General features: G+C 38.3%; 2 protein-coding genes across 7 annotated transcripts in view; both read left to right on the top strand.

Moving 5' to 3' along the window:
• Positions 1–15,992, top strand: part of LOC122347964 (potassium voltage-gated channel subfamily KQT member 1-like) — a 28,289-nt gene extending 12,297 nt beyond the window's left edge. Inside the window, exons 9-10 of the mRNA XM_043243195.1 lie at positions 118–242; positions 15,734–15,992. Coding sequence (XP_043099130.1) covers positions 118–242; positions 15,734–15,992 — 384 coding nt within the window. The remainder of the gene's footprint in view (positions 1–117; positions 243–15,733) is intronic.
• Positions 15,993–31,622: 15,630 nt separating this feature from the next.
• Positions 31,623–146,279, top strand: pcdh7b (protocadherin 7b). Of its 6 annotated transcripts, none has more exons than XM_043244229.1 (4): positions 31,625–35,556; positions 89,864–90,056; positions 141,178–141,196; positions 142,315–142,453. In XM_043244229.1, the coding sequence occupies exons 1-3, from the start codon at positions 32,470–32,472 to the stop codon at positions 141,192–141,194; spliced, it is 3,297 nt and encodes a 1,098-aa protein (XP_043100164.1). In that variant the 5' UTR covers positions 31,625–32,469; the 3' UTR covers positions 141,195–141,196; positions 142,315–142,453. The 6 variants fall into 6 exon arrangements, with proteins under 6 accessions (XP_043100165.1, XP_043100164.1, XP_043100163.1 ...); XM_043244228.1 differs by having other exon boundaries at positions 31,626–35,556; positions 89,864–90,080; XM_043244227.1 differs by lacking the exon at positions 89,864–90,056 and having other exon boundaries at positions 31,626–35,556; positions 142,315–146,279.
• Positions 146,280–275,163: the final 128,884 nt, after the last annotated feature.

The following is a 275,163-nucleotide window of genomic DNA, read 5'->3' as shown; positions in this document are numbered from 1 at the left end:
CATAGTATGTTTGTTACTGCTCTTCAGATGCAATTAGCTTTGTTTAGTCTGTGAAAAGCTTTTGTCTGTTAAGTGACTGTGTTTACATTATAGGTACACTATTTGTGTTCTTTCCAGCCCCAAGGAACACAGGTCATTCATTGTGAATTAGTGGAGGGTGTAGCTGAGATTATGTATTCTACGGTGGCTGTGCTGATGCCTCCTCTCTGCGAGTATTTACTAATGGCGCGTTCCTCTGTGAGGTGTGTAATGTAGCTGTGTGTTAACTGGAAAGTTGCATTGGCGGCATGGGTTAGCGCGGCTGGAGGGTAGATCACTTTTGCTTTTGAGATCTCTCGCTGCCCACGCCACTTATAACTGGAGTACAGTGGAGTGCAAAGTCATGAGTCCAGATGGCCGGGCCTTTGGCGTCCGCACATAACCATTGTTCAAGCTCTTGCCATTTGTTTTGTTTTGTTTGCTTTTTTGATTGTGCTGAATCAGAATAACAGTGTTGCCATTAAAGTTGAATAAAATGCAGATTCATCTTTATTCTTTGTATGTAATAATAATAATAATAAAATAGTCCATAAACTTTACAGCAGAAAAAAAATACTTACAGCCTGGTACAAGTGGTTTTGGTCTATACAGCCCTTTTTTTTTGGCCATCATGACTACTGTGGAGTGTGAATTATTTTATAACTCATCCGTTTAAATTATATTAGGCTAATTCAAGACCATGCGTGCTAAGTAATAGCAATACAGTTCTATTTAGACTAATTGAAAATAGCGGATTTTTTCCTTCTTTACGCTACTTATTATGCTCATGCAATTAATTCAGTACTTTCATTACCTTACTTTATTTTCAACTTGTTGAATATTTCCTACATTTTTATTGAAAGTAAATGCCTTTATGAAGTAAAATGAGATTTGAAAAGGGAGAAAATAAAAGGTTTATCACGACAAAAGCATTACCACCTAGCTGTTGTTCATCTTTTGTAATATTGACTAGTTAGTGTTAATAGCTTCTGCCAACAAGGTGGTCTTTTAGCGTATTGTCAATAAACACTCCGTATGTATTATTTATTCATGACATATATATTTATTTATGACTGTAATGGCAAAGGAGGTTGTTCTGTGCTTTAATTGCGTCGTGTAAAAAACTTTTAACGATCTAAGGCCTTTGTGGGCTGCAGAAGATGAAAACATTTTATATACATTCTTTCGCAACAGACACCGTCTCGATAATTGCAGTGTTCTTCCATCTCCAAGGAGAAAAGGAGGAAACTATTTCCGCACCTTCTCTCAACGGCGACGGAGGTCCGCGAACGGAGTTAAACAGTTGTTGATGTATTTCACGGCGTCAGGAAAAATGACTAAATGCATTTCTTTTTTACAGGGTGAGGCTGTGAGCAGAAACACTTATTCACGTTCAATTACTGGCCTAAGTTTTCTCTTTAATTAAATGCACTGCCTGATTAATCAGACTTTATCTTTGCAGAGATGGAGAAGGTGATAGAAATGCACCGGCTGTGTTCCTAAATAGTGAAACTCTGATGGCGAGAGGACTGGAAGCACAGGATGTTGTCAGGGCATTCTAGATTCCATGTGTCAAATGTTCCAGAGGGACCATTTGCAGAGCTGTTGAGGCTTTGCACCTTCTGCTTAGAAAGCAGTGCGAAGCATGTTTAAAAGAAAGGAGTCATAAAAGCACCAGTTTTAAACACAGTGGGCCTTCGGAGAATGTCCCGAGCGGCTGATGGCCACAGTGAGCTATTATCTGCATCTCTCTTTTTGCAGTCTATTCCCCCTTTTCTGTTTTTATTCCATCACTAAGCATACCTACATTTCCTTCCATGCTTGGTGCTGACAAGTCCCTGAGTGATGATGGCCTAAAACTGACTGTGAAGCAAATGAACATATTGGAAGATGCAGCTTTTTTTCTCTCTCTCTCTCTCTTTCTCCCCGTCTGATAAACCGTCCCCTTAAATAAAAGAAACGCACAGGAGCTTTATGTGGATAGCTGCAGACACAAATGCTGAAGATTTTCTTCGGCATTGGCATGAACAGGTAATGATTATGGAACTTAATGAGACTACTCATAGATGTACGGCCGCCTGTTTTACACAACAGGATATATACGATAAAGAGGTTTTATAAATAGCACCTGAACATCTGGTGGACCTGGATCTTCCATACCGATATGAAAGCGTCCTAAGCTGATCTGAGTCGATGTATGTGTACTAATCTCCTTCCAGAGCCCTCCGATTTTTAACTTTAATGGCCTTTAAGATTATTTTCATACCAACGCTAATGTTTATTTTATTATCTTAAAGCTTTTCCAGCCATACAAGGTGTTTTTGATCCAATCTTCTTGGGGATTCTGATTTCAGATTAGAGTATTTGTAATCTTGAATAACTTTTTCTACTTTCTCTCTATTTTTTCTTTCTTTTATTTTTAAACATACACAAATGTTATATTATAACTAGATTTTGTTATTTTATCTTAATGCTGTCATAATTTAAATTATTTTATCTTATCTTATCTTATATTAAATGCTTTATATTATTATTATTGTGTGTGTATTATTATTATTATTATTATTATATTATTTGTATGAGTGTGTCCATATGGGGAGAAAAAAGGGGAGACAGATGGATTCTTAGGCGGCTGGAAGGGACTCTTGCACTCATGCTTGCGAGTTAAAAGGCTTTAATCTCTTTTATCCAGCAAGTAAAGATGGACAAATGCAGAAAGAGTTAGACTCTAAATGTACAAAACATTGCTGAATTGTAGAAGTATTTATTTTTTTTCATTATACTACATTCCATTCTCATTCTGCAGTCACACATCCAAATGGTATTGAACTTTGCTCCTGGGGCGGCGTGTATGTATATTTTATATAGAGGCCAAATAAATCTATGAATTCAATTGCGCATTTGTGGTCATATGCGATAAAATCAGAGCAGGGGTTTAAATAGACGTATACAGGCGCCCAGATACGTTTACTATTTGGAATCCTGAAGTATCCTGAGAGCTCAGCTCTAGCATACACTGCAACAAACACTACTATTAAACGGCAGCTACTTCCCATTTGCTTCTGTTGAGACCGTGACCTTCTGTCTTCGAGCCTGAATCTTATTCCAGAGGAGTTTAAAATAGCTCTAGCCCAGCCAGGGACAGACCCAGGGGTTTAGCTGAGCGGTGCTTCAGGGTGCTCAGCACTTGAGAGGTAGACCATAAAGGGTTCATCTGCAATTTCAGCTAATATGCTTCTCGGTACAAAACTTAACGGCTCCAACATAATTAACCTATTACCATACAGCACATTAATATAGACCTTATGCTTTAGAGAAACAAGTGCACAGCTGTCTTTATAATTTTGTCTCTTTATCGTTTCTATAGATTCGCTGTTGAAGAGCAATTAACTGGTGGAGTGGATTCATTTTTGTTAGGAGTTATCATTCCTTGCATTAAATCATATTTGAAGATTAATGCCACAACTACGATAATCGGTAGACTGGGAAGATTTTAAAGAGCGGTCATTTATTAAATTGCATGACCATTTTTAATAGAAATACTATTAGATAGATAAATTATTCCATTTCACTGGATGAGAAAGTATTTAGTTTTGCACAGGTCCAACCAAAAAACTAAAAAACAAAACAAATAAATCAATAAACAACAATAATAATAATAACGTTAAATTCAATTAAAATTAAATTTAAAATTTAAATTAAATTAAAAAGAATGAAGACAGTATAAGGCCAAATAAATGATAACAAACCTTTGAGACTGCCCCAACTCATCCTCAGCAACATTTCTAATCTAGATTTTATTAATACAACTTTTTCTAAGTGAAAATACAAGTAGACAAAATGAGCAAGGAGGTGAGTGTAGAGAAAAGATCATATTTACTCCTGTGGGTAGCAGAGGAACCACAGCTCTGAGAATATCTCTGCCTCCCTCCCTCCATTTCTCTCTCTCTCTCTCTCTCTCTCTCTCTCTCTCTCTCTCTCTAGCTCTCTCTCTCTCTCTCTCTCTCTCTCCCAGCACTCTCTTTCCTCTCTCCGTTTCTTTCCTCACACTAATAAGCCATGATCACTGTGTTACTGTGGTAATTAAATCAGATATTAAGCTGTGTTATAATCCTCTTGGCTGCCTGCTGCTGACACAAGGCTGTGTGTGTGTGTTTCCATGCGTGTGTGTGTGTATGTGTGTGTGAACCTGACACTTTGTTGAATGCTGATTTGCAGACTTGCAGATTCATGAGGACAGATAGTGATGAGGCTGCTTATTTCATGGCGCATTAAACATGCCAATATCGGCCCATGATGTACAATTGTGTATGTGACATACTTTCAAACACGTTCATGTTACTGTGAAACCAAACTGTCATTAAGCTGTTTAGTGAAGTGTTTCCTTGCATTCAATCATAATAAATGATACATGCGTACAATATATATATAAATATATAGTTGTACTGTCGAACAGCTTTGCATCATTTTCACCAATAATGCATGAATCAGAGCATCACAGGGAGCTAGACTCTACCCGTGGTTTTTGACACTGCATTCAATTTTTATGCTTTTGTTCAGTATTGACCCATAATAACGAGTAAGACCCAGTATGTACAACAATTTTACTGTCTGTTTTCCCACAGGTAATGGAGGTTGAGAAGGGATGGTGGAAAATGCTGAATAAATGTAACTATGGTTCACTCTCTAAAAAAGACAAAATCTGTCACAGGAGTGATATCCAAGAGTACAAAGGTAGCTTATTTACTTCTTAATGTAACATAGCAGTACCTTAAAAGTAGATATTAGTTAAAAAAAAAAAAAAAAAAAAAAAGCTTTTGTAGCTTTTGAAAAGCTATTTTGACATTTAATTTTCAGAGTGTAATAGTTAAATGCACTCTCTCAACTCAATCAGTAATTACCAATATAGACGTATAAATAAAGCGTGCATCATTTATTTCCAAACAGCTACTGTATCTCTAATTCAAAAGTTCAAATTGTATTGCAAAAAAAAAAAACATCTGTCACCATCATATATGCTTTCCTGTTCCACCTTAATTTTCACACCTGCATTTTCTTTTTTTTCTTTTCCCACCTTAATTTTCCCACCTTTTTACTACAATAGTATATTTGAAATGAACATATTTTGCATTAATTAGCGTATGTATAAATAGAGTTATAGAGCTTTTCATTTACTGCCCTATTTATTACATTTTTGATCCATGCTCTCTACTGCTACTCAATTATATATATATATATATATATATATATATATATATATATATATATATATATATATATATATATATATATACTATTAGAAAAATTTATTTTGTTCTTTGTAAGCCTCGACCAAACAAGCGGCGCGTGTGATGTGCTATTTGATTGTATGAAGGATTATGAGGAACACATAAATTGAGAGAGACTGTCATTATAAGGGCCAAGTATAAACATGTCTCCCATTAAAGGTTTTGTGAAGTCATACAATTACCATGTCTAAACTGCTCAGTTTGACATTTTTTGTACACCATGTGTGCAGTTGCTGTAAATCTTCCGTAATGCCCAATATTCTTCTTCTAAAATCCATCCTCAGAGGAAAAAAATATGCCATGATCAGAGCTGTGGAGCAGAGAGAGAGAGAGAGAGAAAGACAGAATGAGAAAGAAGAGAGAGAGGAGGTGGTCAGACAAACCGGTCTCCTCCCTCAGGCATAAGGCTACTGGCTGCAGCTGTACCACCTATCTATTGACAAATGGAGGCCATTACCACTCACAGAATCCGTATGCTAAACCCTGCGATCTGGTCATCCTCTTTTGCCTCTGAAATTGGAACATGATTTTTTTTCTTTACCATTTCAAGGGCATGACAGTGAGTGCACTTAATGATTTAAGGAAAATATATGGAGGAAGATAGTGACACATTTTACATTCGCTGTCATTTTTAATCCTTGGAGCCAAAGCCTACTCAGCTCCTACTGTCTAAATAGGCCTAGTCAACAGCTTGTTAAGTTGATGTTAGCATATTATGAAGCTATTGGCGAGGCACTCTCAAGCAAAAACTCTGAACACGCATATACTGGACAATCAGTTAGCGATGAATCAATAAACCAGTATTAATATAATTAAGTTGAATGAACTTAATCACACAATTTAGCAATATAGGAAGACATAATTTTTAAAAAGTGACAATTTTACTTTATTTTACCTATTCTAAGTAATATCAATCAAACTGCAGCTATGTATTAATAACTTTAGATAATGTACAAAATTACATTCAAAATATAGTTGCTGAAAAATATATAGCCTGATCTCATGTTTATGGGTAGGTAAGAATACATAAAGTGTACAAGCAATACATTTTGTATGTTTTTACTGATGCTAAAACATACAATTTAGACATTTCAAAGTTTCAAACTGACAAATCGTTACATATTTTTTGTTAAAAAACTAAATATTTATTTATCTTTTATATAATTATCAGACAATTTTATAGTTTTGTCAATAAATGATTTACATTTTTCGACCCCTTAACCTAACCCCAAACATAAGCATGCTCCATTTTATATATAATTCAAATATTAGAGATATAAAATTTACCATAATTTACAAAATATTCATAGAAAATAACAATGATGACGTTTTGCTGTTAGACTGAAAACCCTGCAACAAACTGTGCCTTGTTTGTAAATTTAATATGTAAAAAATGAAGTGAACAAAGAACCATGTTCTAGTTGACCACAGTCTGGAACTTCATTAAAAATAAAATACTTTTCCCAATGTTGGAATCAAAAGGAAGGCAAAGACATTTCCCACAACTTTGTTGCAAACATAGCGTCTTCAGAGACATCTATCATTTAATTTCTGTATTTATCTCTCTCTCTCTTGGGTGGTTCTAAACAGGAAGTGTTGTACAATCAGTGGACGTGACTAAACAGGCAGTCATGTAGAAGCAACACGAATGTAGCCTTGATGAGTAGTGTCTACCAACATTGAGCTCCTAACTCCTAAACATTGATGTACATGTGATGCTGTCTACATTCCCAGCTGTCGTCTTGGGAGCACACCTTAGATGTGTAATGCTTCGGCTCAGCAGCTTCAGACCAGAACACGGGGGATTGGGTGACCAACAGACTGATTGAGGTGAAGCCTTCTCCACCCAGTGGATCAATGCAGACAGGTTCTTCTCTGCACTTTATTCACCTATTTACCTCAACATTCAGGCACTCTCTCTCAATAAGGCCAGCCTATATCTGCCATGGATCCGAAATGTCAAGGCAGAGGCGGCGACTCTTGGAAACAAGTAAATGTTTGATGTTACGCAGTGAAAGAAGGTGGCGTAACTTCATCATGCTGTGCTATTGCTGAATGCAAAATATATATGCATCCCCAATTCCATGCTGAAATAAATGATCGTTTTAGTTTCATACTGAACACTTACTTTTCATAGAAGCATGTGGGTGGCGATGTTATATTATTGAATCCTAAATCTAGCCCATTTAAATTGATTGATTTTTTAGAAATCACACCTTTGTTCACCTCGATGTTCATAAGCGACTGGCCAGGTTTCCCATTTCTGCCACCCACACTAGAAAGGAAAAATAATGGTCATCCTTGGACTAAAGGCTCCGTCCTCCCTCCATCAAGCGATAGGGCCATAATCCGCCTAAAGCGCTAAATCCTCTGTATACTGACATAATGCCCTTTAAGCTCACTAATTCCTATCTCTCGCTTTCCCTCTTTCCCTCTTTTCTCTCCCTCTCTCTTCTCTTTTCGCTCTCTTTAGTCCTACATTAAAACAAAAACAATTGCACCACAGTCATCAATCTAAGCGGTTGCTAGAAACCTCCAGGGCAGCCTGATCAGTTTTCATTAAGGCTTTAGTCACTAATGACTTCACTCTGCAGTTTATTGCGCAATATAAAAACAAAAACAAGTGCTTAAGATCAGAAATTTTGTAAACAATAAGCTCAAGCCATATGGGAATTGTACATAAATCAGAACAACCGTAACATACGTAAATGAAAAACAAAACGAAAAGGTTAAACACTATCCATGATTTAGCTTTATCTATCTATCTATCTACACACACACACACACACACACACACACACACAATTACATGAATACATTCTGGAAGGATGTAGTACAACATAAAATAACCAGAAATGAAAAGAAGAAACTCAAAAGTATGTTTAGTTCAGTAGTTAGGTAGCTTGTGTGAAATGTATGAATTTTATTGTCAACAACTAGCCACCATAGGGGTCTCCAATCAGTGGACTCTGACCAGCTGCACACAGTCACAGTTAACCTCTCAGAGCGCAGGGAGAGGTTATGGATAACCAGTAATACCATACAGCAGAGTATGTGATCTGAGACATTGCTGGTCTTCTGGTGGAATAGATTGCGGAAATGAACATTTACTGCCATTCTTTTTTTTTTTTGTTATGCTGCATCCAGATATTTCGATCTGATGTCTTGCAGCAGAGGAGGAGGCAGCGATACTGTAGGACTCATCGGTGAATGTGTGTGTCTCTGTGTGCATTACAGCATCATCCCTCCTGCTGTAGGGCAGATGGTTTCTACGCCAATCCGAGGCTTGAGTTATGACTCCCATATGTTCATAGTGCAGGCTGCCATCACTCCATAGCCACTCTGTGAGTGTGTGTGTGTGTGTGTTTATGTTGCCACAGACAGTGTTATAAGGCAAAGATACTGTGAGAAAGAGATTTACAGAGAAGGAGAGAGTCTGTATGTTTGTCAGAAAGTGAGAGGAAGCAAAAGATAGAGAGAATGATGATAATGGATGTGTTTGGATCGTATTTTTGGGTAAGAGATTCAGATAACCTCAATATAATAGCTTGTGAGCTTCTTAACAACAGTCTGACGAGACCATTTTTAAGTTTAAATCTCAATGGTAGTTGTAACTGGCACTGAATGTAGCAAAGCCACATATGTATGTAATGTATACATCGTATATGCTTATAGAAAATATATTTTATTATTATTATTATTTCTTTTTGTAGAACATTTTATTTAGTAGTATTTTAATATTTATTCATTTGTTTTCTATTTCTTTTCCTATTTAAATATACATGACACAGGTGTGAATGTGAATATCATTTATCATCTCCTAACAAGACCACATATTAAAATGTGAATAGATGGAAAACAAATAAACAGTTCTCATACTCAGGTATTGTTTGTAGGTTACTCCTGGTTAGCAGTGGTGAGAATTTGCAAAGAGTGCTCCAAGGCTGGTTTGCAACTAAATGTCTATACTCAAAATATTATAGGTTTAGGGTTAGAAGAATAGTTTGACATGCTGAACACTTGTTTCTTGTAGTCAAAGTAAAGTGTTAGAAGTTATTAAGCAGACAGTTTACTAATACTAGTTGACATGTTGCAAAGTTCATAAATATAAATCCTTCTAATATGTTGATTCTTGTTTTTTTGTTGTTTTTTTTATCCACGTTGAAACAGTTGTTTTGGTTAATTACTTTGGACTTGGAATTAAATCTTCACAAATACCCACCCTCCTTAGTTACTGTTGCTATGTGTCACACAATGTTCTCTCACAGTGAAAAATACGCAGGAGCAACCAAAACCACAGAGCAGGTTATTTCTGGTATGAAACAAGGTCTCAGCCTTTTTTTAAAAAATTCAAACAATGTCTACTACGTACTACTGTTTTCTGGTTATTTGATGTGTCCTGACAGATCAATAAATTGCCTCAGTTCAAGCAGCACCATTTTTTTCATATTTACTAAAAGCATGAAATAAACATGAATGAACATCAGAAATAAAATAAAATATTTTCTGATGTTTATTCATATTATTTCCACAGAAAACATCATTACACACGCTTTTTCTAAAGTTAATGTACTCTCCTGTCTGATTTGTTTTTAAATATTGGATAAGACCTTGTGATTGGTCAGATCGCCTGTCAATCAGGCTCAATTATTGTACAGATATCTGCACCCACCCAATCCCCTCCAAGCACCATAGCACTACACAATTCAGTTATCTGCTTAGGAAATCATCTTGACTAGACTGTTATTGTAATCTCTATTTGCAATTTTCTACATCCAGTTTTCTGCAAAATGTAGCTAAAAAATATATGGATTTTTATTTTTTTGTTCCAGGTGGAGGATTTATACATCAAGGAGCTATCTCAAACTGTCTAGTATGGCAGCTGAGCCCCTCAGAGCTGAAGCCTGTCACCAAATCCAAAAGAATTCACAATAAATTCTATTCTTAGAAGTGGTCCTGACTGCAATGTCTTTACTATCACTTTTGACCAATTTAGTACATCCTTAAGTGAAAACTACTTTCAAAAACATATCATCTATAATATATATTCTTATCGGCCCCTAAATGTTTTAAACGTGTGTGCAGCTAGTCAAGGGGTCTACCAGCCAACTGAACCTTGACCCTTTTATTAACAAAGGTAATGGGAACACCAATGTCCAGAAATTGTAAAAGGGTCATTTTCTATATATGTAAACATCCATATGTCTTTCCAGTATTCCAATATTGTGTGTGTGAGAGAGAATTAATCATGATTGTGTATATATTTTCATCTACAGTACACTTGAAATTTGTCTGACTTTCAGGCTAAATGATAAACAGTACAGAGAATTAAGCTGATGACGAGTGCTTCAAAGCGAAGATGAGCTGAGCGTCATGGCACAATTAAAAGCATCAATCAAATCGTCCTCTCAAGCGAACGCCTGCATGGAGTGCACTACACGCAACAGCACCCTGTCACTCATCTTAACATAAATTAGCTTTATTTAGAGGTGTTTAATATCATAATATCTCCTCTCAGATGGTCACCACCCACACACATATGCAATAACACATATAATGGAATTCCAGTTCTGTTCTGAGACAAATTGTTCATAACAAGATTTGGGGATGTTTTATATTCATGTGTGTTCCATGTAGTGCCACTGACCTCTTTGAAGACTAATTTTACGGTTGGTAGTCCCGTCCAACTGTTTTTCTTTTGTAATGGCAGAGATTTCCCATTTCTCTCTGACTAGCACCCGTGTTCTCTCTCTTTCTACTTTGCAGCGCTATCTATCTATCTATCTATCAGGGAGGTAAAACTTTTGACACCTGAGAATGTGTTTGTGAGATAAGAGAACAGTGTGCTTAATCCCACATACACACACTTTTCATCCCTTTGCACCATCCGATAAGGACGTGTCTGTAGGAAATAGCAGATGAGAGTCAGGAATGAAAGAATTATGAACAAATGAGAGAATGATGAGAGGGACGTGAGAAGTCTGGTCCTTTAGGCTGTGATGCAAAGCAGACGTGTCGGTGTGAAGGTGTGTGTGTATGCGTCTTTATAAAACCCAGGCTTATTTGAAAAACGTGTTAATGGCGACATTTATACAAAATGCTATTCCAGTGCTTTCAAAGTGAAATTTTCAGTAAATTGCATTAAACAGTTGGAAAAAGAGTGGCTCCAAAATGTCGATGGTCTATCGCATCTGAGAATAACAGACTGTACAAGTGCAAAGCTGTCACAAGTACCAGGTGAGCTACCAAGCAAGTTTACTACGTATCAGAAAAAACAAAACATTCATACAGACCTAGCTGTGGAGAATACTTTACACAGATCATGAAAAGGAACAAAAAATGCCACCACAAAGTGATCATTTAATTTCAGCAAGAAACTACATTTATTGTACTTTAGCTAGCTATGGAGAAAATTTTACATAGATCATGAAAAGGAAAATAAAAATACCACCAAGTGATAATTTAATTTCAACAAGAAAGTACATTTGTGGTACTTTTTTTTTTTTTAGTGAGCTTAGGTTGTGTTTATGTGTTGCCTTCTGTATATTTCAGTGATCGCGTAAGGGCCTCAGTCGTTCTGAACAGATGTCTGCACACATGAATGTATAAGTAAACATCATCTGTTACCATGGTTATCTTAAGAAGTGTGAACCTTGTTTAACCAATATCAGTGGCTTCCTACATAATTTAGCTTTTATGGTAGTAAACAGTACTTGTTAGAAACGCTTCTGAAGTGCATTGATTTATATCATGTGTGATAATTTTACAGTAACTCTCTTTGTATCTTGCAGCTATCTATTTTTCATCCAGTTCATTCATCTGTCAAGCTCTCTGCTTCTGTATCTATTTATCTATTTGTCTGTCTGTCACACCAACCGTTCATCCATCACTTCACTTGAGCCTGCTGGAGGTGAAAGCAAAGTAAAGCAAATTCTTTAAAGGATGAGTCCATCTTCCAAGCCAAGGCTTCCTGGTGTTGTAATGTAAGCATCTCCTGTGGGGCACCGTTTGTGGATAAATGGTAGGAAATAGCATGCGATTCTGGGAGGTTGTGAATGCGCTGATGTTTATATTTGAAATTGTAGAAAGTGTCTTTTTGTTAATGCATGCTTGTTTGATTGGGGTGTATCCAGATTGGTAAAATGTCATTGTAGTTAAAAACTGTATTCTTATTGAACAGTTTACTCAAAAGTAACCTAGGCGAAATGGACAGCCATGGGGCTATTCCTTTTTTTCATACTTCAGTTAAGCAGGTAAAAGAGTAGAGTTGATTCTAAGTGTGCCGTTTGTATTCGGAAGCTGTTGCTGTAAACCCACATCATCCAGTCAAGGAGCTCTCAAGCAGGAGACAAATCCATCAGAGAGATAGCAGGAACATTCGGAGTGGCCAAATCAGCAGTTTGGTACATTCTGAGAGAAAAAAGAACACACTGGTGAGCTCAGGAACATAAAAGGCATGGTTGTCCGCGGAGGACAACAGTGGTGAATGATCAGAGATTACTCTCCACAGTGAAGAAAAACATCCATAGCATTCACAACATCCAGCCAAGAGAAGAACGCTCTCCAGGAGGTAGATGTGTCACTGTCAAAGTCTACAATCAAGAGAAGAATTCATGAGAGCAATTGCTCATGTTCGCCTCAAGGTGCAAACAAAACCAATAAATAATAATAATAATGGAAAAGCATTATTTTTGCGGAATCAAGATCAACCTTGATTATTAAAGATCTTCAAAATTGCAGAAAGAACAAAAAATATGGAGAAGGTTTGGAACAGCTCATGATCCAAAGCATGCATTTCATTCAAGACAAAACTAAAAGCAGAAAGAACCACAAAGAAACAACAACTGTAGACCGCTGAAATCTCATTGCGACAGCATTCTGTGCTGTGTGAATGGAAATGATCAAAAGTGACAGGTGATTTATTAAGGAACGTGTCACATTTTGGAGTAGTCAATTTAAATCTTAAAAGTATTTAACAATATTACAGTAATTCACATGAAAGAAATGTAGCCTTAGTGATTAACATAAAAAAAGTATCTTATTAAATATGATTGACTCTAAACCTTTGAACAGTAGTATACAGCATTAGCAGCGGTATAATTACAGTAATAAAGTAAGGGTATATTTTTAGCAAATTCTACAGTATTCAACTAAATTAATGATTGAACGAGAATTGTTAAAAGATGGGTTATGCTTCAAGCCACCCTTAAATGAGTCTATTCTCACCGCTGTTGACAGAACAAACAGAAGAATTAAACAGCAGGGCTTTATGCATATTTAGGTGGTTTGCTTTGGCTGAGATTCATGAAATGTGCCAGATCCTCGTGCATGCATTCAATTAAAGGCATTTGCTGAAATCGGCAGCGCTAAAGCTAATGACTTGTTGGCCGGTCCCCGTTAAATGATAAGGAAAATGTGCATATCACCAATTTTTTCCATTGAGGGTTTCAAGTTAGTTAAGCTTTTTATTTGACATTTCTTAGCTACATTATCACTTCAATAGTCCATTCTTTAAAGGTTTCCAGCACCATTCTCAGTCAGAGGTCGTATTTAAATATGTCTTTTAAGAGACAAAACAGAAGTATAAAATTGCTGTCTGAGTCTCTGTGTTCAAAGGTGCACTGACCTGGACAATGTCAAGTCGTGAGTGGCAAGACTTTGGACTTTGAAAAAAAAAAAAAAAAAAACCTTCAAATGAATAGCATGTGATCGAAATTCCATGCATGCAGTTTATTACATTTGAAAGGTGACTCGTCCCCCGAATCGTGGCTTGCGGCTTGTTCTGACTGTGTCATTTCAAACTCAAAGCCTCGCTGAATAGCCCCTTGTAATCTGGTCGATTTAATGAAAGCCAGGAAGTGAGTGACGGGATTAAAATATTGTTCAAAAGCCATTCTTTACAGTACATATTGAACTCTAGAAGTCACAACTCTAATTGCCTGCGGGGTTGAAGAGGGTGGAAATATCACGCTGATTGGCTTTCTTGCTTCACACTGGGACAAAAAGGAGAAAAGTTAACTGTGGCAAAACACCGAATGTATCACCATTTCCATTTTCTATCAAGATTATCCTTTTGTTTAGCAGCAGCAGGCTATTCCCTGCCTCATTTAGAGAAAATATTGCACATTAAAGTGTGCGAGATGAATGAGTGAAGGCTGTTCGGATGGGAGATGAATCCCTCGGATCGCTTTCTTATTTTCTCTCTCCTTGAGTGTCCACGTTATTTCCGCATCTGCATCCTGACGACACTTATCACTTCCTCTTTGACCTCTGCCTCAGTAGCACAAACAGACTTTATGTCCCCTCATTTCGATCATTTTAATCATTTTTCACTAAGTGCTGTATTGACTCCTTTCACTCTACAGGATAAGTGCTTCACAGCTCCCAGCATGCTTTGCAAGCCCAACTCAGATAATTAGGCCCGGCTGTGCCGATCAATAATGGCAGCTGGAAATAGGGTGGACAACAGATCACACCCGGGCTGAGTGTAGTAGCACCAGAGGAAGGATAGAGAGAGCAGAGGGGAAAGAAGAGAGATCAGCAGGTGAGGCGCTTGGGAAGTGCTGAGTGATTTGTTCAGATATACTGCAAGGTACAGAGGACATGAGGAGAGGGCTGGGGGAGACAGAAGGCCTGCGGAGAGACTGTGGAGAGACATACACTGCCTACATCCGTCACGCATGTTTTTCCAGAATTATGGGACTTTCCATTGACTTCTGTTGTTGCTATACAGAGCTAATGAGACTTTCTGTTCTCTATCCCTTAAACTTCACACTAATATCTTTCTTTTTTTTTTTCTTCCAGTCATGCTATTTAAGACGGTTATTAAACTCTTTTCTCTGACGGCTCTAAACATACATATTATATTAAGTCTGCACAAATGTGTTTTTAAAACATTAAATGAATGGACTATTTTCAAATTCAGGCCACTAAATGTTGAGTAAGTAATAAAAATGAATCCAGCCAACACCGAGATCATTCTGGACGTGCAAGCCACTGAGTGATTTTGCGGGAGAAACGGTGCCGTCTTGTCAAGAGGTATGTCCCGCCACTTTTTTTTTTTTTCAGGGGACATTTAGAAAGTGTTTTATGGGATGTATATATCTGAAGAAATGTGGGTATAGTACAGTGTATGTAAAGTTAAGTCATCAGGTAACGTTAAGTTAGTGAAGTACTGAATAAATTAGTAAACTAAATTGATTAAAACATACATTTGAAAACCTTTTTAAATGTTTTAGCTAGTTTTGGTGTGTTGTATATCTTTTGTATTTCTGTGATGTGAAAAGAGATCTTGCGTCTTTCTCTTTATAAGTCGTTAATCTGTGAAATCAATGAAACGTGAATCCTAATGTGTATCACATATTGCGCTCATTTGAAAGTGTGTTGAAAGTTTTTACTACATTTACAATGTGCTTTATTGTTCTCAGTGGCATCTATGCTAATATCAGTCCACTTCATTTTTATTCCGAGATGAATGTAGCCACCCAGATCCAGTATGTATCCAGATCAGATGGTGGATCAGCACCTAGAGATGATCTCTACAGCCCTGAATGTCAGCTAGATGAGCTCCAGAGACAGATCCCCCCTGAAGACCACGTTAGCCATCGGGATAAGACCATGAGAACCAGACAAGTCCTCTGCTCAAATCTGACCTGTGTTGCAGCCTGGAATGAAACCATGCCATGATGGTGTCATGTTGCCTTGCTTATTTGGGGATGCTTGGCTGATTGAACAGACATTACTGAAGAGAGCTAAATTGGACGATATTTTACAAACTAAAACATTTTAGCTGAATGGGCTATAAAAAGTAGTTCACTAAAGGTTGAGCCCCCAAAAAAACAAAAACTAAATATATGTATATATATTAGGGATGTAGAATAATGGCTGTATTTACTGAGTGATTAGAGCTAATCCCAGCAAATGAGTGTGTGAATCAAGTGTGTTACTGTTGCAGTGGGCTAAAGTCAAGTCCATTAGCCGGATCACATGTACAAATCAACAGAAAGATGCATGCAATTCTATATAATGGTTATAGTGTTTACTCCGTAATGAACATTTAGCATAAGAATGAGTAAAGATGGTTTAATGAGAGCTAAAATAAATAGATAAATACATTCTTAGTAGGTGAACAGGACAAATGAAAAAGTTGACAATTTGTGTGTGTGTGTGTGTGTGTGTGTTGTCCCTTATTCATCCATTCATTCATTCATCCATTCGTTCATCTTCCTAAATACATCCGGTAACATATTCCATGTAGTTTTAGAAATGTATTTGAGGTGAGTTCTGTCAATGAATATGTTCCAGCAGGCTAATATTATGTCTCCTCACCACCACACCTACACAACAAATGTCAATTTAAAAAGCAAACTAAATCACACAGTAAAATGCAAGTGCAACTTTGGCCCTGAAAAACCTATACACCTTAGCAAGTGTAGCCGCTGTGACTGACAGGAATGTGCGAGCCACTTTGACAACACACAGTTCTGGCAGACACAACCAGCAAAATAAATAAGCAGACACAGAAAACATGGCTGCCACAGGAAAAATAAGTTATGCCAACTTTGCAAACGCAGCAAAATTGAGACAGAGTTGCATTTCTTCACCGAGCGTATACTGTGAAAAACAAAGAATTGGGTGAAAGTTTCTTTATCGAAATAAAACTATCTCTCTCTCTCTCTCTCTCTCTCTCTCTCTCTCTCTCTCTCTCTCTCTCTCTCTCTCTCTGTCTGTCTGTCTGTCTGTCTGTCTGTCTGTCTGTCTGTGATCAAGGCAACTGAACAAGTTATAAAGGAGTTAAACGTCACTTACTGAAATACAGAGAGAGAATAGGAAGAGACAGGCTATTAATAACTTCTAATAAAAATCCTCAAAACTTAATCCAAAGATCGATCCTCAAGATTGAGTTTAAAAAAGAAAAAAAATAAACTAATTAAAAAATTGGTTGCCCTGTAAATGTTTTTTTTTTTTTCTGTAGAACATGCATCAAAAAGTAGGTTCTTGTAGAACGAATCTTTTGTAAACATTTAAAATCATTTGAAATTATTGACATGCCACAACAAATATAAATAAAACGTATTGGGCAACATAAATACATTTTCAAATTGACAAAACCCTAGAGATTTTTATGTGAAGCGCATTGTTTCTGTAATTGAAAAAAGATTTTTAATGTGCAATGTACCAATGAATATGACTGATCTGAGTATTTGTTCTTTTATAGATATTCAGTATCTTTTATAGATATTCAAGCTCCCTTTGAAGGTTTGTAATATACATAGATAGATAGATAGATAGATAGATAGATAGATAGATAGATAGATAGATAGATAAATAGAAAATGAATCTGATTAGGAATGCTATTGTTGGAAGTATCATTATCTTTTCACAGCTCCTTGTTTCTACATGGAGGCAAGCTGGTGTCATAACTGGTGAGTAACAATAATCACAATGGGAGTATCACATACAGTTCTATTTTAGATCTTTATTTAGTTAGTTTTTCTTAAATAAACAAGGATCTTTATTGATGTATTTATTCAGTTAATGCCTTAAAATCAGTCTTTTGACATTAGAATTGTTACAACTGTGTTCTACATCAGGTCATGTTCCACATCCGTTGACCTCTGGTAACAAATCTCATATCAAAAGACTGACTGTAAAAGCTTAAAAAAATTATTATGCTAGTTTTGTTTAATTATTTGTTCTGGTTTGGTTCCTATGTACGTATGTCTACATGGAAAATGCATATATCAGCTACGGGTACTGCCAGTAAGAAGTACTGCCTGACCCCAAAAAGAAAAAGAAAGTAAGAAAAAGTCAGCCAATTAGAATTGGTCATTGAGACAAATACTGTAAATGCAGTCCAACATGGACTGACTGAATAAAGGTTTGCTCTGGCTGTCTCATCAACATGTCACACAAAGCTAGTTTTGATCACCCACTTTAGACATCTGCACAATATATTTTATCCCAGAGTATGCTTGACAATTGTTTCACTGTATGCAGAAATACCCCCTTATGTTTCAAGATTTGCGAGGAATCAGAACCGATTTCAATTATTTCAGTCTAACCATCTGTTTCCACCGATGCTTCAAAGACATTTTAAGTTTGCTGATCTAAGATGAGTTTTATTCCAGTCTTTCCAAAAGGTGTCGATCCTGCAACCTCAACACATGGTCTAAAAGTCAGATTTGCAAGACCAAATAAAACTTAACAGCGGCACAAAATGAGAATCCCAGATGGTAAAGAGTGGCATATAATAACGGCCTCATGCAGCTCAGCACAAACAGCCCACAGCTCCTTGACAGAAACGGTGTAGCTATAGCAGAATATGCTTCATTAGTGTTCGGATCACAGCGGTGAAGGAACAAATGAGGTGTCCATTCCTAAAATGTCAAGATAACCAATTATGATACATGAAGGGCTTGCAGAGTAGAGGTTTTATACACAGGTTATGGAATACATTATGAATCAGCTCCTAGTTGTTATCGGATTAGATAAATAAGTTTGTGAAAACTTACCGGACTACATCAGGCTTCCTTAAAAATTACGGTTAGATGCAAATATGGTAAGATGCTGTATTTTTAAGATAAATTAGTAAAATCCATATAGGCTTTACAAGTCATTTTTGGAAACATTACATTACAAGCATACTTGCAGTTTTTCTACTAGTTCGGTAAACCGCAGACAATTACTGCACATGCACCCGTGGAAAAGTTCTTAAGACACGAGGTTTAAAGGCACTAGGCAATTAAGTGCACAGTTAGAACTTAGGACAGTAAAGAGACCTTTCCGATTCAGAAAAAAATAATGAATAAATACCATAGTTCTGCTGCAGGGAGGCAGGAGGATTGCAGATGTCCGTAATGTAAGATGCCTGAGACATTTGAGTGCTGCAGGGAGAAATGAAAGACAGCTGATGGACCCCTCATTGACAAACCACGAGTGTGTAATCCCAGATGGGTTCTTTCAGCTCGCAAGTGCCTCGGTAGAAGAGTTGGTAACATTTACACAGAAAGAGCTGATAAATCTGGAGCAGTCCACGCGGATGAGATGCAGTAAAAAAAAAGAAGCAGCTAGTGGACACACAAAATACTCGCTGCTAATTGAAACCCCCTTTTGTTCAGAGACTTGTTATGTCATTTTGTATGTTTGATATTTCGTAAATTTCCTATAATGTAATTTTTGATTAGTGGCATGCACTGCTAAGAACTTCATTTGGACAACAAGCTAATTTAAAATATAATAAATAAATAAACCACACTTATGTTATCATGTTTTTATTGCGTTAGTTAGATGGGTAAAAATAACCCAACAAAGAATCCGTGATTTAAAAAAGCATGATTTTTGAAAATTCTCTTCATATGAAGAGTTCACGCAACTGTTTCCATTGAAAACCTGTGCATTTTTTTCTTTAAGCAGGGTTGTGTGGTTGTGTCGTACGCTTCTGGATACCTTTTCTCTCCAAGTGCATTTTAAATTTGCACACGCCAAAACATGCCCGTTGACTTCTATGTAGGAACGTTTCAGTTTAATTTCTTTGCCATTCAGCGTCTCAGACAAATGCTCCTAAAGCTCCAGACTCCCTGTGATGTATCTACCAAGAAAGTTCCAATTTATCATATTAATTGAAATAGATAATGTTTGATAATCTTTGAAACAGATAAACGCTACATGCATCAGTTTAATTTAATGAGATACTTAGATGGTTATAATACAGAACGTGGCCAACATTATCTGAAATGCTTTTTGCCTCAGAGAGAGATGTCAATCGGCAGATGGTTGTGTGTGTAAGTGACTGACAGGGAGCTAAAAAGAAGACGCGAGAGGTCAGTGAGAAGTTCTGTAATCTCGCTCCTCTCAGACAGCGAGTGTTTGCGTGGCGCGAGTGTGAATTTGGCAAAAAGAAGGCTGGCATGAGGAGGTTGTGTGCATGCGTGTGCCCTTGCACTCTTGTGTGCTAAAGGGGTTAGAGTGTGTCTTCCCCCATGCCATGTTAGGACGTGTGTGGAAGAGAGGGGAAGGGAAAGATTTGAGGTAGTATTTTACACCTTACGACATTTTGACAGGGCGAGCGCTCACTCTGTAGAGTGGGTTGTGAGGAGTGGGGCCTTTTTTGAAGTTTCACACCTGTGATAGGAGAGAGGAGAGAGAGAGAGAGAGAGAGAGAGAGAGAGAGAGGCGGGGGGAATAGAATCATCTCCAGGCCCTTCTCAACATCTTTGCACATTCTCCTCGCTCTCTCTCCTTCGATTTCTGACAGTTGACTCAGACTGAGAGAGAGAAATCTCCCCCCTGTGGTTCTCCACAAAAAATACAAAGATATGTACTGTCACACACCACACACTTTTTCTCACACTCTCAGTCTTTTTCATTGCACAGATACTTTCTTTTCATTGTATTGCGCTTTCTTTTCTCTTTCTTTCTCTCAAACGCCTTTTCTCTCCTTGTTTCTCATCTTCACACAAATATTTACCCTCCGACACACACAAACAGCAGTTTTTCACTTTCTCTGTCACTAGAAGTCGCAGGTGACAGTCTGATGCCACACTGCTGCACGCGGGCGAATTGAGAAAGTGGCCAAACGGAGAGCTACAGAGAAAGATGGGTGCAGGTACCAACGCAGTTGCTATGCTCCAGTGACACACAAAAGTGCATTATGTAATATTACAGGAATATGGCAATGTTTTTGGTCATGCAGATCCTGACAATTCATTTCGTTTCATTCAATCATTTATTTGAGTATATTTTAATTAATCAGGATTTTGTGACTCGTGTCATATGCGAATAAGGATTTTATATGCTCACGCTTATTTATATTAATATATGAATTATTATACGTATATGCAAAATGTCCTTCAAACTTTGTGAGAATACTTAATACATTAAAAATTCTATAATCGAAAATAATAATTATAATAATTCTGAAATATACTACTACTACTACTACTACTATATATATATATATATATATATATATATATATATACACTGCATATTTTCACATTTATTATGCTGAATGATTGCTGAAGAATGATACCTATACAGCAACGGCTGCTGGAAATCTACTATAAATATGAATGAATGAAACTGATATTTTGATTAATATTAAGTTATTATTCTGTATTTGATGAAATGCATGCAGCCATGGTGAACACAACCTTGTAAATTAAAGCGTATTATGCTATCATACTTGAAATCCATAAAGCATTCCAAATGAACAAATTTCTCCAGATTCTGGAGTGCGTAGGGAGCAGTGAGCACTGCATAATAGGGACCTTTGAATCGGAACACGGATCGTGATAATGAAGAAAAGGGAAAAAAAGAGAGGAGAACGGGAGATCAGTCACAATCTGTCCTGTCATACGGAGATGTCCCCAAACATTATGTCTCTCATTCTCTCCTCATTGACGGGGCAGATTAGGGAACGCTGGGGGTAGGGAGCGTGATGCGTGCTGCCACGCTGCCATGGGTCTCCATAATAACACCGGTGCCAACCTCAACACCTGCATATTACGGGTGGATGGAGGGGGGCTAGAACATTGTGTTAGCTTTTCTCAACCACTTCTGCACAGGCTTACGGTGGCAAGGAAAGATAGAGCAAGAACAGAGAAATGTGTACCGAGTTATAAAGGAAAAGAAGATCTTGAACTGCAGAGAAGAGAAAGAATTACATAAAATCACAAGGAAGGTAAAGGGGGATGAACATGAAAGAACGGTGGGAGCAAAAATAGAGGGAGTCATACGAGAGTGTCTTAGATGTATTATTAATGTGGAGGTTGAGTGAGAACTGTGAGTCAGGGACAAAACTGGCTGCTTTCAGTGACGTCAGGTTGGATGAGGAAACTTCGCTGATCTGACAAGGGAATGAATATACATGGATGTCCATAAGGGCTACAGACAGCCAGCAATAGTTGTGTCTCAAAAGTCTGTGATTGGCATGCCTCTCTTGTATATCTGTGGGCTGTAACAGTATTGACAGAGCGCCTCCTTGACCTCTCTGTCTGTTGGATGCTGTATTTTCTTGAATGGGAAGCGAGCTGACATTCCTTTGTTCCCTGGATGCATGGTGGAGCTCTAACAGGAATGCTGATATTTCACGCTCGAAGATGGGGCTGTTATGACAGACCTAAAGAGGATTTAGCATTCTGATGAGTCAGTTAATTGATCTTTTTGTGTACTAGGACTTATTTGTAGAGGCCGGTAAAACATCTTAACCCGGAGAAGCGTTAGTTTTTTTTATTGTTTGTTTGTTTTGAAATCCAGGGTACCAAAATCTGCCAATTTCAAATGTCTGTACATTTGAGGGCTATTCCTGGGCATTCAGCAAGTCCTTGAAATGATTTTGTCATTTCATTATCAACGTCTCGCAACATGTCCCTATTTTTCATGGTCCTTGGTAATGGTTTTCAAAAGACAGCAGAGAGACAAGCGCTTTTATCACAATATCCCAGAGCTCAACTAAAGTTTTTTTTCTTCATCAGCCTAACTAAAATCTATCCTTTCAATTCAGCAGCTTTTTGAATTCTCAGCAAGAACTGCAGTATTTAAAACCTTAGAAAAAAAGATATGTAGTTCAAATGTAAAAGTATGTACAACTTAAAAGAATGTCAATGGCAGATTGATTTTAAAATGTTTTAGACTTTTTTTCCTTAATACTTTTTAATTCATTCCAAAACATTTTTTAATTTAATGTATACTTCTCGGAGGGGCTTAGAGTTTCTGTCTATTTAGACATCGATGTCTTGAACATCATGAACGTCTACATAGAGTACAAACTTTACAAGTCTGGAAGATTGTTCAATTTTGTTTCCATTAGTCCTATAGGTCTAACATGATTGTGTTAGGAATAGAGTTGTACGTGACCATTGGCTTAAAAATGGTTCGTGAACTGTTCTGGTTCAGTCATCTCTCTGCTCTTTCCATTTTTCCAATATACCCTTAATCCTCCCTAGGAGGAGAACATATCCAAGTAAAAGCCCTGACATGTGGAATATAGGCAATATTCGCTATAATACACTACTATTTCCATGGTATTCTATATGGTGGTATGCAAATTTTACGCATGCAGAAAATACTCCTACAAAGCAAAGCAAAGAAAGGCTTTCAGATCAATTGACAAATGACAAGGTAAACAGTGTAGGTTTTGGAATTGTTTAGCACTGCATAAAGCTTTTTTAAAAATCACTGTATAAACCACAGAATGTAAAACAGTCAGCATGATTTCACCAAGTACAAGATGTTCCTGGATCAACGCTCTTGTAGATCCTAGAAGAACATTCCAATGAACCGACCAGATTCGAGGAACGATTTGCCAAGAAATATCTGTTTTAGGCTTATGATCATGGTTAGGTGCTTCTACACCCTTGTCAATCAGCTATCATTTCCCACTGATTTTAGAAATACATTTTGGGTAGGGTCAGCTTTAGCGGTAGGGATTGGGATTGAGATATATTTTTGGTGATCCAGAATCAGGGCAACCATACGTAGTGCCTACATTTCGCTTTGAACCTTTCCGCAGTAAAAATATGACTGCACAAATACAAAATCATTTAATATGCATACGCCTAACGTACACGGATAATATCAAGCGATAATGCAAGATTAGCAGATAAAACCAGCTCCCTGATCCCAACTGTAAAAGACTCCCTCAGATGGCATCGAGATGAAGTTTAGAACAGATGAATACGTTTGGCTCATTATCAAGCACGTCAAGATTACAAGCGCAGATTGAGTGGAACTAGAAGAGAGTTACTTCAAGAAAGCAGTTGTCAAGAGTGGTGACAAGTACTAAGGAGCATGACAACATCAGGAGAATCTGACAGATGAGGTCACAGAGACGGGCGAAACGCAGAAAACGCAGACACGGGGGGCAAGTTCTGAGCTTATTTTAGGAAACGCCGTGCAGGAAGTTTTCCTGTTGTGCAGTGGCGGTATTTGAGGGAAGTTTTTTGATATTTAAACCAATATCGATCGAGCCAAAACAAATTGCAGGAGGTTTGACTGATTTTGAAAGAAGTCTCACCAAATTGTCTCACTGAGGCTACATTTATTTGACCAAAAATACAGTAAAACGGTAACAGTATCGCAAAAATAATATCATACTTTAAAATAACCGTTTCCTATATAAATATGTTTTTAATGTTATTTATTCCTGTGATGTCAAAGCTAAATTTTCAGCAGCCATTACTTCAGTCTTCAAGGTCTCATTATACTTCAGAAATCATTGTGATGTGCTGGTTTGGTGCTGCTCAAGAATACTATCTTGTCACTTTTATTTATATAGCACTTTTAACCATACAGATTGTGTCAAAGCACTTAACAGTATCAGATTGGAGGGCAATGCCTAATGTCAGCAATGTATAATGACCAGATTAAACACACATTTTCAGTTAAAGGCATTTCGCTATTGAATTCAGAGACGTCATTGTCTAGCTCAGTTTAGTTTAAATAGTATCTGTGCAATCAAATCGACAATATTCACTAGAAATTAAGTGTCTCCAACCAAGCAGGCCAGAGGCGGCAAGGAACGTTTTATAATAAAGGATCCATCTGTGACAGAATGGGAAAAAAATACAACCTTGGGAGCAACTTGGGGCCAGTTCTCCTCTGTCCAAACAAAATGAACTAATTTATAAGTTAATGTATTTATCATATTAGTGTAAAAAAAAAAAAAAAAAAAAAAAAATATATATATATATATATATATTTCTTTTTCTTTAATACAGTTCAAAAGAACATAATTTCTTTAAAATCTTTTGTTCAAATCATTTTACAAACATAAAGATAAGTTCTTATTTAATAGACTGTAAAAAAGCTTTTTCTCTTATTGTTATCAAAGTGAAAACCATGGTACTTTTTTAGGATTTTTTGATGAATAGAAAGATCAAAAGTATTTCATGGAAATATAAACCTTTTTTAATCACTATAAATGTCGCTTTAGATGGCGTTAATGTGCTGCGTGGCGCTACATCGCTGCAGAGACACAGATGAGACAAACTGTTAAATAAAGTTTCTTTGCAGACAAAAAAAGTAGCTTCATAACATGACGTTTGAATCAATGATGGCGGATGGACAATTTTGACAATGTCTTTCATACTTTTCTGGACCTTGCCACTTATTTATTTGGCAGTCTATGGGACAGTCCTCCCAGTTTTCATCTAAAGTATCTTAAATTTTGTTCCAAAGACAAATGAAGCTAAAAAATGACTAAATTTGATTTAATGACTAAAGCAGGCTGGATGCCGCAATAAAGTAAAGCTGATTGGCTTAAGTGGTTGCCGCGTGGAATAACTGGCTATCTATGTGAAAAGAGACGAGTAATTTGCTGTTGTTGTGTTACTATTAAACTAATAACCTACTGATAATCGAACAAAGCACGTGTCACATCTTTCTTTCTTATCGCTCTGCTAAAAGCACCACAAATAAGCCGGCGAACTAGTCTTTGTCGATCCCATGCGCTCCAGCAGATTGTGTGACTTTGACACATTGATGTTCTTTAAGCCGCCCTCTCGTTCATGCACACTTTCTCTCTGCCTCGTTTTTTCTCACATGCTCTTTCTGTCTATCCCTCCCTCATATTCGTTCTCACCTCCTCCCTCTACGCCACACGTTGCGATGATGATGATGATGCATCGCCACTCGTTATGAATAAGCTTCTTGATTTCAGATGCATATCTATGAGTGAAGCGTCGACTCATTCATAGCTGTAATTAATAGTTTTACCAGCGCAACACGTGCTCTACATGGGCACGAACTGTTTTAGAAAGAATAGTGCACTTCAAGTCAAGGGGGATTTTAGAAAGCTAAAAGGGGGCCCGCGATTTTTTATACGTCGCTGTCTGTGACTAAAGTGTGACATATCAGCTGACATGACACAAATTACTCCGATGCCTGAATCACCGAAATGAGCAATGTGTTTTACAAATCACTGAACAAAGCTCTCGAATGAGTCAGTGCCAAAGAACAAATCATACACACCATTTGCATACGGCCATGTTAAGATCTACAGCACAAAAGCCGTCGGCTGGATTAATGAACATTTCCACAAAGCCATCCTCTCAGATGTTTCACTCTGGCTCTTCCATCATTTGTATCATGAAAGAGCAGCGTCACTGTATGGCTGGGTTATGAACGTCTCTGTGTTTCTCCAACGGGACAAACTTGATGGCCAAGCAAACCGGAAGGAACATTTGTAGTTATAAATAGTAATAGCTGGGGGGCCATTGGAGAGGAAATCCAGAAATCTGGATTGCTTTTTGGTGCCTTCTCCAGTCACGGAAAGGGCACATATTCTGTGCCTTTCTTTCCCCTCAGTGTCACAGTAATGAGCAATAAAACTAATTTATTGCACTCTGTTAGTGAGGCTTTATTTCGAGCACACCTAAGCTCCAGAGTTTAAACCCATCCAGCACACGAGTATATATTTTAAAAGCAGAGTTTAATGATTTATTTCTGAGTCTGCACAATCTGCACTAAAATTCATTTACAAATACGGATTGCATTTTTCATTCCAGGTCACATTTCAGTGACACATTTTCTTTACACCTTTTTATTCTTTTTAAACATGTGTGTGTGTGTGTGTGTGACTTAAAAATCTTCAATTTATTTTTAATGAATTAGTTAACACTCACAAATTTCAGCTGTCAAGAGTGGGAATGTCAAGAAGTGAGAATTAGTTTATTGTGTTCTTCATCCGAACTGGACACTTTACTCGGTTGTTTGGGGTTGGCGATAGGATCTTGACACCCATGTAATGTTTTTTTTTTTTTTTTTTCTGGTGCCTGCGTGAACACACTGCTTTAGGGTTATTCCCTTGGCTTTGTGCTGTCCTCCTGTGTCTGGAGCAGGGGCTCTTGGCCCTGACACTTCATCTAATTCGGTGTCAGTTATGGTGTCAGGACCTGGATGCTCATTCTCCATGTTTGTGCATGTTCCATTTGTTAAATTCCCTTGCAATGTGCTCTTGTCAGTTTAGTGTGTTTTTTTTTCATTTATTTATTTATGATTTATTCTATAAGTACTGACATGAGCACATGGCTTCTATTATGTTATTTTTCTATATATTATGTGCTCTCCCATTCAGTGTCTTGACCCCACCACTATCTATTTGCCCCATCAGCTCTTCTCATTTCCATCCCTTAATTGGGCTTTTTTACACAACAAAGCTGTCCATGTAAAAATGGTGACATGCCTGTTATATGTTCAGTCACTTTAGACCTTCAACTAACTATAAGCAACTTTGTGACTACATGTCAACTGTGTGTCATTAATATATTCTCATTCATTTTCAACTGTCTACTGACTCTCAGAGTAGCCTGTCGGGGTAGGTTTAGGGTTAGTAGAATAAGTTCTAAAATACTTCCAAAGTTTCTCATAGTTAGTATGTTGTATGTTGTGAAGACTGATATAAGTAATGCTAGTTGTCACATGGTTGCAGAGTTACTTACTCATAAAAATGTATAAAGTGGACTAAGTTTTAATGGGGTTTGGGCCACTTCCTTAGCTGGAACAATCAACTAAATCCAACTTGACCAGGTTAAAATATGACCAGCTAACCCTTGTTTGGGCTGTTTTTTTCATCAAGTAATAGAGTATTTTTAGTGTGTGTGTGTGTGTGTTTGTGTGTGTGTGTTTGTCAGGCCTTGTTTTGTTCCCGTTCAACACCTGACAGTTATTTAACCCATTATCATTTGTTGAGATCATCTGTGGTATACACAAGCTCATAATGTGATATTTTGTGCACTAAACTTTAATTTGCATTTAGAGTTGTTTCATAAAGAGCGAGTCTATTCCTAAAAGTCTGAGAGCAATAGGTGTCTCTTAACTCCACCGTGCAGGTTCCAGCGGTTTCGTTTTGCTGGCCTGCGGAGATCAAGACTAGCGCTGCTATTCTATAAAGTCCAAACAATCGGAAGGTGTAAGTTACTGCCCACACACCTCATCTAACTACACCGCAGTAAACAAAAGGGGAAAAACACAGAGGAGTGTGGGTGTGTTTGTTGCTGGGAGGATTGTTATGGTTGTTTGGCGGAGCACATGACAGATCCGAGATAAAAATGAAGCTTTCATGTGGAACGATGCTCAGCTAATTATTTTCCAATCTGCCGGTTGATGATCCCATTTGAAATGACCACGAGATATCATATCTGTTGCATCAAAGCCGGGATGTTGAAACAAATGCTTTTCTTTACTTGCCGCCTTTTATTTGAAGCTGAACTTTTCAACGGCACAGTGGAAGCGACCGACTAATTACGGCAAAGTTGTTGCTGAGCGGGTATGAAGATGATCTCAAACCTCTTAGAGGTTTGCTACCTTTTGTATGCATTGTGAAAACATTAATCAAGCGCACTGCACGGTCCAAAACACCTGATTCCACCTGTGTCGCTCTAGATTAGCTGTAGCCTTTACAATCAGCGCATAAAACCTCCTCGGAACAGTTTCCATCACATTTGTAAAAGTTGCTGTGACACCTTCCAGTGGCACCTCTGCAGAGTAATGTGTGGAAGCAGAGTTATTCTTGTCACAGGTTCTCACTACCGCTCTCACTCTCTGAGATTTGGCACTTTATTATCAATCATGCACAGATATGATTCTGTTTTTCTCTACGCACCCCCCCCCTTCGCGTTATTCTTATCTTACTCAGAACTAAAAACCGTTAACTCCTCTTAAACGGCAGGCCGCTCGTGGTTTGTATAACGTAGACTCATCATTTACGCTTTAATTATTTATTTATCTATATTTTGCCTTCCTCGCAGTAATCGTGATCTCTGCTCGTTCAAGCCAGGCTCGCCGAAAGGAAGTGACTGTGCCGCAAACTCACCAGCTGTCAAGAAACTATACCTTTATTATTTGTCTTCCAGAGCATTAAAAAAAAGTTTTGTTGTTACGGGTCACGTTCGTATTTGTAGTAAAACCCCTGCTTGTACATAATTGTACAAAAAACATTCAAACGGATACGATCTGGATTATTTTCACACACGGGTTCATACCTGGCCATGTTACATAAACAGGAAGTCTGACACATTTCTCAGATTCTTTACGGAAGTGCTTTTTTCAGGATGTATTTAGTCTGTAATATCCAGTAAAATATCCTTTTTTGGCTTGGAACCAACGTTTGCTGAAACAATTTTGCGCGTACTTGGCAGATCTTTATTTTTCCTTGACACATTTGAGCATTTAGCGGTGTTTGTTTCTTGACTAATGGACCTGCGTGTTTTTGGCCTTTGGACCTTTAGTTGCCAAACACCTCTTTTCTTTTGTTCAGAAAACTCCACCAGCTCTTGTTCTGCTTAAACGCGTTATCGAAACGATCTTTTCAAAAATGATAATACCGTTGTCCTCCGTCTCGTACGTCAAAGGCAGGTATGATTCCTCCACATTATATATCTCCTACGTGCTGAAAACTGCATTAACTGTCCGCTTCGAGTGTTTTAGGTATAGGAAATGAATGTCATTTAGGTTAACCGGACCCTATAAACAAAAGAATATTAAAAAAAATCTATTTTAACCCGAAACATCCACCTGAGAGGAGCCTAGAAATTAATGACTCTATATTAAAAAGTTGACCTCTTAACTCCGGTGCACTCCGCACTAAAAAGGGTAACACCCTCTAGTGGCTTCTGAAAGCACTCATTTCAAATGTCATTAACGTCCTAATGAGTGACAGTACTTTTAAATGAGAAACGGACTGCAGGGAATAGGAGTGAAAATGGTGCCCGAATTTGACTCGCAAATTGAAAAAGAGTAGATAGACTACACCCGATGCGGATATATCGGGAAACCCCCCGCTTTAAACATACCATCACTCCATCTCGACATATATGCTAGTAATGACTAATTTGCTCGGTATCATTTTTAAGAGGACGACAGAGGGCGCTGTGTAGCGACATTTGGTGCAGTGTTCAGCTCGTGGATAGCAGGGCTCCCTTCTCTCCGGTCCAGTCACCGCGCTCCGGGGCTACAGTCAGCTCAGCTCTCTCAGTCACTCACACTTTAGATGCGCAAAACCCGCACACATGTCCTCTCAAACCCACACTTGTAGGGCATGCACAAGTTATTCGGATTCAGTGCATCACCAGATCATTTAACCACAGCGCCAAACGGGAACGCGGAGAACGCTAACTAAAAGAAGTGCGCGAACCGTAGCTTGCGCTCCGTGCATTTGATGGTCTCCATCAGACTTCTGGTCACGGAGAGTCATCGCTCTCTCTCTCTCTCTCTCTCTCTCTCTCTCTCTCTCTCTCTCTCTCTCTCTCTCTTCACGCCGGTGAGTCAACCGAGCGTCGCTGTCCGTGGTGCCTTTTCTGCGCAAAATGCCCGTAACAGATGGAGAAGAATGGGTGTTAAGTAGTAAAAGAGCTCGCCGCGTACATACTCGTGACGAAGAAAAAAAAAAACTAATCTCACCACAAACGACCACACACACATTTATATTCTAACAGACCGGGGAGCCACAAGGGACACGGAAACCGAGATGATCTGGGATGCGCGGAGCAGGGTAATGAATAGAGCACTGTTGGGATGCGCAGAGCGAGGAGGGCAAACCGAAAGATTTATTTCTTTTATTTTTACAGTCCTGTATCGAGCATCACAGTCCAAATGATGGATTTAAATGCGGATGCGCTATAACATATATATAGTGATGCTTTTTGCTGACGCGGTGTTAATTAAAGTAACAGTCTGTGAAACTGCGCTGGATATAAGGCGGGATATCCCAGTTAAAATAGGACCGAGCGTAAAACGCATTCTTTAAAGTACGCCATTTAAATGCACCGATGTGTGTTTTCCTAAAGTTAGGCTAAATGCGAAATGTGCCAAGTAGACGAATATGCTTATGGAAGTCTTGTTTGAATGGGATGTAACCATAGCAACGATTCCGTTAAGCTCAGCGTCGCGCGGTGCGTCGACAAAACATAAGTACTGCCGTTATTTATCAGTCTGCTATAGATCCGTACAACGTAAACATCTCTGAAACATCTTTAAGATAGTTGACGGTCGGCTAACCGGTTTTGATCCGCGCGACGCCAACCTCAGCAGAAATGCAATTCGCTTTAAAAAGTCAAACCCCTTTTGGGAAGCGTTTGGCGTTTCGCACGCTGAATCTCCATCGGTCTCCGAACGCTCATTTCTGGGGAGAACACTATTTATGCACTGTTTTGCAATAAAATGCCCTTGCGAACCAACAAGGAGAGACCCTCCTCAAACAGTAAAACTAAACGATCAAGTTGAGCTTTGTTTGTCGCACAGGGAGCGCAGCGCGAAGGGGGTGGAGAGAGAGAGAGAAAGAGAGCGAGAGAGAGAGAGAGAGAGAGAGAGAGAGAGAGAGAGAGAGAGAGAGAGGAGCGACAGAGAGAGAGACTCGCGCGCAGAGTGCGGCAGATACACACGCGCTTCTGCTGCAGGTGAGAGGCGCGCGCTGGACAGAGGGACCGTCCTCGCGCTGGAATTTTAATATCACATTCCTAGCATCTCTGCCGGGATTATCACGCCGTTGTTGCACAGCTTTGCATTTTGCCTTAAAGCCGAACGGCACAGTGGCACTGCGGAGATTTTTTTCTTCCCGTTCTCCGGTGCAAGTGAGAACTATTAGACGCTGAGTGGACTGAAGAAATCTTGTGCGCGCGGACACGGCACACGGAGAGGACAGATCATTTGCGGCTTACATCCGTACAAGAAGTTCTGATATTTCAGTTTCTATTCCGTACGGTCGGATATCGTCTGGAGCGGAGAGTTCGCGTCTGGGAAGATTGGATTTAAACCCGTATTAATTGATTGCGCAATGGATTGAATATCTGGCTTCGCTGCCTTTACGGAAAGGACCAGGCGATGTCAAGTCATGGCAAACACGGAGTAGTCTCAGCAAGTAATTTCTGGCATGTTTATTTCAAGCTTAACGGTGAATTAATTTGTTAAGACTTTCTGTCAGTGCCGTGTATATTTTTGAGGGACAAATCGATGAAAGGGGGGGATAGCAAGATCCTAGTCTGAGAGGGGGGAAAAGACAACAGATATGCGCTAGTCTGAGTTTGGTAACCACAGAGGGGTATCCGGTTGTGAAAACACATGCAGTGAGAAACAGGCGCTTTGACGCGAGCGAGAAGAAGGTGAAGAAGCTGTTAAACAAAATTAACGTTCAGTTTTTTTTCCCCCGGAAAACCCGCAACGAGCAATGAGGACTACAGGCATTGTGGACTATTTAAGCTACTGCTTTCTTATTCTGCAGCTGCTGAGTCAGCCCGCAGCCAAGCAAGTGCTCCGGTACCGCCTGGCTGAGGAGGGTCCTGCCGATGTCCGTGTGGGCAATGTAGCCGCGGACCTTGGCATCACGGCTGGCATGGATGTGACTTTTACCTTAGAATCCGGCTCCGAGTACTTTAAAATCGATAACATGACCGGAGACCTGAGCACGAACGAGCGGCGGATAGACCGCGAAAAGCTGCCGCAGTGTCAGATGATTTTCGATGAGAACGAGTGTTTTATAGATTTCGAAGTGTCCGTGATAGGACCCGCGCAGAGCTGGGTTGATCTCTTCGAGGGCAAAGTGATTATTTTAGACATAAACGACAACACGCCGTCTTTCCCCTCACCTGTTCTTACGCTCTCCGTCGAGGAGAACAGACCCATTGGCACACTTTATCTCCTGCCCACGGCCACCGACAGAGATTTCGGCAGGAATGGAATTGAGCGATACGAGTTAATTCAGGACAACGGCGAGAGCTCTGTCAGGCGGATCGGCACTTCCGGCTCCGGCGGTGTTGACACTCACATGGGCAAGCGGAGGTTCGACGAGGGGGCGAGCCGTAGCAGCGTCTTTGAACTTCAAGTTGCTGACACCACGGACGGAGAGAAGCAGCCGCAGCTAATTATCAAAGGGGCACTGGACAGAGAGCAGCGCGACTCCTATGAGCTGACTCTGCGTGTCAGAGATGGGGGCGACCCCCCACGCTCCTCACAAGCCATCCTTAGGGTAATGATCACTGATGTAAATGATAACACCCCACGCTTCGAAAAGAGCGTCTATGAGGCAGACCTACCAGAAAACAGCTCCCCGGGTGCCCCCATACTCCAGCTGAAAGCAGGCGACACCGATGTTGGAGTGAATGGACAGATTGAATATGTTTTCGGAGCTGCCACGGAGTCTGTGCGACGACTGCTGCGGCTCGACGAGAGCACTGGCTGGCTCAGTGTTTTGCACAGAATCGACCGTGAGGACGTGAGCCAGCTTCGCTTCACAGTCATGGCACGTGACCGCGGCCAGCCGCCTAAGACTGACAAGGCGACGGTGGTCATCAACATCAAAGACGAAAACGACAACGTCCCCAATATCGACATCCGGAAAATCGGACGCATTTTTCTCAAAGACGGCGTGGCTAATGTGGCAGAGGATGTGATCGTTGATACACCCATCGCTCTGGTCCAAGTGTCAGACCGAGATAAAGGGCCGAACGGTATAGTGACGTGCACTGTAGTGGGAGACGTTCCGTTTCAGCTCAAACCTGCTAGTGAGGTCGAGGGCGAGATGAATAAAAAGAAGTACTTTCTCCATACGTCAGCACCACTTGATTATGAAGCAGTGCAGGAGTATAATGTGGTCATTGTTGCTGTCGACTCTGGGAGCCCTAGCCTCTCTAGCAACAATTCACTGATAGTCAAAGTGGGGGACATGAACGACAATCCGCCAGTTTTTACCAAAAGCACAGTGGAAGTTTCTTTTCCTGAAAACAATGCTCCCGGTGAGCGCGTCGTCACAGTGGTGGCCTTAGATGCCGACAGTGGCAAAAATGCAGAAATCTCCTACTCCCTGGACTCCTCTGTGAATGGAATATTTTCCATCGATGCAGACACTGGTGACATCCGCGTCAACACCATACTTGACAGGGAGCAGACGGAACGATACGAGTTCAAAGTTATCGCCAAAGACAAAGGCATGCCTGTTCTGCAGGGCTCGGCCACTGTGGTAGTCCTGGTGGCGGACAAAAATGACAACGAGCCAAAGTTCATGCAGGATGTGTTCACTTTCTATATACAGGAAAACCTGCAACCCAACAGCCCTGTTGGCATGATAACGGTCATGGATGCTGATAAAGGACAAAACGCAGACATGAGTCTATACATTGAGCAACAGGAAGACATTTTCTCTATTGACAACAACACAGGTACCATCTTCTCAAACATGGCTTTTGACCGTGAGCAAAAAAACACATATTCATTCCGTGTCAAAGCCGTTGATGGAGGCGATCCGCCTCGGTCAGCTACGGCCACGGTGTCCCTGTCTGTAATGGATGTAAATGATAATCCCCCCACTGTCACTTTTCCAATGAATAGCTCATACACGCTTCTTCCTCCTTCTAGCAACATAAGGACGGTGGTCAGGACTGTCTCGGCTGCTGATACCGACACAGGTATCAATGCTAATCTCAGCTACAGAATAGTGGGTGGCAATCCGTTTAAGTTGTTTGAAATCGACGCATGGTCTGGAGTGATCTTGCTAGTTGGCAAACTAGAGCAAAAACATTTTGGCCTTCATCGACTGGTCGTGCAAGTGAACGACAGTGGTGTTCCGTCGCAAAGCACCACAACATTGGTGCACATTTACGTCAATGAAACGCTTTCCAACTCTACTGTTGTAGAGGCGCAAGTTGCCAAAAGTCTTGGTACGCCACTCAATGCTGACATTGCAGGAGACCCCAACTACGACTTGGGAAAGCAACGACTGAGCATCGCCATAGGAGTTGTGTCAGGCATCATGACGGTGATTCTTATCATCCTGGTGGTCGTCATGGCCCGCTACTGCCGTCCCAAGAACAAGAACGGCTATGAGGCTGGAAAGAAAGATCATGAGGACTTCTTCACTCCTCAGCAGCATGATAAAGGCAAGAAACCCAAGAAAGACAAAAATAAGAAAAAGTCTAAACAGCCTTTATATAGCAGCATCGTCACCGTCGAGGCATCCAAACCGAATGGGCAGCGCTACGATGGCGTTAACGAGAAACTGTCGGACAGTCCGGGAATGGGCCGCTATCGGTCCGTCAATGGTGGCCCCGGAAGCCCAGATCTTGCCCGCCATTACAAATCCAGCTCGCCCCTGCCCACCGTTCAGCTGCACCCTCAGTCTCCAACAGCAGGAAAAAAGCACCAGGCTGTTCAGGACCTGCCGCCGGCCAACACATTTGTCGGCACTGGAGATAACATATCCATCGGATCAGACCAATGTTCTGAGTACAGTAGCCAAACCATCAACAAGTACAACAAACAGGTAAGAACAGTATCTTTTGAATCTATGATATCAATCACATTTTTATACTTGAATCTACAAGCTTTATCTGAGTGTCTATAAACACCAGCACTATTCAGCCTACACTGTAATACAATCATGCTGGATATATGTATTTTTAGCTGATGCTTCTGTTTCCCTGTATCGACCTGCTTCGCCTCAGAGTGCCATTTAGATGTAATGCTAAAAGCGACATGAAGGCATTCTTCAGTCAGGGATATCATATCCGCCGGGCCACCTGGGGTGCCGAGGCCACGCTGTGGACACATTGGCACGTCTTTTAGTGTAGTTGTAGGGCAGATGCGGGTGTCAGCGTTGATGACCTTTGTCTGCATGTGTGTGTGTGAAGATCGAATGGGATCACATATGGCTCTGGTTCACAGCTATTCTATCTCAGCAGTAGGTTTGAGTCTGGAGCACGACCCAAGCTCTTTTATCAAAACATGCCTACTTCTTTCTCTTTCTGGGAGGAAGGCAGGATAGAGGAGGACTGAGGGGGGTGAAAGCAGAGTGAGAAAGAGATTGAAAAAGGTGGAATGTTAGTTGTGGTGTCATGTTTTAGCATGCTTATCCGAACAGACTGGGAACATCTGGGCGGGAGGTCACATTTAACATTCCTGTGCACTTGTGTGTCTGGACCAATTCAGTGACCTAGCAGTGAAATCTGGCCTCATCTTTCCTCTCGCTCTCTCTCTCTCCCCCTCTCTCGCTCTCTCTCTCTCCAATCTCTCATTCTCATATCTTTATTTTTTACTCCATGCCTCTCTTGTACTCTCACAGTTGTTTATGCCATTATTTAAAGCATAAAATGGCCTTTGTTACAGCAGCCATGAAATGGCTTTGTAAATTCGCAGGCACATGTGTGAAATAATCAATTCATATCATTATTGTTCCCTGGCCTGTGGAGCGCTCCGGTGCTAGGTGAGGTTAATTCAAAATGAAGTCAGCCCTTTCATTGTCCAGATTTGCCAGGAAAAGAACACTTGCCCTGTTGTTTCATGTGTTTTCTAAGGTGGTTAATGCATTATTGATTCCTATCTAACATGGCGTAAGTAGTGTCCTCTCTTGCATTCCAGAACAATGTCCTTTCTAAACACAAGCCACAAGCTAGCCTTCTCTCTCTTACACATCCTCACCCATTTTATAGAATTGTCTTCTTTACGTAGTCACCCTGGTTCTTGCTTTTTCTTTTTTTACTTTTTCTTTACCCCCACTGCGTATTTAGAAACGCCTACCCTCATCTCTCCATTTTTATGCCTGCTGCTTCTTTCCAATATCCCACTTGTTTCTCTTTTCTCATTCTATTTTTTTCTTCCTCACAAATTCTGGCTCCTTGCACAGCTTCCCTTTTTTTCCTGTTGACAACTCTGTCCTGTCTTTCTTTCATCTCTCCTCTTTCTCCTACCCTCTTGAACAGCCCTCTGATGCTCTGTGTTTAGGCGTCTGCACTTCTCTGCGAAAGGAGTTCTGTTGCCCATGTTTCTTTCGGACATCTCATGCATATTTAAACACAGCCTCCATTTGCTGCCCCGGCACATGTATTGTGTGTCCAAGTGCTCTGCTTAGATAATTATTTATTTGCTTTTTATTTGAAAGCTGCAGCGCTTTGTACGAGCCGTCCATTTGTTTGTCCATTCAAATGCAGCAGACTTTCACAGGGTGCTGAGCAAAAGAGTTCTACACTATTACCAGTTTGCAATTACAGCGTCCTTGGCAAGAAGCGAGATCAAGTCCAGCGTCATTACGTACGTCCCTGCTGACAATTTAAGAGGGGCTCTTTAGATGTTTTATTGAGCGTTATCAGGAGTAGCCAACATGCCCTCGCAAAATCCCATTAAGATAGCATAATAGTCTATATCAAATACTTTATAAGGAGAAGTCATTAGAATTTCATTTTTGAGCCTAATATGTTTCCAGCTTGGATTTAATGGGGGAACATTTTTTTGTTGACTTTAATGATGACCTTCTTCTTCTTCTTCTTTTTTTTTTTTTTTTTTACCCGTCTTTACCTTCTTTCCCAATCTCCTTTTTTCCTTCGTTCTTCTTCTGTCACGCATCATGAAGGGAAAATGCACCAGGCGCACTCACAATGGACTCAAGCCACTCATTCTTAATGAATCACTGATTTGATGAGTGTCGTACTGCTGTAAAGTTTAATTACAGCTGTGTGATAGAGCTGCTATGTAATGAAAAAACAAGTAATTGTTGATTTTTTTTTTTTTTCCTCCAATACTGTAATTGTGACTATTTATGTACATGAATAGAATTTGCGTTTATTTATTAACATATTAAGATATTGTTTGTGTTGTGGGAAGGTATGGGGGCGCACAAAGGGTGCTGTTTTAAAAGCAGTAAAATTTGTTAAAGTGGATATCACCAAACAGATTCAACTGTTGCACGCACGCTTCTTTTTCTGACTAAAATGCAAGCCAAAATGTTGCTATGGTTATCATGATGTCAATCATCGCTATTTTGTCAGTCACACAAAGAACTATAATTTAGTAGAATTACTCCTGCATTTAAATGCATTCAGCACTCATGAAACTTTAGCAGCATGAAAAATACAGCCTTCTGTAAATACACAGAAAGAGCACTGCCTTTTATAATCTCTGAAGCTGTTAATCACTTCAGTTTTGCTGTCTTGCAGAAACTCCCATTATTATAAATAAAGCGGACTGTATTACGTAACGAATTTCTTATTTGCATTGTGTCTACACCTTGTTTGTTATAATGAGAGGATTTTGATTTCATCTACACAGTGACTTATTGAAACACCTTCGATTGTTCATTCTATTCATCGAGTCAGTGACAATGCTTTTGATGCTGAAAAACAAATTTGAAGTAGTAACCTTTGATGAAACAAAGGTTATATATATATATATCATAACAAACACATTTTTGCATCACTGTGCATATCATAAATATGTCACATTTAATGCATCTTTATTTAATATAGCAGTGATATGCAAAATAAAAATAAATATAAATCAAATTAAGGGACTTTAAGTCATTGAGGAAAAAAAACAACAACTATATTTCATTGCTAAAAAACAACAAGATGCTCAGCAATTTTAGGCAGCATTGAACTTTCCGTTGATGCTAAAATCTAATAAATTAGTAAATGTGACACTACTGAGTTTCAAAGCAGGTCACATGACATGGCCGTTCTTTGGACTAGATATACTGGTGTACGCATAGCATTTAAATTAATGATGGAGACCATACAGTGGTATTACTAATGGTGCCTTGTAGCTGACTCGAAATACCTAGTTTTCTAGACAAGATTAATTTTCTTTTCACAGTACAATTCCCTCTGGTGAAGTCATCCATGAAAACTACCTGTGTTTTTCTCCTTGTGAAAAGGCCCGGCTCTTTTTGATCATGTTTGATTTCAGTTCTTGTGGTCTGACATCTGAGATGCTCTCTCTTTTCCCCTTCCTCTCTCCTTTTTCTGTCTAGTGGAGGAAAGGGTAAAAGAGACAGGAACTAGAAAGAGGGCCCTGTTAACAGGCTAGAGAAAGGTCTCTACTGTTCTCTGGGTTAGTGTGTGTGTGTGTGTGTGTGTGTGTGTGTGTGAGTGTTGAGCAGGATCGAGTGCAGTGGCCTCATAAATGTGTGGTCTGGTTTCATGTTACCTACATCCCCCTAATCTCCTTACACACAGAAACTCATACACACAAGCACACACACACACACACACACACACACACGTCTTCTGTCTTGATAGCAGAAACTACACCATGCTGTTTGCCCCAGACAGGTAACCGGACAACACTAGTGTTTCCATGTCTCGCTGCACATGGGACATTTAAGATGTCGTTAATTTACCTTAATGCAGGTGGGAGACGCCACCTTCCTGGTAGCCAGAAAGCTAATATATCGAGGTGGTTCATTGCATTCAGCATCTAATGCTTTTCTTGGGCATTCCGTAAAAAGAATGAAACCGGTTGTTTGCCATTAGTAAGTGTTTTCAGCTGTTGGTTTATGGTTTTGTTGCATTACATATTCAGTTGGTCTGAACACTGCTAATGTCTCTGATGGGAGAGTGTTCTCTCTTTCATTCCTTTTCTGTCTGCTTTATAGAATTCTTCTCACCCGGCTCTCCAAAGACGCAGGGGTGAAATTTACTTAAAAAAAGGCTGTATCCGGAATTGTTAATGGTTTAAACCAACCGACGCTGATAGATCCAGTCTTTAATCATTTCCCATGATTCCATAACACTCTAGATCAGAGGCGACTAAATGCAGTCGAACAGCATGAGTGTCATTCACTGATGAAAAGGATTCTGGCCTATTTTGTACAAACAGGGCTGGGGTTATAACAGCCTTTTCATTTTGAGCCAAGATCAACATTTGAATCAAATATCTGCCAGTCACTGGCTTTTTCCCCCTTTTTTGCGAGCGCAAAATGGTTTGGTTTGTACTAATCCATCTCCATATTTAGTCTTGTCTGAGGCTATTGCCGAGATTTGTAAGGCTTTTTGAGGTCATTGTGGCTCGTCTGTTGTGGTTTCAGCCTTTACGACGCTTTCCACTTGCATTTGCTTTACATACGTGCGTGTGTTTTTGGCGAACCAAAGCATCGCTCATTTTGGACATGTGCTAGCAATACAAAAACACAGCCATGCAAATGCGATCGCTTGGCTGTTTATACGTATTTGTGTGTACTTCTCAAATCACTTTTGTATCGCTGCTAGCAAAACATCCACGCAAATCACAGAAGCTTATTTTCATTGAATACAAAGTGCTTTTGCGAGTTAAAAGATACAAACGGGTTGAGCGTGCACACGTACGCTGCCTTTAAATAATTGTGTTTTCTAGTATATTAACTTTAAACCTTACGTTTGAATTATTTACAGTTCGTCGAGGGACTTGCGGATGAGCCTTCAATCAATGAAGCAATCAAGCCGCATTTACAAGCAGCCGTATATTCTATTCATCACAATACAGAGGCGTAAAATTAACTACACGCCATCATCGTCACGTCACATTAAATAACACGCCACGCGATGGCACAGAATTGCTGGGTAATGGAGACCAGGACAGAATTAGATCAGCTGCAGGCTTGATTGCTGTGTTATTAGGGAGAGCTTGTCAGCTCAACGCCAGCAGTGAATGGCCAACGCTGACCAAATCTGTCACAGGTACAGATGCGACTCAAGATAACGCGCATTGCATGGATGAGGCTTCCAGTGAGAGATAAAGAGAACGAGAGACTTTTGAAATGGATGCATATGCAAATATTACGCTCCGGTGGCAGAAAATGATTAGCATTTTCATCTGTAAAAAAGATCTGCTGCTAAATATCAGTTTACATTTCCAAACACTCATTTTGCCATTATTCGTAACGATCCGGTGACGTTTTTGTTTTTCACGAGAACGAAACGAGACGAATCCAGAAGAACTGCGGCAATCTCTCCAACATGCTTCCAGAAAACTACCAAGATGCTTCCAGAAAACTACCAGCAAAAAAAAAGCAAGGACGCTGTCAAAAATAACGGCATACATAGAATTTCTTTATTAATGATGTAAATCAACATTTGGGTGCGACTATAAATTGCGTTTAAAGCAGCTTTTGCCCTCGGTGCACTTGTGCATAGTTTTCAGGTAGCTCTGCAGGTTTCTTGAAGCATCTCGGAGACGTTGCCGTAGTTCTTCTGGTGAGTTTGTTCTGTCTCTTCACGTCATTCCGGACAGACCGGATGATGATGATGATGAGATCCGATCTCAGACTCCTCGTGAAAACAAAAACCTCACAGGATTATTACAATGAACGGCGATATTAAAGTTTGGAAATGTAAACTGATATTTCCACCGACACACCACAGCAACAGATTTTTTTTTTTAGCTGGCGAAAATAAAGTGTTCTAATCATTTTGGCCACCGCTGTAATTAACATACACTTATCATTCACCATTTACTTAATTTAACAAAAAGCTAAATATCACAGATCACTTTTGGACAATAGAGGCCAACTCTTCATTTGCATGCACGGGTCAACGTTTCATTGTCGCCCAGTGTCGACTTGGGCATATGTAAAACAGCACATGTAAATGACCTGTGAAACTTTAGCCAGAAATACGAAAGGTCTGTTTGATTCAGCACGAGGCCAAGTTAACAGAGAAAATTGTTCAGAAATACAGTTGCGTTTTTTAAAATTTGTCTTCTTCTTCTCTGAGCGCAGTTGTAGCGATTTCACTTGACCTTTTACAAGTAGTACTGCGACGTCTCTTTGATTTCTTTTTTCCTCCTTCTGTTACTGTAAGTAATCTATCCTTTCAGCTGCCCGTTGACAGCATGATGTAGCTCGAGCGTGCTTGCAGTCTCTCTCATTCTCTTTCATTCTTCGCCTCTCTTTCTTTTCCTCAGTCCCTCTTTCGCCTTCCTCCTCTCTTTATTCTCTATTATATTCTCTCTCATAGTCTCTTGTTCCTCAATCTTCATGTGAATAGTCTTGATTGAAGCTACGGAGATGCACTTGTAACATTTATCATGCTAAAATGATGAAAGCGACGGTTGCGGGCGGAATAGAAGCGCCGGGGCCGAAGCGAAAGGGAAAAAGTGAGATCATCTCTTGATTGGTTGCTGCTGTGCTGATTGTAAGTGCCGGTGTCACCGCCGTGTGTGCTTAACCCCCATCTGTACTTCAATTCCGACGGTGTCCAAACTCACGGGGTGCACTGGATTGCGGCTCGCGCGCACGTACGCGTACGTTCCGGCTAGTGTAATGCTGTCGAATTTTTCTGTTGTGGTTTTAGGCTTTCCGTTTTCCGCCTGCCGTGTGTGTGTGTGTGTGTGTGTGTGTCTGTCAGTGTAAGGGTTTATTAAAGCAATAAGCCATGAGAAGCTGCGTATTACAGTGATTTTTTACTATAGTTAAGGAGTGTTTTTAAGCAGAACGTGAAGTGGAAAGCCCTCTAACCGCGGTGAAATCACTGTAATGGCCGTCCTCGAATGGCTTATCGCTTTCATAAAGGGAAAACAACAGCAAAACAAATAGATAGTAGTTAACACTATTTATTTACAGCGGCCAAGGAATGTAGCAATGGTGCAATAAAATAAAATTCAACCGAACTGCGATCACAGGTTTGTGTACAGTACGCCAGTATTATACAGTGACTTTGAGAAAACGGCTTATCCAGTCAGACTTTAGCACTGGGATTGTTTGTTTTAGTCACGTTTTACGTCACTTTTGATTCTGACGCGCCAACTCACCTTTATTCCCTCCGTGGCTATTTTCAGGGCAGAGGAAGTGAACATATGCGTTGGTTTGACTCAGCGCGTGCATCTGTTGTTTTGTGTATATTTGTGTAATTGTTTTCACAGCCGTGGCCCTGTCTGTGTTTAAGTGGTGCTCGAAAAAAAACCCAAAAAACACACAATCACTTAGCATTGTTCCAAACTAACACAGGGGAATAGTTCACTGTCAACACTAAGAATGCAAACAGGGATCGGATGGTTGAAATGCCTCTTTTGCTTGTTTTAATAGGACTGTGTTCATATTCGCAGCCTGATGTGGTTTGCGGTGCATCTTGGCACATTTGCAACCCATTTTACTTATGTAATGAGATGCATTTCTAGAGTGCAGGACTTGATTTAGCTATCAGGATTGTGAAAAGTGGCTTATGTGAGAGATGTTAGAGCAGTGACATCAGCTGAAAAGTAATTTTATAGGTAGAAAATGCTATCGCTTTATATATTTATATATATATAAATACCGGATATATATATATATATATTAATATATATATTAAAATAATAAATATATTTTATTATATACGTATATATATATATATATATATATATATATATATATATATATATATATATATATATATATATATATATATATATATATATAATATATATATATATAATATATTTATTGTTTTAATTGACCCCTTTCTCTTGGAAAACCTATGGATATCTTAATTGTAAAAATACAATTTTTAGACTTGGATAAGTCATATAAATGAATAAAATCCCTGATAAACATTCTGTGATAGGGTATCATTTTGCTTCTTTTTGTATTTAGATAAATGAATATTCTCCATAAATTGAAATAAAAGAAAATTAAAAGAAGCTTTTAAATATTGTTGCTGACAAAATGTTGCCGACTGCTGGCCTGTGGTTTCTTTATGTTCATCCAAGCAGTGGGGATGTTTGTGTTTCACTGTTTGTGGGACAAAGAAAATAATAAGAAAACAAAAAAAACAAAACCATCAAAGTCTTCAGAGAGCATCAAGCCAAGTGTTTGTGTTTGAGCATGTGCCTGTTGAGCAAGTCTCAAATCTGTTGAGGAACTTAAATGAAGTTGCCGTACTAGTCCTTCATGGAAAAAATAAAAAAATACAATATACAAGTGTCATTTCTGGGCATAACATACACTCTCATCTGATACCGCCGCCGCTGTCTAATCAAAATGTGCTTCAGCCGAATAGATAGATGTTTATTGGCTGCAATAATGCACACCAAGAATGACTGACAACTTCATCCCGCAATGAAACATCTGTGCATGTTGACTTCTAAAAACGGATAATATCATTTTCCAAATCCAGATGGTTTTAAGAGACATAACCCATATCTGTCACTAACAGGCACAAAATCAGACACACACACACACACACACCTGCGAGCATGTACACGATCCGTCTCCAGCCATTTATTTGTCATTTTAACATTTGCTCTTCTCGAGTGTGAGGGTCTGAAATATTAAGTGAGTTGTGATCTCTTGACTGCATAAGTGCAGATTAAACACTGGGGCCAATATAAATAATGCACAAAGTCTTACATATTTGTGTAAAAGAGACTGCTCTTCATCACCGGGACCTCATTGGTATGGAGAAGAGATGCGGCTAAAGTCAAATGGATTCAAACAGAATGGAATAAGAAGTGGAAAGAACCGACGGGAGTCTACCAATAGCCTTCCATTTCTTTTGCCACAGTGTCATTCCGCGAGCCGCAAAAAGAGATTACTACTGTGTGTGCGTGCGTGCGTGTGTCCAGACCGTTCCCAAATGAGATTATGTGTGCGTGCGTGTGCGTGTGAGGCAGGAGAGGGAAGGTTCAGCGGCCATCCATCAAGTTGTGGGAGAGCTGTGTGGCATTGCATCTCAGGAGCAAGAGCAAGGCCAAGGTGCTCTGTGTGTGTGTGTGTGTGTGTGTGTGTGTGTGTTTGAACGTGGTTGTGCGTTCGTATGCGAGACAGAGAAAATGCGCTGCAACAGGGGCCTCTACGGTTCAGCCATTCCATCACAAGAACACTGTCACTTAGCTACACGCGAGGAAAGGTGTCTGTGTGCGCTCGTGTATGTGTGTGTGTGTGTGTGTGTGTGTGTGTGTGACTCTCGACAGATCTCCGAGAATAAGAAAGCCGCAGACACAGAGACCGTAAGAAAACAGATATAAGACAACTGAAATAGTCTTGGTGGCTATGAATATCAAAGAAAAAAATTTCATCGGCTTTGTGTTTTTTAGTATAGCGTGCCAGGGTTTTTAATGCTATTTTGTATTTTTTTTGCCCGAACGTGCATCCTCATCAGAAAAACATAATCCTGAATGCTCGAAAGCTGCAAAAATATTCATTATCGCATGCCACCTCACCCGGCTAGCCAGGAAGCGTTATATCGATGAGAGGCCACCAAAGAGAGACCAGGCTATTAGTGCTGGCCAATAAATCTTGTCAGTGCACGGAATGCAGGGCGGCCTTTGAAAAATGAAGGTCACGCTCAGGAGTTTATGAGAGCCTGTTATAAAATCAGCTGAATTATGGAGTCCCCTGAGCCTTTTCAGTCATGGTAATTTCAGACGCTGTGATCTGGTGTCCTCCCTCACTTGCCATAGAACGGAATAAGACAGGTGATTAGGTGAATTATATTGTGATTTAAGGTGGGTTATGCCATGAAAGTGTGCTTGTTCACGCTGTGAATAATGATCTGGGTGTCATAGCGTGGGGTCGTAGTAGACTTTTAATATGCAGAAAGCCCGCGAAGTAGTCCGATACGTTCAATCTATTAAACTTTAATAAGTCAAATTTTGATTTACAGTATGACTGAAAGAATATGTGTGAACGAAAATGAAAAAAAACTGTTTGGTGAGAGAACCGGAGAGAGTAAAAAAAAAAGATGCCACTGACTGGCCCTTTTGTGACGGCATGATGTAATAATTGCTTAGATCATAAATATTAATTAGGCTGCGCTGTAACCTTTTTGCGCTGTCCATTCTTGTAACCTAATTAATATTCATGAGGCAGGGCTTGTCCATAGTAGTATTGGCAAATTTGAAATAAGGTTCAGATATACCTCTGATATATGTGAAATACCTTAATAGGTTCGCTAAAATTGAAATGAAGTATTTTACTACCGTTTTTTATGATGCCTTACTGTTTTTATTAACTCAAATATACTAATTTTCACCTCCAGCATCTATTAATCTGTTCATTTCTTTATTCATAATCTCTCATTTCTACATTCCAAAGGTGTGCCTAAGTCAAAATTTGATTAGAGATAAAATACATAAACTGTTTAAACAGTTAATTGTCAAAAGTGCACTGACTGGCATTAATGTAAGTTAAATACAAAGTTCTTGGCACAATTCCTCCCATAATCATTATATTTGTTCAATTACAGTGCACAAATGAACATGTCATATTTCATCCCTGCACCTGTCAGAACACGCTAACTCTAATGTGCAGCGTGCTTTGGCATGTGTATGCGCCGAATGTCGCTCAACTATTAAACGCTGTTCTCTTGGGACGAGCACGCTCCCGTTTTCTTTAACTGATTTTGTCTTTCTGAAGATTTTTTGGGTCGGTGGATAAATGTTTGACCAGATATGTCTTTTGAGTGGAGTGGAGAGTAACAAGTTACTGTCAGTTGTTTGTATTAAAATAATGTGCAAAAAATACATTTAAGTAAGCTACAATTTTTTATGTTATGTTATTTTATTTATTCATCTGATGGCAAAGTTGAATTTCCAGAAGCTATTTATTCAGTATTCAGTGACAAGTTTCATGTAATTTTTATTAATTAAAAAGAAAGATTCCAAACTTAGTATATCGTTTACTTAAGTATATAGCAAGTCAGTACCTGGACCGTATTATTAAAATAAATCAAGTGTATGTATTTTAATATCAGCTGACTGAGTTCAGTTATGCATGCAAAACAAAAACCGGTCCCCCTGGTTTTAGTGCCCCTGAACAGAGACATGGAACAGAAAGAGAACAGAAAAACATGGAAACGGCAGGCAAACTCACTAATAAAGTCTTTTATGGGCAAAAAACAATTCCTTTGCAAGGATTGGGTCTACGGCCATTTAATTTTCACCAGCTAGATTTATAGAGTCTACCGGAGCTCTCTACAGAGATACTATCCTGAATTAAAACCCAGGAAAAGAGGACCGAGATATAAAAAGAGAGAGATCGTTCTATCTTTTCCTCTTCCCAGTCCTCCCATATATTCTCAAAGCAGCTCCTGTAATCACTAGGTTGTGTATGTCCGGTCATTCGACCCCTGTGATCTCAAATTCCCAGACCCGCTCAACAGCAGCAGCCCCCGCCAATATAATAACAGGTCCGGAGTGCCAGTGTCTTGAGTTCCCCTCGTTTTTTTTACCGTTGGACGTAGGGGGAAATAATCAAGGCTTCCTCTGCGACTCCAATCCATTTACTCCAGACGTGGGGGTCACAGCAACACTTGGACACTACAACCCGTTGAAAATTACAGGCCAGGCCTTGGACGGCGAGAAAGGCCGAAGGGGAAAAGACAAGACCTCGGCTTCACATGTGCCAGAGAATGTGCCATCCCACCCTCGGCTCATGTTTGTTATCGGCCTGTTAGCCAGTTGTTGAATAAAATCCGTCACGGACAACAAAAACAACGCGTACGTTAAAAACATTCAGCCATATTGGCACAAGAAAAGAAGATTAGTTAAGTCCCAGAAGAAACCGCGGCTTACTTTTCTTCCCGAGCAATACATTTTTAATCAGCAATTACTAAATTCATTTTAGATGTATTACAGAGCTATAAAGAAGAAATTATGACTATTAAAAGAAAGGTACATGATTTCTGTTGTATAATGGTGGCTACACTCAGCCTCTGTGGCTCACCATACATCTCCAACTACACGTACTGTAGTCTATAATAGATGACATTGTAATGGGCTATTCCCAAAAACCTCCCGCTAGTTAAACCCACGGTCCTTCTGCGCTAGCATGGAGAACACTTAAAAAGAATTGGAGCAGTTTTAAAAGAACTCGAGACAGACCCTCATTTTCATGCGTCACACAGTGTGTGTGTGTGTGTGTGTGTGTGTGTGAGGAGAGATTATGAGCTCATGCTGCTACACAAGAGGAACACCTCCTACCTTTAGCGTATACCTGAAAGATTTGCAGTGCAGTGCCTTATTATTCTCTGAAATCCTTCCTCGCTCTCCTTTCCTTTCCCCGTTGAACAATCAGCAACATTGTGATTTTTAATTTCTTTCTTTCTGTAAAGTACCACAGCGTCTACACCTAAATGATTTGGTTCTGCGGGAATGTATAGCTTTAAACTTATGGACGGATGCTAATCTAGAATTTATGGGTTTTAAATACCACGTTGTTTCTATAGTAATGGCACGTCACCACTTCAGCACGTCTTTCAACTCCCCCTCGAAAGACCACCAACTGTGTCACATTGAGAGAGACTTAACCTTCTCTATAGATTCTCAATGGAGGCCTGAAAAGACTTAGTCTTAGTCTTATTAATCTCAGTCACGTAAGTCTTATAATTTATTAGCATTCGGTAGATGCCGTACAAATGCAGATAATGAATTCAAAATGTGAATTTAAACTTGTTAACATGCTGGCAGCTGTAAAAAAAACTCTGTCCAACACCTCTACAAATTTGCGGCTAGTCGCTAAGCGGCGTAGATGTCTAATAAGAACATTACATTGTCAAACATTTTCTGTTTGCGGTGTGAGAAAATGGTGTTTATTTTGTTCTCCACCTGCCCTCGGCAGCGGTGGCCAAAGTCACGGGAGGGCTAGTGGTTGATGTTTGTGACAAATCTTTTCAGTGTCTTACACAGTGTGTTGTCCATTTAGGAGGCCCTCCTCAGGAGTGCTTTTCAAGACTACTGATAATTTGTGTCTTTTGCTTTGGAGATCACTCAATTCAGTGGATTCAATTAGCCGTGAGCGAGGGGCACACTAGCTTTTACAACGCCGGCACATAATTTAGCAAAGCACTCGCAGACCTGGCTAGCTTTGTAGCTCTTGGCACGCAACACCAACTTCGCTAGCCAGCATTGTTTTTCTTTCTTTTACGTTGTTATCTCAGAGAGACAGAACAAGAGAGAAGAGAAAGAGAGTTTCAAGGACTATACATCTCAAAGGTGTCCTGGATATTCTTCAAACGTTAGCAATAAACAAGCCCACGAAACGTGAAATACGGGCTGTGTTCTTATACCCTGACCACCGCGACTGATTGTGATAAAAATCTGTGGCTTCAAAGTGCCTGGTTGTTTTTTTCATCAGTAAATAACGAATCGATATCGTACCTTGATGGAACAGTTTTATAAAAAACACTAAAAACTATTTTTCATCTTTCATGTTAGATTTATATTTAATCGAGAGACCAAATGACTTATCTTGTAAAAAAATAAACTTAAATATATATATATATTTTTTTACCTTTATTTCATGCATAGTATGCCACAAATACATTTACATATTTAAGTGCTTAATAAAAAGTATATTACATAAACATTACATTACACTGGAAATGATTGTGCTGAAGTGGAACTGTTCGAAAATACTTTGTGCACTTTAAATATTTTGCATTTGACGACAGATATTATTGAAAGATAATCACATCATCACTTGTGACACTATTACATATTTTAGGTGTAACATTCAGAAATGTGCATTGTACAACATTAAGACTCCAAAAAAAGTATAATTATAAAAATCTCGAGCAGTGTGTCAGCAAATATTTGATATGTGAAAAGATTTGAACAATACTTAGTATGAAATAAAGATATTAAGACATTATTGAGAATTAAGAATGATTTTATTCTAGATAAATAAATAAATAAAGTTTTAACATTCAGTTTATATTATTATTATTATTATTATTATTATTATTATTATATTATATTGTGTATTACACTATATAATAATAATAATAATAATAATAATAATAATAATAATAATAATTTTTTTTTTTGTTTAATTATTTTTATTTATTTTAAGCATTAGGAAAAATAGAAATAGGTTCCTGAAACTTGGCCAACATATAACCGTATAACCTGTTGTTCCATGACTAGGTAGAAAATAGCTGCTTGAGGATGTTTCCTAAATGGCCACCAATTGAACCAAATTGCCTTCAACGGACATTAGTTCTGGTAAAGCGTATTTGAAACAGGGTAATATAATGTTGTTTAGTTCTCAATTTGCTGTAGGGTAAATAAAAGTTCAAGCAGATGTAAGTTATGCGTGTTTGTTTAGGTGATTTGGTGAAATTCATTTAAATATTTATCCTAACATCAAGTGTACATGTGTACGTGTGTGTTTCTAGACTTTTGTGAAATGACAAGTACGAAAGCAAGCAAAAAGCTTTGGATATCCATAATTGCACTCTTTCCCCCCACATAAACATACGCACATACTCACAAACATGCTGTGTGCCTGTAAACACTTAGAAACAGACTAATGGGAGGCCTTTTCTTTTTCCGTAAAAATCTGTCGATGCAACTGTTGAACACAAACACCCTCCATATGCTTCCGTCGAGTGTGTGCATCGTTAAAAATCCTCTTGTTCTCTCTTTTTTGTCTACCCTTAGAGCCATTGCCTTGTTTCTCTTCCTCCACTCAGTCAAAAAGTTTGGTGAAAGTGCTGGAGTTTGGTTAGTGAATATAGACAGAGCCGAAGGGAGATGAATGGGTGGGAAGAGAATGAAACCGAATACAAGCACTGTGCAAATGGTCCAGACCACTGTAGGGCAGTTCGGCTAAAAGGCCACTGGAATATTGCATTTCTAAGGAAATAGTTCATAGTTAAGTTGTGTATATGTTCGCATACGCTGATTTTGTTAATTGTAATTCATTTGATATATTGTGCGGTCACTAGCATGTAGGTGTGTAAGTTAATGTTTGTGTGAGTGTGTGTGTGTGTGTGTGTGTGCGTGCGCGCATTTCTGGGCGAATCTGCACGTGGCATCACACGTTGACACAGACCGCGATATTCACTGCAATCTCATGTCAACAGCAATAGCAGCATCCACCAAAATAACACTGACAACGGCATGCGACGACCGTGAATGCGTATGTGCGAGCATGTGTGTGTGTCTGTGTCTGTCTTAGGCAGATGTACTAAAAGAACTGACAGATTTGAAAAATAGGCAAACAGGAGCTGCTGGGAGCTTCCTCAGGGCCTTTGCCTTTTCAGTCCGGGTGTGAATACAAGAGGAAGGAGTGTGAAAAAATAAATAAATAAAAAAATATATAAAAAAAACGTGGGAGAAATGTTCAAACTCTTAGATCGCGCCCTTCCTCATTCTTTACCAACATGTCTTTCTCTTTTTGACTCTTCTTTTCTCTCTCTCTCTCTGGGCTTGTTGGAAGTTTAGTCCAACTTTAGTTCAATGCTATTTTAATAAAGGAAATCAATATAGACAGTGTGGGAGTGTGTATAAAATAAAAACATAATTTTCAAGGGTAATTTTCAGGACACCTTTTGTAGAGGTTTGTCTCAAGCATTTGTGAGTGTATAATTGTGCAGTATTGTAACATGCAGGGATCTACAATATATGCAGCATTAATAAATGTTTTACTGATGTTTCTTTTTTTTTCACTTTCATATATTCGGCAACACACTGAATTTAATATACATAATTTAACTGTGCAAATGTAGCGGAAGTATTCATGCGATACTATTTATACTGTAAAACAAGACTCCAATTTCAAGAAAATGGTTCTGCTTTATTACTCACATTATATTACCTCTAAATGTTCTTCTTTTTTCTATACACTATTACATAGTAATTATTTGTACATTTAAATTTGATTTATTTATTTAGCAGACGCTTTTGTCCAACTCCGACTCGTCAAAGGCCAGTCGTGCCACTGCATTCTGAAACATTTGTAAAGGTTCGATTGCACGTGGATGATGGAAGTCCAGCTAGAGCAGCATTGCAGTAGTCCAGCCTAGAACTGACAAAGCCCTGGACAAGAAGTTGTGCAGCAAGTTCTGTTAGGAATGACTTGATCTTGCTGATGTTTTGCAGTGCCAACCTGCAATATTGAGCGGTTTTTGCAATGTGCTCTTTGAAAGTCAACTAATCGTCAAAATTAATTGTTGATAAACCTAACTGGAGGGTGAAGTCGTGCTGCAGAGTTGACTAGAAGCTCTGTCTTTGCCAGGTTGAGCTGTAGGTGGTGTTCTTTCATCAATGCCGAAATGTCAGCCAGGCAGCCTGAGATCCGTGCAGCTACTGTTGGAACATTTGGTTGAAACGAAAGATAGAGCTGTGTGTCATCAGCATAGCAATGGTCCCAGTCATGTAGTGTATTTGTAAAGAGAAGGGGTCCAAGAACTGGTCCCTGAGGATGTGCTATGAATACCACCCCACCCCAGGCCACCCTGAAAGACCTAAAAGTAAGTGAGTATTCAAACCATCCAAGTGGAATCACTGTGATGATCAAAGAACTGGCTTTACTCTCGACATGAACTTGAACATATCTATATATGTATGACCCATCCCTAAATTAATGTACAAGTAACAACTGAGCAGATGTGCTCAAAGTATTTTGAACTGTGCTGCTCATGTAGGTAATAAAGGTTTGAGTCCAGCCTGCAACATCTTATTATGTTCCCTCTGTCTGTGGCAGTTTTTGTACTCAAGTCTATGTCCATTAATGATTAGTTCAATTAGATGGTTTAAACCATTAAAGAGACCCATTGGAGAGATCTCATCTCAGTCAGAGTGCACTGAAAACACAACTAAGCTTTTAGGAGGTACTTTTTTGGAAGACACATCACTAATGATCTCTCTTTAATATCTCTATTTTTCCCCTAGACAGAAATTGAGATTGAAAAATGAAAATTTTTAAGAGGAACATCTGAGACAAAGCTGATACTTAAGTGTAATTCTCCTGAATTATAAGAGAAACCTCTGAGCAATTTCCTCCTCCAAGCCTAAGCCAGTTAGCACAGTGTCTTTGCACTAAACAAATATCAAATCAGGGGTGCGGGGTGAAATATAAGCAGAGAGTGCTTCAGAGAGGCCAGACGCATATTTTCAGTCATGGATTTTTAATGTTGACTCGGCTCTTTCTTAATTAAAACTCATGCATCAGAATATACTTCAGAGCCATATTAGCGGGACTGTTCATAATGCATAATCTCCCGTGAAGTGTCTCCGAGATGTTTTGAGAGCAGCGGGGCTTTGAGTAGAGCACTCTTTGAAAGCAAAGCAGATAACTAGCAGGGGAAGGCCTGCTGGGGTTGCATAAGCGTCCCTTGGACCTTAGGGAGATTAAGATTTTCAGTGTGTGTGTGTTTGTCTGGGGGTTTGATCATGGCAAATGTGACTTCTGAAACTTAGGGCGGAATAATAACCCTGTAAGAATGTGTAAAAGAGTGCTAAAATTCATTAACGATACATGGCTGCTAGTAAAACCCACATATATATATATATATATATATATATATATATATATATATATATATATATATATATATATATATATATATATATATATATGTATGTATATGTATATATGTATGTATATATATACACACACACACACACAGTCACAAAAATACTGCATGCCAAAAAAAGCCTAATGGACTCACACGATCGCACACATACACACTCATCTTCAAATTAATTAGTGGCAGGTGAAAAATGAGTGAGCTGTTTCTATCCTGAGCTCGACACCTCCCAGCAGACTTGCCATCGGGTCTATATCTGGCTGCTAGGTCGTTGGTTCGGCCCAGCTAGAATGAACAGAGCCCCCAAGAGCCCTGTGAAACTGGCCTCCAGATGGATATATGTACATTTCCATTTAGGTCCGGCCCAATTCCCTTCTCCTCCTCTCTCAATCTCTCACATAAAAAGTCTGACGAGGGCGAGGTAAATGACAGTGACATTTGCTCGGAATCCCTGGTGTTTCCACTTTGTTGTCTTTCCACCCCACACTCTTTATAGCCCATTTTTCATCTTTTTCTTCCATATCAGGCTGATTTAAACACTTTTCCCCACTTCCCTTCTCTTAACGTTTCTTTCGTCGTATCCCTTCTTTGTTTTCTCTATCCGCTCTTCTTTAATTCCCTACGAGGTAGAGAGGCTAGGTGTGTTAATATTACCCATATCAGACATTTTGCTCAAATGGTTTTCCCTCATGCTTTTAACCTCTCACAAATGCATCAGCATATCCCCTCATAAATACACTTATGTGTGTATATTGTGTACGTGTTAGTGCGTGTGTGTGATTCGAAACATCGATTTCTGTAGCAGTGCCGAGGGAAATTTCTTGCTTGCATATATACATATTTATATTCAGAACAGAGAGTGAGGCCTTGTGTTGGCTTTCTGAGAGTAAATGTGTAGATTTAATTCAATATATGTATGACTAATTGAGGTCAAGATACAGCGAGTCCGATGTAATAAAATTGTCTATGCACTTAATTTACGTGTATAGTAGGGTTAGATATATTACAGTGGGGTCTGAGATCACTAGTAAAAATGCATCTTTTTTGTCCTCTGTTTGCTTTAATGGTAACAGACCTTGAGCTGAATATTTTCTACAATTCAAAGTGATTTCAACAGCATCTAGTGCCTAAATAGACATACATCAGTTTTTTTTTTTTCAAGGGTCCCGGGTGAACTCTCATATGCTCACCAAGGCTACATTTTTTTTGATCCGAAATACAGTAAAGTTTTACAATTCAAAATAACTGTTTTCTTCTTTGAAAATATGCTAAATGTAATTTAGTCCTTCTACAGCAAAGCTGGATTTTTTGTAACGATTACAGTTTTCCGTGTCGCGCATTCCTGCTAATTTTAAGCAGATTTTATTATCAGCGTATTTTCAGAGCACTTTCATTTCTTATTAAGTTTGATTTCGAACTTTGGTTCATTTATTTGTTTGCACAGTACAGCAACATTATTTAATCAAATTCTAATATATATTATGTTCCATTTTAAAAAAAACTCTATTTTCTCTTTTTACGCACTACAGTATGTGTTTACGAGCATTCTGTCACAACCCCTCATTCACTCCCCAGTGTTAACTACCCAGCTCTTTGAATGAGGTGTCCCAGGAGTGCCTGTCGGCTTTTACATGTCCTCATAAAGGCCTGTGGCTTATAGATTCCTGTTAATTGCAGGCACGTGCCTGAACTGCCCCTCATCATCAAAGCACACTTAATGACCGCTGAGATCATTTTTTTAAACAGCGGCAATCATATTTTAAACACTTAAAAACAAACCGATGCAAAAGGACGCTTACATAAAACACCTGCCGGTCTCAACCTTCCCTTTCCACCCATCTCCCCCAACAGACGCTTCCGCGTTTGCTTCCTTAGGCGTGCAGATGGACGTTTTCAAATCTCGGGGGACATTATATACAGGTATTTGATGATAGAGGCAATCAAAAAATATTACAGAACATGTTCCAAAAGTAACACGTCTTTGGAAGTGTTCTGCTTTATTGTGTAGAGCGAAACTGCGGCGCTCGTTCGGCCCATCCCTCTCGCAGCGATTGTTATTTTTGGTTTCCGTGTGTTGTGAGATAATGCCAGATGTGTCAGGCCGTTTGATGCAGATGTGTGAACTGACTGTAAGCAATCTCCCTCCGTCACCACCCTCCCACTCTCAAGGCAACTTTGTCCTCAGCATCTCATTTGTTTGCTCCTCTTTCTTCCCCCTCTCTATTATTTTCTCTTCCCATAAGCTGCTTGTCAGATTCATCAGGAAGAAAGCGAGCATTGCATCTGCTCGTTCTTGCTTTTCCAGATATAGAACACTTGTTAAACAAAATCGCGCTAAAACGGGTTCGGTTCGAGCCAGATGTGTGAACTTAGGCTAGATCTGACCCAAGCAAATCGCTGTAAAAAGAGAGCAGGAGGAGACGGATGAGGGATGCGGTGCTCTCAGGCAAAAATGGAGAGATTAAAGAAACGATAAAAGACTGCTGGCCGGGGGAGCAGTCGTGTACTTCGGATAACCGCGCATCTCTGGGGCTCAGAATATAGATATTTTTTCCATGCATTTTTTTTTTTTTCACATCAGAATCCGGTCACACTCACCTTCCTGAAATATGACTCAAATTAGTACACAACTGATTTAATTTCCAGTCTATAAACACAGTGCTATTTAGAGTAAACTTAAAATGTTGGCATCGGTTATGAGTTGTTTAATATGCATTACGTAAACTAGGAAGCTCACATTTTTTCTTGACGCATCATCTTGCGGTATGATTTTAACGTCCGTGTAGACTGTTGAAAGTGATGATGTGATGTTTTTAAAGGCAGACTCAAATATATTCCATATGGGAGAAAGCGGTTGTTTTCCTTCCCCATTCACTCAGTAAACCTCTATGTGACCTATTTGTCTGAACCGGAGATATCCGCGTATTCGAAACCATCTAAATTTATGTATCTTCATGCGGGTTTTTATTTATTTGCATTCTTTGACCCTGCAAGGTCAATAGACCCCAAACAAAACGATTAATCTCTGCAAAATGAAAAAATAAGGACGAGGCTGAGAACATTTTTAAAAGATGCTCATACAAATACATAAATCCTCCCGCCCTCAGCGGAAATATCAGCACCTATTCTCATCAAAGCTCGCCTGAAGTCACAGCACCAACAAGGATGGAGTGTACATGCTTACAGAAAAGATCTAAATAATAAGTCTTTTCATTCCTGTAACTGCTTTCTCGGCGTTACTAATTACAGACTTCAACCAGATCCTGTTAGAAGACGGACAAACAGGCATAATACAATCAAACAGCACTTCTAATGAATGTATTTCTAAATAAAAACAAAGCAAACATTTACATTAATCCCTTGGGGATTTATAGAAGCCATGGAATTAATATCAGAGCTTTTCCATGATTTTGTAGATGAAAAGGATGTTTTTTTTTAAATAACTGGTATCACAAAAATGCAGAACTTGTAAATGAAAAGAGTGAAGCACATGAAAGAGGAGAGCAAAATACACAGACTATACAGTATTACTAGTTCATGGTGTCATGGAAGTGAATACTGTAAGTGTAAATTACATTTTGAAGTAGGACAGCCTCGACACAAGGTTATTTCTACATATCCGCATTGCTGAAAACATGTCAACACACCGGACAACATCAGTTTCAATAGCCCTCCACTTCTGAACTCAGGGAATGCTTCACAGTTTGCTTTTTTTAATTAACGTAATATTTTATTCTACTTCCCTTATTTCTCTGTAGTAACTGTTCTGTCAGACCAATAACAGAGCTTTACGCACGCCTCAGTTCTTCATTATCAGGGATATCATGACCCAAGACTGTTTGCCAGCAATAGAAAATATTACTCTTGATGTTAGCATACACATATGAAAGACATATTCTGGATTGTTTTGCATTCTGTTTGTATTAAGACCAGGTTGGTTCCTGCCAGGCCAGCATGCCTACTTTTTACCATTTCCCACACATCCCACTCTGAACAGCGTAAGTGTAAAATAAAGTTTCACTATTTTCTTGCATAACCCTCAATAAGTTACTTTAGAAAACAACACTTATAACGTGGTGAGTTCATTTTGTTCTCCAAAACTGTTCCTGGCATGCAAAAACTGTTTGGCTGACATTCTTTTCAATCCCTCTCAGTGTGGGAAAGCCATTTTTTTCTATTTCTTTAACTCTCATACCAGCATGTCCATTTTAGCACAGAGGGCTTCATTACAGTAATATAGTTGTGAAAGATTTGTCCAGTGTATCGATGCATGTTTGTTACTGTTTAATGTTGACCCATTTTCATAAATGACTCCTTAAATTAATAGTTTTGTGCATTAAAATTGTAAAAAAAAAATTTTTACTCACCCTCATGTCGTTCCAAACCTGTAAGACCTTTGTTCATATTCAAAACACAAATTAAGATATTTTTGATATTTTGATCTTTATGACCCTGAATGGACCGATGGGAAACTACCATATTCAAGGCTTTAAAAGGTATTAAAGACATTGTTAAAATAGTCCATGTGACATCAGTAATCCGACCATATTGAAATCAAACTACAAGATAATTTTGTGCGCAAATAAATCTGAAATGACTTTATTCGAGAATATCATCTCTTCCGTGTCAGTCTACATCTGAATTAAAATATCTGTGCATATTTGCTTTACAATCAGCATTGTTGTCTTTTTTGTGTACTCCTAAATCTAATAATTTGTTGTCATTTAAAATTCTTTAAAGTGGATACAAAGGTTGTGTCCTGAGTCTATTTGAAGCCTGAAGAGAGCAAAATATAATAAAACCTAGAGGCTTAGTGTAGATAAATGAAATGGAGGTATCATGGGACTGTCCTACATGTATTAGCCTGCAGCTCATACACGGAGCCTGGCCTGATCTCTAATCTAGCCTGGGGATTGAACCCGGGCCTCCCTGGATCTTGAGAGAGGGAAGAACAGCTGCTCTCAGAGCCTAAGGCTCCTCCGTTCCCCATTTCTTTGATCATCGTTACAGTCTGTATGATGCTACCTGTTGTAGACAGGTAACATGCAGGAACACACAAGCATATGGTGCTGATGAAGGAACGACACACCTACGCCCGCCGTTCTCTACCCAAGAGTACGCCCTGAAAAAAACGGCCAATTCAAACCAGCCTTATCGCATGTCCAGCTTATTAGCAGAGCAAATGGATAACTTATGTTGCTTTCATATGCAAAAAATGTGGACAGCTCAGCACTGAGCTCCCTATGTTCTCTCTTTTAACAAGAAACTTTTCTAACAATGCATTATTCAGTTAGGCGGGAGGGAGGTTTATGGCGCTAGCCTTCTGAGAGAAAAATCTCACCATGTGGTCTGGAGCTGTGGCCCGGTTTTCTGCTGGTTAAACTTCAAAGGAAGAGCAAAACATTCACACCAGGTTCCCTCGCTGAGGGGATTTATGTAAGCCAGAAAGAATAACAGAAAGAGGGATATTCTCTGTCCTGTGGCCTCAGATATGCATCACGGAAAAGTCTTTGTTCACATGGAGCTCTCAGCTCGGCTTGTTTGGCAGGTAACTGTCATTTACCAAGTGTTAGGGTGAAGTTCAGGTTTAGCATTAATAGGTAGGATTAAACACTGACAGTGACAGAGAACCCGGGACCAAAGTGTGTTTAAGGTTTGCAAAGCTTCAGCCTTGGAGATGCTGCTGTAAATGTTGCTGAAATGTCACAAGAACATTCTTTGTTAGCATTTGTAGCAGGCTGCCATATGCCATCTACGCTTGTGAAAAAGAAACATGCATAATTATACTAAATGTGCACTTGTAGTGTACTTGTTGTAGTGTTCTTGCAGATAATATAATAACGAATTATGTATATTTTTTTTCTTTCTAAAAGTGCATTAAACCATTGCTTTAAATATCTTGAAAAGTATTACACAATAAAGCATATTTAGTATGATATTTTGTGTTCAATATAATCAGTATTAAATTTTACTTAAATATAGTTTAGTTTATATATATATACACTTTCATGTATGATGATAAGATTTACTTAAGACATACTTATGTCAAAAATTTGTTTAATTTAATGCAAATTTAAACCATAATGCATTTTCATTTAATTGCAATAAGCAACAGCATAAGCATCAGAAAAAAATACATTCAAAAAGTATGTTCTTTTAAAGTGCATTATTTCCATTGCAAGTTGCTCTTTTTAAGCAAGAAATGTTTATAAACATTGTAAGGTGTTTAAATAGGAGTTTTGTATAATTCTTTACTCACAAGATGAACCATCCTAGGTTAATGAGTGTTTTATCTTTATGAATTTGACTCTATTTACTGCAGACAGATAGCGTGTTTTGTAAAAAGATACAATGCGTTCTTTTGTACTATATTTCCTTTCATCTTTTTCAATCTTTTTTCTTGTACCGCTCCTTTATTTGTGAGGCTGAGTGCCCAACGGTTTCATAATGTCTCCAGAACAAATTACAGTTAATTACAGCCATTCCCTCCATCTACCTCAGTTGACATACACGGCTGGACTGCAATATTCCCCGCCAATCACACACACACACACACACACACACACACACACACACACACACACACACACACACTTACATATACTCAGAAGTTGGCAAACAGATGCACACATTAGCTGAAATTGTTCTCTCAGAAACACACGGACAACAAAAGGATCCATAAGCAGAAGTTCAGTGCCGTTGAGGCATTGGAAACATGTTAGAAAAATCCATAGAAAATGATAAAAGAATAATGTATTTGCCTGGAACGGACGAGGCTTATCTGCAACCCACTCCAGCATGCTTTTTGTGTCTTTTGGGAGCAGAATGTTAAAACAAAGAATTCCATCAGCGCTACACTTTAGTTTCACTCCTCGATTTCTTAGGGATGCTAGGAAAGACTAAGCATGAGAAGGTAACCCGCTCTTATTGATACATCTGAAAAAGAACAAAACAAGCACAGAAATGCATACAGAGCGCATTTTAAACCCTCACCATGGAGACAGCGATTCATCTGTAAAATGGCGTTTTGGAAATCGCAAAACCTGCAGGTGCACATATCCGTGAAACATGAGTATATACGCTCATGCACACATCAAAAACATGTCAAAATGAAATGGCAGCTTTTTCTTTAGTTTTAGTATTGATGTGGATTACATTGTGTGTGCGGTTCTTTATGTAGGTTGCCTCTTTATAAAATTACAATAATAAACACATAGCCTCTCGTTCCTTTTACCTCCGCTCCTTTGAAGTAAAATTGAAACGATGGAAAGGAAAACAAGCACAGTACATTTCTGCATATTAAATACACAATTGTGGGTTTCTCTCACTCTGTTAACATTCCGCTAATGATGAAACACCGTATTTTATGTCCTTTATCAAAGGCATTGAATTTCATATCAAAGTATCTCATATCAAAAGCTTCGGTTTGAGGTTTTTTACATATGATGCGTGAAAGTTTGACATATTAACAGATGGTTCACTTTCAAAAGCTGAGTATTTCACGTTTTCAAAAGTTGTACCTGAGTAAGCATTTATCTTTCACCTCTCTTAGTTTATGGGATGAAATATTTATAGCATGAGGAGATATTTCGTTTGGCAGGGGTTCAGAGATATGGTTGGCGAGACAGAAGAAACTTCTTAAACTCCACCATGTTGCTAATGGAAGTTTAATTGTTAATGAGGCGCTGAATCATCCACAAGGAATTCCATTGTTTGGACGCCGTGCGCTGTTTTTAAACAGATCTTGGAAGTGAGAAAGACTTATGCGGGAACCGCTGCCAAAGATTCCAGCTCGAGCTGAAAGCCGACATCCTTTAGGGAGTGTGTGTCTGGGTTACAGATCGCATATTTCGATAACATCTCGGCGATGTGTAATGACTGCTGAAAACATTGTAGCCAGCGTCTACAGGTGTTTTAACAAGAAACATGTGGCTTTGACTCTTCTTTAAACAGGATCCTATTCAAGCCATATATCAACGTCTGGAAACTTGGCGGCCTGAATAGAAAACATACATTGAGATCACTGTCCCGTGAAAAGGTCACTGAAAGATAAGACAAATTAAGAGCTTTCCAAGTATCAAATTCTTGATTGATAATGCCTAATTATCTAGCGAGTGCTCGACGGCTGCGATATCGTGAAAAACAGCTCTCTGATCGCTATGTTCGTTTGACTAATTTGATTCTACGCAACTCTTCGACTTCTTTTGTCTCTTTGCTTCTTCTGTTCCTCGTCTCTCAGAGGCAAACTGACCCCTCAGTCCCTTTCCACCCCTGTTTGCGGCAAAGGTAAATCGAGGTCTCGCTTCATTCGCACAGATGCACAGCACACACTTTGATGTGGAGGCTCGGTCCAGGCTTTGATCCACCTCAGCTTGGCTTAAATTAAACTACCTGAGCGCCTCTGGCAGGACACAGAAGATGCTCGGGGCTAAAGCACAGGCTAGAGGAAAGACCTTGACCTGGAGACACACATCAGGCAGAGCCGGCTGAATAACTCATACTCTGGAAAGTTGTGGCCAGCATGCGTTTTATGGACGTCTAGCTGGAATGTAGAGATTGTAGAGTCGGTTTCTTTCTAGAATGTTAAAAGAAGTAGAAATCGTTATAGCTGTCCGTTGGCAAAAATTCTAGTTAGCCTCAGTTTTTCCGATCCTGATTTCCCTCTTTTAACACCGTTTAGCTAAACTCTCAATTCTTGGAAAAAAAAAGCAGCACTTTTTGGAAAGTTCAGCCGCGCTAGTCAACTTCATATGACTGATGGGGTTGTCGTGTGAGCAAATCCACATTTGATAGATGGTGATAAAACAGATAAAATGCACAAATACGAGTTTCCTACATTGGATGTTAGTAAGAGCTGTTCGTAAAGATAGGTGTATAAAACACCGCAAATGAGCGGTTGATCGTTTTACACCTGCAACAGAAATGCTAGCACTGTTCATCATCATTTATCCTCAGCAATTTGGAGACATCTTTGCTGACAGTCGAACACCTGCAAGGCAAACGATGGCATTGCAATTTGTTTCTTAATACATCTTCTGAGTTTTGGCCAATGGAACACCTAAGTCAGTGATATGAAGTAGGAAAATCCCTCGTCTAAAACCTAATGGCATACAGCGGATGTAGTAGCACAGGATTTCAAACGTGCTAATTATTTGTGCGGTTAGAAATGGGCCGCATGATATGATGTTATTTTGTGGGGCCGATTTGCTTGTTTGTATGTAGCCTATGTATGTATTTATGATACACTATTGTTCAAAAGGTTTGGAGTCAGTGAAATTTTTTTTTAGCTTTTTGACAGAAGTCTGACCGGAGCTACGTTTATTTGATTAAATACAGTAATATAAGATTAATATTTAAAATATTTTAAGATGTCCTTGTTACAGCGTAGTTATGCATTTACATAGTAATATTTATCAACTGCATGTACTTACTGTATGGTTAAGTTTAGTATTAGGTTTACATTCGTGTAATTATGCATGATTAATTGTGATTATATTAGTAAGTACATAACGTGTAACAAGTCCCGTCCGGTTAATGCATTTTTAAGTGTAATTTACTAATGTAATGACGATGACGAATTTCCAGCAGCCATTACTTTTTGCATACTTTTTTCTGTGATCAGCAGAAAATTCAAAAGAACAGAGTTTATTTGAAATAGAAGTTTTAAATTATAAATATTGTCACTCAGTTGTATCCCTACCAAATAATTGTGTGAATTCCATTCAATTAAAACAACGATACTGTATGTATATAGGCCTCAAACTATTTTTTTTAACATTTTTAAATTATTGTCTAAATCTTTAAATATACAGTCCAGAGCGCCATACAAGTTTGTATTTTTGGTCCATCGTGCTTTATGAAAGACATCGTCTTTATACAAATTCACAGGTCAGAGCATTTGCTCTACATTTGCATTGGTACGAACTGCAGGGAATGGAGCTTGAAGTCTGGAATCTTTATACGCTATCTGTCAGCACGCCACACCTGTGCTATTTTAGGACCAAATCCAAGTGTAACCTTAACTCAAATGAACAGAGCGACCGCAGTCACACCACGATGCTCGACATACCACATCATATCATCACGATGACTGTATCGTGCAAGTATGAACACACTCAAGTAGTCTCTCTTGCTTCTGTCCTTCTCTTTCTTTTATTGTTTCAGACCGGAATACCATTAACAGTTCAGACACAATGACACTGACAGTCTTTTGTTCAAAAGACGTTTAGTTGTTATTGTTATCTTCTTCCTCTTTTTTTTTTTTTTTTTTTGTGTCTCTAATCTCGACTGAGTGTCAGGTAAGATCTTATGAGGTCATAAGTAGTGAGAGAAATAGAAGGTTTTCAACAGAAGTCCCCCAAGACTTCCCCTTAAGCTCAGGTCGATGTTGTTGCAGTGCACTGATAAAACAGTGTGTGAAGTATGCCTTTGGGTTTGTGTGTGTGTGTGTGTGTGTGTCCTTGGCTGTGTGTTCTGATGACTAATCTTTATGAACAAGATGAAGCAGTGAAGAGGATAAAGATGCCAGACTCATCAGACTCAATATCAAACTTATTTTTGTACTGACAAGTAAGAAATGTTGGTGAGATTCTTAGGATTTGACCTCTTTGGCTAAGTCTGAACTGCCCGAACATGTCTTTAGTTCTGACATATGGATATTTGGACCAAACTGAGACAGGCTGGATTTGCAGGATAATCACATCTAATATAACATAACATGCCTCGTGATTAAAAGAGATTACATTCAGCATGGAAAATAAATAAATAAATAAAACACATAATTAGATCTAAAGTTAGCAAGTGCACCTTTTGTCATCACTTCTGCCTGGTTTGATAAGAAAAAGTGCATTGACGTAAAACATTAGCGTTGATGCATATCACGTTTCAAAAATGGTTATTACTGTCGAATGGAAATTAAAAATGTGTGCTGTATGTGTGGTTGGACGTTGTTTGGTGCCAGTGAGACTTTTTAAATTTTATTCAGTGGTCATGCATTAAATTGATCAAAAGAGGCATGAAAGACGTTCTTAGAATTACAATTGATTTCTGTTTCGAATCAATTTTGTTCATTGTACTTTCTATTCATCAAAAATAAATAAAATGTATTTAATAATGTATTTATTTAAGACATTTTCTAGCAACACAAAAAAAACTAACATCCCAAAATAAAGTGTTTTAGCTCAGATCCCCTCTCCAAAGCATCGTGATGGATCTGATTTGGGTTAGACTTTCTAAGGTTCAGACAAGGGCTCTCATGATTTTTTTATTTTATTTTTAAAGCACGATCGGGCTATTAGCTGGGTGTGGTGCATTTGCTTCGCTCTAAGAAATGAACAAAATTGAGAAGGATACTCCATTAAATGCATACTACTTTCTCTATGTCTTGATGAAACATCACTTAGAAGAAACTGAGTCTGATGACTTAAGGAAAAAGATGGAGAGAAAGAGAGAGAGAGGGAGAGAGAACTCTGCGGCACAAAGCTCCAGTGTCTAGAGACTCCCGGCAAGCGTTTATGTGTGTGTTTCCAACTGTGTGTGTGTGTGTGTGCGCGCGTGTCTGCAGCATACTGATGTGCCGAGCGGAGCGCAGGATGAGGGAGGAGGAGAGAAAGAGAAAATGTGTTGCCCGGGGCAGTGTCTCTCCGTCTATTCTTCTGCGCTCGTGAGGAGAGGGACACAGCGTGTTATTTTTTAAATTCTTCATCAAATTACGAGCAAGATTAACCTCTTCCTGTAAATCTAGAGGAGAGGCGGAGTCTCCAGTGTGCATGTGTGCGTATAGCACGCGGGCCTGCGTGCCAGCTTTAACTGGGTGTGAAATTATTTGCTGAAAAGACATTTATAAGCGTATTTCTGTTTTGCAGGAGACCGTATTTTGTCTCAAGCTTGGCCGAGGGAGTTATAGCGTAGGACTGAATGCTGAATGAATGGGGTTGGAGGGGCACGACCCCGCCGCCGATGTACGTTTGTTTTGTTGCTACGGCATACTGCAGCGACACACAAACCCCAGACGCTTCCAACTCCGAACTCTCACTTAAATCTTATTCAGTTTTGTTCGCGGCCTCCTCCTCTGTTACGACCCCCCCGAAAAACAAAAGTGGAACAAGATTGAAGTAGATCTGCATCTCAGTGAAGATTCGGAATGCCTGATGTATTTTTGCTTCGTATTTCAAGCGTTTTATTGTGCTGCAGCCGTCTAGGGGATATAATAGCATGTCATTGATTCTTACTGTCTCTGTCTCTCTGCATCTTTCTTTATATTGGAGCATCTATAGATAATCTTTACACAATCTGCACTCTTCACTTGCGTTCTCCCTCAAGGTTTATGACTCAAATGGCAATGCTATTCAACTGTACTCGGCGTTTGAGCTACGAGCGTGTTTTCCGAGGGGCTTATCTTTGGCCGCGTGCGTATATGCAGTCTCGGCAGCCATTCCGCTTCTTGTACGCAATTCCGCTTGCCGTAGTTTCCCCCATACATTGTTTTCAAAATACACAAAATGAATGCGATATGTCTTGGTATGGAGATGGAAAAAACAAGCTTATCTTCCTTAATCTGCACGTCAAGCTTCTGTTCCAAAGCCCGGTGATTGTTTCTGGATAAATTATGTTTCATCCGTTTATTTATTATATATTTTTTTTTTTCTGCGTACGGTATAATCCATCTGACCCATATTAGATATCCAAATTTGATATGATTCAAATGTGATTTGATTTGTTGCAAAATAATCAAAAGGGGAACAGATGAGTTTGACCAGATTGGCTTGATGGAGATGACAAATCATGTTTCTTGAAAATTCCTGAGCGGATTTGCACTGGATTTTAACCTTTATTTATGCTGCAATAAAAAAATGATAAAGCAGAGGTAAATCTACGATCGGCTGGGAAATATTTTCAATGGGTTAGAGGATAAAGACAATGGATACGCAGTTTGTATTGAGTGTCGCTAAAAAAACACTAAACAGCAACTGAGAGTTGCATGTCGTTGTATGTGACATGGTCAGGCAACGAATAAATAAGCAAACAATATAGTATTTATATTAAGTAAATGTCACAATGTTTTTTATATTATATCCTCAAACTTCCACCCATTTATCTTTTTTCTCTGACATTTCTGTCAGCTCAGTTTTGTATTATCAACATGACACCTAGTTCAGGGTAACATTTTATTTCACAATGTCCTTTATGTCCTGTTCACAGTTACACTTTATTTTCCTTGTTACAGCGTAATTATACATTTAAATAGTGAATAATTGACCGTTGGCTCGTAAATTACTTTGTGAAGCGGAGTGGCCATTACACCTCGGGTATTATTTTTCTGATAATTCAACAGCCCCGAGTCAATTATTCGGCTTACGCTATTGGTTGCCACACCTCGAGGCATCGATCAGAAAACACAGTTTAAAGTATTTGTCCAGTTTTTGTGCTTAAAACGCTGTTGTGATTATTTCTTCCGCGTCTCATCCAGTGCCTCCGTTGTTAATTCCTAAATGTCATTTTAGACCTAGTAATGGAGGCTTGAGCCGTTGATAGCAGACTAATGCAGTTAATAAGCTAAGTTATGTGTGTGTGTGTGTGTGTGTGTGAGAGAGAACGAGAGAGAGAGAGAGAGAGAGAGAGATGTGCATTACCTCCAAGTTGCTCTCAAATGTGTCCGGCTAAAACAGTAAAACGTTCAATTCAGCATCGTTGTTACCTTGCTTGTGAGAAGTCAAGTTGTTTTTAAGCTGATGTTAAGTTGAACGCTAATAACATTAGAGCAATGCATCTTAATGTGAGAGAGGAAAGATAGAGTATGTGCTTGCCGTAGATAATAAAACACACTTTTTTTCTGGCGAAACTTGGAAACGAGCCGTCGTTTTTATCATATTGATTATTATATGTATTTCTTTGGCCAGTGTCATGTGGGTTTTGTTTATTTTGCTGTTGTAAGGCCTTTGAAATAATAGAAACCATTTGGTGAAGTGATGGGGAACTGTAATTCCAAAGACCTGCCTGGAACTATGTTTTCCGTGCGGTTCCCAGAAAATAATAGCACACCTTTAGAACATTCATCAGCCAAACAGATTCAAGCACTGGGCAGCCCCGTAGTGTAATATTATTAAACTACATGCACTAGATGTTTAGGATTAGGGTTTGACTTAGAATTACTTCCATGTAATTATGCATAATAAATTTTAATTACAATAGCATGTATATGTAACTAGGACACGTTAAAGTAAGGTGTTATTTCATTTAGTAGTAATAGCGTGCAACTGACTCTAAACCCTGTAGTAAATGCATGTTTTTAATAATTAATATTACTCAGTACATATTTGTGTAATTACACTGTAACAATCACAGAAAATAAAGCATAACCTAGTTCTGTCTATTAATGTCGTTGTCATTATGTAATTTATTACAGTCAGGATGAAGCCTGAATTATATTTTTAATTTCACCTGTTATTATTTAGCAAAATATAGTCTAAATGAGTGATTCCACAAGTGTCGTCTTGTTGCTGAACTACTTGTATTTCTAGTCTATTTTTTTTTTTTTTTTTAGCTTTAATTAATTGGTTGGTGAAAAAAAACAAACAAAAAAAACATTTTTTTTTGAAGTGATAAGCAAAACAAGTTTTTCTTTCTAAAAATACTCCAAATCTATTGGAAATTTACTCAATAGGTAACTATGGTAACGGACGAGAACTGGGATTTGTTTTCCCTAAAGCTAAACCACACCTCAAGTACGATGCGTTGCCGACTGTATTTACATTATACAGTGCCTCACATGATTTAAGAACGAGTCAATCAACAGAAAGCAGACGTGCAGTAAGCACTGCAGCAGAATCAACAGGGCAAATAATCACAATTCACTCACAGCAATAGTTTCCTTTTCATAATTTTTCCTTTTCATAATGTTTGATTCATCCCAAACCAGGCCATAACGTTTCTGCAGCCTGTGGGGTTTAATAATCCATGCATATCCGGTCCATCGTTCCTGCTATTCCGTTGTTCTTCTATTTAAGTGTGGCACATTTTCAGAATCAACATCTCCCATTTTTATTGCCATTTCACACAGCACACTTACGCAATAGAGGTGCTGAGTGTGCGCCCGTGATTGTGTGTGTGTGTGTGTGCGTGTGTGTGTGTGTTCGTTCTCTCTCGCACAGCTCCCTTTCCGCTCGTTATTAATTCATTGTCCGAATCTGGATCCTCATGACAGTAATGGTGCTATTAACCAGGCCTTCTGCTGAGCTAGCACCTCTACCTCCATCTCTCTCTCCCTCTCTCTCTCTCTCTCTCTCTCTCTCTGCATCCAGACGTTCATTCCCATACAGGGTCAAGTATTACAGGAAGAAATAGGATTTTGCAATTTGCTACTTTTAAAAGATGGGTGGGGAGAAAATGAGGAGAATTAGGTGGATGGACACACTCTCAGCATGGATATATTGTAGGATACGGGAGCACTGGAGTGCAGGTATGGAGTGATTTGTTGCCTGTGGTCTGAGGAGGAGCCGTGTTCCCGGCTGTGAGCTATTAACACTTCCAGAACATTCTCTAGGGGAGATGCATTATGCCCTTAGGGATTAACATATTATACATACACTAGCCCATATATCCACATATATACCCAAGCTGACATCAGCGCGTGCGTGCGTGTGTGTATGTGTGTGTGTGTGTGTGTACAGGAAAGGGAGATAAATAGAGACAGAGGAAGGCAGATCCATCTAAGTCACATGTAGTCGTGTGTACATGCATGCATATACATACTTAATGTTGGCCGCTCAGTGTTTTTATCCCCAACAAACTTTGGCTGCATGATAAATCTAAATAAAAATGCTTAAACAAAAAAGGTGATCTGAATAAATGTATGTGAAGCACGGCACTGTTTTTGTTTACTCGTGAACAGCTCGTGATCCGGCGTTTTCAGTGTCTTGGAGTGGCGCTTACAAACTGGCAGCAAAATAGAAGTTTTAATGCTAAGGTTTAATAAAATAAAATAAAATAAAATAAAATAAAATAAAATAAAATAAAATAAAATAAAATAAAATAAAATAAAATAAAAGTTTCTCCAAATTGTGCAGCCATACAGCAAACACCCAGCATCTGAAGTTTCTTTGTACATTAAGTTCCCACAGACTCTGGCAGTCAGGACAATCCGTCTTTCAATATTATCACATGACTCACAATCAACTGCTACTCATTTTCAGGTACCGGCGGCAGCAGTCATTTTGTGGTTATACAGTTTACTCTCCTTTTTTTTCTGTTTGAATGCAGTTTGAAAGATTGAGAGAAATTGCACAGAGTTCGTCTGAGGCACAGTGAGTGTATAGCAGCATGTTTTGGACTGAGAGAAATAATGTCGTTTAACTGAAATGAGATGAGTTTGGAATATCAATCATTTCCTCTTTTACTCAGAAGAACCCCCTCCCCCCCAAAATTAATTCACGGGACCACCATTTTCTTTCCACTTCACGCTGATCAGCCCTGAACGACTCATTCAAATAAACTGCCTTTTAGTTTAAAAAGAAAAAAAAAAAAAAAGCTTTTGTTTAATGTTCTTCTTCCTTCCCATGAAAAAGAAAACGAAAAATAAAGCCTTTCTGGTTCCGAGCTGCATGTGGAACGAATATTGCATCCATCAATTCTTTCCCTTTTTCCTTTGAACATAATTCTTGTCATCATTCATCAAATGTCTAACAGTTGTCTAATATTATGGTCAGTTTTCTAGTGAATATACTCCAGAATAACAGCTGCAGTTGAGTTTGTGTGTGTGTGTGTGTGTGTGTGTGTGAGAGCGTTTTGAGCCTGGAAACCAGAGAAGCAGGTTATTTTCCTTTGGCAGCGGAGATGAATCATATTCCTACTGTCATCACAGCAGTCAAATATCAAAGTCCGCTTAACATCAATCACTTCCTGGAGTGGGCAGGAGAGCTGCCACATCTCAGCCAATCGGAGGGCTGTTTTCATGCAGCTATGGATTAACCTCCGCCTACTATATCTCAGTGGTTGAGGTAAATATATTTGTGTGTGAATTTAAATCTCAATGTGCGTGTTGTGTGAATGTGATTTCCTGTGCTCCTTGCATGCATACGTGTTTATGCGGTCCCTAATAACACCCCCACACACACCCACCCATCCATCCAGAGAAACACGCGCGCACACACACACACACACACATTGATTATTATTCTGTTCAACACCTGCATTGCCCCAGTGCGAATAGAAGGCTGTGGAGGAATGGAGTCTATGAAATGAGACCATATAACTGTGTGTTTGTGCGAGGGAGTGTGTGTGTGTGTGTGTGTGTACGCTGTTTCTTCCATACAATAAAAGGAGCACTTCAATATTATGTCCGATTTCTGCCCATGCATTTATTTATTAGGCTCATTTGAGAATAGCTATTCCCAGGTTTAGAGAGCTAATGTTTTTTTTTTTGTTTGTTTGTTTGTTTGCTAAAGCAGCTTCATCCGCTAAACACGCGTGCACAAACTGTATTAGAAAAAAAAAAAAAGTTCACAGTTATTTAATTAAACGTATAATTATTTATGATTTTACATCTATGCTGACTGTATTTGTGCAATTTGTTTCAGTTTTTGCCAACTTTAATGTTTAACTGAAACTGTCACCGTAACTAAAAATCGTTTGCTAATTGAAGTGAACCGAAATGCTTTTTGACAAACTATTTTAAATAAGTGAGCGAACTGCTAAAACGACTTCAACCGAAATAAGTTAAACTGCCATATGCATAATAAAACCAAAATAGTAAAATCAAATAATAAAATTACTGTTTGTAATAAAATTGATTATACTTAAGATCCTCTACATAGCCATTACATTTTATTTTTATTGTCATTATATATTGTTTTTTTTTTTTGCTGTATTTATTTTACATTCTACATTTCCTTCTTTCTCTTGGCACAGTCCTGGAATGTACCGCAATAACACTTCACTTTGTACGTGACGAATAAAATCTTGAATCTTGAGATGCTGTAATTACCAAGAACATCTGACACTGATATCGACCACAACTGAGATCCGGCGAGGAGCAACAGGCTCTTCGTCACGCATGCAACTTTTTCACAACATTACTGTACTGTAGATGTTCACCCGTGAATCTAAAAAAGAGTGTCGTGTGGTTTACGATTTTATTTCTCTCATTCCTGAATATTTCCCACCTTTACACTCTCCTGTCATCCCTCACTCGTTTTTGCCTCCCCCTTGCCCTCTGTGTTTTTTAGCAGTCGATAATGAGAATTGCTCTGTTGGCTGAATGGATTAGTCCTCTCTCCCTTAGGGTGTAGGGTTGTTTGTTTGAAGGCACCGTGGCGTCGAGTGAAACAGCTATTCTGCTCGCGCGCGCACAACATCCTTTTAGCCTACGTCTCACTTCATAACTCGTAATTCTCCTGAATAGGTTCGGTTTCTTCCTCCCAAGATTTCGCCGCTGATTGTAGCATTAGCTCGTCGCAGGAGCTTTGAATAAAATGGTGCATGAAGCTTGTCGTAGCGTTTGGGTCAAAGCAATCGATACCTACACACACATGCGCCGACACAAACACACACACATCATTTCCCGATCGATAGCATTAAAAGGAGTATCCAGGCTCTCTGCCTCCTCCCAAAGAGGCTCGGCTTTCTCCAGCTCATGCTTTATTAAAGAGCTCTAATTATGCAACCCTTATTCTTTATGTTCCCTCTCTTGTTTGCGAGATTGTTTTTGGTTCCTCTTTTTCCTCTTCCTCTTTTTGCATGCAAAACATCCTTCTGATTTTCTGTTTAGGGTCTGGCGGCGATGTGTAATGATCAAAGATTGAGCACGGACATCAGTGAGTGCTACTTAATCAGTAATGTCGGAGCGCACACACACACACACACACACACACACACACACATTTATCCAACCCACACATATTCAATGTTCAGATACTGTCAGTCATAACGACAGAGGAAACAAACAAAGTATAACACAGCATGATGCAAACCACCTTTTCTCCATTGTGGTACTTTTGAGAAGAATTACTTCCTTGGAAATCATAGTTTTAATAGTTCTCTGGCTATCTTGAGCCTTATTTTGAAACAAATGACTCTTTTGATACAAATGACCCACTTTCCATTGTAATTTCGGATTAATGTAGAATCGATTTTACTTTCTGTATAAAAACTAGCATTTCTGTGCTATTTCCTGCTAGTTTTAGCCAAAGTATAGCCCAGTGAGACAACCCATGGCAGTCTGGTCTGGGGTTATTTTATGTTTGCTTTGATTTGTTTGTCGTCATGTAAATCTTATGCGCTGTGTGCTCTGGGCTAGCGTTCTCTGCGATTACATCTAATGTTTTTTTTTTTTTTTTTTTCCTCCGTCTGCCATACACTGATAAACAGAGTGTCAAGGAGAGCCAGTGCAGAGAAACTCGATCCAAATAGTTCCGACTGCACACGCATACACAAACCCTGAAAGCGTTTTCATATAGAGGCGGTGTTTGACAATTACAGCTTTTGAACATTTACATAATGTGCGTGCATACGCGCCCCTCTGTCCCGACATGTTTGCTCGTTTTACGTTCGTTGTTTATTGTGCGGTGATTGCGCTCGAGTTTCGAGTGTGTGAGTGTGTGTGTGTGTGTTTGGTCGTGTCAGTCTGTTGAGCCGCAGTTGTCGTCCGCATTCATCTCAATGTCGGTTGCACGGTTGACGCAAAACAACTGTTATTCGAAAATAGCCAGCTAGCCGAGAATATCAGTGATTTTGATGACGTCGTGACAATGCTGACTGGCAGGTGGCTATGAACACCCGACTAGCAACTATACTGAGCCGTAACGTCAAAGAGCAAAGAAAGGGAGAAATATCTAACATTTTTATGTGCATTAATAAAATACTATTTTCAAATATATTGATATCATATTTTAGATATAGACTATTATTGTAATATAATAAATTATTGTTATTATTATTATATGATATCTGATATTTAAAGTAAACTACCAACTGACTGTGTATTTCTTGGACATTATCTCAACTTCTCGTATACATGCATCTAATTTGAAAACTTTACATTTATGGTATTCAGCTTTGAAAGTTGTGTCATGTTTTCTAAAATTTTAGTAAAAAATATTTAATATTATTTTAATTAATTAATTTAATTTTTAAGTCTAACAGGGGTGGGTTTTAAATTTGCCGTTTGCTTTTGTTTGCTTTTTTAATTAGTATTTCACAGTGACTTTATTACACATTACATCCGCTCACTATAATATTACTAGGAAATTGTGAACTACATGGATATAGCCCTAAACCAAACCCTCATCCAAAGCTTAATCTTTAAATAACATAGTGTTAACAAATTAATATTATGTCAGCAGTAGTAGTAGTAGTAGTGGAAGAATAAAAACACTACAAATACTATTTAAATTGTATATCTTCAAAATGCACAGCTGCGTCTGAACGGCCGTCAGTGGAGGACGGTGTTGTGGAGTTGAGTGTGTAGTTATGGCATCTATCAAAAAAGGGCTAACTGGGTCATGCTCACCAGCCGGACCTTGACCTCTTGATATTGATACAGAAAATGTGTATTTTCTGCACTCAGGTCATGCCTTCGTGTTGTTCAGTGTGTAATGTCAGCTGCTCATAGCTGATGAAACTAGAAAGAGCGCTGATGAGATACTACAAAGCACGAGACAATGAAAAAGGACAGATTATAGAGCAGCTCACACGCGGACTATAGATCCAAAGCGACAGCCTCCGTATAGGAAAAAAAGAAATGAAATGAAAGAGAACAGAGAAGTGTGAGCCATATTTGTTTGCAGAAGGAGGGGTTTCACGGTCTCTGCGGGGCTTTCAGACGATCCTCGGCTGACCCAGCTTTGGATGCTGTTTTGTAATGAAGGATAGGAGCGGAAAGGATTTAAACGCTGGTTCCAGATCAGTCAAAGTCAGCAAAAAAGGTTTCGTTGCGAAGCTATAATACAATAAAATGCGCTGTTTAATGTAGCGTGCATGAACGTATTAGAGTGGGGAAACATTCTGATCACATTTAAGAGCTGATTGCTGGCACAACACAAGATAAGCAAATGCTTCCTTTTCATTTTTTTTTCTTATGCTAATTTTAATTCTGCTCAAAAGAAGTGATGAGGGGGCAACGAAAGGTCCTCATATCCAATTAAACTTAGCTAATCCAACAGATCTAACTGAGCACTGACAGACGCACACACATGTACGCATACGCTTTGAACACACACATATGCTCCTCCAGATACTCAAGATCAGGTGTTTTCTGCGATGCTTGACATCAGACATCAGCCCTGCTGTACAGTGCAAGTGTGTGTGTGTGTGTGTGTGTGTGTGAGAGAGAGGGGTGGGGGAAGCACGTGTGAGGGGTTAACAGGGGATTTGTCTTGGAAGAGAGGGAATCTCTCTTGGAGATGAACATTTTCTTCGTCTGTCGTTCTTTTAGTTATGAAAAATCATACAGCTGGTCTATTACTTATTCATGGGGATTCTGCTGAGGATTTTCTCTCTCCTCATTTCCTCCATCCCTTCACCCCCCATTTTTCTTTCCCCAGCTCATGCTTAAGCAGAGTCACTGAACTCAAATTAATAGTAGCTTGTTAATTCCCTTTGAAAAAAAAAAAGAGAGTGTATGTGTGTGGTGTAGGAGGACCAAAAATGAGGCTAAAGGTGAAATGAATGTAAAAAGAGAAGCGCGCCATTTGGATTTTTAATTGCTGCAGCCCATAAAATGACCTGCAGATGTTAGAGTGACACATCCAGTGGCGAATGCCCTCGCTGCAGATTAGCCAGTGACTCACTGGCCCTTTACATCTCCCCCCGAACCAACGTAATGGGTTACAGTGCTGTTTCATAACTGACTGTGCTTTAGGAGTAGTGATAAGTAGGGATTTAAATCACTACCAAAATGGTTTATTGTACAAAGTAAACGGAAATCAGTAACACTTATTTACTATTAACTGTAGCTTTTGCTTCAATAAATTCCCAATTTGTTGCTTCTTATTAATAGTCGGTAAGGTAGTTGCTAGGTTTAGGTATTATGTAGGATGTAGGAGAAGGTCGTGCAAGATAAGACATTAACACCTGCTTAATTGCTACTAATAAATGGCTAATATTCGAGTAATATGCATGCTAATAAGGAACTAGTAAGAAATCTCATTGAAATCAAGACAAAATGTATTCAGTTGATGTCAGTCAGCTATTGGATATGTGAGTGTATAAGAAAAAAAAACATTTTAAGTGTTATTTATTTGTATTCATTTAAACAAAATACAGTTTTAATATTGGCCAGGATTGAATTTTTAGCATAGTGAGCTAAACTGATCGCGAAAACAACCGGTGGACACATTTTTTTACGATGCTTTCGGGAAATACGGCCCGTATAGATAGAAGCAAGTAATGCTGCACACCTGCTGAATTTGTACAAATCTAAAATATGGTGTGGCGTGCAGTATAAGCATACGCTCACGGTTTAAACATTTACTTTGCTGCTTGAATTGGTTCCAACTAACAAATGCACGCATGTTGTTCAGTGCGAGTGCAGTGGGGAAAAAGCTCATTCCAGTTGAGTTTCATCTTGCAGACAGATTGCATTAGTTTCGTTAGTCTTATTTTATTTTCTTCATTCGGCAGTACTTTTCTCTGCCGTGCAGGTATGTGACCTTTTAGGAGCACACAGTTGGTTTATAAAGTGACAGATATAAGCTGGTCTCGGAAGCGCCGGGTGGTGTCTGGTTTGCATATGCTGCAGAGTTTAAACCAGCGAAGAAACCCTGCAACCTGGCCTTGTTTTTGTCTGGACACAGTCAGTTGAGATTATTCAAATGCTCTGGGCTGCTTTATAAACAGCACCTTTATGTATATTTATACACACCTCTGTGATTTGAATTTGTTGGGGTTTTTATTGAAAACCTGTTTGTACACACACCATTCCATTTATTGCTACATGTAACCACAATGAGCCTTAAGCTTTCTGCATAACTGCGACGCATAAACTTTCCTGTCTCCTCCATCTTGGGGACATAAAGCAGACGGCGCGTCGTATCCAACTCGGTCCGGTTGAACATGTGCAGACTGATGTACAGCAGGTACAGTCAATGTGTCAGAAGACATTTACACACTAGCAGACATGCTGATATTTGATCCGGTAATACATTAAACAAGTTTCATTTAATAAACAATAGCGCCGGTGTTTCAATGGGGCCGTTGTATGTTTAGATAAACCAGTCCCGTGATCTCGAATGGTATTTGATACTGATTTCCAAACACACTGGCACCAGTTTTGTTATTGTATGTAAGATGTCATGGCGTCTTGGACATTGTGCAGGGCAAAATATTGATAAAACCTGTTTAGGCGTACTGGTAACAGCCTGACGTGTGTGTGTGTGTGTGTGTGTGTGTGTGTGTGTGTGTGAGCGTGAGCGTGTGTCTATGTCAAGGCAGATAAATCATTACCCAGTGCATAATGGTTACGCTGTGTTATGATTGGCCTTTTTACCCCTCATATTTAAGCATTTGAGGACTGCTGTCTACTTTTGGCATACATTTCAAACCTAATTTCTATCCAATGTCAGCACCCGCCAAGCCAGATTCCTCGTACAAGCAATAACATCTGATTCTGATTCCAGTCGGTAGACTAGGCATGGATCATGTTGCAAATTTAAATATGAAAAATATGTTATTTGCCAGTTTTAATACGACTCGTAAGAGCACCATTTAAATTCCATTAGCACGGTTTGTAAAGAGAGAACTTATATATGATTTGAGAGCGCCTTTTCTTTGATATCCAGGCAAGTCGTGACGGGTAGCGTTAATATGGCTGTGTTAACCCTCATTCTATGCCTCATTATAGTAATTTAAGAAGTGCAGCATGTGCTGTCTGTGCTCTTGATGTGTGTTGTCAAAGAAGTAGAGGATAAGCGTGTGCGTGTGAGCAAACGTCGGCGCGTTTGATTTGGTAAAGAAACCTGCTTGTCAAGTTCAAAGCGTGTTGAAACGCACAAGCTGAATGCGTTTTTTAAAACCACAATGGGTCAGTTGTTTTAATGGCGATTTATTCACGTGTCCAGACACTGATTTGAATAGTTTAGTTCACTTCCCTCAAGGAACGCGAGCTACCCATCATTTATTAATTACAATTTTCCATTTTGCTAATATCTTACTATGACATTTTTTGCATGTTTTACACCTGTAGAGTTCATCATACTGTATGATATGCAATGCTGTTTACGGCTTAATGTCTTAATAAATGTAGAACATAAATATGATAACCTAACTGGCCTGTGCTTAACTGTAACACACACTTGTGTTAGTGTGTGTTTGCTCAGACTACGCCATGCTTGTTTTCTTCATCTCACGTTACATAATTTATTGTGATTACCTGTAGTCTGGGAACAGGTGGAACATTTTCCTTTTTTTTCTCTCTCTCTGCCTATCTCTCTGTCTATCTCTGTTCAGTCTACTTGGCCAGCAAGGCCCTTTTGTCATTTGATCAACCTAGTTGTTCTCGTCCATTTGGCCATTAACCTGTCAACCTGTTGAATCTCTTAGTGGCGTATAGAGCAGCTGGCTACGGTCGGGTCTAATGGGTAAGATTTTATGTTTGTATTCAAGGGGTTTTCAACAAAAAGAAAAAAAAAGTGCATAATAATATATATATATATATATATATATATATATATATATATATATATATATATATGTATATGTCACACTATCATCAAACTTTATTTTAAGGTCCAGTTTTAGCAAATTTTAGAATTAACTATGACTTTTGCCTCAATAGTCTCCTATATTGCTACTTATGCTTTATAAAATGTTGGTAGGATTAGGTAAATTAGTAAAATGTGGCAATTTAGAATCGTTTATAAGTACTAACAAACAGCCAATAAAACAGGCATGCTAATAAGCAACTAGTTAATAGTGAGAATTGGCCCCGATACTAAAATAATTGGCAAATCGTTATATCAGTTGACCTGATATCTCTTTAAAAAATGATGTTCTAAAAAGAAAACATAAAAATAAAATATATTTTTCAAAATCACTTGGAGCCAACGAGGATGCATAGTGTACTTTTCTAAGAACTTGACACACCCGGTTCTTCAAATGTATAAAGAACTCACACTTGTTCCCTTCTGTAATATCGTGAGTTCATCTAGAAATGCTCCCTTTCTGTCATTTGTCTCGCTCCCATCTTTCCAGGATCGCGTGTGTGTCTTATTTGTTTAGCTGGCCCCAGGGATGTTTTCACGCTGCTAATAATACGTTTGACTCTCCGTGGCCCTCGGGCAAGGAGCTATTGAGTCAACCCAACAGAGTGACAACATGGAAGCCACACATTTAGCACTCAAACAAATCCAGGCGCCCTGTATGATTTTAAGTTACCTGTTTTATCTTGTTTACCAGGAGAGGAGGCCGATCCCAGATCGCTACAAAATGACAGCTTCCGCTAAGAGCGACAACTCCAAAGCCACAAAAAAAAAGTACACTCCCAATATTTCAATTAGAGAAAGTGGGAACGAGAGCATGCTAAGGTGCAGTCTAATCTTAGTGACTTAGATCTGGAATTGAGACAGCCGGAGAAGAGGGAGAGAGCCGGAGAAACGAAGTACTCGAAGAAGTCCCACGGGCACTCGGGGGGTTTTCATTTTTACATGGGGATTAGGATCGGTATCTTCGTCATTGCCATGGCGATGGCAGGGTCTGATAGCACCTCCCTTTGAAGCAGGCTGATGCGCGGAGCTGCTATCCTTCTATCTTTGGAGAAACTAAATCTCGCCCGGCTCGTAGATGCCTGTTTGAAAGGAACGAAGACAGGCGAGCGGTAGAGATGAGATTTTTGGGGGTCTTTGTGGCCAGCGAAATTGTTGAAAGAAGCCGGAGCCGTCTGAAGCCTCACTTACACCCAGCGTCTCGGCGATACGAGAGATTCTTTGTTACTTGCCAGACATACAGCAAATGCAAAAAAAAAAAAAAAGGATAGAGGAGAAATGGAGTTTAAATAAATGAAATCTTTAAAGTATACGTGTTTACTAGTAAAAATGAAAAATTATTTTCGAGAAGGTAAAGGCATGCCTTTATGAGAGAGAGAGAGAGAGAGAAGATTAATTTATATTAATATGCACATATATAACAGCAACAAAATGTGATATAAGGGTGTGTGTGTGTGTGTGTATATATATATATATATATATATATATATATATATATATATATATATATATATATATATATATATATATATATATATATAGATAGATAGATAGATATATATATAGATATATATATATATATAGATAGATAGTAGATAAAGTATAAAATAACACAACTTAAGATAGAAAATGAATAAAAAAGCAAAACACTGCATTGACACTGAATCTGTGTGAAGTATGATTATTGTGGATAGAGACAGTCTCATTACAGCTCATAGAGGAAATTGACCTTGTCTGTAAAAAGAAGGTACTTCATCACTAGCTCTCAAATGATTTTATTATTATTATTTTATTTCATTTTAAAAAAATATTATTATTATTATATTTTGCCTCAGGGCCAAAAGAAAACTCACAGGATTTGTCTGGACAAGAGCCAAACCCAGATACGTTTTTGCGTTCGTTCACATCCCCTCGTATGCAAAGCAACTGCTGATAACATCCTTTCATCTTGTTTTTATTAATTTCATTTATTATTACTATTTATTCTTTTTTTTTTTTTCTTATTTCTTCCACATTTACCGAAATGATTGCATTTAATTTCCGGAGCTCCGGATTTTTTTCCTCCTCCTTTCCCTGCTGTATCTGTTTTACTTTAATTTTATTTTAAATTAATTAATTAATTATTTTTATAAAGTGACGGTGGAAATTAGCAGCTAGGACGGAACGTAGCGCTTCCGATGTGTTTGTTATGAATATATGCATATTTTAGCAAAAAAAAGTAATTGCACGGGAACAGCCGCGTGTGTCGAGTCACGTCACCGGAGGGCCGTTTCTATCTGAGAGTGAATTGGCGCGCGTTAGATTGTAACATCGGTAGTTTGATCACTTCTTCACCACCCCTGTATGTAATGGCCATCACAGTGTGAACACCAGGCTAATCTCAAACGGCCCTGGGCTCTTTCTTTCTCTCTCTCTCTCTCTCTCTCTCTGCTTCTGTTTGTTCAAACATTAGAGGATAATTACTTCTCAGGAATAATTGTTTTCTTAATCGTAGCTATCATAATTGTCTTCTGGACCTGGGCTGAGACTCTCAAATGGCCCGTTCTGTCTAAACAGGGGAGTCAGTCTGCTGATGAAGGACGTCGCAATGACAACGTGTGAGCGAATGTATGTGTGTACGTTTGAGGGTGACACGGCAGGGATGTTTTGAGTAATGTGTCCACAGCCCCCGGAAATGGAGTTTTGCTTTTCTGTCACATTGACATTGATTTATTCATGATAAACGCCTTCTTTTGCTCCAGTCCGCCGAAAGGTCCTCTGTTACACAGGAAATGAAGTGAATGAAAAAAGGTAAAGGAAAGAAAACAAAACAGTATAGAAAAAGGTGGAGCGTACATACGCACGTGTTTGAGGACGGGGGAGAAATTTGACAAAACATCCTGGGTTTGTGTTTAAATCATGCCAAGCCTCTTCTCTCTCGCTGTTTTTCTCGCCACGTCGGTCCGTCTTTACACATTATTGTGTGTTCCTTTAGGAAGCCAGGACACTGAACGTGTTTGTTTGTTTGTTTAGCACCATGAGAATAATAAAAAAAAAATAAAAAAAACAATACGAGGACACAAAACAGGAGAAAAATATGTGCAGCAGAGATTTGAAACCCAAATGAGCTTATTTGGATAGTCATCTTGTTAATGGCATGCATTTACTGCTCGTTTAAAGCGTCTATAGAAGAAAAAAATACAGAAAATGAGAATCGAGAGTATGAAACATTTCGTGTTGATCTTAATTTGACTAATTATTTCTAGAACATGACATAGCTTAATTACTAGTGCGACTGTTATAAAGTATTGAAACTAAACATGAGTGCTATTCAGACAAGATTAGTTTTCTAAACAGCATTTGGGATACAGTTATTAAGAGGACATTTATATTTAAATAGAATTGGGGTTCTTTTAATATTTTACTAAGGAAGCCTCATGAAAACTCATACTCATACTCATTGTAGTATAAAATAGACATATATGCTAATGTTTAAAGGCTTATATGTTTTGTTGTTGTTTTTTTATTGGGGGTGAGGGGAAGTCTACCATTATATTACAAATAAGTGTTTTATTACTATATCTCTATATTTCATAACTGTAATAACTGTCTGTCGGCATAATTTACTTATTTATTTAGTTTGCAATCAATTCCTAGAATAGAAAAGCTGAATTTTCTGCAACCATTACTGCAAGTCTTACTATAAGTGTCTCATGATCCTTCAGAAATCATTTTAATAAGCTAATTGGGTGCATATTTTTGTCAATGTTGAAACAGTGCTGCTTAAGTTTTTTTTTTTTTTTTTTTTTTTGCTGCACAGATGTGAAAACAGCGATCCATTGAAATCGAAAAATCTGAATTATTTGAATCGATTTTTTATTTATCAGATTTTTTGTCAGTTTTTTTTCTGCTTCAGTCGCCGTTCTGAACACTCTGTGACTGACTTCTGTTTTTCAGAAACTTTTGATTAACACCATCCAGTCTACGAAAAAAAAAGTTTAGTTATGGACTTTAATAAAGGTCAAAATAAATGAGCAGGAGTGTTTTAAAAATACGATATTCACCATTGCAGACATTTTCGTGCAGTCGAGAATAGATTTCTCCTCGACTTAGCCAAAAAACTAGATAATTAGTTTCATAACTTTGATCAAGGTTATGCGAGAACAGCGCATACATGTTTGACTGAGACAGGACTGAAATTACAAAGAACTTTTGTCAAACAATTTTCCCCAAGTCCCCAATAGGGCTATAAATGTTGCTCTCTTTAATGAAATCCTTGTTTCCTTTCAACAACACCAGCTACGCCGTAGTAGTCCACAATAGCGTCTCGGTTTCCTCACATTTATGCTCAGCAGGTTAAATATTTTCTCAGAAACAGCGCATTTTTCACAATCCCCTAAAACTCTAAGAGATGTATCACTGTTATGTATTATTTGCCATCTTGACAGCTTCACTGTTTGCAGATGTATTTAATAGACTAGTGCTTATGATGTAGATAATGCGGCCTGCCAGGGAACAGCACTCTGTGCTTTGTTAGAGCAGTCATGTGTCAATCATAATCCAGCTGAGGTGTGAACGCGTACTCTGTTTTGTCATTTCTCTCCTCAGTCTGTGTGGACTTTTTTTCATTACGCTGCCAGATATTTTCTCAGGAGAGACGACGCTCCTTCTACGGTCCGAGTTACGATATCCCGTCCGCCCTCAGGATGTTTACAGCCTGCACTTTCGCTGACTCTTAGGCCTCTGTCACCTCCGACTACCGTAGCCGTGGCGATTACGCCTGTCACTTAGTGACATTAGTGGGTCAGTTGTCAGATTGACTGCTCGGCGTTACAGTGAGTCCTGCACGCTTCTTGTAGAGCAGTGTCATTGGTCGATGATTGACGGATGCAGGGACTCACAAGAAGGGTGAAGATAGCGTCCTTTGAGCTGAAGGAGATCGTCTGAAATTTTTTGTAACATGATCACGTAAGTCAAAGCCAGATTGTCTGTGAGTTAGATGAGCGCACGTTTGTTTGTTTGCGTGTGCGTTTCAAAGTTAAAATGGAGTTCAACTTTCCTACATTATCCTGTTAGGAAAGGCACCTGAAAGCATTTTTGTAAGTTTGATGGATACCCGAGACCGTAATCCATTTCAGCGTGCGATGATAATGGATTTGCCCCGATGAGGTTAGATATTCGGCACCAGAACAGGAAACTGCATATCCCTTTCACTCCTGACAGAGAGAAATATTGGGGACAAGATAAAAAAAAAAACATAAAATGGAGAAAAACACATTTCGAATTTAGAGCCAAAACAAAAAGCACAGCGTGCATACAAAATCCATTATTTGTGTAGCGTCATGAATTACAAAAATCGTGCCGGTGTATAACGTCTGTGGTGTGTATTTATCGCTAAACTCTCTTAAAAGCCAAGTGTGTTCGGGATCTTGAGCGTGAAGCAGCACCCTGGAGGTATTGTTCCTTCTCATGGAGCGAAGGTCAGAGGTCGGCTAAGCCTTTGAAGCCGTCGCATCATCCCTTCGGAATATGTTCTGGCTTAATCCACCGCTTAAAGAGCAATTAAAAGTTTAGCTAGGATTTTAAGAAAAGAGCACAGAGAAATGTTTTGAGGTTCCCATCTGTCTGCGCTTTTTTTCCCCCCCTTCATCTTTTCAGTTGTCGTCAGGAATGTTAATGCGACTTCTGAAATGTTAATAGGAACAATGTAAAGGTGGAGTAAAGGAAGTTTATTTTATCTTGCAGGACCATCGACCTAAAAAAATTTCCTCCACTTTTACAAGCGTTCGTGCGGAATATAACCCATCCTTCCTCCAAATGGGGACAATAATAGTAATAATCTTACTTTTGGGAACAACATCACAGAGTTTTATAGAGTTTTAAGATACCACAATCATAAAACCAGGAATAAGATGTACCTGAGGAGGCTTAAAGATACCGAGGCAGCACTGCTCCTCAATTTTCAACTAGAACAAGAGCAAAAAAATGAATTTTTAAAAAGGCGCACTGCAACAGTGCTTTCGTTGCGGATATATAAAAGAAAAATCTGAGGATCAAGAGAAGTTCTGATGAACGGTAAGCTTTCTGCTCCACATATAAATGCTGCCTTCTTGATTAAGAATGTATGAACGCTGATAAACAAGGGCGGCTAATTTCACTACAGTGACTAACATCCTCAGTGTTTTGTTTGGCAAAGGCACGAACATCTGGAACACTTGGCATGTGGAAAGGCGAAGTTGGCCTGAGAGGAAATGGACTGGAACGGCAAGAAGTGATGCATCACTATGCTGTTGCCGAGAGTGTGAGGTGGAGTGGATGACAAGAAAAAATGGGTAGATGAATGAATGAATGATCAGGCCAGGTGAGATATCTATGCCTCAGTGCCTTCCAAAAGGATTACATTCAAAGATGTACTCTGAAGGTATTATCTGAAGAACTTCAGACGAAGCGGATAAGAAAGGAGAAAACTTGTGTGTTTTTTTTTTCAGTGTTTGAGGGCTTTGTATTTCTTTTTAAAAGAATACTCTTGAAGTGCTCATCAGTTAAGCTCGAGGCTCGTCCACGGAGAGGGCAACTGATGGGTTAAAAATGATTAAAGAGCCCCCCGGTATAAAGCTGTAGACATGTGGACTGCAATCAAAGGAGGGCCTCAAAAGTGGCCAAACTGTTTAATGTTTGCTGTGGCTCAGCTCGAGTGTGTTCAGGGGTCCTTCGGAGTAAGCCCGCTGGACTGAAACACAACAGTCCTGGGTAAGATATCAAAAGTACACTCTGCTGATGGAAGTGGTCGGGTGGTAAAATCCGCCCTGGAAGTTTTCAGCGCCTGCAGTGAGGTGTGTTGATGTATGCCTTGCCAGAGAGACCTCAGACCTGGCTAAACTCCAGTAGGTCTCAGGAGGTCTAGAGCCCATCTGGAGGTCCTCATAGGCAGGAAGGCTGAAGAGAAATGAAGCTTGACCAGCGCCAGTCATCCCTTAAGACAAAGCAGACACCTGAGCCTCCCCAAGCTCCAGGATAAACAAAACTCCCTGACCTCCTCACCAGCGGCTCTGTTAGTCCTTTAAACACGCAGACACATTCCTTTCTTAACGTGTTGCGCTCTTTTAGACTTGTGAGGTTTAGTGTGTGCGAGAATATACATGACTTTTTCATCTTATCAAGATTTGGAAAAATCCAGAAAATTCTGAATAGTATCCAGGTAGGAACCGTAGGGGTTTGTACATAGATGAATACTGATACATTAATAAGCCTTTTTTCCTATTCTATTTTTTATTAAGATTGAATTAAAACGCATTTAATTCGATATGTCAATTTACGTGCTTGCTATTTTTAATTCAGCAGATTTGTTTAATGTATTTCATTTTACATAATATGTATTAATACAATGCAATTGTTAGCTTAAGGATATATTCCTACCAGATCTGACCTGTAAAAATCAATACTGTTAATACTTAACTTACTGTCATATTAAACCTAATTAAACCACTTCGTATAGATGTTTTTGTTGTTGTTTCTTCACTTGCTTATTATTTTTAAATTAATATATTCATTTGATGCAGTACGAATACATTTACAGTATAAAAATCAAAAAGCTAATCGTAATGTCTAAATTAATTGATTGTGCTAAAAAGTAAATAAAGGAAATAAATACAAATACAATAAATATAAAAAAAAAAATCACCTTAATATAATAATTGCAGTGTATAATCGCAGTTTATAGTGTAATAATTGTTATATTATCAAATGATAATAAATAAAATGGTGTATATACTATCAAAAAATGATCAGTAAGAAGACTCTGTAGCTTAGTCATACATAATACATACATAATCCTTATCTTTTTGCTTAGAATCAACTATGTGAATATCGAAACATCAAAAAGCTTATCTTTCACTCTTGGCACACTCACAGGGCTTGCTTGTAGATTAGCCATTCAGCCTAAATATGAGAACAACCTGTAGCACATTGTAGAAATGCTTTGCAGGTTATTTTGACCTACAGTAGCATTACCCTTGGGCTGTTGTGTACAGTGGCAGCTTGATCAGATAGCAGTCTGAGGTTCAGCCTGAGGGTGCTTATGAAAATTTGAACAGAGGTTAATTACAGGATATAGCACCAGGCCATCACGTCTCGACACCGATGACTGATTAATCTTCTTGTTTACGGTACTAACCGCACCCAGCACATCTACCAAACTAACCACACGAGTTGCATTTTCTTCCTGTCTGCTGTATTATCTCATCCAGTGGTATTTCTTCCCTTCCTTCAGCTCATTTTCTCCTTTCCTCTCTTGTCTGCTTGATTGCAGAAAGACACAGGAGGCTTTAGAGTTTGTGTTTTTGGCTAAACCACTGCTCTTCATGGTTCATGGATATAGGTCATTCCACTACCCACATACACCCAAGATAAGCGAATACACACACACACACACACACACACACACACACACACACACACACACAAAATAAGATAGTAAAGAAGAAAAAAAAGGGGGTTTGAAGAGACAGAAAATTAGCTTGTTTACAGAATAGAGTTACTTTTGAAATGAATGCAAATCCGCTGTGTGTTCTTTTTTTTAGTGTAGTATTTCCACCTATGCTGATTAAACCCAGTTAAAATCACATGCGTTCTTGTTGCATTGTTTTTGAACAGCACTTCAGTTTCCATCTCTGCACATTCAATATTTAGAATGCATTGCCCCAAATATCCCTCTTTATATATCGTGTTATTAATGCACAAGCAATAGGCCGCACTGCTAGCGAGAAAAGAAAAAACATATTTGAATTTATATTTGTATATATTTGAATTCAAGGAAATTGCGACACATTTTGCTATTGAGCAACTTGTTATCAGAAACAGCCAGAACCTGACCTCCATTTTTTCAAAGAAGTTCACAAAGGCTATTTGTCCAGCAGAAATGAAAGCCACGTGCATCTCATCAGGGGGTCTTACAGCTTTTCAACCTACATAGGATGACTTAGAATGGCATAAAAGGATGAATGTACAAATATATGTGCGAGATTTAATTAAATCCGTCCTTCATAAAGCTGCTTCCTCGGTAGGGAAGCCCAGCCAATCAATGCTCAATCAATAAACCAATCTATCTATCCTTGCATGGCCAACCACTTTCCCATCCCATTCTTCATGCATGACATTCATCGACTCTTATATTTGAAAATCGCATTTGCACCAAGCATAATGCCGCACTCTACCAATTTATCTAAAGTTCAGTTCATTTGTGGGTAATTTAAGCCTCAACTCTTCAGTGTGGGACTTTGATTGCTGTCACACTTAGCTGCAGAGGCAGCCATTTCATTTCGGAGGTAGAGAGAGAGAATGGCGCTTTGATACATAAACATCATTTTGATCCGTTATTTCAGTGCAATAGCGAGACCCCCTGTGGGCTTCTATTTAATTATGCAACAAATGTTTGACTATCCAAAGTGAATTTTTTAGCCTATGAATATTTATTTCAATTCATTTGTTGAATGTTGATTGTAATTACATGGAAACGTGATTTATTGCCAAGATTTCTACATTAGCCAGAGAAATGAGGGAGATAAATAAATAAATGAATGCAGCATATGAACAAATGCCAAATGCATGCAAGTGGCTTCTTTACTGTTATTAGTATATTTTAGGTATCGGCTATTGTGGTGTTGACATAGTAAATATTCGTCAGTGCTTAGACTCATTTCTCATTTAGTTCAAGGCCATGTTACAGAAAAACGAATGACGCATTGGATATGCGCGTATGCATGTTTGTTTTACACGCATAGATGTTAAACAGCCATTTGTGGGTGGTGCGTGTGTGTGCGCGCTGCACGCGCTGGTGTGTGCACTTCTTTACATCGAAAGGCAGGCCCTACTAACCTGACAGAATACAAATGCCGAGATTATGGCGACGTGTCAAATTAAAGGGACAATTTGGAGTAATGATGAGTGTTAGGCCACTCAGTCTGAAAGGCAGCGAGTTGGAAAGAAAAAGAGGAGTGAATGATGGTGCTCCGTCTTGTTTAATATTCCTGAAAGAAAATGTGCAGTGACAGGAAGTGGGGCAGCGGGGAGAAGGCCAGAGGCAAACACTTAGAGATGCTGCTGCTTTGTTAGTGTCTATTTAATGCATCAGTCGAACTTTTCGCTGCAGTTGTTGTTGGTATTTATATTTATTTAGAGCCAGGGTCTGCAACCTTTTATAGACCAGCGTCCCCTTGTTGGATAGAAAGACTGCTGTTACATATTGTATGAAGCTTACACTGTCCTTTTTTTTTATTATTATTTGTTTTTTTTTTTGTATTCTTTTAATTAGAGAGCTTAGTTTAGCATCTTAACTTTAAGGGAGAAAAAACATTAAATATAATGCAGTTTTGATTAATTAATAATTTACAATATAGAGAAAAAAAATCTACATAAAACTATTTCCTAGAAATAGGAAACTATATTCTGACATCATAAACAATAACATGTTTTCTTTGAACTGTGTTGAATTATGTTTTAACACACACACACACATATACAGAGAGAGAGAGACTAAACACCACCACCGACGATCAGTGTAGGATAATTTGAGTAAGTAATAGGCTAGAGAGTGAGACACAGAAAGAATGATGGGAGGGTGGAGAGATCACTTCTCCTCCATTGTCTTCTCTTCTTTTTTCCCTTTGCTTTCACTTACTCAGACAGGAAGAGTCAATGGTTTAATTACAAGGCTCCAATGCTAGTTAAATTATCAAAATTTAATTTCCACCTTTCAGCTCTCTCTCCCTCTCTTTCGCTCTTTCTCGTGCTCTGATTTTCTCTCGCTCCTCCAGCCGCTCATTTAGCTCAGAGCCCATATGCACTCCTTATCTTAATGTATTTCATTGGGATATGAAGGACAAAAAGTCCTCTTCTTGCTTAACCCAGTCTTCCTCTACCGAAACGGTTAAATCAGGGCGAGAAATTCATTTTCCCATTTCAAAAAAAGTCCTAAAGGATATCAGTATACCACTGTAGCAAGACGTCTCGCTTTGATAACAGCAGAAAACAAGTATAAAAATAGTACTTGATTTCATGAATATCTGGTTCTCTTTAATGAAATGAACCATATCAAGTAGACTTCATGTCCTTCCTAGTTTAATTTGTCTCCCAGCTCCCTTTTTTTTTTTTTTTTTTTTTTGCTGGATCTCAGCACAGACCGAAAAAATTTGTCTCCCTTCCCGGCTCGCTGTCAGTCATCTCCTCCGATCTTGCTGTCTTTTGTGCCATTTCTCAATTGAGACAACCCGAGAGAAAGAGGAAATGAAAATCAAAGGTTCAGAGCGCAGAGCACAAATTCACACGAGCCTCCGTGTACCAGTTTATTACTCCTGTGTGCATCCTTTCACCTATTTGTTCTTTAGTTACTTTGAAAAATGTGTGTGCGGATCCATGCGCTTGTTTATTAGCCCGTAGCCATGTGTTCCATTCTATTTCCCATCGGGACCATACTTGCTCCTCTTGTCCTGTTTTTGCTATAAAGTAAACCACACAAGGAGACTTTGACGTCCTTCAGACCTCCGCCGCTATATTTAAACCGCAATGCCAAGTTTGGCATCTGTACTTACTCCTGTGGGCATTGAACTTACTATCCTACCATTTTTTGTTCATGTGAGAATCATTAAACAAGTGCTGTGAAGCTCATTAGTATTGTTTTGTTTTTTGCTTCTTTTTTTTTAGCTTGGCTTGGCGGGCGCTGCTTTCAAGCTACGTGTAGACATTAATCCAGTTACTGTTTGTGTCATTTTGTAGCATGTAGCGCAGTGCGCTAATCTAACTAGTGCTACAGCGAAGTACTTTCACTCAGAATTATCCCACCCACACCCCCCCCACAAAAAACTACCCATCAACCCCTCTTCTTCGACCTCTTCAGTCCAGTGACCCCCAGCAATCTCTTCTCTTGTAGCCGTTCCGCCGAGTGACCTTCTCGGTGGTGAGCCAGCCACAGGACCCGCACCAGGGCTCGCTGCAGAGCTGCTACGACAGTGGCCTGGAGGAGTCGGAGACGCCCAGCAGCAAGAGCTCGTCCGGCCCCAGACTAGGTGCCCTCCCTCTACCTGAAGACGCCTATGAGAGGACTACGCCCGATGGCAGTGTCGGTGAGGCAGAGCATATGGAAAATGGTAGGGGCAAACACAAAAAAAAAAAGATAAGTCAGAGTTAAGCTAAACAGCTAAATAAAAAGAGACATACTCATCAGTCAACAAGATAGGAAAATTCTCTCAAGAGGCCACACACTCACACACAGCTACGCTGACACTACAGATTTACAGATGCTGGGTTATTCGCAGATATGAATAGAAAAGTCTGAATAGGCGGGAATTGCTAGGTTTGTCTTACATGCTAAGTATGAATCTGTGATTGTAGTGTTTAGTGTGACTGGCTCAGCAGCTCATAAGTATCTGCATTAACACACACACACACACACACACACACACACACATATACATAGTTCGTTATTATTTATTTTGCTGTGTTTACCCAGTAAGAGCTAAAGGTCGGTTAACGTAGCATAGCCTTCTTGTTAGCTTGAAAACTCTTTTCTCGAAGCATCAGATGAGGTCAGGGCTGCTTCATTGGAGACATAACTCATCTTCGAAACATCAGTTCACAAGAGATTTGCTTGTGTACCAGATAAATAGATTAAAATGTAATTTTCTTGAGTTTTACTGTGCCGCTGTGAGGAACAGTTTGCGCGTGAGTAATTTTGGCCATTTTACAGTAATCGCTGTCAGTACGATATCCTGCCATGCCTATCACACTCTTTAAATTGTAGGGGGTTTAACAGGTGAAAGGGCTTGAACAGTAAAAGCGTGTATCTAGTTTCTTTGTGGCTGAGTTACCTATCCCTCGTAGTAGCTCTCTGTGGTCAACAGTTACCTCCATTGTTAATGACCAACCAACCGATGTTGGGTCTCTATCAATGGAGCTACTGTTGGGGAGGTATTCGGTAGCAGTTGTCAAACATTAAGGGCTGTCTTGTCCACATTTGATACTTTACCAACGACAGGTGCGTATTGTGTGAGCTCGGCATGCCATTTTCTGTGGAATGTCTATTCTGCTTGCTCATCGGAGTACATGTTAGAAGAGCAGGAACGAGTGTTTCTCTTAGAGTCAAGTTATCAGGTCCATAGCACTAAATTTTGTCTTGCGTATTGCGTTACCTCATTGAGATGGGTTGTGTGACACTAAAACCTCATGGTTTGTTGGAGGTTGAAGGTCGAACTGAGTCTAAAGTCTAAAATTCGATTTTTTAACTTTATTGCAAACATTGCAAGAGAACATTGGCCTAAATGTAGATTAAATAGGCTTCGTCGAAGGCAAGTTGTTTTAGCCCACTTGCTGCTTAGGATCTGAAGCCTTTGCATTTAGACACTTCTGTACCAAATTAGCCTCAATTAAAGTCTGGCTCTAATTCAGACTAAGCTAAAAATAATTGGTCACTAGGAGATCGATGCAAGGCTGATTAGATCAAAACTGTGAATTTGGCCATCAGTCAGTTCTAAGCAGGAGAGGAAATAAAGGTAACATACGCTGATGGGTATTGAAAAGCTGTTTATAGTCTAATTTGTGACGTGCGTGGTTTATATATTTTATATTATCAAAAGACTTCGCCATTGCATTGTCAATATTTCCAAGGTTAGGAAAGTTAATGATGAATCCGATTGTGCTATCATTGCATTTTTTTCAGTTTCAAACGGTACAGTTCCAGGAAGTTACGGACATTTGGATGGATCAATGCACAGGCACACACATTCTCTATGATGTTTTTTTATTAGTAATCATTTAATGATCAGCTTTTGTCTTTCTGACTCTCTTCTCTCCCATGTTCATTTTTTCTTGCCTCCTCACGTCTCTGCCTTTTCCCTCTCTTCCTGTTCCATTCTATCTTTCTTGTAAGATCTTTCAAGGGCAGATACAAACAAACAGATGAATCACTTTCTGATAAATAAAAGAGATGCCTCACCCCGCTGCTCCCAATCTTTAGGAGAATCAGTGTGTGTGTGTAAGTGTGTGAGAGGGGTTTAGAGAGGGAGAGATATGGGGAAAATAGAAAAGTCAGGAGACTATGTTCAGCTTAGAACTGAGCAGAAGCCAACATTAGTACAATAGCTTATGCATTCAATGCAGTTAGAAGTTGACGCTGAAATTTTTCAAAGCTGATGTGCTCTGCTGGGCTCATGCATTATCAAACATCACACACAGAGACTCATACACACTCAAATACACAGCCGGTCACACTTGCGACCCAGTAAAGTTGCTGTCAATGTCTCTTTCATGACAGAGATGTCCTGAGCGTGTGTGTGTGTGTGTTTGGCTCTATAATTGGCTTAGGCATGCTGTGGGTTAGTTCCGCTTTGAGAGAGTCTTTTGGGTTGGTGTTAGGTTCATTTAATGCTTTTAATGCTCTCTCAGGGGACTTAGACAACATCCATACTCACTTTTAAGTGTGCGATCATAGCTCTTGAGTGTAATTTGGAGATATTTACCTTTCAATGCCTTAACATTAAAATACAGATGCGTTTTATACACAAGGTGGCCTTTTGATTTTAGAAGTTACTCATTAATGTGGTTTACAGATCTAATAAAATGGATACTTTTTACTTTGTTATTTTTAGATTTAAAATAGTTTGCAATAGTACCCCTAGTTTACATGGGGTCAAAAATTTTCTTTTTCTTGTGTATTCAGATTTTTTTTATATATATAAACTTGTAAATGCATATAGGTGATTATATAAATGATCAGGTTCATATTTAATAAGCATGTTATCCGTTGACAGATGCGGTAATTCATTCGATAGAAACATCCTAATTAAACTAATTAAATAATTAACTTTAAAGTTCATATTGTATGTCAAATCATTTGGTTTTATAAAGAATATGCATCTTCTATAAGTGCATGTTATATGCCCATATGTATTTCAGTGAGATTAGATAAAATACGCCTTTTTTATAAATAAATGTGAATTGTTTTCAAAACCAAAACAAGTGTTATTTGTCAGCCGAAAATTTCAGTATTTGTTCAATATATGTGTTTTCCAAGAAGACAGCTTTATTATTTATTTTTTACTAGCTTAGTTGCAACACTGCAAGCTGTGCTTAATCATGTTTTTTTTTTCTTTTTTTTTTTTTTTTTTTTTTTCAGAAAATGAAACAAGGTCGTCTTGCTCCGTCTTTAGCACAACAAGACACCATAGAATGTTGCAGGTTTTTCCATGTTGAATGGGTAACATTCTCAGTGTCCTTCTTATGGAAAGCACTTAATTAAGTCGGTTAAATGGCAGTCATTGCCCCTCACAGTGCTGCTTCCCTAATGCTGTATTACAGCTCTGATAACCTGGAGTCAATTAAAATATGGACGGGAGATCATACAGACACATACACACACACACACACACACACGCCCAGACACCCCTGTAGTTAACAGATGGGCAAAATGCCATCACTTGAAAGAAAGAATCAGTGAAGGTCTGTAATTGTGGTCATTATGCTTGTGAAGGATGTGTGTGATTGGGATCCTGGTGAGGTTTTTTGTTGTGAGTGTGTTTGTTTGTTTTGGGATTAAGGTCATGGCAGGAACTGGGCGTCCCCCTAATGAAGAAACCCTGCTGGGAAGATGGGTTTTCCAAAACAGACGCTCTCTCTCTCTCTTTTACCCTCTCTCCCACTCTTTTTTCAATTTCTCTTTCTCTTGCACGAACAAATGGCAATTGCAGCACACGCTGCACAAACATATAACATATCGACAGTAAATAACGATTAGATATTTCCTCCTTTAATGCGCACATGAATGTACCTGTGAAAGACAGTGTGGGCGAGCGAGTGGGAGAGAGACTGATTGACTCTCTGGAAAAATCCCGCTCTTCGACTTGCTCGTTGTCAATCGATGATCATCCAGTCAATACATTTGCTCTACTCCTCGTTCTTATCTCTTCCTTCTCTTTCTTCACTCTCCTGCGCTGAACCATGGGACTTGCATCCATCTTCTCTCCCCAAGGGTTTTTCTGCTTTCCGACATCATCACTTAGATGTTATTATCCTGTAACTTTGTAGTTTCATTACGATAGACAGACAAACAGATAGAAAGACAATGCTTTATTTTCCTTAGAGACACTGGAGCATTTGCCAGTGATAAAGATAGGCTTTCTCTAGAGGAACACTGTGCAAAAATCTCTGACCACCATTTGAACCCTGGAGACGTCTGTCTCTAGAGTCTGCTTGTTAGGCTTTAAGTGTTTCTGTAATCTTATAATGACTGCGGACAGATACTGGGTGTATAATATGTCTCAAAGCAAGAATTGAGATCTGGCTGAATATAACCTCATATAATCAACAGCTGCTCTCGGATCAGTAAAAGCACAATGGTAGTGCAATTGGAGATGATGGGAACTGAAATGATCACTTCAGATCCGTTTATGAATCAATACAAATGACAGGTTTTTGTTGTGCTTCAGGGTTCACTTTTCAGCTTTCCACAACGATAGGTGTAGATAGGAAAGATTGTATTGGATTGCCTTGATATTTGCCGTGTTATTTTGCTTTGATTTTAGTCATTTACACAAAAATTAAGACACACAAAAAATGGTAAAGAAACTGTTTTTTTTTTTTATTATTATTGAGAAATTACTAGAATTGTCATTAAATAGTAGTATCTGCTTGTGCATGTGTGTAGTGTATGGTCCCATTGAGAACCTTTGCGATCCGTAGAACCTTTCCATTGTCCAGAAGGTTTATTATAGGTTTATGTAAAAACAGTCACAGATCGAAAATGGCTCTTTGGATTTTTTTACTTGTTGAGGAAAAGAAAAATGAGGAAAAAGCAACAAACTCACTTGTAGTGCTAAAAAAATAATATTTGTTAACTGTACATTTTACTTGTACCTCTCAAGTTTGTCTTAGCTACTTGGCCATTAGCAAACAAACAGATAAATAAATAAATTAACACTGCGTGTACACTCACTTCATTAGAGAAGCCGGATACAGAGGGCCAGATGGCAATGCCAGTCGCTTTTAATTAAAGCTATTCATATTTCAAGAGCTCGGTACAGCCTCAATCCAATAAACCTCATTTTTTATTTTACCAGAACTCAAGCGGGGCCGATAATTGTAGAGAGAGAGAGAGATCAGTAAAGCAATGACAAGCATCACAGGCCACCTTTACTGGTATTTGCATTCATTAGAAAGTTCGTGTGTAACCTTTTCTAGTTTTTGTTTGGGCTTTGTGCCTTCAGTCAGTTTGGGACAATGGGAGCAAGTTTCTGCGGTTGGTGTGTTGTACGAGCGTCACTTCGGCAGACCTGAGACTCAAGGTCATTTGTTATAGTCACACTGCGCTAAAGAGTTAATAGAGCTCCTCTTTATCAGAAAATTGGAATCAGGTTCAGGATTATGGGCAGGTTGCTACACTTGTAAGGTTGAGAGTGTGCATGTGACGTGTTTGTGGTTGATCGTATTTGCTAAAATATACACTTGCATTCTCGTGTGTATTCTGTCTTACTGAAAAACAGTCACAGATCATTAAACAGGATTATTAAGCACAAAGCACAAATACTCGTTCGTGCTCCAACCATTATTTAAACATTCCTGACTTGCATTCCTTTCACAAACAGGAAAAGTGCAATTGGTTTTTGTACAGTTGTACTATAGATACCAGTTTCTGTGGTTGAGAAGATAAAACAGGTATTTCTGGTCAGTTAGTGGTTTGCATTGTGTAACCATGTCATATTTTACTTCACTCAGCAATTCATCTTCCAGTTGCTTTTAGATGAGACTGTCAGGACGTTTAGTGCTAGGAGGTGAAAACGTGCGGATTTTCTTAATCAGTGTGAAACAAAAACAAGCTTACCCCTCTAGCGTGTGCGAACTTCGGGCTTTGGGAGTTCAGTGAAGTGGCAAGTATTGTTCAGGCAGAGTGCCATACTAGACCTGTATAAACCAAGCAGTATTTCACTTGTATTTCCTGCCAAGTGTTTGTGCGTCACCTGGCTTTTGTGAACAGGTGGAGCCTTCTTAAACATAAAAGCACTAAACATTTTAGAAGCTCTGCAATTATGCAGGTATTCCCGATGTCTACAACTGAACTGCCCTCTAAGGTAAAAAAAAAAAATAAAAAAATCAATCTGGCTCACTTTGGCCTCTGAATTATAGCTGCTTTGTTCCAACAGCCAAATCATCCACAGTGTTTCACTTTCAGGAATGTGTCTCTCATTATCTCAAATAATCCTAATTTATAAGTTCAAAGAGGGAGAGGGAGGTTAACAACAGTTAAGAGGGTGTTCAACCAAGTTATGATAAATGTTCAGGCGTGCAATGTTTTTGTCAACAGTGTCCTGGTTCGAATAGTACAAAAATTACGATTTTGCTCTTTGGATTAATCCAGCCAGTTAGCTTCATGTTTCAGTAAAGATGTTTTTCAGTGAAAGAGGACTTACTGGTTATCATGTTATGTGTTATTTTTGCATGTTTTTCCGGGACGTTTGATTGACAGCACTAACCTTTGGCATTCGCAGCAGTTAGTTTCTTACCTTTTGATGTCCTGTTGTCGCAGCCAATCATTCCAGGAATTCCCAAAGTCCTCTGACTAGAAATAACCCATGGGAATAATGAGTCAGACATTTGCTGAGCTTGTTGAAAGACTCCCAAGCTCCAAGGCTTGACAAGCCTTGGAATACATATTCAGTATTCCAAGACTTGTTAAAAGGAATCGCACAATAGCCTCGCAACACAGAAGATTTAGCGTTTTATCTGTGCTGCAGCCAAAGTATAGAGAATTCTGTAACCCCGTTATAATATTATGCAACTCTTTCATGTCAGAAAATACTTTTAACCTATACAGAGCTGCATGGAGAACAGCTTGAATGTGAGTTTGAATTAAAATGCGTAGGGGAAAAACACGAGGGCAACTTTTCGCTCAGTCTCTCTGGTCAAATGCGTCTTATTTACAGCTATTTTTTTAAGTTCTTGGAACATTAGGATAATTGTCGAAGGCTGTTTCTTTGAGTGCTCTTATTAAAATCCAAGGCAAGCATTAGCGGAGATGGCCGCAAGACCTTTCAAATAAATGAGACGCTCACCATCACTTTGTGGCAAGACTTTGAAGTACCTGCAATCACATCAGGTATCGGATCGGCTTAATTACCGAGCTGGAAATTAAACATGATAAAGCGAGAATGGAAGGAAAGAGAGAGAGACATCGGATGAGGCCGAAAAGTCATCGAATCTGTATCTTAACACACTGAATATCATTAACAATCTCGCCGCCTGCCAGCCGCATCACACGACCGCTGTTTGCACCAATCAGACAAAACCAGCCGTCTATGTTTAGCTAAATATGATTGATCGCTTTGCGCTGAATAACAGATTAAGAGCAGCCGTGAAGGTACTTTCACTATCTGCTAAGGTAGCCCTGCTAATATTTCTTTCTCTCACTGCAAAATGTGATCCATTCTGAAAGATTTTCCAGCGGTCCCTTTGGCATTGGCCTAGTATAAATCTGCCCCTGTTTTGAGATGTATGAGTAGACTACCACACTGCAGCGAGAGGAGGAAGATGCATCCCTGCAGCACCAGAAGCAAAGCCACCGAGGCCTTTGGCATTCTTTTTCTTCTCTTCCTCCTTCCATTCACTCATCCTCCTTTGTCTTATTAAACAAGAAACAGGCTGGTGTTCCGCTCACTGAGAGAATGAATGTAGGTGAGGCAGAATGAGTGTGACAGAAGGAGACGTTTCTGCACGTGTCAATTGGTGGCATTTGGGAGGTTCACCTCAAAGCTCTCGCTGCGCTTCTGTCCCGCACCTCTCAGCGTGAACCGTGACCTTTCGCAAACAGAAAAGCGTTCGTCTCTCAAACTATCACTTTTAACAGAATTAATCCCTTTCTTTCTAAAAATAAACATTGGGGAATCGTGCAACAAACAGACAAAAAGAACGAATTCTGTCATAACTGCTCCAGTCATGCATTATGGCAGCATTTTCTTTTCATCAGCATCTGAATGTTTTCCAAGCAAGTGCCTTGATGTCTAGAAATTGCATGTCAATTGAAAAACAGTGCAAGGTCAGGGAAAGAAAGGAATCGTGGTGGCAGCTAGACAAATAAAATAAACACCTGACAGTTCAGGGAATTATTTTTGGCATTGCTTTTCATTGGGTGCCTGTTGTGAGGTGAATATGCATTGGCACATAATTATTGAAATGTCATGTAAAATATGCCTGGGGCCTGACAAATCTCATTCAAGTCTCTCCAACAACTGTATGTTCCCCACTGCGTTTTGAAGGTTTAGTCTTTTTCGGGTTGCAAGTAGACGCACGGCCACTAGAAATGCACAAAATGCAGACACGTGTTCAACCCAAACCTTACAGACAGCCAGGTGATGGCAGTCAAAACAATAGATAAAACTTTTTCTACTCATGCACATTTAACCTCCCACATACCACAACACACAAAGGGGCCGATTCAGCAAACAAAGGAACAAAAATGTTCGGAGGTACAAAGAGTGCAGACTTTGAAAGAGGGATGAGTGAGCCCTAAAGGGAGCAAAGATTGTTTTTCATTATGTAAAGAGAAGCCGGCATAAAATGCTCCAAGACGCAGACAATTACCTCAAGATCACATGACTCTGACAGAAAAGACAGAAGAAATGGATTTATAACCCTTGCCGGAAAAAAGGATTAGCGAATCGAACAAAAAACAAGAGAGACACACCTGGTTTGAGGGGACTAGAATGCGAACAAAAGGTGTGTGTGTGTCGTTCAGGGCTTTTGTGTGGTTACTCTAAGGAAATAATGACTAGCCATGGGCGATACGAGGCAGGGCCGTGGAGGGAGTTTACCAGTGCCCGTGGCTCTCTGAGTTTAGCCATGGACTTCTTTATATTCTACCCATCAATCTAGCCTCCCGTTCTCGAAGGACTTCTATCAGATTGCTTTCCTTCTCTTCCTTCACTGCTTCTTGTATCCCATTGTTTTTCTGTCCCATGTTTCTGTCAGTCTTTCCTTAGCTCTTGCTGTTCGACTTAAAAATTAAACATGAATGTCTGATCCCCTATTTCTTTCTTTCTTTCTGTATTAAGTCTTTACTTGTATTTGTTTTATAATGGAAAACACGTTTGCTGCTGTTGAAGTGAAATATGGACAAAGTTAGGGACTGGTTTGGTTAGGTTTGAGGGTGGATTATGATTTAATGCAATTACAGAAATTAATTACCTATGTAATTGCATGACATTTTAATACAAGTACAAAGTGAAAACTTGTATTACACGATAACTACATTGTAACAAATTATTGGTTTAAATGTTAATACATTGTAGTTAAAATGTCAATTTCTTTTTTTCTTTTCTTTTCTTTCTTTCTTTCTTTCTTTCTTTCTTTTTGCGTTTGATCTTGATGCATAGGCTTCTCTTAGATGCAACATTTGCTGTAGTGCAGGGGGCTGCTGGTGGATGGATTGACATAATGATAAAAACCACCCACACTGATTTAGTGCCACAGTGCTTGGATGATCTGACAAAACCGGAGAGAGGTTTTAATCCGTAAGATGGGCTCCTCAAATCCACTCACAATACCCACAAACAATACACCCACCCCTGAGGATGCACACACACAAACACAAGCAGAAACCAAGCGACAAATTGGAATTGAATTCTGCATAAGGCCAAGGCTCAGCAAGTAGGCCATGGCAAGAAATATTTGTGTCCGATTTATCCGCTGAAAAACTAGAATGAAAACGACTCCCCCTCCCCACAAAAGCCCCCATTCGCTGCTTACAGCCTAGGCCTAATCTTCAGGGTTTTTTGATGGTCAGAGAGAAAAGAAGGATGATAAACAGAAATAAGCGCTAAAGTCGGGCTCCCTCTATTGTTTTGTTTAAGCTTTGTTCTATTTCTCTCTATTTTCTTTTTTGCGTGTTTGTTGTCATGGAGGTGGCTTAATATGCAGCGGCTACTATTATGAAGGAAGCTCCGTTCTTTAGAGGCCTCGCATACGAGTGAGGATATTTTGCTAACAGGTGCAATGCTAGCAGCCTCATTTGTCTTGAACACACCGAGGTGATTTATTTGATAGTGCAGGTTCCCTTCGGAGGAAACCGCTAGCTCTGCTGTTACTGAACAATATGGCTGACAGTGCTGCCTGTATATATAATATTAGGTTAGTCTGCTTTGCAAGGCATCCTTTTAGTGTAGAGAGTAATGTGTTACTCCAATCGTGTTATTTTTCTTTGTAACAAATGTTAGGGACTATTTTTAAAAATTACATTAAATTTAAAAAAGGTAAAGATGTTACAAAGGAAAATGTGGAATAAGATGGTTCCGCATTCGTTCCTTCACGGAATTCAAGTTTCTCAAGTGAACTCGTGCATTATATTTGTTTATGGTAACTCATTATTTATCTATTTATTTAGATGGCAGGCAAAAATTATTTTATGTGAACCCAAATATCTATTTAAACATGTTGGAACAATTTGTCATGAATATTTAAATGAAGTACGTTCCTCTAAATGTAGGAAGTACTATTAAATTATACATTATAACAAATACAATTACAAAATAAAAATAGTTGTGCTACATCCTATATTCTTAATAATTAATTTTGTCCGGGCTAGTTTATGTGCACTGTTTATTTATTTATTTTTTTGAAAAAGATTTTTTTTCCGTGGCCCTATCAGACATCCCAAAATTTGAAGTAATGCTGGTTTACCTCATGTTTTCATTGACTATATAAGCCATACGGCTTAAGTTAAGTATGATTAATACAAACCTGAAAATGCATTCATCAGAAAGAATAATATTAAACACTTAGTGATTGACACTTTGATTTGGCGAGTGTATTTGCTCAGATCGTGCTGAAATTGACAAAGCTGGAGAGAATAAAGAAATGAGAGACACAAATCAAATTTAAGGATGGCGAAGCTGCTTGCCATTTATCTGAGATCGATAAAGAGGTGTTTTTAAAGGTTTCAGTCATGTCACAAGAAAAGTACATTACATGACTAAACCCAGCCTTGACTTGACGAGTATTTGACTGTCCTAATGGTTTTCAAATGCTCACGGCCATCACCATTACTTGGCAAATTGCCTTTTTTCAACAAAGACTAGACTTGGGTAAATATTTTCCTCTAATTACGAGCAGGCGTCAGACTAGCAGGAACAGGCTAAAAGCCTTCCACTGGAGACATTAATCAATGCTAAAACAACATAGACACCACTTTCACTCGTCTGTCTGAATGACAGGCCTCACACCGCGGCTGAACTTCAGCTGAGTTCACGCGACGTCGTGCTAGTGCAGCCTGGTGAACTATATGAATCTAATTCAGAGAGTGAATGAAATAATTGATGGCGCAGAGAGTTTTGCTCTGGGGGTGAGGCTGAAGAGAAACGGGCCGCTCTTTAGAGGAGTTGAAGAAAGGCCGAGTGAAATGAGTGATGTGAGAATCTATAACCCCGTGTTTTGCAAGGTAGGCTTGCCAGCGAAGCATTCGTCAGTTTAATTCCTACAAACACTGCGGCGCCTAGCTTCACTTTCCAAATCAGCATTAAATCTGCTTTTCATTATAATAGATACAAGTTAAAAAGGTACGATTTTAATACCCGCCCATTTTTTTTTTACATTAATCAAATCGGTCAACAGATTATCAGACAAAACCAGATGGTTTAAGACTTGGAAATGACAATGTTCTGATGGTCTACATTTGCGCTTTTTCGTCTTCTTTTGTCTCCCAATCCTTCCCCCTGTTAATTTCATTTTGTTTTATGTGCATGCGTTAAGCTTGGATTACTTTTGCTTATCCAACACTAGCTGTTAAATCTTCCTTCTTGTCTCTATGTAATTTTTGGCCCCGTATATAATCTGCACATATAAATTAATCCCACCCCTCTGTCTGGCGAAGAAAATGCCGATGAAGGCACTGCAGCGTTGGAAATATAATGCTGTGCAAAAATAAAGTGTTTTAAAGCTGACTGGCTCTGGGTGTGTTTGAGAAACTGTAATAGCAGATGTTCTTTATGTTGGATTTACACTGATGCATGTGACAGTTTACAAAAGTCTCTTTCTGAGTTTGCAGCGGGGCCCAGAGGAGAGGCACTTTATCTGTACAAGGTGATTAGGAGAGAAAGAGGTTTACTGTTTATGAGCTCGCAAATCTCCTCTCGACTCAGGTTAGTCTTTGGTCTCTGTCTGTTTGCGGGGTGGAATTACTAAGGAACATCTTGCCTAAACCCACAGCCACGAGCCTTGAGCACCTCCGCATTTATTACTGGCTATGATGGTGAACTGTCAGGAGCAAAGAGACTCTGCAAGATGGCTGCCAGTGGAGAGAACGCTGTATTCCAGAGCTCCTGCCAAATGCGAATTTACCTCCAGCATCCATCAGAAAGTCTGCATTCAGAAATTGGAATTCAATTTTTGTGCAAACCTAGTGACACACAGAATGGTTTCGGGATTTAAAAAAGACAGTAAGAATAGGACATGAACGCTTAATCATTTTGACAATGTCAAATATTTTATTTCTTGAAACACTGACCATGCGAATTCATCTAGTGATCTTGATGGATCTTTAGGTTTTGCACAAACTGTATAAATACATGTTATATTCTCTCTCTCTCTCTCTCTCTCGCTCTCTCTCTCTCTCTCTCTCTCTCTCTCTCTATATATATATATATATATATATATATATATATATATATATATATATATATATATATATATATATGCTATGGACAGTAGTCAAAAAGGTTGAGTAACAATCTAGAAAGACATGCCAAATATTAAGTCATTATTCAGCAATTCAATTCAACTTTTCACTAATAATATCAATTTTATCACAAAAAAAACAAGTGTCAAATTAAACCAATTTCACTTTTTGGATTTTTGGACGCTGTATCCACAAAAATGTGCAATTATCGTCACGCAAATTGACACGGCTCGAGACAAAAGCCTCTGACACATATCCAGAGTTTTTGTCTCATCTTGGTTCTTAGATGGATAATTATTGTACCCTTTCTCCTATCTCACCCGGTAGCTCAGGTGGTGCCGTCCCTTTTGTAATCATCTGTTTATGCCGCATTCTTTAATATCGTTCCTCCAGTAATCAGTCTGCCCACCAGTCCTGTAGAACCGCTATTTCTCCTGCCTGCCATTATTTAATTGCAAATCGTCAGGAGTCGGTAGTTTGGGGATATGGATGTGTCAAAAGCTTTGGAAACGGGAGTTTTTTCGACATCCAATTAACGAATGCTCATTTATCACGCGAGGCATCACAAGGGCCTGCCTCCACGCATGTTAATAATAGTATCATAAGCAAGTTCAAAACTCCCATGCTGTCTATGCCGGGGCCCCAGCAGGTCACTTTGCAACGTTCATTAGAGAGGAAAAGGGTGGACGCTGAGAGAGAGAGAGAGAAAGAGAGAGAGAGAGAGAGATGAGAATAGATGCTGCGTCTGATTTAGAAACGAGAGAGGATGTGGTTCTTTGTGTCCTGTGTGGTTGTATGTGGTTACTCGCCGTTATCAACGAAGGACACTGGAATATGTGTGTGTGTTTGTGTGCGTGTGTGTGTGAGAGAGAGACACTGTCTCTGGTTTCAGAGCCATATTTATGAATGACAGCTTGTCTCTCTCTCTTTCTCATCTTTACACGGTCGAGTTAAAGGGATAGTTCAAACAAAGATGGAAATCTATTATCATCTGCTGACCTTCGGGTTGCAGTCTTTGCTCCAAATAAATAATAAAAATGCTTTGTAAAACTTATGCTATGTTCCAAGTTTTCTGAAACCATACAGAAGTTTTATGTAGCGAACAGAAGCCTTTATTCATCAAAATACTTGAAATGTTATGCTGTAAGTCAGACTTTTTCCAGCTGATAAATTGATCTGGTTCACAAAACTTTTATGAACGATTTATTCACAAAAAAAAAAAAAAAAAAAAAAAAAAATCTTTAAAACTAAATGTAATTTTCACAGAAGGAGGAAAGTTCTACATGTTTGGAATGATGATTAGTAGCCAGACTATCCTTTTTCAGCTATCTATATGAAAATGTGTGTTAATACACTTTTTTCATGATGCGTACAACAAGTATTATTTATGTAATATATTCTAGTAATATGCATGCCAATAAGCAATTATTAAAGAGACCCTAAAATAAAGTGTTATCGAATCCTCTTATGATCTCCAAAATTTTAAATTGATAAAAATGCAGTAAAAATAGTAATATTGTGAAATAATCCAACATTTTAAAAACATTAATTTATTTTACATTTCATTATTTTAATTAAATTAGAATTATTTTAATTAAATTAGAATGAAATGTAATTCAAATTAGTTATTTTATTTAATGTATTTATTATATTTTACAATGTAATGTATTTAAATTTTAAATTTTTATGTATTTTAAAATTGAATTTGATACCCATTAGTCTCGAGTGCGATACAATGTTTCAGAGTCATATCTGCAATAATGTATATGTTATTAATGTTACACGATGAAAACAGTTGTAATGTTTATTGATTTGATTTATTTATTTTTATTTATTGATTTATTTATTTTATAATAACTAATGATTGAATAAAGTTCAGTATTTATATAAAGTATAAAGCATAATTTTCTGCATCACTGTAAAATGGCCACTTTTGAGACTTTTCATACATTTTCTGATGTATAAAAGTATTCAATTTCTGTGAATTGGTGTATGCCGCTTATACTGGCATTGGTGAATAAATACAGACTAGACACATTGTCACTGGTCTTGTCAGTCTGACTGCATTTCACAGACGTGAGCACCCTTTTGCACTTCAGTTCCTGGTCTGATCATGTCCTTTTGACCATTGCCTTTTGCCTACAACAAGGCGCTTAACCCCTGTCGGCTCCAGAACATCCACCCCTGTTCATCCCCCTTTTGTCTGTGTCGGATTACGTTAGGAATACACAAAGTGAAGGAATCCTGGACAAACTGAATGCAATTAGCAAAACAAAAGACTTAAATTCCACAATCCACAGTCTTAACTGTTCGGATGTGGGCGCATGTCTGTCTAAACAGAGCAGCCATGTTTTGTTGAGCTCGTAGGCACAGTAAACACAATGATAAGGGTGGCTTGGGAGTGTATCAGGGGAAATATACCGTGCCGTTTGTTGCTGTTGCCATCCTTGGCATCAGGTTGGAAAATATTTTACCCGTCCCTTGTTTTCCTTCTTTCTAGTCTTTCTCATTCTCTCTCATATCTATCCTCCTCTTTCTGTCTGTCCTCAAGGTCCCAGGCAGTCAGAAATAATTCATTTTCAGCTACATAACAAGAAATGGTGAAAACAAAGAAATAAAGGCAGCCTGGTTAACTAATTTCGGATAAGCGATAGTCTAGATTCGTTGCACACGCACTAGTGATCGAAGCTCATTTAACCGTCGAGCACGGACCGCAGAAATCCAGATCCGAATGCAGAACGTCGATATTAGTTTTAAAGATCGTCAATGATACTTCAGTCCAAACCATTTCAGTCTCGACTTTTTCTACATTTCGACAGACACGCACACACATTCCCTCCAGGGGCGAAGGTGTGTTATTGGATCAGAGGCCGTTCCTGTAAATGGAGATCTGTGTGTTTACATCAGTAAGTGGATTATGGCCGACCGGTTTTCCTCACATCAGTCCCTTAACTTATGCAGCATGAGGAGTTTTCACACACATGATCACTCACACAAAGGGAAGAGTGAAGGGAAAAGGCATATAAATATACACAGTGAGGAGAGATGATGGGCTCGGTAATCAGGTTAGTGTTGATCTGAACGCTTGATTCTCCTCAAATCACTTGACATCTCAGAACTCAGAGGCTCATGGATGAGGAAATTGATTTATTTTATATATTATTGGCCGTCTGATGTTGATCTTAAGAGCCTTTTTTTTACCCTCATTCGATTTTAACCATGTAACACAAACTGCCTTTCTGTCTCGCTGCCTACATAGGTTTCTCACTGATTTAGCAAAAACATGTACATAAGTATTGGTCCCGCTTTAAATTAAGTGGCTTTACTTAATATGTACTTTTATCAACATTAAGTACAATGCACTTATTGTGTTCAAATATTTCACTGAGCATTTTTCGGAGAATTTTAGTGCCTAAATGTAATTGAATTTCTTTCGGTTTTTGACCTAGGATTTTACACCTGCGCGTAGTCCCACCCCAGATAGCTACGGTCTGTTTTGAGATCCGCTCCAATCATTATAAACGAACTCTATGGATCAACATGTCAAATACTGAACTGGTTTGAGTGTAGTAGTGAGTAGTTCTGCCGTCTATAGGATTATTGCTGTGCATTGAGACTCTTGTTATCCTAATGTAATATATTCCACATCACATTAGAATGAATGATCTTGTGCTAATGAAATGCAGTAATTAATTGATCGCATTAGAAAAGAGCTGAGAGGGGTAAGATAGAGAGAAAAACAGAAAGAGAGGCTTTAATATGAGGGTTTAAAATGGCTTCCGCAGAACTGAGACGGAATACGAGGTCTGTGCTTTTTTTATTGGGGTGATTACACAAGCTGACAGTCCATTCTGTTGGCTAGCCATCGGTGTTGTACTCGGAGAGCGGGGAAATAATCCTTCTCGACAGCCAGTCCTGCCGTGATATGAGAATACTTCTGGAGGATTCTCTGGTAATTACGGCCACTGTGTGAGGCAGACGCTCTGTGTGAATCGGGATTTATGACACGTCTCTAAACATCACTAAGCACAAGAAGATGATGTTTACGTCTATCTGTGCATTTGCATGAGTTCGCGAGCGGATTTGGCTCGCTAAAAGTCATCGTTTATGTAAAGATGTATTGCTTCTTTGGATGCGCCCTAGTATTTATTTCAGTCCGAAATGTAACATCCAACCAAATTCACTGCATTGTGGGACTGTTATTATGTATAGTAAAATTAATCACGAACGAAACATTTGAATACAAAGCGATTATATGTCACTGTATATATAATATTTTGGGACACACACATACACAAAAAAAATTCAAAATGCATTTAGCATGGACTAAATAAGTTCGTTAAAATGTTCTGACGGGGGAAAACAAATCAATAAACAAACAAAAATCGCAGTTACGCAACTGTTTTTAACTATTTAAATCATTTTTTAATCCTTGCTCACCAAATCACTATTGCAGTGATCTGCGTGAGACTAAACTCATGTATAATTTGTTTAATATGCAAATTTTCTGTAAAACATTTGCTCATTTAATCAAACCCCTCACCTATACTCTACTCCAAGCAACCCTTCTCCATAAACATCGATCTATGCAATACATTAATTGCGATTAATCTGGTCGGTTAAAAATCATATCTTGTAATTAATTGGACTAAACCCTATTTTTCGAAACCCTTATACAAGCATTTACTGTATGCCCTTAGATAATCCTCTGCTAATGCACTGGCGCATCGTGTTACAAGGCTTTTAATTTTGAAGGGTATCTGTGTCCTTTAAAGTAGAGATAATGACTAATAGCTATATGCTAGGCCCGTTTGATTGACAGCCCATGGTAATTGAGCTCGATAGTGCGCCCCCTACTGACCCCCGGTGAGTGACACGTCCTGAACCCGGGGTTGAGTTCCCAAAGTCAAGGGCCTGCATTACCATACCGCGCTGTCAGAGAGGAAGATGGAGAGAGAAAGAGAAGAGCAATGAAGGGCTCTCCTTCTCAAAGGTGTTTAATTATCTTCACTCAGGACCGTGCCCCACCTGTTCCCTCGCACCAGCTGACACAACAAACAACTGCCAAACAGACGACAGACAGATTAACCAGAGCACACCTTTAGAAAAGCGAGGGGAAGATCCTCCTCCGTCATCGTTCCCTCCACACAAACCTCAATATGCTCTTTTATTGCAGGACAAGGGAAAAGTATGTTAACGATCTCCAGCAAGCTGCAATTATTAGCGATGTGACAATGAGTCAATGCCATTACGACCTCTCCGCTCCCTGGCTGGGGTTTTGCGTCAAATAACCCTTTAGTCACGCGTGGCTGCAGTAGATAGCATAAAAAGTCATCACGCGGCGCCGGCCATGACGCCTAATCAAAACGCTCTTTGTGTCGGCTTTAATCTGGCTCTCTCTAGACCGTCCGAGCTGTTCGCTCTTCCCCGGCTTCCTCCCTCTCCTCGCCCGTCTCCCAAATGAATCAACAATGTTTGGGAAGGGAAAAAAACGAAATAGAGCTGCCGACGAGAATTATACAACACCAGGGCTGCGATGACAGCTGGAAGGCCGACCTTGTTCCCTCAAGCTCAATGTCAGAGCGAGAGGCCACTGCCTCAATCACTACAGCGCACTGTTGACAGGTTAGAGAAATATTGATTTTTAACATATGAATGTCTGTTAAGCCGCTGTTACTGGATAAGAATTTTATATAGGGGCTTAAAGCACAATGTCAAGCTACTCTTTAATATTTCACGGCAGAAGGCTGAGAGGACAGAAATATGAAGTTTGAAATACCGCTACTTACTGTATTAGCCGCGTTCATTTCAGTTTAGTCGCAGCCGTGTCATAGCCATTAATTTCTATACAATAAGTAAAGCCTTCTACACACTGCACAGTTAGCAATTCTGTAAGATCATGTGGGACACGGATCTAATAAACCTTGGGTTTGCATGTAGACTGATAGGGATGATAATGGCCTGTTGACTAATATGCTATGACGCATGCTGCTATAGAAGAATGAAACGTCATCTGCATGTGCTAGCGGTAAACAAAACGAGCATGACACATCACGCTTCGGTAGATGGAGTTTTCGTGCGTGCTGGGAAAAGCGGAAGCGGCGCAACTTAAGGAAATCGGTTTTATGTTTTATCGCCACGTCGCGTTGATTTCATGCCACATTTTCATTGGCTGGTCAGTAAACGTGCGATGATCGTGCAGAAAACCTTCTTTGTACTTCTCAATCTCGGTCTATGATATAGTTTGACATACAGTAAGGCATTAAAAATTGCGCAGTATGCCCTGAGCTTACAGCAAGATATATTTTAGTCAGCATTTTATTTCTCCATTTCAGCTCCAACTGTTCCGATTTTTATTTTGGCGATAAAAAAGTAAAGAACAGCAAAAACCTTAAATAATATTATTATGATTTTTTTGTAATAATACAATACTGTGAACGCACAATGCATTGCATTTAGTGTCGCCTTGTCATATTTTATTGAACAGTACGATTTAATCAAATATGTTTAACTGTCATCTCTTCTTTGGTGTCTCTGATGAAATCTTTTTGGTAATGACCTTATGATTTGTATTTTCATTGATCATATTAACGCTCCTTATGCAACTGCCAGATTTATCGGGCAAAAAGGCAAAAGTTATTCGCTGAATACAGTACTATTTTCCCAAGAACCTCAAGAAAAAAATAGCCTTTCCTTTTGGTGTTTTTAAGGCAGACTAGATTAGCAGGGTCAGGCTTGTCTGTCTAGAGCGAGGTTCAGCTGTCTGATGGCTTACTTTAGCAGATGGATCCACAGGAAGTTCTGCTGAGCTGGGCACTAATGTCCAGCTAAAGCTTCTGGGCAGCTTTCAGCACTTACTCAATGTCTGAAGCACTCTGCTAAAGCAGCTCAAGAATGGACCTCTTTTTCTATCTCACTGTCTCATCTCTTAATCTTTCTTTCTTTCCTTCTTTCTTTCTTTCTTTCTTGAATACTCTCTGTCCTTTGCTCACGCAGGCACACACAATCATACACACACTCCGTGTCCCTGTGGCGAGAGCTGAAAGATGCTGACAGTGTGGCCTTTTGTGTGATGACACTGGCTCTGTAGCTCCCAACACACTACTGTAAACAGAGCCAACGAGAGCGGCAGAAAGAGAAAGATTTCTTTTCTGCGTTTATCTGCACGTATGGAGGGACTCGTGAAATTTGTTCCGTGGTATATGCCACGCACAGTTGGGCTTCTATCCTATTGTAGCTTATTTATCACGGTCGGGTTGAGCCCTGCCCTCTTTTGGAATCTGAATGTCTGCGTACGCAGGTGTGGTGACGAGATTGTGTAAGACAGAGGCAGGGGGGGGGGGATATGTTTGCCTTAGGGTGGGCCACTGGCTCTTGTAGACCATTTGGCCGGGACTGGGCCTGCCTGCTTTACTGGTATGGTAAAGAGCTGTCTCTACAAATCACGGCAGACAACAAGAGGGGAACGACAGAGAAAAAGACTGAGATTGAGAAGAGCAAGATACACTGTGGATAGGTAGAAAGATACAGAGAGTAAGGCTGACGGATGCACTGGTGGATGGACAGTTAGACAGACAGACAGATAGATAGATAGATAGATAGATAGATAGATAGATAGATAGATAGATAGATAGATAGATAGATAGATAGATAGATAGATAGATAGATAGATAGATAATGAAACAGGCAGGTAGATTTTTTTGTCCTCACGAGGAATTCCTAATTTCATGAAGAATGAGTCTGTTTAATCCCTTTCTCCGTTGGTATTCCGGCCCTGTCTCTGTCTCTGGCAAGTCAATAGATTTCAATGTCAATTTAGGCTCTGTGCTGCAGCTCATTTTAAACCAATCAGCCTTCCCATTTATGAGCGGAGTACAGCAAGCCGATATTAATATCTCAAGCCAGATCAGCTTCAAACTGTTCAAACCAGGTAATGGGAGCTAGTATTAGCACTCACAGCAGGACGGTTTAAGTTAATCTGAATGTCTTTCTTTTTTTTTTTTACATTTCACTCTTCGTATCTGTTAAGGGTGGTTTCCTTGTTTTAAAGGAGTCTTTGGACGTGCGACCAATGCAAGCTAAACATCACATCTGCTCTTCCCAAAGGTGAAAGCAGAAAAGGCGGGCTGCACTTTCTGTACTATACAAGATTCCAGCTCTGTGCTGCCCCCTGTTGTTTGCTTTCGGAACCTCATTTCATTTCTATTTATTAGTGCTCTTCTACATGAATAGTTATGTTTACTTCCATTATATTCTCAATTCCAAACACCTTCCCACATTTAATCACTTTTTTTCTCTCTCTGTCTCCTTTTTCCCTCTCTCCCACTCGCAGATACTTAAACACACACACACACACACACATACACAGCACTTTCTAACTTGAAATCTACTTGCCAACGCAGGACGCAGTGGTAAGCATTAGTTATCCAGGTAGGTGGGCTCTTGCCCGGTCCCCAGATAGGGACCACATGCTGGGCCAATGCCCCGCTGTCAGCAGACCCCCTGGGGCTCCCACAGGCTGTCCACGGCAGGCGAAATGGTTGTGGCCTGTTTAAATCAATGAAGCCTTTTCCAATGAAAAGGTTAGGAGAGAGTGTTAGCGTGCGGGGAAAGCAACACGTGGAGCTTGTCAGGTGTGCCTGTACTAGTGGCATCAGATGCCCTGTGCTATAATGGACGTGCTTGGTGTCACATCCTTTAAAGGTGAAGGCGCATTATCCAGCGCTTTGAAATACTGCATTCTGATTGGTCAGGCATGGCATTTTTGTAACATGTGTTTTATACACAGATGTTTACTTGCCACTGCAGTGAATTGTCGGCTGGTCATTACTCCAAAATAAACTGATTTCAGACTTTATTTTCTGACAATAACCAGCTGACTAGCCATTTTTTTTTCTTACTTTTAGAACGAAACAAGATGCTTCGGTCCGAAAAAATGTACAGAATCTTATGATGTCCTTGTGCCTGTACACACGTGTGTGTGTGTGTGTGTATCTCTGGGGGGGCTTCTGGAGGGTACTAAGGATGCATAAACCTCATGGCCCATTTCTCATCATGGAGAGAAAGTCCACTTACTTTATTTAGCCGATCTCCATGGAGACCAGCCGGACAGAGGCAAAGTCAGACCGGACAGAGAGAGTTCTATCTTTCACTCCTACCTAGTGCTCCCTGTCACTTCATTCATTTTCTGGTGCACGTTTTATCAAATTAAGTCCAATATCTATGGACAATTCAATCTGTTTTAATCGACCATTGTATACAATCCATTTTTGTAGTGTACAAAGGTTTCAGTGTATAAGGAATCAATCCATTTAAGATAATCCGGTTATCTTGACGAGGCTTAATCAGATAATATTGAATTGTTTCAGCTCCTTTTAGAGTCATTTGGAATTGTTTTACTCATGCATAAGAAAGATGCATTTTGAAAAATGTTTCTAAAACATGCTTCCAAAAATGGCATCCTCTTATTTGTTACCTTACACAGTTCAAACTCTGTTGAATTTTGTTTTGGTCTTAGTCTGGCTGATTGAAACCAATCTTCCCTATATTCGTCAGTAGTATCTTTGTTCATCCTATAATTAATTTAGCTTTTTGCATAATCTTATTTTGCCGACCGTCATTCTGAGCTTTATTCAATCGTCCTGTAAAACTGTAGAAAAAGACAAGAATCTTATCTTTTGAACACTTTTAATTATTTCATCTCAGATGGTGTTTATTGTCTCCCTGTTATTAAAAGAGAGTCCACTGAAATCAAAGAATAAAAGACCCCATAAATCACAGAGATAATTAAAGAAATGACTAAATTTAATTTAATAGTTTCTGATGAACCGACAAGTCTGCCCATACCTGCTTTCACTTCTAGATCCACCTTGGTTGCCTTGGCAACACCTTATATCCACTGTTACCATGCTTACACTGCTCGATGCAGATGTACCATTGCCACTGTCTGCTAGAATCTAAACAACTAAACTTGCTTTTTCATTAGTTTGAAACATTTTTTTTTTATAAAATAAACAATTGAATAAATCTTACACTGTCTGAACATAGTTCACTCCAAAAAAAAAATACAATTATTTTGTCCTTTACCTTCGTGTCATTCTAAACCTATATGTCTTCTAAAAGAAGGTATTTTGAAGAAGGCTGGAAACACATATCAAAACACAACAAAAAAAACCTGAAACAATAATATAATGAGGTTTATGTTTAGCTGAAGAAGGAAAGTCACAAGGTGAATGACAAAATTACCTTCCTTCTTTCTTTTAGTTTAAACTACACATAATTGAAGTTGTTAATGATAATAATAATAAAACATAATAGCTTATGTTTCACACACACACACACACACACACACACAAAATCATTTTACTTGCCATTTCTTTGTATTAATCAAAATTTAGCAGCTCTTTCTGAGATAAAATTCTGTAGTGTACGCCTTTAAAGCTCATGTCCGAGTTTGCCTTTCCCTGCACTCCTCAAACCGTTTAAAGTGAGGTCAGAATTAGCTGTAATATTCCTCATAATGAAGGGTTGAGTTGTAGTTGCTGTGTTCATTATTCTTGCCCTTTGATATGGATTTTAGAATTATGATGAGAACATTAAATCGACCCTGTCTGTCTTCCAAAACTCCTCTCATCCATGAGAATAGAAGTCCTCCACCGGTTTCTCTCATTTTCTGTTCTGTTTCTCTTGTCTGTTTCTTTGTAATTGGCCCTACCTTTCAAAAACACAGACAGTGTTAATTACGCACAGACTCCTCTGCAGGGATCATACCTCTGAGACTTGTCCTTAAGCCCCCTTTAAGGGATTAACGTGTGCAGCGGTGGCTGTTTGCGCGGATTTCTGTTTGTATATGCGACTGATTTCAATGCGATGTATATGCAGGCAGCCCTTTCATGTTTATTGCGCTTAACCGAGACGTTACGTCCGTAAACCCTCCGTTTAGCAAACAATAAAAGATAGTTAATTAAAGATCTTCACAAGGAATCGAAATCCACCGTGATGTTTACTTTCGCGTGCTGTGGTTTCACATACATGCCGATCCCTCGGGTGGCAGGACGCCCTAACAGCTCTTTCCGAACAGTCATCTCCTCCTTCTATACAGGAGCTTCTTGTGGGACGGAGAGGTGGAGGCGGGAGCTGGAGGCGAGGGATGGATGCAGGGAGAGAGGGATTTGGCTGTGGAAAGAGTGATCTCATTAGCCTTTGGTGTATTGTGTTGCAGTCAGGTAAATACATGCAGTGCTAGGACACCTAACACCTCTAGTGATGGTGACTAATGAGGTGCTGTGCTTGTGTGTGTTTTGAACTATGCCTTCAAGAATATGTCACCGGTGTTGTGCACATGTATGACATATAGGCCACCAGTCAATTCAGGCGTAAAGGGTTGCCCATTTAACCCCTGTCTTTCTTGAAAATATACACAGAGGACTTACTTGTCAAGTGGTTTTACGAAACCTGATAGGTTAAGGCTTACAATATATATATATATATATATATATATATTATCAAATCAGCATCTGGTATTTGATTTTTCTATATATATATATATATATATATATATATATATATATATATACACCTCCAATTGCATTTTTATGTACATATGTTAATAATTCAGTAATTAATTAATGAATAACTAATCTAATTTCTCAATGGTTTGTACAGAAAGAAAATATGAATCAATGTGTATTCATCTATGTCTATAAATGACAAAAAAGTTTAGTTAAAGTAACCAAGAATGTTAATTTACTGCCATCTAAATGGGGCCTAAAAAGACTTTAAATATAAGCTTGAGCAGAGCTGACCTCACACCTTCACAATATATGACCTTAGAACCACTTTGTTTAGATGTAATTGCAAAATTAATGCTTACCAAAGTTGCCACACAGCGTTTGCTTTGCTGTTTATTAGTTCTTGCTTCGCTGTTTTTATTAAGTGTCTGTTCGATGTTAAATGCGCACGAAAAACTGTGTGAAAAGATGTCAAAGCAGTCATTGTGCAGGCCGCCCGGATCTCAACTCTTAGTATTTGTAACAGTTTGCGTCCGTAACAGTGTTCAAAGGAGCCAATGAAATATAAACCTGGTGAGAGGCTTTTTTTTTTAAAGAGATTGAAAACGCCATAAGGTGAAGGGATTGTGAGCGAGCCGATGAATGGTATTGACTGATGTCTGTAAATCAAGTCTTTGATGGCCCTATCAGAGCTCAGGGCACAGGTGTTCTCTGAGTGGACTAGCTGTGCGGATAAACTGCTTTAGAAAGTCTGACCACCTCTACAGCTGGACAATACGGTTAAGACACACAGTCTGTATTGATTTTTACCTCTTTTATACAATATAGCTACTGTTGCCATTAGTGACGACGTCCACACTCATCTGTTTCCTGGGTTAAAGGGCAGCCGGCACAACAGGCTGTACATATAGGTGCCATTATCCATGTCGCTCACTGGCTTTGTGACCTGAGTAATGATGGCAGCCATATACATTGGCCTATTCTTAAACAAACATTGATGGAAGTTCTGCAAGTCCAGACAAAAGACTTTGAGTTTTGAGAGCCATGTATCTAATCTGCTTTTCCACCGGCCACAGCATTTGTCTAGAACGCGGATGGACTTGAACAAAGAGAGGATGGGACACCGATGAATGGCAAAGGGCCTTTTATTTCAAAGCTTTTCTGTTTTAACTTGACAAGGCTACTTTGGTCTAAATACCATTCCCGTTAGGAAGAGGAACGCTGCTCTTTTCTTTTTCCGGCTCTGCCTCCAGCCATCCCTGGGATCATCGATCAATACCTCCGGATTACAGCGGGGATTAGGGACTACAATAGTCTCCGATTTTAGTAATCTGCCTTTTTTCTTCCACTTTTTTTTTTTTAGGAAAACGGATAAATACGTGGCAATTTGAGAACAAAGTATCGGCACTCAGCTTTCTGTAGAGAGCACACAACAATAGAACACAATCCTCTTTGGAATTAATATTTAATGGTTTTGACTGGTTGTCTACAGCGAGAGTATCGTGCTGTTTTGTCTTTTTTAGCTCCGCTTCCGCTCGACTTTAGAGATAGAAAGAGAACGGATGAGGTGAAATTCGAGGCGTGTGAGGAAGGGGGCAGAATCTGTGAAAGAAAGGAAATGGAACCCTATATTCCGCTGTTTTATTTCAACATTTCATTTCCTGCTGTTCTGACATGGCAAAGACAAAGAAAGCAAAGATGTTTAGATTGAGCTTCTGTCTGTCGACTCACGTGTCACCAGGGTTTAATGTTTGACCTCCAGAGGCGGTTAGAGACACCTGGAGGACCCCTCCGCATGCAGTCATTGACGTCTACCACCTCTCCCCTGATCTTTAATTAAGGGAGGATGCCTTAGTTATTATGTCGGTGTGTGTCTGTGTGAGTGTGTGTGTTTCCAGGCCATTAGGGGAATGTTTAGGCAGAAGGCAGGATGCATTCTCTGTTGATCAGTTCCCTGAGGGCTGCAAAGGAATCTGGGAAAAATATTACACTGAAGACCACCTTAGGCACTCTGGGATTAAACACACTTATTAGACGTTCGTTTAGATGATGTTGATAATTAGGTTCATCATGGTCTTCATCACCATCATCGTTATTCTTACCTAAAAATCAATAGTTTCTGCAATCAATTCCACTGGCAATCAGCTAAACAGCAAGTCAGTAAACATTAGAGATGCACAATCTATTTGTACCACATTCGTTGTAGAGCTTGTTCCTTTCTGTCTGTCTTTTTCTGTCTCTTCCTTTTTTTTCAAATGGCAAATATTATAAAATATTGCTAAAATAATTATTGGGTTTTTAATTAACCCTATTTTATTTTATTTTATTTTATTTTATTTTATTTTATTTTATTTTATTTTATTTTTACCTTTGCTTCATCTTGACACATTTTACTAGTAGTATTTAATTAAAAATTTCAATATCAAACATTTATTTTGTCCTAACACTGTAAAATGAAAATATTTCATAATTAAAAAACTAATTAAAATGATAAATACTAAAATAATATATTGGCTTATTAAAATAAATATTGACTTATTGGTTTAGGGCGGCTTTTTAATATGTTTTAAAATATTTAACGAGCGCTGCATACCCATTAAAATGCTGGACATTAAAATTGGTGATACTTTTTCGCAATGCTTGATATCGGTGTTCATAAGGGACTTTTATTATTTCCAGTACATCGCAGAGTTGCAGGGCACGATTTTCCAACATTTTGACTGACAGCTTTGGTGTGCAGACGGATAGGTGTGTTCCCTTGTTAATGGTGTCCGTTTTGTTCCAGAGCGCAGTGTGTGAGGAGCATGCTCTGTCTGAGACGACCGGCAGAAGAGAGAGAGTGAGAAAAAAAAAAAAAGGGGGAAAAAGGGTGGAAAACAGGACTGATACACGTACGAGCTCACAGAGCCATGAGAGGGGGAGTGGAAAGAAGGTTAGAAAGAGAAAGAGAGTGAGCGAGCGAGTGAGAGAGGTACCATGGGAATAGAAAACTGAATCAGAAAGGTAACCATGTGCAGCGGTTCCGTGCGCCGGCAGCTGAATCTGCCTCAACACAAAGTGCTGAGGATCAACAGAGCAGAGCAGGGACAGAGAGAAAAAGGGGACATGAGAATGAAAGCAAAATGAGTCGTGGAGAAAGTCAATGAATGAAGAGAGATTTGCTGTAACAAAAAGGAGCGTAAGAGAGTGTTAAACTCACAAAATGTGACCAGTTAAACTCCACTAAGCAGGTAGAAACAGTCACACCTTTTGCACCTTCGTACGCACGCACACACATACTGCAGCAAACGAAATGGCTCAGACTCGCAGTGGCACTACGTCACTGCACACAACTGCAGTGCAGACTATAGAGGAGGTCAACGCTCGATCCATGCCAAATTTAAAGGCAGTTTTCCTTTACGCCCTTAAAGAAATCTAGGTTCCATAAGGGCTTTTTCGCAGCGATGCCGTTAGAACAACCAGCTTCGGTTCCCCAAAGAACCTTTGAGTGAAGAGCTCTATTAATTTTTTTTTCTTAGTGTGACGAACATTTAATTAATCTAAAGAACCTTTTTTACACTCTTAAGAACCTTTTGTGGAATGAAAAGATTACAAGGATGGTAAAGATTCTTTATGAAACCATTGATGCATATAAATAATGCATGGTTGTTTCGATAGTCCACTTTAGACATGCTACTAACAGTAAGCAGCTTTGCAACTAAACCTAAACCTACCGTAACGTCTACTCTTAGTTAGTAGACATGTACTGTAGTTGCAAATGAATGAGAATCATCTGACATATAGTAGACATGTATTTATAAAGCTACTCATAGTTAGTAGAATGTCTAAATTAGACTATGAAAATAAAGTGTAACCAATAACCATTATTTTTAAAAGTGTATTTCAAACCCATAATCAGCCGTGACACGTAGAAAGAAGTTTCCACACAGTGCGACTTTGCGAATTGTTAATTAGAGAACATTCTTACCATGTTATTCACAGACCAGATGGTATTAGAGAATACACGAAGAACAGTTAGTTCAGTTCTCTCTTTCTATTATATCACTCAAATCAGACACTTTGCCAGGTAGCCTTTTTTCCTGACCCATTGAGGACCTTGAATGTTAGACATTGCGTCTATCACTCTCAGTTACAAAGACGAGAGCCTCTTCCATTATTTCGTTTCATCGCTTCCTTTCTTTCTCCCTTGTGAGCGTATGTGTGTATGACTCAAAGATGGAGTGTGTGAATCACGGCTATGAAACAGGCTGCTACTAAGGACCCTTTGTGCATTAATTAGGCTCAGCGTGTGCTCGCGCGTGTGCGCTGTGAGGAAAGCAGCTTTGTTTTGGCGTCAGGAGTCACGAAGGTTTGAGTCATGGTCACGGAGGTTGTATAGATTGTGACGATCAGAGCTAGATAAAAAAGTTCTGTCGTCTCTCGGGTTTAATTGGCAAGATTAATTAGATCTGTATGAAAGTAATTATTCATCGGGTATTGACATTTGTTTGTTCTTTAGTACAGTAATTGGGCAAGTCAGAGACAAATTGCCCTTTCGAGACCTCCAAAGTCTGACCGAAGTACAACTTTTGCATTTACCTCGGTGAATGATAATTTGACTGCAGCTTAGTGATGCAAAGTTTGCTCCTGAGGAACATATGCTTTTCATTTGCTATGTTTACATGCATCCTCAGCATGTGAACATACAGTTATGCTCATGAGTTAAAACTTTTCTCATTAGTTCACACACCCCCTTAGCCTTTTTTTTTCAAATAATATGAAATTATTAAAAAAAACACCTTTTCAGTACTGCCCCGAAGAAGCAGTAGAGCTCAAATTAAATACATACAGAGACAAACAATAACAGAATTTACACAAATTATCCTGCTCAAAAGTTTACACACCCCTTGGTTCATCATATCATCGCTTCCTCGAGCATCAGTGTCTATTTGCAGCCTTTTGTGATGTTTTGTATGTTTTATATGAGTCCCTCAGGTGTCCCGAATTGCAAATGTCGGGACGCTTTGTAGAGAAGCTTAAATGTGCAAAGCATTCTTGGAAACCAAAGAGCAAGTACGGTTTTGGATGAACTCGGGCGCGCTTGTAATTGTAATACAGCTTGTAATTGCTTGTACTCAAACTTGACACAGAATCAGACATTTTGGACTTGAAAGTACAGCTGAATCCATGTCATGTGTAACATGAAAGATAACATTAAATTAAAATAACAAGACATTAATGCATGTCCTACTCAAACTCAGTAGGGGAGACAAGCTGTCGTAGCCCTAAAAAAACATAATGCAGATTTGCCAAATGATACATGAACTTCACTGTATATGCATTATACTAAAAGCAACAGAAGTGCTTCATGTCCAAAATGTCTTTCCGTCGTTCCTGGCCACCCGTAAACTCTGAGCATTCTCTGCTCACCCAGAGCTAACACTAGCAACAAAAGAGGTTCATTTCCCTCCGGGTCTGTACACGATTTAGTGCACTACGTGTCAGACGGTATCCTTCCATGTCACTTCTCTCCTAATGCTAATTCACCCGATTGCTCTCGGAATTACTTAGTCAAACTTATTGCTGGAGACAGACCTGTTAATTCCAATTCATTTCATTCTATGGGGAGCGAGGTGAAAGTGCAACACGAGAGATAGAGCGAGAAAAGAGACAGCGTCGGAGATGGACTCACCCCAGTCAAACTCTGGGCTCTTAGGGCTCTTTGTCAGCACGCACAGTCAGTTAGAGCTAATGCAGTATTCATGGGGCAGAAAGGAAAGATTGGTGGAGTTGGGGCGTTTAGACCCTGAATTACACTGAAGAAAAAGAAAAATGAGTGCATCGGTATTCAGAATGTGGCTTGAGCTAACCCCCCCTTCATTCCTTTGCTTGCTTGCAGCAGGGGAGCTACAAGCTAACTGTTGCGTGATAAGGCATTATCTAAAGGGGAGGGTGATGCACTAGGCGTCTGCCACAAAATGGAGTCAATCAACTGAACAGGGATAGTAATGCTGACTTTCTGCGCCGTGAGAGAGGGAGTAACAGAATAGTGAGATGAAAGGAAGAAGCAGAAGGGAGAGTGCGGGAGGTTTGGCTGGGGCCGCAAGACCACTCGACAAAAGAAGAGAGGAAAGGAGGGAACAGGAGGAGACGCCGGGGCCAGGGCGGACGTTCTGTAATTGTTGGCGGAGAGGCGCTTGCGAGATATTTGCTCATTCGTTACCAGCCCGACACATATTTGCTGACGCTCGACCCATTACCTCAGGCCGGCCGGAGCAGGAGACAGCATTCTAATTCAGGGGGCATAACAGGTCCTTATAAATAAATAAACAGATGAAACTGGCTCCATTATTGCGCTTGATGGGTTTTACATCTCAAATGCGCTTTTGTTCGTCCACTAGCTTTGTGCTTAGGCTTGTTAAAAAAGTGCATGTGATCGGGTTCAGAAGAGGTACGTGTCGTAATTTTTTACCCAATTAAATAATTTAATATGTGAGGAGAAAGTCAGGCATCTTGGTGGATGCCCGCTGTGGGGTCCTTCTGTCAGTGTGAAATATTGCTGATTGGAGCACACATGCGGTGGGAAGGAGGGAGGAATGAATCAATCTTAGTGGGGGTCCTAGAGTCATCTGACTTTTCTTGTGAGGGGAAGGCTGACAGATAGTTTGGGAATTGAAAGGATTTAGATTTATACAGAAACTAAATACACTGCATTTCTTTTCAGCAAAGAGTCTCTTAAGATTTTTAAAATTTGATGTTTTAATGCTTGTTTTAAACAGAAATATAAACTTTTGAGAGATGTATGCTTTAACAATCTGGTCATCACACATGTAAAGACCAGATATAAACCAATATACCCCAATAAGCCAAGATTTATTCATGCAGTCATAAACAAAACAATCCTACCACACATTCACACACTCTCACGACCTCTGACACGATCATGTTCCTTATTTCCATCGATTTTGTTACACATTACACCTGTGATCAGTCCGCAAATGGCCACTATTGGCTCATGCCTACTCCATCTTCTTTGAACCCCCCGGCTCGCGCTTTTTAGCCAATAATTGGCGGGCGATCGATAACGCACCGTGATGAACGCTAAGGTGATGTGATCACACGCTCTCCATGCGTTATAAAGATCAATAAAAACAATAACCATCCCCCATTCATGATCTCACCATGCTTAGTCCCCCATCTGTGCCCTCACGGAGCTTTTCCATCAAAGCGCTATTACCCAAAGAGCAACGGCTGGATGGTGGGAGAGAAAGGGAAAAAAAAGGGAGCGAGAAAGTGAGAGAAGGGGTGAGGGAGAGAGAAATGCAATTTCACCCCCGACTACGGCAAGCCATAGACGGAAACAGTTTACAGATGAAAGTAATTTCATTTCATTTGCTCTCCATAAAAAGAGGGGCAATGCTGATATATTCTCGCAGACAGATGCACAGCAGCGCAGCTGAGACAGAAATAGCTTCTCCTGTTGGCGGATGAGAGTCGGTGGCCTTCCTCAGTCTGACAATAAAGGCGAATGCTCTGTGTTGAGGTGCGATCCAGAAAGGATGGTATTTAGGAGAGAGAGAGCAAATTTATAAAGTATTCACCTGCAGTACCAGACAAATATTGACTTTTTTGGAGGGGGGGGTGTGTTTGTGGCATCTTTGAGGGATCTGCGGGCTCGCCGGAGAACTGCCCTCAGTCAACAGAGAGCAGCTGTATTGAAGAATGCAGGATTACACCCGTGTCACCTTTACGCTGGCCGAGACATGGCTGCGTGTGATGAGGTGACATTCACGGACAACCCTTACGGTCAGCTCTTTGAATATTTAGTACAGGCCTGAGCCGGAGCAACATTAAAGCTGATTCCTTTATAGACTGAAGCCAAATTTCTTCAAACCTGTCCCTAACCTTACCCGTATCGCACCTCAATAGCAGAAAAAGCATTTTGTTCAATACAACATGACCACAATAAGTACATTTCATTTTTTTTTTTTTTATAGTACATAGTTAAGACCACAACTGTTGACTGTGTAATCCCCAATTAATCTAATAGTGAAAATTGGTCCCTATACTAAAGTGCTACCAAATATAATTGAACTGTATTTGTATGTATATGAAGAAGGCAAACAGAGTCCATTTTGATTTCAGGTTGTCACAGTTAGTCGCAGCAAACACTGGTCACCATACAGGCACATTACTACAGAAGGAAATTACCCTTCAACCCCATCTCTTTCTCTCTCTCTCTCTCTAGTGACAAAACTCGCTCACTCGCTCACACTACGAACAGTCAGGCCATTTCCTGGGAAAAGAAGCTGCTGGGATATTTGTAGCCATCATTGATCGAAGCTGGATGTAATACCCATGATGCATTGCTGTTTAAATTAGGAGGGAGTGTGGGAGTCTTAGAGAAAGTAAGAGACAGAGTAGAAACTATGAGGAGTTTTCAAGGACGACGCGGCATGTTTTCCATACAATCAGCAAGACAAGAATGAGAGAAAGCTTTTTTTCTTTTTTCTGATAAAGAAACAAGAAATTGAATTAGCAATTTAGATTCACATATTCAGCCTGCTATGTAATTTGCATTGCGCTTTTTTTATCCTATAGTTGTTCCTAGAAAATAAAAGGCACGTTGTAATCCATTGAGCCATATACAATATTACATTTACTGTAAATAAAAAAGTAGTGATTATCTTTTTCATTATTATTATTATTTACAATCTCCTCACAGAAGCCTCCGATTAACCAACAAACAAATAATAGCAACAGAGACTGTAGTGTGATTTATTATTGCATTTTTTTTTTATCTCAGTTTAATATGCAGATAAAAATGTGTAATATGCCATCTGTTTCAGAAAAAGCTGTAAAAACTGTTGCTCTGCAACCAGGGTTATTCTAAAACTAGCCATTAACCATTGAACGTAAACGTAAAACGTGTGTTAACTGAAATAAAGTTGAAATACAATGGTATATAAATAATAGGTTAAAAATAAATAAATGGAATGTTGCATTGGCAACCAACTGGAACATGTTTGTTGTAGAACTAAATTAAGTGGAAATAACCATACTAAAATACTGTGCTGAAATAAATTAAAATAAATAAATCAATCAATCAATAATCCAGATGTTAATAAAAACTTAATTAGTGTAAAAATAAACTGTCTGAAGCACATGGCATCTCGACCAGTTCAACACAGCGCATTGGCTCAACCAGTAGTGCAAGGGCATTTAGTACTCCATTTAGTACTCCATCCAGACCTATAATCGTCTTTATAGTACAAAAAATATATTACCTACTGTATATTAAACTGTGCCCCAGGACAGACTGCTATTTTGACTGACTATGATGTGGATCAGATTCATGCATTAATCTCTTTCTAAGGCTTTGATACAATTAATGCACATTTAACCAGATTGGAAGCCAGTTTACCGTTATACAAATCTGTTACAGTATGTTCGTGTAAAATCAGAGTGGTAGGTCTGAGGGACGACAGGGTTCATTTGGTCATATATATATATTTTTTTTCTCCTCGGTATGCTCATATTTCTAGGGGCGCACACCTCTCATTTCCCCTTTCAAAAAAAAAAAAAAATAATTTATTGGCCTTTACTTTGACTTCATCGACAGTACACAGCGAAAGGTTCGAAAGGGCTCCTCTTTTAGAGCACTGTGTGTATGTGTGTGGGAGAGTGCCTTATGATAGACGGCTTTGGTTCAGTCCTTGAGGGTGAAGCGACAAGGATTTATCTGTGTTGTGTCTGATAGGCGGCATGTGAACCGGGCACTAATGTGGCATATTTATGGGGCAACTCTGTTCCATTATCATCTGTAGGGGAGGCCACAGGGCAGAATTTGCTCTTCCCTCAGTAAACACCAACTCTGCGCAAAGAGAGAGAGGGCTTGCCCCACAACTGCTGCAAATTCTGACATCAAGACGTGTTTTTAAACCATTTTTAGTCAGATAGGTTGTTTGCAGTCTTATATTTTTCCCTTTGTTTTATTAAGGCATTTATACCCCACTTTCCAACTTAAACGTTTGCTGTAGGTTGATGAAAATGAAAATATCAATTGGTCCAGATTTATTATAACTGTAAGAGAGGAGGTCTTGCTTTGCTATGACTTACAGCTCAAAAGCTTGCCACAAAACTACACACGCCAGTGAGAACCCTTTGGCAAACGTTCCGTTAACCAGTGAGCAACATTGACAGAACATTCTCAGAGTGCTCTCTCTTGAATAAGTACCTACGCACACCTGTCACATCTGTGGCGCAAAGACGTCAATAAATCTCGCTACTAATGCAGGAAATCTCGAGCTTGTCCAATATTAATGATAGCTTGCTTGGCTTTGCTGTACTGTACACCTCTTCCAGACACTCTAAGTGGAAAAAGCTTTCTCAGCTAATGGTACAGTAATACAGAATAAAGTCCTTTCCGTCTCCCACTTCTACCATACTTTACTGCAGGAATTCTTTAAGATGCCCTATAACCAGCGATGACCCAAAAAAAAAGGAAAGCAAATAATAGTAGCCCTTACAAGCGCAGTGGATACAAAACGCTCTTTAGCTTTTGCTAACCGCTTAGTTAAACCACTTTACTCAGAAAATGGACATTGAGAAGCCGGAAATGAAGCTATTTTTGAGCACAGCAAAGCAATTCATATTTTGGATGTAATTCATACGAGACAGCAATATTGTAAGAAATCTTACGAGACTCAAACCGCAAAGTCCAATCGTAACCTAAACCCTAAAACAGAATTATAATTATAATCCACGTTCCTGCGGAGTTTAGATTCAACCCTGAACAAACTCGAGGGCCAGAGCTGAGAGCGCCTGACCCAAACCTAACCGTGAAGGTATGATAATTTTTCTAATTCCCAAAACATAGCAGAGACCCTTGTTTTCTGGGTCACATTCGCTGTCTTTCTCTCCCCATGCTCTTACTTTCATCAAGTCAGCATTTTCAGTTGTAAAAACCTTGTCCTTTTCTTCACAAGCAGAGAAATTGTTATAATGATCACATACTTGCACTCCAGCTCTATTAATATTTTATTTGCCTCGAAAGATCACACAGAGGAAAATAAAGCATCCTTACTTACAGTTTATGTGTTTGTGAAGCTGCGTTAGCAGCTCTGATGCACTTTCACATGAATCGTGAGCAATCTCGCACAGCCGTTCATCTTGTTTTGTAAAAAGCTGCTCTTTTCATTTTGGCGATCTTTCTATTTTTTTTTTTTTTTTTTTTTGTGTGCGCAGGGTCAAATCCTGCCACATCACATGGATTCTCACCAGCCCGTGTCATTTGACTCTGAAAAGACAGCCAAGTGATTCATCATCGGCGAGCGATGGAGTCACTTTTCATCATTCTTTTAATAATACTAATGCACTCGCACCCCCTCCAACAGAGTGTATGACAATACAAGCCCTTTATGCCATACAATAGATTAGCCAAGCCCTTGAGGGAGGAGAACAAATTAAGCAAGCGCCTTATCCTCTATTTCATATGTTGCAAATATATATATATATATATATATATATATATATATATATATATATATATATATATATATATATATATATATATATATAATGAGCACGCTTAAGTGATGGAGAAAATTAAATGCTAATGTAGGGGAGAAGTTAAAAGAAATTATATGTTTCGGCTTCTAGCTGTAGCTTTTTCACATTGTGCTTATTTGCATTCTTGAGAACCTCTTCTGATTGTTAGTCCGTTCTCGTAGCTGAAGTAATGCGGGTGGGAAAGTTCGAATTCTTCCTCTAGTTAATGGCTTTTAGTGTGTCTGTATTAGGTGGGAGATGATCCACCTATCACAGGAGCTCCTTTGCGGTCCATTATGCATGCATCTACAGCGTAATGTTGATCGCCAAATCCGCTAACCCTTTAAATGTGCAATTCTCCTCGTGATCTAATGGAGAAAAGGAACGAAATGGTAGCCAATGGTGTTTCAGAGGAGACGGAACAGAAGGCAGAGAAGAAAGTGAGAAAAGAGTTTGTCATTCTGTGTGCAGCTCCTCGCCCACAGTGGCGTGGGGTCATGTTTAGACGCTAGCTTGGACATGGCTTTCAGTCAAGTGTGAGAGAGTTTAGCGAGAATGTTTTAGGGGTTGACCGAGATAGGCCTGTCCTAAATATACACTCTCCATGGCCCAGGGTGAATTATACACTGGCAGCTTGGGCTGTGTTGTAAATGTCAGTGAATGCGACAGACCAGGAGACAGCTAGAGCAGTCATGTATGAACACCATACACTCCACACAGCCCTACTGCGCCGGCATTATGGCCGGCATACGTACCGCTGCGAGCCTGCTGGGTTTTTTTCATCGTAAAATATACATTAATGACCGTAAATACAAAAATGCGATCTTTAAAGGCAGCGTGAGAAAGTTTTTGTAAGTTTTATTAATGACACCAAGTAACCGTAGATTTACCGTAGTAATGATTGATGTAACCGAATCAGTATTCAAAACCACCATCTCACTTTAGCCTGATTCACAACAGTTAGCTTGTTTTCTAATTTGAGTGGTGCGGGTAAGTTTCATGGGAAATTCAAGCATGGCACATCACGTTTGTAAACATAAAGAAGCTGTCCCGGCAAGTACAGGCTACGGCTTCATTCGGCTGAGGATTCTGCAGGAGGCACATTGTTAATCACAGCAGCTGGAATTATTATATCAAAAAATATTTTAATGGAGGATTGTAATCCAGAAAGGGTTGTATGAATCACATTTGAAAGCAATTTAATTATATTCCATTTAAATTTGTGAAGGGAGCGTAGTTTGCTTTTTTTGGTTAAAAATCATTTCTTAATATGAAATTTAAATAATGTGACAATTAGAGATTGGACTGTACAGAAATTTAAACCTACATGCTAATACACGCTATAGTCATAGTCACGCGATACTGACGCTAACATTCATAATTTGAGAATAAAGTACAACAATAAGAAGAATTTGCAGGGTTTGATGTGATACGAGCTAACTGATCATCATATTTCTTATTTGGGTCATATACTCCAAGACGTAGAATCTGTGATTACTAATTACAGGATTCCCACCGGTGCAGTGACTGACAGCTACACATTCACCTCAATACATTAGATTCATCCGTGCCGGAGCACAACCCACGCGTGGGATATAATTCCACAAGGATCTGCAATACCAAGTTTTCAAACATAGATGGCTAGAAAGAGGCAAAACGTACAGACTGCGGCTTTACCTTTATGTATGTAAATGACTGAGGGATCTAAAATATAGTGCAGAGTAAGACATTAATATGTGCTTTATAAAGACCAACAAACAGCCAAAATGCTAGTAATATACATGCTAATAAGAATCTAGTTAATGTCGAATGTCTAGTTTGGTGCTTAATGTAAAGTGTTACATGATTTTATACTTATTTAATTTATTATACTTAAAATAGCCTTAAATTTTATTGATATTATATTAAAAGTATATATATATATATATATATATATACATTAAGATGTAACGTAAATGAAAGTGTACATTTAGTACAAGCGTGCACGTTTTCACAACAGATTTGATGAAATATCTATCTATAAATACTATAAATATATATATTCATTCAGTATATGGAAGTGTCATTTGATGGTTCCACTATTTTATGCAATCTTTTGTAAGGTATATGGTTGCCATGGTAAATGTTTAACCTGTCTGTATGCTAACTCTATTCCTACTGTACACGGCTCGTGCATCACACTATATGAATTTTGATGCGACTCGTATTTAGAACTAGCTTTTATATTTTTCCACGGAAGTTTTAGCAGGAGGCGTGTGCCAGGGCATGATTCTCTCTGTGTGCATGCTTTTTTTTTTCCCTCCCCGGTGGACCGTGTTGATCGTGCAATATTACAGCCAGGAGTAAGTCTTATTAAATTGCCTCACACATTACCAGCCTCTCTATGCAGCTCACTCACTGCACACGGAATATGGAGGAAAATGTACTGCTTATTAGATTTTCAGGTGGTGCGTCAGCAATGTTAAAATCTATTGCTTTTTATAATGACAGCCTCACGCTACTATTAGAGCCATTTCGTGGGTACTACTTCATTTTTATTTTGTACCCCGTCCAACTTTAAAGTCCAATACTGCTATTGATAAAGAGCCAAATCATTCAGCTCCTAATAAAAATAAAAGCAACATTTCATTCTGATTAATGCGCGGCACGTTTGTAGTGATATATGAGGGTGTAGTTTAAGGACGCTTTTAGGCAGAATGCTTCATTTGAAAAATTTCCTCGAAAATCTTCTTCCGCGAGCAATAATGCCGCCCGAACAGCAATTAACGCGCATTATCTTATGCGAATGCAGATGTTTATTGAGTTTAGTATCATGGCGAGCATGTTCAACGCTCTCCTGCTAAGTAAAGTCACTTTTCACAAGCTTAGCCTTTTGAACACCGTGCTCTGCTGAATTCATCAAGCGCTTTCTGCTGTTGTTTATTATGCCGGCATGACAAGTGATGCAGTGTGCCGGCCGGGAAACGGGACAGATTTCCATATGACCTTGCGTAATACAATTGCGCGCGGGAGAACTTGTGGATAGTTTTATTGCTGAGAGATGATCGACTTTGTTGACTTTTTTTCTCCGAGATTTAAAAGAGTATGACGGCTAAAAGTCAGATAGCTCAAATCAGCTGGCGTGCGTGCGCGCATACGAACGAGAAGAAACAGATTGCGTTTCTGGAATAGGCTCCAGCTGTTAAGGTCTCCCTTGCGGTTTCTCATTGTGGAGGCACGGGCGAACCCAAGGAAGAGATGAGCCGCCTTAAACCTTTATGCATTCTCTCCGAGCTCGCTGTTGCCTACTGTACCCTGTCTGTCAGAGGCGCGCTGTGATGTGCGCCTTTATCAGAGACAGCACACAGGAAGATGAGCTTTTTCTCATCAGTTTTATCATCGTTAGGGTGTGTGAAGCCAGTGCTGTCGAGACAACCTGATGGCATGAAAGTTTGATGCAGAAAATATCCTGTAGGTGTTGAATTTTTAATGACATGACAGCAGACAGAATTATCAGCGCCCCCTCTTGCCACGCTCACAGCCAGTAAACCCCTCCAGCACCTCATCTACACGAGGAAGATGTTTTCTCCTCGCAGCTAATGTTCTCTTTTTGTCTCTCTCAGCAGCCCGCACTTTCCTTAACGCCGCGCTACAGAGAGACAATTATAAGGAAACATGCTTCTGACGTGTTTGTCCAGTTTCGCGCGAGGGCTCCAGCGAAAATCGCGCCTGGCTTCCTGGAAAACAGGTTCAGCCTTCTTGGCATTCACAAACAATCCGAGTATTGGCTCTCAGTCCACCCGTAGCTGATTGATATTTAGAGATGTTTGTGGGACCAAAACTGTTTGAACTGCAGCGTTCATAACAGACTCATCAGCCCCTCGGATCAATAAGGATAAATATTTCCCACAGCCCCACTGCTTGAGAATCAGTGTTGCACTGCTAGGTGGGAATGGGCAAAAATCAATCCGCCTGAAAGAGAGGGAGAGAGAGAGAGAGTAAGGTAGGAAAGAAAGGTGGAAACCTTCAAGCGTGCAAAATATCAATTCCTAGGGGTCTAAGGTCAAAATCTGGCCAAAAATAACCTTATGTCGTGGTAGGAGTCATTTTATATCACTTTAACAGTATATATAGATATATGTGCTAGAAATCCAGTCTTAAGTACAACAAACAATATATATATTATATATATATATATATATATATATATATATATATATATATATATATATTATTTATTATTTTTTTTTTTTACTTACTGTACTGATTTAAAATGAAAAGGACTTTAACATTTGAAATGACTATTTCATTGAATTTATTTAATGAATGATAACACAATACATTTTCCTTCGCATGGATCACACCTGTATAGTATACGCCTGTAAAGATTTTTCCACAAATCGTTTGGATTCTATATTATTTCAACTGTGAACAACATAGAACGAGCCTTGCAAAATATGTCAGAATTAGCTTGCTTCCATTATAACAAAGCACTGAAAAAAGTTGTTACCTTCAACTGTTAAATAGCATTTTTTCCCCCTTTTTATACATTTTCTTCCCCAGTATTCCTCAAATATATAAACATTCTTAAATAAGGATACATTTATTTGAGAGGCGAAATTACTTAATATATTAAATCTTGTCTTCTTAAAAATATATCAGAGTTTATACTTAAGGAAAAAATATCTGCCAGTGGGAAAAGAAAAAAATATACTTAATTCAAAAGGAAAACAAGTTTATTTTTCTTATTTTGCTGGTAGATATATTTGTTTTGAGAAATAAAATCACTTAATTTAGATTTTTGGAAAACAAGGCTTCGTGTCTTATTTAAATTTTTTAAAGTAAATGCATCTTGATTTAAGAATATTTAGTTGAAATGCATTTGTGCTGTTTTTTATTATACTAATTATTAAAAATACTGTGACAAATACCAGTTTACAGCATCAAGCAGCATGATGGACCGATTTTATCCAGCTAATAGCTAACTGGAAGCGGCTGACACCAGAAGCCTTGGGCATTCATGTGAAGTATGTCTGTGTCGGATCTTACAGTATGTTCAAAATACCACGGTATGACAAAATCTCTTCCCGCTGACATATTTCTAACCAAGCATGCAAATAGATTGCTGGACTGCCAGTTCATGCCAATTTAGACATGTTTAAATAACATCGCACGGCTTTAAACAGGAAGAGACAATTTGGTTTAGAAGACTTGAACCCCTTTGCCAATAAAAACCGTCTTTACTGCTGCTGTGTTCCCTATCTTTCTGTTTATTTTTGGTTGTGCGAGTGTGTGTGTGTGTGTGTGAAAGAGAAATATTTAATTGAATCGCTTTGCCAAGAGGAATCAGACTCAAATGCGAGAAAGCGATGTGGCAAGGTGCTTTGATCGCTGCAGACACGCAGGCATAAACCCCCTGTGCAAGTGCATTTAATAAAGTATGCTCATTTTTCTGATGAGCTTGGGTGTGAAAGGGCTAAAAAACTGTTTAATAATACACACAGAGGTTTTAAACCATTAGCTTAGCTAGCGTTAACGTGTTGGCCCAACCTTGAGCGGAGGGTTTCCAAATATATAATGACGGGAATGAGGGATTTAATATAGGGTGTAATGTGAACATACACTGCTTTATCAAAGCTGTCATTAGTTATTAGCTCTTATCGTTAGCATAGTTGCCGTTACACACAACTTAAAGACTCCTCAGCCTCTAAACTAACATACTGTAGATGTTCACAGCAGGTGGCTGGAATATGTGTGTGTTTAGTGTCACTCTCTCCTCCAGCAGTCCTCAGGTTCAGTATAGAGGCTATTGATATCTTAGTTCCAGCTCAGGAGAGTGTAGCGGTAACAATGCACTGACACTGGCCTTGATTTAGCTCAAGCCACCTGTGGTCCAGGCAAGAAACACACCATTGGGGCACATCTTCACGCTTACAGTCATTTCTGATAACACAGCACACCTGTAAGCGCTCTATGCTCCCTCACAAAGGAATATCAGCCAAGTGTGTGGGTCAGAAACACTCAGAAACTACAACTTAATGTGGCGGCAGAAGCATTTCAGATTTTGACAAGTAATAGTTTCATTATAAGAATGTAATAGAATAGAATAGAATAGAAAAGTGAAAACTGGAATTGTTGGGACATTTATTTTATTAAATAAAATGAAAGCTAAAATGGTTTTAAATCACATGAGCCAATAGAACATAATGAGCAGAACAAATGTTTAAAAAGAGAAATTGTACACTTTTTTTCCCCACTAAATGACCTCATTTTAAATGTGACGCCTCAAAAGTCTCAAAAAAGTTGGCACTAGATTTAAAAGATTCAAGAATTTATTTTTTAAAGATTCCGCTGGGAGAATATCTAACTACTAATAATAACTAATTTGGGCTTATAATATAATATAATATAAATTCATTTTTTCAAGATTTTTTTCTTTTTTTCCACCGAGGCCTGGTGGTTTTAGCCAAGACCTTGTTTCTGATTTAAATAAAAATATGACTCACATGCACATTTAAAAGGTTTTTAAGTTGACAAAATGGCTGCTGGAGGATAAAGGTGCTTAAAAGCAGTTGTTTTTTTTGTTTTTTTTTTACGTGCTGAATGTCACTGTTTAACATCATGGGACCACGTAAATGAATTTAAGCCTTTAGTCTGAGCAAAACCTCTACTGCATTAAGCTATTTCGCTATTACTTTGAAGCTAAGTTAGTGTACGGCTTTAACGTGGCACCTTTCTGGCTCCATGGAATTAAAGTGTGTCTTTGCACAAAGGGCTCTTCAAACAGGAGTGATGCTGAGAAGTTTCAAGTTTTTTGGGTGCTAAATTGAGAGCATAAAAATGGGCCGCGGTAATGCTTTAGCAATTATCTGTTCCCACTCTTCCAGGTATCCGGGCAAAGAGAATGTGTTGTTCTTCATGTTGTCAGGGCCCGTATACCCGCGTCCCCATTTTGTCTTTTCCAGATAATCACATTGTTAAAAAACCTCGAATACATGCCACGGAAGGTGCTCGCAGCCTTTGTGTCTTTGCCCAGTTCACTGGTCCTTAATGAAAGCCTCGCGAAACTAAAGCCTGTCTAGGCTGAGAACTTTCTCTGAAAGTTCACTCGACTTTTGATGAGGTGCTAGACCGAGAACCAGAGGACGTCTCATCAAGACCTCACGGCTTAACCCCGTGGAAATATGAACCCTGCTCATTTTGCAAGTTTTCGCTCAATTTCAGCAGGCCTAAAGGGCTGAAACCCTCCAGTGTTTGAGATCTGGAACAGCCAGCTAGACCCTCTCTACCTCCGGTTTACTTAATTAGCCTCTTACACCCCTTGGCATGCTGGGAATTAAGTGTGGTGACTCAATCTGGTCCCTTTTTCATAAGAAATGTATGCAGGGTCCACGGCTCGAGCAAAGCGGTGTAGTGCCAGGCCAGTTAGGTTGACTAACAGAGAGGTTACGAGTCCGTATATTGCCCTGGGGCTGGTGAGTCGTGCGCCGTTGATGAGATTAGATTGTACAACGTGTAACATGCACGACTGGAAGTATCCTGACAATATCACACCATTTCTCATCTGAATTTGTTTGTGCTGGTTTTTATTTGTGACCGTGTATAAATTGATTAGGAATAAGCCGGTGTAGCATTAAGTTAAGACACTTTGTTTTAAACCAGTGCTCTTGAGTTATTTAATTCAAAAATGCAGGCGAAGGCTGCGTCCGTGTCAAATCACGGAGGAAATGATTGTTTGCTGTCCACAGTTTGGAAAATCGGTCAACCTTCATTGTGTGCTTCAAACAATCCGCTTTCCTTCTTCCAGCCTCTCTGTCTTTCATTTGGCTTCTCATTCTCTCGCTCCCTGTCTTCTGTCTATGTGTGTATGTGTACTGTATACATATATATATGAGAGAGAGAGAGAGAGAGAGAGAGGGAGAGAGAGAGAGAGAGAGAGAGACTTATTCCATCCTCTGTTCTGTTTCCTCAGTGGTAAGTGGAGCAAAGCACAAACCAGTAGGTTTGTGGGATTTAATTGAAATTGTATTTTGACAAATACGCATTTAATGGTGTAAAATAGGCTATTGTGCGTGTGTGTCTGGGAACGTGCGATAAGGCACCCAGTTCTGAGCCAATGAGACGAAGTCTAAAGACCAACAGTGAGGGAAAACACTCACACACACACACACAGACATACACACACTTACACACAGCAACAAACACACACGCATGTGAGATTTTAATCCCCGTCTGTCTCTTACTTTCTATATATCTGTCTCTCTTTTGGCACAGAGTCAATCCTAGCTCAAGCCCTACCATTTTCTAATATATATGTTACAATTTTTCAATTTTTGCTGTCTGTCCACCTCCTGCATGCTTCTCACCCTATCACTCATACTCTTTGTCATGGAAATTGTGTAATATATGTGTCATCGCTTGCAATGCGTTTGACCGCTGAAATGTTTTTTGACTAATGTGGGGGGGGGTGGCATTGCTTTAGTTTCTGATTTGTGAACGTTGCAGCCACACTGCTCTTTTCAGATGCACAATGCATAATTGTAGTTTTTTGGACTGTGAAAATGTCTTCTGGTTTCCCAATTTAGAGAGCTAGACATGTCAGTGCCGTGATTGCGTATGCATATGAGCACACTTGCTCTTTTTTTATGACAGATAGATGAGAAGTCAGGAAAATGAGGGTCAGCGCCACATTTCCGAGACTCGTGATGCCTTCTGATGAGAGAGAGAGTGAGCGGGAGATGCCGAGAGAGGGAGTCGCATTAGGTAATTGGCAGTGAGATAGTCGGCAGAATGAAATTATGCTAGTTAATCTCTGCTCAATTAATCATAGCTGGAGAGCTCTAACGGTAGACTAATTATTTCCCCAAGTGCTTTTAAGCACCATAAGGGGACACCTATACCTGTTCAACACTGGTGAGAATCTGCAGGGTGTTTTCTGAAATTGGGTGCATTGTGCACTTTATGTTGTTGTTGTTGTTATTATTATTATTATTATTATTATTATTATTATTATTATTATTATTATTATTATTATTATTATTATTATTATTATTAAATATATTTGGAAAATATGAATGAAGTAACATTTTTAGATATAAATTCACAATTTAAACTAAGTATAATTTATTGAAAATAAAATTACAATTATGAGATTAATTCAAAATTAATTGCAAAAATAAGATGTACACACATTGTGTGACAATATGAGATTAGTTATTTATTTACTTGTTTGTTTGTTTATTTTTTATTCTATTTATTTAAATGATTCTATCCCATTATTACTACTACTACTACTATTAATAATAATAATAATAATAATAGTAATTATATAATATAATATAATTAATAATTGATTGATATAATAATTTTCTAATAATTAGAATAAGACATATTTGAGATTATATTGAAATCATTATTCAAAATTCTTGCAAAAAAGTAACACAATGTAAAATGTCGGTCTCTTGTGAAACCAAAAGAAACATTTACAAGACATGTGAGGATTTTAGACTTACTCAGAGAAAAATCTGAGAAGCAAGGGACTTGCTCCATTTTCTCTGTATTTAGTCTCATTACTGTCTTGGAAAAACATTCGAGATATTAAAGGGATCTGATTTTCTTTTATATGTGAATGTAAGATAATAATTTGAGGGCGACCTGCGGCGTGTGGGCCGATGTCTGATGTAGAGATAGAGAAAGAGACAGGAGTGCAAGAGAGGAAAATAAATACACACATCACTCCACTGCACCTCATTGCACCATGTCTGACATGGTTCTTCTCCTGCTGTTGTGTTACTGTACACTCTGTTGTCCTGGCTCACTGATGCAGCGCCACTGAAAGCATATGCAATGCAACACTGAGGTTATTGAAGCAAACCAGGTCAACAGCGGCCTCAGTCCTCGTGAAGCTCTACCGGCTCGTTCTCGCCCATCACGTTAGCTCAGCTAAAGCACTTGTGAGCTGACTGCTGCGTTACCTCGTCTAATGCTATTAGAGGGCGTTATGCTGTCAGTTTGCTGGGAATTTCCGAGGGAAAACGCTAAAAAGTTACTTTTGATAGCTAAATTATTCTGTTTGCCCATGAGCAAGTACGTTGCTACTATGTCATATGGCCTCAAAAAGTATCTGAACTTTAACTCTAGTTCATCACGTTAAATATGAAGATGGCCCAGTAATTTTTGACATATAAAAAGCCTAGTTTTTTCTTACATTTTAATCATGCAAAGAACCCTTTTTCACTCTTAAATAATCTTTCATGCAATGCAAATAAAGATTTTTCATTCAACCACTAATGCCAGCAGAGAACCTTTAAGAGTGTAATTGTCTAGTACTTTTTTGGCGGGTCAATATATACGTGTGCGTATAAGTGAAGTAGAATGACAGATGTGATGGTTTGAGTCTAGGTGTCCACAATGTGCGAAGAACTAGAGAATGTGAGAGAGAGAACATTAGATCAGCAGCCTAATGAGTCTACAAGGACAGTCCAGAGTTATTGAATCAAATGGACAACACTAACAGGAAAGAAAAGAACAGTATCCCTCGTTTTTCTTTCCCCTCAATATCCCAGCCTTTTCAGCAGCGTCTGTTGAAAAGAACAACCATCTCTTGTGCAGACGCCTCCTAATGAAAATATAAAACTCGTGAAGCGTCTGTGGACAAAGACAAGATAATGTGTTAAAGAGGGGTTTTAATCTCACTAAGAGAAAGAGCGTGATGCTGATTAGAGGCTGGTTTTAGATGCAAGTGAAACAGACAGGGACATTCACAGGGCAAAACATTCCTGTTGTTGCAAAAAAGTGATAGTGTCTCAATGTGTGCAGTTCACCACTGCACAGTGTCCAAAAAGCAATATGTCAGCAGGATGTCGTCATATAGGTAAACAGTATCAATATGATGTACAGCATCTGCTGAGATTGTGATGTGTGAAACCAGTGGACACTTTGCTATCCCATAAGGCTACGTAAGCTGAGGAACTGTCAGATTTGAAAAGTTGACAAAAAAGTGGGAAAAAGTGAGATGGCCGTGCTGTTGATATCAAAAAGGGTTGTTCTTTGCAGTCGAAACTGTATTGGTTTAACAGCACCCAAGTTCGGGGCTGGTAGAGGGCAAGGAAATGAGTGAACTATCTCTTTAAATATGTTCTTGTTGGCAGTGATTTTGTCATTTCATGCTGGATTTCTCTCCCAGGGTGAACCACGGCATTACTTGACATTGACATTTCGTCTTGTGGTTTGTCGAGGCGCGCGTTATTGTGTGCCTGAACACATGTGGCAGATGCTATTCTGTAAATGCTGTATATGCATCGGATAATCTTGTGGATTCCGCTGATATTTTAGGCTGTCTTTCTCTCAAAGACACACACAGAGCTACTGGACAGAAGGGTCAGCGATTCTGGCTGGCAGTTATGTTTTGGCAGGGCCTCCCATCCGGAAAACAGAGAGCAAAAGAGCAGCCTGTAGTTCAGCGGGCCTCTGAGGGACGAGGCTTAACTTGCAGAAGATGAAAACACATGCACACGCAGAGCGCTAAAAATATAGAAGGACGACTAATGCTTTCACGCGCAAACACGTTCACGCGTGCTAGAAAAGCTAGGCATTAAGCCTTAAACAGCGGGACAAAATACACACACACACACCCAAACACATAGATTACAAAATCCTCATATCCCTGTCAATTAGCTGAGCCTCTGGCCCACTTACAGCTTTCCAGAACCCTGCCACCAGCCTCACAACAGCAGAGCTCCAACTGCGCCAGGGAATCTACTTTTGTCCACACGTAATTAACTCACAGAATAGCTCTGAGAGCCATATCTTCCGTTCCCCCCTCCCGCCGTTCCCCTGATCTCTCGTTTTCAAACCCTCCGTCGGAGAAGAGTGGATGTTTCTTTTGAGTTATTCAAAAGGACTGGCTGTGGAAAATGGCAGGCATTATACTCCGAGCCCCCGTCGGCAGAAAAGCCCACTATACGGAGTGACAGTTAGCGTGCCACAGAGCTGCGTGCGTTTCCGGCTTCTCTGCAGCCCGGCGACATTCGCTCTGCCTTGGGCTAGAGGCCCGAGTATGGCCCCCTTTGTTTGCCGTCTCCAAAGCCTCGCTTTTCAGGCTCAAAACCGAGTTTTAAAAGTGGCTTGGGGTCACATTTAAAGCCAAGGGGGTTTTTAGGGAGAATCTGAAAGGAATAAATACTCTTTTAACTTTGCAGGCAAATATACATTTGGTTTCGCTATTGTTACTCTTGTAGAAAAGTAATATATTTAAAATACAGAAATTGCACACTAAGTTCATTTCTATTAACATAATTACTGACAGATTGCTTGAGACTTGCTGATTTCAAAAACATATTTTTAGAGTATTACTTATGCACAATGTACATTTCTTAATATTAAGCCTAAAATGTGTTTTGATGTCACTATTGATGCACAATTGATGCTTGTATGATAACTGAATGATATAAGTCTTTAAAATAATATATATATATATATATATATATATATATATATATATATATATATATATATATATATATATATAAATAATAAATAATATAATATATAAGTAAATGTAATTGTAAATGTATTTGTAATTTATTTAGCATGACATAAGAGAGATTTTAAATAGCACATACAACTTTGGATCATATTCATAGTTCATGTAATTGCATATTATCTGTGTTTACTTCATATATGATTATTGCTGACCTTGGAATCAGTTGGGTGAAAGTAATTGCAAATGAAATTGTTAAGAAAAGTAAGTTATTTCTGAGTAAGGTTTGAACATTGTCGACGGCCCTCGGTTAGATTATTATTATTTTTTGCAATTCAAAAACATTTCTACATTTTTGTTGCATTCATTCAAATATTTTTAAAAGAGAGGAGAGAAAGAATTATGAATATAAATGGATCAGTGGATTTCAGTCTGACTTATTCACTCCTGTAAGATGTTCATTTAAATGAAACAAGGTGGAGGCAAAACCATTCTAGCAATGATTGAATTCATCTCAATGCATGTTTGACCTGTGTCTGCCCCCATCTAAATGCTCTGAATTATTGCTGCTTCAGAGTGTGTCTTTGAGTGACATCTTAAATGGTCTCCATCTTACCTCTATAATGAGCTGGAAGAGAGACAGAGATTGTGCAAATCACAATTACATGCTGTTATATTACATTAACTGCAGCCTAAAATCAGCCAATGTTCTGTTCCATTTGCAATGAGATTATTGGACAAAACTGTTCTTAGAAGAGAACCTAAAATAGGCGCACAAACTAGGAAAAGATGAAATCCAAGTCTAGACCTAAAAAAAAAGATAGCTTAAGATGGGAGAGAACAAACTTATGGGGAAGAAAAAGAACATTGAACAGGAAACTATACTTAATATGCCAGCACTTATAAGTTTCACTTGAATGCTTCAGCACAGAAGCAGAATGGATAACAGTCAAAACGATCTAATGTATAAAAATCCGTCCATCTCAGACATTCAAGAGTTTCCAAAGTATCTTCCATGCTTAGACTAAACCATAACTCATTTTTCATTGTTGGCTTTCACTGACCATTTTTGTGAAGTGTATGTGTGTAATGTAATGTAGCGTCACAGAGTTAGTGACGGAATGGTGAAACAGAAGCGTAGCCTCCAGTAACAGGCTGTATGGCAGCAGTGTGCAAGGAGCGCTAATAAAGTACCGCTCTCATGCACGCTGCTTCTTTTGTTGTTTTTCACAGGAGGAAACAATAGCTGAAGACGGCACAGTAAGCGATAGATGAAAAGCCAATGTACGGCCTTGAGGGGGCTGAGTGGTATGAGAGCCAGGCATTGGAGTTGTGAAGTTGTGGAGATGCGGTAGTGGTCTGAAAGACTGATTGGCATGAATGTATATCAACTGAACACTAACAATCAAAATTGGCCGGACTTGCAGCTCTATTTGCACAGAATACTAGGCTGATGGAAAATGCTAATGTTGATTCTGTTTAGTTTGATGGACAGTTATACTTCAAATGTACTTCAAAAAGGTCAGGGACATTCCAAACCTGTATGACTTTTCTTTCAGGGAGCAAAACAAGTTGAACTTTTGAAGAATATTCTGGCTAATCTTTTCTGTGTAATACCAGCGAAGCACTGGATAGCCTTTAATTCACTGATATCCTTGTCTAGGTCTCTTTTGCATGCCAATCAGAGAGTGGACTCTTTAATGAATCGACTGATCCATTTCACAAAGGTATAAATGACCTGTGTCATAATCATTATGATACTTTCTGAAATCTAGCAATAGATTTGTTTGAGGTACAGACCAAATGTAGGTCTAAAAGTCTGGTCTAGCTGTCCTTGGCAAGTTAATGAGAGAAGAAGCAGCAGGCAATGTGATTCTTTTGAGCCAGTGAATCAGTTGATCTAATTCACAAAAGTCTAAATGATTCTTCATTCATTTTGATCACACGGAAAAGAACAGCCAGCACGTTAATCAGTATTATTTTTTACGCGTTCTCTGAATGAAAGTAAAAAAAAAAATTTTCTCTGTCATTTCCTTACAGAGACTTAACGCAGTGTTTTAAAGAGATGAGCGTCAGATCGCACGCTGACGTTTTCCTGACAGTCGTGTATGTGAATAACCTGTTACAGTTCTTAATGCCTCTTTGAACACATTAACTGTCACATAAGATTTATCCAGCCATTTTGTAATCCCTGTCTGAAGCATTAACATTGCGCTGGCATATCGACGTCCTGCAGATCAGAGCCTACACACTCATCTTTGTTATTAGTGCTATTGAGGTACCGTCGCTTGACTGAGTGTTCACTGGTGCATGACAGAGCTTTGTGGGGCGAACGTACATCCACACCTTTCCCTAGACACTGGGCAGCAATCCACCCTTACGGTCTCATAAAAGCACACAGGAAGCAGCGCTGAACTCTTTCTGTGGTCTGGTGTCTCGGTCAGACCCAACTAACCCTTACGTGCCCACAATGCAACCACACCGCAGAGACCGCCACTAAAGTTAACAGGAGCTCTTCAGGCATTTATAGTCTGGCCCTGAGGTCAGGAGGACATGTTTGGGGGTTCGCTTGAGGTCAGCGAATGGTCGTAATTGGACAAGGATGCTAAATTGGTTTGCGGCAACTAGTATCCTGAACAGTCTTGGGAGACAGTCTGAGTGGGTTTAAATGCCAGCCTGTTGTAAAGGGTGACTGAAGAACGCCATTCATAGCACTCGTTCTTTTTTTTTTTGCAGCATTGATTTAAAGGGTTAGCAATAAAGAAAGTTGCGGAGCGACACGTTTGTTGCTTTTGTACAGATGTGTTTGTTTCTTTTCTTACTCTCAATTTCTCTCAATCTGTCAATGAATATCTTTTTATGGTCCACCATAGAAGACATTTTTTGCAAACATGCCATGCAATCAATTGATTTTCAGATAACTGCAACACATTATGCTTTTTTGTCTGACACCTTTCACTAAATTGATTAATCTTACATAGCATTGCACTGTGAAAAAAACCGAACAGTGATTCTACCCTATTCTTTCTTTGCAGGAGAAAAAGAACATTAAAAGTAAGCCATGGTTAACCCAAATTTTTGCTCTTCAACAAAAGGCAGCATGCTTTCTTTTTTTAGATTTGCACTCACCCTCTCTTGCTTGTGCCATACCTCACATTTGGTCATTAACCGACCATCTCTAACACTGCAGCTTTGTGCTTTGGCATCAAAGGTTAGGGATTTTAGCATTTACTGTTTGTGTGCACTTCAGCTTAGTGAACTTCATATTCAGCCTTGTTTGTGCATAGACTTTTGGCGCATCTGATGGTTATCTGTTTGCTTGTCAAGTGTTTAAAAGTGTAAACAGAATTCTATTCGTTCAGAAGACATTCTGAATAGAAGAGATATGAGATGTTAAGGATACTAGTGGCTTTGTGGCTTTGAATCTAAAATCTCTTCTCCCAGCCTGGGAAAATAAGCAATCATTCAGATGCGTGACAGTTAGAGCCTTTAGAAAATGCTTGTATAATCCTTTTAACTTACATACATGTGTTAAAGATGTAACCCAATATCATGCCACTTCGCAGCAAATCCTCCAATATGTCGCTCCATAAGTACACTGTAGGTGTTCCCTCAGGCCAAGGAGGGGATTAAGCTAGAAAAAGACACATTGTCTTCTTTCCCGTACAACTTTGCAAAAATTTGATAGCTTTCGTAGAGTCAGCCTGTTTGCTGAAACATAAAAAACATGACGCATACACAGCGCTTGCATAAAAGCACACCAACTACACACAGCTAGATGGATTCAGGCCGTTAGTTTAGAAGTCAGAAGTCATGGAACGGTAGAATTGCCCCACGTTTTCAAAGCATGGTCTTCTTTTTAGAGCTCACATTATTTCTTCTTTCGTTTAATTTGTGTTTTAGCTTTAAGTGTTGTTGTTTGTGTATGTACCTTTCCATTTTTGTGTGCTGTGGTATGTGTTGACCATGAAGTTACAGTGATTAAATGAAAAAAATGCACAAAGCTGATCAAAAACATTTGTCAAAAAGCAATTTCATGAGACACATACCACAATTTTATTATTATTATTATTATTTTTTGTGTCAATATATCAATGTTTTCTTTAGTTTCTCCACTTATTTACAGCCAAACAACTTCATTAACGTTCTGTTTTCTTCTCTGTTTCCCCCAGACTCTCGGCCCCTGCCTGACGTAGCTATGACGGGTAAATGCACACGGGAGTGTGACGAATACGGCCACTCGGATGCCTGCTGGATGCCTGTGCGCACCTCGCCTGAACGTAGGCCCAAGGCCACCCCTCCCAAACTCTCCACCTTCATGACCTCCCCCGGCGGCAGCGTTGCCGAACAGCCCGGCAGCCAGGAGACGCTAGCTGTTGCCAACGGGGACCCCTCGCACCTGCTGGGCGACCGTAACCGTAATCTCCTTAACAAGAAGATGGCCTCCTCCTCCTCATCCTACGACGCCTTTAGTTCAGCTGGTTTTTCCGCCAGCGAGGAAACATCTCGCCCCACCGAGGAGATTCCGCTAGCGCCCACGGGTGAATACAAGCCGACGCAATGCGGAACTCTCACGAGGCGGGAAGTTTACCTGTAATCGACACGCGGCGGCTGCGAAGGGACGATGACAGTGACTCAGCATGGTCAGAGATGCTGTTAGCAAACCAAACCCTAAAACAAAAGCAACATGGATTTTCCTCAAACTGCTCGCGCAACGCGTGCGGCGCTACTTTCGAACTTAAATAGCCGTCTGAGTAAAAACTGTGGAATTACATGTTGTAAATGTGCGTGAGAAGGATGAGACGGAGGAGGGGGAAGTGGCAGAGGTGGAGAGTGTTGGTGGATCAGTGCTACTTTGCTGCTAGCGTATCGGGCCCCGTAGACTTCCCCAAAGTGCTGCCTGGTTTCTGTAGACCTCTTTCTAAACATGCATGCATCATCTAGCCCCTTAAGAGTGTGTGGCCCTTGAGACAGACCTGGACTATACCTTTTTGTGTTCGTTTTTATAACCGACCACGAACCGATGAGACTGGTTCTGTCTTTTAATCCGTTTTTATTTTCGGGGGTGGGCGGGATTGTTTTTATGTGGATGTATTATGTCCATATGCAATCAGTCGAAGTGCTGAACTGTCCGGACAACCAATCGCATTAACAAAGAAGAAAAAAAGACAGGCTAACGATGGACGAAAATCATCGTACGACGATCGGTGATGACATAACTAAATGATGTCGGAGCGCTTCGTACGTCGTCATTGACTTTAGCCTTTTACAAGGGTTTGTAGATACTCAAATGGCGCAAGTGAACGGCGTACGTGCTGACGAACTTACAGCGCGAGAAGCAAGTTTACCTGTGTGCCTATCAACTTTATGTACACATGAAGGAACACAAGCATACACAGATCCACTAATGCACGTTTTTTTGTCGTGTGGGTGAAGTATTGTACATATATATATATATAATCTGTAAACATACTCTGGACACACACGCATTGAAATCACGAGCGATCCGTTTTCATCCCGCTCACATGCACCTCTGGAAGTAGAGGGAGGTTCTTTACATTGCAGAGCTTGTCAGTTATTTGCCTGAATGCCATGGGTTTGTGTAATTGTGGTTCATCCCTCTCTAGATGTGTGAAACTATGCTGAAGTTTTTGTGGTCTCAAGATGGCCTCCTGGCGCGCACACTTGCAAACACGCATACGCACACACAATTGATCCGCGCACTGTACATACACATTTTGATTATCCCATAAAGCCACAGGAACACTATTTGGAAATGCTGCTGGGGTGAATTAGTTTAATAATATTGCCCTGCTGAAGAGCTTGGGCTGGCCCTGTGTAACATTCCTAGTATGAATGTTAAATAGAGCAATAAACTCATTCAACAGATTCACTCTCAATCTCACACACTTCAGAAGAGTAATCAAGGATGAGAACTCGTGTCCCTCGTGTAGCAGTCAGAGTGAACCGACTACTTGTACAATCACATTCAAAGTTCTGCTACTACAGGCACGATTGGAGCGATTGCAATGCGACGCATGATGCCGCTGTATAACCAAAGTATCGGGAACAACATGACGTGATGTCTCAAAGAACTGGGACAGAAAAGCTCCTTTTTAGGTCACATGTTGCTTTAATTACCTTCACATATGTTCCAGTGCAATGTGGGGAAACCACATGCACGCTTATACATGCATCACGGGCCTATCCCAAACCATTTGCAAGAGTAGGAGTATACCTAGGAGGCGTCGTGCTTTTAAAAAAGGTGGTAAATTATTCAGATGCAATTGATTTTTCGTTTCGTTTTGTTTTGTTTTATATGTTAATGATTCCTTAAGTTTGAACGGACTGCCTTTTTTGCAGCTTCCAGATCTGTAGTCTGTATGTACTACTCGTGTTTAAAAGAAGTGCTCTGATGCTTACAAACTGTATACATAGATATGTACTTTTTATTGCACGTTTAAAGGGAATCTACACTTACTATGAAGAAGAAGAAGAAAAAAAAAAAGTGTACAAATATCATACCCTGTGAACATGGAAGTCCACTGCTTGCATTTGTTACGAACAGACACTAGACATTGTAGTATGATTATGTATATTGATTTGACGAGGATGAAAAAGAATCATACACATTCGTGATTGACTGATTTATTTAGGTTAGATTTATTTTATATCATCCGTTGCTTATCCGATTTATTTATAATTTTGTTTTATAGCAAACGTGCTTTTATCCATTGGTTCTGTAATGTTTATATTCTTTTCACAGACAAGTACCTTTCATTATGTAGAAAATGAGTTGTGAAACTTGATTCCAAAACAATTCAAAGGAGTCTCACGTAACTCACAACTCCGTTCTCCGTTCTATTTGTTTTTCAAATATACGCTCATAATGATGCCCTCTTCGGATCTCATCAGTCATATCTTTCCCTTTCCTTCCCAGTGCCACTTTGTATATGTAGTGCTTCTGTAAAAAAGAAAAGAACAAAAAAAAAAAAAAAAAAAACAAAACTATAGAGTGAATGCAAAATATGCAACTGTGCCTTTTTATACCTTTATTGGTATGACTCGTTGGTTTTAACCAGTATGAAACCAATTGTACTGAGATGCTTTCTAAAAGTGAAGGAAGAGTACTTTATGCTAAAACTACAGTTCTGGCAATTTTACTATGATAGACTTTCAAATAACAAAAGCTTTTATCTTGTGGCTTCTTTAAGTAAGCTCAGTCGAACTTTGTCAAGTATATTGATGAGTACCAACTGTACATGTCATAGGTGATACCCTGGTATATCCATCCATTTCAAAGTAAGCATGGTCTCACGTCCAAACTGCAAGGATAACCGTAGTCACGAAAGCGACGGATAAGTAACGATATGGTGGCGGCACAGCAAAACAAAAGAAAACGCTGCGTCCTTTAAGAATGAAGCAAGCACGCTTTGAGATATTCTGCCGTTTTCGTGATATAAGAAGGCAGAAGAAACACAAAGCTCCAAAGGTCTGTGAATGGGACACACACCTCAGAGGAATATATATATATATATATATATATATATATATATATATATATATATATATATATATATATATATATATATATATCAGCTGATTAGACACAATAGGAGTATATGGCAGTTACTATATTTAAAAAAAAACAAAACAAAAAAAAACTCGAAGATCAACACCTACATCTACTGTACATGACTGGAAAACATCCGCACCTTAATTCTTAAAAGACATCAGACTTTGTTGTCGACGTGCTGAACTCGCTTTCGTTAAATCGTCGTTTGCACTCTGGGGTGTGTGTTCCTTAAGCTTTCAACTTAGAAGATAAAAGACTTAAGTTGTAGCACTTAGGTCATAGGACACGTCACAGGTTATGAAAAAAGAAATTGTAATTTTAATCATACTCTATTTGTCCTTTGACTTGGATGTTGATGTAGAATTGAGGATTGATTTTAATCATTGTTTTATTAGGAGTCACTATGCACGCAGCTTAGCTGAACATGGCAAATGTACTGAGCGCAAGCCCACCTCTATTTATGATCTATTTTACATAATTTTTGCTTTTGTACAGGTATTTCTGTAAATAAATTGCTTGTCATTTTTGTCTCTGCAGAAATTAAAATATACCATGATACAACCGTGGCTGGGTTTGTTTTTTTGTTTTGGCTTTTTTGTTTCTTTTAGTATATTACACAAACGATAATAATTTCGTTTGTCAAATTATACATTGAATACTTGCAAACAAACAAGCAGTCGAATTAGTAAATAAATACACGATTTGTTTGTACAGTGTTTTTCTTGCACTTTATTCTACAGTGTGTACTGTACATGTACTTACAGTGTATTTAAAGAATACATACTTAAGAAAGTATTGTAATATAAAGGTAGGTTGAGGGTTAGTACCTAGATATTACCCAGTTATTGTCATTTCTTTAATAAGTACACGGTATGTACATGTGGAGCGGGACTGTAAACTAAAGTGCTACTTTTTTCTGCTTGTTAAAAAATGCCAGCCAGTAATACATTTTAAATGCATTGCAAGTCAAAGAGCACATTTGCACAGCCAACACAGTCTGCCAAGCAACATACCTATAAACGAAGCCTTTTACTTTGCTAAGTTGTGATGTCAAACACAGGCTTCTTTGCTTGACGGCATCCAGTTTAGAAATAAATAGAAAGCAGATACCGTTCTCCGTTTTCCCAATGCTGCTAAAACTTTCATTGAGTGTCAATCATCAATCAGAGATAATCATAGCACAGTTTAGTTTTAATGAATTCCTAAACAGAATCAGACTCAGTACATTAAAACAGTGTCTAGACTCTGATATAGAACGGTGCTCAAAGCTACAGTTCACAGTGATAATCAGTGCTTCTGACTCATTCAAAGAATTCAGTAAAATATGTAAAATATAACAGTACAAAGCAATACCACCCATGTTTCATCTACATTTTTACATAATCACACTACAATGTAATTAATGTACCAAAATAGAACTCTAATCAAATTAGTTTTAAACAATGTGTCCGACAACTGCTTTATTTGGAGTTCTTATCTGGTATACAGTGGCACAATATAGTTCTGCTTTTTTTTTTTTTGAAAAGGCAAACAGTCGACTTCAATAAACAAGACCAGACACAAGAAGAGATGAGGTGTGTGCTTAACTAGTGATGCTGAAAAATAAACTTGATAGTGTGCAGGTGTGGCTGGTTGGTAATCAGGAGAGAGTGTGCGCTGTGATTGGAGGAATCCAATCCGTGAAACTGCCCGACTAAATGTAGAATTAAATACGCATCTTGACTCCACCAAAATTGTTCTTTGCGAGCTCCACAGGGTCAGAATTCATGGTTGGGCTGCTATGGCTAAGCATTTGGTCACTCATGCCAGTGCCAAATGTTGGTTTTAATGGTGCCAGCAGTGAAAGCATATATTGTTCTCTGATGGGTCCGCTGTTTTTTTTTTTTCCCTCACAAGTTACAATCTGGAGAAGCCCCAAACAGGCTTACCACCTGGGCTGTTGCATGCCCAAAGTGAAGCATGGGGGTGGATCAGTGATGGGTTGGGCTGCAATATCATGCCATTAGCTACTGTGCTTGATGGGTCACATGCCAGTGACTACTGAACCGTTCTGGAGGACCATGTGCACCTAATGGTTGAAACATTGTACCCTGAAAGTGGTGCCATATCTAGATGATAATGCACCAATACACACATTAAGACGAGTGTTGTTGAACATGAAAGTAAAATTGAACCTCTCCTGGCCTGTGCAATCACCAGATTTAAATATTGATGAGATATTTGGGGGAATATTGAAGGAACAAGTCAGGAAATGTTTTCCTCCACAAGCATCACTTAGTGACTTGGCTACTGTTCTGCGAGAGGAATGGCTCAACATTTCACTGGCCACTGTGCAGGGTTTGTATCTGTCATTACCAAGACAAATTGATGCTGTATTGGCTGCAAAAAGAGGCCCTACACCGCACTAATAAAATACTGCGGTCTAAAACCAGGTGTTTCAGTCATGAATGCCATGAATGTTCAATGGACTGCAGGAAATTACTCATTCAGGCTCTATGAAAAATAGGGAATGAGGTGTTTTATACAGAAAAGATATTATTCAGCAGCAAAAATGTGTCATTTCCAAAAAAAGCCTTATAAGTAGAGCTGCAGACGTATACACTGTGAACAGCTGTGAATAACAGGAATTATTTTTGTCTCTGTGATTAGTTGCACAAGGACGTGGGTAACACAACCCTTGAGATTTGTTTAAAAAAATGCATTATTTACCCTGTGCCCTAGAGACTTTGCTGACTTCTACTTTTGCAGAAGGGTGCCTAAACTCCCCAGAGTTCACTGCTGTTCCCTGCTCAGCCTCATAAAGTCCCTCAGCCAGCGTGATGGATGTAGCACTCACAGAGGACTGACCCTGGACCAGCGGCTCTCAGCTGCCGCAGAAATCCAACGTGACCCTCGAGGTATGAGAGCACCGCTATTACACCCCCAAAACTCTCTAACTTCTTTTGGACTCAATAATGTAAACTTGTCCCTAACCTTTTTGACCATGTTTGACCATGATTTATACAATGCTCCAAATACAGGCTTCCTGGGTGTAAAAACAACAAATAATAGTAGCAAAAACGTGAAGACTTCTGTACAGCATTACGTAATTATGTTTACAAAACGGGGGGCAGGAAAGGACACCTCATCCGGAATGAGAGCAAACTATGTAACTGTGTTCGTCCCCCATCTCAATAGCACATAATGCATCTTCATCTGGATCAGATGTTAGGGTGTGGTAAAAGGGAGAAATGGAAAGAAATGGAGATCCAGATAGAGCGGGAGAGAGTCGATACTCAGCAAGGGTAATTAATAATGTCATTGATCAGCGCTCACTGCTGTTCTGCTCAAGATGGTGTTTTGAAATGAATTTCCCTGTCATATTTAACCCTGCCTTTGTCAGCCACTGATTGAGAATTATATGAACCACCGAGGCAATGCCAAAACATATGGGCCCAGCCCATACCCTGTCAATGCAGAGTTATGTTTACCTGATTTATGATTTTCTAATATTCTCCTCTATATAACGGGAAATTCAATCAAAGGCTGTTAGCACTTTGTACAATTGATTTTTGGTATTTGCGTGGACTATTTTTTTTCTCCTTCAGTATGAAGTGAAAGAATTAAATCAGCATTTCAAGTGCTGTGGAAGTGAAGAACTAAATGATGAGTTTTTTTAAAAAAAGTCATACAATATATTTAAAAAAGATTTCCCTGTTCATTCTCTGTACCTATCATAAAACGCTACATAAATAAAGGTGACTTTACTTGAACAGCATGACTGCGAATGTGAGATCTATAAACAAGAAGTCAATATTGACTAATTTACTAATTAGGCAATTATTTTTGCTTAGCCAATGGAAATAGTTACAAACAGTGAAAGTCAAAACAAGATTATGCTGCTGCATGACTACTGGAAACGCACGGTAGTTTCATTTCTGAATCAATCTGTGTTTTTGAACAAATCAGCTGAGTGAATGATTCAGTGACTCACTTATTAACACAGTCACGTGTCAACACCTAGCGGCCGACAAAAAACCAATCCAGACGCACAAAATAAAAGACTACTTGCTGCATCAGGTGACTTATTAATACATAAATATGCAATGTTTAATAAATGTATGTAAAAAAAAAATAAATATCCAACCACTAATACAGAAGAGTGCATTGATACAAACAGTGAAAATTCTCATTGCTCATGGAACCCCCAGCCCAAATGCATGATGCTATATGGATGGTAATCCAAACGGATTTGCCAAGAGCTAAATTTGATCACTTCCAGACAGTTTGAGTTCTCAGAACTGATGGCAGACTAATATTGGCCAAATCAACCTTTCTCTTCTAGCAGTGGCCATATTTCTTCCTTTTTTTATGTCACGCTGTTAAGAACTGCCAGTGTGATCCATCGAGGTGGAGCTCTGGGCCTCAGCACTCATGTCCATAATCTGTCCCTTCCCTCACTATCCCATTAATCACTTTACATTTTGACAGACTGAACTAAAACCCTGTGATTTAACCAAGCGAGAGTGTGGGTATTTGTAAATGTGATGGAACAGTGACAGGCAACAGGCACATCTATTGTCTGCTCTGGATCAAGTAGGTCAGCACTTATTCCAGACCATGGTCAAAGTGCACCATTCCTGCTCTGATAGATTAGCAGTCATGGCACGAGAGACAGCGAGTTTAAGAGACTCTCTATTGACATGCTGCCCACATACATCTCTGCTGCAGCAGCTATGTTAACAAACAGGAACAGTCTGTTTATTAGTGCACTGTGTCTTTTTTTTTGTCTATTGTATTATTTCCCACTGTATGAACAATAAATAATAACAGCACATGGATTTTTGCTTCTACTTCTAATTTAATTCATTAAAAATTAAACAGCACAATGCAATCTGCAATCTTTTTTTTTTTTTACATTTATTTCAAAATGTGCAATCATTATAAATTAATAAAATTAATAGGTACTCATTTCAGTGGTGTTACATGAATATTTTTTTAATGACTATAACTGGATTCGTACCCAGACAACATTAGAAATGGATTTGGACCTTTTTACATCCTTAACTAAAATAGTTAACTAAAATATATGAAATAGTTTCTTCCTTCATTAATTTATTAGTTAATTAGTTAGATAAAAAAATCTATATATAAAAATTTTAATTTTATAAAATTTGAATTTATTAAAAACTCTAACATCATGTAGTAATAAAATTATATATATATATATATATATATATATATATATATATATATATATATATATATATATATAATTTTATTACTACATGTAATATATATATAATATATATATAAATATATATATATATATATATATATATATATATATATATATATATATATATATATATATATATATATTATTTTAATAAATAAGAATTAATTATTATTTTTGATGTTTTATTGCTAGATGCTTAGCCTCATAAAAGTGTAACAAAAAAATGAATAAAAAGCTATACACACAAACACACACTGTTAAATATAAGGCTATTTTATTCTGTTGTCGCAGTAAAGCATCCAACTCACCATTTGCTGCAACACATTGGAAACATAGAGCTTCCTAACAAGGCCTTGTGTCAGCACCTTGCTGGTGGGAATTTACTCACAGTTTGGGCATCAGGGGATCAAATGAGATTGACCATATTAAGTGTTTAGTCAAGGTTTGGAGAATGATTTGAATGCCACAGTCTACATAAGTGATATACACAGCCTGACCTTGCTGGCAATCTTAAGATATTATTCAAAGTTTCTCTCTCCCTCTTTCTCTCTTTTGCTTTGAGTGCGTCTATGTGGGGAAAATATGATGAATTCGGTCCACAGTTTGATCCCAAGCTGCATCTGAGCTTAAGAGACTTGAGAGCATGCCTGAATCTCAAGATGGGAACGTGTTTGGACTCTACCATACAGCACACACACACACACACACACACACACACACACAGAGCATGACTCCTTCGCCATCACAGATTCTTTCTCTCGACACAGCGCAACACATTTATTTCCCTTAACCAGCAAGATTTCTGTGCACACACACTCACACTGACATGGTGGAAGAAGCTGTTTTTCTTCATTCAGTAGGTGCTCTGAGCCCCGGCGTCCTCAGCCGGCGCAAGAAGCAACAATAAATACTGACTCCAGTTAAATAAGCATGTGAAATAACAGTGCTCAAACAAGGCCTCGGAATGTTTCAAAACTGTCCCCTCTCGCGTCTGAAGGCATCTTTATAAAGCGTGCAAATGTATGGCCGTGTAAAGCGGTTATGAATAATGCAGCGCGTGTGTGGTGATGGGCTGCAGAGATGAATGGTCTTGGGGGAACAGGGCTTAGACTGACTGCCTCTTACCACTTTATCCCCTTAATTACACCATGGGATCCGATATAGGGATCAATTAATTCAAGTGGCTCTGGATTTGGCTGATTGGGGATTTCAGAGAGCCATAAAGCTGATAATATGAGCGCTCTCGATTCCCAGAAGGGATGTGGAAAGCGAACAGATGCGAGCAGCAGACACAAACACACATATGCACATACAGACGCACACTGACAAACAAACAACATGCTGAGCGGTGAACTGTGTGGGCTGTGCATCCACATGATAACTCTTGATCTTAAGTAGACTCTCAAAATTGCTATCGGCAATATTGTGTCAAACATTAAAAACGTACAGTACTGTATATCTAGGCAGTCATCATCACAAACAGAAGACCAAAGAGCATTTACAGTAGAAAGCGAGAAAACTGGAGGTTGTCTAATGATCTATATATTAAAGCCAGATTTGCTTACAGCTAGCAAGAGCTAGTGCTTTTTGAGAGTCACTAGTCTCAGGATTACTGTTCTTTATGTTAGGTGGCCTTAACTACTATGTACTTGCATCAAAGAATGAGTACAATGTGCTTATTGTGATTATACTGTATTGCAAAATACTTTTTGATGCTACTGAGGTGGTATACAGGGAACGTTTGGGACAGGTTTGGTGGTATGGGTAGGTTTAAGAGTGGGTTTAAGAAATAGTTCACCCGAAAATGAAAATGACGGCATATTTTACTCATTTATCCTATTTTCTAAAAATGTATCCTGGGTCTTCCGAGCTTGGTAATGCTTGTGGACAGCGAGCTCTGTAAATCGGATATACTAATGTATACTTACCATTACACTTGGCTGACTTTTGACTCGATGTAGGATGTAAGTTGCGTCTTATGTCGAGCCATAGGTTAGCCAAGAAACCGGTACTCGTGGAAAAATTAAAGTCAGTTATAGAAATAGAAATACATTTTTTTGTTACAAAAACCCATTGATCTGCTTCAGAGGACATGTGATAATGTATAGATTAGTTTTATAGGTTAGTATATCCGATTTACAGAGCTATGGCCATTATACATGAGCATTACCAAGCCTGGAAGTGCCAAGATAAATAAAGATAAAACACTCGGCCTGTGTTTGTCTGAAAGGCTGCTCTGAATAGATTTTTTTTTTTTTTTTTTTTTATTTAAGTACAATGTAAAAGCATGTATGCACACAATACAACGTGTAACAAATGATTAATTTAAATGTAAGTACATAGTAATTAAGGCAACCTGATATAAAATGGGACCGGATTACAATTAATAAGTAAATAATTAAAATGATGGTGAAAACAAAAAAAAAGGCACGGACAGTTTTTTCTTATTTTTTTTAATTAGAGTTTCCCTTTCTGAATCAAAACAGAGAGCGGACATTTTTAATGCAAATTGTGACCACAACTTCAGGTGAAATTTCGACAAACAAGGTCAGTTGTCCTTTGTAATAGTGATGCATAAAGGACTTTCACACGAAACTGATTTCATTAGTAAAGATTTGCAAATTTGTGTTTAAAAAGTTGAACAAACTTGAATCCAGTGGGGGAATCTTCAGGCAAAATTTTAAATCATACAAATTTTGCATTACAACTGTAAACATGACTATAGTGTAAAATCATTTCTATGGGATAAAGCTGAATTGAATTCTGTAAAACTGGGCTGTCTATATCACGTCTTTGTCCTTGCTCTGATCCAGCCTTTACTCTCAGTTGTGTTTGTGTCTCTTGTTTACCCTCAAGGTCCCAAGGGAAGTTTGCCGTCTGCTCTACAGACACACACACACACACACTCCCTCTGCTCACAACTTAGATACAGGAAGATTTCGTAAGGTTGCCATGGTAAATCAAGCATGTGATACACACACACATGTACTTACTGTACAAGATATATGCACTGTGAACATATGTAAAAACATACACTTACACCAAAAAGCGCTGTAGGATATGAACAAGCATAAGTATACGAATAAACAAGCATTTGCTTGGCTGACAAGATGGAGGGAAATTTGGAGCAAATCTTAAAAGTTTCAAATTATGTAAAATCTTCCAATGTTGTACCGATCGTGCTTGATCCTGTTTATTATTGATCATTTTAAAATGTAGCCTTAACCCCCAGAATGCATCATGTGTACTTCTACATCACCATTACTATTCCCTCAGCATCAGTTTGAACTTTAAGTTTGTGCCCTCATGAATGGATTTTAGAAATCTGTCTTCTCTAGTTTCAGAGTTTCAGAACTCATCATTAACCAGAACTGTGCTGAGATTTGCCGAGACACCCAAGGTCTGCAATCAAACGTCAAAGATTTTCAAAGAAATGAAACATTTCTCATTAAATTCAAAATATCCTATCCACATGAATTTAATAGATTGTCTAATTTCTGTCCATTTCTGTTAATCCCAACCAATGAATTAACATCTGAGCCAACTGATGAGCAACGTTCCTTCAGTATAGATAAGAAATGCTACTTGCTCACCAAAATCATATTAGTATCCTACATGCGACGCTAAAGACTACGGTAATGGCTGCTAAAAAAATTCAGCTTTGCCATCTTGGGAATAAATTGTTATTATTATTATTATTATTATTTTTACAATATATAAATCGACATCATTTTAAATTGTAACAACATTCTGCAATATTGCTCTTTTGCTGTATTTTTTCAGTGCAGCATTGCCAAGCATATGATGCATTTTTATTATATAATGTACACCGTTCAGTGTTGATGTTACTGAGAGATTACTAACAGATTTCTGTCACGCCGAAATGATATCTGTGCATAGAAACATCCAAACTTTTAAACTACTTGTGATAATGTTGCTGAGCCAGATAAGATTCAGTTTGGGTATAAGGTGATCTACTATACAGACACAATTACCTAACAGCATTAAATCTGACAAACACACACACACACACACACACACACATGCACACACACATGCACAAGCATCATATACACAAGTGTCTAAATAAGCAAGGGTGTTGACAGCTCCCCCTGTTTTGCCTTGCGTTAGCATTACAGTGGAACCCAAATACGGAAACAAACACACATATATACACACGGGGGAATAACAAATATGCAATAAAATAAACAAGAGAAATGTGAGGTGATACAAGGCCTTGCAATGCTTCATAAATAGTACACCCTAGTTCTGGATGGAGACAGAAATACAAAATGGACGTCTGCAGTGGCAGGAAGCAGAGTTGCATCACATCTTGGCACAAGAAACGGTAGAGGTCATTTTAATAGTGATATTATATTCTTCAGCATTCAGATATAACCACATTTGCTTTTATCTCATAATATTGTGCATAAGCCCTGGATAAACCTCGTAGTGAAGATAAAAACAGCGTTTCCGTGCCTTCTCCCGAGAGTGGAGAAAACAGGATTGGGATTCACAGAGAGTTCAAGAGTTCACTCCACTCTATTATTAGGTCATTGCATTATTTCATCTTCTCAACTGAATCAAAACACTAATGATGATTTACATAATCACATTCATCTATTAGCACAAGCCCTTCAGCTATACGTTACAGTCATGACTCTCTTTATGCAAGACACATTTGAATGTTTATCTTTCTAGCTGTTTAATTAAAGTATATACCAGTATTTGCGGTTCAGTTCGTTCAGAACACGCGGGTTAAAGGACCGGTTTACTCAAAAATGAACCTTTTGTTTGAGCTTCTCCATCTGCATTTTAAATCTTGACTCTTGATGCTATTCCGTTACGTTCTTTTCTTCCGAAACTGGATCTGTCAAACTGTCCTTGAAGAACACAGCTTTTTTTTTTTCATTTTGAAGTTTGTGGTAATTGCTTGTAACAATAATGACAACACTGAAAAAATTTTTAGTGATAAAGCGTGATTTTCACACTTATTTTCAAGTCTTCGCTGCCTGATTGTAAGATATGAAAGGCTACATTAATATTGATTTAATGAGTTGTGCTGAGAAACAGGCCTGTAATTAAACTGAGCCGTGCAGTTTGTGTTTTATGCCTAGACTGTTTCATTTGGCTTAATAAAGCTAAAGATTCAGCCAAGAATACGATATTATTGTATGGGTCAGTATTGTTATTGTTAATACTACACTATTACCAATTTCCAGTTTCTCGTGTTTATGAAATCTAGTCCTCTGATGAATTAACAGCGTACATTCATTATTAAATTATTAGTAATTAAAGCTTGGCTGTTAGCTCTGGGAGTGCAAGTGTTTTACATGAAAAAAAAAAAAGTTGAATAATGAGTAAAAGTTTTAAAAAATTAACTAGCATTTGTCAAATGTAATAACTTTTAATGGGGCTAGATTTTACTCGTTTGTAACTGGTGTAAAGTTAACTGTAACTTATACCAAATGAAATATATGTTTCAAATGAACATCAGCATGGATGATAATGATAATGACACAAAAGCATATGTTAGTACATACAAAAAGTGCATTTAATGCAAAAATATGATGTCAAAGACTGGTCCATATGCAATTGATTCCAAATCTTGGTGCGTACAGTACATTTGACATCAGAGGCAGGAAGACAGAGAGAGAGGGAGAGAGAAATAGATATAGAGACAACAAGAGAAGTGTATATTGCTTTCCGTCAGCACTTCTATCTAACTTAAAGGTTTATTTGTCATCTGCATTGGCGTTTTGATGAGTCTGAAAGGTCAGCAGTCTATCATCTCCTGTTATATGCCCTCCTCCATATCGACACCACTGACCGTCCAGAGCCTCTGGGCTCCTACAGAATCTTCTTTATAAATCTGTAACATGAGGTCAGACCTATTCAATAATTCACTTCCTGTGTATTGAGTTGTGACATACTAGACATTATGAACAAAGTCATGTCATGAAGACATGAAATACAATGCGACTAGTGTATATTTATTGGTAAGTCTTCTACTGTATGTTGACCCTTTGCCAGACATTCATTTAGTGATAAGAAGATCTACTGTTTCTAGCCCATGCTTTATGACAAAACAATTTTAGACTGTATTTCCCAAAAGCATTGTGAACAAACAATCAAACTAATCATTTTTAACAGTAAAAAGAAATAACAGGACAGCTGTAAAACATTTTAGTCTTTCTTCTGTCTTCTAAGATGTATATTGTTTCTTTATTGTTTCTTTATCGCAACATACGGATGACCTTGCTTACCATTAGATCATCTGCAGCGAATGCTGGGAACGAAAGTTCAAACAGCTGACGAAAACCTCGCAATAATTCACAAGTTGTCATTATAACTAAAGTGAAATGAAAAAAAGCTGTGTGTGATAAACAATGCCAACATCAAGTATAGTCTGAATCGAGAGAAAGCAAAATCGGTTCAGGTATTTTGGCCATAAGTGAGTGAAAATGTAAAATGCTTAAATTGGTCTGTTGTAGTACAATGTTGCCTTGAGGAACTTTGGGGGAAAAAAAAAACAACATTAATGAAAGTGTTTATTAAAATTGTTATAGTGTCCAATTTTAAGTAGGAAAAACATCACAAATACATTGTTTTTCCTCACTGATATCGTACTCCGTATTGTAGATGGATTTGTTTCACTTCACTGAACGGGAGTCATGTGGATTTCTTGTGTTTCTATTGGCTGTTCTGACTCCCGTTCACTACTGGTTAGTTACACAATGCAAAATTTTACCAAATCTGTTCCGATGAAGAAACAAATTCATCTCCATTTTGACTACCTGGACAATTAATCACGGAATGCTTTTATTTTATGCAGTATACGATGCACATTTTAATATTAGGACTTTGGGTTCATGGTTCATAAATTTAGGAAGTTGGAAAATAACATATCAGTGATATGTTTCTGCCGCCTGCGGTGAAGACCAGCCAAACTGTGTATTTCACGTCTATGTTCATCATTGCATTCACATGCCATCTCCCACCTCTTTTACAACCTCCTCCTCTTCCTGTATGACACCCAAGGGTGCTCTCGCCCACACTGTAATGCTGTCACCATCATCACTTTGGGGTGCAAAGAGCAGACCACTGCTTGATTGAAGCAGATTCCTATTTTTATTGTTCACTTCACAACAGGGGAAAAATGTCTGAATTCTATTCTATTCTACTTTTAGTTCTACTTCAAAGTTCTAACCCATCATTATACAGTTTAGTATAAAATGTTCTCAAATCACCCCCATATATATGCACATGCAGAAACACACACACACACACACACACATATCACCTTCACCTTTCCACCTGTATTTCTGTGATTAGTCTGAATACAAAATTATCATAATAATGATAATGAGAGTGTTTGCTGGTATTCCCAATCCTGTCTCTTCTTAGTTCCGCCCCATTCTGTCTCTTTTCTCCTTTGACATTAATGTTTTCAATCATTCATTCACTACAGAGGATTCTCCCCTCATTTTGTCTCTGTCTTTTGCTCTCACTCACTTTAAATACAGTCTTGTCAAGCGTGATCTCTGAAAAGCCTTAAACACTTTATCAAAAGTACTCCATGCTGCACCAGTACTGCAAGACCCCATGGGAACAGCCCCACTATCGTCTTTTAACCTGTCAGAAAGTACTCTCCGTGTGTCAAGAATATGTCTCCTAATACATATATAAGATTGTGAAATATAACTTAAAGAAGTCATAAACTTAATAAATGAATAATAACAATGAAACAACCAAAATACCAAATAAATAAATAAATATAAAAGATGCATAAAAAATTGCTAAAATAAAAAAACAGAAAAAAATGGTGTTGACCGATACTGATGCCAATGCAAGTATAATCAACTATAACTGATTAGAGCTAAGAAAAAATGAAAGTAACATAACTGTGTTGGTCTTTCCTGTACTGATTTTTTCTTTTAAGACGCCCAAAATTAAATTATGAATCTAGGTTAAGGGTTAGTTGTTTGATGATGCATTATTATTACTACACTAAATACTTTTAACAAGGTCACATTAACATAAGGTGTCGCAATCATTTAATAATCACAAATACCTTATTTTATTTTATTTTTGGAAGGACATGTTGCTAAGTAAATGATGACAGAAGTGACCCGTTACCAATATAAGCTATTTGGTTCAAAAGCAGCAGAAAATTCTTATGCTTATTTATCTCTGTGTCTGTCAGAGGGAGGCTTGAGGCTTTACCCCGGGAGTGTGATAATCATTTTAGAGTGTAGACACCTCCTGTGGATCGGAAGGCTAATGCAGGGGTTAATGGCTTGGTGCATGACGGTATTCTTCATACACATAGTTCTCCAAGTACATTTCTCTTGCATGTTTATTGCATAGTAACATGTAATTTGGACGGCCTATCTTGGACTTTTGAATCGCATATCTTTATGCTCTTCTTTTAGCTTTTATGCCTGTCTTTGCTCCCTTATTTTCGTCTTTAAACGTTCTGCAGAACAAGAGCAGTGGTAAAGGTTGAACGGTCGAGAGGTAGAACAGAGAGGAAAAAAAAAGAGAGAATACATATGCTCTCACATCGCCCGCCCGTCCACCCACAAGACTGTGTGCGCAAACAACAAGAATGGCCAATCGGTTGCCATTAAGATTCAGCTCATCGAGGCCAAAGTGCTGTTTCAATGGGCTGAAAGCAAATAAGCTCAGCGAGTGATGAATGCTTTGTACACATGTCCATGTCCTCTTCATACAACCTGAGCATTAATTACATCAATTTGTATTGCACACTCATCAATACGAGTCTGCTTTTAGGAGGTGGGGTGGTGGGAGCGCTTTTCTCGACTTTTTAATGGGGATGTCAGATTGCAGCATTGTCCCATTTTAATGACATGGACTGTGGGAGACGTCAGTGACTGATAAAGAGAACACATTTCAAGTCAGCTATAACTGATAATACAGCACCACTGCAGCTCCACTCAATTCAATCCTCTTCAGATATTGCAGATTTTGTCACTGGCCTTGTATAAGGCGAAACGGCAGATTTGTTCAATAGCATATTAATAATCCTTATGCATTTCTTTTTAGGCATGCATTGATGCATGTTTCATTTTTATCTGTTTTATACATTTTCGGTGTGGAATATGTACAGAATAATTACCCTACATGGTAATGCGGCAATGCCTATTTTTGCCAAATAACTATTTATTTTAATAATGATAACTGGTAGTCATTAATCGATCCCCTCATACAGCATATCATATATTAAAGTACGGCCTTATTTATAGTATATTATGCCATCATTCATCATACAAACTCCTTGCATGTGTTCAACTCGAGTCTAATCTTTGTGTGATGACACAATGTGTGACGCAGGTGTTCCAGATGAATACATTTTGTCGATTCGCAGGGTGCAGGGAGCAATCAACAGCAGTATATATCCAATTAATATGATAGCATTGCTATCGTTCTTAATGGAACTTTCTTAGAAGGTGTCATTTGCTATCAGATGATTGGCTCAAAACAGACAGGCAGCAGAACTGAGTACCCGTGAGCAGATAAGACAAAATATGAGAAGATCGTGTACTTTCTGCAATTCAGATCATACAATTTCTGCACCATCAAAGCAACTTCCTTTGAAATGAATGGGAATGCTAACGGAAATCGTTCTCCAGGTATTGTACTCCTTGGGTTAGAGTGCCTTTTGAACAGCCTCCATTGTGGCTAATGAGGCCAAAATAGGAATAGCCCGTTCCACATTTACACGCTGTGCCCAGGTAGATGGTGGAACAGCGTGATTTGGAAATATATATAAATAATTTGAACTAATGTCAAGCCTACTAATCTCACCTCTTATTGGCTCTGTGTTCTCTGGCGTGTTGCATTGAGCAAGATCACAGCAGAATACCTCTGAGAAAGAAGTCTTGCACCCTTGACTTTGGCTACAACTCCATCCATCTGCCATCTGTTCTGTCCTTCACCTCTCCACACTGATTCATGCAAAATGCTGCTCCTCCCCTTCGCTGTTTCCCGCCACAGGCAAAATTAGTGTGGCGGTCACTGAATTTAATCACAAAGTGTCCCATGAACTATCGTGTTGTCATTGTCTAATGTAAATAGCCTGGCAGGAAGTTACTTTAAGGCCCTATTGAGATTTAGAGCATATGAAACCTTACTCTGAATCCCCAAATGTGGCACCTGTTTGGTAAAATACACTTTTTATTCATTGTTCTTTGAGTTTAGCTTGTTTTTTGCTGGATTCGCATTCCATCATAAGACTGAGATTTTATGTCTATGCCCCACAAAGTCTAATATTTTTTAGCTCCTCCAGTCTTTTTTTTCATTGTTAAGTTGTATATTTAGTCTTGCTTTCATGCTCTGCGGTGGTGTAAAATATTTCAGTCCGCTCGACTGTGGTCCGTAGCCTCACTTTATTAAAGCTGAAGAAAAATCGTGCGATTTAAAATGAGATCCAAAAGTGTGTGACCACTGCCATTTTAGTGATCATCTCATACAGACCGAGATGCTCAATGTCAAGGGGGGCCTGTGTCCCCCTCTTCTCACTCTCAGATCACCTAATTTAGGCTATGTGCTCCCCATCCCCGTTCTACAGCAAGGGACAAAGCTAATATGAACTATGGACATCAATTTATGAAGCCATTATTTACATTACTTTATCTGTCACTTAGCTTCACGTTTGTCACAAAAATGAGGGCACACAGAAAAATGAGTTCACCTTCCACAGTAAAACGCAAATAAATTACAGAAATGCTAAGTAAATAAAAGTTACTTGCATCAGCATGCATAACTAAAGCTCGGCATGATGAAAAATGCTACCCAGTAACAACCAATTCATTAGTTTGATCTTCATAGCTACAACTCTCATGATATGCATAGAGCTTCATCGGGCTCATCTTTGCACCCACTGCTAACTAACCAAACTGAGTTTTGTAATACTATATGTAACTGTGACTGCATTTACACCGTGGGTCTTGATGTCCAATTCTGAATTGTTGACTATATTCGATTTTAGTGACCCATATCCAACATCTGTATTTACACTATACACTTGGTGAAACAACCCAAGATGGATGTACTGGCCCTGAAAAGTGTCCACTTCAGTTGACAATGTCATTGGCCACCGTCGCTTTTCAATGACGTTCACATTGACAGGGCAATATGAATGAGGTCTAAAACCTGTCAGAATCCACATGCTTTTGCATGCTCCTACATTTTACATTTATAGTATATATATATATATATATATATATATATATATATATATATATATATATATATATATTAGTGCAATTAATTCCAAAGAAATTTCAAGCAGAAACAAGAACAAGAGAAATACATAGATGGTGTTTCAACAAATAAGTTAAGCAGTGGCTTGCTCACAGTAATTTGTTATTTAAAGAGAGAACCCAAAAATAAAAATTCTGTCAACATTTACTTCCCCTCATGTTATTCTAGCTGCATTTTCCTTCTGCAGAAGCAGACTTCTATTTGCTTTAAGCTAATCAAACCCTAAACCTGCTCCTTAGAGAAAACCTTTTTGTATTGTTACACTTTAAATAAACATCTATTACATATACATTTATTATTCTGAATATTTTCCCCCACAAAATAAAGATTATATATATATATATATATATATATATATATATATATATATATATATTTATATATCTACTTCCAGCTGTGTACTTAATTCTTCTATAAAATGATAGAGACAGAACAAATAATGGGGGACAGAAACATATAATTTCTCTCTCAGCGATGTGTTTGAATGGGGAATGCAAGCGTACTAATTCATGCATGAAGGTACTGTTGATGCTGCAAAAACATGGAGAAAAAAGAGAGGGGGAGAGATGAGAAAGACAGAGAGAGAGAGAGAGGAAAAGAGAGAACCCTAAGCCTTTCTTGCAGACGTTTGAATGCACCATGGTATTATTCATTAAGACAACTGAAACACAGGAGGAGTCTGCGAGTGTATCTCCACTCAGAGCTTGCCATATGTCTAGTGTCAATATGACTTCACGGTCGCCCGAGTGGAAAATAGCTAGAAGGCCGCCGAATGCACTTTGAGAAGACTGGAGTGTTTAGATAAATAATCTTCCACAGGAATGTGGAACAAAAAGAGAAAAAGGGGAGAGAAACTAGAAGGAGTGTACAATGTGAATAGGCATACTTTTCTTTTAATTAAGGACAAGCAATATGTTTGGTTGGTCAACATGCAAGGCCTGGTGTACAGATAATCCTCGCACAGACAAACTAAACACAACTGCTACATTAACAACAGGAATAAAATATGACTTTAAGCTGCATTCTGCTTTGTTGAAAGGACATATGTGAAGCTATGCCATATGGTTTAGGTGAAATGAATAGTTGGCGCCAGTCCTCTAATCTGATTGGTCTGGCGGTGATCCAAAAGTGCTAATATAGAGAAGAGCAGCAATGAGACTTTTCACTTTTTTCACTCCACTTATCCATTCCAAAAACAATATCATGATTGCAATTACGGCGTGCAAAAAATGTTAATTTTCAATGTAATTTGATATCACTCAGTTATGAAAACCAATTTGGTTGCACCTTTGACAGTTCACTTTAGACATTCTACTACGTATCTTTGTAACTGTCGACTAATTCTCATTAATTTGCAACTACATGTCTACTAACTCTGTTGGGGTGATTTAGGTGTAGTAAAATAAAGTGTTAGACGTTATTAAGCAGACAGTCTACTAATACTCTAATGACTGCTAGCTGACATGTAGTTGCAAAAGTTACTTACTGTTAGTAGAATGTCTGAAGTATACTATACTAAAATAAAGTGTTACCGCAAATTTAATAAAGGGAAGTTCTTGAGTTATAGTGCAGTGCAGTGAAAGTTGTAGTAATTTATAATTCAAATAGCAAACATAAAAAAAACTGTAGGTCTCATTGACATGCTGAATACTAGGTTATCAAATAAAGATCATTACAAATCAAGCTAATTTGTGAGTGTAAATGTAATTAGCATTTCACACCACTGTCGGCTGTTAATTGTTGATTTCTTGTCAGAGTGTGTTGACAGTTAATATTGATTCAACATAGATTCAGCCAGTTTTGTAACAAGTAAAGATCATTATATTGTTTGTCAGAGTCTTAGATAATGAAATCGAAGCTTCTGTTTACCATACGGTGAGGTCATAATCTGAGATCGTCTATATCGATGTAAACTCAAGGTGGGGTTTGCATTTCCTTTGAGCTTCCTCGCTATAACACAGTTGGCTCTTTAATGAATCCTTAGGGATGCTGATGTTGACTGGGCTTGCGTTGTTGCATGGACTCCTGGTGTGCGAGAGCGAGCGACTGTTTCATTAACACAGTGACTTTAATAGTTCCCAGAGGAAGCCAATTGAGGTATGTTTACCAAATGTGTCTTTGCAATTCTAAAATTGATGCATTTGGATGGAAATTGAAGTGTGTTGCTGGATTGACATTTCCGAAGACATTTTTGTATGTTAATGTCACCATATTTTCATAGGTAATGTCTCAGATGACACTGTTATGGTACAAAACAGGGTAGTGGTACTTGAGTCAATTGCCTGCATTTATGTTCGAGTCAACGGAGGTTGTTGCCTATTTCCACCTGGTGTTTTTGAAAGAAATGTAAAACAGATGAATCTGTGACAGATGCTTTTACATGTTAATTAGGTTCAGGTAGCTTTTGTTGCTGAGTGGGTTTCAAACTTACCTGCAGTCACATTCTGAAAAACAGAGCAATCATTTTAGAAAATTGTCCAGACTGGGCTTGACCGCATGCATAGTATTGCCTAAGCATATGCGTGCACATACTGGCTAACTTTTTTCTTTAAGTTCCAAGAAACTGCTGACTGAATTTACCCAATCATCCTACTGGAAACTCCATTCGAAGTTCCAGCCACTGTCTCTTGGCTCTGTCAGATAGTCAAGTAACCCAGAGGCACGGACACCGTCCCTTCCTATGGACTCTATTGATTTCACATCAGATGTTGTGAGATAGAGTGCTGCTCAATTAAGCGTGTTGTGGATCGCTGGGTGAGCGATATCCCTGCATTGCTGTTGAGTAACGTATTCAACAACCCCCTCCCATTAGAACTATTGACCCACTGTTTTAATCAAACTGACCATTTTTTTTGCATTAAAACACTTTCCTTTACATGTAATGTTTAGAGACTGTAAATACTTATTTTTTTCTTTGTTTTGTTCTTGTTATGTGTGTGTGTGTGTGTGTGTGTGCGCGCGTGTGTGTGTGGGTAGCTGATAAATAATAATTGGACTGTGTCTTATGGTGTGAGACGGCAAAAATGTGTATATATATATATATATATATATATATATATCTATACATACATACATAAAAACATGAGAAAAATGTATCTTCATTCTTACAGTTACAAATAGCAGTACAGAAATACTGGGAACAATGAAGATTTGATTGAAGGACAGATTAATTGTACGGTTAAACTGGAACATCATAGGTCAGCAGCAAAGACATTGGTAAATAAAATGGGATTAGATACATTTGCATATTTAATTACCGCAGGTTTGCGTCAGTTTTTACATTTCATTTCACCATTTTAATTACTTTTAATAAATGGTAAATCAGTTTTTTTGCAAGTGAGATGAAATAATGTACATTCCCATTTAGTCTAGAACTACACTGTATTCACACACAATGCCTCTGACCTTCTGATTTCTCTCAACATGGGGACAGGAAACCTCTCAGTCAATAAATGGGAAAACAAAGTAACTAGTGTTGTCTTTTGATTTTTATTTTTTTAAAGTAACTCAAATGTTTTCTTGTAAATTAAAAAGTAATTTTTACTAGTTACCTGAAAAAGTTACTTGCAATGCCTTACCCCCCAACACTGTCTATGAGCACTTTCATGATAGCCTATTAATATCTGAACTCTAAAGTCATTACATATTGGTTCACGATCACCTTTTGAATACTAATTGGAGCTTAACTTGATCAATCATTTGTTTAATTTACAAAGCATAAGTCTAACTCAATGGGGATATCCGGCGAACTAGCCAGGTCAAAACAAATCAAAAAAGAAATTTCCATATGATAATAAGCCCACAGAAAGAGTCACGGCCTGCGTGCTGTAGTAAACAAACCCACACCCTCAGGGCAAACACTGGAATAGCATCTGGGTAAAATAGTCAAGTATGACCACCCTCAGCTCTCCTTAGCAGCTAATTAGAGAATGAGGACATAAAAGAGAAGAGAGAAAGAAGCTCAGATCTCCAAAATTTGTGCTCCACATTGTTTTGCCCTGTAATATAAGTGACCCACTTACCTCAGCTAGACTGCTGCCCGAATAAACTTAAAAGAATTGGCTGAGGGTGAATGTACAAAAGGCTTCTAATGGCACTGCATATTTTAAGCCGTGCTGTTAAGAGGAACAAAATGCATCCATTAATTGGAGAGGTCATCGAAAGGTTACATCAAAGGGTGATCTGTTCAAAGGAACCCTATTGTTCAATTCTGACAGAGTCTTACACTGACAAACGCAATACGAATGCATTGTGCATGTATTTAAAGTGATTATTCATCAGACATGAAAATCATGTCATCATTTACTTACCCTCATGTTGTTTCAGAACTGTTCAACCCCATTTCCTGAGAGTCAATCTGAGGTATCTAGATAGATAGATAGATAGATGTTATAAAAAAAATAAAAAATAATGTGCTATAATTGTCTTCAATCATGCACAAAATATACGCATCTGATTATAATCTATATATAATTAATTAATATAATTAATGATGCATGATCCTTTAGGTAAAGCTGCTACTTTCCGTTAGTTAATTAGTTGATTAACACAGCATTATCGTACTGTTTTAGCCCACAGGAAGGTAAACAGGGATTCCGCTTCTGGTGGAGAAGGTGAAAGAGCTGCAGCTACTGAGAGATCGATATGAGGAAAGCCAGAAGAACAACAAACTCAAGGACTGCAACACTTTAATTACAGTACATCTGCCGCTTTTTCAGTGTATTCATCTGGCTGTGTGTGAAGGCCAATAATGGAGGTCTTGAAATCACGTTTAATATATGCCATTTTATAGCTCCCAGGATTACGTTTAATTATTTATGATGTTATTTTTTTATTTTTTAGTAGGAATTCATCTCGAAATATAATTCGATTTCTTTGTTTTTGTCTTTTATTTTTGTTATACCGAGTCATATCATAAAATCGTGTGAAAAAATGTCTTCCTCCTGTCTGTTAGTGTTTACAGAGAAATGTCACAATGCAGCAATAATCTGATCATTTTTTTGGCCTATATTAAGGAGATTACCCAGCAGTATTCGAGCCATTAGAGTCTATGTGGTGTGACGAGCTCTAAGAGGCTAATTTGGCTAATTGGGATGTCAGCGACACAGGCACTCCATCTGATGGCATGTCCTGCTGGTTAGTGGACACCGCAGGGAAAGGCTCACGGCAAGGGGTGATCACAGAACACCTGACTGTCTCAAAGAAACTCTGAGCTAAATGAACTGCCATTGGGCTGATTCCAATTATTGGGGTGGTGGGTGGGGTGGTCTACATAGGAGAAGTAAAATGAGCAAATCGCCAGTAAATTAAGAACAATAAGGGAGTGATCATCAAGGGGTGGCTTCACAGAACCCAATTAAATTTGGTTTCTGAATAATGCACATGCTGTGCGCTGATTCTTTAAAATTGCGAGATAAAAAAGGAACTGGGCAGCTTCGTTTGTGTAACTGCTATACTGAGGGACAGATGGAGTTTGTTATGTGATACAAGGATAGATATCAAAGTGGTTCTGCATTGCACTCGGAAATACTTGACTCTGATGGGTAGTACTTATATTAGAACAATTTCTAAACTATATATTGACAGACAATCTATTTTGTGCAACCGATCTTCTATGATTTCCATTTCTGTAGCCCCTTTGTTCTCATATAATCAGATCGTTGGAGCTCAAATCAATAATTCATATCCATTCATGTATTTGTTTTGTAAGTGGTGATGTATGAAGTTGGTTAATGTGCAATCAGGCATTCATTATCACTAAATGATCCTTATTAGAATGATGCAAGAACTCGTTACCACGTTTTGGTTATAGTGTTTTAAATAAGGATCAGTTAATATATACATAGATACATGTTCCTCGCAGTTATGTTCGCTACAGCCTCACATATCGGTTTACTACATCAGCGTTTCCCAACCTTGTTTCCAGAGCCCCCACATTTTGTTAGTCTCCTTAATAAAACACACTTGATTCAGGCCATCAGCTCAATAGTGACCCTAAAGTGGGTGTGTTAGACAAAGGGCGGATGCATTATGCGCATTACATTTTTCCATTTTCAGTCAAAGTCAAACTCAGTTGTGCCAAATTTGCCGTAACCATTGCCAATAATTAGCTTGGAGACTAGTCAAATTGCCCCTCTAGTGGATGACTAAAGATATGCTAGCAAAATCTCATATTCACAGCTGTTTCACTCCAGTGTGTGCTTCTAAATTAACAGGTGCTCGTGCCCCCTAGGGCTGGCACCCCCACAGGTTGAGAGCAGGGGCCCCAGACTCACAGCCCTGCAGAGTTTAGCTTCAGCCTTAATTAAATGTATCTGATCCAGCTAATCAGCTCCTTCAGGATTATTTGAACACTACAGGTATGTGTGCTGGAGCAGGATCGGAACTAAACTGTGCGGGACTGTGGCCTACAGGAGCTGGGTTTTGCACCTCAGCTCTATAAAATGTATAAAAATTTGCAGACTGCACTTACCAGTCTGGATTTACCAGTCTTTATTGAATTAATAAAATATCTATAGCGCTAAAACACATTGGATCCTCTAACATAGTCATAAATATAAAGGTGTACCTTTCTACTGAACCTTACAAACAATGAAAACAAGGAAAAACTAAATGTAGGCCAAGTTTTCTTTAAAGGTAGCATTTGGGTATAATGCATGAAGGGGTTTGGGCCCAATTCATATTAGGCATCTTTATGCATACATTAGAAAAGATTAATCGAAGGTTAATTTTGTATTGCAAACTGCAATTGCTACTGTTTAGGTTTGATACAGTTAAGGTTAAAGACAGGTTCTGTGGTATGGTTAGGTTTAAGGGGCCAGCGGTGTGATTACGGATGTATTCACAGAAAAGAATTACAGCTGTAATTACATGCAGATCTTTTAAAATATGAATGCAATGTTTATACACGTACCTATATCAAACAATTAATTTTGCTGCTAGTACATAGTTGATAACATTTAACACAAAGCGGGTCTGGATATTGATTTTATTTTTAGAGCTATCTGCTGTGGTCTCACACAATGGTTTAATGGTTACAATGTCCTGTTTTTAATACATCTGTATGCAGAAAGACATTTCAAAAGCCCACGGGCATGATCCCGCAGTAAAACAAGCGTTTTGGCCTTTAAACGGCAAAAAATTAAATCTCAATGTCAATAAGACAGGAATACATATATTACATTTCAGGCACATTTTTTGCGCCACATAACTTGTTGTAAAAATAAAGAAATAAATACGTAAATACAGAATACAACACGCGGAAAAGTAAGGAGGGGGAGAAAAAAGAGGAGAGAACGTAATTACAAAAGTCAGCCAAGCCTAACGAAACAGGGCTTTAAGCCAGTCCTAGCATTGCTCCTGAGCGATTCCATTTGTCACTTTCATTATTCATACTCAGCTGTAAACAGGGCTGAATGAGTTTTTGCCATTCTGAAACGGCAGGTAATTTGGCCCGAGCCAGAAGAGCCGCACTAAATGAGGAGGCAAATGAGAGGTGGATATGTGTTCACATGGTTAATTGAGAGAGAGGGAGAGAGCACAAAGATTCCTGTGTAATATGAGTAAATTAGCGTTCCAGAGTGGACCACTGTACAGCTGGGTACAGCGAGGAACGCGATCGCACGCTTGCGAATGTGGAATGTGAATCTGAAATGTAATTAACTCCAACATCAAAAAAAAAAAAATACTTTTTTTAATTAGTCTTCTTAAATGTAAAATGTAAATGCACTTGGCTATCGGTTGTTCTTGGGACACCTGGCACATTGACTTTGAATTGTAATTACATAAATCAGTCGCATCAGATTCATGCAAGCAAATGTGTCATAAAGAGCCTGTAATTTGAATCGTAATGATCACAAATGTGTTCATTTAGAGACAGTGCACCGGGGAGTACCGAAATAATACAATGGGTGATTGGTCAGGTCGCACATCCACACACAGGAAGGGAGAACAAGATGAAGGTTAAAGCTATAAAGGAGAAGCGGATCTCACTGAAGCTTTGGGGCTCTGAAAGTGTCTGAATCACCTCTGTGATATCACTCTCCACACAGCAATCTGTCAGCCCAGACCAAACTCTTAATGAAAAGGAAAATGAAGAAAGGAGAGAAAGAGATCAAAACAATAGAACCTGGCTTTACACCTCCCCTCAGGTTTCATTATTCTCTCGTAATGCCGGCCTATAGGATGCAATTAACTTGTATGGGATTCTGTTTCGTCCTGTGCATGTTTTCAAAGTCTTCGCGTCGCGAAGTCTCGCGCCGGCTTAAAATTGACAATTAGGTCTTCGCTGTAAACTTGTATGTGTCTTGATTACGGGTCTAACGCTAGCGCTGGGTGACGCGTTCGGGGGGGGGGGGCATCATCTGCCCGTCAGTCAGAGTCGAAAGTGTCATTATTTAGCGGTGCTGCTGTCACTGGGCGGCCTCTGTCACCCACGTCCAGATTGAGCCTAATTGCTTCCTGTCTGCTGGGCCTGCCGCAAAGGGCTTTTCCAAAAAAAAAAAAAAAGTAAAAGTTGATGTGTGACAAGATTTGTTGTTGTGGACGTTAACCAGCACCTTGGAAATGACTGTAATCTAAGTTGCCACAGCGATGACCTGATTAAGCCCTGAACAATACCACAGCTATGACTTTCTCTCCCCATGCAGCACTTCCTTTGGCCGGAGGACGGCTGATGATATATAATATCTCTTGGCAGCAGAGTTAATTATAACATAGCTTCATGCATTGCTCCAGAGGCTTGCTGTCGGAGAGGCCTTTCTACCGCAGGACCACTATAATCCTAGCTGTCAGATTTCGACCGTCATTTTAGTGTGTTGGCTTATTGTCGGGGTGGTACATGCTTTCTATCTTCTCCTTGCTCTATTATTCACAGCACTTTATATGTGTGATGACGATCATGATGGGAGAATGTGCAATGCTGCTTGGTTTAATTAGTTACCGGGAAGTGACACTGACATGTTTGGTGCCTGTATTCTATGTCTCTGCCCTTCGACACATAACGTCAACAGATGTAATTGAAATGATGAATGCATTTAGCAGTGCAATCTATATTGCATATAAGCATTTGCAGGTCTTTAGTGCAAAAACAAACACATTTGAATAATAGAGTGCTGCAGGGATGGTATTTTTGCAGGCCAAAAGGAAGTTAGCATCGCAGCCGTAGCTTGACATTTGAATCTGGGGATCAAAAAACGAGCCAGCAAATATCAGCATTTCTATAGTAAACCTACATCTATTCCCATTCTTTGCATGCTGTACTTTCGCATCAAGCGTCCAGTCAAGTGATTTTACTATATGACTACATTAATAAGCAGCTAGCTTCTGTGGCTGTCACTGCGAATAGATACACCGCAGGCAAATTACTTGGAAGTGCTACACTAAACTTGAAAACAGCGTACTATAAACCTGTTTGTCAGCACAATCTCAAAGTAGACTTTTATATGTCAAATCGAGGAGTTACCTACTGGTTTAAAGCAGACATCTGTTGTGCAGGATTTAAGTTAAAAGTGAAATGGCAGACACAAAAGAACTTTGTATTTAGCAAGACATTCGGAAAACATATATTAAGCGGTTTATAGATTTTTGGATACCTACATTTGTCGTGTTCATCAACACAAAGTAACACAACTTGTATGAATTTCGAAGCCTAAACCTACGCCGTGGCTGCACGACTTTAATGTCACCAGTACCTTGCTGCAAACAACTGTTTAGCCACTTCTTAGTGCCTTTTTCAAGCACGTAAAAACTTAAAATGGTGAATTTTAACTAGTTCCTACAGTACTACATCGGCGTATTTTGAAAACGATGGATTCATGTGATGCATATTGTGCGGATAGCTATGCAGGTTTACGCATGTATACTTTACCGTTACTGAAAATATATGTTACTTTGTAAAATGTTCATATTTCTGCAAAGATGACTATTTATTTACAATTGCTCTTCCGTGGTATACATGGAAAGCAAACAAAGTGACTGACTCACCAGTAAGTGGGGAGTAGTTTTGCCGATACAATGGTTGTGCCAGAAAAAAAAAATTATCTGATGTTTCATTGTGAGCAATAATTTTATTGTATTATTTGAGGCATCATGCTATCTTATAGTGTTCCATAGAAGTTGTCTGGATTGACACAAGAGTGACATACGTTTTCTTTCATTTTCAGTGGGTTTTTTTTTTTACATAAGTACTATGTCTTTAAGAGGATCTGTTTCTGTGACCTCAAAAAGCGATTGATTATTCTGAACCACCCCACTTCATTAAACAGGAGAAGTTCATGTAAATGACCATTATTCATAAACTTCTAATCTAATCCGTTATTGATATACTAGAAGCCTTTAAAAATAAAACTGGTCATTAAATCAGTCTGAAAAACCTGCTGCTGAAAGCTTAACAGTCCCTTGTGTCAATCACGTTCACAGGCACTAGAGCAAAAGAATGAAATAAAATCTGTTCTTCATATGTCTTTCATTTATCTGACAAACTCTATCACTCCAGTGAAGTCAAACTGTCTAGACTGATGGCAGCCTCACTCCTCTGAATTTAATTTAATTTCAACATCTGTTCATTTGAAATCCATTTATTCTGTGTGTGTGAGTGTGTGATGCTCCTGTGTTTTTTTGTTTTTTTTAACACAAGTATAATTGTCAGTGTGAATGAATGTGGAAATGACATGGAAATGGTTCCAATGAAGATACGATGGTGCAGTGAAGTGGTGTCTGGAATTGTTAGTATAACGAAAATGATGAAACAAAATGTTGAAACATGATCTGCTGATATACCCTCGAACGGCTTTGTTAAAGCTTATTTACAGATAAAACAGCATTGGTTTGGTCAAGTGTTCATTCAATTGCACTAAAACATCTTACAGTGTGGCATGGCTTTCCAAACCACAGTATGTAAGCAGTGTGTGCTGAGCATAAGGTTTCAGATTTAAGTTATATTTCTTTATTCTTTATGCAAATAATAATTTACAAAGTGCGATGCACTTATTGTGTTTATATCGTCTTGCAAAACACTTTTGCTGCTATTAAGGTGGGATATGGGTAAAGTCGTAAGGGAATGTGTAATAATAAATGTAATTGCATGGATTAATTACATATATAATAACATATAGGTGTTTTTATTTTACTTGTATTACTTTTAAGACATATATGATTGCATACACTCTAAAAAACGCTGGGTTATTTATTTTAACCTAACTGCTGGGTTATGCCTGATGGGTAGTTTCTCGGGGAATCACAGCCCATCGCCGGTTCAGATTTCAGCAACACATCAGCACAAGAATCAGCGTTTTGGTTTAAAAGGATAACAGGGAACCGCTTAATACTTCCTTGAATACTTATTAAAGAAGTTAAATGTATGTAAAGTTAAACTATGCTGCACAATTGAATTTGTCTTATGTTTTTGTCCATGGGTGTTTTCACTTATTAATAAATGTTCACACTTTGATTATTACTGTTGTTTCCTAGCAATTTTGTGTCTGCTTTTTTATTTCTATCCTGTTTTTTTATTTATTTTAAGCCATCACTAGTAGAGCATGTTGGGCCAAACATTACCCCACAGGATGGGTTAAAATAACCCAACGCCGCGATGGTCCATAATTGACCCAAAATAACCCAATTTGAGTGCCAAATATATAAACAACAGTTTTTAACATTGGTAATAACAATATATGTGAGCACCAAGTTAGCTCATTTCCAAGGGGTCATAAGACAAAGACAGGTAATACCATTCTAATACCATAGCTAATACCATTCAGCTTAGTCATCATAAGAGTAAATTACAGTAAATTACATTTTTAAAAATATTAACTATTCTAACCTGTAGTTATGTCACAATATAATGTTTACCGTATTTTATTGTTATTATTTTTTTAATAAAAGACATTATATATATATATAATAGGGAAGAAAAGTATGGTTTTGGACTATGTTGGCATGAATAATTTTTAATTTGTGATAGTTTTGTACTGATAAGGGACAACACAACCTAATAAAACATTTTATTATATAAACAGTTTATACATGCTTTCATTTTTGATTGATCAAAATATCCACCATTAGTAGATATTACAGTTTTCCATTATCGGGGCATCCAAGCTGTCAGCTTATTCAAATTTTGACATATTATTATATGACACATTAATATATATATATATTGGCCTCCTAAAGTATTGCCCAAAGATGATTCACACTGGTTGGACAGTTCTTACGGACATCACGCTCCAGTTCCTCCCATAGTAGCTCAACTTTGACATGTATATATTGCCATTATTACATAATCAAAATGAAAAGTATTATTGCCGGTCTTCAACGATAATGTCAAGTTATTTTAATTTACAGTATTTGCACCAAAAATGATAAGGAGGGCAGTGTATAGAGAGAGAAAGAGCAGACAGAGCTGGAGTATAGCGAGTATTTAATGCTTTGGAAACTTGCTGTTGCTGTATACCCTTTGTGTCTTTAGGTTGCTTAGCAACATGCAAATCTTGATGCGTTGGCTTCTTTTGCAACCATTTTCACTGGAAGTAAAGACATACACAAACTAACTGATGAAAATCCTGTATGAAACATACGTTACCTGATACATGTATTAACCACTTGTACCCACAGCCTCATTCCATCAACCAAATCTGATATTAAACAGAATGCTTTTCATTTAATTCCACAAAGTGATTTATTTTAATTCTGTATATGCTTGGAGGGGGGGGTCATCATTCTGACCACCGTTTGTATGTACATGTGTATGTTTGTGTGTGCGCATGATACGGCGTTTTCTTCCTTTCAAATAACCTTCATAGGCTTCCCGGGACTCTTGGCCAAGCTGTCTCTGATTCTTGATTAAAAGGAATTCCTCTTTCTTCTTCTGCAACAGTGGGACAGCCGTCCCGTGTGGAGTTTTCAGGAAGTCTTGGCGATGGAATCACTCAGATGGTACGTCTGGGCATTTAGCACTACACATGGAGAGAGCTGGTGGGAGCACATAGGAGGAGGGAGAGGCGGAGAGAAGGATGGAGAGAAACGAGGTGTGTGGTTGGAGGGAAGGAGGGGTGAGGCTAAACAAAGGCCGGAATATGCGCGTTTCCTTTTGTGACTCATATAGGTTGTTTTAACGCATGTTCGGTTTGTGTTTCAGCAGGTGGAGTTAGCTATTCGCGTTCGGTGTGTATTTGCTGTGTCAGTTTGTTGAGGCAGAACAATGTTTGTGACGCTTGTGTGTGTGTGTGTGTGTGTGTGTGTGAAGAAGGAGCAGATTGTCTGGCCGCTAAAGAGGCATGTGGGCCCACAGAGTCCGCCCCAGGTCAACCATAGCCAGAAGCAGATGAGCAGGTAGTCAGTTGTAGCTGCCAGTAACCAGTAACCGCCATTCACCAATGTGGCCCGCCAAGCAGAGAGATGTGACAGCACAGGCCGCTTGCTGGGTGCCAAGCTGTCCGGTAGATCCGCACATGGGCCTGACCAGTTTCAGCGGGACAGCACCACCCCGACAGTGCAAAACCGGATAGACGGAGAACGTCCTTCAACGGGACGCTTGGGTGTCCTGCACAGGCTTTCATACATCTGTTATGAATGCAAATCTGCAGTGTCCCTTAAATTATGCCAAACTATTGTTCGCTCGTTCGCCGCTTCCCTTCTTCTGTCATTACACCATATGCTGTCTTTCTTTAATAATTTCCTCTTTCATTTACATCTTGACTTTTTCAGGTTTGATCTCAGAATAGGGATCTTTCTATCTGTCTATCTATCCATCCATCTATCCACTTCTTAAATGAACAGACAGATTTGAATAGTAGTTTGGTATAATATATAAATATATATAATGTTAGTTAAGGTTGCAAAACGATGTGTCCAAGATATTCAGAAATGAATCATTCTTAAAAATCATAATAATATTTAATAAAAATGTTCTTTCTTTCTTTTAATATGTGTAAAAATGATGTGATGTAATCGGTACTTTTCTTTAAAAAAACATGTAGCATAATATTTATCAAAAAATGTTTCATTAGTTTGTTTGTTCATTCATGTATTTAGTATTTAGTCATATTTGTAATCAGCAAATGTATTAATCAAGTTACAAAATTTTGCGTAATATACAAACCAACATGGTACAGTAAGATATACATTCAACATCCGTACGGGGTACACACTAAAAATAGATACTTTTTAAAAGATGAAGCTTTTAAGTGTATATATTAGTAGAGCAGAGAAAATATAACAACAATAAACTGAATAAATAGTGCAATTAATTCACTGCAATTCTTACATGACCCCCAAATCTTACATGAATCCAAATATTGCGGTTTTTATCAAGAGTCTGTCTTCATTCAGCACTATTTCGAGTGATGAAAAATACAGATACAGCAATAAATAATGAAACGAATACAATGAGCTGATGAAGTTTTGAATGGAGACTGAGAAACGCCTCCGGACTTCCACCAATACAGCACCAGCTGAGCGGAGGCTCTGCGTGGCTGCATCTCTCTGGCTCGCGCTCACTCTCTGACAGATGTCTGAGCTTGGGAAGAATGACAGGACTTGAGATGGGAGATGTCTGGATGCCACTGTGAAACTGCACATATGGCCGCCGTGCGGAGAAACACGGGCAGGGGGCTGCAGAGAGAGAGAGAAAGAGAGAGAGAGAGAGAGAGAGAGAGAGAGAGAATGGGAAAAGAGGTGGTGTTATCCTCTCGCTTCAATGATTTCACCATCTGATTGTGATGTAGACCACATTTGACAGAAATGGAAAGCACTGACATTATGGAATTGCTTCTACAAACCCAGAATGAACAACTAAGTTCTATCAAATATATAAACCTCGCAATATACCAATTGTGCTTCAAGTGGAATTTTGGCGAAATCACGCAGAGAGAGACATTTTATGCTTGCGATAAATTACAACGTGTCTTGTCGCGTTCGTTAAATGTGGAAATCAAAATAATTTTTTGTTTATTTCTCTCTTTTTTTTGGAAGAATACGCTTTGATTATACAAGCTGGTTAGTGTGTTTCTATCTTGTATCACAGCACGGTTTCTGATGAGCTATATTCAGGGCTGGAAAAAACGCAGTGGGAAAAAGTGACCTCAGTGACACATTCTATGCATCTCCTGTGCATTAGTTTAGAGACTGCCATTAATGTTCATTTAGCTAATTGATTAATGTCACGTCAGCCGATAGTCTGCTAAAGTGCTGTTAAACCAGCACACGCTGACATTAGTCACAGCAAATATTTGTTATATCCAAACGCATAAACAAACAATAAATAACCCTGAGTAAATGTAAAGAAAGTAATCAATACGCCATTTTTTTAAGTATTGTAATTTATGGTCTGCTATTTATTTAAATCAAACACTCACTTATAAGGTTATTTTGGTATAGCGTTTGGCTTACTATTGGTTACCTGCTTGAAGGGATAGTTCGCACAAACATTAAAACTATGGCATCGTTTATTCGATACAAATCTAATAAAAACTATTTGGTAAATAAAATACAATAAAATGACCATTTTAAAATGTGAATACATATTTACTATTAAAATAGTAATATTAATACTATTATAATATTTATTTTAATATTTAAATATTAATAAAATTACACTGTGCTGAACACGAACATTATTTATTATTATTATTATTATTATTATTATTATTTATTTATTTATTTCTTACAATACAAGTATTTCAGTGCACACTTTCTTGAAAGTCACTTGGTAAGACACCTGGGCTAAAATCATAATTGTATGTGCAAACGTAAATGCTACTATTTACCTCACTGTTCAAACGCGAACTTGTATAATTAGAAAGATTGATTTAGGCGCAATTACATTATTATGGACTATGAGCTAGTAATTAGAGAAATGTGCTTAAGTGCTGAGGTGTAGGAGGTGTTGTACAATTTCTGCCTCTGAGGGACTGTGTCTGATTCTTTTGACCTTTCAGAGGACATAGAGAGAGAGGAAACCTTCACCCTTTTAGTCCTGTTACCTTGGCTACCAGCCAAATAGCCAATCACCACTATGGGTTTTGTTTCCCACCCCTCCTCCCAGTACCGTTTTAGCTATCCTAGCACTTCATGGAGGTGTCTGACATGCTAGAACGCTGGATTGACAAGCAGAGATGTTTTGGTAGACAGCCAACGTTTTACACATATGGAGGAACATACTGGAGAAAAAAAAAGATGCATATTCTCAGTTCGGCTGTGATTACATAAACACACATGCATGGTGCACACAAAGATTTCTACTAACAATCAAGTTTGAACTGTTTCAGGAATACTGCTTTAAGAACATGTTTGTTCATTCTCTCCATAGGATGTCAGTGATATTTTATTTAAAGGTCCAGTGCTTGCCATCAATTAGACTCGGATGATCCATTTTAAAACATTTGAAAAGCAAGTCACGTAAATTATCGCTTTCTGTTTATAATGTTAATACCATCCAAACCAGGAGGGGGCGCTCTAGCCGCTCAACTTATTAATTTCAGCGCAGCAGGAAGTGCACTCTAATGTAAACATTAGCTAATATTAGCTAATTATTTTTTTACCAAGTGTACGAGGATACCCATATGTTTGGATTGTTTCGAAATCTGTATAAATCATCACACCGCTGCTCAAACAACGGAGACGCGAGAGTCGCCTCAACTTTTAAAGGTAAACGCGTTAGTCAACAAAAGCGTTTTGCCATATGCCTGACAGAAATGTTTCCACTGAACTATGTGTTTTGCGCGGGTCCTTAAAACTTAATCTTAAATTTGACGACGGAAAAGACAAGAATTGCTATATGGATTAATATGACGATTAAATTGAATAAAGCTACGATAAACTGAATACACCTGAGCGCTGCAGGCATCGTGTCTATCCGTTACCAGGGAAACCGCTTTATTTCTACACTTCTGGCAGAGAACGAATTTGCTTTTTCACTAAGCCATTCTGCTGGTTTTTAAATGTTTTTAAATGTGAACCAGTGAATCGTCAAAAAAGCTAATGCATTTTAAAAATAAAAACAATTAAGATGCTAGATATAATGGTATTTAATAAAATAACTAATTGATAATTATTGTTTAAATTAGCATAATACTTTTTAATACTTTTATCTTAAAAAATAGCTGAAATGTGAAGTTCGTATATTTAAAAAGATCTTTAAAGTTCTTAAATTTGATGTTAAAAATCCTGCAGATACCAGGGTATTATATTCCTACCATTTAGAATAATTTATTTCTTTAATTTTATTGGCAATTGTTGGCAACTACTAAAAAACCTTTTTTTTGTGTGTGTGCAAATTTACAGACTATGCATTTGAGATGTTTACATTGGCTTGTGGGGGTAATATTTCTTACCACTGACAAAGTTTTTTTTTTCTGAATTGAGTTTGAAAACAAATGACATTAGTTATACTTTAATGTCCTTCAATAAAAAGGAAAGTAAGGCGGTGTAAAAGGCGTGAATATGTTGATTAGTAATCTGGCCCCTCGGTATAAAGTAGAAAAAATACCGGCCCTCGTCACTATCAAAGTTGCCCATCCCTGTACTAAAGTGTTAAATGGATGCCTTGTAAGAGTTTTCTAAAAACAATTAAATGAACCTGTTTTATGCCGAACAGCATTTAGAAGAGTTTGTATCTCATTATCATTTCTATGCATACATGCCTGAGCTCTGTATTACGGGTAGAGATCTGGAATAGGGTTTGTTGCACCCGTCACCAGTAAATCTCTGCAACATTAATTGCTTGGCTTAAATGAACACCAACTTTCAAATAATATATACTCCCGGGTTAGCGTGAAAAAAAAAATAATAATATGAAAATTTGAAAAGCAAAACAACGCACAATGCATAAAAGACAATGCATAATTTCAGGCTACTTTAGGTCTGTTGGGATGCATATGACATTAGGGTGCATGAGGCAAAACAAATGATTTTTTCTCACATCACTGGCTCTGTTCAGCAGTACTGCGTGTGACAGATGCGGTGACTAGTAATGGCCTGAAATGTAAATTACATATCAAACACCAATCAATACAATTTCGACATTGCATTTGTATTTTTCTGAACGTAACAAACTGCAAATCATTCGATAGGGAGCTGTTGTTTGGTACAGTACCTACAGCTTGAGATTAGTTAAGGTTAAAGAGTCTGTTCTGCTCCTAATGTATCCCTGTATCTATTGCATTAACTTAGTCTAATGCAATCGTTAGCATAAATTAATTATGAACACGTTTTATTAGCGTTTATTAACTTTTGTTAATGCTATAATGGCCATTTATTTCATGGTTCGTTTTTTCATTATTAACGAAGCATTGACTATGTTTTTATTTTGCCTCAAACTTGTAATTTTCTGCTTGTAAATAGTTTGTAAGGCATTTAAGTTTAGCAATAGGGGTGTAGAATATGGTCATGCGGAATATGTGATTCATAAACAGCCAATATGAAATAATAGCATAATAATAAGCATCTAGATAATGGTAAGAATCGGTCCCTATACTAAAGTGTTACTTGTATAACAAAGAGGGTATTTTTTACGAGACTTACACAAGTATCTGCATATGGGTAGCCACGGCTAATCAATATATGTTCGGTATCGGATGCAATGAGAAGAAACGTGTAAATAATCTACTGATAAAATAAGCATTGATAAAAGTGAATGAAGAATGTCAGCTCACATCAAATGTCAGATCTGTTCAAATCTACAAACAAGCATAAGTGCAATATTATCAAGTACTAAACGTCTTATATATACTGCCTGCCCCCTTGTTTTCTCAAGTGCTCTACAAGTGGTGTTCAGACTAGCAGAGTACATGCGAATGAAGGAGAAAGGAATGGAGAATCAAGTAGAAACAAGGCGTAAAGTAGGGTGGGATGAAGGGATATTTCAGGGAATGTGAAAGTGATGATGAAGAGAGAATGTGTGGGAGTGAGAAAGAAAGAAGGGGAGTGTAAAAACTGAGAGAGAGAGAAAAAAAAAGTGCGTGTGAGAGAAAGGGAGAGGTTGCCAGGTTGGAGAGTGGAGAGGAAAATAAGAGTTCAACTAGCAAGAAAAAGGAAGAGTAAAGCAAGAGGAAAGTAATTAGTGGCACTCTAATCATGGAGGACAGACACTGAACCATGTCCCATCAACAGGTAACAAATGAGCATGGCATTCATAAGATGGATAGCGAGGAAGTCCCCTCCAGGCAAGAGAAGATTAATCATGGAAAAACTAGACGGCAAATTATGAAATTATGTTTTGTTGCTCGAAAAGTTAAGTCAAATAACACTTGTAGAATGTGCCACAGTGATCCAGGTATCGGTGCGAATAATATTTGTTATACGGCAGTCGACCGCACCAAAGCGTCTACTTCTTGGCCAACTTTGTCTGTTTAAAAGCGGGAGCTTTTCCCGACTGGTAAGACAGCAGCGCTGAGCAATAGCTGATGAAGTTACGAGAATCCGTTCCTTGCGAAAAACGACCACATGCTCTTTCTTCCTGCCGTTTGTTGACATCACGAATCGGCTCTCGAATGATCTTGTAATTGGCGTTCCTAGTCTGCGATTAGCTGTACAAAGTGCGCACCGACACAACAGAAAACAAGAAACTGTTCCTCTTTTAATGTGCAGCAATCCTCCATATTGCAGTGTGTGGCTGTGTGCTTGGCAAAACATGAATGCAGATCCTCAGCGTAGTCAACTCTAATGGGAATTTTTTTCTCCTCTCTCTCTCTCTCTTTCTCTCTCTTTCTCTCTCTTTCTCTCTCTATCTCTCTGTATCTCTTTCTCTCTTAGGCATAAAGCAGGTGCGCTATTGTTTGGAACATAAACCACCTTCCTCACTAGCGAAATCCAGTCATGCCCCATCCTAAACCCATCCTAGACAAGAAAATGAAATGAAAAGCAAAACGCAAGTGAGTCCCATTTGAGTGACAAATGTTCAGGCACCATCACACAGCCCCCGACTGCTCTATTCATTCCCTTCTGCATCCTTGAGTCACAAATATTCACTTCTCCGTCTCTGTTCTCCCTGTATGGGAATGGTAGTCTTGCCTGTGCGCATTCGATAAGTCCATTTTCTACCACCGACTTTTCCGTCTGCCACAGCTGATTTCACAAATGATGGGCCAGCGGTGGCAAGACAGCAGGGGTAAATGGGAAAAGATGAGGCTTTCATGGAGCGCCTGGCACCCCCGCCCTCGCTCCTGCCTCATAAATAACAGTGTCTGATTAAAACACGGTGAAAGGGAGCGGAGTCATTTAAAGTTCAGAGATTCTTACCTCTAGCCGCTGCGTGTTCTAGTTTGAACAGGTCGGCGTTGAACACCACTTGGGACCGAACCCATAAATATACACCGTCCTGCTGGCTCACGCACATAGATAGAGTACATACAAACAAACAAACCCAGTGGGCCACAGCACAGATTCATTTTACTTCCCAACTCTTAATATGAACTTAGTATTCTAATGAAATGGCTTATATTCACACGCACACAAATAAACAAACGCTCTCAGATTCTGAGCATCACTTGAAATGATTTGTTTATTCATCTCCAACTGTGTCTTTATCCTCAAACAATGACCATGCTTCTCAGAAATTTGTTAGATCATTTGTGAATGTTTGGGAAGGTATAGCAGGCATTGACATGCAATAGATGAATATATATATATATATATATATATATATATATATATATATATATATATATATATATATATATATATATATATATATATATATATATATATGCAAATTGCTTTTACATAGCTGAAGTAAATTCTGCATTTCTATTCCCTAATTGAAATTGCAAAAAAATCATTTGAAACTAATTTTCAAATCACGTGTCTGCCATTGGTTGGTCAAAGAAGTAGTTCCGCCCAAACCCCATCATTGGTTGAGCCAGTGTTGCTGTGTTGGGCTTGCAGAGATGTTTAATCAAACTTTGTCTAATATTGTTAGTAATAATAATAATAATAATAATAATAATAATTATTATTATTATTATTATTATTATTATTATTATTATTATTATTATTATTATTATTATTATTATTATTATTATTCATTTAGAACATTAAGTAACATTTAAAAAATGTAAATATCTTACGGGTTAAATATTGATTAAATATAGATTCATTACATATTTATGTAATAATACTTTCCTTATGCTTTCTAAATTGTATGTCTACATGCAGTAACAAAACATAAATAAATATGCATAAATGTTTTCATTTTCCATATAAATCTTTACTGAAATTAAAACTTTAGATTTGTTTTTACTGTAGTCATTATACATACATTTTATAGTCATTTATCTGTGTGTTTGTTTTTTATTTTACCTTATTTAGTTTGTTTTTTGAAATAGCAACAGTAAAAAAAGAGAGAAATACACCTCACATCTTACATCCACTTCTTAGCTTCAGTTTGCACCAAACATAAAAAAAAACCCCTCCAATATTATTAAACCGATAACCCTCAGCTGACTGATTCATCAGTTCAGCTTCCATTAAAAGGATTTGAAATCCCACTCTTTAATTTCCTCTCATCATGCAAACAAAATAGCAGTTTGAGGCTCATTACACTCTATCGTGATTCAATGATCCAAAATCCGCACGCACACACACATACACCGACAGACATGAATCTGAATTAGAGCCAAGAGCAATTTTGACATATGAATGGACAACTCCGTCATATCCGCACATACTAGCTCCGCAGAATCAGATGTGTGTGGTCCTCCGAGAACGCTCCGATCAATTAGCAGTGAAAACAAATGCATCCAGTGTCTGGCATGGCTGTAGGGAGAATCACAGTTGGAGAAAAGGACATTATCCTCAAGTAAATCCAATACATTTCATCACGTCTTCATTTAATGGGCTGGAATCGTTCGGATAGAGGCTAATGGAATGGAAAGGAAGCGAATGAGAGGGAGAGGGAACGAGGTGGGGGTGTAGAGGATGGTACTTTCCGGTAATGCTGGCACTCCTGGCTCCAAAGGTACAGCCTGCGCTCTATAAGGGGAAATATGAGAAGGTGTTATTGCCATGCTAGTGCTGACAAATGCTGTAAGTCAACTAAATGGTCAATTAAAGCTAAGCCGTATATGCACACTCAGTTGATTTAAGCTGATTAAGGAACCACGTGTGCTTTTTATTATCAGGCCCACTCTATACGTCTTCCCTACGCTCCGCATCCTCTACAATACCCGTGTAAACATGCCAAAGCAGTCGCATAAATTGCGTAACTTTTACAACATCCATGATAACCATAAAGAAAAGAAAGAGATAGCACAAGAAAAATAAAAGAGGCTCTCGTTGGACTGCGTTTCAAAGCCATGCTAATTTATAGAAGCTGGCTGCGTTTGGCTCGCTAGCACTCCTCTGGACGGTCAGTAAATCTATGCCGCGCTCATTCAGAAATAAATAAAGAAGAAGGGAAAAATGCTCTCATGCACACCGTTTAATTAAGGGCTTCTGGGAATTATAATCAACGCTATGAGATACAGCGTGGTGATGAAGCATAAATCCATAGAGCCAGCAGCCGTCGGACCCCCATCTAATGCGTTGGCAATATTGCTCATCCAGCAAACAACTGCGGCGCGCAGGAATGTGTTTGTGTTGCAGTGTGTGTGTGCATGCGTATGGACTGCAGAGTAGATTGTGTGTGTTTTGATAGCTGATCGTAATTATAAAAGCATGCATCGCAACACTTACGTAGACCCGGAGTAACACTGGTTATCTTTTGCATCTGTGTGTTTTCATAAATTGCTGCAGTAATGGAGTGATTCTTGTAGGGCAAGCCAGAAGTTAGCATCACCTTGAGAAAAAAAAAAAAATAAAATAAAATAAAAACCCTTAATAGGATTTTCCCATTTACTTTTGGATTATTGCGAAAAAACCCAACAATAACAAAAGTTGTGATTTTTGTTTCTTGATCATAATCTTCAAAAATGAACACAACTTTTTATGAATTTTGCCTAAATACAACAGACTCCTAAACATAGGCTGTAAACGAACTTCAGCAAGGTTGCATCACGTCAAGAGCACTCCCAAGCTTCCAAAAAATCATGAAATGAAACATTTACAAGGACACAGTTACGAACGCAATTGCTAGAGAGTACATGAGTTTATTTGTTTGAAGTTTATCTCAAAAACTCTGCCCTGCAAAGTGCAGTAACTACGCAGACACTGAATCTTTAAAAAATGCCTTTAAAGTTTTTAGAGTCAAACAATCTCACTCCCTACTCGTCACATATTGCCGCTTGTTTACTTTTTGATGCGCAGGGTGCCCATTTAGCATAATTTTTCTACTTGCAGGGTCCTCTGTTGCTTTAAATAAGAAACCCTTGGCGTCAATATGCCCACGCAAGATACTGGGAATTTTAGCATGATGATTAAATTATATATTGGGTAATGATATTGCCATTGTTGTGTGATTTATTTTTTTATTTTTTATTGTAAACAGTCACAGCAGATTTATTTTTTACACATTTATGAGCACGTAAAATGTACGTATAACAGGCAGATACAACTACCACCATTATTTATTCAAAAAGATTCATATTCCAAGTCCAAAAGGATTGATTTGTGACTATGTGCAACATGACCTTGGTAACAACGCTTTTTTCACTGATGTTGCTGATGTTTTCACTGCTCATGTAACAGGAATATATAACAGTATGTATAAAAATAATTGGGGGTGAAGATGGGTAGGTTTAGGGGTATGTAAAATGGAAGGAGTTGGTGCATCCCAGTCCATTTACATGGTAACTCCTCAGGAACTGTCCACTTCATATAAAGCGTAACGTTCTGGAAAGCAGCCAAAACCGTGTCCTGTTACACACATGTACTTACACATACCATTCAGTGGGTTGTTACAGTGCATAGTTGCACAAATTAGAGCTGTATACACTGTGATTGCATACTACTCGCACATCTAGTTACTGTATGTAATTGTACACGCGTATTAGGGACACTTTATATAAAGTGGGATCAAACGGGAACACTTCAGACCCATTAAAAGAACCTTTTGACTTTGGGACGATGGAAACAGAAGTGTTAAAAGGCTAACTTGTTTCTGGATTTTGGCCTACAAAAATACTTCCTCCCTGCAGCACTGCATTTGCTCGGGTCTTCAAGCTGGTCAAGCCGCCAATATCGGTAGGGTCTCCATTGCTATTGATATCTTATGACCGCATCCAGTGTCAAGTGACATCAACCGCACTAGTGCCTTATGAAAGCATACAGTGCCCTAGCCTAAAGTGCAGCGGTTTGACAAAATTTGTTGTGACAGAAATGTCACACCGCGTAACATGAGGTAATGTTATACCATACTTCGCAGACTTTTTTGCCAACGATTCTCCTATTAATGCATGTAAAGGTTTTATGGCTGTTACTGTAGACTCAGTCATTTAGGACAAACTCATTTTATTCATATGTAGATGGTTGAGCGTGTTTGTGTTTCCTAACAGCAAAGTTAAGCAGCTCTGTCAAAGCACTAGAATGAGTCATTCTGGATTTGCTGATGTTGCTGCTAGCGTCTATAAAAACAAGCTTTGCTCAACACAGACTTGAGTAAGCACTACATTACTTTGCCAGTAAAGCCTTCAGAATGTGGAACAAGAGCCCAATTAGCAAATTGTAGTCGCTAAGCGTTTGCATACAGCCTTACATGTTCTCTAATAAACTGACTAGTAATATTTGTAGTTGAAGCAAGCTAAAACATCAGCAAGAAGCAGAAATGGACTATTTAAACTGGAGACCGAAACCATTAGGCTACATTATTTACCTCTGTCGGGCTGTATGGGTGCCAGATCATCACTATGGAGCAGAATACCTTGATTATCTATTAATTACTTTGTGTATTATGCATTATGTTAGGCTAATAGACCAGCATAACTTGGCAAATATGATCCATTATGTTTCCATATTAATTAAAAAGGAAGTCTCTTTTTATGTAAAGAAATTAAAGTAGCATTCAGCATTATTGGATACTAATGCACACAGTAAGCCACTAAACATTACTGCTCCATCTAAGAAGAAAAAAAAAAAAAAAAGTTTTTTATAGTTTCAATCAGACAGCTAGATAACATTATCAATATAATCATGTATGCATTAAATGTTAATCATAAATACACTGTGTGGGTCAAAATGGAATTGATTTGGTCTTATTTTATGTTATTATATATATTGAAATTGCATTAATTTGTTTAAGTCAAACCTGGCTCCTCTTTAACTACAAAACATAATTTTATGGGCTGGAATATATTTCATATTTGAAAATAAAAACAATATACATATATATACAGACGTGGACAAAATTGTTGGTACCCTTTGGTCAATGAAAGAAAAAGTCACAATGGTCTAACTGTCAAAAGTAATAATATATATATAGTTGATCATAAATGTATGCATTATAATGTTAAACTCATAAATGATGGTACCCCTAGAAAACACTGAAAATGTGGGGACATGTCAAACTAATTAGGAAACCTTGTATTTGGGCCTATATATATGGCTCTTATGTTTGTTTGGTGATATGGTGTGTACCACACTCGCATTAATTTGTCTCAAGAGATCAAACCTGGCTAAGACTCATCTCCAAGCAACTTGTTCCTGTGACTACAGTTGCACATATTATTCAGAAGTTTAAGATCCATGGGACTGTAGCCAACCTCCTGGACGTGGCATGGAGGAGGAAAATTGATGACAAATTAAGAGACGGATAATCCGATGGTAACAAAAGAGCCTTTCAAGGTGAACTTCATGCTCAAAACAACATCAGTGTCAGATCGCACCATATATTTGTTTGAGCCAAAGTGGACTAATGGGAGCGACCAAGGAGGACACCATCATCATAAAAAAGCAAGACTGGAATATAAGGTTGACATTTTGGGAAAATAATTTATGTTATATTATTTGCTGCTTGGCCTGGCACAGGGTGTCTTGAATCTGTGCAGGGTACAATGAAATCTCAAGACTATCAAGGAATTCTAGATGATGAAAAAGCTAATTTGGGTCTTGCAACAGGACCTATTAAGAGGAAAAAATCACTATTGTAAAGTGGCCTTCTATGAGCCCTGACCTCATCCTATTGAAAAGGAGCTGAAACATGCAGTTTTGTGGACCATTTTAGCAGTTTGCTCATGTAAAATAATCTAGAAGTCTCATTGACAGTTTAAAAGCGTTTGCAGTGATTGCCTCAAAAGGTTGCGCAACAAAATATTAAGTTAGGGGTACCATCATTTTTGTTGAGTTTATTTTTTAAATAATTCTAAACAATGTCTGACTTTCATTGGTTAACATTTATATTTTATTTATTATTACTTTTGTCAGATAAGTTATTTCTGTATTGTGACTTTTTCTTTGATTGACCAAAGGGTACCAACAATTTTGTTTGTACGGTTTTATATTTTTATAATATATTATTATATATTATATATATATATATATAATATATATATATATGATTATATATATATATATATTTACATTAAAATCATTTTCAATTAAGGTATTTTGCAAAAATAATTTAATTATATTATTTTTAGTTGTATATAGTTGTATCTTGGCCATATAATATTGTCCTATCATACATACATAAATGGAAAGCTAATTTACCTAGCTTTCAGAAGATGTAAAAATCTCAAAAAACGGTTTTGTGGACCATTTTACTATTAATAATCTAGATATTTAAATTGCAATATGTATCGTTTTCCACTTTTAATATGGAAACTATACTATAAGCAAGCCATTTGTACGGTTTTTATTTTTATAATAGTTATTACTATTGAATAACATATATTACTATTGAATTTATATTTCATTAGCCCATAAATTATGTTTTGTAGTTAAAGAGGAGCCAGGTTTGACTTAAACAAATTAATGCAATTTCAATCTCAAAACTAATGCCACTACTTTTCTTTTGTAAGCACAATTTGTTCATCACTTTTTTGGCAGGCTTTCAAAATGGTAATTCCCTTGAACCACATTTTGCAACAGAAATGACATGTACACTGCAGTGGCATGGTCAACAATACATACGTAGCAGTAGTTCGCCTGGGCTGAGAAACTGCTTAAAAGCATGGCTGATTCACACCAATTATGCTTCAAAGCCATGCTGATTTCCTGCCTTCTCTTTGTTGGATGCTGCCTGTGTTTCTCAGGCTTGTAGAGCAGACTGGATCTTTCCTGTCGAGTCTCTGTTGGACAGCAAATCCAGGAATATAGCAGAGTGCCTTAAACTTACAGCCAAGCATTTCAAAATACAGAAATCAAAAACCAAACTGCCCCTCATGCTGGTTCTAAAGAGAGCTTGGCCAGAATAGTGTGATTTGGACTGGCGGAGTCCAACAAGCCCTTTACATTTTTACAGTGCAGTTCAGAATGGATGCCTTTACAAATGACCGCGCTTGTCGGCTACATTAAATATATTATCAGCCAAAGTGTTACAAAGAAGAAGGGAAGTCGAATGCATATTCAGTATGTACTAAAAATGTGCTTTCTGCAAGAATGGATGAGGGGATTATGATGATGAATTAGAGATTTCCCATAGATTCATCTAAAGACATTGTATTATAAATCGAGATCACAAGGCTGGGGCTGCTCTGCAAAACAGCCAGACATAGTTTCACATTATCAGCATATTTAGGAACAGGATGTTCTCGGCAGGACTGCTGAAAAAATGGTATAAGAACTGGACCTTTTGTCGCAGGCCCAGGTTTTAATGAAATATGTAAAACAAAAGCTGAACATACTTGCTTTGTTGGAATACTCTTTGAATGGATGGGAAGAAATCTCAGAGGTTTTATTAAAAATATACTGATTTGTTATTTAAAGATGAAAGCATGGGTTTGGAACAATTTAATGGTGAGTAAATAATGATTTCTTTTTGTTGAATAATTTGGTTCTCTTGCAGCCCTATTTTATGAGAAAATGTAACTATTTTTTTTAAGGTGGCAATGTCATACGAATTTGAGCAATGTCACTATTTTTTCACATTTTCAGCATAAAGGCTCAGCCCTAAACCTAACCATCAGTGGGGAGAAAGCAGGTTACACAAAAACGTACAAATGAGATTCATAGTCCTTGAATTAGCCAACAATTCTTGACATGTCAAAACCTAAAATAGATACAAACTGCCATAAATGTGTGTTGGTCAATGGTACGTTCATCTTTCTCTTGTCTGTGGACTAGCCTTGATCATTGAAGGTCTTTTGGTGAACTTCTTGACTTGGTTCTTGATCGATTTTATTCATGTCATGTCAAGTCTACTGTTTTTTTCTGATTCTTCATAATTTTTTTTTTACATATATACTAAACTTTGATTGACCTGAGCCTGTAAGGAATCCCTTACAGCCTTTGAGCTCTTGCTTAATATTTTCAAACCAGGCTCATTGAAGATGTTTGCCTATAAATACGTATCTGCAACTGCATATGAAACTGGATATTTGACGTCAGATTCAAAGTATCAGTAGTAGTGTCACGATTACCTGCTAGAGTGCCCATGAGCTCCATTTGAGGGCACTCCACCCTGGACTCTTGCCATATGTTTTGAACTCCATTTCCCATGTGTCCCTTGTCCCTCATGTCATGTCTTTTACTACCCGTATCTATGTGTGATGTTCTCATTGGTTCCTAGGTTGCATGGCGTCATGTTCCCTAGCTCTCCGTGTCTTGTTTTCATTAGTTGGTTTAGTCATGTGTTCCCCTGTGTCTAGCATAAAAGATGCCCACGCCCACTCCTTGAAGCTGATTATTGTATAACCATTCCCTTGTATCTAGCTCCTGTGTTTTCCAAGTTTACCTTTGTTTTGACCTTTTACTGCTTCCTAATTTTTTTTTATTTTGTCGCCTGCCTTGACCCTTGCTTGTTTATTGGATATACTCTTTTTGCCTTGACTGGATTATACTGTTTTGCTGGTGTTTGGCCCTGCCTGTTTGAAAATAAAGCTTTTGCATTTGGATCAGTCTCCTCGTTACAGAATAATCAGCCATACCCCGATCCTGCAACTTTATTACTACAACTAAGCTCAACTGTGGACCTAGTTGACCAGTTTCAACATCTTTGGTAAGGAGGCCGATCTATTGAGGATTATGTGAACCAGTTCTGTGAGTTCTCATATCAAGTTTGTTTTGGACTCAATGAACCCACAAAATCACTGTTACCTAGAGAATTTAATGGCAGTTTGTGGGACATCATGGACTATGCACTGTTGCTATGTAGCTCTCCTTTACTATGGGTGAGTCTTACGAAGTCTTTTTCCAAGATGGCCACCAGCCATGCGCCACTACACAAGATGGCCACCAACCCTGCGCCACTGCACAAGATGGCCACCAACCTTGAGCCACTGCACAAGATGGGCACCACTTTTGACCATGTGGGCTGCACACTGTGCCTCTTCTGTCCATGAGTCTGCCCCTGAAGTCTCTCCTGTACAGGATTGCAGATGTCGGCTTCAGCCGTAGAACCTTTAGAGGTGGTGACGTCCATGACCAAACAGCCATTCCTGAAATCACTGTCTGCTCCATCACGGCCACAGAAGCCATCCATGAACTCATGTCCTGTCCTGTCCTGTCACAAATCCTTGTTCTACCTGTCACGGCTTTGGAAGCCCTCCCTGAATCCTCGTCCTGCTCTGTCATAGGTGTCTATAAACTTTTACAGTGCTGGGCACTGGCTTTGCCGCCTGTCCTGACCCTTTTTATTGGATATACTCTTTTTGCCTTGCCTGAAGTGCTGGTGTTCGCCCCTGCCTATTTGACCATGTTTTTGCAAAAATTGGGATTTATTAATCAAAACTGTGGACCTGCAAGTAATACTTGTCATACTAATAATAATACTTTTTCATAGCACTTGGTATTGTGGCGGGAGGAGCCAACGACAGACACAGTGGGTGTGACGTCAGGCCTTGGAGAGGCTTTTTATTAAAAGAATATACAAAAATAAAGTGTCCAGGGGAAAAGTGTCCAAATAAACAGGGGAACTGGTGTCCTCGTCGTGCTGCAGGGGAAGTGCAGGTCAGGTAGTGTTCCAGGTGAGGGGTGGAATACGTTTTTTGAGTTTTGCAGAAATGTAGTTGGAGGCACATATTTGGAATGAGCCTATGTTGAATATTTTCGTTCACATTGTTGAACACGTTTTCTTCCAAAATGAACCATAGAGGCAGTAAAACTCCGACATCTTTTATCCAAATTTAAAGGGTTTGGATTAATAAAATGTACCTTTCTTGCTTTTGAATGTTAGCGTCACACATGTCCAGCCTTATATTTATGATTTTTCAATTCATACATTTGTCTGGTAGCTCACGGAGTACAGAGATCTACTTGAGAGACGAGGAGCCCTAGTGCGAATTCTGTGTAACTACGGTTTGACAAAAAAGAAAGGTGAAATGACATGGCATCAACAAAGGCCTTTTTATATCAGTTTTGCATTTGTTAAAACTATCGGGTAGGTTTAGGGTTGGATTTGTTATAGGGCACGTTTCTAACGTGATAGCTTTAACTTTTAACGACAGTCCCCTGGATATTTAACATGATAAAAACACAGCAATACGCACCTATATCAACGTATAAAAATGTGCCACTGTTCACGTATTTAACCTGTGTTTTTTTTCAACTCGGTGGACGGTTCACTTTGACACTCCTGCGAAACGTGCAGTAAGGCACGTAAAAACGGTGTTGCGCAAAAAGTGCACAGAGGTACATATTTTCATGTGACCAGGTTGGTTCGTTTGCTAGCATCCTTAGCTAAATATGATCACAAAATCCACTGCACTCTGTGAATAACGATAGACCTTGCAACCGTAGTTTCTTCCAGGAAGCACACCCTAGTTCAGTTGTTAATCACATAGACAACAATGCCTCTCACTTCGCACCTCCAAATAAGGATGCATCCTTCGTGATTTGCTGTTATGCACAACTGCACCCTTATGTTCTCTGAAAGGCTTGAACTCGTCTATCTATACTTGTGCCTCCCCTCTCATCTGAGTCCAATTTAAAGATGTGAGAGCCCAGTGGTTTTTATATGCACAGGATGGGGGAAATTATTTGTCAAAGTGAATGTCATCTAATTTAGCCTCACCTAAGCTGGTGCGCCGATAGGATCTGGCCGACTGGATTGAGCTCGGGTTTGCCGTCCAAATATATTGTTCGGCGGGTAGCCTTTTTAAGATCTCAATCTAGCGAGAGCCTTACCCCCTCCCCTCCGCACCCCCATCCCTACCCCTACATTTTATTACATGCAGGCCGTTTGACTAATGCACTTCAGCCCTGGCCAGCAGCCACATGCCAATTTATAACACGGTGGTTCAACCTCCTCCATGCATACCAAGCAATGTCGATTAGTTGTATTGGCATATGAGCACGGTCCCCTCCCATTTCTCTGTCTGTTTCTCACCAATGAGGGAAGCAAATGCAGCTTAAAGAGCCACGCTGAAGGTGGAGGGTATGACTCATGCATATGTAAGCATCAAATAAAAAGAATATTATGTATGGAGAAACGAGGGCCAAAAAAGCATGTAGCGAAACAGCAGTGCGCGCGCTCCAGCGAGATGAAGAAACACTTATTAAAGTGCTGCGCTTGAAGCTAAAGAAGGGCGATGTTGAAGACTGGGTCACCTGGTAATAAAACTGAATGCATCAATACAATGACTTGAGGGTTTCGAAGAGCTCTGAGTGAATGCCACCCACAGATTGCATGCATACATGTGCAACATCGTGAGGAGATCGTGACATTAACGATTTTCAGAAGAGACGTAATTATCCTGTTTTTGCATAACGAGTTCAACTTTTCACTTTTGTTTATAAAAAGAAATTTGAGAGAGAAAGAGAAGCAAAGACAGAAGGAAAGAAAAGCTAGCGTGAAAAAAACATTTTCTCCAGTTGTGGAAATGTCACCAGTAAGCGTTACTGCATTTTTATGGTAATGTGATTTAATGAAAGCCCATCACCTATTTTTACATTGTCTATTTCTGCCGGCGTGAAAATGTCAGCATTTTTTTTCCCAGCCACGACGCGCCATGGCTTGGCTCCCGATCAGCTCCTGCACTAGAACAGATGCATTTAAATATCAGTCTATTAGTTAAATGGATCGTCCTCACATGCAGCTGTCAGTTGTGTGAGGCATCTGGGCCAGGCTCTTAACAGTGTGCCAAACTTTCCCCTCTCTCTCCCTCTTTTTCTATCTGTCTCTCACAATGTGGAAAAAAAAAATCCATGTTCTTCAATGCTAGACTGATATCATAAAACAATACATGGCTAGACTGCTCCACTGAACATGTAACTCGTCTAACAAAGTCTTGTTGTTGATGTGTGTCATGGCGTGGTTGACTTGTGAAATGAGAAAGCGGGATGTTTTTAGTCAAATATAAATTCAGTTTTCACTTCCATTTGATGTTTGCACAGTTTTCCACATCAACAGCTTAAAAAAACAGATATAAAATGTATATTTAAGAATTTCAAATGGAAATGGAATATATTTGTTTTCTTATACTATATTTTTAGTATGTGTATATATATGACTTTAAAATAATGATTCTGATTTTTATAACACTTTAAAATAGGGAACACTTATTCACTATTAACTATGGAATTTTCCTTAAAAAACTATTTTGCTGTTTATTAATAGTAAGGTAGTTATTATGTTTAGATATTGGTTAGGATTAGGGATGTAGAATAAAGTATAAGGCATGAATATGTGCTTAATTATTAAATTTGCTAATATTCTAGTAATATGGTTGCTAATGCTTTACTAAATAAGAGACCCTAAAATGAATTGTTAACATTTGTTTTATTATAATAATATAAAATATTAATAATAATTACATTATACTGTAAAATAATATTTGATGTAGTATTTAAGAAAATAACAAAATAATTTAGTGCAACTTTAAAATTACAATACTAATATTTAGAATTAATCTCTGCTGCTCAAAACGAGCAGAATAAAGTTTAGTTTATATATCAGTCATGTTTTTTTTTTTTGTATATCTCTTCTTTCTTTGTAACAAAGAGCATTTATTTGCAATGTGTCTTTAATTAAAAGTGACCGCAGTACCAATGTTATACATTTTTTTTGTTGACTGAATCTAGATGAGGAAGTCTCAACTGATTTTTATAATAAATCCCTATGTACTAGTGTATCTTTTTAGAAAAGTGTATTGTGTATTATATTAGTATCTTATAATTCATTTGTCAGGCTTTTCGGTAATAAGTGGAGGGACAGGATTGCTCCAAATAGATCATTAATATGGCTATAACCAATTTCCTGCTTCCACATTCAACTGGAGCGTTTTATTTGTAGTGATTAAAAAAATTATGCATAAATGTACTGAAGTACATAATACCATCTTCCCTTTTTCTCTTAGAAAGCTAACACAACAAAACTAAGCTCAGAGGTGGTAGTGACTGTAATCGCAATACGACCCCGGTGGTCAAAAAGCTTAATCCTTAGGAGTAGAATAGCATAATTAACCATCCTGTTTCCTGTGTAGTAGGCAGTACTGCCATGGTGGCCTCCTGCTGTACTCTCCAACCATAAAGAGACAGAAAGTAGAAAAGGTCTAACTATAGCCAGTAGCGGGAGATAGTTTTCGTGGGGGGATAGTTGTCAGTCACCGAGGCTGATATGAAACTTCATTAAGTGTGAGTGGTTTAAAAAAAAAAAAGAAAAAAAAAAAAACAGATTTTGTTGAAGTGTCACTAAAGCATATCTGCCGATGCTGTCACTTCTCCTTCACCAATGCCTTGTCACTCAAAGCTGTGGACTTGATGTAATTGGTCATGTCTTGTCAGAATGGCAGATATGCCTGAATGGATGCCAGACAACAAATAAAAGAGTGCAGTTATGTCCTACTCAGAGTGATAAGGTGATATCCCCAACGCTGGCTGGATCAATGTGGAGTTTTTGGATTTCTTTTGCACTGGTATTCGTTGAAGTCAAGTAAACGCGAACCCAAACCTGACGTCTCTCGGAGTGAAATGAAGCCTTGATGAAAACTCCATTCGTAAAGAACTGATTTGATTGTATTAGAAAAATAAATGGAATGCAATTATAACTAACTGAAAATTACTTTATAACATCAAATTATTAAAAGTAATATATCATACATACACTACTGTTAAAACGTTTGGAGTTAGTAATATTTTCGTTGCTTTTTTTTTCAAATAAAGAAATTTTAATCAAAGGTGAAAGAAAAAATTAAACTTCCTATTCATATTGTTTTATTTTTCCAAAAATAAGCAGCACATCTGTTTTGAACTGCACCAAATCAACATATTAAAATTATTTCCAAAGAATCAAGTAAAGACTGAAGAAATGTCATCACGGTGATAAATTGCATAAAATAAATTAAAGCCGAAAACATTACAATATTTCACAAGATTACAATAGTGGATAGTGTTCATTAAATAATAATCACAGCTCTTGACAACAGTGTGCTACAGGAGTATACAAGTGGGATAAATAATTCTATATTTTATTAGCCAGTGTGTACTTTCAGCAGGGTACAGATCTACAGAAATGTAACGTGTTATTGGTGTAGATCAAAATACTGTCTCTCTTGTTCTGCTCATATTACAGATTTCATTTCCATGACAATGTCATGGCCAGTTAATAAGGATAGAGTGGTTGCATCATAAAAGTCTAATCATATATCAACTTGTTACCCATGAATATAAATATAAATAGGTTTAACAGTCCATGCGATCCTTGATTTCAGTGCCACAACCTGTCAAATATGTTTTCCGCCTCTACGGTGATATTACATCCATGAACACATCTGTTACCAAAGCCTGGCAAACAAAACACATTTCTGAATAATGAGGATTTAATAGAGATCTCTCACATGCGACTCGAACAAAAAGAGAGAAAACCATGATCGGATCGTTGGAAAACATTTCCAGCACTGCGGTGGTTGAACTTCAGTCCAGCACCGTAGGTTAATCACACACATTCAAGTATGACTACAAGGTAATATTACACAGAATTCTACCTGTTTTCCACGTATGGTGTGCAAATGATGATTTCTCTCAATAGGTGATGCCATGCTTACAGAGACTTAATTGTATCTAGTGGCTTAGATATTTTATCTAACATGTTCTGTCCCTGCTCTGAACATGGCTGAAATTGGCCTACTTCTAATAGTGCTCTTCTGGAATAGGTGGCTGACCAGGAAATGTGTGTGTGTGTGTGTGTGTGTGTGTGAGAGAAAGAGAAAGAGAAAGAGAGAAAGAAAGAATGCAATGGTGTATTGAAGTGAAGAGAGAGAGGTTAATGTGAAAGTGCAAAGATGACCATGAAAACAAAATCGTACAGACGAAGGAAGAAAATAATTTTTCTGTGAGTTGTTTTATGCTCCAGTAACTGTATTATATTTTAGCAATAGCAAACATTAATCAACATGAACTGTGCTTCAGCCTAAAGATTTTGAAACGCATGTTTGCTTAGGATTGTGCCTAATATTTTATCATTTTAGCCTACAGGTCTTCACTGCTGTTCACTAGTCTTAACTGAATACTAAATGAAGTTCCATTCACTACATTAGTTCTATGAAGCATATTATATGCATATCATCATTATTACCATACCGTTAATTGATAATACTAGTATAAGCATTTATTACAACCCACTGGTTTCAATTCAGAATCATTCACTAATTCATTAACGTTTTTTGTTGTGTATATTGGTGGTCAACAGATATAGGCATAGTATCCTTTACATGACACATTTGATAAATTCACCACTAGTCCGCGTCCCTATCCGGCTTCTCCATCACACAAAATACTGAAGTCCAGTGGCTTGCATTTTTAGAGCACAATTAGTACAAATGATATCTGCCTTTTATATCTTAGCTGTTTTGCGACTGGCTGTTCGTCCTGCTGTTACCCTGCCTGTCTCACCGCAATTTCTATGTTCCTCACTTGGTACAACAAAAAGCAAATGATGTACACTGCTTCTCGTAAACTAGAGGCAGTGTGATTCAAATAAATGCTGCACCTTTGAACCCACTCTCCGCATGTAAACGAAAGGAACACGAGTCAAATTAAAACATCAAGTTGTTTTTTAGCAAATAGTTTATGATTTAGGTTTTTCATTTTTAAAGCATATCCAATGTTTGCTTCTAATACATTTGGTTTTAGTTAGTTGTACTGGCTTCATTTTTTTGCAGTGGAAGAAAATAGATGTCATCCATTTTTTTTTTTTTACAGTGATGAGAAACAAGCTTAGAACTTCACATGTTGAATACGTTGGTTTACTGTGTGTGTGTGTGTGTGTGTGTGTGTGTGTGTGTGTGTGTGTGTGTGTGTGTGTGTGTGTGTGTGTGTGCGCGTGTGCTAGTGTGTATCAAAGTGTCTGTTGGTTTTTGTTTCATTTTCGAGTTCCTGGTTTTCCTTATTTGGTCGTTTTCCTGTTCTTGTTTAGTTGATTAGTTGATTAGTTTCCACCTGTGTCTGTCCACCTGTTCCTGTTCTCCCTGATTGTGTCCCTGTGTTTAAATACCTTGTTTGTGTCGTTCGTCTTTGTCAGTCCTTAAAGTATGCTACGTGTGGAGTAAAGTTCAGTTTGGATTCCCAGTGAATATTAAATGCATACTGTTGTATTCAACTCCTTCGTCTCCTTGATTCGGACACGTCCTGTTACTTTATATATACACTTTTTGTCAAAAATAGCTAAATAGCTAGCTAGCTAGCTAAATACACGCTTAAACATTTTAATAAAATTGTTTTTAAGGATTAATTAAAACTTTTTATTCACTTTATTACTCCCCATTGACAGGGTTGTATTTGAACAAGCCTACACTCACACGCAAATAAATAAACACAGAATTCAGGGGAAAAAAGTAACGGGCTCTAAATTGAAATGTGTGTTAACTTGTTTGTTCACAATTAATAGATGTTTACATTCGTTCTCATTGTCTAGCAAACACGTGAAAAGCTTTTCCTTCCTAATTAAAGGTAAAATAATATTATGATAAATATTAATATTGTATTTGTGAGGAAATAGTGATTTTAGCCATGAACTGTAAAACTTTACTGTAAATTCACAGGCATTTTTTAACAGTGTACTGTATTTTTATAAAACAGAAAAATCCTGTATATTTTGCAGATTGTCTGTAAAAAACTGTTTTCTGTTTTCAGACTGCTAAATTTGTAATACAGAATCATACTGTAAATGCATTGCATTTTGGGATTTATTGTCTTTCGCGCTCAATTTATATGTCGCGTTGATGTAATGTGAACAGATGCTAGTATGAGTGTCAGAAAACTTAATTCGTCAGTGAATTGAACTAATCGTGTTTTTGAAACATGTCAGAATTGTGATCTTGCAAGTAACGCAGGCCTATCTAACGTAAGAGAGAGTACGGCGGACATCTAGAGAATTTCTTGCACTGACCGACAGAAAGCTGCTAGGTTTGAAAGTGTGTGCTCTGTGCTTTTTTACGCATCGCTAAGTTTTTCTGAGCTTCGTTAATTTTTTAAACTGTAGCTGTTTATGACTCAGCAGTAAATGGACGTCGCAGAGAAGTCGGTGAAATCGCCGGCCATCTGAATAATTCAATATTTTTCAAAATTCGAGAAGATGGACTATTATTAGTTCGAGTGTTGATACGGTAAGTCAGTGTTTTTTTTATCACATATACAGGGATTAGACTAAATCAGTGGCTTGATTTTGAGATCTTCTGCTAATGTGAAATCCTGAGGGGGGAAAATCTGTTTTCACATATTCATCATTTTTGTAAAACCACTTAAGCAAACTATCTAGATCTTTTAATGCTATAAATGATAAAATAGAAATTTATAAATGTATTTAGGTGTCCGATTCTGCTTAAAACGTTAGTTCAAGCTTAATAAATGAATAAAAAAACAAATAACGCAAAGTGATTCACAAAACAAATGGCACAAATAAAAGGTAATGCTACACAGACATTGATGTGTTTTTGAATGTTGTTTTTTTTCCGTTTCAGAATAAGTTATCTGATGAAGGAAGATCCAGTGTTAACGTAAGTGCTTGTCATTTGTTGTCCAGTCGTTAACAAAAAAATGCTATGCTGTCAGTTCTGCGATCGTTCTTTTGAATCAGCATTATCATTTTAATACTGATTTCAAATGTGGTGTCCCTGATTGCTCCGGAAAATATAAAAAGTACACCGCTTTCAAGGCTCATATATTCAGGGATCACAAAAAGAAGGTCAAGGCTTTTGTTGAGCAGTTATCTAAGAATCTATGCAACACTTGTCATATATTTAAAGTGTGTGCGTATTGCATATGGGCATTTTCCAGTTTTTGATCATCTTTATCCCCTTGTTAGTCAGGACTTTGGGAAGAGCAGGGAACATGCGTATTATTATGCTTGCCCTGCTGACTCCAAAGTAATCACTAACAAGAAGATAAGGATGATCACTTTGATTCTGACTGTTCAGTACGTGATACGTGAATCGTTACACCCCTGGTTCTAGGGGAAAATGAAAAGGTATGGTGAAAAACAAACCTTAATTTAATGTATTAATGAATTTAATAAAGCTACAGAGCTTTTACGTGTGAGGTTTTTATCAATCTTGATTTCTCACAAATTGTCCGCTTTTCCTGGATGGAGCGAAGGGAACTGCGGTGCTAATAAAGTGCGGATCCTGGTAGGCCAATAGCCAAGGGCATTATTTGATTAAATGAAATACGTTTAATGAAATTAAATACTGTATTATCTTACGTTTTTTGTTTTTTCCCAACTCCTATCATATACAACCAGAACATCTGGAATATCTATGTCAAGTGGAATTCATCAGTGATACTTCAATGCATTTTTTGTAAAAAGTGTAATGCTGTTAAATTTTCACCGGGACTGTATGGATGTTACAAAGAGGCGGGCAGGAAATACTGGTGACGTCAGACTTATAAGATATGTTATAATCTGCAACATATAGAATAATCAAAAATGTTCACTTCAGCGATTTTGAAGTCTTAACTAAGTTTAGCTCTACCTCCATTTCACCAGGGAGACTATTCCATTAATTTGCAAATTGCTTGTTGTAAATGTAAATATGTTACAGTATCTCAGAGTTCTTTTAATAGTTGTGCAGAATTATGTATGGGCCACTAAATAAATACCACATGGAGCTCACGGTTCCTCTTTTAATTAATTATTATTATTATTATTGTTATTATCATTTTAATTTTCAGGTCAATCTCTAAGCAGCCAACGGTGGATGTTGAGCACAGAAGGTCAGGGGTCGTGTGTGAAGGAGAACATCCCAACTTTGTCTCTGGCCTTGCAGCGCTGTTCGCCTCATTCTACAATTTCAACCTCCAGTATCAAGAAGAGGCAGCTCGCAGCCTTGAGTTTGTTCAGAGGTTAGACATTATCATATTTTACATTCATATACACTACATTGCCCAAAGGATCGGGTCACCCCCTTTTGATGAACAGATCTGACTCCTTTGGTCATTTTCATGAGTGCAAACGTTACTTTTTATGAATATAACGATATTCTAGGAAATAGTATGACTCTCAATTTTATAACAACGGTTTGTTCTAACATGACATTGTCTCTGTGTATAAGCAAACAAAATAATTAATTCAGTCAGTGTGGAGGAACTTGACTTGTCTGCAAAGAGCAAAAAGTCATAATGTCAGCTGGACACCTGGTGTGACTTTAAATACAGACCCTGAGCCAAAAACTCATCACCAAACACCAATGACTTGTATATACATTACACGGACAAAAGAATAGGGACACCCCCTTCTTTAGTACAGAAAAAAGGCACTTTTAAAACTGTGGCAACAAAGATGGAATTTGTGTTTACTATTTGTATTATCATCTCTGTTGCAACAGCTTTGGAAGTGTGTAAAATGACTGCACCCATACGTACAAGTCATCGGCGTTTGTTGATGCGTTTTTGTCTCAAGGACTGCATTTAAAGTCAAACCAGAGGTGTCCAGTTGGCACTGTGACTGTCTGACTCATTGACTCATTACGCTCTCTGCAGACCAGTCAAGTTCTACCACACTGACTCAATCAATCATTTCTTTTGTAACCTTGCCTTATACACAGAGGCATTGTCATGTTACAATAGAAAAGGGTCCTGTCCAAACTATTCCTATAAAATTAGAAGCACACAATTCCCTAGAATATCATTTGATGCATAAATATTAAGGTTTGCACTTACGGAAATTACTAAAGTAGTCAGAGCGAATTGTCTCACTAAACTTGTATTGACAATATTTATAAAGAACTTCACAAATAATGTATTCAATTGATTGTATACATTGCATATATGAAGTTTCATATAACGTAGTGTTACAATTAAATAAACGTATTAAAGCCACAAAGGTTTGGACTGGACACAGGATACTCTTTGTGTGAAGCGCAGTGTGTATTGATACTGCATTTCTATTGATGCTGTGATCTGACCTTATTCAGGGGTGACAAAGAAACAATATTGTTAATAAATTATGCGATAACAAAGATGCAGAGTAAAATCTGGCAACCCCACTTCCAAAAATAAATACATTTAAAATACATAGTGATGAATTAATAATGGTAAAATGTTGTTAAATAGGGCACATTTGGTTTGGTTTTCAAATAACATGTTGTTTTTTTTATTATTATTATTCATCACACCATCCTTGTTGTCTAGTTGTAATTGATCATCTATGTGATCATCCCCAGTTTGCAATTTAAATGAGAAGGGAAAAATATGATTTTACAAAATCATTTATTTATTTATTTATTTATTTTTACCTTTTAGACGCTTCCTTGATGTAAACCCTGAACGTGGATCAAAGGCCAAGAAAGGGAAAATAACTTCAAATAAGACCGGGCATGTTCTGCAAAAATAGCACAGCACTGTTAACCCACAGGTTTACATATGTTCACATTGTGCAGTTTGCTTAAAAAAATAAAACGTTGCAAAACTTAGAGAATGTTGTATTCTACTTCCTGTTGTGACCACCATTAGAGATTAAAGCAAATATTTTTAATGTCCATTTATTCAATTGAAGAGTACAGAATGAAAAGCACTACTTACAGTATTCCTGCAGGAACAATTACTGTACATAAGTTTTCTACTGTATATATATATATATATATATATATATATATATATATATATATATATATATATATATTAACAGTAGGATACTGTATTTGGCAATTACAGGACTAGACTGTAAATTCTGTTTTCAGTAGTAGACACAGTAAGTGGCTGGCAACCCAGCTGCCAGTACTTTACTGTAAATTTACTACAAAAACTTTTCCAGGGTAACTCCCAGCCCTGCCTGAGCGTCATCTCGCATCAAAAGTACATTTGCCTGGATACAGACAGTATACGATTTCTGTTCATTTTCCGATGTACTCCACACGCTTAAAAACCGGCTAAAAAAGTAGGAACCTTTAACATGTGCTCTGTAAACAATGTGTGTGTATATGTAGAGGAGTTACAGCTGAATCAAAGCGTCAGGAACAAAGAAGTGGATGGTTTGTGTATAACGGCGTCCCGGATCGCGTCAGAAGATTAAGCGCTCGTTCAGAGCGTTTGATTGCAGAGTGTTTTGTAAACGAAGCACAGCATAATGGAGAGTTCGCCAAAAACAGCAGCGGCATAGCTAAGCACAAGCAAACAGTTTCATAACCATTTCATAATGCTGGTTTTTGTGAAGGCAAATGACTTTTTCACGCATCTCATATCTTCGCATCTCACGTAAAGGTATCTTATCATAAGGATGTTTGGGTGTTTGTATTGTGCGTTGGGAATCATTTCAGACAGGTGGTCAGAATCAACATTGAGCGTTCCTTTCTATCCGTCACAAAAAAACGCTTGACCTTCTCTATGGCCCAGAATCTAGTTGCATGAGACTACGCGTTGTGCTGTTGCCGATAACTCGCGAAAGAAAAGGCACAAATCACAGCAACTTCCTTTTTAAAACCTTTATTTCAAAACCACACTAAAGTCAAATTATCTGAACAAATGCTGTCCTGACTTTACCTCTGAGACACGGCCTGTAAAACCGGAATTGCCCGACTTTTATTGGGACGTCTTTATAGAGGTGTTCTGTCATGTTCTTGAGCGTTTGTCTCAATGTGTGTAGGTACAAAATAGGGAAGAATGAGAGGTGTGCTGATGGTGTGCGCGTGTTTATAGAGTGCACCTCGAGGGGCTGAACAGGGGCAGCTGACAGGTCTCTTGAGGGAGATTTCACTTTCCCTTTCATTGCTCTTCCCTGTAACAACAGAGCTGCACACAAATGCCACTCCACCCACTTGCCCCTATCAGGGACAAACACGGAGGCAGTGAGAGTTTTATCAATGTGTACGTTAACATACAATCCCTAAACCAAGCACATTACTCGTGCAAAATAGATGTGCATTTTCTGCTTGGTGGCATCCAGTAGCCAATTGTACACGGTAAGCATATCGTCTCCTCTCTTCCTGTTCCTGTGTGTCTGTCCAATAGTATATGTGTGGGTTTTATATTCTTGTTTACATGGCTCCGATTTAGTTTCGTTTTATTGTTTGGTAAAAGTCCTGTCGCTGCCAGGGTCTCACTGCCAGGTCGGTCCCCCTTCCACTTGCACGCACACACACACACACACTCACACACACACACACACACACATAAAAACTGTGAGCTACTAATCACATGGTAATGGACTTTCTAGCAAGCGCGTCACCTGTCTCAAAGTATTAGGCGGCATTTTGTGTCAGGGCTGCAGTTTTCTCAGAGCTTTCTCTATACAACAGACACATGCTCCCTGTCCAGTCCACATACTCTCTTGTTGGCTGCGCAATCAATCAATAATGCTAATAATAATAATAGTTCATTGTGATACGTTTTAGAAAAGTCTAGAAATTTTTATCAGATTACTCAAATATGTCTATTTGAACAAAAACAAGAATTACAATTATTACGGTTTTAATTGTAATGAAAAAAAAATATTCTGTTAAGTGACCTTACCTACTATGCACTTACATTTAATACTAATAAATTAGTGTGATGCATTATGGTGTGCATACATTTTTTTTTTACAATGTTTTTAGATTGTTTTTATATTTTAAAATCTAATTATATCTGTAGTATAACTTTTGTAATTGCATGTATAATTACACTGTTGACCCATCCCTCACACTCTTTTTAACTATAAGTACACAGTAAGGCCACTTAATATAAAGTGGGACCAAATATTTAAAAATAGAATAATTATACTATATAATAAAATATTTTATTTAGTACTTAAGAAAACGCAAACCATAAAAAAGCTGTAAAATTACAATACTAATATTTAGAATATTTATGCTGCTTGAAACAGGCAAAATAAAGCGTTGATATGAAAAGTACCAAAGCTCACACTCAATAAAAAAACATTAACGAACACTAAAGGGATAATTCATCCAAAAAAAACTTTGTTCATCTTCATAACACAAATTAAAATATTTTAGATTTTATCCGAGAGCTTCATGACCCTCCAGACAATGTAACTGTAATGTTCCCAGGCCCAGAAATGTACAAAGGACATTGTAAAAATAGTTCATGTCAGTGGTTCAACCTTAATTTTATGAAACTATGAGAAAGAAGGTCCCAAGGGTTTGGAACAACATGAGGGTGAGTAATTAATGGTTTTCATTTCTGGATAACTTTTAACTTTATGTACCGTGCTGTAAAGCACGGATAGCACATACAGCATGTGCTATTCTGAATGTGTAGTTTTTTTGTTTTTTCTTTACAGCCATAAGCAAAGACGGCATTGTTCCTATTATTGCATCTCATTATTATTGCAAAGCCACCGCAGACAGACTGTCTTTTAGGTTATTTGTGTAGATACACCTCACTCATAATTGGTCGAAATTGGAAAGTGTGAGAACGGAATCTGCCATGAACCGCTTTTAAAGAGATGCACCTACTTGAAATTGTAGTAAAAATAAATAATGAAAAGGACACAAGATCCCCAGAGTCCACATTAGAACAACCTTTTCTACCATTTGTTCCATTTAACCAGATGAAAAAAAAGAAGGAAAGAAAAAGATATGTTCTCTCCCTAAGTCACAGCGAGGGGAGCGGCGCAGAAGATACAATTATTCAGCTCATTCTAATAACTCAGACCCCTTCCATTCCATCACCCTGCCTTAATGCTCTCTCCATTTTCACCCCAGAATGACTACTAAGAGGTAAAATGGTCTGCCTCTACATTCTCTCCTTTCATTTTTTTTTTTTTTTTTTTGCCTTCTTTCCTATAGCTCTGTCCTGTCTCTCTCCTGAAGTAATCATGTTCCACACCATTCTCGGAGATAGATGCATTCTACAGGAAATGGGAAACGGACATTAAGGGAAGCGGGCTGCTATGGAAGCGCAGATCAATATTTCTATTAATCTGCATCCTGATTAATGTAAGCCATATGTAGTCTACAAAAAGAACTCAGGCTTAATTCAAAGGAGGAAAGTGGTTCTACACATTGAAAATTAGTTTTCTTAACATTAAATTAAACTGTTGTGTATCGGACCTATAACTGAATTGAGTTAACCCCATTAAAATTAGGTTTGTGCCAGCTCAATTCGATTTCTTGCATTAGCCGCTAGCTAGAAATAGCTTACGGCAGCATGTTGAATGCATGTTTTAATACACATAAAAACTACAACTGCTTTTGCAAAAGGGTAGGTTGTATATAAATGTACTTTGTGTAACCATCCACGAGCTCTGCTCAAACTTAATTTGAACACTAATAAGACCCCATGCGTAATCTTCATCAAAAACGCATAAAACATTTAGTTTCAAACAAAACAAAGTTGGCAATGCTGCACTAACACCAACCAAAATTATTCATGTCCTCCCAACGTAGATGGATTAAATGTATGTATGTTTTGACCATTTTAAATCTTAGGGAGGTAGATGCCATTACAGACACAGAAACATCTCTGTTTATGTCATGAATAGATCAATAACCTGTTGAACATGAATATGAATGCATGTGTGATCTGTATATAAATGGAGGAGAGAGAGAGAGAGAGAGAAATGTAGTGCAGCCTAAATGTGTGTGTGTACTTTTGATAAAATTCAATTTTCTCGTTTTTTTTTTTTTTTTTTTTTTTTTGAAATTTTGTATTTATGATTAAACCTATCTGCTTTCAAGTGGCGATAAAACATGAACACATGAAGATAGAATAAAATAGTTTTGTTGTTTTGTTTAAAAGCAGAGGCTCTGTTCTTTATTTCCACATATTATATGTTCATATATGCATAGCAGAAAATATTCTGGAGGCGTCAAATTTAGGTGCAAATCATCAAAAATGCTGGCGGTGGCTGGCAACTTAAAAAGAAGAAAACAAAAAAAAACACTAGCGGGGAAAGAGTTAAGTACTTCTATTTTACCAATTTACACATTTAAATGGACTGCAAGCAAAGTTTTGACAAAATGTTGAGGAAATGTGTGGCATTAGCTTATTCTAATTAACCAAATTGAGCAAGCAGCTCAGTCTGAGTGCAGGCAGCTGCCAAGGAAAATGGATGCGTGTTGTGTATTTCTCTATTCAATGAAAAAAAAAGTATTGTTTTACTTTTTTTATTCTGATTCTTTAAACAACAACAACAAAAAAATGTAGTATTACTTTGATACTTTTCTTTTGATTATTAACGGAGTGCTTTTCTGCACGTCTCTTTCTTTCATTTTATTTCCTCCCATCTACTTTCCAAATGCACATCCCAAGCTGGAGAATAAGATTATGATAAGGTGATTACAGATGGGCGAACAAAGGGTTGAAAAAACGACAAAATAAAAGAACAAAAAGTACCTTGTCTATAAAACGGTAAGAATGAAATGTTTTGTTCTCATTTCTCTGAACCGCTGTCTATCTCGGTATGGTTGGGTCGTTTCACCTACAGTGGATGTATCTTTTCATTTCCCTGAATGACAAAGCTGTTTTTGCCCAGGCACAGGCCTTGTTAGTGGGATACAAGGGAGCAGATGGGGACCAGGCTTTTTACAGGACCAGACTAAATTGACTGTGATTCCAGGCATTTTGCTTCTCCAACGAAATAAATCTGAACTGTTTGTTTGGTGGCTTTTTCTCACTTTGTACCCAGGGCTTTCCTGGGAGAGAGAGTCCCTATCGAAGGCATGTTGATGTGAATTTGTTCTCTAGATTCAAGGTCAATTGAGGTGTTGTCAAAGCTGTATGAACTTCAGGCTACTGAAAGTATTTTCAATTGGCTTTTTATTTAACTTCACGCCTTGAGTTTCAAATGAAATGCGTCGAGTAAAGTACTGTAGCAAACCATTATTAAAACCACTTAACGCAAAGTCTGCCTTTTTTCCGAGACTGTAAAGCATACACTTGAATATATAAGAATGTTTTGACCTCATCAGGTATAAAGGAATTGAATGAGGGAATGAGAACAAGAAAGAGAAATATATATATATATATATATATATATATATATATATATATATATATATATATATATATATATATATATATATATATATATATGGGCTTTCAGATTAGCAGGCTTCAGTTTGGATTTGGGGTCTGAAACCTTCAAATTAATCCACTCAAGAAACAAGCACACCAGGTGGTTGAGAAGGAATCCAGTTACACTTACAAAAAAAAAAAAAAAAATCCAACTAATGATTGCACTAATCCTGTAGGAATAATACAAAATAAACGAGCAGAAGGAAGACGGGGAAATGGTAAATTAAAAAAATCAATTTCGACTTCATTTGGCCTCTCGACTAAATTCAACTCCATTGTGTTACGCTTCATCCTAGAAGCCCATTGGAAGTTCTTTGTGTCAAGCTCCATTTGTTTAAATGAAACCAACTCTGATTAACAGTCTAGTTATAATCCCAGATGTTCTGTGTGTGACCAATAGAAATCTCTTGATATTTCTAATAGGCTGTTGAATCATTTAGCAACAGGTGTTTACAAGGGGCTGTAGAAACCGTGCACTACTGTAAGGTTAACCGTACAGGAATTTATTCTTGGAGTGGTCGATTTGTGCTCAGTCCTCTCCAGACGTGCACGAATCCCCAAGCACACTTTTATAGCCTTTGGCAATACTGCATCACCGGAATGTTAATCCATATGGGTTAGGTTGCTAACAGAAATCTGACTCACTTTTCCCAGTTTACAATAATTAGATGGCGTATCTATAAGTTTATCAGATTTTTTTTTATTTATTTATTTTTAATGCACTTTTTTTTGTTGAATATACAAGGCAGTAATTTCCCAGTTTTGCTCTCTGGCTTGGCGATGAGCTTAGACAGCACTGAGACACAGTGACAGCAGGCAAGTGAACTCAGCCAGCAACGACAGCCAAAAGATTTCTGACAAAACACTGCTAGACTTCAATGGAGAGGAAGCCTCCAAAATAGTCCAAAATAGTTTCATTACTGGAAACTTTCTGTAAAATCGGTAAGGTAGAGGTGTGATAGGTGAAAAGTAGAGACATCGAAACTGCACTTGTTTGAAAAAGAATAAGAGCGAGGGGAAAAATGGATGACCTCTTCTAATTAATGGGTTTAGATATTTCAGCAAACTGCTGCACTTACAGTATTGTGTTTCTAATGTCGTGGCAACAGTTTGATAAGAGTATATTTAGATAAAAGCATATTTAGTAAGTCTGGTATAGATGATCTTGACCCAAACCTGTAATGAATATTGCAAAAAAAGGCTTATCTTACTTAGTATTTTTGCCTTTTGTTTTAGCATAAGTATCTAACAATGTTTAAATCGAGATACTTTTACTAGATAAGCAAAATAACCTAAGATACGTAGTTTTGTTTCCAGGTGAAAACAAGTCTAAATATCTTAAGTCATTTGCTTATCTTGATTTGAAATCTGGGATCATGGCTCCCTGACCTTTCATATGGCTAAATATGAATGCATTGTCTGATGTTCCCAGAATTGCTATAGTGAATCGAGGCTTATTTAATCTGTTATCTGTAACCAAGTACACAAGTACATAAACCATGCATAAATGTCAAGTGGTATATCACACAAAAGAAAAACAGAAAAATGAAGAATGCGATAATGGCTATGATCCCTCATTAGATCTGAAAACAAGATTTCTTATTCCCAATGCCATGCAAGTGAAGTAGGCGATCACTTGACATCTGTGAATGTACCTGTAGAAAAGCTTCGATTTTAAGAAGATACTGGACCTTGGGGACTATAAGAAATGCTGAGGCATTTTACTTAAAAATAACGTTATATTCAAAGCAAGCTTCATAAATGAGACAGAAAAGAGAGATAGAAAGAGACAGAAGCTTATTAGAGACACAAATAGCTAATTGGCCAAATGTAGTGCGCGAGAAGTTACTCACTCAGATTAAGATGAAAGGAAAAAGCATGCAGGATTGTCCAAAAATGAATGCCAAAAGAAAGTCTCTCAGTGATCTAGCCAGCAGCTTGACAGCACCAATACAGAATACTAAAATCTCTTGACATCTGGACCATGGCTGATGTTCTGGAAAAATCCCAAGGGTCTTTTTTCGCTTGTTCAGCTCATAGGGGTAATTCTGTTCATGTTGAAACCCTTGAAGCATTTTGTCATCTAGGATTTGACACATAGTTAGGTTTTGGTTTGGCATATATAACACGTCGAGATTTTAATGTGCTGATAAGATAAGTGTAGTGTTGAAGAAATCAGTGAACAAAACACAGTTTGGAGAATCAGTTCATAAAGCAAACCAGACGAATCAGATGATTCGTTGAAAAAAACTGGTTCGACTCACTGAATTGTTCAGTCGACCACTGATCCATCAGCAAAATGATAATGATGACTGTCCTTATACGAAAGAGACCAACATTAAAAATAATTATTAGAGCATTAAAGGGTTACTCCACCCCAAAATGAACGACATGGGGGTAAGTGATAAATCACAACATTTTTATTTCGGGGTGGAGTAACCCTTTATTGTGCAATAATAGGAAAATGTAACAATCAAGCAAACTACAGAACGATGCAAGACCTTGTGAACCTGACTTACAAACCATAATAAAAAAAAACCTTCTCTGTTATGACACTGCGTGATTCTAACCGCAAACTAGTTTGTTTTGTCACCGCTTGCTTTGGGGAGAATGACAATTACTCACATGAATATGAAATATGCATATATTTACATCACATAGGGGACACGCAAAATCAAATTCAGCATGATGAAATTTACATGTCAAAGCTCAAGGTTAGAACTGATTAAAAATGTGGGCCATTCCCTGTGGGATACACTGCAATCATTTGTTTGTGAGGGTAAATCATAAACTTCAAACATGAAATGCAGTTAATGAAGAAAAATAGAAAGTGGTGCAAAAAGACCACGAAGATTAGAGCATATTTTAGCGTTTTAATCACTTTATTCTTTTAATAACAAATAGTGTATATGCATTTGGCTTCTCTAGGGAAATCGTGTTTTACTCTACTTCCCTGCAGGAGCCACGATTCTTTAGCCTTCTTATCTTTTTATATATTTATGTTGCCGTTCCTTGAGGGATAAGCTTATATTTAACGTACCACAACAAACCGCACTTGATGTGGCCTTTTTCACTCTTAAATAAAATCAGTTGTTTCAACTTCATAAAGCACCTGCAGTCTCTAGAGGTACCTTTCAAAACACAATCATAGGCGTTTGAATCTGCAATATGCAAAGGGCCTCTAAATCATGATCAGCCCAGCCAAGAAAATGTCTACCTAGAGGAAATGTGGGCACTGCAGAGCACACTCACGCCGCATTTCTCATAAAGAACAGATGTGCTTTTCTGGCTCCGCTCCTCCTAAGTGCATCTGCTATCACTGTAGTCTACACTTACTTAACAAGGACTTTGGCACGCTGTGACCATAAGGAAAGCACAGAGCTGAGTTCTTAGAGACTAACCCAGCAGTGGTGTGGCGGTTAGCGTACGATCGAGTCTAGGGTTATTTGTATGGAGTTCAAATAATCCGCTTTGTGATATTTCTCCTCCTTTCACGGAAGCATTTCCAGACCACTACATAACAAGTGGCAGGGGGCCAAAAATAAAAGGGGGAAAAAAAATAAAGAAAGAAAAGTTACTGGGCCATTTTTTTCTCCGATAAAGCATTAGAAATGTATAATTGAGAGACAGTATTAATATTATTATTATTATTATTATTTCGTTCGTGGAAAAAGTTAACTTTAATTAAACAGATTCTATTTTTAAAGGCTGCAGGTGCGCTGTGAAGGTTTTCCATATTCAGCTGTTTCGATGAGGACTGGCAAACAATTTTCCCGGTTCAAAGCATTCTCGCCCGCTTCTGAGAATGTTTCTCGGCAGCCTCTCACATTGGAAGCGGCTGTGTAGGAGGAAAACCTCAATGGCTGCGAGCACGTCGAAAACGATGCATGTTATTTCCCTCCTAAACTGCAGCAGATGAAACGCAGTGAGTGGCTGACAGAAAGGCCTAATTTAGCGAGGAACACGAAAACCTTGGCTGTATGCTCTCAACCACTCCAACCCCCTCTACATAATCGATCAAGCACGTATGGTGCCTCCTCAAAAAATGAAAGGGAGATAAAAAGTAAGAGAGCGAAAGGGGGAATGTTACAGGGTGGAAATTAACAAGTGCAGATTGCAAGAAATGTGGATGAGCATTAGAAGTGTACAATACAGAGAGAGAGAGAGAGAGAGAGAGAGAGACCACGAAGGAATCGATCAATCCTCTGAAGTATTGAAACTGCCTTTTAACTTTCATGCAAGTGTAATATATAGAAAAGGGCATTACGACTGAACATCAAAGACTTTTTTTGTATCAACCCTCGTGTTCGTTTCTGACTGGTTTTCTGATGTACAGTATGAATAAAATTAACAATTAACCTCTTATTTTCTCATTCACGTTCTAATACGTTCCTCTGACCGAATCATAACCCATAGACAGACTTTACTGAAGCTTTAACACTGATGTAAGATAAAATAGACTGATTCATGCCACTTTCCTGAAATAGTAATATTGTTTCAGTAAAAAAACTCAAAAAGTAATCTCAAAGCAATTCAGAGAGAAATAGAGCCTACACCTTCGACTAAGCAGGGACGGACCCTTGATGGATGGCTCTTTAAAAACATTAGTGTTATAGTCATATGTTTAATTAGTATTATTATTTTTTTTTATTTTTTATGTTCAACACATGTGTTGATTGATATTTGCACACACACACACAGAGATACTAACAAGAACTGTATCTCACCAAAGAGTGCTCCTTGCCAGAGAAATGGTGTCTCTATCCATCTCGGTGTCCAAGGCTGTCACCCAAAACTGTTGACCCTGAGCCCGGCAATGGCCTAAACAGCTGTTCTGCTCCACACATCCATCACAGGAACACACGCTTATGCTCACACACACACACATACGAGAACTGAGCTGGATTTGGGCCAAAGTCGAAGGTCAGCTTATGACAAAGCATGCCTGATGATGCCAGAGCAAGGATGTCATTCATCTACATATCAAATGAAACCCTATGAAAAGAGCTGGAGCTGCTACAGGGTGTCATTAATCTTGTCACAACCATGTATGCAAAACCTCTTTTTGCATATTAATGGAGAATCCCGCTACACTGTTTCCCATCCCTCCATATGTTTTGCACAGATATGTATGTTTCGACATAGAGTTTTTTGTTTGTTTGTTTGTTTTTGTTAATAAATAGATCCAACCTGGTCTCATAAAAATACGCACATCTGTGCATTTTTTGTGCAGCACCGTTTTTGATTGCAGTTTCAAAGAGAAATGTCAACAGAGCGGTGCTGAAACACAGGTTTTTAATTTATTGGTGTAGACCAAAGCATAATGAAATTACCCATTATGCTTTGCGCAAACTTCCGATTCGTGGTGTATACATATATATTACAGAGTTATTAGTACCGATGCCATTGTCTAGTTGATGAAAATTGACCGTTCGCAAAGACCTGCCCTACTATAAATATTGTTTTGTGACTCTTTAATGTGTTGTAACAGATCACTGTATTGCCTCAGTTCAAAGTTTCTAGTACGCAAAACAAGTACTTTAAATCCCGTAGCTCATTACCGTTACTGTGGCGGCAAATTCTAGACATTCTACAGGAAGTTACACGCTGCTATGGAAGAAAAAGGTCTACAGACTAGTATTGCGACGGTTCAAAATTAAAATTTCAGTGGACTGTTGCTAAGTTAGTGCACCAAATACCAAATCCAACCCTAAACCTATCTGATAGTTTTTACAAATGCAAAACTGATAGAATCTGATAGAAATCGCATTTGTTGATGTGCCATTTCAAATTAATTTTACACAGATTCAAATGTTTTGTTGAACCCTAGTTACACAGAGTTCAAAGTCCCTCGCCTCTGAAGTACGTCTCTGTACTCTGTGAGCTCCCGAACTATCCTACAATCTATGAAAAGTCATATGAAGCCAAATACGTGTGATGCTGACATTTAAATATCCCAACATATTGTTAAATCATAACATGACATTTTTCAATTAAATGTGCGTGCGAAAATTAAGCATTTTAAACAAAAAAAAAAAAAAAAACTAATCTAATCTAATTTCTTTTGATGACTGAAGTGATATGTATTTGTTGGTACGTATTTTGTTTCTAGCTAAAGTTTACCAAGGTATGTTTATGCCATGAGACCAGTTAGAATAAATCTGATGTTAATTTATAGAAATGTATATTTCTTACTATTAATCTTGCCTTCTGACACTAAAATATACAGTTGTTTTTATTCTTTCTTACTCTTCTTTATACTTTATAATAAGTAATTGTTATAATACTGCACTTAATAATAAAAATAAACCTTTCTGACCACAAACTTTTGAATGCTAGTGTATGTCCTCCATTCTTTTATTTTAACAATAAACGTATAACATTAGCATGCTAAGTGGTTAATGTCTGCTTTTCATTACCAATGGAAGCCATAAAATGAGTAGAAGCATCGGAAAATGAGCGGAAGCATTAAAATGTCTAATGTTAGACAAGAAAACTTGCTAATAGTTTGCCATGATGGAGTAATACATTTTTTGAGGTTGCTCTAAAATACATCCCAGTTGGTGTTAGGGTACATTCCTTACACGCTCTTAATCGATTGCACACTTCACTTTACAATCTAACAATTTCTTATCTATCCTTACATATTTTGCTGCACTAATTTGTCATACGTACCAGCAGAGCTGGGAAATGAGAACAAGCCGAGAGTCGAAACAAATCAACCCCTGAACCTCAACTACCAATTTTAACATGGCATTTTATGTTCCGCTATATGCACATAAGTGGAAAATTAAGCTCGAAGGTACATGTACAGTAAAGTTACTCTGCCTAATGCTCATTCTTTGCAATTGTGACCTAATTTAAAAGAATAGTGGAGTCTTCAGATTGGCTTATATTTTTGAAATGCCATTCTAGGCCTGGAGGAAGTAGAAAAACTGGTCCCAACGGCAGAATTACAGATGATAGATCATTAAAGCCCAATTTTGCGCAGAAGTTCGGGCTCTGCAGTTGCCCCCAAAAATCAAGGCATATGCCACTGACAGCGTGTGCAACTATCCCAGCTTTAATGTGGCAGCTGGCAATATCCAAATATCAGAAAGAAGGAAATGTCAAGGGGAGGAACTCAGCCAAAAGTAGAGAGATCTGCAGGGGACAGGACACATAGGCCCGCAGGCTCTGTAAGAGTGCAGTGTGTGTGTGTGTCTCCAAAAACTAGAGTTGCACACATTATGTTTATGCTCATATCTATGCACAATTGTAAGGTTTCCCTATAGGGATGTTTCCGCCACCGTGAACAAATGTCATATGGAGAGTGTTGATTGTATTTTGCTTTGTGTCAGTGTGTCAGTGTTGAGACGCGATAAGGTAACTGTGGTCGGGACTGTATGAGGAAGGGAATCAGTGCACGCCGTGAGATGTTATTTTGTGCACTTTGTTTATTTCTATATTTATGTTCTGTTGTTCGGATTTGTATATATGCTCTAAGTTAAGAATATAGTCGAGCGTATAACGTGAATCTTTGTTTGCGCTTTTGACTGTTGTGACAACACCTCCAAATGTGCGTGCTCTTAAGCAAGGTACACAAACGCATTCCCCTGCTATTGCATTAAGAGGTTCAGCGCAATAATGTAGAATCCCATTGTGTGAATATCTGGCCTTTTAAATTAACATAAACAAGAACACTTAACCTCCCAATGATTTGAGCGCATGGCAAGTCCATGTCAAGAGGGCCAAGACATAAATATTTAACAGCATAAATCGGCGAACGCGTCCTCTTCATTCTCAAAAAAATCCAGCTGTATCCTGCTCGCATTACAGAGAGGTGAAAATTGGTAGCGAAGCGATTGTGCTGATGAAAATCCCAAGATAAAAATATCCGCTTCCTACCTCTCCACAGCTGTCGAAGAAAAAAAAATAAAAAAATCCTGACACCATCTCAAGAAGAGTTTCTGATCCTTCAGAAGTCTTTGTGTTATAGTAGATAATGGAATCAAATGGCGCTATTGAAACATGGATGTACTGTACGGACAGTTTCTTTGATGGCTTTATTTAAAACTATTCATTTTTTAAATGATCACACAAAGATATTTGTGCCAAGTCTACTGAACTGTCAGAGGCTGACTACTGTTCGCAGGCATCCATTTATCGCGTGCTGACTAGCTAATATAATATAATATACTGTATCTTGTGAGACGCTGTTTGAAAACGGCAGTCAAAGTTATACTGTATACACTCATTTGCAAACTGAATAAATTGTTTGAAGAATGCCGAAACCTTTTGATTGTGCCCATAAAATTTATTCATTTTTAACTAAATTATAATTGATGTTATAAGAAAAAGCACAAATGTGTACTTCACAGTGAACAAAAGTTAAATTAGCTATAATAAGAAAGCTGAATGTTCACTTTAGAAAAAACTGAAAACATTTTGTTTAATTTATTTTAATTTAATTCCTAATTGAATTTACCTTCTATAACAACTGCAGAAGAATGCAATGATTACTGTGATGGGATTTTTTTACATTCATCACGTTTTCTGTAGTTACATACAAATAAATAAATAAATACACCAGAAAAATTAATTATAACCCACAACGATTGTTTGAAGTTAGTACAGTCGGTAAAGCTATGTATTTTGCACATCAACAGTCTGGTGGTTTTCCTTCTTCTGCTTCTTCTTCTACTTCTTTTTTCTCCAATGTGAGAAATGTTTTTGCTTTAAGACAAAAGGGTGATTTCTCGATTAGGCCAACACGCGGCCTACAAAATACACTGTTAAACTGCACTAATATGAACTGTGTGATAATATAAAGTAAAGCAGATGTGTGCAAAGCAGTACTTTCTGTTGATAAATCTACGCTTGCTTGCATTGCCATTTTGTCATCTTCTAAATGTCTGACACCAGAACGCATTTAAGCAGGAGATTAGGAACCTCCCACATCCGACTTGAAACCGAGCACAGCATTATGCTGTCCTCACTGTATTAGCGCAAAGCAGATTTTGCACAAATATGGACTCGCCATACACATGCTTCCCTTTGCCAAATATCCATCCAAAGCAAAGCAGCTAATGACAAATAGTTACAACAAGTGCTCTTCATTCACAGTGTATTAAGTGTCAGAGCAATGCTAGCGAATGCTGATGCTGAAGGCCCCAATTACTCATTCACTGCTTCATCAGAACCACGTCTGTTAGTGATGATAAATAATGTAGCTGCTTGGCATAGCTCACTGAGCCAGGCCAGCGCTGAACTGATTCATGTGCATTTTCTCAGCTCTTTTCGTGCCAACAGTTCCTCACCTATTCACTCACATTGGCACTTTTTTCATGCTACAGCAAATACATAAAACACTCGATGCTAATTAATGGTTTTGGGAGAGCTGGAGGCCACATCGGGAAGGAGGGGTAAATATAGATGATGTAGGAGTGATCTTAAACCATGTTAATTTCTTTCAGAGATTTGATTTAATTAAAAGTAAGGAGCTGAGCCAAGAAAATAAGCATTTATGAGTAAAATGCATCGTCAGTTGCTCTTTACCCCAGAGTGGTGTGCTAAAAGGGTAATCTTGACATAATATATACATGAAAATACTGAAACATTAGCTGTTTGTGTATCTCAGTGCACAGCGTAACCTTTTTTCTTTTTTTTTTAACTAAGTAGTGGCTTTCATCCTTTTATTTAGCAATTTACAAATGTTCAACGTACGCAACAAACAATTTATCAACAACATGAGCAGTACTAGCTGAACAAAGCTAGAATGAGGGATGTAAGAATAGGCAAAACGCAGAGAATTCAGTTCAACAGGATGCAGTTAAAGAAATAGTTCACCCCGAATCTGATGAAAATGTACTCACCCTCAGGCCATCCAAGATGTAGATGATTCTGTTTCTTCATCAGGACAGATTTGAAGAAATTTAACATTACATCACTTGCTCACTAATGAATACCCTGCAGTGAATGCTTGCCACTGGAATCACAGTCCGAAGAGCTGATAAAAATGTAAAAAAAAAAAAAATAAAATAATTGACATTAGTTAATGTCTTGTGAGTGAACAGCTGCATATTTTAACCCCTTCATAATCATGCTTCCTCCGGTAAGTCCCCCGTTGTTCTTTCACATCAATATACACCAACATTTGCTTAAAACTGCTTTTCTGTTATAAATAGTGTTTGTTATTTTTTACTTACCGAAATTTTTTTAGGCTAGATGACTGTTTTCACTGAAAAAAAGATGTTATGGACAGAGAACACATATTTTTCCAACAGAAGCAATAGCTTCAAGTTAAAAACATCTTGATGATGGATTCGTTTATTACAAACATTTTTTCACTTTTCAAGAGTTTAACTGATTGACCAGAGTCGTGAAACCTTTTCCAATGTAAAAAAACAACCTCTTCTACATCTCAGATTTCTTGAGGATTAGTACATTTTCAGCAATCTTTCGTTTTTGGGTGAACTACTCCTTTAAGGTGCTCAGGGAAGAAATTAGTTTTCAGTTGTTTCTTGAATACCATTAGAGATGCAGCTTTCCTTACAGAGTTAGAAAGATCATTCCACCAGTCAGGAACAGTGAATGAAATTGTTTTGGAAAGTCATTTTGTATTTCTCTATGATTGTGCCACAAGGTGCCGCTCATTTACTGACCACTGGAATCTGGACGAGGTGTAGTCTTGTGAGAGAGAATGAAGAGGGTGTCGAGCATGTGATCCACACTAAAGGCACAGATCAATGTCTTAAACTTGAGGCGAACCAAACTAGCACTGAAGACCAGCCTTGCTGCTGTGTTCTGGATCATTTGTGAAGGATTGATTGCACATGCTGGAAGTCCACCCAGAAGAGTGTTGCAATAGGCTAGAAATGGCAAGGGCCTGAACGATACTTTTTGTGACCTGCTCTATTAGAGAGGCTTAATATGGAGCCTGGATCTTCCTGATGTTCTGCAGTGACCAAAGCTGTATGATCATGCTGATGTTGTAATGAAATCTTTGAATTTCAGCTGGTCTTCACAGATTACCCAAAGCTAATCTTTGTGGGATTATTGTTGATAATCCTAGCTGTATGGTGAAATTGTGCTGTAGCTTCAGAGTGGCAGGGAAGCCCAGTCTTTGCTAGGTTGAGCTGCAGGTGATGTTTTTTCATCCTTGCCAAAATGTCTGCCAGACAGCCTAAGATCTGTGCAGCTCATTTGATCATCCGGTTGAAATGAGAATTATAGCTGTGTGTCATCAATATAGCAATTGAAAGAGAAACCATGTGTCTTTACAATTGATTCCAGCAATGTGATATATATGGAGAAGAAGAGGGGTCCAAGAAGTGATACTTGAGGTACCAAAAGGTTTCCCTGATAACTGTGCAAAAGTTTTAGGCAGGTGTGAAAAAATGCTGTAAACAAAGAATGCTTTCAGAATATAAGTAATGATTGTTTATTTTTGTCAGTTTACAAAATGCAAAGTGAGCAAACAAAAGGAAAATCTACTACCTTTTGCCTTCAAACCAGCATCAATTCATCAAGTCTTTATAGAGATTATATTCAGGTATATAGGGTGTTGTAGGATTATAGTCAGGATTATAGCATCAATGTTGCATGTAGGTTGAAGCCCAGTCATGAGCTGAAACAGAAACAGCATAAAACTGGGTGAGGAACAGCCAAACTCTGCTACCAAGATGAGGTTGTGAAAGACAGTTTCATTTTATGGCAAGATTGAGCACAGCAACAAGACACAAGATACTGCATCAACATGGTCTCTTCCAGACAAAGATTTCAAAGCAGACTGGGGTTTCAAGGTGTGCTGTTCAAGCTCTTTTGAAGAAGCACAAAGAAACGGGCAACGTTGAGGATCGCAGATGCAGTGGTCAGCCAAGGAAACTTAGTGCAGCAGATGAAAGAAACGCCAAGCTTATTACCCTTCTAAATCGGAAGATGTTCAGCAGTGCCATCAGCTCAGAACTGGCAGAAACCAGTGGGACCGAGGTACACCCATCAACTGTCTGGAGAAGTCTGGCCAGAAGTGGTCTTAATGGAAGAATTGCAGCCAAAAAGCCATACCTCTGACGTGGGAACAAGGGCAAGCAACTTAAGTACACATGAAAACATAGGAACTGGGGTGCAGAAAAATGGCAGCAGGTGCTCTGAACTGATTAGTCAAAATTTTACATTTGGCTGTAGCAGGAGGCAGTTTGTTTGTCGAAGTGCTGGAGAGCGGTACAATAATGAGTGTCTGCAGTCAAAAGTGAAGCATGGTGGAGGTCCTTTGGGGCTTCATTTCTGCAAATGGAGTTGGAGATTTGGTCAGGATTAATAATGTTTTTATTATACTTAATAATACTTATGATTGGACATAAATTTATTCTGCAGCAGGACAACGACCCCAAACATACAGCCAAAGTCATTAAGAACTATGTTCAGCGTAAAGAAGTACTGGAAGTGATGGCATGGCCCCTACAGAGCCCTGATCTCAATATGGGATTACATGGAGAGACAGAAGGATGTGAGAAAGCCTATCCACAGAAGATCTGTGGTTAGTTGTCCAAGATGTTTGGAACAACCTACCTACAAGAATTGTTGCTGTTTTGAAGGCAAAGGGTGGTCACACCAAATATTGATTTCACTTCCATTTTTGAAAGCATTCATACCTTGAAACCTTTGCACAGTACTGTATATGTGAGTCAAGATTGAAACCAGAAATGTTCATGCGATGCCCAGTGATGTAAGCATGGATAGGATCTTATGTTTAACAGTGTAAAGGTGGCAGATAGATCTATATAATGAAATAATAAAGAAAAGATAAGACTATATCAAGTGTCAGGTCTGTCTTATAATTTAATTTGCAACCATATTAATGGATAGAACAGGTCTGATATGAATCATCATGTTATCTTGTTTAAATTAATATGTAACATAGACTGTTCATCAAAATACAGTCAAAATAATAATGATAACAATACAAAAAAAATACTACATCCATACAGACAGATTGTAGAAAATTGGATGGGGTACAGCCTACTGTACATTTGTGCTGTGAATAATTCAACCGCATAGGTATTGTATGCTACATTTCCAAATTTGGAAGAGAAAGTCCTATCTTTGCTTTCAAAGGATCATTCACTTACAGCGTAGACCCCAGTGGTTACTGTAAGGTCTTTAAACAGACCCTTTTCCATCCATTTCAAGAGAAAGGCTTTGTGACACTTAAAATATGCATTGAAGTTTCTTGTGTATTCATTATCTGAGTAACTTTACAGTGTGGAAACAAAATGATGCCTCTGGTAGCATATATTTTTAGTAGTGTCACACTATTTTATTAACTTTTTTATGTTCTCTGGTTTGTCTTTTTACAATGTTTGACATTAACAGTAAATATAATGTAACATATGCATGTTGTTTATTCATTCCTGTAGTATGGTAGGGGTAACAACAGAAACAGGTATTAGATTTGTGGGTGGCCGTTGTATTTCGTAGAAACGGACAAGTCCTTTCCTCATTTCAGGGCACGCTTGACAAATGCGAGGGTGTGTAGCTGTGACTTTAAAGGGAGTTTGATAAGTTTGCTTTGCACTTGGAGACATGCTGACAAAACCCTTTTTAACAGCAGCGTAAGTGACACCATTGAGATGAGAGAACTGAAAAAGGAGAAAGGCACTGATAGAATAGGAGTGAGTGAGAAAGTAAGTTAGAAAGTGAGAGGGGAAAACAAATGTGAACATGTTTTAGGAAAGTTTCCCTTTTGTTTCATCTTTTGATTTTGCTGATATCAGCATGGATTAGAATATGTTTGTTCACTATTCTCTCTCTCTCTCTATACTTTGTGCAATCCTCTCTGTCTTTACTTGCTGAAGAGAGAGCAGCTGTGGAAGCTGCCAAGGTCGCAGGGACATCTGAGAGTAATGACATTCTCCTGAAATGTTACCTCAATGCTAAAACTCACACTCAGCAAGAACAGATGAGGGCTCAGGAAGACAATGGCCTACAAAACCTGCCTGCGTGTCTGTAGTTATGTGCGTGGGTGTTTCTTTAACTTTCATGTCCCAGGGGTTGAGTTTTATTAAAACTAACAAATAACAGAACTTGATTTATTATATATATTTAGTTATATTTAGTTTTGTTTTATGAGGGATCACATTAAACTTTATTATTATCATTTATATTGTTCTTCTCAAATGAAGCTGAGTATATTTTAATATTTAATATTTCTTATGTGAAAATTATTAAGTCATTATTTGTTGTTATAATGCCCCTCAGCTCTGGCATCATTTCCATAACAAGCAACAATTTTACCTCTAATAAAGGTGTTTGTTTAACCAAGGAGTTGACCGTTTAAAAGCACATTACACATAATATAATATATGGAAATGACACTATAATGGAAATGCTTATGAATCTGAGAAAAAGTGTATCCCCTATTGAGCACTGTTAGATTTAATACAGTTTAATGTAGTTTTGCATAGTTAATACAGAGAATGCAGAGATAAGTTTACAATGCAGAGAAAACTCCTTGTGTTGTAATTTCTGATTAGACGAAATAAAAAACACTACATTGCCCCATGATGCAATTGGCAGTCTAAATCTAAAAAAAAAAAAAAAATAATAAATAAAATAAAAAAAAAGGCCAAGACATTTTTTAAGAACATGTTCATCCTCTGGCAATTGGCAGAAAGAAGACTTAGAAAATTCAGACTAAACGAACATTGAGGAAAAATAAAAGAGGAAAGAGGAAATCCCTGAGGAGGATCAAGGCAGCAGAGATAATACCACGATAACTTTCCGTGGGTTAACAATGTGCCGCCTGCTGAAGCCGCTGTCTGCGTAATGGTTCTCTGGGGGTTTGCAGGGGCCGACGTCTCCTCTGTGCAGCTAAGCTGCGTGTGGTGCCCCTCTTCTTCCACCCTCAGCAACCTTCTTCTCCAATAATGATGCCACTATCCTTCAAAGTGGTTGAGTGTGCACCTACCTCAGACATACGCACATACACTTATACTCAGAAAAGGTTGTGTAGGGCAATGCTGTTCTAAGTATTTCTTCAGTTGTTTAGTATGCTGCCCTATATGACCAGATAAACTGTCATGACCAGCCAACTCAAAATCATGAAGGACGGTGGGGATGCAAGGCATAGCCTGCTGTCATCTCCCCAAAATAGCTTCGGCTGAAGATCAGTGCTGACGTTTACTTTGGCAAAAGGTCCCCACACTTGAGGATCCTTCTTGCCTTTAACGCCACAAGTTTCTGTTTGCTTAATGTCAGCTCTCCTTCTGTGCATTCAGCAGCGACTCTGTTCCTTTTCAGAAAAGGTTAAGCAAGAGCAAGAGTTGCAGGATGGGGAGGGGAGTGCATGTACACACTGTACAGTATGTGTTATATAATAAATTACAGCATCTTGTTTCAAATTAGTTTGCGAGGAAATAATAAATAAATTCTCCATTTATGTATTTATTAACCTCCGTAAATTACAGTTGTACATTGAATGTACTGAATGTACATTATACATTTGAAAGAGCATTGTTTGGTTTGTTTGCTCCCTTTCTCTGTATTCAGCTGAAGTCTACTTTGAGAAAAAGGTTAAAGAGAAAATGGCCTGCTGGTCGGTACGTTGCCTCCTCTCTTGCTTGGGGTCCCTGTGGGTCTGTTCCTCTGACAGGGCAGCTGACGAGGACACTTTGCCAGTTGGTCACCTCAAATGTGAATCAATTAATTTGAAATTTAAGAATGGGATGACTACAGGGACATGATGTCCTTCAAGCTTCAGTAATCTGGTAATGATTAGACCTTAATTAATGTATGCCTTGTGTCTCAGATACTGCGTCTAACTATAGTTACGCAAAAAAAAAAAAAAACAACAAAAAAAAAAAAAGCAAGACACATCCAGTGCCTTGGCAAAAGTTTTCAAGATTCCAATTAACCAACAAACCCATATCGCAAACTACAAATCACAGATAGAAAAAATATATATTTTGTTTTGTATTTAAAAGAAATACCACCCTTTGTGAAATCTTTGAAACGGAACGGCTTTGAAAGTTTGTGTCGGGACAACGCTGATGACTCATTGCATGACGTATAGCTTAGTTAACTGCGTTGGATAAAAGGGTTTACCAAATTATTGAACGTATTAATTAAATGTTTTAAAAAAAAAAACAGTGGAATGGGCTGTTAAACTGGCTGTTTTTTTTACTAAGAAAAAAAAAATTCTCTGTGGAAAATAATTAAAAATTTGAGCACTTTGAAGGAACTTGTTGCTTGGGACTAACTTAAACTACGTCATAACCAGCATATACCCAGCTAAAACCAGCTGTCACTAACCAGCATATGCTATTTATTTATTTATTTACATATTTTCAACTGGATTGAATTGTTGGATATTTACCTTTTTTGGTATTGAACCTCTACAATAATTGGTCTTGGGTTTTGGGATCATTGTGCTGCTAAAAGATGGTCTTTCTTTGTCAGTTTAGAAGACAACAATTGTCTATTTTGCAGTATTTTCAGTTTAACAAGATGCTCAGTCCCTGTTGGAGAAACACAGCCTACAGCACTAATGCGACTTTGAATTTTGGATAAAACCTCTAGTTTGGTATCATGTGACCATAAAATTATTTTTCCCTTATGACAACTGGTCACTCTTAGGCATTTTGGGTAATCTCTGGATATGGGCTTGTTTTTGAGTAATGGCATCTCTGTAGCATTTCTCTCAAGTCTTCTTCTGGTTTGCACAGAGGGTTTTTTTAATGACGACCTTTGCTAGGCTGCCTCTAGGAGGTTTGATGTATCTGCCACTTCCTGAGAACCGAATCAACAATTCCTACTGGGACATCCAAACACTTGGATATTGTTTTGTACTCTCTTCCTAGTCATTTGTTTTACTTTGTCGCTGTACAGTTCTTTGTAATGCTCTCAGGTCTTCATTTTCACAGCTATATTTCAGATTCGCAACCTGAATAATGATCGTGTAGCTGTGGGGTTTTAGTAGTTATTTTAATGATTCAGGCTATTGTGTCTTTGTTGGGGCAATTGTTTTCATCTGTAGAGATTTGGCAGCATGCAGATTGGAAACGTATGTTTACTGCATAATTAAATGTTTGTAAAATCAAAACAATGTTGAATTAAAGTAATTATTTTGCATTCATATCCTATTGCATTAAATGCCTCAGAGAATAACTTTATTTATTTTAGTGACCTTGTGCCATTACTTGAAAGGACAACAAAACTAGCCAGTAAAGTAGAGAAAGAGAAGAGCTTTGGGGTATAAAAAGCCAAATTCAAACCCATGTCCCCATGAGAACGATAGCTTTGATGTGTCAAAATACCTTTAAATGGTTCTAAAGATGCACAGGAATGCAAAGAGAGAAAACAGCAGAATGATCTTTGATCCCTGAGATTTGTAAACCTGTAATTGGCTGTCACCTAATTGCCCTCTGGTGAATCCTGCCACAGTAACTGCTGATAACCGGGGTGCAAACAGAGGACGGGTGGTCCAGACCACAGGGGTAAATCTCCTGCATACGTCTCTTTTATCTCTCAATCCTCCAGAGAGCAATTTGCAGAGCTATGTAGACCACAACAAAACAGCAGGAGGCCTGGATGTGAAATCCCACCTTAGCTGTGTCCTGGGAGGAGGACCAAAGGACCAGCTAGCCCAGTGGTATGGCTGATGGTCTTGATACTGTCACGGTGAGGCACGCGACCCATGGGTAACGTTCCCACACCCTGTTTTCATAAGTCGACTGAGTGAAAGCCGCTATTTTTACCTTATCTAATCCCCCAAAAGTGCTTTTGTTGGTCTAAGCCATCATTAAAAATATATTTTTGGCTTGAATAAAACCAGTTTATAGATGTCACCACTTGAAGCACACTCTTAGTGTATATGTTTTACTGCTTGCTTGCTGAGTTCATCCGTACATGGTGAGAAAAACAGGCTTTCGCATTCCTGAGTAGCTGTAAACTTTATAAAAAAAAAAAAAACATTTGTTAAAGGCTGAATCAAAGAAGTGCTAAACGGAGCTTGACAGTCTCGGTTGTGAAGGTCTGATTTGTAAGGTTATTGGGTTACTGCTTCAAAAGCAAACTAAATATAAGATTAATTGAACATTGCAGAAGAGGAGAAGATACAGATGTTCCATCAGTCACTGTTGATCTTTCAGCCTGGATCATTGTCTATTTCACATTTCAACACACTGAGGAAAAGAAACTATTTACTCGTAACCTTTTATCTCTTAAACTTTCTAGTAGCTGCTAGTATTAAGATTAAGTTTCTAGTGTCATGGTCCTCAGAAACGGGTCAAAGTCATTCGTTTTCAAGTCAACAGTCAAGCTTCGAGTCTTAACCTCAAGTGTATGTATCATTAAAGACTGGAGTCCAAACAAGTCAAGTTTCATTAATACATCGTTTCCAAATAGCTTGCTGCTAGTGCATCGGTTCGACTGTGCAAGCCAATAATAGGATAAATGATTATTTAGCATGTGCTGTAACATATTTGAAAATCAATGATATTACAGGGTTCATTTTCATGCTTCTGTCTTCAATTTTGAAGTGATGGAGGTGTAACTATTTTGCTTTTGTTTGAAACGCATCGGCATCATAAACTAATGCAATTTATTTAGAAAATCTGTGTTAATGTGCCTGATCTGGTAACTCTTTGTTAAATAGTGAAATAATTTAATTCAGCTCATACATGAGTTTTCAACAGGAAATAATATCAGAATAAGAGTGAAAGTTGCTAAAATGTTGCTTATTCCTTCTTTGCATCAGCCAGTCATATACCATAAGGGACTTTACCAAGCACGATAACGATAAAGATATAGTTCTAAATATCGTTATCGATGTTGATGAATAGCAGCACCTACACTACACCTTAAACAATAAAGGCACAGAAAATTATTTCATTAAAAAATCTTTCATTAACAATTATCATCAAAATTATCATCAATCATTATCTTTATAGTTTTCAGTCTTTTAAAATATACTAGATTTGTACCATGACCATCCTGCAAGTGTCATTGTGTAAAATGCCCTCCTCAGTTTGAAAAGAGCATTCATTTAACCAAGCAAGACTCATTTGCATATGACCGTGACCAGGGCAAGATATCAGTCAATAGCTTTACATAAACACAATATTGGCCACACCCACCAGTCTATACTTTAAATCCGCTTTTATCAGTGACAGTGGACGTGGAATCAGAAACACAGATACCGGTTCGGTTTCTGACAAAATCCACACGCTTGAGCTGTTCCGACAACAGAACAAAGCAAAGGAATGTTTTCATGGACGCGTTCAATTTAAACCAAATATTTGTATCTGTGGATAATTTATTTTCAATAACGCTCTGGATCAAATTGTGTTCTGGATCACATCAGGCGATTTTATGTTCGTTGTGAGCATTTGACTGTTGCCTTTTTTTTGTTTTTTGGTCATAAACATAGCACATATTGTAATGGGGAATTTGCAGAAACACTTGTTGGGAGGTGAAGCAGCCAAAGCATAAAAACATAATTTCATAATGCTTTGTCTGTAAATGATGGTTTGCATTATAAACAACATAAAATTTTGTTTAAAGAGCAGCATTTACTCTGAACTGATCAAACCACTCATCACTTATGTGCATATATTTAATTCACAAAAAATGACAGCTTTTGAGATTTCATAATCGCAGTAGGCCACACTGTGGTTTCTTAAATTATCCACAGCCAATCAAAACGGTTTAAAACGGTTGTTATTGTAAAAAAGGAGAATGATCTCATTTGAATCCAAAAAGTAAGTCTGATTACCTCTTTGCAAACTAGTTGGTTGAATTAGCTGTCTTGACGTAATGGTTATGCTCATGCAACCAGCCTCTGAATTAATACAACAGAGATAATAAAATTGCTAATTGCCTTAATATTGGTGGCAGCAAAGACCAACTTGAAAGTATGCATGTCCATGTAACATGTTTGCAATGCAGCATCTGAAAATCTCACATCGAGCTCACAAATTGTTGTAAAGCCTGTGGAAAACTCAGCAAGGGTTCAAATATAATAAGGCTATGCTTCAGCGGACACCTCACTCTCTCTCAGTTTGATTGGACACTTACCATAGGTAGGGTCCAGACTACTACGCACATGCTTGTGTCAATTCACAATAATCCAACTGGGGTGCGTTTCCCAAAAGCAAGTTCCATTGTTACCAATAGAGTTCAGTGGAACTTACCACCAAAGTAAGCTAACAATGTTTCCTTTCTTTCCACTTCTTCATCCCATCACTGTATAAAAAGAGTCTGTACATTACTTAAGACAAAACTATTATTTTAGCAAAAAGCAAGAGGCTAATGTTTCCCACAAAATGTCCATTAACAAATTAAGCACAAATGCATGGTTATTTATGTAGAAGAGTTGGATAAAGGGGATTGAAGGAGGTCTCTGGATAAATCTAGGTCCATCTGGCTTGATGAGTTGTCCTTGTAGCTCTGAAAGATTTGAACTAGGTCTTTAAAAGGAACAAGGTGACAGGTGCCAGAGCCAGGTGAGGCTACGCCAAAAACAGAAAAGGAAAAAAAAAATGTTCAAGAAGAAGACATGTATTGGAAGACATTACAGCTGGTCCCTTCCAGACACCTGCTAGAATTCCCTTGACAAGAGCAAAAGAGTGAATGGGAACGAAGGAGAGGGAAAGAGAAGAAGACGGTGGAAAGGGAGAAAAAGCAATGTGTCAGCTCTTTGGGGATACCTGTCGCCCGTGGGGACCTGAACCCGTGCTGGGCCGAACAGGCTGTGTCCGCTCAGCGTTTTAGTATCCCGCTGTTACATGGCGCAATATGGCAGCCCTCCAGCCCCCTCCACTCTCCCTTTTCCTCTTGGAACTCCCAAATGCTCTATTCCCAATGCCCTTCAGACATATTGTACACACATACTGTACTTCTATTGTTAGAGAAACATGCCCCAATTTAGCCACTCTGTTGGCATGAGATTGATGTTGCTGACATGGCAAATCTGAGTTCATTAGGGGACATTGCAATGAAGCTTAGCGACCAGAGATGCACTGATCAAAATTGTGGGCAAAACTGGTATTAATGTCAAGAAAGCTGATATATGGTTAATATTATATACCCACTGTGTACCGTAAAAAAAGAATTTTAAAGAACTTTATTTGGAATGAGTAATTAAATCAGTTAAAACTGACTAAATATATTTGTAATGTTACAAAAGCCTTTTTTTTATTTTGTTTAATTAGGCATATTTTGATGAAATTTGGCACTTCATAGACAGCAACACAAATGTAATGTTCTCAGGTACAGAAATGCAGCATGAACATCGGTAAAGTTATCCAGTAGTAGTAAGTGTTGTCTAAGTAAACAGCTACTACTGGTTGAGTTTTTTTTGGGTGTGAATTGTCTGCTATTATAAATCAGAGTCAATCAGTATAAAAGGAGCCTAGAGATTGAATGCACTGGCCTCCCAGTGAGGGGTTCAAATATAATAAGGCTATGCTACAGCAGAGAGGCCTCCCTCTCTCACAGTTTGATTGGACACACAGCCGGGGTCCGATCTTTTCACACACTCTGTACAATTGCTTAAGCATGGCGACTCCAGTATGTGATTTTTAAACCATTTGCCATATGCGAGGTGTTCAGTCTTGCATGTCCCGGTGTTCATAACCGACATATACTGTGTGGCTGCCTTTGTCCGTGTGTAACGTATAGTATATAATCCATATACAATATAGATTTCATGTTTATATCTTGTCACACAACGCAGCGGATATTGCAACACGCTTAATGCACCCATTTGGAATAATCATTAAACATCATCACCAAAGTATTGCGCTTCCCTAGAGAGAGGGAGTTCAGTCAGATACATATGGCACTGGAGAGGAATGGCTAATTGATCCTAAAACACAATTATCAGCTAGTCTGCATGCAGCGATCCCACTAAAATATAGACATGCACTGTAAGATCAATCTTTTATTCAAAAGGACAAAACCCACAGAGCAGTAACCATCTGTCATGTGAGAGAATCTATCAGAGATGCTAAATCTCGGTTTGGTTGGTTAAGGATCACTCGTGTGCTTGAACCGTGGTGGTGGTTTGGAGGTTATGTTTCACTGCAGGGCAGATGCAGGCTAGTGGCTCGGCTCCTGTGGAGTTCGGGGAGAGGACTGAGTGGAGTGAAGTGGGTGGTGAGTTCTAATTACAACACCAGGGAGGAATGTGGCCTGACTTGATCTTTGGCTTTGGTTTGAGTCCATCTGCCATGAACTCTGCCTTCACATCTGGAACGGGAGCCATTTTGATCAGAAACTGAATCTAAAGTGTTGTTCAACACGTTTGAAGAGCTCATCAAGTGCAGCCCTTAAGTAAAATAGATATAGGCCCCGACTTGTAAGCAATAACAGAACGTATCCTCTAGGGGCACGAGGCCATTCACGAAGTAAAAACACAAGATGAGTGGCATGGGAGGAGTGGGGTGCTTGAGCACAACGTTCAGACTCCTATAGTGTGTGTTTATATAGAAATAAAATAAGAAAGTGGCGCAGTGGAATGGAAAAAGAAATACTGTGAAATGGCCCCAAAAGGTGCCTTACAGATTTACAGTGATAATGTTTTACATTATAGCACATTATAGTTGTTACTGTAAAAGGACTATCGCAATATCACTATTAGTACTAGTTAACGGTCCTGGCCAAGACTGGCAATATATCTTGATATTTTATTGTCAATGTTCATTTCTATGGTTACGGAATGCTGCCACACAGATAATATTTTTTTTCTACTCAATTATGTTGTAATAATAACGTTATAATAAGATTTATTTCGTTTTGTTTTTATTTATATAACACAAATTTTGATTATTTATTAGTTTATCATAAATTATGGAATAATCTGATATATATGAACTATTCCACCCAGTTGATAAATCGGTCTACTTTCTGTAATATTAGACAATTTTTATCAATTCACTCCAAAATATGTGATTATGCCACTGTTTTAAATTCAAGTATGCAAAAATCAGTAAAGAAAATCCCAAAAATTAGATTGTCTCTACAATTAAAACCATTAAATTGCATTATTACATAATTATTATATATTGCGTTTGGAGCCATGACTCTGATCAGATCAAAACAGATATTATTTTAATAATTGACTCTAGGCTTATAATATATATATATATATATATATATATATATATATATATATATATATATATATATAAATGAAGAGATTTTCTTACAGGCCTAATAATAAGAATTATATATTAGAATTATTGTTGTTGTTGTTATTTTGTTGTTTGGGAACTGGGCAAATGGAAATGAAGGTTTAATATTTGTTGTCCGTGGGTTAAAAAAGCATGCAGTAATAGGCTTTGTGTGTGGTCGGCCCTAAAACATCACTCAATCAAACAAGAGAGCTCATCTGGAGCAGCACAGCCTATAACATATCAAACAAAGCCTGGAACAAAAAAGAACAATGCGAATGGGATATTACTTAATAATACATAATCATTAATACATAATTAATACATAATCGGATTAAAGTATCAAGGCCACCCACGCAGGTGAAACAAATATGAAAGCATAAGTTCAAATTGGTTTATCCAAAATAGGCCTACGAAAAACTTAGGCTTAATTTTTCGTTTGCCGTTTTCAGACAGCACAAAATAAAGAAATAATAATAATTATTATTATTATTAACATCTCGTTATTACAAGAAAACATTACAACATTACAAATATTACAACGTTATTGAGTGAAAAAAAAATAAAAATGCCTGTGTGGCATTATTGTGTCGTCGTAAATGTCCACTATGGTGTTTACATTTCATTTAAATATTTAAAAACATAAATTTAGCGATAATATTATATATGTGATATTTAGCAAATTCCAGAAATAATATTTTGATAATACTGATTTATTTATACATTTTTCAGTGTTATTTTTATGTTATGTGCAATTCCCTGGTATTTGGTTGTGTGTTTATTATTATGTGTGTGTGTCCGTCCACATGCCTTAATAACCATCTGCATAGCCATCTGTCTAAAATACAGATATATTATTATTTGGCATTAATCTGATAATAATAATAATAATAATAATATGATTTATTTTTTACCTTATTTAGCTTACTGCATTCAAGTATAAAAAGTGCTGAGCGCAACAATAAAGCAACATCGAAATGTTTCACAGTCATCCGATCCAGTGGCCGATCTCTGCTTGCGAAAGGTTAAAAGCAGCTTCTATTTTATACACCTTTTAGACGGTACTATTTAAGTGACTTTCTCTCTCTTTGTGCTCTCTTTGCATTTGCAATGCATGTTAAGATCTAAAAGGGCATCCAATATTTCTTGTAAACGCTAAGGAGACTGCCGCCCGCCCCTGGATGTAATTTAACTCGCAGTGCAACCTTCAAAGCCACCCTGACATCCGGCAGATGAAGGGCTTTGACAGCGTTCCTTAGCGATCATCATTTCATTAGCTTGCAGCATAGCCGACTACAGTATAAATATTGAGATCCAAAGGCCACTCACTTATTCTTGTACGCAGGAGAGAGGTGAGAAGAGAGAAATGGGAAAGCGAGAGACCGAGAAAGTGTTTTGCCGGATGTAGTTGTTGTGGTCTGAGGTGAGAGTAATTTTTGAATCTGTATGCAGGGGGAAAGTGTGTCAGGGCAGCCATGCTGAGATGGCGAAAGCTTGAGCGATGACATTTGAATTATATGCATTTTGTCTTGACCGGCGCTTTCCATCCCGGTTCTCCACAGACCGAGTCGGCATTCAGAAGAGATCCGCTCTGCCTCTCGTCCACGTTTCGCTGCTTAAAGAACCATCTTATGCATGCTGGAAAGCGTCTAGTCGAGCTAATACTATTTATCTAAGGCAGTTAGCATATCAAATACCTGCTGTCAGTGGTCATTTGCATAGTCTCTTGTCTTGTGTTTCTTACTAAGACATGCGCGAGGGAGGGGAAAAGAAATATGCAATGCATGCAGGATGGAGGCCAAGAGTGCAATGAGAGCATAAGCCTCATTTGATGTTAATTTCGGAACATTTTGTGCTGTCCGAGCAACCCTTTAGCTCCCTGTTCAAAGCACTTAGTGTCTCAGATGAGGTCAGAGACCACAGGGCTGGAAGTGATTGAAATGGTTCTAGCCATTTGAGCCAGCAGGTTGTAAACGGTCACAAGTGGAAATGACACGGTGTTAAAGTTAAATAGCCGATTTCATTTAAAGATTAAAAATAACCACTTGGCTTAAAGGAAAGGAAAAATGAATGCTTTACCTGAAGAGAAAACGCATGGAGGCTTAATTTAAAATAAAGAAAAACAGCTTTCTTATGTTGTTCTTTTGAACTTTGCATTTATCAAGGGATACCGGGGGGACGGCCACATCTACAGAAATTCGCAAAAGTGATTTTATGTCTATAGAAAGCCCATGAAATGTAAGTAAAGTGTCTTCTTTTAAGGTAAACTTATAATAATAAATAATAACATGATGAATGGGCAGCACCCAGAATAGTGCCAATTACAACTAATTAGTAACTAATTAAACCTTATTTCCGTCTTTGTCTTTTTTATTTTAATTTATTTATTTATAGTTTACTTTAGACATAAATAAGACAGATAAATGAGAATGATAGATATGAAGCATCAGATTATTAGTATGCTTTTTGACACCTTTTTAACCCTTTTTTAATTTTAAATGGTATAATCAGTTGGCGTATTACTACAACTTTTGTTGTAAAAGAAACATACCGTACCGCCAACATATATTGATAAATCTCTATATATATATGCTGCATAGTATGTCTTTTTGGGCCTTTTCTCATATTCCGCAGATTTCAGTTTGATTGTTTGTGAATGGATTTTCAACCATTTCTAAGGCCTCGGAAGAAGATCGTTTCATTCCGTTCCTTTTCTTTTTTATTGTTCATCTCTTTCACTTGAGGATGGCCGTTTTCACCATAATCCTGTCACTTGGCTCCCTCTGTTTGAGGCTGATATTTTAATTTACGCTTGGCATGCTGCTCTATGGGCCTTGAAGGCTCCTGTCCAGGCTACCACAATGAGCTCGCGCTATGATAAAAAGCAGGTGGCACCATTACTGTTGTGATTCACAGGTGATGCAAGGCTGCAGAAGTCAACCTGACGTCGGTCTGCTAGGTTCGCAGCTGTTTGCACTCAGATAGCATCCCCGGTCTCCCTTGGTGACCATCGACCAATCCCTGTTTGGAGCATTTTTCTCCTAGTATGAGAGATCTCTGCAGTTTGACTCCAAATAGATTTTTTTCTTTCTTTAAAAAACCTCCACACAAAATCCTACCAGCTGTTTTTCACTATTAAATCACGCTGTTTGGAGATCACCTTGATGATTTCTGAGCGATTTGGTAATTTGGAACACTTACTTTATTTCATCCTGGCAGAAAATTCCAATCAGCCGTAGTGACAGACTGAGTTCTGGATGTCAGCGATACATTCTCTCAGTAATCAGCCCGTGGCTTTAATGGCCCGAACGTGCAGCAGAACCAGGAACAGTGATGAGGCCCCTGATTAAGAGAGCTGTGCTCCACAGAGCCGTAAAGGACCAGAACAGAAGCAGAGCCCCCATTTTCTCCCCATATGGCAGTGGGCAAGGACTTCATAACTCACACTAATAAATACAGCAAAGACAAAAGAGAATTTCTATGAGGAAGAGGCATGAAGCGTGGTGCAAAAAAAAAAAAAAAAGTGAAATAAAGTTATCTTTATATTATATGCTATATATACACATACTCAAACAAAAGGAAAAATTGGTGAACATCGATTTGAATCCCATTTCCTGCATTTAAATGGGACTCTTGTTTCTTGTTTTGAAAATCCAGGAAATAATGAACTTAATTACAATGATAAATTCTGCCAAAAAAAGAATAGTAGGCTACTACTGCTACGATCACCAATAATTCAGAGAATGGTTTTAAGACAACAAAATTTTAATAAGAATTTTATGGCTTAACAATCGTCAATTGTCGGTTAGAAAATAAATAAATAACCAAAATTAACATTTTCCAATGCATGTCAGCTAACTTTTATTAGATTGTTAGTAGAGTATTAGTAGACTGGTAGGGTCAGGGTTAGAATAAGTTGACATGAATTTTTCAAAGGAAACATTGACTAATGGTGACCAGAAGGAATTGCAGGATTTTGCATCTGTCTTGGTCCTTTTAATTTTAACATACATCTCCCCAAAAGCAATCGGTGGTGGGTTTATGGGGGTAATTGAGAATGAATGGAGAAAAGTCACATGAGAGGAGGCAATGCATCCATCGCAATATGGATATTGGATATGACTGCTTATAGATCGGCTGTGATCGGTTCTTGCTAACAATCCTGCCTCTTTGTGTTGACTCACTTTTGCAAAGCAGTCTGGAACGAACAATATAATGATGTTAATGGGAAAATTTATTTACTAAAACACATTCGCTAACTACTCAAACACATAGATATAACCATTTTGTTACATCAAAATCAGACTTGAAATGGCCCGACAACATGATCTCTAAGAGTTTTTGGTGAGAAATTCAGATTGAAAGTAAACCTCTCTGTATATGACCAATCTTTACAATATAATGATGTTAATCCAATGGAAAAAAAACAAAAATTAAAAATTAAAAAAAATAATTTGAAGAATAAGAATTTAAAATTGGGGGTAAATAAATAGATGACTTTATCCTTTATGAAATAAATCATTTCTCAAATACAGTACATGTTGGACACAATTAAAAAAAAAAAGCCCTGAAATTCATATATATAAAATATCTCATTTTGTATGTATATGCAAAAAACCTTTGAAGTATTGGGGTTAAATCATTTCTCAAATACAGTACATGTTGGACCCCCTGGAAATTCATATGAGTAAAATATATTTACAATTTTGAGCACTCCAGGGTAATTACAAACATGTCCATCCTTGGCTTCCTGTTTCAAAGAAATATAAACAGGAAGGAAAACAAAGCCCAAATTCCCTTAATCATTCATCACAATGATAAAAACAAAGAATATATTTCTGATGTGCAGCAAAAGATAACTGAGCTTCAGAAATTATTGAAGTGGCTTCAAGTGGCTGAAGCTAGAGCAGTGAAAATTCCCATTTCCAACATCGGGGCAATAATGAAGAATTTCCAATCAACATAAAATGTTATGAAACTGCCTGGAAGAAGATGTTTGTGTATATCACCCTAATGCACAATGAGGAAGAGAGTTCAAGTGGCTAAAGACCCTCTAAGGAGAACTGCAGAGACCACAGCTGGAGAACTGCAGAAAATAGTTAAGTCTTGGGGTAAGAAACATTTTAAAAAATGATCAAACAACACATGTTTTGGATAACTAAGCACAAAACCAAGCCTCAGCTATGACACTGTAGAAAACGAGTGAGGTGAACTGAAGAGAAGAAGCACCAGCGTTGAGCTGGGAATCTAAAGGGTCTGGAGTGATTGTGGATGAAGGAATGGTCTCTGACCTCTTGCCAGGTGTTCTCTAACCTCATCGGGCATTAAAGAATGTGATTTTGCTGAGTTTGACATGGTCCTAGATCAACATTGTGATTAGCCAATCAGACTTTTAGTGTATCGTTATTACCTGTTCCCCCCCTCCAACCCCAACTAATCCTAACTGCTTTCAAGCGCCTGTGATCTGAAAACAACAATAACTGCAACTTGCAGCACTCACCTCATGATGCTTTGGGCTTTGGGGTTATTCTAGCAGGAAAGAGAACTGCTGAGTTGTGTACTGCCCTTAATTTGCTGAGTGTTTGCTCACGACACAAAAGAATACAAACACACACAGATGTACACACACGGACGGTGATACGCACACACAGATAAACATGGCAGATGGCGTTGGACATTGTGTTGAGTTTCATAGGGACCTGCAAAGTCATTTGCCTTAGCAAAGGTCAATCCTCCCCTTATGACCAATTATCAAGGATTTTGCCTCTGCTGGGAGAAAAAAAAAAAGAGCAACACCAACAACAGCAAGCCCACCTGTCTGAGAACCGGGTCTTATTTATTCTAATACACTTCTGCTGGGTTGAGAAAAAAATGAGCCGTGCACACACATGCATCTCCGTTCAGACCTTTCCTCAGTGTCTCTCACAATATAGCACTATTCTATTTAAGAACTACTGGAGCTGTCATTCAAATCGGACGAAGGTGGCAATTATGGATTCCGTCAGTGTGGTGCCCCTCTCTCTCTCTCTCTCTCTCTCTCTCTCTCTCTCTCTCTCTATGGACCGGTGATAGGCAGAGCTTTCTACTTTTGATGCCCCTGCTTCCTTCTGCCCTAAAACATGGCAATTACACCTCCTTTTATGCTCCTCCAGTCCAGGCCTGTGATAGTAATTCTGAGCCAGTTTCAGCTGCTGTACTTCTCAAAATAACAGCTTGGCAGAGGGGTGTGACAATGTGTATGTTGAGCTGAAAAAACATGTTCAGAGATAACGCACCTTCATGCGCCTTTCATATCAGTGATGGAATGACGCTTATCCCAGTGGATGTTATCCCCCGAGTCTTTTCCAGTTTTGATATTCTGATCAAATATTAGGCTTCATTGTTTGAGCAATTATGATGTGGGATTTTAAATGGAGCGTTTGAGTTTAATGAAAACCATATTTCTTATGACACGATTAAGATATTTGCATTTCGAAATCACTTAATAATAATTACACACAAAAAAATACTGCCAATTAATTAGCGTATTTTAGTCGATGTGGTATTTAACATAAATGTTTCTTAAATTTTAATTCTGTCACCCTAATTGTGATTTGTTCATTCTTTAATACACCCTCATTGTTTCTCTGCCAGAAAATGTCTCTTATTAAATTAGAAATGATATAATAAGCCATCTAAAGCTGCATTTAAAAGAGAGTTTTAGCGTTTTAGACTATGGTGTAGCTGTAGTTTAATTCGCTTAAATTATGAGCATCTTGAAACTTGACAAGTTTTAAAGTTGCCTCACCCACACTGCAAGTAACAAGCACCAAACTTCTCTAATGACTGAAATGTTCTTCATTTCAAGTCGACGGTTTCTAGACTGGGCCACCTGTCTTCCCCACACCACCCTGCCTACCTGTACTTCCCTGGGAAATAACATACACTACTATGTACCACTTTACTGACAAATCACTACAATCACTGTCAAAACTCACTACCTCAAACTTCAAAGTCAGCCCACTCTATCACCTTACATGCACTTAAAGATAAACATCCCTGCTCGGCCTTTTTACTGCCATATTCTTATTTCAACCATTGCTCAATCAGGTACTGTAAATATGTTTAGCATTTACAGTGGATTTGTTAATTTCCTTGCCGACAATATCTCAAAATATTTGAGAACACTTATTTTGATAGTCCGCTTCAGACGCTCTACTAACTTTGCAACTAAATGTCAACTAGACTGTCTCCTTAATATTTTGATGGGTCCACAACATACGACAATCTGACTATAAAAAACTTTGCAAGTATTTGTTAACTTATTCTAGTAATCCTAAACCTACCCTAAAAGTCTACTCTGAGAGTCGGTAGACATGTTGCAAATGAATGAGAATGAACATGTAGTTACTTACAGTTAATACAATGTCTGAAGTCGACAATCAAAATAAAGTGACAGTCTACCAATCAAATTATCCATTTTAATAGAGTGCATTGGTGCTCGAACACTTTTTCGGTGGCCTTGGTTTCAAAAGCTTTTTCCCAATTCTTTTTTTTTTTCTCCCATTGGAATAAAAACAATAAATAAATAAATAAAAAAGTCTTTGTTAAAGGCATGAACCAAACCAGCTGTGAGGTGAATCATGACATTAAAAACTACAAACTGAAACAAAAAAAGTATTTGAAAATACAGCAAAAGACAAAGGCAGAAATACGTTTACTTGAAGTGCTGTTAATGACATAATTACATGAAAATAATGGAGAAATATTATGTAAAAGTGGGTGGTTGGGTGCTAAAGAACAATTTGCTTGTTTCAACGGGTGAAGATTTACCTGCAATATTTTAAGAAGAATTATTTAGTTGAAATAATGAAGAGTTTAGAGTAATGACTATGATATATGCTATATTGCTAAAACTTCTAGTGAATAGATTTGACTACTTTAGTAATATTCATGAGTACAAATCTTAACGTTAGGACAGGGCCCTTTTCTATTCTAAGATCACAATGCCTCTGTGTATAAGGCAGAGTTAAAAAAGAAATGACTGATTGAGTTAGTGTGAAAGAACTTGACTTGTCTGCATAAAGCCTGCTCCTAATCCCAGCTGAACACCTCCGGTCATGGGCCAAAAACCAATGACTTAAACATATGGGTGCAATCATTTTAGACACTTCCAAAACTGTTGCAACAAAGATGGAAATATTTTTTTTTGTGTTTCCATCTTCGTTGCCGCAGTTTTGAAAGTGCCTTTTTCTGTTCTGCAGAAGTCGGTGACCCCATACTTTTGGCGATGTAGTGTATATAGTCTCATCTCTCTCTCTCTCTCTCCCAGGACCCAGCTGTTGAACCTGTTTCTTAACATTAATACCCGTATGCAGTTTATGGATTTGTTGTTTGACCGACTATGCCCTTGTCCTGTAACTGAAGGGCCTCAGACAACAGACAAGAACAAGCCGGAGAATCAACAGCTGAGTGAGCAGTGTGTAGAGTAGTTTCGCCGTGGATGTTAATGGAGTAATAGTCCTTCGTATCTTTCCATTTTGATTGGGTAATGGAGTCTGGCCAATCGGTGACATGCCCTCAGTGTACAAGAATTTGGTATAATTTGTATTTCCCAGCAGTATTTTTCTGAGATTCAACTTATGTTGCAATTAGGAGTTTGCTATATTTATCAAGAAATCTCTTTCATGAATAAGCCTCGAGGTAGAAAGTTGCATTTATTGCTTTAGTACAAGGAGAAGAATGTTAGAGGGTATCCTCTTCCAATGCTTTGTAACTGATTAGCAACAAACAGATAAAAACAGATACAAATCTATGTGATCTTCCAATTAGATTCCCTAGAAAACTTTCGGTCGCTGCTTAAAAAAAAGGTTACCAATTAACCCCCACCTAAAACTTGCTCAGAAGCGACTCATACGTCTCCCAAACGATCAGACACACATTTATAGTAAGCATCCTCAAACAAATGTCCCAAGGGAAGAACAAAGGGGCACAGCAGTTGTTTTCAGCTTTCCACTATTGATGAGCAGGTAAATGTCACACTGATATGTGCACTATAGGGAAGACGCATCGGCTTAGAACAGACTGCCAATAGTAACCTTTGTTGTCCTATCCTCTGACACTCACAGGCTGCCTACAGCACACAGTAATTGAGCTTGGACTGTTGGGCCGACAGGCTGTGAATGTGAGTCCATGAGCATATGCAATGCGTGCATATGTGTGTACCTAATAAAATTGACACTCTTAAGCCATTAGATCACAGTCCAGCATATGTTAGGTAATTGAGAGACAGGCAATTAGATTTTTTTGTATAATCTCTTTAAGACTTTTGGTTAATCTGGGTTGCCTGGTCGGACTTTTTCCCGCTGAGCAGTGAAGGATTTTTTGGGGGGCTCATGTCTTTACAAAATGGATTTACACATGATCCAAAGACAAAAAGCTCATCCAAGCTGTCTTATGTTCCTTCTTTAGAAGATTAATCTCCAAATGTGTTTTAATGGTCCAGAGTTTTTTGAGAGGGTCTTTACGCAGCAAAAAAATGCTTTTCAAGCCTAGATTTTTTTTTGTTTTGTTTCCAGCTAAAACATCTAAAAATCAAGAAGGATTTTCTAGACAAGTAATAATTGTCATATAAGTGACTTTTTTTTCTTGGAAAAAGTAAAAAAAAAATAAAAATAAAAAATCTGCCAATGGGATAAGCACAATAATCTTATTTCAAACAGAAAACAAGATTATTGCGCTTACCCCATTGGCAGGTTGTTTTGCTTGTTTCAAGTAAAAAAACACTTAATTTTGACTTGTTTTTCTGTCTAGAAAATCCTTCTCGATTTAAGATGGTTTTGATATTTTGGCTGAAAATGACAAAAAAAAACTCTAGGCAAGAAAAGCATTGTTTACAGTAAGACATATGGGAAAATTAAGAGAGTGAAAAGGACAGGGAGAGAATGCTTATACAAGCAATATATGTTCTTTTCTCTCTCTCTCTCTCTCTCTCTCTCTCTCTCTACCTCTCTCTCTCTCTCTACCTCTCTCTCTCATTTGTATAAGGAATAACTAATGGAAATGCTGTAATGGATATAATGTAAAAAAAAGTAGCAATTTGGCTTTATATTCTTTTTCTGAAGGATAGATAGATAGATAGATAGATAGATAGATAGATAGATAGATAGATAGATAGATAGATAGATAGATAGATAGATAGATAGATAGATGGATGGATGTTAAACTGGAAAATCACTGGAAAGTAAAAATATTCAATAAATTCTATATGAAAATTCTTTCTAAGAAGCACCTTGCAGTTCCTCGACCTTGAGCACAAATCTTGTAAAGTCAAATTAAACTGTCAACTCTCTCACCCTTAACCTTATATTACCTTGCTGAAGGCATAGTTATATTCTGACATTCATTAAGTATGATATGTATTCATGTAGATTATTATTTGTCTAAAATAATGTTTAGCATCATACGAAAACTTGTTTTTAAATGGAAAAAATGCACCCATAATTTATTAAATTCTTTTCATTTATTTATTTATTTGTGGAAAGGGGTATTCCCTATCAGATGAAACAGAACAAAATGAAAATAATATAACAAATTAAACAGCCATTCCTCAAGAAAATATGCCACGATGCAGAGGGAAGACAAGAAGGAAAAGAACCAAAAGGAATATCTCCTCCCTGGCCTCTTTCAGCCCGGCATTTAGAGATTTGTGGGAGTTTAGATCTTTGACCCCTCACGCATTCTTTGAGCCCAAGGGCTCATATGACAGATGCACTGTCCTGACCAGAAAGAGATGAATGCTTTCAGAGGAAAAAAAGAATAGGGCTATCTTCTCAAAAGATGAGAGAGAGGGGAAAGAGGGAAAAAAGTCTGTGGAATTGCCTCTCCTTTGTACATGTCACTCTGCGTTCTGTATTACACTCAAACTCAGAGAATAAGGAGAGATAGAGATAGAGAGAGAGAAAGAGAGAGAGAGAGAGAGAGATTATGATGTTCCATAATTCTTAGTTTCATTCTTGGGATGATTTTCAGAGAGGAATATGTGTTTTCTTTTGGCACAGAGTCACATATGTATGAAGATGAATTTTCCTTATCTCTCTCACACACAAACACACAGCATATAAAGCCTTGTGTATTTAGTCTTGGGGGGACTTACTATTCACATCTGTTGTTCTTTGTACAGCAATGCTCACATGTATATGTGCTATGTATTCTGTCATTTTATTTATTGGCTGTGATCTGCTAACCAACTCTTGTTCTGCTTACTATTCCACACCAAAGAAAGAATGTCCAGGGTATCACTGCGGTATAGCATATTTTTGTGCATATGTGCATGCATGCGTGCGTGCAATACCATATAACAAAAACAAATCCAACATGTCACAATGCGGAATACATTATCGCCACAAATAGATTAAACAAAAGCAGAAAAAGGGACAGTTTTTTTTTTTTTTTTTTACAAAACACGCTTATAAACAACAACAACAACAACTGAGCTAAACCTAGGCAGAGCAGGCACAAATGAAATACCCTTAACTAATGTGGCCTGGTGAGTGTCTATGCGGCTAATTCACTTACAGGGAACGTCATGAAAAACAGATTCAACTTAATTAAGCCTGTTTCCTGCAGCGGGGAGTGCAGCATTCTATTACAGTGTGACCTGATTAAAGTTAATATGGCAGCTGATCAGTATTTCTCTGCGCAAACACACTACACACACATATACAAACACAAGGCCTTTAGGGCAAACTCGGCCTGAAAGTGTGTTTAAACTTCGGTTTTGTGACCTTGTTGTTTTATAATTACGTTTCGGTGCTCCAGACCCTGGTTTATAGGAGATAAATGTCATTTCCAGCAATTCCCATGCATATTCCGAGATGGATGTCACATCATTTAGTGTTTCCCAACATACGAGACTAATCTAAATGCAGAATTTGCATCACATTCTATTAGTCTCTATTTACTGTTTAGAACTATTAGGCCTTTTTACATTTCCAGTCCTTTTAATGTGTAATGTTGCTGAACCACAAAGTTGCAAAGCACAGAGTTATGCTCTATATCATAGCATTTATCATCCATTTTTTTTTTATTTCAGCAATGTACATCACAGTATTCCTTATTTAAACAATTCCCGCCCCCCAAAAAAGAGTTGAGTTGTTTTAGTAGTGTGTTGTTGCCATGTTCAAGAGACACCGTTTCACGCATCTAATACGATGTTTGCCTTCACTGACATAACTGACTGCGTTCATGTAAACTTTGTATGTTTCTGACATACCTTTACATGTATTTGACAGTTGAGAGGAAAGAGAACTTAGCTTAGTACTTACTTGACATGCTCCATTTGACAGCTGCCATTCTCTTCACGTGCTTCATGTCTTCATGTGTTTTCCCGAAAAGCTGTATATGAGAAATGTAAACTGACTTTAAGGCTTTAAAACGCGCGTAAATAATAAACTGAAAATAGAACTCCCATATCGGGAGTGCGATAGAGGTGTTTAACCAAAAGCAAACAGATGATTTGTTTGTAGCGGGCATCCGAGTATCCGAGGTGTACGCTATAAAGCACGTCCCTCTCCTGTAAAGGGGACAGCCCATTTGCAAAGACAGTATAGATGCACAGATGTCATGGTTCGGTTTCGGTACAACTGGGAAATAAAACAACAGTGAAACGTGAAAATAGAAAATAGTATATTATTGAAATATCATTGAGGTAGATATGATGTAGGTAACAGATAAACAAGGAAAAAAAAACAGGTGTAGCCTGTATGCGGAGTAATATCTGTATGCAGAAAGTAAACTGAAGTACAAAGTCACGTAATAAATAAAAGTGCAGCATTCAGATATGTTACATCGCAAATTAGTACGGAATATTTGGATTTGTGCCAAATGAGAGAGGTAAGATACACAAGCACATTCTTTAAAGTATACTCCTTTGTCAGACTATATGAGAGACACTGCCTAGGGGGCTTTGTTTTCAAGTGTGCATTCACACTAATTGGTTATATTTGTGGAGTATTTTGAAATGTTTTATTTCATTTTAATTTACACAGTTATTTCCCGTACTTGCATTTGTCTCACATTTATCACGTTTATCTTATTACACAATGAATAAATACAAATAAACGCATATACTGTCAGCGTAACATTCATCACAAGTCCGGCAAAGTATAGATTTATGCATCTAATATGACATGAATGTGTGCTCGAGTAAACTTATCAACCATGAGTGCACTGGATTACTGACACATACAAATGTGTGTGTTTTTGGTGACACTGGACATTATAAGGGTCACTGCTTTACCAGCATGAATTTAACAGACAATTCTTCAGCCGTTTTACTCAAAGATACGATGTTCAAAATCCAATCACAATGTATCTCTATTACAAACACTGATCTGCGTCTATGCTAGGGGCGCGTACACTTATTATTCATAAATGATGTGTGGGCGGACTAATGATAGCTAATCATAAAGTCCCATGTCACATAAAATCTGGGCAATTTATATACAAGAATCCTTTAGAGTACTCTATAAATAAAGCATTCCGTCTTTCTCGCTCTTTATCTCTGCTTTATCCTATCTGACACGGAGGACACAGGAAACCGTAATCATCAATGAGTCATGAACCTTTCTGAACCCTGCCTAATTATTAGGAGCCAAACTGATAGTCTCCACCTTGGTAATTATTTTCTGCGTGTATTCTGATTAGAGATGGCTTGGCATGTGGGCATCCGAGACACCGATAAGCCTTGCAGAGATGCATCATCTGTACTGCACGCAGGAAAAATTAAATATTCCCATCTGTGCAATACAAAAGCAATTAAAGGGCCTGTAAAGAAAATAGAATAGAGATATCCTTGGTTTATCTCTCACTCTCTGATCACATACAATTATCTACAGTGGCATAATATATATATATATATATATATATATATATATATATATATATATATATATATATATATATATATATATGTGTGTGCCCCCTCGACCTGCAAGACGTTTTGCTGCCATAAAGAAATTAAAAAATTTAGGGCTTTTCACAAGTGCTCTGAACAAACATTTTATTATTTATATTACTATTATTATTATTATTATTTTTTTAATGTGTAAAAGCTTTTGCAGTTGCTATAGGCATCACAGAGCAGTTCTTCGTAGGCTAGTAATTACTATGTACTTATGTCCAATGAATAAATGAATGTTAGGCACATTGCACTTACAGCGTTCACTTTGTATTGCAAAGAAAGAAAAAAGCTGATATTGATTACGGTTATCAACAGGTTTTGTGATGCTATTATGCACCATTTTTTTCCAGTGATCTCCGACTGTTGGACCCCAGTGCACATATTATGTCAGAAGCATGTTTTGTATGTGTTTGTGTTTGTGGACAATGAAAGGTTTAGATTCATGTGGACTTGTTGCCAGGGGACTCGATGATGCCAATTAAAATGAAGCAGCTACAAGCTATAGATCTATTATTTATCTCTCTCTCTCTCTTTTTTTTTCCCCTACGTATGATATGTTTTGGTCTCAGTCATGCCATTTGTTGTCTCTCCATCCAGGCACTCGTTCCTCTCGGTCTCTCTCTCCACCCGTCTCTGGGCAGTAGTACTATCTATTCATGTGTTTGAAATGGACTAAATGGGTGGATTCGGGTGCATTCTGCTTCACCAGTGGATCTGAGCGGATGGATGAGCTTTGGCATGAACAGAAGAGACACGACACAGATACGCATGACAAGTTTGCACGTATGTGTACACCTGTGCGTGTCAACTTTACTGTTTATGTGCAATTAGACTGTCATGCTAGTAAATAAGAGAACCATTTCAAATAATGAATATTCACTATTTTTCCCTTAAACAATATTGTGTTGTGATACAAGCATATAACCAAAACTCATTAGATTATGATAAAATAAATTAGATCAGAATAAATAAATATATTTTTTTTTTACCAAAAAAGTTTGTTGGTGCATTCATTCTAAATATTAGAACATCATTTTTTTTATTATATCGAATGTGAATGGAACTTAAACCCATATTTTATTTATATGGAAATATAGCAAATGAGACAGATGTCTTATCTAGTGGTGTAATGTATTGTAGATTCGGTTTCAAATGTTGAATGGTTGAAAAAAGAGACTTATTTATGTATTTGATCTCTCGCTGTCAGCTCTGTGAGGTGAGGAGGAGATTAAGGAAGCAGAGAGTCAGTTCAGAGTGAGGACAGAGAACATTTTAAAGGCAGATAATGGAAATGCAGCTTGTCAGGACTTTGAAACCACAGCTAGTTTTCCCAGAGATCTTCATGTAATCCTATTATCTGTGCTAAAGTCAGACATTAGCACTTTGCCAAGAATGATTTTAATAAATAATTTCCAGCAAATCCCAAAATGTCCTCAGCCTGTAGTTAAAATCACAGATTCAGTCACAACTGCTAAAATCTAAAAAAAAAAAAAGTCAAATAGATGTCAAACGTGTGGATGGTTCGACTTTACCAGGGGAACAGATGATTCAGTCCAGTTCCTGGTAGTGTTATTTAGACTTTTGTGAAGGACTTATAAATGTTTTTACTTTGTTTGTTTTTTCATCATTATATATCTTTAATTTAAATAATAATTAAAAAAATAAAAAAATAATATTTTCTACTGAAATGTCTTTATATAAGGAGCTGTAAATGTTATGACCCTGTGCACATCATCCACTGAGAGAGAAAAAAAGTGACTTTGTTAAAACACTTCATAAATAAAACTGCTTGTGGGGAAACTTCCCATCTGTATTAATTGTAAATGAGTCAGATGAAGTTGATCTTCACCGTGACAAATAGATCTCAGGGGTAGAGTGAAGTGAAACTCTGCATCTTTGCTGGCTCTTCATAAAGCCTTACATCCCCTGTGCTAAACATAGCAGAGACTAATGAGACTCGGAACAATTAAATGCGCCAATGATGTGGCCTTGCTTATCCTGCTGAGAGAATCAAAGAGTCAGCACAGACTATCTCATTTGAGATGATTTCATTACCTGATGCAACGAATCCCATTTGGTGTTAAATGTAGGCAAAACTGGAGAGTTTTTTTTCAATTGCCTTTAACATGAATAGTGTGGTTCCACTCACCTACCAAGTGTCTGTGAGCGATAAACCTATAAATACAAGCGCTGAAATATAACTGCCATTATTCATACAGCAATAGTGCTTCTGTAATTATATTTATATTTACACCGTTGATCCATCCCTTGCACCTTAACCCACCCTTATACCTACCCATACCATCCTGTCCCTAAGCGTATCCAAAAATACACTACAATACAGAATGACCATAATAAGTACATTGTAATTTTTTTATGCAAGTACAAGTTTTATGTAGTAGTTAGGGTCACCTAATATAAAGTGGGATGATATATATATAAGAATTCTCAGTTTCATCCCACTTTATATTAGCTGACCCTATATATATATATATATATATATATATATATATATATATATATATATATATATATATATATATATATATATATATATATACACACACATACAGACTGTATGTTAGGAGGAAAGAACTTAGTTTATGTGTGTGTGTGTGTGTGTGTGTGTGTGTGTGTGTGTGTGGGAGAGAGAATTTCTTCATGCTCATGCATGTTTATCACTGTGTGTATGTTTGTGCCATTTAATTACATGCTGAGCCCGGCTTTAGAGCCATGACTGATGGAAAACCATTCGCTGCTATTAGATTCCTGTTCATTAGGCCCAACCACGCTCTGCTCTCCACCCAAAATCTATCACCATTTTCACTCATTCTCCTTCGCCCTTCCTTTCTCTCACACATGCACTTGCAACCTCTTTTCTTCCCTTCTATCATTCTTTCCACCTCTCCCTCCCTCTCTCTCTCTCTCTCTCTCTCTCTCTCTTTCACACACACACATACACACACTCCTACAAGCCCTGGAGTGCTGATGAGGACTTTTAGTGCTAATCTGTAATGTGCCCCATATATTTAAAATTTCTGCTGAAGCAAGTGTCTTAGCCAATTTATGTAAGGGTAAGAAAAAAATGTTTATATGCAAATGTAGGGTGAGGAAAATGCGGTGAAGTATTGTATTGTCAGACAAAAAGGGAGTGCAGATGGGAGGAGAAGAGTTGAAAGATTAGGATCAAGTGGACATGCTTGCACATGCTTTGTTCAAGATTCAATTTCCACATTTCGTTGTATGGTAAAGTGTGTAAAAATGTGAAAAATGGCAGGTTGATGGATTGACATGGTCATGTGAGCAAAAAGCCCTGCTCAATACTGAGCCAGTGAGTATGCAAGAGGCATTTCTCGACTTTGGACGTGAATGAATGAGAGAATAAAACAGACAGCGCAAAAGATGGCCATATGTCCGTGAATTAGTGAGGCAGGACATTAGCTCATATAGATATAATTACACAGGTCAGTGAGTGAACGAATTTGCAAGTGCAGGGGTTTTTGACTGAAAGAATAAATGAGGGTGTGAAGCAGCGCATTAGCAAATACGTAATGGAACGAGAGCAAGTAAATGAAAAAAGATGATCTTCCAGCAGTGAAAGTCTTCAACCAAATGATTTTCAAACTTCCCTGCACATTGAGTCTGCGGATGTTCCTGGACAGAACGCCATCCTCCGGTGTCCTTGTCCATACCCCAGTCTATCTGTTACTCCCCAGAGCGAATACACGGTTTTGACACGATCAGAACTTTTACCAGATGCTGTGGCTGCGCTGTAGGCATCCTCATCCGCCCAGAAACACGACGGCAGATGGCCACATTCCCAGCCAGAGAGGACAAGCATCTGCAGATATACCGAGATAGAAAAAACGACGCACTAGGATTAGTGAGTGTTGGATGTATATAGGGAAGTGTGATAAAACGCTGATCGTAAATGCAATTATGTGTCATCTTGGTGAATAACCACAGCAATTAGTACATGATATGAAAAACCTAATGATTTTTATGACAATCAATACTTGGTAGCATCCAGGTGTGTTTTTACGCCCTTTACTTATTTATTTTTACGAGAGACTTTTGGATAGCGAAAGATCAGGTAATTAAGAGACGTAAAATATGGATTTTAATCCGTACACGATTGGCCCTGTTTGAACCTGTGTCACCCTGAGTACCATGTCTGGAGAATGTATGCATTTGCATTTCTTATACTTTACGCTGAGACTGTCATGCTCAGCTAATAGCTACTGAATGAATGCCATGGATGCATAAACCTCCAGCAAGTGCTGCATTTGGGTTCCCTGAGCAGCTTAACAGAGGGTGGAAATGATGAGTCTTCAAGTTCATCGTGTCTTAAATCCTTGAATTTGCTTTACGCTATGTTTCAGCCGAGAACAATGTCATGCTTATAATGTTGCAGGCATGCTGCTATGGCTCAGAAAACATCAGTAAAAAAGGTTGCGCTTGCACTCTGAATGTATGCATGTGCGTTTTGTGTGAGTCTGTGTAAACAGACCAGCACTGAAAAACAGAACTCATTTTTATCCCATAAAACCCTAATAAATCAAACTGCCAAGTGAAATTATTATTTTTTAGCACTGTAATTCATCATTTATTTATTTTTATATTTTTTTAACCTGTCTTTAAACATAGCAGTTTAAAGTACTTTCAACCTACACGCATGTATAAACCCTTGTTTAAAAATAATCTTGCCTTCAGCATCTCAGGCGGTAAATGAGAGACAGTATCCAGTACTGAGATGCCTTTGTGTGGATATTTTTACAGTATATTTATTTTCATATTTTTGTTGTACATAACGTGTTTTTAAACCTTTTCATCTCACTGTGATTAAAATAGAAGCGCTGACAATAATACAAGTGGAAATACACTTAAACGCAATTTGGAATACAGTGGTGGCTAGAACACTTGTATTTAAGTAAAAAAGAGTTATTTCTGTGTTTTGCTGATGTGTGTCAATAGGAATTATCAGTTTGCATTTCCAAACATTAATTTTTACTCTCACCGGCCACTTTTAGGTACGCCTTACTAGTACCAAGTTGGACCCCCTTTTGCCTTCAGAACTGCCTTATTCCTGGCGTAGATTCAACAAGGTACTGGAAACATTCCTCAGAGATTTTGGTCCATATTGACATGATAGAATCACGCAGTTGCTGCAGATTTGTCGGCTGCACATCCATGATGCAAATCCCCCGTTCCACCACATTCAAAGGTGCTCTATTAGGTTAAGATCTGGTGACTGTGGAGGCCATCAGAGTACAGTGAACTCATTCTCACGTTCGAAAAAAAACAGTCTGAGATGATTCATGCTTTATGACATAGCACGTTATCCTGCTGGAAGTAGCCATTAGAAGATGGGTACACTGTGGTCATAAAGGGATGGACATGGTCAGCAACAATACCCAGGTAGGCTGTGGCGTTGACACAATGCTCAATTGGTACTATTGGGCCCAAAGTGTTCCAAGAAAATATCCCACACACCATTACACCACCAGCACCAGCCTGAACTATTGATACAAGGCAGGATGGATCCATGCTTTCATGTTGTTGACGCCAAATTCTGACCCTACCATCCGAATGTCGCAGCAGAAATCGAGACTCATCAGACCAGGCAACATTTTTCCAATCTTCTATTGTCTAATTTTGGTGAGTCTGTGCGAACTGTAGCCTCAGTTTCCTGTTCTTAGCTGAAAGGAGTGTCACCCGGTGTGGTCTTCTGCTGCTGTAGGTTCGACGTTTTGTGCGTTCAGAGATGCTCTTCTGCATACCTCGGTTGTAACGAGTGGTTATTTGAGTTACTGTTGCCTTTCTATCAGGTTGGCCATTCTCCTCTGACCTCTGCCATCAACAAGGCATTTGAGGCCACAGAACTGCTGCTCACTGGATATTTCCCCTTTGTTCAGACCATTCTCTGTAAACCCTAGAGATGATTGTGCGTGAAAATCCCAGTAGATCAGCAGTTTCTGAAATACTCAGACCAGCCCGTCTGGCAACTTTCTTCCCCATTCTGATGCTTGGTTTGAAATGCAGCAGATCGTCTTGACCATGTCTACTTGCCTAAATGCATTGAGTTGCTGCCGTGTGATTGGCTGATTAGAAATTTGCGTTTAAGAGCAGTTGGACAGGTGTACCTAATAAAGTGGCAGTGATTGTAATTGTAATAATTCAATGAGACAACAGCCATTGCTTCACACAGAGATCTGATCTGATCTGTCTGGAATGACATGACGAAACAGAACAATTTGAGTCCACACTGTGGCAACATCTCCAAGATGCCTCCAAGAAACCTACCTGCAAAGCTACAATACTGTGAAAAGTTTTAGGCACTCATGCAAGTGCTGTAAAATGAGGATGCTCTCAAAAATATTGTCATTTAATAGATTTTCTTTATCAATTAATTCTATTAACTAAATTAAATTAACATTTGGCTGTTATTTGCCAAGTTTGTTCTAGGAGCACTTGTGTCTAGTGTTTCAGGTAGCTTTGCAGGTTGGTTTCTTGAAGCATCTTGGAGATGTTGCTACAGTTCTTTTGGATTTAGCCTGTCTCAGTTTGTTCTGTTTCTTCATGTCATTCCACTGATGAGATCAGATCTCCAAAGCTGAACAAGCTGAAACCTCAGTCTAATATTACAATTAGTGGCAAAATGAATGTTTAGAAAGATAAACAAATATTTTCTACTGACACACTACCTGACTTATAACCATTTTTAGCTGGTAAAATACAAGTGTTCTAATAAGTTCTAATAACTGTTAGACTTTTTATTGTATTTTATTGTATTCATAAACAAACAGTACAGAGAATAAAGAAATTATTTCAACATCCAAATTAATTATTTAACAGTATTATAACGAATAAAGTCAGTTCATACTGTGCAATTCAAAGAGTATTCGTCATGCGTGTGGGTCTGTGTAAAGTATATATATATTACACTACTGCTTTTGCAAAAACAGTAAAGTACCACAAGTTTGCAGACACTGTACATTACTGTGCAATGAATAGAAATGATCCATAATGCAATGCATATTACAGTAGTTAACCGTAATTTAAATCTATGACACATTTTTACACATTAGGTCGGTCCAGGTATTGCAGTGTTTTTTATAAAAATGCTGCTCAAGGTATGACTTGTGGCTGTTCAGAATTCAAATATCCAGTGAGTGTCACAAAAGACTAAAGCTCTATCATATATATAGGAAATATATAGGATATAGGAAATATCCCCTACACCAAACCTAAACCTACCCAATAGTGTTATCAAATGCAAAAGTATTGTAAAAATATTTTTGCTGATGCAGACTGGTTTGAATCTGCTCTACACGGGATTCAAAGCAGAGTATTCGAATGCTGTATCACGTGAGCTACTGAGTAAACCTCCTCAACTAGAAAACTCATACATACAAAGCTGTACATTTGACGACATTTCGTGTTAGTTCATGCAGAATGCACATTCTGCCACTAATTGTGTGAAATTTAGCCTTTATTAATGAAAAATGTACTTATAAATCATACTTTTGTGTGAAAAGGAATAAAGGTTGTGGGAGTTTTACCGCCTCTAGTGTTCATTATGTAGAGCCACATATTTCCAATGAGCCTGCGTTGCTTAACGCATTAATTGTTACCAACTGAACTTTACAAGTGTCATCATAATTGTTTAATTTGCCTGTAACTTATACAATCTTCGTTAAAAATCAATTTAAAAAGGAAACGTCTGAACAGGCAGAGTATCCAAATCAGCCTCCAGCTCCTTTTGTCGGTGGGAACCAACAACTGACCTGATGTCAAAGCAAGCCTCTCTTCTATTAGGTGCCATGGCAACCCAGAGGCTTTGAGGCTGATAATAGCTGACACTGTTTCAGTGGTGCCGGCGATCAAGAGGGTCCCTCTATGTGAGGGGCCAAAAGAAGCCAGGATAACTAACCCTGAAGCTCTTCATCAAGAAACCAAGCAGCAGGCTCTTAGCCTGAGCTACTTCAGACTTCACAGTGGGAGGTGTGAATCGTTAAACTGGTACTTTGAATTGGAGAAATCCATTAACGAGAGTTTTTGGAGAGATAATGGATACATTTAGTTAGCTGTTATATTAAAGCACAACATGTAATCATAGCTGATGCATTTCATACGCTATATATGTATATATTAACTTAATAATATAGTTAGCAATAAATGACACGATCTCTTCCATATCACTAGCATATTAATGTGATTATATGGTTTGATAAATAATTGAGATGGCGCTAGTTGTGTGTATATGAAACAAACGAGGCAATGCAGACAGCCGGCATGTCGACTGCTGTGTCTGTACATATGAAGAGAAACAAGCCAAAAGCTCAAGCGACGTAATCCCGATCATGATATCAAACAGGGGGCAAGTGGACGTTTGTGACAGGAACATGATGCAAGCCCACTCCTGCTCATGCATAGGTCTGATCCTTTCATTCACACACTCCCCATGCCAACACAGGTGCCACTGTCAGCGTGCCAAGACACTGGATAATTGGCAATTGAAAATCAGGCAAGATAAAGAAGGGAAAATTACAGAGCACAAAAGAAAAAGAGGACAGAGAAATATGCGTAAACCCCCAAAAATCACTGATAATTTGTCTTTTATCAACTTCAATAAGAATTTAATTTCTTTGGCAGTGGCGGTTCATAAATGGTGTTGCGGATCTGTGGAGAATAATTGGCTTTTAGCTGTGGAGGCAGATAGAGGGGGGTACGGGTAGGGTGAGGGGGGAGAGAAATAGAGAGCTTGGCTCCTGTACAGCTGTGGCGGAGAGCCTGCAATGTGCTTGTGCTGATGACAGGGAGAAATAATTATGAACGGAAGAGCCAAGAATCAAATTTGTAAATACTGATTTTCACATGTGCGTGTGTGAGAGAAAGTGAGAAAGTCAACTATACTATTATCGGTGTACTTGTTTCTTTCAGACGTCCCACAAATCCCGTTTTCCGAATCATCTCATTGTACCGGCAATCATCATTTTTATATAATTGATAGTTCCGTGACATATTATCAAGGCGGTGCATCGTTAATTAAAACTCCCATGTCCTTTGTTATGTAAGTATTTTATCTTGACGGATTCCAGACTAAATGAACAAGATGCTTCAGGACAGGCTACTGAACTTTGGGAAGAATCTATCTATTTATCTGTGAACCACATGGGAACCAAAAGATATTCATTGTTCTTTCAAAAATAATGATCTGTCATCAGTGCAAAAAATAGATTCATATTATGAAAAGACTCAAAACATAACAGCCAGTATAACAGACGAATTATATAGTAATGTGGTAGTTTGCAACACTGCTTGCCAAATTCTTAGAAACTAAAAGTGTCACAATAACTGGGGCTACATGTTTAATAGCGCTGCTAGGATCCCTACAGAAGAGGATGGCTGTCAAGTAAGATTTTAGTAAATAACAAGTTAAATTTCAGTCTGTTCCTCACACAAAAGCTATCATGTGTGGTTTGCTTCTCTGGTTGCTTGCATGCGGGGAGGTCCAGTTAAATATTTACAATAGCTGAATGTGAGTGTACTACCCAGAGCTTTCTGTCTGTCCCCAGAACTCCTGGCATATGCTGCTATTGGCACTCGACCACAACCACCCACCACTTCCTTTGTGTGAGTTTTCCCGAACCCCTTTGACCCACAACCTCAAGTGTTTCACCAGCTACATTGAAAAATGCCCCCTCTCCTGGCTGAATTCCCAAACCCAGCTCGCTCTCTGTCACAAACATTCTGTTGGCATTCCCAGCAGTAGAATCTGCTTGAATGTCGGCAATAAACCAGGACTCATCACCAACAGGGCTGCTTCTAGGAAGTCTCTGTCCCACATAGGCTCTGAGGTGAGAGTGTTCTGATGTGAAATATTCAGATGATGAAGTTTGTGAAGAAAATGGAACAGTAAGGAACATATGCATGCACATGACATTAAACATGATCCAGAGAATTAGTTATTTTAAATGGTTATGAGCAGAATTAACTTTAATTTATAATAGATGGTGCTTGAGAAGGAATGCATTAACATATTATGCATTAACTACCCTACTATACAGTACCCGATATGTATAACGTCAAATTCTGTAAAAATGCTACAGTAAAAACCTACTAATTTGTTAACAGATTTGAGTACTTTTTATAGGTTGGTATATTATCATTATATCAGTCAGTTAAATTATGGCAATTAAGTATAAGTTTAATCCATAAAACATAAAATGAGCAAGCTTTTCACTTTTTTTCACTTTTTTTTTTTTTTTTTTGGCCTACTGATTCTGTTGATATTCTGAAGTGCGAATCTGATGGACGCTTTAGTTTCTCATAAGGCCCCAGGAGAGGATTTGTGAATGGCAGTGGTGGATTGCACAATTTTAGATGCAACTAAGGTCACATACTAATATTGCACTTCATTCAAGGCTAGAACTTAACGCCACAGACTTCTGACCATAAAATTGTTCTATCACGCAATGCTGAAGATGACAAAAATGGCAATATTAGCGTTAGCTTTGCAGGTGTTTGATTGTCAACAAAGAAGTCCCATAGCAGACAAATTGCAGAGGATAAACGACGCTATGCAATGCTAGAATTTGTTCTGCGGGAGTACGATTATGAACAATGGAGAGATTTACACACCTGTCTCTGTAAATGTTTGCTAAAGAGGTTTTATTCGCATGTAAAATAGAAATGTTGACTTACTGGGGAATTTAATGTGATTGTTCTGTTTTTTTCATGGAATATGTAGATCTCTCTTTTGGTGTGTACAATAATCTGGGACTAAACAGATGGAAGTTATTAGACAAACCTGAAAAAGGATTGGAAAAATAGTTTTGGGAGTACCGTAAGTTCACGGTATCATCACGGTTACACTAGTTTTATTGTAATATACCAGTGCACTGGAGAAATGCTTCATTTTGCACTGAAATGTATAACAGGCATTATGGCTATGTGCATGTTGTCACAAAGGCTCTTTAGTTTCCAGGCCATATTATAATAAAATTATGCATTTCAAATAGTATGGTTTATGACAAGTACATAATGGTGTGAGAAAACTTCACAGACATGCCTAAATCGGGGTGACTGTGATGCTTACGAACTGAAAAATGCCCCTAAGACATTATCTAGATACAATTTTGTGGCTCGGTCAGAAAAACTTAGCTCCAGCTTTTGTGATGACTTGACAAAATTTGTAGGGGTAAGAGAAAAAATTCAATAAAATAAAAAAGACTGGAGCAAATCTTGTGGGTCTAGACTCAAATCAGTGGTTTCATTAACCTCTTCATACAGCGGGAAATTATGTTTCCTGAAGTATGAGAAATTATGTTTCTAGAAATAAAGCTTCAGAAGTCATAAACAGCAATCTAATTTGATGGCATAAAATTGTGCAGTTTGGTCGTCCTAAAGAGTTTGAGTTTAAGACCCCAAGTCAGTCATGGTCAAACCAACCCTAACAAATGGATGCAGAGGGGAGTAAAATAAATAAATAAATAATAATGGAAAAATCTTTGGTGCTTGGCCCCTGAAATAGGAAACTGATGAAAGTTTTTTTTTTTAATATTTACTGAAGAGAGGTTTTGTCTGTTTTGCCAGATTTCTTTTCAGTTTTGATAGGAGATGCTTTAATTTGAAAGCTTTCTATTGTGACATGTTTCAGATTTTTCTCTGTGCATTTTTTTTGTTTTTGTTTTCCAAGACAGTCTGTATTGCTTTTCAAGAACATTCAGTTATTTGGGTATTTCATTGATTATGGCTACAAGGTTGAATTATACTATGCGTAACCAAGACCATGGCCTGTCCATCAAAACATCTCCTTTCTATGTAAAGAAATAGAAAGGGCCTTTGGAAAGACTGTGTGCACGCTGGTAAATGTATATAAATAGTTGTACTCATTTATCCATTGAATAAGCACCAAGTAGCATATTAATAATTTCACAGATTCATCCTCCTTTTACTGAATTAAAACAAACCCATTAACGAGGATTAACCGCTATGAATGGGAATATTTGGGAGCATTCCCAAACCGCTCGAGTTCTCCCCCTCCTTCTCTCGAGTGGGATCAGTAAAGAAACGGCGGCTGAGCTTCTGAAGAGAAAGCAAATAAAATGACAGGGACTCACATTTAACTTCAAATGTGTGCCATTCTCATTTCTGTGTTCCAGTCGTAATAATCTCCAAGGCCTCTCTTTTGATCTTCTTTTCTCGCCCATCCTGCCTCCGTTATTTCTAGTTCCGCCAATTTTCTTTTTAAGGCTTTGTTTAGCACAAGGGTGGAACATCATATTATTGACTAATAATTAGCTGTCAGGATCCAACAACTGCACCCATGGACGAATGAGTGCCGGAGTATGATGGGTAACAGACTCCAGCAGTCATCCTTCCAGCCCAAATTCATCTTTCTGTTCCTACATGTTACAAAAAGACTAATTACAGCCTAGAGGACAATCTTTCCCAGAACATGACCTCGTTGCTTTAACCTCCGGGGGAGTGGATGAGAAAGAGGGAAGAAAACGGAAGAAGGAAAAAGGAAATGAGACTTGTGACGATGTTATTCTCGCTGAGGAGTAGTCTAATTGTCATGACTCATAAGCTGCGTTCTGGTAAGGCAGAGTCAACCACGAGAACACATGCGAGTCTGGCCATGTCCTCTTTGTTGAGGACATCAATTGGGCATCATTCGGAGAACCAACGATTTCGAAATAGGTTTTATTAGAACAGACGTGAACGCATCATGCACCGTGAAGCAAAGAAAATATTAATTCAATAATGCAAAACCCAGCACTATAACGCGTCTTTGTCCTGTTCTAATGCTGCGTAAATTTCAGCTAAGGTCCTGGCCCCGCGGTGGTCTCGTTCATACACTTTTCCGAACAGTACTCTTAATCATATCGCTGCACAGACGTGTTTGCAGCACTGCTGGTCTGAGAGCGGCAGGTCTCTGAAGCAGCTGCGTGACTTCATCAGTGGGACACATGCAGCTACAAACAACGGGAACAGGCACACTGTTATTTGTCCTGGGGTAGATAAGGGGAGAATGGCAGACGCATGACCTTAAAAGAATTGTTTACTCACAAATTAAAATTCTGTCATTTACTCACCCTAATGTTGTGCGTGAAAAAAAAGGTATAATATCGAAGCAGCTATTTTTATGCAAGTTTAAAGCGACTGCTGGTGTCAGCCAAAATAGATAAAAAAGTAAAACCAATGCAATATACTCAGGAAATGCCATTGCTTTGTTTGCACTGATTGAATTTTAAGGTCTTATCATTAATAAATGGTAAGACCGTGCTCTAACATCAGACCATATGTGAATTAACTTTCAATCAGTAGTTGAAAATAATATTTTCAGTGTAAAATGATTTTTTGGATTTGTTTCTGCACACACAAATATAGATTAAGTAGTATGGATTTTTATTTATTCATTATTTATTTATTCAGTTATAATCCTTTCAGAAGTTTGAAGTTTGCTTTGAAGAGCTGCTTAAAAAAAGAAAGAGAGAGAGTTTTGTAATGATTATAAGGTAGAAAAAAACAATAATGTTAAATAAATCTAAGGTTTCAAGTTTTTCTTTCCCTTTGGAGTGTTACAGGCTGTTAGTGCATATATAAGATATCTAAAGTTACAAAGGCTAGTTTCAAAACCAAAGAGTTATTCGTTTTAAAAGTTATGACTTGTCCACACCCCCCTAAAATGGCTTGTTTAAACACGCCCCCACTTGTCTATGTCACAGAGTGGGTTTATATTCATAACACTGCCCAAATGTTTACGCAAAGAAAGAAGGCAGAACTATTATTGTCGCTGTTGTGTTGCTGCCAACACCATGTTTTGGACACATTGTTTTGTTTTGAAAGTGAAACTACTTTGTTTGTCTTTCCAAAAGAGGAAACAACTAGAAATCGGCGGTTAAGTAGTATTCATAACGGTAAAGCGCGTAACATTTCTTGCGGTATTTGGCCAATCACAACACACTGGACAGCTGGCCAATCAGAGCACACCTCACTTTTTAGAACGATGAGCTTTGTACAAATCGACACGTTTCGGGAAGGCTGGGCTTAGAGGAGGAAAAAAAAAGTATTTAAAAAGTGTTTTTTACAACTTAAACCACATAAACACATTGCATTACACCAAATATACAGAAAGATGTTCTTTTAGCAAAACATCATACAACCCCTTTAATAAAAAAATAAATAAATGTCGATTTTTATTATTGGTGTGAACACGAATAAGTCCTGTATTAAAGTAGTAAATAAATAAGTCAGGTACTGTAAAAAATAGTACACTAACTAGTAATAGAGCAGTATTTTAGCAGATACGTGACACTTACTGTCAGCCAGTCTTCAATGGTTTGAGTTCTTCATTGCCATTTGCACATTACTGCAAGCCTGCAATAAAATGCATCTGTGTTGGATGGCTGGGGGGATGTCAAGCTGTGTGATTCAGGCATGTGCCAGAAGCACACATGTCTTATGAAGTGCCGGTGAATATTAAAGTAACCAACCAGTCAGTGGTGCACCACATGAGTGAAAACAATCATAGAAAGAAAAAGAGACAAAAAACAGAGAGTGTGAGAGACAGGAAGACAGAGGGGTAAAGGCATCTCTCATTTTCTCCATGCCCTCCTTTCCCATGAGCACTTTGGCGCAAAAATGCCAAATGATCACGCTCCTGTGAGCACCATCTGCCAGCATGTACTCTTAAAGATTCTCTCTCCTCAGCTCACTCACACTCGCTTCTTCCATTTGTCTTGTTTCCTCTCAATCTCATCCTCTTTGTTACAGTTTTTAAACCATCTGTGCTTTTTCCTGTTTGTCTCTCAGTTACAAATACTACATTTTGACCCAGCTTTCCCTTATTAAATAATGTATCACCTTGGTTTGAGTGCATTCATTTTAGACTCATATAACAGCATCCTGAAAATAGCGCACTTCGTCTCTTATTTTTATTTCTTAAAAGAATATTTGCACACGATATTCTTTGTTCCAGATACGTGCCAAATTTGTGAGCAGCAACAATTTTCATGTTTCACGGACTAGGAGGCACCCAGGGAATTTTCTGTAACTCCCCCGATAGACGCTAACAACAAACATACTGCCGCATCTGAGACCGTCCTCGATATTCATTGAACCTCATGCTTTTGTGTAATTACGAGTTTGTGTGGAAGTACACTTGCCTGAGCTTTTTTTTTTTTTTTTATGGCTTCAGCGTTCAACTTCATTTTGGCTGCGGATGCTGTGCCTGAACTTGTTAATCTGGTTTCTGCATAGAGCATCTCCCATCCAGGCTTGGCATCACGCATTGCTGGCTCAAATACACTGGCTCAGTTATTATAGAGCAGTTTTCTCCTGCAGTAACTGCTCTTGTAGAAGAGTCCAGACATGGAGAGTCTGTACACATGACAAATGAGCCACATACAAAACTGTCTGAATGAAGATGATGAGGATGATGATGATTGAAATGTGAGAAGTCGAAAATGAGTGATTCCTTAAATTACATAGATGCACTGCTACAGTAATGCAACTAGGATACCACAAAGCTCTAAAAGCAAATGGTAACACTTATTCGCTATTAGCTACAACTTTTTCCTCAATAAATTCTTTATACGATATAAGGTAGTTGTTAAGTGTAGGTATTGGGTATAATAAGGTATGCAGAATAAGGTTATATGTAATAATGCATTAATATGTGCTTAATTACTACTAATAATGGCTAATATTGTAGTAATAGGCATGCTAATAAGCAACTGATTAAGAGACCCCAACAAAATTGTAAACACTTGCTTATTGCAAATAATTATAAGACTGTTTTCAAAAAGAAGATAAAATTGAAAACACATTTACTGAATAAATTCCTAACTTCATCTGAGGGACAGTGCCTCGACAAGTCATGTGACCAGTATAATCGTAAAGGATGTCAAATGATGATCGGGTCATTCTGAATTGTTGGAGCCGAAGCCTGTCATCATGATGATTGTCTACTATTACTTCTCAGAACTATCTGTCAGTCACAACGCATCTACTGCTGATCACTAGCAAATATGAAGTTTAAGAATTTTGTCTTGTGTTCTAAATCAGTGATGTGTACAGACCTTCTGTGGGGCAGTTTTTGTACAAATTTTAAACTGTACAAATTCGTCTTTGTGCTGTCTTTTTAAATATGTCAATGACTTCCACAACCAAAAATAAGTAGAAGATGATAATAATCCAAAATATATGGTAACTTTTCGACAAAACAGTGAGAATCGAGAGGTTAATTAATGTTGAATTCTTGTTTAGTTTTGTTGATATTGCAAACTTTATGTTTGTATGAATCATGTATGAAAGTGTTAGGTATCATTAAATAAAATACATGAATGTGAAATTAATGACATGAGAACATGCTAAGTTTAATGACCTTGGATAAAACAAATGGCATGATCAGAAAAGTGGCAGCATGATAGTCGTGTTATAATTAAGCATAACTCGTATTGCTACTGCATTCGTTAAATTTACAATAGCATTACGGTAGGATAAATGTTTATTTTCCAAGTTACCTGTCTGCTGCTTGGGTTTTGAAGACTCGTTAACGTCACTGTAGCATCACTGTAGCTCCATTTTGGAGAGTATCCGTGGGATGCAAAATGTAACACACGGATACGTTGTTTCCATTCAAATCAAAGTGTAAATAAGCGTAGAAGAGATATCCGTGTGGCACAGCTGACACAGTACAGTGTATGCAGTTTGCGTCCAGCACATACCCTCCAAAATGGAACTCTAGTGCCTAATTGTTGAATAAAGTTGTAGTTTTTTTTTCTTTCCATGCAAAACGTATTCTCGTAGCTTCATAACATTACGGTTGACCCACTGATTGCAGGTGGACTATTCTGATGATGTGTTTCATACTATTCTGGGCCTTGATAGTGTTATATCAGTCAATGGGAAAGTCAGAAGCCTCCTGGTTTTCATCCAAAATATCTTAAAATGCATTCCTGAAAATGTACAAAGCTTTTACTGGTTTGGAACAACATGGGAGTAAATGATAAACGAGTAAATTGTAATTTAATCGTTGAAGTTAATATAAACTAATTTTAAAAAAGCTGAGACTGATGACTAGTGAAGTATTAAAACACATAAGGCACAAGAACAAGTCAAGAGTCTGTTTACTCTGTATGTTTAGAATTTGGTTAAGCCTATTGGTTATATTTCAAGCTATTGCATTAGAACTCCCTCATATGCGGTAGCCTCAGTATTCAGCTGGCAGTAGTATGATGTAATACAAGCTTCTGTAACTTAAAAGCTCAAAAAGACTTCTTTTGGATTCAGGAAGACTGAGATGTAAATGCATTTACAGTAATTAGATCACAACTTTAAGGAATTTTGACTGTTCTGAGGTTTGAAGGTTTCTTTACTCTAAATTTCATATTAATGGACAGCATGAAGTATGTAGCCCAGTACCCTAAACGCTAGGGGGGCACAGAAACAGGAGATCAGATGAAAAGTTAAAGATTCCTACACCACCAAACAGAACTGCAAAATGAATGATTGTTTCTGTTGTCCCAAAACACTCTTGTCACCCCTAGATTGCTTCAGTGAATGAAGACTTAACTGTTTGGTGACCCCTATGATATTAAAGAATTCACTGTAGATATCTGCTTGAATATTTCAGCAGTTGCAGTGTGATTGCACAATAAACTTGGCCAGTTGGCATGGGCTATTTTTGTGTGTTTCTTCGTCTGTTGTAGCCAATATGACAAGCTTTCTGTTTATCTGACATTAGTACTAATGGCCATTCAAGATCAAGAGCTCATGAATTTTCAAGCTTTGGCATGTTTTTCATTTGCAAGTGCTTTTGTTGGTTCATACGCCTTATGTGCTGAAATTTATTGATTTAGGGAGCAAGGAGAAAATAAAAAAATGTTTAAATATTATATATTAAATTATATATATTACATATAAATTAGTGCAAAGAATGTGCATGAACTGATCAATATCAATTAGCCATCCTGAACGGCCCAGACCTCAAATAAAATCCTGTATTTGGACTGTATTATCTTTAGTATTTGTATTTATTTATTTTTTGTTGATATCAAATTTGAGTGTGAATTAATAATGATCACATACTGACTCATAAAAGAACAATAAGACGACATCATTACAGGACAAAAGTAAGCATGGATGACACTGAGATAATTGTTTAACATTTTCAAATGATATGCTGCGGAACTGTCACATTTGCGCTCTGCGGAGAGCCGAAGAGCCAAGGTGACGTTGAGGCGCTGGAGGTCCTAGGCGACACCACAGGCTTCGGTGACTGACACGGAGACGGGGGACAGGAAGGACGCGGTGGAGCCAGAGCGACGGAGGACTGAGGTGAAGCCGGAGGGAAGGAGGAGCCTGACTGAGCCGGTGGGATGGAGGGACGAGGCAAAGCCGGAGGAGAGGAATCCCGAGGCGACGGATGGTCGACGACAGACCAAGGCGGAGCCGGAGGGACGATGGAGCCTTGTGGAGCTGGTGGACTGATGGACCACGTTGGAGAGGAGGGAGCTAGGAGCCCAGGGGGAGCCGACGGGTCTACGAGCCGAGGAGGAGTCCGGGACTCGGAGGCGGGACGGTGAGGCGAGGGATCCTCCACCCTCGATGGCGATGGAGACCGACAGTCCCGTGGCGAGCTCCAGATGGTGAGCTGAGGATGAGCGCAGGGGCTGTTGGGATCCATCGATGTTGTGTGGCAAGGGTGGTGGGAGGGTGGGAAAACTTGAGGCGGCACTGGAGGGAGCGCACGGGGCGCGGGCACTGGAGGGAGCGCACGGGGTGTGGGCACTGGAGGGAGCGCATGGGAAATAGTCTCTAGGGTGCACTCTTGAGGCAGGCATTCGGGACAGCTGGGCGGAACCAGCGGGCTAACGGGACGGCTGGGCGGAACCAGCGGGCTAACGGGACGGCTGGGCGGAACCAGCGGGCTAAGGGGGTAGCTGAACGGGAACAGGAACTCTGTACACAGGGGAGATGCCCAGTCTATGTCCAGGTCGACATCGTCCAGCTCCTCTTGCCGATCCAGCAGCCCCAGGTGGATGATCAGCTCATCCTCAGCCGATGTGCAGTGGGCGGAGCTCCACTCCGCGTTCTCGCTGTCAACGGCTGTCTCCACCGCGGCAAGCTCTGTTGCCGGCTCACGCGCCTGGTCTGTCGCAGTCGGCTCGGGTCCGGTGGCGCTCCACGGCTCTGTCGCTCTCCTCGGCGAGGGTTCCGTGGTCGTCCCAGACTCAGCGACCGCACCATCGGTGGGCTCAGACTTGAACTCCGCAACGCGGGGAGATGATGGGCTGGGTTCTGGATCTGGAGTGGGGCTGGTGTCGTTGTCCTCCAGCGCAACCATCATTGACGATTTGCAGGACACCGGCACCCACTCGATGTAAGTTGCGATGCTCTCTCGAGGGCCGTTCCCGGACAGCTTCACTCGTGGGGAGTTGTCGAGTCCTCGGTAATAAAGTGAGCAGAGGAAGCTGTCCGGGTAGTGCGAGTCGTTAGCGGGGGCGAGGAAGTCCATCGTATAACCCTCGAGAGAGAGCGATCCTCCTGCTCCAGCAGGAGGATGAGGAAGTTGGGGTCGTCGTAAGGGGAATCCATGACAAACAAAAAGCAAAAAGGGGAAAATACGCCGCTATACTGTTTTTAGGTCCGATCGTACTGTCACGTTCGCTCTTTCGCGAGACGAAGCAAAGGAGACTCGAAATAAACTTAGATGGATTTAATTCCAAACGGGCAAAAATAAATATACACAAGGCAGGCAGAACAGACAGGCAGGCAAAAACCAGGTAGGGACATTGACGATCGGACAAACGGAACTGAAAACACAGGACTTAAATACACAGGGTAAATGACTAAATTGACGAGACACGTCTGCAGACAATAATACAATTAACATGGAGGAAAGGCAGGGCACAGGGAACACATGGCACAAGACAAAAACCATAACAAAAAGAGTCCAGAGATGTGACAGGAACCCAACAAATTTGTGCACAGAAAATGTGAATGAGGAGGAAAACATTTTATTTATTTATTTTAATATTAATATTATTTTATATTACTATGTTTTTTTTTCCTCAAGTTTTGCTTGTACAGAGCTGTCCCCATGATACTTAGACCTCTTTGTCCCTGCACTGACTACTGTCACGACTATCTAATAACCAAAATCTTTGGAGTGACTCATGTCATCTGTAGAATTTTTACAAATGTTAATCTAGCGAGATGTAAAACTTGCAAAAATTCTGATACGACTGTTCAGACTGGTTGCATTGCAATCAGAATTTGAAAAAAAATCCATGTTGTTTGTGTTCATACTTTTATTAAGAAGAAAAAAAATGTATCTGACTTACATATGACCATTGGGTTTGTTCCACTTTTGCCTGCAGTTTGAATGTAGCTTAACAGAGCTTCCTCAATTAGTACAGAAGCCCGTTTTTAGTGGCCTACAGAAAGGGCTGTATCATGCAGAGCAACCTAAATGCTGCCAAGGGCAACAAGAATAATCATGAAGCTACAAAAAGAATATAAAACTAGTGAAGACATGTAAAAACCCTATTCTCTGGCAATTCATAATTCACAGTTGCTAATTAAAGAAACGTTTGGTTGTTATGTACCTGTAAATGTATCAAAAAGCTGCCAAAAGTAATAAAGTTACAATAAATAAACATTAATAAACTTAATAAATAAATAAATATATACAGGTGCTGGTCATATAATTAGAATATCATTAAAAAGTTGATTTATTTCACTAATTCCATTTAAAAAGTGAAACTGGTATATTATATTCATTCTTTACACACAGACTGATATATTTCAAATGTTTATTTCTTTTAATTTTGATGATTATAACTGACAACTAATAAAAAACCCAAATTCAATATCTCAGAAAATTTGAATATTGTGAAAAAGTTCAGTATTGAAGACACCTGGTGCCACGCTCTAATCAGCTAATTAACTCAAAACACCTGCAAAGGCCTTTAAATTGTCTCTCAGTCTAGTTCTGTAGGCTACACTATCATGGGGAAGACTGCTGACTTGACAGTTGTCCAAAAGACGGCCACTGACACTTTACACAAGGAGGGCAAGACACAAAAGGTCATTGCAAAAGACTCTGGCTGTTCAAAGAGCTGTGTCCAAGCACATTAATTGAGAGGCGAAGTGAAGGAAAAGATGTGGTAGAAAAAAGTGTACAAGCAATAGGGATAACCATACCATGGAGAGGACTGTGAAACAAAACCCATTCAAATATGTGGGGGAGATTCACAAAGAGTGGACTGCAGCTTCAAGAAGCACTACACACAGACGTATACAGACATGGGTTTTAGCTGTCGTATTCCTTGTGTCAAGCCACTCTTGAACAACAGACAGTGTCAGAAGCGTCTCGCCTGGGCTAAAGACAAAAAGGACTGGACTGCTGCTGAGTGGTCCAAAGTTATAGTCTCTGATGAAAGTAAATTTTACATTTACATTCTGGAGGAGGAGAGGACATGTACAGAATTCACGTTACTTGAGGTCCAGTGTAAAGTTTCCACAGTCATTGATGGTTTGGGTGTCATGTCATGTGCAGGTGTTGGTCTACCGTGTTTTCTGAGGTTCAAGGTCAAAGCAGCTGTATATAGTTTTAGAGCACTTCATGCTTCCTGCTGCTCACCAAATTTATGGAGATGCAGATTTCATTTTCAAACAGGACTTGGCACCTGCACACAGTGACAAAGCTAACAGTACCTGGTTTAAGGACCATAGTATCAGTGTTCTTAATTGGCCAGCAAACTCACCTGACCTTAACCTCATAGAAAATATATGGGATATTGTGAAGAGGAAGATGCGATATTCCAGACCCAACAATGAAGAAGAGCTGAAGGCCACTATCAACCTGAGCAGTGCCACAGACTGATGGACTCCATTCCACGCCGCATTTCTGCAGTAATTCAGGCAAAAACTAGACCCAACTAAGTATTGAGTGCTTGAGATGTTTATAAATTTTCATGTTCATACTTTTCAGTTGGCCAAGATTTCTAATAATCCTTTCTTTGTATTGGTCTTAAGTAATATTATAATTTTCTGAGATACTGAATTTTGGGATTTACATTAGTTGTCAGTTATATTCATCTAAATTAAAAAGATAAATAAACATTTTGAAATATATCAGTCGGAACTTTTTGAATGGAATTAATTAAATAAAACTTTCATGATATTCTAATTATATGACCAGCACCTCTCTCTCTCTCTCTCTCTCTCTCTCTCTCTCTCTATATATATATATATATATATATATATATATATATATATATATATATATCCTCAAAAAACTTGTTCAGAAATAATTTCTATAGTCATTATAAACCATGAAATAGTTTCATAAGTTCACACTGGCTTGGTTCACCTTGCTTTGAGCTGTACCATTAGTTATAAAATGTTCCTGTATGCATAACAAGAGAACATTTCTAAACACCACAGGTGCCATAACTAGTGTAATTCTGGAAGCAGTGCAGTCCTCTCAGGCAGAGGAGAGGTGTGGGTGCAGCTTTTCTCTCAGTTCCGGTCATTAATGAAGATGGCTGAGATGATGATAACACAAGGAGTTTCCATAGAGACCCTTGAGCCAAGAGACCATGGTGATGAAGAGGCTCTGCACTGCAAAGGAGCCATCGGATGGGCAGTGAGACTGATCAGTAGGAGTTCCTGCCTTTGTGTTTTGACGTTATCGTATGAACCATGCTATCAGCGCTGCTTAACATCTTCCACTTTGTTCAGAAAACTTAAATCTACAATAAAAGACACACTGATTTACACAGTTTGCCTATTTTTGCACCAATGTTTTAGTCAATACATTTTTTTTTGATGATCCTCTGCCACAAATAGACCAATCTTCATTAAGTTTCACCTTATTGTCTTCATGTCGTGCTATGATTACATCTAAAATTCTAAGGAAACTGCCCTGTGCTGAGATTGATTAGTAGGCCTGGCTGCAGTCTGGTAATCGTTGCTAGCTGCAGTCTCAGCACTCTGCTAAATCTCATGAGGTTCGCCTGCTAACGGACAGTCATGTGCTTTAGTGGAGGTACAGAGAGAGGTCAACACACAGAGACACGACATCCAAAATATACACATTAAGTATTTATTACTTTCACGCTTATTTTCTGTACCTATTTATATATTTTTTTGCCAACCTTCTCATTTTATTACTACACATTTTACTTTCTGTTACACAGAACTGCATTTGCTGCTTTTTAATAGTTAGTTAGGTAGTTGGTAAGTTTAGGTACTTGGTGGGATTAAGGATGTAGAATATGTTCATGCAGAACAATGATGTACTAATAAATAGCTAACATGTTAATAATAGGCATGCTAATACGCAACAAGTCAGTATTGAGAATATGTCTCTATAACAAAATGCTATTTGGTCAAACAAAGGGGTCATCAGGGGTCATCCTGGAGGGCGAACTCACCTCAACACACCTGCCTGGAAGTTTCAAGTATACCTAGTAAAAGCCTGATTAGCTACTTCTGGAGTATTTTATTAGGGTTGATGCTAAAATACTACAACCCTCCAGGACTGAACTTACTGACCCCTGCATTCTGTTGTTTTCATTATAGGCCTACACTACTGTATAAATGTTAATAAGAAGAAATGAATTCTTGAGCACCAAAAATGCATGTAAAGATATCAGAAAATGGCGCACTAAGCAGATTTGACCCTTATCACTGCTGCAAGCACTACCCTGCATATGTTTATCTCACATTCACACATTGTCCGGCCTCCAAAATCATATAGTTTTTTTTTTTTTTTAAAAAGCAAGGACTTCACTCCTGAAAACGGTGTGTTCTGTATGAATGTGTGTGTAGTATGGACGTACTAGATTTGCCACATTTCATAAATCATCTCTCATGGCCTTATAAAGCAGTGTCCATCAAATGCACACTTTACAACCACACTGGAAGTAGTAGGTTATCCAGCTGCTTTTTGTCTACTCTTTTACTACAAATTCAGACATACTTCTGTTGTCACACGTTATTATATTTTTTTTTTTGCCAACTATATAATAGAGAAGTATGCTTTTTTTTTGACACAGGTCTCCCTGGGGCTCTAGAGTCTCCCCTCAACTGGAGCGAACTCTTCTCAACACTCGCAGACCTTCAAAATCACTGTAAGAACACTACTCCCCTTTCATTTGTCGCAATATTCCCTCTGCCCACTTTTTTCTCTTTTAAATATTTCATGTGCATGTTTATTTAAAAATACATGCCTCTCTGAGGCCTGACACCACAGCCTCTGCGTATCTCTTTGCCCACCGCACATCTTTCCCTCAAACCATTCTGCTTTATTTCTCTCCTCTTCAGTTTTGTATTTGGTTTCAAGTCATCAAACAATGAACGCTAATTGTAGTGTAATGGATTTCCTTCATTTAATCACAACTCCCACTGTTCTTTTCTCCCCTTCTCTCTACATCTTTATTCGTTCCCTTATTCTAGTTCTCTGGCAACAAACAAGCAGCAAGTCGGTTTGACTAATATATGATCCCATGTGGCCTCCCTCCTGCCCTTTCCTTCTTCACCCTCCCCCTTTCTGCAATTCTGATTTCTTCTAATGTGTAAATATTTGTGCTCCTGCTCCTGTCTCCAATCTCGGTGACCTTGTTAGTGCTATTCTAAGCTACAGACCATACAAAACCTGAAAAAGCATCCGTCAGATTCTACCGTAGGTAATGTGTATTACAAAGCATTTTTCATGGCAAACAAAGGAAAGAAAATGGAAGTATAAATTCTATAATGAAAATGAATATGAATGATAAAGTCAGACAAACAGCAGGCTGGAGCTGTGCTACTACGCAAGGCACCTAGGCCATATTTCTAATGGAAAATTTGGATTGAAGCCCAGACAAGTAGAACAGATGAAAGAGAAACTCCTCTCTAGTGAGACCAAAGAGAAAAATGTTTGCCTTAGCTGATGGTAAGGTCAGACATAAACCTTGAAAGAGTGGAGGTGTGAGCACAGGTATGCAAAACTAGTAGCATCAATTGCTACAATTACAAACGACTGCTTATGAAATTAATATTTGCAGTTTCGGCTTCTGATTGGTCAATACATGACAAATATAGCAAAGCATATATGTTTATCCTACCTGGTCTCATGACGTAATTGTTCCTGGTGATACTTTTTAGCGAGACACAAAATATGTACCAATAAGTACGTATCACTGCAGTTTCCATAAATAATAAACACCAGAGGCAGTATTTCATTCCTTTTCACACAAATTTATTATGTTTATATTGTTAAAGCACAATTTTCTCACAATTACTTGAAGAATATCATGCTATGACTTCAAAACAACATTAATATGCTTTACATTTACATTGAAATACATTTGAAAACTGATGCTTTTGAATGTTAGCATCACACAATCCAGCTTGATATCTAAGGGTTTTCATAGAGGGTATATTTGGTCAGTAGCTCACAGAGTACATCAGTTTGAGAGACAAGGAGCTCTTGTTCAAATCCTGTGTAACTATGGTTTGACAAAGAAGTTCAAATCAACAAGTTTGTGTTGTGACACGTCAGAGGAGGTTGGATCCATATGCAGTTTTTAATGGTCAGACAGAACAGGGTCATAATACCGTGAAAAAGTTTTGAAGGCTGGGTAGAATCAAGATTCAGGCTATAGATCGGGGCAGGCAGCAAACAATCAGAACAAACAGAGTAACTCAAACATGGGTAGAAAGAATCAGAAATGATAGCCATCAAATATTCGGTGACGCATGCCTCTGGTGGTGCGGAGAAGATGGTACAGGAGAGCTCCTTGTAACAATAAGGATGTTGAAATGACACGGTTGCATCAACAAGCTCGTTTTTATACCGGTTTTGCATTTGTTGACACTATCGGGTAGGTTTAGGGTTGGGTTTGATAAAGGCAAGTAGCATAGGCTACTTCCAACACAATAGAGCGTTACGTTTTAGCTAAAGTCCTTTCTGAATATTTTTTGAAATATAACCGTCGATGTCATGGACTATTTCCTCCAGCGGAAGGATGACAACTAATAGTAAAATAACTTTTTTTATTGTCCTTAAAGGTATAATTCACCCTAAAATGAAAAATATTTTGTTTACTCATCCTCATGTTGTTCCAAATTTCATGAATCTTCTGTCTCTCTTTGACAGTTTACCAAAACTTCAAAAAGTTCATAAAGAAATCAGTATTAATTTTGCAGTCTAGTCCGAGCCTTTTGAAGAGATATGATCACTTTATGTGAACAAATGTAATTTTGGGTTTTATAGACATATAAACTTTGATCAACACACATACACAAAGCACATCAAATTGGGTAAATGCAAGTTTAACTGTACTTGATGCACAATAACCAACAAAACCGCTCTTGGAGAAGCTTGAGCGTGCTTGTGTGATGTGCAAAAACTAACACATTCTTGAAGTCTCAGCTTTCATTTACCATGTTTGATGTGCTCTATATACTGTATGTGCGTTGATCAATGTTTACAGTATATGCCGGTAACCTTCCTTTTTGAGCGCAACTAAGCAACTAGGCACTCAAGGTTGAGCTGTATAATAAATATATTTATAGCTAAAGTGATTGTAGTCTTGGTATTTCATCACTTTAGCCTTGACTACCGTATATTCACAATGCAGTTCATCTCCCATAGAAATTCTATAATTTTGTACGTTATTTTTTTTCAGCGTCCCTTTTAGTTTTCAGAGATGTTAATGAGGAAATTTTAATCAAACATTAAAGGTTAATCAAAAACTTAAATCTAAGGTAAGGCACATAATGGACCTCGGTTACTGCTGTGCTGCTTGTAGTTTTACTTTTTTTGCTTCGTGGTTTGACAACAGGACTAGCCCCGAGGAAATCTTTTAGTAGCCTCTTGAGTTTGTAGTGAATGCTCAGCCCAGCTCTCAGAGCCAGCCATCATTATATGTCCCCCTTGCAGGCCAAAAGTGAGAAGTCAGAACTGCCGCAGTCCATCTGGTCTGCTGAAGGCTGTTTCTTATGCAGTGGGTGACATCCTTTTGTAAGGTCTAGAGCGGGAATGGACCTGGTCTTATCTAAGCATTCAGTGAGTTCATCCACTTGAGTCATGAGGTAGCTGTCAACCTGTGAGAGTGTGTCGAGCTTCCACAAATCATTACGGAGTCGTAGGGTGCTGTATGCTTTTGTGCCCAATATACACAGAGTATTATAATGAGGCTTTTTAGCATTTTTTAGTGGTCCCGTAATTTGTATTTTTTTTTTCCCCCCTCTTTTGAGAGCCTGGGGCACTCTGTAGAGTCACCGCCTGACATGAAGATCATTGTGAGGATGTCTGTGTCTGCTGTCTGTCCAGGTTCGTCAGAGAACTGAGAGATTCATTCTTTAACCCTACAATGCTAATATTAATAGTACAATTCCATAAATAGAAAAAAAAGGAACCACTTTACTAGCATGGCCTACTGTGTGTTTATCCAAAATTAATTATAAAGTAATTATTGTGCTTATATTGTATTGGGAAACATGATGTTGAAGTGGGATAAGGGTATGGTTAGGGACAGGTTTGGTGGTATGGGTAGGTTTAAGGGTAGGTTAAGGTTTAAAGGATAGGTCAACAGTGTAATTATGTACAGAAATTAATTACAGATTTAATAACATTGCGGTGTTTTTTGTAATTGATGGTCTCTGTAATTGATTACAGAGACCGTCTCTGCATTTAATAACAAATTGTTCACTCTCGTCATTATATATGCCTGTCATTGTATTCTTCCATTTTATACTGTACAGTGCTTTGATGCAACCTGTGTTGTTAAAAGCGCTATATGAATAAAAATGATTGATTGATTGATTGATTGATTGATTGTTTTAGAAATATATAAGTGCAATGTAAAAACATGTATGTACACAATAAGTGAATGCGTCAAGTGATTCATTTAAATTTAGGGACACAGTAACAATAAAAAAAAAAAAGCCACAATAACAATAAAAATATTTGTGTATCAGTCATATGCTTTTTCATTTATTTGTTTACTAGTATATATTTGTGTCAGAAGTTTTGTCAGTAAAATATTTAATTCCTTGCGATGTCAAAGGATTACTCAAAATTTTAGTCTGTGAATATGTTTAGACTATGTTTCATATTTTATGTTAGGGATACAACAAAATGAATAAATGAATGAATGAAAAGCTGTTAACAGGAGGCTGGCAAAGAACGTCTACTACTGAAAAATGCAAGATATAAGACTGCTTTGATTTGAAACTATGAAAACAGTAACAGGTATGTCACAGGTATGTGTGACTGCACCTGGTCTCTTGCCAAGCAAAAACTGCTAAAAATGTGTGCTATTTATTATTATGTACATATAAGTGTACAAACGACTATCACAATTTTGCACATCATAAAATACATAAATTATTTCCGAACACTTAAATAAAGAAACACTCAAATAAAGATAAACCATACGTTTCATATAGCTTTATTTGTTATATATATATACTATATATATATATATATATATATATATATATATATATATATTTTTTTTTTTTTTTTTTTTTTTTTTTTTTTTTTTTTATGGGAGTCATGCATTCAAGGGTTGGGCTTTTAATTTAAGAAGCTGACAAATTCCAAGCTCTCCCCTTGGAAAGCTAGAATGCGTACTTTGCTTTTGGTGGGGTTGGTGGACCTGGTAGGTCACAGAAAAAACATATTGCAATAAAGCAATCATTTTTTATGTTCAATCTTTGAAAAGTGTGGGCTTGTTGTTGTTCCTACGCCTCCTTTCAATACAGAGGAGACCCTGAGGCTGAAGATCAGCTCAGAAAAACAGAATACAATCAATGCCTGGTACGTCTCTGGTTCTGAGCACAATATTCACAATCTGGTGATCCTGACGCTCCACTCTGGATAGCATCATTATTACAGGCATTTCTGCCTATATTGGTTAGTTGCCCAGATAATGTAGGTGAGGTGCAAGTTACTCCAGCTGATCGAGCCACTTTCAGAAATGAGAGGAGACACATGTGAGGTTTGAAGGAAACCTCGAGCACTCTGCTGGGACACCGACCGCTTATTTGTATCCACTTTTGTTGATTAAACGTGAGGTCCAGATGTTACTGATTATGCTGTTCTTGTTTGATTGTGGTCGCTCAGGGCAATAGACACGTGCACACATGTGAATATTTAGGAGTATATGGAAGATGAGTTGTCATGTCACTATGTCTGAGACCTGAATGAAGTTGTTAACATACATAGCAGCATAAGACTCCTGCCCCCCGAAGGCCTTTTGCCTAGAGGCATAGTCAGAAACAGCTGGATAGTACCTCCGGCTCAGTCACTAAGTTGCATGTTTATCGGCTTATCTGCTTAATTCAGAATAATTCTCTGGGCAGATGTTTCTTCTCAGTGTTGGGCCATTGCTGCAAACCTCATCCATCTCAATT

The sequence above is a fragment of the Puntigrus tetrazona genome, chromosome 7 (genome assembly GCF_018831695.1).
Source record: "Puntigrus tetrazona isolate hp1 chromosome 7, ASM1883169v1, whole genome shotgun sequence".
Classification (NCBI taxonomy): domain Eukaryota; kingdom Metazoa; phylum Chordata; class Actinopteri; order Cypriniformes; family Cyprinidae; genus Puntigrus; species Puntigrus tetrazona.
Note: the sequence above shows the minus strand (reverse complement) of the source record. Positions and strands in the feature narration are given on the sequence as shown.

What these genes read in the sequence shown, in the direction of transcription:
- pcdh7b (XM_043244224.1), top strand. Translation starts at nt 32,470, where the DNA reads ATGAGGACTACAGGCATTGTGGACTATTTAAGCTACTGCTTTCTTATT. An exon ending in TCAACAAGTACAACAAACAG is followed by an intron (nt 35,557 to 89,863) that starts GTAAGAACAGTA and finishes CTTCTCTTGTAG; the next exon opens with CCGTTCCGCCGAGTGACCTT. An exon ending in GGCAGAGCATATGGAAAATG is followed by an intron (nt 90,081 to 142,314) that starts GTAGGGGCAAAC and finishes TGTTTCCCCCAG; the next exon opens with ACTCTCGGCCCCTGCCTGAC.